This window comes from Leucopleurus acutus (genome assembly GCF_964270905.1).
Source record: "Leucopleurus acutus genome assembly, chromosome: 21".
NCBI classification, from domain to species: domain Eukaryota; kingdom Metazoa; phylum Chordata; class Mammalia; order Artiodactyla; family Delphinidae; genus Leucopleurus; species Leucopleurus acutus.
In genome coordinates, this window is record NC_139163.1 from 29,853,749 (window position 1) to 30,101,458 (window position 247,710).

A 247,710-nucleotide genomic window follows, 5' to 3' on the forward strand; every position below is an offset into this window, starting at 1 on the left:
CAGCCCACTTGTCAGATCCTCCCCCTTCCCCAGGCTGTGTCCATCCCTGGTCACCATGCCCCTCTCCTGTGTGCCTCACTCAGGTGATGTGTTTCTCCCCATGAGTCTGTGATCTCCTTGAGGGCAGGAGCTGGGTCTTTGCATCCCTGGTGCCTACACAGTCTCCAGACTAAAGTAGGTCTTTGTGTTTAATGCCTGAACTGGCGCCAGTACATCCCTCCCCTTTCCCCTTGTTGATTTGAGACCTGGCTCAAATTCATTTGGCGAGTGCAAAGCTCTGAAACAGGAAAAGTGTGCCTTGGGCCCCCTTCCATCTTTCTGTTCTGCAGTTGCTCCCTGTTTGAGGCATCTCTTAACTGTTCCTAACTCCTTTATTTGCCAATTCTTTTTCTCCAATTCTTTCTCTCTCTATCAAAGGAAATTCTCTCAAATTCTCTCTCTGTTAAAGTATGCCCTCAGAATAAGCACATTTACTCTGAAACACAAATAGCAGTTACCTTTCCCCAGCTTATTAGTATTTTCACAAAGTCAAAGAAATTAATTTCTAAGTGTGGAAATATCTGGCCATAAGAGGAAGAGTCAGAGGAAAAAAGTTGAGGGTAAGACAGCCTGCTATGGACACTTTCTTCAAAGACTGTCATGTATCCTCTTTTACCAGAGGAAGGATTTGGAAAGGCTGAAGGTTACTCTTCTGCAGTGGAGAGAACAACAGAGGAGAGAATGAAAGCAAACAGGAGACTCGGAAGGCGCTAGGCAGGCCCTAGCTGAGTTGCTGGAGGCAGAGCAGAGGCGAGACAGTTGTCATCTATTGGAGAGCAGAGTGGAGAGGAGTGAGCATGGGGTGGGCAGAGCAGGGGGAGCTGCTCAGGACCTAGACCTCCAGCCCTGGGCAGCCTGGGGGGGGGTGCGCCTTTTAGGTGGGTCCCAGCAAGACTCCCCCGACTGAGGGAGACCATGTTCTGGGTGGGAGTCTGGGCTCACGTCCTGTGATGAGCCATAGCAGACCTCTGCTTCCCCTGTCTCAGGCCAGAGTGACCCTTGTCCCCAGCGGCTGCGGCCCCTGTGACATGAAGACCATCGCGGTGGGTGGCTCAGTGCCCCAGGGGTCTGAGTACTGTTGTATCAGCCACTGTGCAGCTTTCTGGCGGGCAGCGTTCATGTTTTCCCTGGGGCAGAAGTGCAGAAAAATATACAGGCGTCACCTTCGGGCTTGCAGCCAGCAGCTGGGGGTGCTCGGGTGTGGCCATCAGGGTGCATATTCCTGCCACGTGGCCTTGCCTTCAGAAGCGTGTGCGACCACTCACTGAGGGATGCTCAGACCTACTTGATACCTGCCCTCTCCTTCGACCGTGGCAGCTGTGTTTCCTCCACCACATTCAGAGGCAGGAGATTGAAGCTGGCACACAGGCAGGGCGGGTAGCAGCCACTTAGCTCAAGGGGCTCCAGAGACCCCTCTCTCTCCATCCCCCCAGATTCTCTTATAGTTTACTTATCCCCCTAATTCCTTATTAGAATTCCACCCTTTGGTCTCAAGACCCTACCTCTTGTGAGGATGCACAGAGCCTAACGTCCTCTTCAGACACCTGGCTCCCCTGTGCTCTTACCAGACCCCACCTGGGGCTGCTTTCAACCAAGGGGAGACCAGCGGGAGGATGGATTGGGTGGGCAGCAGGAAGTACTGTGTGAGGGGAGAGCATAGCTGACAGGGGACGGACATGCGGACTGCGTGAGGACCAAACACACCTCCTTTCCAATCAGTCTCTAGCTGCAGTGATCACAGTTTCTAAAACCCAGCCGGGACATTTGGGCGATGAGAGATTTTTGTACCAATTCCAAAGTGAGGGGCAGTTTTGAAACTGTAGTTTGGACACTGAAATGTTATAATTTCCAGGACATTTGGATGGATTATGGGGTCTGAAACTGGAACTGTCCTAGAAAATCCAGGCTGCCTGGTGGCCACATTGTGGTGGTGAGTGATGGTGGGTCCCCTGGTGACTCCCATCCGCTGACCTCCATCTCATCCTTTATTCCAGATCGTTTAAAGAATGGAGACAAATGGGCGCACCCTGGTCAGTCAGGCCCTCCTCTGGGCACAGGCTCTGGTTCAGCCCTAACATGAACCATGGTTGCCCAACAGCTCAGGGAAATGGGTGAGAATCCAGAAGCTTCTCTGCTCTCCTTGTCTTGAGGTCTAAGCATGTGTTTTTCTTCTGCGGGAAGGAAAAGAAGAAAAGAGAGAGCAGAAGAAAGGACTGGGTGGGGCGAAACAAACACAAACGCAAAGCAAAACACAAACAGAATGGGAGCACACCATCCAAAATCCCTTCTGAACTTCTTGGAGGAGACCACACGGGTCTGATCTCCGGCAAACAGCTTGGAGGCCAGCACTGAGCTGCCTTGGCACGACATGGGGAGAAGACAGGGGTTCTTCAGTTGGGTGGGATGTAGGGTGTCCTGACACATTTGTGAACGTCTGTATCTACACCCTCCTAGGCTTGGAGGCCAAGGGAAAGGTCTGAATACCCACCACATCCTCATCGGCAGGTCTCATATCTTCCCAAAGAGTCTTGTGAGCTAGTCTCACACTCGTTGGAGACTCTGTCGTGTCCACCTTCATCCTCCCCCGGGATGCCTAACAGTGCTGTGCACGTAGCAGATGCTCAGTGAACTTGACCCTAGCCTCATCGGCTTCCCTTTAGCCGCAGAGGCTGCGACCTCCCATAGCACGTCCATGCTCCCCTCAGAGCAGAGAGGCTCCGTGATCGTAATCAGGTGGGAGCGGAGCCCTCAAGTCCACCTGTTTTTCCGTTTGACCTTGTCAGGGGCACCTCGTCTCTCTGCCATGCCCCTCCCCCTGACCCCAGGGCTCCCTGGGCGCACACGGGCTCTTCCATCTGTGCACAAAAAGCTCCAGATTCCAGGATGAAACATAGGCTGTCCAGGTGCAAATGATCGCCACTTTACTACTCCAGATATCCTCCCTTTGAAACTAATAAAGAAATATTTGTACAGAGATTTCCCCCAAGGCCGTTTTTAATACACCTGGTAATCGGCACTGGCTTTCAAAAGTATGGTTATTATTGCCGTAAAATTATTGCGTCATTTGATTAAAATCCTTCTGTGAATGTTTCTGATAAAATATTTTTATTAAAAAATGTTTTCTAATGAGGCTATTTTCCTCCCCTTTCATCTGAGGGGCAGGGCTACCTCAGTGTAGCTAGTTATTTAGAAGGTAGAAGGCTTCCTTGACTATTTCCCACTTTTTCTTCTGAGGACCTTAAGATGATTTCCGGATACAGGAGAAATTTGTTTTGCATCTAGGATGAAATGTAGGCACTGTGGATGGGGTGGGGTTGCTATAAAGTGTGTGGTCCCAAATCACGCAGGGATCAATCCTGGGGCAGAAAAAGGACATCCATCTCCTTAATCTCCCTTTGCTTTTTTTTTTTTAATATATAAATTTATTTATGGCTGTGTTGGGTCTTTTTATTTTTTTTAACATCTTTCTTGGAGTATAATTGCTTTACAATGGTGTGTTAGTTTCTGCTGTATAACAAAGTGAGGCAGCTATACATATACATGTGTTGGATCTACATTGCTGCGTGGGGGCTTTCTCTAGTTGCGGCGAGTCGAGGCTACTCTTCATTGCAGTGTACGGGCTTCTCATTGCAGTGGCTTCTCTTGTTGCCGAGCACAGGCTCTAGGTGCGTGGGCTTCAGTAGTTGTGGCACACAGGCTCAGTAGTTGTGGCACACGGGCTTAGTTGCTCCATGGCATGTGGGATCTTCCTGGAACTGGGCTCGAACTTGTGTCCCCTGCATTGGCAGGAGGATTCTTAACCACTGTGCCACCAGGGAAGCTCTCCTTTGGCTTTTTGGAAAGTTCCTTTGGATAAATTATGATGGAAGAGAGGTTTATCTTTATCAATCTCGCCTTCCCTGCTCTAAAATTTTTCTCCTCACCCATCCCACATCATCTTTATAAAGGATACTTGGTAGACCTTGTTAATTTTTGACTTAGGAGTTTTTTTTTTTTTTTTTTGCGGTATGTTGGCCTCTCACTGTTGTGGCCTCTCCCGTTGCGGAGCACAGGCTCCGGACGTGCAGGCTCAGTGGCCATGGCTCACAGGCCCAGCCGCTCCGCGGCATGTGGGATCTTCCTGGACCGGGGCATGAACCTGCATCCCCTGCATCGGCAGGCGGACTCTCAACCACTGCGCCACCAGGGAAGCCCCCAAGGAGTATTTTTTATTCTATCTTTTTCTTTTCTTTTTTGAGTAGCATTGCGACACCCTTTTGGAGAATTAACTCTCCTCCACTGGATCAATTGTGATGGTTAATCAGATGCCTGCCTTCCCTTAGCTAAGGGGCAGCACATGAGCTTTGCTAGGCCAGCTGGATGCCTGTACTTATTGGTAATATTTTAACATTTTCCTAGAACTCTTATTTAACTGGATTATCTGATATATTCTTAGTGTTGCCAAATTTAGCAAATAAAAGTACGGCATGTCCAATTAAATCTGAATTTCAGATAAACAGCAAATACCTTAAAAGTAACTTATACTCTATGTTACAATATGTCCTCCATATTGCCTGGGGTATACTTATACTACAAAAGTATTCATTGTTTATCTGAAATTCAAATTTGACTGGGTATCCTGTATCTTATCTGCCAACCTTATCAGTCTGCTGAGATGCACCCACTCCCGGAAAAAGTTCAGCTCTTGGTCCAGCTGTGGTTTTCTTGTAAGCAGATATTGGGTGGGAACAGGTTCTGTGTGGATGTACAGCCCCTCTGAAGGGTTAGAGAGGCAAACCCAAAACAAAACAGTGCCCCTCTCTTCCGATAGAATAGGCAGGCCAAGGACTCTGTTTATTTGGTCAAGTTTCACAGCCAGTGGTGGAAATAACATAAAGGTTTAGAGACGTGTTCCTGGATTTGAGACAGCCATTAGATACCAATTAAAATGTTGGTATTCAGCTGGAACATCATGAATTTTCCGTTTTCAGGCAGCAGTGAATGGGACTGGGAGAAATTCAGCAGAGATGTAGGAAGGGAGAAGGTCTGAAGAGAGAAGACCAGGGGCGGACAGAGGTGCTGGGACAGGCTGGTCCAGACTCCGAGAGAAACCGGAGATGCCTCAGCATCTCCAGGGAGCTGGGACCATCCCAGGTGGGAGTGATGGCCATCGGGCACGAGAGAGGGCCCCAGCATTGGGGTGTGGATGTTCTCTGCAAACGAGGTTTCATACACAGGCACCGAGCTACCTGACAGGTGTGGGAGGAGACCCCTCACGCCACCCTCAGATGGCAGACCGTTACCCCACCGCATGACCAGGGCACACTGAGTTCACAGGTGTTTCACTGAATCCTGGAATCAGTCATCTTGTGAATTTCACCATTATGTTGCACTGTATATTTCTTGTTTTAAAGATGTTTGCTTGATGTAAACATTTGTAATAGCCCCTCTTTTGGAAATATCTTCGAAACCTAAAAGTGGTTCAGACCTACCTTGACTTCCATGGATGCCTACTGTCTCAGGCAGCGCTGAAGAACCCTGTGCTCCCAGAGTTCCCACCTCCACTAAGTCATTGAAAAAGAGTCAAGACCCTAATTTTTTAAAATACATTTATTTTTGTCTGTGTTGGGTCTTTGTTGCTGCACGCGGGCTTTCTCTAGTTGTGGCGAGCGGGGGCTACTCTTCGTTTCGGTGTGTGGGCGTCTCATTGTGGTGGCTTCTTTTGTTGCGGAGCACAGCTCTAGGGGTGTGGGCTTCAGTAGTTGTGGCATGCAGGCTCAGTGGTTGTGGCTCATGGGCTCTAGAGCGCAGCCTCAGTAATTGCGGTGCATGGGCTTAGTTGCTCCGTGGCATGTGAGATCTTCCCAGACCAGGGATTGAACCCGTGTCCCTTGCATTGGCAGGGGGTTTCTTAACCACTGCGCCACCAGGGAAGTCCCCAAGACCCTAATTAAAGCCAGGTTTATGTTCATGGTCAGCTGGGTACACCCAGAATGGGCTTAGGCCCTCCCCATTGGCTCCCCCAAATCTTCTGTTTGCTGACACCTGAAATTATGTTCTCAGACAAGGGAACAAGTCTCAGTGTGAATGGGGGTGGTGAGGAAGGGGTAGAAGACCTGAGAATTGGCACCCAACTGGGGTTAAAGTTTCAGCAGAACGAGGAGCCTGAACCCAGAACACAGATTTCAGAGTCTGCAAGTCACCCCAGGCTTGCAGTGTAGTTGGGAATGCACTCTGGGGCCCCTGCTCCAGGGGTTGATCCTGGCTCTGTCAGGATCTAGCTGTGTGACCTAAAGCAAGTTACCTGACCTCTCTGTGCCCGATTGTCTCATCTGTGAAATGAGGATAATAATACTATCTTCCTTACAGTTTGGCTATGAGGAATGCAACAACAAATATATGCAAAGTGCTTATGAGAGAGCCCGGCACAAAATGGGAGTTAACTTAGAGTTAGCTTTAATAATTGGCCCCCACTGTCTACCTTCAGCTGTTTGCTCAGGCCTTTCAGTCCTACAGCTAGAAGGTCACCAGCTGGGTCTCAACTGACTTAAGAAGTTGTGGGGGAATGAGATTTTTCGGTTTTTTTTTTAAACATGCTCACTCTCAAGGAAAGAACACCATACCCAGAGGATTTGTAACTAATTATTTCTATAAAACTGTGGCAAAATACCTTCTGAAGCACTTGCATTTGAACAGATCAAGGAAGCCTGGCCTCAGGAATGCTATCTGGGGAATTTTAGGCATCCCTCTGTCGATAGCATCCAAAGACACCACTGGTACCAGGGGGATGGCTGGGGCTGCAGCAGCTTAGGGGACAGAGATGGGGCTAAGTTAGACTGGGGGTTCCTGCAGAGGTGCGAGCTGGGCCATGGTTTAGAGCAGCGGGTCCCAAAGCATGGTCCCTGGACCAGCAGCATCAGTGTCCCCTGGAAACTTGTCAGAAATGTGAATTCTTGGGCCATCCCAGAACTATTTAACTCAAAACTCTGGGGATGGAGACCAGCAATCATGTTTTAACAAGTCCTTTTGGTGATTCTAATGCTAAAACCCGAAACTCTCTGGTCTGCAGGATAAGTAAAGCCAAGTTTCAAATAACTGAGGTAAAGTCAGAGCCAAGAGACTGGAGGAGGGTGAGATGGAATCTGAGCCCAATCAGAGGATGGAGGTTCTGGGAAATTGCTCTGAACACCCGTGGCTATTTTCAGCCAGGCTTTATCTTCTGCAGGTACAGCCTGGGGTTGGGTTGGGCTGACTTAAAGGACCAGAAGCAAAGTGGATAGGTAGAGAGGTATTTGCAGGTGTTTTTGCAGGCCATTCTGATTCTTTTGGAATGACAAGCTGTGGTCGTCACCCTTTCTGCGTTCAAAAGATTAGTTCTTGTCGGTGCTTTTCTGAGCGAGCCGGCCTGGCTTGAATATAATACGATAGAACCAGAATTTTGCCATCAGATGGGACCTTACAGGTCAGAGTCTAGCCCTGCTTCTCCAGGGCAGGAATCAACTCTGCAGTATTCCTGATAAAGGGTCAGGGATCCCCCTCCAACACTCCAGCTAGCTGGAATTAATTCCGTTTGTTGCAAAGTCCTTCCTTTGGATGGCCCAAGGCACCTATTACCTTGTGTAGAGTGAGCGCTCGCACATACTAATTGAAACACGAAGGCCTTCTATTGAACAGACATCTGATCCATGTGACTCTCCCCTCTGCCTGGAGCAACACATGACATGTCTGCTCCTGCTTCCATTCAGGGATGCCCGTTATGCTTCCCACGGTCTCTTCTCCAGGAGAATGTTTCCTTAGTTTCTTCCAAGGTCCTAGTGTGAAGTGGCTTTCAGAGACCCAAAAGGCTCCAAGTAAAATGTCTAAGGAGCAGAGATGTGAAAGAAGGCTCCAAGAAACCAAACTGTAGATAAAACGAGAGGGAGTAGGTTGGGGTATAGAAGAGAATGCGCAGAGGTCAGAGTAAGGGTGGGTCTGATGAAGCAATTTAACATCTAAGCCTAGGGGTGCTGGGCGACCACGGGGGAGCTATTTTCTGTGGGTCCGTGCGTTTCACCAAGGCTAGGAGGATTTGGGTGGAAGCTGAGCAGGACCAGCCAGGGTCAGGTTGCAATTATGGTCGCTGAAACCCCCAGGTCCTTTGTCCACGAATTACTGCCAAGCCAGCAATCCTGTGCTTCCCAATTGGTATTTTGGACCCAACTTCAGGGCTTTACCTAATCCTTATTCAATTTAATCTTGTTTATTCTCATCAGTCGAAACCATTTGAACTTTGTTTCTGGAATGTGTTATCCGTCCCTTTCAGCTTTGTCTCGTGCATGAAATTTATAAACTGACTCATCTCAACGTCTAAATCATGGACAAAAAATGTTGACCAGCAGCCCATTAGAGACTGCCTTTCCAGTCGAACCTATATTAACCATCACAATTGGCTATGGGCTGTTCGACTAGCTATTTGTGCATTTGTTCATTTGTTCACGGGAAAAATGCTACTCGGAGGAGCATGGAATCTTGTTCCGATGGTGCCGGGTGGAGGACTGGGTTCGAAATGTCTACGGCAGGGCCTGCTGTATCCACAGGCCCTTCTGAGGAAATTATGTTGCTTGAGGCAGCACCAGGCTACAGTATCTTACACCATGGGACCCCTCTCCTCCTCTGGCTGCATCTGACTGGACCTGACTCAAAAGCAGCGGACTCACGGGCTGCCCCTGGCCCAGTGGACTGGCCCAAGACAGTACCTATTCCCAGGAATTTGTATTAAGACAGGTGGAGGGGGGCCTCCCTGGTGGTCCAGTAGTTAAGATTCCGCACTTCCAATGCAGGGGGCATGGGTTTGATCCCTGGTCGGGGAACTAAGATCCCACATGCCATGTGGTGTGGCCATAAAACCCCCTAAAAAACAAACAAAGAAAACCACAGCACTGGTTCCATCAGCATGGATATGTTCTAAATTGCCCTAAGAAAAATCTCTGGCTGCCGTATCCCCAGCATCAAGAATACTGCCTAACAGACAATAAATAATTGTTGAATGAATCAATAAATCATACAAAAAAAGACAGGTGGAGAGGCCAGGTATTTAACAAGAGGAGCTGAGGCTGACATATTGCCCAGAGAGGCAATACAATTATTAGTATGGGAGTCATAAAGTATCTGAATCGGCAAACCATGAGAAGGCAGCAACTATGAGGAGGTTCAGACTTCGTCAATATGGTGAACCAATATGATTTGGGGAACTCTTGCTACAAAACACCTAAAAGTCTTGGATACGATAGAACAAATACCCTTTTCAATACATAGCTAAGCTTATAAAAAAGTAAAAGAAATCCCTGGGGCCCAAAATGAAGAGCAAACTGAAAACCAGACTGGTAAATACAATATGTGATCAAAGACTGTGGCAGCCCTGGGAGGAGGCCAGCTTGTTCTCAGACCTGGTAACGGATAGGGATTCGGTCTGAAACCCCTAGGAGACAAAGCCTTGGACCTGCATCAAGCAGGGGGGTTGGAACTGAGGCTCTTGCCTAAAGCTAGAGTCACTTATGGGCTACGTGCTCAGTAAAATAATGGGCTAAAAAAATATCCACTCATCCGCAGAAGGAGCCAGCTAAGACACTTGTCTGCTTTGGCTTGGGTCTGGATGGGGGAGAGTACTCCCTGAGAATTTGTAGTCACAGCCTGTACCTTGCCTGAGTTTGGTCCTAATTTATACTATCCGGGTGGTCCAGGAGTCCTCAGGCTAAGACATTAACATACACATGGCCCAAGGCTGATGATACCTCCAGGGAGACTGGAAAAAGCAAACACAAAATCCCACTAGAAGGACACACCCTGACACAGGATTCTCACAGATGGAGTTCTGCTGAGTATGGGCTCAAAACTTAAAACTCACAAGGAAACAATCCATAATGAATGTGTGTCCATGGATACGACTAAGAATTTTGGAAAATGTAAGAGATATGAATTCTTAAAAATAGATGCTTAAAATGATTAAAGACATAAATGAAGAAATTAAAATGCAAGAAAAGAGAAAGATATAATGGAAACATAGTGGGCATATGAAATGAAAGCATAATAATTGTATGAAACAGCAAATTGATACACAAAAAAGAATAAACAAACTGAGAGCTAGAGCTGAAGACATTGTCCAGAATTTATTGCAAAGGGTTAAAGAGATATGAAATATTAAAGAAATGTTAAGAGACATGGGGGATAGAGTAAAATGTTTCAATATATAGCTAATAGAAGTTCCAGAAAGAAAAATGAATAAAAGAATGAAGGAGAGTCAATATTTAAAGGGGTAATGACTAATAATTTTCCAGAGCTGATGACAGACATGAGTTGTAGATTCATGGCAGAATAAATTAAACTACATCCACAACTAGACACATTGTGGTAAAAAGTCAGAACAGCAGAGACTAAAAGGAAGTCTTCAAAACAAAGCAATCCACAAAGAAAGAGCAATTAGATAATTACCAGATCTCTCAACAGTAATAACGGAAGCCTGAAAATCATGTAGTAAAATTTCAGAAGGCTGACAAAAATTTTTATACCTGGCTAAACTATCATTCAAGAGTGAGGGCTAAATAAAAACATTTTCAGAATGAAGACTGCGAGGCACTAACACACCCTTATTGAAAGAAGTAGAAGATGTTCTTAAGAAAGAGTAAGACTGAAAGCGAAGGGAAGGATTGAGGTGTAAGTAGGAATGATGAACAAAGAAATTAGTAAATATACAAAAATCTGAACAAGCACTGATTATACAAAATAATGATAATGATGATTAATTTGGAAGGTGTAACAAGAGGTAGGTTCTAGACAACTACATAAAAGATGGGCAGAAATGATTGGAGTTAGAATGCTAAAATTCTATTATTATTTAGAAAGGGGCTAGAGATATTGATGAAGGCAAATATACATGCTATGGCAGACATGGAAATGTACAGCCTAACTCTTCCTTCCAGAAAAGACTTGTAGCCCAGCTTCAAGGATACCTGGCAGCCTCCAGTTTCTAGTTTCATCAGAATCTACCTTGGCTTCCAAGTCAAGGTCATGCTATTCTTGGAGCAGCCTCTGGCCAATGACTGAGCAAGGTGATAGTAGCTAAGGTTGTGGAACAAGGGCCTGGCTATTTCTATCTGATGTGGGACTTCACAGCTTACTGTGGGACCAGCAGAGACTTTGTTGAACCTGCACCATAGTCTGAAAGCTCCCCCTTGCTCAATTCCGCCTGCTTCTTTTCTCTTTCACAGTGTTACTCCCCCCAAATCCCTTTGCACAAATACTTCCATCTCAGCATTTGTTTCCAGAAGAACATGACCTTGTGATACAGGTTAAAAAGTTTAGGGAACACAGAGCTTCCCTGGTGGTGCAATGGTTAAGAATCCACCTGCCAATGCAGTGGACACTGGTTCGAGCCCTGGTCTGGGAAGATCCCACGTGCCGCGGAGCAACTAAGCCCATGCGCCACAACTGCTGAGCCTGCACTCTAGAGCCTGTGAGTCACAACTACTGAGCCTGCACACCACAACTACTGAAGCCTGTGTGCCTAGAGCCCATGCTCCACAACAAGAGAAGCCACCCCAACGAGAAGCCCACTCACCACAACAAAGAGTGGCTCCCACTCAACGCAACTAGAGAAAGCCTGAGCACAGCAGCAAAGACCCCACACAGCCAAAAAAAAAGTTTAGAGAACAACTCCTCAATATTGAAGTATAAAATATAATTTCTAAAACAAGAGAAGAAGAAAATTGAATTGGTATGGAAAAAAAAATCGGTGAAACATAACATGGTAGATATAAATATAACATGGTAGAAATAAATCTAAATATACCAGTAATCATATATTTATCATACATGATAAATCTAAATATATCAGTAATAGTATAATCATAATGAATGTAACTGGATTAGCTTGCCAATTAAAATACAGATTGCCAGATTGTTTTAAGGAACAAAAAAGCAAAATAAGCTGTGAACATGCACACCTAAAACATCAGTCTACAGGAAAAACTCAATGTAAAAAAAAACAATACCAGCTAAAAGAAAGCTGGTGTAGCTATACTAATAACTGACAAAATAGATTCAAGACAAAAAGGTTTATTAGGGTGAAGATACACAATATAAGGTACAAATCCTTAGGACAACAATTATGAACATGTATATATCAATAATATAGCCTCAAAAAGTATAAACAGGGCTTCCCTGGTGGCGCAGTGGTTGAGAGTCTGCTTGCCAATGCAGGGGACATGGGTTCGTGCCCCGGTCCGGGAAGATCCCACATGCCGCGGAGTGGCTGGGCCCGTGAGCCATGGCCGCTGAGCCCGCGCATCCGGAGGCTGTGCTCCGCAACGGGAGAGGCCACAGCGGTGAGAGGCCCGCATACTGCAAAAAATAAAAATTAAAAAAAAAAGTATAAACAAAAGTGGACTGACTTAGAAGAAGAAATTGGTAGTTTTATAATCACAGTGGTAAATTTTTATATTTCTCTCTTAATAATTAATAGGTCAATTTGGCCAAAAACTTAGTAAGAGTACAGAAGACTTGAGTAATACAATTTTTAAGCTTGATCAAATGGAGATTTAGAGAGCCCTGTACCCAATAAAAAACACATAAAATTTTTAGAAAAATTGATCTGTGTGGAAGTCAAGGAGGAGAATCATCTAGATTCAGGGAGAAATAGGCATGTGAAGAGTAACTGAGTCTCATAATTTACACAGAACGTGAGCGGAGGTCCATGAACACTTTTTTTTTTTTTTTAAGATCTCAGTTTTATTTCTTGCATCCCAATCTGTATACCTTTTTTTTTTTTAATTTTACTTATTTATTTATTTTTTGGCTGTGTTGGGTCTTTGTTGCTGCGTGAAGTCTTTCTCTAGTTGCGGTGAGTGGGGGCTACTCTTCATTGCAGTGCACAGGGTTCTCATTGCAGTGGCTTCCCTTGTCATGGAGCATGGGCTCTAGGCGCACAGGCTTTAGTAGTTATGACACACAGGCTCAGTAGTTGTAGCTCATGGGCTCTAGAGCACAGGCTCAGTAGCTGTGGCTCACGGGCTTTGTTGCTCCACGGCACGTAGGATCTTCCCAGACCAGGGCTCGAACCCATATCTCCTGCATTGGCAAGAGGATTCTTAACCACTGCACCAACAGGGAAGTTCCTGTATACCCTTTATTTATTTTCTTGTCTTTTGCATTAGCTAGAACTTCCAGTACAATGTTGAAAAGGAGTGGTGAGAGGGAAAATCCTGCTTTGTACCTGATCCTAAAGGGAAGGCTTTGAGTTTCTCACCATTAAGTATGATTCTTTTGGAATTGAAAAAAATCATGTACAACGAAAAAATGAATTTTATTATCCATTGTCCAAATACTACCTTCTTCCTAAAGCATTTCCTGATTCCCCCAACCAGATGATTGCTCCTTTTCTTGAAAATCCCATGCCATTAATTTTTATCCCTTGTGGCACATATTATATCCTGTCCTGATCTACAGTTACTTGTGGACTTTTCCTAGGCCCTTCCTCCTGGATTTCAAGCTTGAGAGCAAGGATCCTGCCCTACCCATGTTTGTATTCCGAACTACGCCTTACAACATTGGGTTCCTGATAAGTATTTGATGGATTTAGTCTAACTGAATTGTTTGGCCACGTTCTCCTGCTCTTTCGTTTTGCTGTTGTTACCTGTTGGCAGTGAGCAACCTTCTCCTACTCCTTACACCTTATTTCCACAGTGCAGCATCTGTCAGAATGCTTTCTTCATACCTTGCCCTGGAGCAGTAACAAGCTCAAGAAGAAGTCATTTGCCCGTAGCATTTTTCTCCCTGGTCTGTGTCACTCTGAAAAGCTTGGTTCTGTGAAATACATGGTGGAGCTGGCTTCTTGGTAGCCCAACAGCCCTTACTGAGCTGTACCTCCTTGGAGAAAGTCCCTTGCTTTCTGACACTTGCAGTCTGATGGGAGGAATATTGAGATCCTCCGAGGTTGAATGCTGACAAAGGCCTCTTTGTGTCGTTTAGGGTCTGGTTTTGGAGTGATGAGGGCTGGGACCTGTTCTCACCTGGACAGGAAGACGGCTGTCTGAGCTCAGGTCCCAAGCGCATGATGAAGGGCACAGCCTATCTGGTGGGGGCAGCAGCCTGCATGTGACACTTTTATAAATCAGTTTCAGAGAAACTCATTGTAGCTAGCAGATGGAGGAATCTCGATTTGTTGGAGTGTGATCTTGAAACGGCATGATTTTTTTCCAGTCACTGCTTTTATTTATACAGTGTAGACGCTCTGTCCCACTGGTTAGTGCATTCCTTAATGACTTCTTGGCTGGGTGCTGAATTTCCTGTCCCTTTGAGTCATCTGCCCTGTCTCATTCCAGTATTTAAGACTTCAGTCTTAAGCACAAAACAAGGCTTGTCCCCTCCCTCCTCTTGGGCTGGCGAGAGTGTTGATTCCCAGCTGCTTACCGAGCAGGAAGAGGGTGCAGTCTGTTTCTGAGACCCTTTCTCCTTTTGTCTCTCCTGGAAGGGGCTGCGGGGCAGGAAGGAGGGGTACAGGAGGTAGAGATTTCTTTCCTGGACCAGCCCTGTATCAATGTGGGGAGGTGTTCCAGCCTGGCTTTCTTGGGGGTGATGTTCAGCTTCACCCTGGCCTCCTTCAAGATGAGGAACACCCTTTGGGGTTGCAGGGACAGCAGAAGCTCCTTTTGGTCCTGTGTGGAGCGGGCGCCCCTTCTGGTTTGGATGCCCTACTACCTGGCTCTATGGCTGCCCCAGAGCCGCTGGTCCTGTCTGCTAACCATAGACCCCTTCACACACAACCATAGGAGTCCCCGGGCTCATCTCTATATCCTCCGGCATCCACAGAGCACTGGAATAGATGGGAATTACCGGCCTTCCTTTTAGGTGCTCTATGCTGCGGACCCTTCATGTTCAGCTGGCAGTGGCCAGTCCAGTGAGCCTTCCGCCTTCAGAAATCTTTGGCCCAGAAATGGTCCATAACAGTATCTGTTATGGGTGGAATTGTGTCCCCCCCCAAAAGCTATGTTTAATCTTAAACTCTGGTACCCCAGAATGTGACCTTATTTGGAAGCAGGGTCACTGTAGATATAATTGGTTAGGATGAGGTCTGGAGGAGGGTGGACTCCTAATCTAAGATGACCGACGTCCTTGTAAGAAGGGACCATGTGAAGGCAGACACAGGGAGGATGCCATATGATGACAGAGGCAGAGATTGAAGTGTTGCCGCTACAAGCCCAGGAACCCTAAGGCTTGCTGGCAAGCCACCAGAAGCCAGGGAGAGGCAGGGAGGGGTTCTCCCCTGCAGGCTTCAGAGGGAGCACGGCACTGCCCACACCTTGATTTCGGACTTCTGATCTCCAGAGCTGACAGACAATAAATATCTGTTGTCTTATGCCACCCTATCTGTGGTTCTTTGTTATGGCAGCCCTGGGACACTGAGATAGTACCTCTGCTCACAAATGTAAAGGAACACATGACAAGCACCCTCTTTTTGGTGCCCATGGGTGGAGGAGGGAGGCTGAAACGCCATTGCACCATGCGCTTAGGCTTCCAGAAGGTTCTTTGAAGAGTTTCTCATCACCTTCCATTCCAGTAAGTTCTGCAGCTCTGTCATTGTCTAGTGGGGGATGAGATGCCAGTCTTTCCTTCTTTCAGGCATTTCTAACCTTGATTAGTGGTTCTCTTGGAGTCCCCCTCACTCCTCTTTGGGTCACAGAAAGCACCCTCATGATCACCACGGTGTTCTTCAGACCAGTGCCCCTGCTTCCTATCCTCAGATCCACCTCCTATGGCCTGGGCTGGTGGCAGCCCTGCTGTTTCGGGCTCCTCTTCACCTGTCCTAGGTGACCTGGTTGGTAGCGCTGAACATAGAACGTGAGGTCTGACTGTAGTTTGCCTCTCTTGCCCTCATCCTGGGTCCTGGCCATTATCCTGGGCAACCAGCAGAGTCCCATCCATCACCTGGTTCCCTCCTTTAGAGCAGACCCTCTGCTTCGCCAGAGGAGCCTGAACAGGCTGTGACGTGTGGCCACCTGCTCCCGATTCTCTAAGGTGAGAGAGCAGGCTCCTGGGGCAGGGGACCCCTAACCCAGTAGGACTGATGTCCTCCTAGAAGAGACCATGTGAAGATGGAGACAAGTCCCCAAGGTCCAAGCTGCCTCAGAAAGGAGCTCACCTAGGCTTCGGGCTACCTCCAGGGAGGGCTGGGTTTCGGACAATCCCTGAGGGGGAAGGGGAACCTCAGTAGGTTTCTTTCCCAGTCAGTGTTTTTTAGTGGGGGAATCCCGCTGCTGTGACCGTCCAGGGCTGACCTGAAGGTGGAAAGGTCACAGTTCAGCCTGAAATCCAAGGTGGGTGTGCAGACGGGGAGTCCAGCCTCAAGCCTTGCCTTGGTTCTAGTGAAGGAGGAGGCATGGGTCCTCAGCGGACCCAATTCTTAGCTCATGTCCTCTGCAGATTCCTGGCTGGGGCTGCCTGCTTGTCACAGAGTTGGGCCAGCGGTTTGCGGAGCCCCAGATGGCTCTCTTGCCTGGGTCCCTCCGAAGACGTCCTGTGGGGACCGGAGCAGGCCAGGGTGGCTGCTGTGAGGTGGGGGGACGTGGGGTGGCCTTGCCCACGTGTCTGTTCCCCTTTCCATACCTGGAGGCCCCGCCTGGGAAGGGGTCAATTAACCGAGGTTTGGCTTTGCCTGGCTCTGGCTCTGGTTCAAGGACCCGATGCTCCCAGACCCCCTGGAGAGCAAGGGGCAGCGCTGCCTCGGAACCAGAAGCAGGAGTTGCAGCCGCGCCAAGGCGACTCCGGAGCCCGCTCGCCGCAGAGTTCGCTCTGGCCACGTGGTCTCCCCGGCCCGGCACACTCCTTCTCTCCGGGTGTCCCATTTCTGGCCAGCTTCCCCATCTTCTCTGTCTACGTCACACATGCAGTCAGATGGGCCGAATTCTTCCCGTCAGGCCACCTCGAGGGATGCCAGCCGGCCTGTGGGCGGGATGCCCTGGGGTCTCCCACTTGGGCCAGCCCCGGGCAGAGCCTCTTGGCGCCGCCCCCTCCGGCAGAGTTCTGGGCGGGGCAGCTTTGTAACTGACAGGTCTGGCTGGAGCGCTTGCTTCACAGCGATCCTTCAGTCCCTTCCCAACGTCTTCTCTTCCAAATCAGCCCTCTGGACGGGCTAAGTCTATACTTTCCCTCAGTGTCAATTCCTCTGGGACAAGAGAGGCAACAGGAGGGCAGTGGGTGCTGCTGGAGAGGAGGGGTGCTGAAAGTCGGGAAAAAAGGTCCACAGAAAGGGTGGTGAGGCCGTGTGCCGAGCAGCCTGGCTCTCTGTGTCCTGCCTGGAGGGGTGAGACCTCAGGGACTCGCAAGGTGACCAAGTCCCAGAAATCCCCCTTCCAGCCCTGCCCCATGACGTGTGTGTTTTAATGCCATGTCTTCCCCTTCTCTTACCTTCTGGAAAGAGGCACCAGGTAGAAAACCCCAGCAGTGTGGTATCTGGCACTGAGCCTACCCTCAGACCTGGACACCCCAGGACTGTCCAGTGCAGGCTGGGGAGCGGGTGGAGGAGAACTTCCCCAAAGAAGTCAGTGATTGGACAATTCTCGCCAGGGACTAGGCAGGGGTAGGATTAGTATCAGAACCACCTGGAGATTTAAAAAATTGCAAACGGTTTCCATCTTTCTTCTCCTGTGATTCTTAGGGCTTTTGGCAGGGGGATGGGCAAGACCATTTTGAAAAGGTTCTTTCCAGAGGATTCGTTTTTAAAATTTTTTATTTATTTATTTATTTTTGCTGTGTTGGGTCTTCGTTTCTGTGCACGGGCTTTCTCTAGTTGCGGGGGCCACTCTTCATCGCGGTGCGCGGGCCTCTCACTATCGCGGCCTCTCTAGTTGTGGAGCACAGGCTCCAGATGCACAGGCTCAGTAGTTGTGGCTCACAGGCCTAGTTGCTCCGCAGCATGTGGGATCTTTCCAGACCAGGGCTCGAACCCGTGTCCCCTGCATTAGCAGGCAGATTCTCAACCACTGCGCCACCAGGGAAGCCCTCTCCAGAGGATTCTGATTCTCTCACCCACTTCCCACTTTCCTCTTGGAGAACCACTGCTCTACTCCTGTTGTCTCTAAACTTTGGATTGGGTACCTGTGGATTAAAATCTTTAAGCATGTACCCTCAATATTTGGGTATTTATTAATTTAAAAATGACATCCATGTACTTCTGTATTCATATATTACAGTCATAATAAAGGAAGCATAAAAATAGAAATTAATAGAGGGCACGCTTAAAAATAGATAGAAATGGAACTTCCAATATTTTCCTACCAACCCCTAACTCACCTGGTGCCCCTCCCCAGGTTGTGTGTAGCCCTTTGGGAGACCACTGCTCTCAGTGCATGTTTGTACCCCCCATGCCTCGCTCAGGGCCTGACATGCAGTAGGTATGGGACAGATGAATAACGAATGAGTTAGAGCTCGATTTTGAAGAATATGACTATTTTGAAAATAAGTTAAGTGTGGAGGGGAAGCAAACTGAGAGCCTCCCTCATAGATTAACATTATGATTTATTGACTTTTCTTAGTAGAAACATTAAGATAGGACCTTACAGGGAGGATATAACATTTGAGTCATGATTGATTGCTTGGTTAATTAAATTAAATGTTTTTATTTATCCCTCATCTCCATTAGTATAGTGGCCCCATCTTCCCACATTCTAATTGCTTGATCATCTCCTGGCTGGGCCAATCCACCCTGTGAGATGGGTTCTGACAGCAAGACAACCTAAGGGAACAGGGGAGCACTCTGCGGGGAGGGATTCGGTGACGGTGACGAGTTACCCAGGACAAAGAAGCCCCAACTCTTAGCTATTTGTTAATTAGGTGCTGGGGGAAAAAGGCTTGAAGGGCCGAGAGAAAGGGATTATTACAGGCTTCTAATGGCTGGGAATTGATTTATTAGCACAACACCACATTTGCATGCAAGACAGAAAGTTGGTAATAACCCAGAGTGGGATTTTGCAGGCAGAGGGATGGAGGGTTTGGGGCCACTGAGGTAGCCTCCGCAGGGATTTCTTGGAACTTTTCCCTGCCCAGCCACTCCAGGAGCCTTTCTCGGGGGAGCAAAGAGGTATTCCCTGCCCAAGCAGGAGACCATTCGCAAAGATGGCTTTCAGCAGCACTGCACACCTGACAACAGGATGCCAAGACTGTCCCATCTTGGTCCTTCATTTTGTAGATAATAATGGCAACGCTGACGTGGTGCTTACTTACAGCTTCTGTGCCGCACTCTGTTCTCAAGATGCTTTGCACAGGCATTGACTTGCTAAATCCTTACCACAATGTGACAGTACGGTGCTAAGAGTTTCCTTTTACAGCTGAGGAAACAGGCACACAGTTAGTGGCGAATACGTGGCAGCTCTAGGACTCAGAGCCTCAGCGATCTGGCCTCAGTAACACCCTCAGCCACTGCATCATTGATGAAGGAGCAGAACTTGCCCTGACTTAAATGACTTTGTCTGTCTTTGGCTCAGTTGGGTACATCCCTCCCCCTCAGAACCCTGGTACCCTAGGCTCCCACCTCGTAATTTTCTAAATTAATGGTCTCGGAGCCTTCCTTCACGCTAAAGTGTAAAGGACTGAGAATCCCTTAGAGGGATACCCCTCCCTGGAAAACATTTTAGCAGGATCTGGAATGATAAATGGAAGGGATGAAGCTTTATTAAAGGTGGAATCTGAAGTAACTTCTGGAATGTGTGTTGTGAGTGGGATTTGGACCCCTCAGGGTCACACTCTGCAGACCGGTGGGCTCCCATTGTTTGGGGACCTGGCTGCCAGGAGGATGGAGCTGGGCGGAGCCTCAGCCTTGCCCCATGCTGCCTGCAGACCCGTGTTCATGGTCTCTGCTGGCTCTGCTGGGGAACATTGCAGAGCAGAGCAGCTGCCAGCCACCACCAACTCCGTCGTTAGCAAACCTGGTATGAAGTTTATAGCATATTTCACAGTTTTAAAAGTGTGCTTTTGATGTAAATCTTCTCGAACTACTCACCCTCCTGGGGCAGGTCGGCTTGGTCCTCGTGCCAGCCCCGCAGCCGTCTTGGACACATGGGGCTTTGAACGGCAGTCCCTGCAGCTGGGATGCTGGCGACTGGAATGGCCTCTTGGAAGGCACGGGGAGAGCACAGAAACCCCTCTGAGTGGCCCAGAAGAGAGGTCCAAGTCCTCCTCGGGTGTCATTACACATGTGACCTACAGAGAGGAGGCTTTTTGATGGAGTTCTGGGGAGCTTGGGGTTGCAGGCAGGGATCACAGAAACTTCTGAGGCTGCCCCCTCCAGGGAAGCAGGCCCCGCCCTGGATCCATGTCTCATGTGTGGCCTTTATGGGCCATGACTAATGGCTCAAGGCCTGGGCTGGCAGCCATAAGCCTTCATCCCGGGCAGGAATTCTAATTAAACTGGGGCTCCTGGGTCTCGCTTACAGAGAGCTCAGCACAAGACTCTGCCTTTCAGGCCCCACCGGGCGGGTCATACTCTCGAATGCTACCTGCAGAGACGACCGGCTCGGGGGGAGGGTAGGGGGGTGAGGGGGTGAGGGAGTTCCCTGCTTGCCTCCGCAGTGGCTGCAGAGGGCTGGGGCCCCGCACTGATGCTGGGAAGAGGCCTTGAGCTTTAATTCAAACACATCTCTAGGGAAAACACTTGATGGCCTCTCTTCCGGTGTTTCTCTTGCCAGCCCAGTCTTCGTGCTCTTTGTGTCTTTCTTGACAGTGAAGTGGGGTGGCTTAGGTCTTTAAGGACCCAGGGAAACTCGAGGTGGTAGGATCGTATCGTCCAGTCTTCTCCAAGAGCTCAGTGGGCGGAGGTTTACTTAGATGTATTCTGAACCTCAGGGTCCCTGGTTCATGGGAGATGGATGAGGGATGGAGGGCTTTCCGGAGAAGCTGGACCTGGAGGTGAACCCTGCGGGGCTGAGAATGTGTGTGAATGTGGCTGCAGATGACCTTGGTGGGGCTGGGGAGCGACCCCCCTGGGGCTTGGACAGAAGCTGTGTCAGCGGACGCATGACTGCAGTCTCTCTGCACCACACCCTGCCACAGCCTCTCCAGGGCCCCCTCTTCGCAACCCTTAGCCCCACCACGGGAGCCTGGGTCCCTGTTTCCGCGGGTGAACAGAGAAGCCTAGAGAAGAAAGGGTGGAAGGTCGGGGTGAAAGAAGAGATCCAAGAGGTCCCTGGTGCTCCTCGTGGGCACAGAAACCCCCCAGGCTCCGTGGGGCCCCACAGGCGAAGGCCTGGGCTCCTGGCCCACGTTCCTGCTTGTCCAGAAGACACCCACACACCCAAACTGCCCGGAACACAGCTTGCTGACCTTGGCAGGAAGGAGGGCTGAGTTGGCCTTTTGCGTAACATAAATACTCAGCACAGCTGCCTCTGACCTTCCCACTTCTTGTCTAACCCAAGAAGGAAGGGACCTATGGGCCAAACCCTTTACCCCGCTGTACCTCAGACCCCAGGGAACTTGGACTCTGCTCAAGTGAGTGAGTTGAAGCTCCCCAGCCCCCAAACTGGCTGCTGGTGGAGGAAAAATCTGGGTAACAAAGGACAGCAAAGAAATCCCAGGAGCTGCCTGTGCTGATGGAAAAATAAAAGATCTGCTGTTGATAAACATTCTTGGGAAGCTCCCTACAAACCCTGTTAGAGAAGCTCTTGGCCTCTCTGCCTTGGCCGACCCAGGTGGGGAGAAGGAAAAAAAAAGGATAAAATAATTCAACTTGGCAAAAGAGGTTGTCTCTCCCAGTGCTTTTCTCCCACATCCTCAACATGAACACTGGACCTCTCATCCCCCTCCCAACCCCATTCAGCCCTTCGTTCATAGTTCATCACGAACTGTCACCAACCCCACTCTTTCTGTCATCTGCAATGTCTTCCTTCCTCCCTCTGCTTCTCCAGGTCCCACACATCCTTCCAGACCTGACTCAAGTCCCACGGCTTCCATGAGGCTCCCTGCCACTCACTGTAATTCCTCTCTTCTTGGAACTCTTGACATCCTGGAGTTGGTCCCACACATGCTTTTAGCACTTAATTCTTCTCTAACAGCTTCATGAAAATTAGCTCTGTCTTACCAGCTTTTGTCATCACTTAGAGAGCCCAGACCGGTTGCAGACTGGGATGGACTCAGTAAGTACAGGTTGACGGATGGGTTCTTGGAAAGATGGCAAGTTCTTCCAGTGGATGAGGGTTGTTCACCATGACCATCTTCCACAGGGTAGATTGGAAGGAGGGTCTTTGGTCCTGAAATTTGGAGATGAGGCTGCAGCAAGAAGGAGAACTGAGCCACTAGATTCACATATGATTTCTGGATGGAGCCCACCTCAATCCCAAGGCCCCTTTGGTAGCCCTTACATGAGGGCTTGTTGGCAGGTGAATGCACAAGGTGTTGCCTCAGCATCTCAGGGCCCTAGTTTCCTTACTGTATGAATGGTTTAGTAGGTTATCCCCAGTGTCCTGCTGCTATGGCTGGATTGTGTCCCCCCTCAACTCCTGAGTTGACTGTTTTCGGAGCTAAGGCTTTGGGGAGGTAATTAAGGTTAACTGAGGTCCTAAGGGTGGGGTTCTAATCCCATAGTATTAGTGGCCTTATAATAAAAGAGAAAGAGAGAGAGAGAGATCTCCATGCACACACACCGAGTAAAGGCCATGTTTGGCCCAGTGAGAAGGCAGCCATCTGCAGACAAGAGCCCTCACCAGAAGTCAAACCCTGCTGGACACTGATCTTGGACTTCCCAGCTTCTAGAACTGTGAGAAAAAAATCTCTGTTATTTAAGCCACCCAGTCTATGGTATTTGTGATAGCAGCCCCAGCTGCCTAACACAGCTACGTTGTGTTCACCTACTGATACAACCAGTATTTACTGAGTGTTTACTGCGTCAGGAACTACTATCTCTATGGGGTGGTGGTGAACAAATAGATAAAAAAGTTCCTTCCCCGTGGAGCTTACGTTCTAATGAGGGAAAGACAGACAGAAAAAAAGAATGAATAAGTACAGTAAATATGTTAAATAAGTACAGTAAATGTTAAACGGCAATCAATACTATAGAGCAGGGGTCTCCAACCCCACGGGCCGTGGACCGGTACCGGTCTGTGGCCTGTTAGGAACCGGGCTGCACAGCAGGAGGTGAGTGGCGGGCGAGTGAGAGAAGCTTCATCTGCCGCTCCCCATCGCTCCCCATCGCTCACATTACCGCCTGAATCATCCCTTCCCCACCCCCCTCCATCTGTGGAAAAATTGTCTTCCACAAAAATGGTCCCGGGTGCCAAAAAGGTTGGGGACCACTGCTATAGAGAAAAATAAAGCAGAGGAGATAGGAAACGCTAGAAAAGTGTGTTTAGGCAAAGCCTGATGGCCTTGTCCAGAAGACCTCACCAAGAAGATGACATTTATGCAAAGGCCTGAAGGAGATGAGTAAGTAATCCACGTGAATATCTGAGATTTTTTTAAAAATTAGGTTAAAAATATCCATTGTACAAACAAAAGGTATGGAAACCCTAGTTTAACAATGGTTCATAATTTAGGGATTTAGTTGACTGCAAGTTCGCCAAGAGTCCTGAGGGTCCTGTGGTTGCCCAAAAGCCAATGTTGAATTAACAGAAGCTTAGTGGCCAGATAATAGTGGTGACATTACAACTGTGTTGTATCTAGACTATTGAATTCAGTTCTGAGCATCACAGGTTGGAGCACTCAAGAAGACCACAGCAAAAGTGTCCGGAGACTTGGAAACTGTGACTTTGGGAAACAGTGGGGGAATTGGCAATGCTAGTCTACAGAAGGCAAGATTTACATGGATGTGAGAGGGATCTTATCAAGTACGTGGAGGGTTGCTAGCTGGAAGAAGGGCTTACTGCATAGAGATACTGAGTGCAGAACAGGGACCAAGGGGTAATAATCCAAAAACCAAGTCAGTGCCAACAATGGAACAGAAACCAGACAGGTATATTTGACAACTAAGCTTTAGATTTTCTCCTGGGACTGGTGGAGGATGGTGAAAGCAAGCACAGGGTTTGGAGGGAAGGTGCTAACCATGGCCACACATCAAACATGCTGTAGAAGCCAGGCCTGCATGGGAGGAAAGAAGGACTGATGTCCTTTTGGTCCAGTCAACTCTAAGAGGTCAATCAGAATGTGCATGAAACACTGTGGCATAGCTGGACGTTATGGAACTGGAAGAGGGGAGCCTCCCTCTGCCGTTAACGCCTCTGGGTCTCAGCTGCCTCCTATGAAAAATAAAAACACCTGCCCTGTGCAAAGGCAGGGGCCAACAAGATGATTGCTTGAGGGTCCTTCCAGCTCAAAGATCCACTAATGTTAGTTAATAGAAGGGAGACTGTAGCCCATCATAGAGAAGAGTATTTCTTACCCTAAGTGCCATTTGACAATGGAACGGTTATCTCGTCAATGGATATGTTTCTGTGGAGCTGGGAGACGTCCAGTGGGGATGCACTAGAGGCTAGATGACTTCCATGGTCTCCCCCAGCACTTAGGGCCCTCTATGAGGCTATAGGAGTCATACCTCTTTATACTCCTCACCCTTTCTTCAGCCACCATTAGCCACTTACAGTCGAATGTGACCCCATATTACATCGAACTATGAAAACCAGACCACAGCACAAAGCCTAACTGTAAGGTTCTCCAACTAAACACCTTGACAGTTACCTCCATTTGCCTCTTGAGTGGAGAGGTGGTTTGTGTCTCAGGACCTGGGACCTCCATTCATGGAAGCTTAAACAGGGTAAGACATAGCCTGGCAAAGACACATAGTGAGATGGCGGCTTTGGGGGTAAGGATATATGATGGATACAGAGCAAACAGGTACTGAATCAGACGACGCTTCCCAAGAGCGACAAGGGACTCACTGCCCCTCTTGGATTCCGGCAGAGCTGCCGAAGCCTCTCTCACCTCTCACTAACTGCCCACCTGTCTTCCCCTAGAGCCTCGCCTGTCTTCTACTTTAGTGGTCATATTTATGGATCCACAGAATCCTAGCATTTCCCATCTGGAAGAATCCTTTGAGAATACGTAATTCAGCATTTCCCCAAATGTCAGTCTTTCACACACCACTTTCACAGTTTTTGCCATATACATATGCCAACTGTTCTATTATTTACTCATAGCTTTATTTAAATTGAGACTTTTCAAAATCCTGCATTTTTTATATTACCAACATAAACGGAAAACCAGCCTTACCTGCCACTCATTTAAGATAACCATGATCAATATTAACCATTAAAATTTAAAAATGTTTTCCCATGTACCCATGTAAAATGATCCCAAGTACCTTACTGTGGTACCTCCACACCGTGCTTTTGGAAACATGGATTTCCTGCAACCCTCTTCCTGAACAGATATGAAAACTAAGGCCCAGAGCGGTTGAGTGACTTGCTCAAGTTCCACCAATGGTGACGGCCTGCACTCTTGACTCTCAATCAAAGACTCGTGGTCCATTCTATCTCATGCCTCTTTAGATGAAGCAGATGCGGGTTAAAGATGCTTACCACCTGTATTAGTTTCCTAGGGAGGCAGTAACAATGTATCACAAACTGGATGGCTTAAAATAAGAGAAATATTTGGTCTCATGGTTCTGGAGGCTGGAAGTCCAAAATCAAGGGGGCCACGCTCCCTCTGAACCCTTCGGGGGAGGATCCTTCCTTGCTTCTTCCAGCTTCTGGTAGTCCGAGATGTTCCTTGGTTTATGGCAGCATAACTCCAGTCTCCACTTGGTTTTTACATGGCGCTCTCCCTGTGTATTTCCATGTCTTTCCATGGCCATCTTCTTATAAAGACACCAGTCATACTGGATTAAGGACCCACCCTGCACTAGCATGACCTCATCTTAACTGATTACAACTGTAGTGACCTTATTTCCAAATAAGGTCAACTTGTCTTTTGGGAGGAATACAATTTTTTTTTACCCAAATACTATCCCAAAGGAACTTGAATTTCAGAGGGGACATTGAAAGACCTCAGATACATTGCAAATAAGATGAAAGTAATGGAATTACATACATTATAAAATAATAACTTGCATTGTACCTTGTGGTGTACAAACACCATCTCCTTTGATCCTTGCCATGGGTCTCTGGAGGAAACAGATGTGGTAGGTTGTTACAGTAATGGTCCTTAATGAATCATTCTTCCCGTATCTACATCTTTTCTTTGTGTAGCTCCTTTGACAATGATTCTGGGCTTGGCTTGATGACTTGCTTTGGACAATGGAATATTAGTAAGTGTAATACAAGTATAGGCTCGAAAGGTGCTTAGATAATGGGGGTTCGCCTTCTCTTGTTGCTGGGAACTCTTCTGCTATCACGTGAAGAAGCCTGGACTGGCCTACAGAGAATGAGACTTCATGGGGCAGAGAAGACTCTCCCAGTTGAGGCTCCCTAAACCAACCAGCCTCCAGATGACCTGATAGCTGACTGTAGCTGCATGAGTGACCCTGGGGGTCAGCGTCCAGCAGAAGAACTGCCAACTGAACCCAACCCAAATAGTTGACTCACAATAGTCATGAGCAAATAAAATGATTGTTTTAAGGAACTAAATTTTGGGGTGTTTTGTTACTCAGCAACGTATAACTAGTACATCAGACACTGCTGCTGTTTTACAGATGAAGACACTGACTCTCCAAGGATTTGATTGACTTGCTCATCAGGACAAGGACTGGAAAGAAGGAGGAAGCACCATTCTTCTTTGATGCAAGAACCTAGCCGTTGAACACAGTTCTATGGGCATTTCTGATCTTGGCTGACCAATAATCCACGATAGAGTTTGACAGATTCTAGAAGAAAGGAATAACGTATTCTAGGGTCTGAAGTCTGGCCAAGTATAAAGAGACTCCAGAGAGGAGGCCCTTTTTGACTGGAAAATCAAATGCGTTTTAGGAGAAGAGAAGGCTGCAAAAACATGGTAGAAAGGTGAACACAGACATGGCTACCTCATCTGAAAATCCCAAATTTGGGGTTCAGGACAGCCTCCAACACCTGAAAGAAGTAATTCTAGGACAAATAAAGGAAAGGGCTACTTTTCACAGTGGGCATTCAATTAATAGGACTCATTACTTTTATTTATTTATTTATTTAAATTTTTATTTATTTTTGGCTGCTTTGCTGTGCGTAGGTCTTCGTTGCTGTGCGCGGGCTTTCTCTAGTTGTGGCGAGCGGGGGTTACTCTTCGTTGGGGTGTGCGGGCTTCTCATTGCGGTGGCTTCTCTTGTTGTGGAGCACAGGCCCTCAGCGTGTGGGCTTCAGTAGTTGTGGCACATGGGTTCAGTAGTTGTGGCTCACGGGCTCTAGGTGCGTGGGCTTAGTAGTTGTGGCGCATGGGCTTAGTTGCTCTGCAGCATGTGGGATCTTCCTGGCCCAGGGCTCGAACCCGTGTCCCCTGCATTAGTAGGCGGATTCTTAACCACTGTTCCACCAGGGAAGCCCAACAACTGATTTTTGACAAAAGTGCCAAGGCAATTCACTTAGAAAAAAATAGACTTTTCAACATATGGTGCTGGGACCACTGAATAAGTGTATGAAAAATATTAAACCTTGTTCCTTACCTTAAACCATGAAGAAAAATTAACTCAAAGTGAATTATAGACCTAAAGGTGAGAACTAAATCTAGAAGAAAATATCAAATAAGTATCTCTGTTACATTAGGTTAAGCAAACATTTCATAAAGATACAGAGGGTACAAATCAGTTGATAAAATCAGCTTCATCAAAATTAAAGACTTTTGCTCTTCAAAAGATACAGTTAAGAAAACAAAAACACGTCTCTGACTGAGAAAAAATATTTGCAAAGCATACTTATGACAAAGGATATGTATTCAGAACATATGGAGAACTCTTACAGCTCAATAATAAGACAAGCAACAGGTTAAAAAAAAATGGGCAGGAATTCCCTGGAAGTCCAGTGGTTAGGACTCTGTGCTTTCACTGCCATGGGCCTGGGTTCGATCCCTGGTCAGGGAACTAAGATCCTGCAAGCCGTGCAGCATGGCCAAAAAAAAAAAAAAAAAAAAAAAAGGGCAAACAGTTTGAATAGATACAGAAGATATAAGAATGACCAGTAGGGCTTCCCTGGTGGCACAGTGGTTAAGAATCCTCCTGCCAATGCAGAGAACACGGGTTTGAGCCCAGTCCAGGAAGATCCCACATGCCACGGAGCAACTAAGCCTGTGTGCCACAACTACTGAGCCCGTATGCCACAACTACTGGAGCCTGCGTGCCTAGAGCCCGTGCTCTGCAACAAGAGAAGCCACTGCAATGAGAAGCCCACACACCACAACGAAGAGTAGCCCCCACTCGCTGCAACTAGAGAAAGCCTGCGCACAGCAACGAAGACCCAATGCAGCCAAAGATAAATAAATAAATAAGTATTAAAAAAAAAAGAATGACCAGTAAACATATAAAAAATGCCAACATCACTAGTTATGAGGTAAATGCATAGTAACCCTCTAATGAAATATTACTACATACCCACTAAGTGGGTAAAGTTAAAAAGACTGATAAAACCAAGTGTTGACAAGGATGTGGAGCAACCAGAACTCTTCCACATTGCTCGAGGGAATGCAAAATTATACAACCACTTTAGAAAACAGTTTGGCAGTGTCTTACAAAATTAAACATATACTCACCCTGTGACCCAGCAATCCCACTCCTAGATATTTACCCAAGAGAAATGAAAAATGTCCACACAAAGACCTGCACATGAATGTTCCTAGAAGCTTTATTCAAAATATCTAAAAGTGGGAAAGAACTCAAATGTCTGTCTACTGCAGAGTAGATAATCAGATTGTGGAATATCCATCCACCACTTGGCAATAAAAAGGAATGAAATATTAACACAGGCAACATGAATGAACCTCAAAAACACCTTGCTAAGTGAACAAAGTCAAAACAAATGACTACATACTGCCTGAGTCCATTTACATGGAATTTTAGAAAAGACGAAGTTATAGTGACAGAAAACAGATCAGTGGCCACCTGGGGCAAGGGTCGGTGGAAGGATCGACACAATGGTTGCTCGGGTAAAGTTTTTATGGTGATGGAAACATCTGTATCTTGAGTGTGGTCATGTTTCCAGGAGTATATGCAGTCACTAAAATTTTATCAAACTTTGCACTTGAAATGGGTGAGTTTTATTGTACAGTGTGCTGAGCAGATGGGAGGGGAGGAGAAGTGGATGCTAGGAGACCAGTAGGAGGCTAATGTTGCCCTCATCCCCCATCTTTCACACAGCACCCCCTTTCCAATGGCTTTGCAGCTGGGGAGTCTGACACAGCACAGTTGGGGGACCTGGTTCTTTTCCAACTCGCTACAACACAAGGGATCAAATCTCCACCACTGCTCTGGTCACCATCTCCGTGTCCGGCTGGTTCCCAAGGACATTACTGGGTTAACGGAGACCTTGCCTACCAAGCAATCCTGCTTCTGCGGAGACCAACATGCACTGAGCCCAAGGAGGTTAACGGCTCATCCACCGCAACTTGTTTTCTCCAGGCCTCTGTCCTCTTGTCGGCAAAGGGAAAGGCTGAACTCCACGGCCTCTGAGATCCTTTGAGCCCTAACAGCTTGTGATTTTAAGTACAATGCAGATGTGATTTGAGCTTTTATGTCCAGTCTTCCTATGTGTGCTCCTCGGCAGGAAAGCCCTCCTGTCCTCGGCCCCTGATTGCCTCTCACTCCGCCTTCTTGGCCAGCTGACGTCCCCTTCGTACTCCAAGAAGCCCCTGCTGACTGTTCTCCGGCCCCCGACTGCTGTTATAGTCGGTACTGAATCATCTCGCACTTACACATGGAGCGATGCAAACCACTCTGGACTGTTATTTTTTTATATAATATTTGTCACTTTTCAACTAGTTTGCAAAAGTTTCTCCCCTTCCCCATCCTCTCTGACCCAACAGACACACACAGACACACACACACAGATACGCGCACACATACTGCTATGAGTTTTAAGCATTAGGTACTGGGTTGGCCAAAAAGTTCATTTGGTTAATGAATACGTTGTTCAATAAAGTTCTTGGTGACAATGAAATATGCGTCTTTTATTTTTACTTAAAACCGAATGAACGTTTTGGCTGACCCGATACAGTCTTGTTAGATTTCCTGTGCTCTTTTTCTACTTCCACGACTTGCTTTTCTTTCATTCTGCTTGACTCTCTTCCTTCTTGACCCAGCGCTGGCTGGTCCTGTGCAGGGATCAGGCAGGTAACCTCCAGCTAGTTCTCAGAAATCCTTAGGAAGCTGAGATCCTATCTGGCTGCCCAACTACAACCACTGTCCTTACTGTTCCTCATTTCACTAGCGTTGACAGTGTACATACTCAAAATCTTCTCACCAAACAGATGCTTAGCTGAAGAGCGGGGAGGGTGCTCTAAATGAGAGGGTTTTTCCCCATGTTCTTTCAGAGATGGTCATTGGCCCAATGGCATGTTTTCTTTCAACCGTAGACCAAGTTCTATTTGGTCTTAAGCACATGACTCCCAGACACATGTAGATCAAGGCTTATTTCTAGGATTTTATAGAAAGAAAACCAGTTGCCATGTGTTGAAATGTATGGTCTTGGAAGTCAGCTAGACTTGGGATCGAGTCCTGGATCTGTCACCTGCTAGCTGTGTGACCTTGGTCTAATCACGGCACCTCTCTGTGCCCCAGTTTCTGTATCTTTAAAATAAGACCTGTGGGAGAAACAGAGAAAATGACACATGGACAGTGCTTGGCACAGGGGCTGGCATGGAATTAATTACTCAACAAATGGTGCTTGTTATACTCTTCCTGTCAAGCCCAAAATGCAGGGTGCAAAGCACAACAGCTCCACTTTTCCAATGGGGAGGCAAGGCTGGGTGTGCCCTGGAGGGTGGCTGGACGAGGCCCTCTGATTGCCATCCCAAGGAGCTCTCCAAGTGCTGGCTGCGGCTGGAGGCTATGGTGTTCTTTCTGGGCGGGTCCCCAGGCTTCAAAGGCTCAGCCCATCCTTTTGAAGGGGAGTATTTGCAGCTCATTAGCTCTGTGGCCCAGACCACCAACCAAATCAAATAAGGGTTGTGGTTTAGCCTCCGCAAGATCTCCAAAGACCTTTGCAGCCTTTTTGGAGAAGATAAGTTTGCTCGCCTTCTACTTTCAGACTAACACAGAGAGGAGAGGCTGGGTGTAGAACACAATCGTATGGGTGTATAATGAGCAACAGCTCTTGATGCTGAAAAGAAAACTCCAAACACTGCAGAGTGAGCCGCTTAATTGGCCCATCACGGTGTCATGCACATCTGGACACTCTGGGAAAAAGTGCCATTTGATGACAATGTTGGTGTGATAGCATCGCTCCCCAAAGAACTCTTGGGCGAGATGCACATCAAAGTCCCAGACAAAAGTTCTCCCCCTGTATAACCACACGCCAGGCATGCTGCTGTTTTGATCCGAGCCCTAGGGTGAGACGTGGGGTTTCTTGCTGTGTCCAGCTCGGGTAGAAACCATGGGCTGTGCCCGTAGAGAGCCCATGACCACGGGGCTCCCAGAACCTCCAGCCCAGGATTCTGTGTCCGGGCAGGAATGTATCTAGGTTCACCTAATTATAATGAGTACACTGAGCTGTGTCTCTTCAGACTGGTGGGACGGGAGGGACGATTTCACAAGTACCCTCGTTCATTGCTGGTGGCATTTCATAGTCCTTCTCTAGCCCAGAAGTGAGGACGAGAAGCCTCTTAACTTGGTTTCCAGGACTGGGTTCTAGGCTGGCCTCAGAGGGCAATGAGGATGCAGCTGCCTACAGAGTCTACATGAGGAAAATGAAAGAGCACTGTTGCTCCCTTAAACTCCTTTCCCTTGGTCGATGCTGCCTGAGGTCATTTTAAAACCGTTAATTCCATGATTAGGGATGATTGAAAAGCAAATATCTCTAGGTTGACCTAACCAGGGTTTTAAATTCACACATAAGTCTAAAGGATTGAGCTCAAAGTATTTTCCTAAGGGCATGTTTTGCTGGGCGCTAGGTTTTACAAACCTGGTAGGGACGGGGTTTGCAAAGGAGTGGAACTGGTACCCAATGAACAGTTCTGCCCAAAGCCTTGACTTAAGGTCATGGGTTACAGGCCTGTGTGGACCAGAATGGCCCTGTTCAGGTCTTTCTAGACCAGAACGGCCCTGTTCTATTGGAAGTCAGGGGGTTGGGGTGGGTAGAGGTGGGTTGATGGGTGGAATCTGGGTGACGCCATGTGATGGGAGCTTGTGGATTCCCGATGTATTCCTGCCCTCAACGAGCTCATGTTCTAATGAACTTTGAAGGACAGAACTTTTCTCTTCTCTGTTCATTTAAGATGCCTTGATGTCCCCAAGGACGCCAAGACTCCACTTCGTGTAATCACAGGTGACTTAATGGGAAAGGGGAAGCAGGTGCCACTGAGAGAGGGACGCTGTTGGGAAGCAGCGGAGAGTCCCATTTCCTCCGGCACTTGTGAGTGTTGAAGAAGTGGGGTTGGGATGGAATGTGAGATGGGCAGGGAGTTGGGGGTGAAGAAGGGGAAGGAGGAGGAAGGAAAGGAAGCTCAGAATGGTCTTTCTTTACATTCTACATGGAAACAAGTGCATGGGAAAAAGAGAAGGCCAGGGGAGGGAGGCTAGGGAAGTGCAGTCCAGAGGCTTTTCAGTCCCTCCAAGATGGACCTCTTGGGCTTCCCCGGTAACGCAGTGGTTGAGAGTCTGCCTGCCGATGCAGGGGACGCAGGTTCGTGCCCCGGTCCGGGAAGATCCCACATGCCGCGGAGCGGCTTGGCCCGTGAGCCATGGCCGCTGAGCCTGCGCGTCCGGAGCCTGTGCTCCACAACGGGAGAGGCCACAACAGTGAGAGGCCCACGTACCGACAAAAAAAAAAAATGGGCCTCTTATCCCTTTACTCTCCCTGCAGCCACGACCCAAGATATTTCTCAGGAACATGCTTCCTTGGGCAGTGGTGCAGGGTAGTTGCACACGTATCCTGAAGAATATCCTGGCTCTTCTTCTGAGACTGCAAATATTTTTTGAGGCTTTTTCTAGTCCCGCTGAGGCTTCCCAGCTAGGCAGCAAATAGTGAAGGCTCTCTCCCCTCTCCCCGCCCCTCCCCAACTGGGCCCCTCCTCCCGTCCCCCTCCCTTCTCTCCTCCACCGAGCTAACCTCCCTCTTCTCTCCTGGGTGAGCCTGGCCTCTTGCGTTCAAGGGCAGACAGGAGTGTGCAGAGGTGCCCACGGCTCTGGCAGAAATGCCAGAGACAGCTCAGCCAAGTGGCCTGAACTAATGAATGCAAGACCTGCTGGGCTGGCCCAGAGAGAGCTGGGCTTCGGCCCTGCAGGAAAAGCAGAACTCTGCCCCCTTGGGAAGATTTACACCGGAGGCCCAGCGGGCCCTATTGCATCAGGCAAACAATTACTTGGAAAACTGTGTTTTGTGGAAACGAAGAACAGACCAAAAAAATCATTGAATTCCTTGTTGCTGTCTCCCCCAACTATGGCTATACTTTCCCATGTCACCGATGGTTTCCCTCGCTGTGCCCCGCTCACCCCAGAGAACTGGGACCCAGCTGCTTTGAAATCAAGCAGGTTGAAACTCTGCACCCGGAGGAGAAGCTGCCCCACTAGAAAGGGGAGTACGGAGACAGCAGGAAACCTGTGGTCCAGGGCTTGATCCTTGCTTGAACCCTTCAACCCTCTAGTGAAAGCATTTTGGAACTCCCTGGTGCTAGGGTGGGGTGGGACCCCGACTCTGAGAGGGAGTTCCCAGCACTAGAGCCCTGTTCCATGATCAGGAGCAACGGAGCTCCGTCTGCTTCCAAAATCCCAGGTCGTTAGGGGCAGCGGCCAAACACAGGCCCCCCAAAGTGGCCACGGGTCTATGGAGAACTCTCTGTGGGACTTGATTACTGTTTTCAAGTACTTAACAGGCTATCATTTGGAAGAGAGAGAGATTTATTTGGTGTGGAGCCAGAGGAGAAAATTAAGACCAAAGGTAGAAGTTATAAGAAAGCAGATGTAGGGTTCAATAAGAAGAAGAACAGTTTTGCTGCTGGTGGCATCGGGCAGTGGAATGTGTAGCCTTGGGAGGTAGTGAGTTCCCCAGCACTGGAGGCATTCAAACAGAGGGAATTTGGAGAGGGGCATCTCAGTATCTGCTGTCTCCCCATGTGCTTCTGGAAGGGAGGTACTCTGCTTTTTATGTCTCTAGAGAGTGCCCGGCATGTACATAGCAGGTACTCAATGTTTGCTGAATGAATTAATGATTAAAAACCATAGGGCAGGGCTTCCCTGGTGGCGCAGTGGTTGGGAGTCTGCCTGCCGATGCAGGGGACGCGGGTTCGTTCCCCGGTCCGGGAGGATCCCACGTGTCGCTGAGTGGCTGGGCCCGTGAGCCATGGCCGCCAGGCCTGCATGTCCAGAACCTGTGCTCGGCAGCAGTGAGAGGCCCGCGTACCACAAACAAACAAAAAAAAACCATAGGGCAGAAGGTAGTGTTAAGTGACGTCTAAGGTCTTTTCCAACAGTGACTCTCTGGGAGTCTCTGAGTGTTTTCTCGCTTTTCAGAGGCCAGGAATAGAGCAGTTTTGAATGGGAGAGAGCTGGGTACACACACTGAGTCATTAATGGCTGTGGTAGGAATTGGACAGGGCTACAGGGCTCCTTTATTATAGCTCAAATTCCCAGGCCAGTTTCCAGCAGCATCCAGTACTCACACAGGGGCTGGAGCCGTGAGCTTTGAATGGAATGTCTCACGGTGTCCGAGAGCCTGGGGTCTGTGAACCCCTCAAACACCACAAAGGGGAGTAACAGGGTGGGGGGTGGGAGCTGGAGAAGGGCTGCGCGTCCCCTTTGCTTTTATTTGTCTGATGTATGGGAGTCCCTTACAATATTTTTTGAAGAGAGGGCTACGCACTGGGAAGTTGAAAGTCCCTGGCCTACAGGCTTCATTCATTTATTGAGCACCTACTACGTACCAGACATTGTTCTAAGTACTGGGGATACAGCAGTGAAACAGACAAAAAGCCCTACCCTCCGGAGCTTGTGTGCTAACAGAGACAGACAAACAGACAAGACAACACTGTGGGGTGTTTGAAGGCGTTAAGTGTTATGGAGAAAAGTAAAGGCGGGAGAAGGAATAGAGAGTGCGGAGGATTAGGAGCCAGGGAAAGCCTCACTGAAGAGGTAACGCTTGAGCGGAGACTCGAGGGAGCCATGCGGGAAGCGTGGTCCAGGCGGGGGACCCACCGGGACAAAGGGCCGAGGTTGGAGCACCTCCTGTGTGGAAGGAAGGACAGGAGGCCAGGGCAGATGAAGACGCAGCCATTGCTACAGTGGCTCCGCTGCTCCCTGCTTCCTGGGGGCCATGCTTTTATATAATCCCCTGCCCTTGAGTGTGGGCTGGACCTAGAGGTTTGCTTCCAACAAGTATAACATGGCAAAGATGATGGCGTGCCATTTCTGGCAAAAAGTCACCAAAAGACTCTGGCTTCTGCCTCGCCTTCCTCCTCTTGTTTGCTCACTTGCTCTGATGGAAGTGCCTGCCATGTCGTGAGCCCCTTCTGGAGAGACCCCATGGCCTGCCGCCTACAGCCAGTGGGCAGCTGAGGCCCTCAGTCCCAGAGCCCACGAGGCTCTGAGTGCTGCCAACAACCAGGTGGGTGAGCTTGGAAGTGTTGAGGCTTGAGATGACCTCGGTTCCAAGTGACACCTTGATGGCAGCCTCGTGAGAGACGCGCAGAGCCCTAGGACACACCTACGCCACACCCTGTCTCCTGCCAGGAAACTGTGAGGTAAGAAATGTTTGCTGTTGTAAGTCACTAAGCTTGGGGGTAATTTGTCATGCAGTCATAGGTAAGTCACGCCCAAGGGGAGACTAGTAAGAGATGAGACCACAGACCTAATGGGATCCGGACCTGTGGAGTTTGTTGTTCATGAAAGCCCTTTGGCATTTTCCTGGGTGAGGCAGGAGCCATCAGAGTGTTTAAAGGAGAAGTGGGATGGGATGTAATCGGACTTTAAAATCTTCGAAAAGTTTATTTTGATTGTTGCCTGGAGAAGAGATTTAGAAAAGGGGGCAGTTATGGAAGCAGGGAGACCTGTTCGCAGGCTATTGCAATAATCCAGATGAGATGATGCTGGCTTGGACCATGGGAGTAGCAGTCCAGGTGATGGGAAGTGGTTAGAATCTGAATTTATTGTGAAATAGAGCCAACAGGATTTTCTGATGGACTGGGCGTAAGATGTGAGAGAAAGAGGGAGGCAAGGATGACCCCACATTTTTTGATGGAGCATGTGGAAGGATGGGGTTGCTATCAAATGAGAAGAAGACTAGGGGAAGATCAGGTTATGGTGAGAGAATTACAAATTCAGTTCTAGATGCCTACTGGATATCCAAATGGAGATGTAGGTAGACGGTTGGATATACAAGTCGAGAGATCAGGGGAAAGGTCTGAGCTGAAGAGGTAAGTTTGGAAGTCATCAGCAAATATATTTCAATCCGTGGGACTGGATGAGCTCACCAGAGAAGAGAGAAGTGAAGAAGTCCACCGTGTGATCAGCAACTCCACCTCCGGGTAAATACCCAAAAGAGTTGAAAACAGGGTCTCAAAGAGATATTTGCACACCCATGTCCATAGCAGCATTATTCACAATAGCCAAGAGGCAGAAGCAACCCACGTGTCCATCGATGGATGAATGCATAAACAACATAGGGTCTGTACATACAGTGGAATATTATTCAACCTAAAAAGAGAAAGAGATCCTGTCACATCTACAACATGGATGAACCCAGAGGGCATCATGCTAAGTGAAATGAACCAGTCAGAAAGAGACAAATACTGTATGATTTTACGTATAAGGGGTACCTAGAGTCGTCCCATTCATAGAGACAGAAAATAGAATGGTGGTTGCCAGGGGCTGGGGGAGGGGAGACAGGGGAGTTGATGTTTAGTGGGTATAGAGTTTCAGGTTTCCAAGATGAAACCAGTTCTGGAGGTAGCCTAAAAATGAGTAAGATGGGGGCTTCCCTGGTGGCGCAGTGGTTGAGAGTCCGCCTGCCGATGCAGGGGACACGGGTTCGTGCCCCGGTCCGGGAAGATCCCACATGCCGTGGAGCGGCTGGGCCCGTGAGCCATGGCCTCTGAGCTTGCGCGTCCGGAGCCTGTGCTCCGCAGCGGGAGAGGTCACAACAGTGACAGGCCCGCGTACCGCAAAAAAAAAAAAAAAAAATGAGTAAGATGGTGGGAATTCCCTGGTGGTCCAGTGGTTAGGACTCTGCACTTTCACTGCCGAGGGCATGGGTTCAATCCCTGGTCAGGGAACTAAGATCCCCGCAAGCCACGTGGCATGGTGAAAAAAGAAAAGAAAGAGTAAGATGGTAAATTTCATGTTATATATATTTTACCATAGTTAAAATAATTTTTAAAGTTAAAATAAACAAACACTGGCTTCCCAAAAAAGTAAGGAGGTCCAAATAATAGCCCTGGGGTACTCCAACAAGAGGAGGTCGGGGAGCTGGGGAGAACGTAGAAGAGCCTGATGACAAGCAGCATCTAATGAGGTGGGAGGAGGGTGGTGTCTGGAAGCCAAGTGGAGAAAGTGCCCCACGGTGAAGGGGTTGATTCAGTGTGTCAAAGGCTCTTGAGGGTCAAGAAAGATAAACATTGGATTGAGCAATGTGGGGGCCACTGATGACCTCGGCAAGAACAATTTCAGTGGAACGGTGGGAACAAAAGCTGGAATGAATGGGTTGAGAGAGATGGAGTGGAAAAGAATTGGGGCGAGTGTAGCTGCCTGTCTAGGAGCTTTGCTCAAAGGGGAGCAGAGAAGTGGTGTCAAGGAGGTTTATTTGTTTTGTTTTATGTTGTTAAGTTAGTGTAGGTGAAATAACAGTATGTTTGTATGGTGATGGGAATGATGCAGGAAAGGAGAAGCTGTGATGCAGGAGAGGAAGGGAAATTGCTGGAGGGATGTCCTTGAACAGACAAGAGGGGATGTGATCCAGTGCACAAATGCAGCAAAGTCCCGCTCTACCCTGTGACCGCAAAGGTTCTAGTAATCCTAAACTGGCTTTCCAGACTCTCTCTCACCGCCCCTCTTTATTTCACACACATATCAATTTTAGAGATACTATCTCCCTTCCCTGAATGAGCCACCCACTTTCCTGTTGCTGGACCTTTGCTTATGGAGCTTCCCTCACCGGGAATGTCTCCCTGGCTGTGGCACATCTAACTCGCGCCCTCCCGTGTTCTGCTGAGGGCTGCCTTCTCCGGAAAGTCTTCCCTCATCACCCCAAGGAGAGGGGTTTTCTCCCTCACCCCCCGGAGTTCTTCATCCGTGCCTTCCTGAGTTCCTTGTCCACCTTGAGTTGCTGTCTTCTCTCCCTCTCTAGACGAAAGTTACCCGAGGGAAAGATTCCGACTCTGCATCCCTGCGTCATCACCACCATCTTTGCTGACACATCTTGAGAGCTTACATGGACAGCACTACGCTAAGTGCGCTACGTCATTTAATGAAATCGAAGTTTAATTTTACAAAGAAGCTAAGAGAGGCTTGGAATAACTTGTCTGAGTCACAGAGGCAGAACGATTCCTGGGGGGTTCCACGTGACGAAGGCTGGAGCTCTTTACCGCGGATGGATACGGCCTCCGTCCCATCACTCACCTCCGCTGCCGGGACCCCAGCCCAGAGCCATGCGCAATAAACAGTCCTCACTGGGTGGACAGAGAGACCCGGAGAAATCAATCCGGATGAATGGCTCCACACATGTACCTTCTTCCACCTGTTATCTGGACCCTTTCTTTAAGGCCGGGAAAGAACAAGACACCACAGTCTCGCCTGCTGTGGAGACCGTGAGCCCTGCTGTGTGCAAGGAGTGGGCAGCACAAATCAGGCAGGAGAGGTCGGCCCGTCTCTGGGAGGGACCGCGTGCGCCTGGGTTCTAAGAGCTCTCCATGAAGAAGGACACTGCCAGAGAAACGGTCTCTGTGGGGGAGGAGGAGGGGGAAAATGATGGGGAGGAGAGAGGGAGGGACAAAGAGCTGGGCCGAGAGGGGGAAGAGGAGAGCGCTCCCTTGGGCCCCTGGGTTGTGGTTTCTGGATGGGCTGCTGCGCCAGGCGCAGAAGGAGTGAGCATCTCCCTCTGGCTACCCTGCTACCCTGCTGCGCTATTGGGCAGAAAGGAGGCTGATGACTTTCCCTGGGAAGTAACAAGGGGGCTTCTCCATCCTGCAAAGCCCACGGTGCTCTGCGCAGACCCCGGAGTTGACGGCGGCCAGGCAGAGCCCGGGCGTCCAGCCCATGGAGAGCGAGTTCCTAACAGGGGCCTAGCATTGGACAGCCTTGTCTCTGCCCCACACAGGCCTGCTTTCACACGGCCCCATCCACTATGTGCTCAGAGGGGTCTTACAGTCATCATGTCTAGTAGCTACCTTTAAAAAGTGTGAAATGGGGGCTTCCCTGGTGGCGCAGTGGTTGAGAATCCGCCTGCCAATGTAGGGGACACGGGTTCGAGCCCTGGTCTGCCAATGTAGGGGACACCTGGTTCGAGCCCACATGCCGCGGAGCAATTAGGCCCGTGAGCCACAACTACTGAACCTGCGCGTCTGGAGCCTGTGCTTGGCGACTAGAGAGGCCGCGATAGTGAGAGGCCCGCGCACCGCGATGAAGAGTGGCCCCCAATTGCCACAACTAGAGAAAGCCCTCGCACAGAAACGAAGACCCAACACAGCCAAAATAAATTAATTAATTAATAAACTCCTACCCCCAACATCTTCTTTTTAAAAAAAAAAGTGTGAAATGGTACCGTTTGGAGAATGTGCTCCACGGCACGCACTCCAACGGGTGTGTCTTCTTTGATACAAGTACTTGAGGTTGGAGACATGGCTTGTCAGGCTCTCTATTGGGAGCAGCTTACAGGCTGGGGAAAGAGCCACTAGGGCACCACACTGTGAGGAGTGGGAGGCCAGGGGAGCTGGAGTTGTGTCGGGAGCTGCAGTCCAGGTCCACAACACACCCATCCTGAAGGCCTCCGGTCCCTCTGGAGGCAGGAGCTCACTGGGGCTCCAGGACTCAGGTGAGAGGCCTTGGCCTCTGTTCTGGTCCAGGAATACGCTGGGGCCTCCTGCAATGGAGCAAGGCTTCCGAGCCCCTCCTTGGATTCTGGCCGCTGAGGTGTGGGGAGTTGAAGTGAGTTAGGCTCCAGGGGAAAACATGCTGGCTCCACTCTACTCTTGGGCCCATGGCCTGAGGCAGTAAAAGGGGTGGAGAGTGTCCTAGGCCAGGGCCGATGCCTTTGACACAGGATTTGATTTCAGTCCTCAGTCATTAAGGGGATGCCATGGTGAAAAAAAGAGAGTTTGGCAGGTTTATAAAGAGCTCAAATAATTGGCCATCCACGCCAAGAGCTCATTAGCTCAAGCCGGATGCTTCAGTACAGACAGACAGCCTCGCACCCTGGCAGAGGGTGCCCCGACTTCTGCTGCCAGCTGGGGAGGGGTGCCTACAGGTGGGCTGGTCCTGGCAGCTGGCTCCTCACCCAGCCCGGGGATGAAGGAGACAGCCATTCATCAGGATGATGGGCACCTGAGATGCCTCCAGTTTTCACACTCTTGGCTTCCAACTACCCAGTGGAAAAGCAGAAGAAATAGGGAGGGGAAGAGCCTGGCTGGAGGTTGAGATTCTGTCCCCTTGGACAAGAACAAGAGCCTTAGGAGATGGCTTTATTCAGAGCTGGAGGAGATCTCCATGGGGACCTGGGAAGTCTCACCATTTGCAGACAGGCCTGACAGGTTTCTCTTCCTGTCAGCCCAACAGCCCATTGTAAGGTCAGAAGATTTTGCCTTGAATTCCGTCCTGCCTGTTCACCAGAAGCGTGACCTTGGGAAGGCCAGTTGGCCTTTGTGAACCTCAGGTTCCTCATCTCTATATTCAGATAGTTGTGATTTTATGAGATCATGTGAGTGAAGGTGCTTTATAAATAAGGAATCAATAAATAAGAAATTTATATATTGTGGGTAGAGTTCAAACTTAGTGAGTGTCATAGTGAAGGGGGACCTCATGAAATCTGGTTAATCAGGTCTGGCTCCCAGGACTGTTTTATGAGTCAGAAGTGGAGAAGACAGCTTTGGGGCTAGCGGTTAGTTCTGTCCACAAGGAGGCTTGTCCTGTCCCAGTCCCTGGGGCTGGTAGGACCTAGGACATCAGATAGCCCTCCCAGAGTTAGAAGAAGCCTCATCAAGGGGAGGAGACTGTCCCGGGTTTGTTCAGTGAGCTCCTTCCACTCCAAGGGCTTCCAGAGTTTTCCTGGATGAGCACACTGATGAGAGCATCTGAGGTCTGCTCTAGACAAGCTAACTCTGAGCTCTGTCTTCCAGAGCCTTTGGAGGCAGAAAGGAAAAGAGCTCACATCTAGGGGGTGGGAACAACCCTCACTGACATTCCAGCAAATTCCAAAGAGGCAGAGTTTCGAAACAGTGTATACAGTACACTGTTTTCAAGGCCAGATGCCCTGAAAGCCTTGGGGTGAATGCCCCACTGACTCCTGAGATAGTCAAACCCCCACTAATGTGCTCAAGATCTGGGACTTCCTGATTCCTTCAGAGACAAATCATAAAATTAAATTATCTTGTTTTTCATTTTTAAATTGTTTGCCTGTAAATTCCATGAGAGGCAGATTCTGTCCAGAGATGGAGCCTGGCACCAAGTAGGCACTTAACAAATATTCATTTAAGTGAATGAACATGAATGAATGGTATGGCCTTCCATCTCACTTTTTTTTTTAATTAACTAATTAATTAAATTTTTTTTTTCTTTGGCTGCATTTGGTCTTCGTTGCTGCAAACGGGCTTTCTCTTGTTGTGGCGAGCGGGGGCTACTCTGTGTTGTGGCGCATGGGCTTCTCATTGCAGTGGTTTCTCTTGTTGCAGAGCACAGGCTCTAGGCACATGGGCTTCAGTAGTTGTGGCGTGTGGGCTCAGTAGTTGTGGCTCACGGGCTCTAGAGTGCAGGCTCAGTAGTTGTGGCGCACGGGCTTAGTTGCTCTGCGACATGTGGGATCTTCCCGGATCAGGGCTTGAACCCGTGTCCCCTGCATTGGCAGGCAGATTCTTAACCACTGCACCACCAGGGAAGTCCCCCATCTCACTTTTTCATCTCTTCCCCCATGTTCTGTTCTTCTTTTTATTTTATTCTAGCCCTTCCCTAATCCAGCACAGGAACCTATAAGTGTAAATGAATTATATACTGATAAATGGGTTTTTGCCTAGGGATAGATTATTCGTATATTCATTCAACAAACCTGGAACTATGTATCAATATTAGGTGTTTTACAGATATTTCTTTTAATTTTCACTTTTAAGGGCAATAAAGAGAAATAAAAAGTAAAAGGATTAGAGAGGAAGAAACAAAATTGTCATTGCTCACAGGTTACATGACTGTATATTTGGGAAATCTGAAAGAATCCTCAGATGAACTCAGAATTAATAAGTGATTTTATCAAGGTCACTAGATATAAAAAGAGAAAAAAAGATACAAATGAACTTATATACAAAGCAGAAATACACCCACAGACATAGAAAATAAACTTATGGTTGCCAAAGGGTAAAGGTGGTGGGAAGGATAAATTAGGAGTTTGGGATTGACATATACACACTACTATATATAAAATAGATAACTAACAAGGAGCTACTGTATAGCATAGGGAACTGTACTCAATATTTTGTGATAACCTATAAGGGAAAAGAATCTGAAAAAAATATATGTATGTAAAACTGAATCACTTTGCTGTATACCTGAAACTAACACATTGTAAATCAACTACACTTCAATAAAAAAAAAAGCAATATGCAAAAATCAATTGTATTTCTATATTCTAGCAATAAACACTTAGGAAATGAAAACTTTTAAATGATACCATTTATAACAACATAAAAAGTCAAATATTTAGGGCTAAATCTAACAAAAGATATGTAAGATCTCTTCACTGAAAATTACAAAACATTATTGAAAGATAGTAAAGAAGAGGTAATTAAATACACCATGGAAGATACCATGTTCAAGGACTGGAAAAGTCAGTACTGTGAAGAGTCAGTTCCCCCCAAATTTATCAATAGACTCAATACAATTCCAACAGAAATCCAAGCAGAGTTGTTTCTTTGGTGGAAATTGACAAGTTGATTCTAAAATCTGTGTGGAAATGGAAAGCAAAGACCACCTTGAAGAAAAGAAATGAGGCCCCATGAGTTATATTATCAGATATAAGACATAGATTTACCATAATTAAAACTGTGTGGAATTGGTGCAAAAACAGACATACAGACCAATAGAACAGAATAGGATTCAGAACAGATCCTCATACATGCAGTCACCGGCTCACGGCAAAGGTATTGCTACAATGTAGTGAGATAAGGATGATCACTTTAATAAATGTTACTAGATTAAATACACGTCCAACTGGATACAAACATTAGACCCCTACCACACAGCTGTACACAATTCTGGGTGGATCAAAGACAAATGTGAAGGGCAAAACAATAAAATTTCTAGAAGATAACATATGTGAACATTTTCATGACCTTATGGTTTGTAAAGATTTATAAACAGGTCATACACGCACACAAACCAACTCATCAAAAAGGAGAAAACTTTGTTTAAATTAAGACTTTCCATTCATTAAAAAAGACCACGATGAGTGAAAAGCCAATATGTTTTTGTACTACACATATCTGACAAAGGACTCTTCTTCAAAATATACAAAGAATCATACAGCTCAGTAAAAGAAAAAAAAAAAGACAACCCAATAAACAATGAATTTGGCAAATGGCCGGTATAGGTAATTCACAAGAGAGGATCTCTAAGTAACCAATGAGCATGTGAAGAGGTGCTTATAGATGGGGCTACAGTCTGCAGCTCAGATCTCCTTCAGGACTAAAGCACTCAATCCCTTAGCTTCTGGGCGAGTTGCTCTCAGCTGTGTCCCTCTCTGAGAATTGCCTTTGGCAAAAGAGAACTTTTTACCCCAAGTCATACTCCTCCCCAGGGACAGCCCACATCCCAGGATTGGTCAGTACTGGTAGGAAGATCTGGCCTCCTTGTCTCAAGGCAGGACAATCCTGAAGGTCCTGCCGGCTCCAGAGCTGCCCATGGGCTCTACAGAAGGCGATTTCGGTGGGATGTCAATCCTGCTGCCTTCTCTCTTCTGAGGGGCGTTGTCCAACCAACTTCCTGCATATAAATCTCCGTCTCAGTCTGCTTCTCGAGGACCTGACCTGAGACAGTCCTCGATTTGATTAGTCATCAGGATAATACAAACTCAAGCTACCACGTGCCTAAAATGGCTGAAAATAAAATATTGACAATACAAAGTGTTGGTGAGGATGAAAAACTGTGGGAGTGTAAACTGATCCAGGTACTTTGGTAAAATGGCATTATCTATTAGAGTTAAAAATACAGACACCCAGGAAATTCCACTCTTGGGTGTATTCCCAAATGAAATGTGAGCGTATGTTCACTGAAAGACCTGATAAGAATATTCATAGCAGCAGTATTGTAATAATCCCAAGCTGGAAGTAACACAAATGCTCATCAACAGTAAAATGCAGCGGAAATTCCCCGGCAGTCCAGTGGTTAGGACTCCAGGCTTTCACTGCCAAGGGCCCGGGTTCAATCCAAGGTCCGGGAACTAAGATCCCGCAAAGCCCTGCAGTGCGGCCAAAAAAAAAAAAAAAGAGAGAGAGAGAGAGAGAGATTTTCCCAGTAAACAGTAAAATGGAGAGATGAATTGTGGTATACCATGCAATTAGAAAAAGAACAAAGTACTATGATCAGATGAACCTAAATATCAAAGAAAAGAAACCAGGCACAAAAGAGTACTTACTTTATGATTGCATTTAAATGAACTTCAAAGACTGGCTGAATTAATTTATGATTCTAGAAGTGCTAATGTGGTCATTTTTTTGGGGGGGTGGTAATAACTGGGAGGGGGCTCTAGGGGAAATGAGTGCTGGGGTGCTGGTAATTATCCTAATGTATTTGGGTGCTCACTTTGTAAAAATTCATTGGGATTTCATGTATATGTGTTATGCTTCAATAAAAAAAATTAGATTCAGCGATAAAGATAAATGAGCTACCAAGCCACAAAAAGACACAAGAGATATTTAAATGCCCATTGCTAAATGAGAGACGCCAATCTGACAAGGCTGCGTACTATACGACGCCCACGATATGATGTTCTGGGAAAGGCAAAACTATAAAGACGGTCAAAAGATGATTGGTTGCCTGGGGTTGGGGTAGGGGAAGGATGAATAGGTGGCGCACAGAGGACTTTTAGGCAGCGAAATGAGTCTATATGTTACTGCACTGCAGATACATGTCATTACACATTTGTCAAAACCCCTAGAATGTACACCACCGAGAGTGAAGGTGTTAATGACAGGGGAAACTGAGGGTGGCAGATGCGAGGGCTTAAGGGAATTCTACTTTCTGCTCAATTTCTCTGTAAACCTGAAACTGCTCAAAAATATAGTCTACTTTTCTTTAACATCTTTATTGGAGTATAATTGCTTTACAGTGGTGTGTTAGTTTCTGCTTTATAATGAAGTGAATCAGCTATACATATACATATATCCCCACATCTCTTCCCTCTTGCGTCTCCCTCCCTCCCACCCCTCTAGGTGGTCACAAAGCACCGAGCTGATCTCCCTGTGCCATGCAGCTGCTTCCCACTAGCTATCTATTTTACGTTTGGTAGTGTATATGTGTCCATGCCACTCTCTCACTTTGTCACAGCTTACCCTTCCCCCCCCCCCCGCCATGTCCTCAAGTCCATTCTCTAGTAGGTCTGTGTATTTATTCCCATCCTGCCCCTAGGTTCTTCATGACCATTTTAAAAATATATAGTCTATTAATTAAAAATAGAGCAAAAGAGTGAGAGAGGCATCCAGAGAAGTGAAGTAACATTTCCACAGATGGGAAACGAAGGAATCAGGAGGTGAATCCAGTCTGTCTTATTCCCAATGCTCAGCGTTCTCACTGCCAGTTGCTGTTCCGGGTGCTCATCCAGGTCTGCCTTCTCTGTATTCTGAAACTTCTCATTTAATATTATGATATTGGGGCTTCCCTGGTGGCGCGGTGGTTGAGAGTCCGCCTGCCGATGCAGGGGACACGGGTTCGTGCCCCGGTCTGGGAAGATCCCACATGCCGCGGAGCGGCTGGGCCCGTGAGCCATGGCCGCTGAGCCTGCGCGTCCGGAGCCTGTGCTCCGCAATGGGAGAGGCCACAACAGTGAGAGGCCCGCGTACCGCCAAAAAAAAAAAAAAAAAATTATGATATTGGGGGGCTTTTCTACACCAGGCAGTTCTGACACCAGCTGGGTGTCCTACAATTGAACCCAACTCTGTCACTATTGACCCGGAGAGAGCATCCGATCCCACAGGTTAAGGGCTTAGTCCCACGAGACTACCTCCAGCCCCCACCCCCCTCCCCTTCAGATGTCAACTGCAAGTCCACGTTATTACCTATGCTTCTGACCCACCAACTACAGATTGGAGATTCCTATGACCTTGGGTTCGGTTACTTTGCTGGAGTGACTCACAGAACTAAGAAAGTTTTACTTACTAGATCACCAGTTTATTATAAAAGGATGCAATTCAGGAACAGCCCGATGCAAGAGATGTGCAGAGCAAGTTATGTGGGAAGGGGTGCGGAGTTTCCACGCCCCCTCCAGGGGAGCCATTCGCTTCACAACTCCACAACCCGGAAGCTCGCTGAACCCCAACCTTCTGGGTGTTACGGAGGCTTTGTCACACATGCATGATTGATTAACACATTGGCCATTGGTGATTGAACTCAGTCTCCAGCTCCTACCCCCCTCTCTGAAGGTGTCTGTGAGGTGGTGTGGGGGCGGGACTTGGAGTTTCAAACCTCTAAACACACGGTTGGTTTCCCTAGTGACCAGCTCCCATCCTAGGCGACCTAAGGGCTTTCCCAAAGTCACCTCCTTAACATACCTAAGACACCTTCAAGGCTCTCCTCACTTAGGCAGTTCCAAGGGCTGAAGAACTCCTAGTCTCACACAGGGATGAAGACCAAACACATATTTCTTATTATAAATCACAACATCACAAATATTTATCCTCAAATTGTTGAAAAATTAGAAAGTAATGATCACAGAGTATTGATGGAAAGTCATAGCAGGGGAGAATCGTTCCTCTTCAAGGTATTTTCCTTTAGTCAAAATGATGGAGGCAAAAAAAAAAAAAATGATGGAGGCAAGAGGGATGGACAGACTTGTGAGAAAGGGAGGACGCCGTATCCATCCCTCAGTCCTCTCCCTATCCTAGGGCATTATTAGAAGCTCACTCACCTGCACATTTTTATTTTTTAATTAATTAAAAAATATTGAAGTGTAGTTTTTTGTTTTATTTCTGTTTTTTGCCCACGCCGCATGCATGTGGGACCTTAGGTCCCTGACCAGGGATCCAACCCACGCCCCCTGCAGTGGAAGTGCAGAGTCTTAACCACTGGACCACCAGGGAAGTCCTGACTTACATATTTTTAGATATTTAAGTGATCTCTAAATACTAGCCTCCTTCCTTCCCTTGCCATCACAGCAAAAGCTTCTGCCAACTGAAGGGAGGAAAGGAAGAAGGTAGTCCAGGTAAGGTGTGAGAAGGTAGTTTTTGGCCTCAGCATCACAAGCTCTTGAAGTAGTAGGGATGTGGGACTGATCCCGCGGCACTGGAAAGAGATTGCAGGCATCTCTGAAGTCTGAAACACACTCAGCTGCTCATCAGCCAGGACGTAAAGCATCCGACACTGTACCTGGCACACAATGAACCCTCGATAAATATCAAATTTCCTTTTCTCACTGGGGTGCGGCATGGTTTGAGAACCCTATGGGGGAATACAAAGAAGTATAAGGCACCCTCCCAGCCTTTAAAGAGCTTAGAGAGTCCAACCCAACAGAACAAAGGAAAAAAGCCCCCAAATCCCTCTCCGCTGAGCCATAGTCCCTCCAAGAGTGGAAGTCAGAGGCACCAGTCTCAGCCTGCTCAGCCCTCTGCCCCTCTCCCCACCCTCCAAATTTAATCTGTTTAATTATTTCTTCATGTGTGCTCTAGAAACCCTGTTATTTTTATGGGTCCGTGTCTATTAATTTTTCTTCCCCCACCTTCTCTCTTTCTGCACTGCAGACAGAGAGTTGGAGTCAGGTTCCAGTGAACAGAGATTACATAGATATACCGAGAGATGAGAGGAAGCAGGCAACAAAATCCTGTTACCTCTGAGGCTGCAGAGAAGCTGTTAAGTGCTGGAGATTTAAAGCTTCTTTTGCCTCTGTGCTAACTTCAAGCTGTTCTAAGCCCAGTCTCCCAGACGGCAAAACTCAGACCAGCTGCGAGAGAAAGGATATTAGTCCCTCTGGAGCCTTGGGTCTGATTTAGAGGGTGCTTAGAGGAGGCGGGCGGGAAGGAAGGAGCAGAAGAATCAGAGTTTTATTTCTGGGGAAACTTTCCCTGCTGAGGAGAAAGCCAAGGACAGAAAGAAAACACTAGTTAGGGATTTGTCACGGACCCAATGGACGAGATGAGAATTGGAGCCTCAATTAGGGCAGGAAAAAGTCAGGTTTATTTAAGGAAGAACTCATCACCTGCAAGGGTGGTTCAGCGGGAGATGGGGTAGAATCATTGTCTCAATATGATTTGCATGTTCACCTGTCCAAGAGGCTGGACCCCATGACCTCATAAGGTCATTTCCAACCCTGTCTTATCGGTCTTAAGAGTCCGGGGTTGGGGCACCGTGGAGCAAGGCCAATTAGGTCTCCAAACGCGACTGAGTTGGTGGAGAGGGCCGTAAGGATGCCAGATACAGGGCTGGGGGGACTTGTGCGCCTAGCTCCCCACTGGAGCAAACAGAAATAACTTTGAGGATCCCACGGTAGAAAGAGCACGCATCTGGGAGAGAGCAGCAGAGAAAGTGCTTTTCAGAGTGGCAGCTGGGCAGGAGTGTGGCAGCTGAGGAGAAGTAAGGATAAAGAGGGCTTCCCCATCTGTTGGGAAAGCCGGAGAATTTCAGGGACCTAACTAAGCAATCTTTCACACAAGGACGATTGGGGCTGAACTTGGGCTTGACAATGGATCCCAGGGGCAGGCTTTGGGAATCTGAGGGGCAACAGCTGACTGCCAGTGGGGCAGGGGGCGGGGGGTGGGTTGCCGCGTTCATCCCCTAGTCAGTGGCAGAGACTTTATGTAATGAGGGGTTCTCTGGGACAGCTCTGCAGCTGGTGGGCTCTCTTGCTTAAGGATCTACGGTAGAGGGTTGCTTTTTCTCCCTTCCAAAGATGTGTGATTGGGTAAAAGAGAAAATAGTATATTCTCCTCAAAGAATCATCTGACCTTCAGGTCAAGGTGGAGCTTCCTTCCTAGAAGGGAACTGCCGTGGGGAGCCACGGGGCCTGCGCCCGTTGGCCGTGGAGTCATGGACATGCCATACACCCCGGGGCCATGCCGGTGGCCCGCATGCATCATGGGAATTTCTCAGAAGGGTCCACCCTTGGCAACAGGGTGGAAACAAGGGAGTTTGAAGCTTGTGTTTAGGGTTCTTCCTCTGCTGAAGACCTCTCTAGCCACTTATCCTATTCTCCATTCTTCTAGGACTTCTCAATCAGTATTTTTCCTTCCCATCTAAAAGGTGGTCGAGAGTCAACGAAAAAAATATTTATTGAACCCACTCTTTGTCCAGGAAGCATGACCCCTTATGCCTTGGCTGCCAGAAAAACAAAGTCCGAATTTATTGCTAAAATACCAGAAGCAGAACATTCTCCGTGCCAGGAAGTATCAATTCCTTCTGATTCCTTCAGATGGATTCCATATAGATGGATCCTGAACTATATCCTTCTTCAGAGGTACCTTGAGTTATATTGAACGTTAAGTTGAGCACAAGGTGAAATCAATCCCATATTAATTTTCATGTTCTAGACAATGCTAGGCAAGTGGAGGGGACCTGACATGGTCCACACATCATCCTTTCAATACACACACATGTGACAAGATGCACACGAGATGAGACGGCAGGTCAAGGTGGTCTGGCCCTATGTGGTCAGAATGGAAGACTGTTGAGACTCGGTTCTTCTACTATCTTTCCAGCCGAGCTTGTCTTTGGGCTGTGCCAGAGTTTCCTGCTGCGAGTTAGGGTGTCTCTTCTTGTAGTCATTCTACAAAGGGGAAACTGTGGTCTAGAAAGGAAAGTGATCTGCCCAAGGTCCTAGAGCAAACCGCCAGATGAAGAGTGCCAGAGAAATCACTCAGAATTCTAGGAGTTTAGAAAAGGAGAGAACCCTTTGCTCAGGATAAAAGGATGTGGCACCCATAATCCCATCCAGGGGGCTTTCAGGGGTCCTGAGGAATCTAAGAGCAGAATTGAGGAGAGCATTTTTTGAGGGCTTTCCTGGAACCCCTCAAATTGCGTGATGATGTAAGGAAGGCCTAAGAATGGAGACTTGTAGGGCTTCACCCACAAGACAGCCCAGCAGAGAAAGGTGAAAGGAAGTGTCCTGGAGAGGGAGTAGATTTGGAGAAAGGCATTTTACAAGGAAAGCAAGAGGTCCACTTAGACAGAAGAATAGTTCAGGGAGAGAAGAAAGGGTCACATGCTTAACTATCTAAGCCAAGCAAATGGCAGCAGAGAGACATGAACTTCCCTTTTGATGCCTCTGGGTGTGGAGTGAACTCTTCCTGGAGAGCTTAGTTCCTCTCGGCTAAGACAATGATTGCATAACCTCTCATTTTTTGCCAACTAATGGGCTGCAGTAATAGGCTTTTTTATTGGCTTTTTATGAGAGGATGATACAGTCCTGGATCTTTAGTAGTCAGTCAAATTGTCAAGTTGTCCATAAACCGAGACAAATTAGAAATGACCATCCTAGTTCCTGGAGTCAGACATACCTAGTGATTTTTTTTTTTTTTTGAGTGTTCAGACAGGAAGGAGGGTGACTGCGGATATAGTGGAAGTGAGCAGATTGTTCCCTAGAGCTTATGCACTTTTAATCCAACAGCCCCGGGGGGGAGGAATTATTCAATTCTGGACTTAGTAGCAAGAGCCAAAAGCAGAAGCCAGGAGTTATGATTTAATGGAGCTTAATTATCATTCCACTTGAGGAAGATTTTTCTAGGTCATTAATCTGCAATCTTCCTACTGTAAACTTGTCTGGGAGAAGGGAAGAAAGTTTCTTCTTCCATTTGAAGAAATTTGAAGGAATGGAGTAAAGAGATTTCAGGAATCTGATGCCTGAAACTCCCTTCTACGTCTTAGAGCCCCATGAGTTCAGGACAGACTAGGGCTGGGATTTGGAGTTTAGTCAGAAGGAAATGCTGGTTTGGGCTCAGAGATGGTTTCTAAATGAATTATATAATGTAAGAGCTAACAGACCTTAGATATAATTCATCTAAGTGTCTCATTTTACAGATGAGGGTCAGAGAGGAAAATGCACCTGCTCACCCACAGAGCTGAGACCTACTGGAACCTCGGTCTGCCGATTCCCTTCTTTTCCTGTAACGTGGCTTCCTCCCATGCAAGTTAAACATCCTCTTTGGCTGGGTGGTCCCACCAGGGAGGTGTATTCTCTTTCTTCTTTAGTATTCCCCTCTCTCCATCCCTCCCCTTTATTTCTAGATTCTACTTATCCTCCTGTGCTCTTATCCATCCTGTATAGCAAGGCTAGATCAGGGTGCTTCGTGTCCTTGTCAATGCACAAAGAGGAACACCCCCCAAGAGACTTTATCTATGGCTGGAATGCCCAGTCTTTCCCAACACTTGCTGCAATGGCTTGTCTTGATTTGGAAAACGCTGGACCCTCACAAAGGTTAAATCCCGCTCTTCCACGTGCCTGATTCCTTACTCTGCATTTCCTCCACGTCATTTATGTATCCATGCTGGCTTCTGCTTTTGGCTCTTGCTACTAAGTCCAAACCATGCTGGTTTGGTGCTGGGCAGGTGAAACACTCAATGATGAAGATTGCTGCCCTCTAACTCCAGAATAGCTCCAGAACTGGTGGAGAAAAGCTGTTCTGTGAGGAATCTACCTCTTCACAGGAAAGCGGCCCCAGCTCTGTTCATTACCAGGAAGAGGCTACATCCCACCCTTTTTACAGAGGGAGGTTTGAGGTATAAGGAAGGTAAGTGACTGTCCAGGGTCACCAAGCAAGTCAGGGACACTCTCGGGAATAGGATTCAGACCCCCTGACTTGTGATCTTGCTCTGTTTCCAATGCACTTCACTTAAAAAAAAAAAATCAATTATCAGTGCACTGTAGCAGGAAGACTCCAAATTAATGGACTCTCCAACTGATAGAATTCTTCACATATTTTTGTTTTTAAATATATATATTTTTAATGTGGTCCATCTTTTAAAGTCTTTATTGAATTTGTTACAACATTGCTTCTGTTCTATGTTCTGGCTTCTTGGCCACGAGGCATGTGGGATCCTAGCTCCCCGACTAGGGATCCAACCCACACCCCCTGCCTTGCGAGGCGAAGTCTCAGCCACTGGACTGCCAGGGAAGTCCCTCTTCAAATATTAATATTACTCATTTGCTAGCTTTTTAAACCCATCTTTCCAAATAGTTCAAGACACATTTTACGTAGACATTGAGTCTTGTCATGAAAGGTAAAGTAGAAGGCAAGGAAATTATGTCGAAAGAAAACACTAACTTGTGCTTTTATTTGACAGGTGTTTATGGATGCCATACTATACTTCAGGATGCAATGCTGGCTGCCGAAGGAGATAGAAGAAAAATGTAAACCAGTATTTCCTCTCCAAGTGTTTATACTTCATTAAAACACACAGAAGGAAAGATCAGTGGAGGCTTGAGTGGTCAGGAAGGGCTTCAACGATGAAAATAAACTTGAGGTAGATCTTGAAGCCTTAAGAAGATTTGGATTGGGACTTCCCTGGCGGTCCAGTGGTTAATGCAGCGGGGTGCAGGTTCGATCCCTGGTTGGGAAGCTAAGATGCCACATGCCTTGCGGCCAAAAAAACCCAAAACATAAAACAGAAGCAATATTGCAATAAATTCAACAAAAACTTTTAAAACGGTCCACATCAAAAAAAAAAAAAAAGATTTGGATTGGCATGAAGAGAACAGAGAAAGGGATTTCAGACAAAAGGCAAGGTTGGGATCAGAATAAGAATGACCCAGTTCAGCCTTGATGATGAGTAGTATTTGCCTTGGGAAAGGAAGGGAGACGAAATTGAATAGGTAGGGTAGGGCTAGAGCCTTGAATGCCATGAGAAGGAGGGGGTTATAAGCGGAAGTGGGGGGGAAAGACTAAGCAATGTTTAATTTAAAACTTCCAGCAAACTGCGATCAAAAGGAAGAAGAAAGAGCCTTTTTAGCCCCGCCTACCCAAGAGCAACAAAAGATTCTGGCAGTGATGAACGCGACCTCGCAGCCAGTGTCTTCCCACAGGGACCCCTCAGGCCCCTGGCGCGGTGGGTGAAGGTGCCCGCGGGCACCACCGGCGGAGGGAGGGCGCCAGAACGCGGGTGCTGTTTTCCTGCATGTGTTTGAAATCTGGACTGACAAGACGAGCTGGATAATTTCGCTCAGTTACGTATTGAATTCTCTTCTCTGTGGTACAGGGTCCCCTTGAAGCGTGACAGCTGCAATGACTTCCAGATGGTCGCGTCCTCTCTTCCCGCAGACCAGGGTGGATGTGGTAGACTCCGCGATGGAAACCAAAAACCCAGCCAGATGTACCATGTCAATGTCAGCAACACACACATCTGGCTTCAATACCGGCAGCGATAACCAGAACAAATGGCTGTTATTCCCGCTGTATTCGACTTGTCAGCATTCCCCGTTAAAAGGCGGTGGGGCGGGGCGCACGGCCGCGGGCAGGGGTGCGGGCCCCGGGCAGCCGGGTAAATCTTTGCTTTGCTGGTCTGGGACGCCGAGCCTCGGCGTCCACCGGGAGGCGTGGCCCTGGAAGCCCAGCTGCCCCTCCCAGAGAGGAGGGTCTCCGGGACGGTGGGCCGCGGGGCCCGGCTCTCCGATCGCCCCTCCGTGGCCGCTGCCGGGCCTCCTCGGGGAGCCCGGCAGCGCAGGCCGCGCAAGCTTCCCGGCTCCGCGGCGGCCGAGGCCCCGGCGGCTCGTTCCTGTCGCGATCACTGCGGGCCAGGCCTGGAGACCGGAACGCAGACCCGGAGGGAGTGTCTGGGACCGGCCACGTGGGCCGAGCTGGGCCTGAAGCGCCGGCCTAGGGCCCGGATTCCGGCTCGCGGCCCCGAGGGGAGGGCGGAGCGGCCTCCTGATGTGAGCGCGGGGCCGACGGGGCTGCGAGCGGGGCTGCTCCGGGAGGGATGCTGTGGCCCAGGGCCCAGAACCGGAGGAAGATGCAGGGGTTATGCCCTCGGTCTTCCCGCCTCTAGCTTCGCTCAGCTGTGTCTCCTGAATCCGTGACCTGGACTCACCACAGTCACGGCCCATGAGTAAATCTTAGCTGTCACTATTTCTATGATCGTATTTTCTAAATCAAAACATCGGGCAGGGGCTTCCCTGGTGGCGCAGTGGTTGAGAGTCTGCCTGCCGATGCAGGGGACACCGGTTCGTGCCCCGGTCCGGGAAGATCCCACATGCCGCGGAGCGGCTGGGCCCGTGAGCCGTGGCCGCTGATCCTGCGCGTCTGGAGCCTGGGCTCCGCGGCGGTAGGGGCCACAGCGGTGAGAGGCCCGCGTACCGCAAAGAACAAAACAAAACAAAACAAAACAAACAAACATCGGGCAAATGGATGTTCTGAAAACAGGACCGAGTTTAAAATCTGGCCTTCCTGGGGAGACGGGTGCCCACGCCCATGTCTGCTGGTCCCCAACCCGGAGGCTGGGAGCCGCTGCTTCTCTCCTCCCGCCCCGTAATTATAATTGACTGTCTTATTTACTCACAACAGATATTGTGTATTTGAAAAGCCCTTACTTTAGCACCGAAACACTTGGGTTTGGGTCCTGGTTCTGATGCCAGCCAGCCAGGTGATGTGAGCTATATCTTGGTTTCCTCCTGTATAAATTGGAATCATATATACATACATACATGTATATTTTTGTTGTTGTTTGCTTGTTTTTTTACTGACTCAGTTGAGACAACGTTTACAAACAAAAGTGAACTATGTGTGGGACTAGAATTTGGGTTCCACTATTAACTAGTTATGTGATTTTATGCAACACATCTCATTCCTCGCCCCTTCCCACCCCTCCACACACCCCCCCTCAATTTTATCTCCGGAAAAACTGGCTCAGGGAAATGGAAAATGAAAAATGACTCTGAAAGTTATGAGTACTATACGTATGCAGGATTTGTTACATAGCGATTTTTTTTTGCAACAGAAACACCAGGCTGGGAGAAATTGACTTACCTGCCTGCCCCAAGGCCACAGAGTAGACAAGTAACGTTTTCTTACCTACTTTGGTTTGGCTTAGATTGACACGTAATTGGCTTTTAATCAGCCACCTCAGTATGGCTTTGCAGTTCATCCTTCCTGCTACCTTCAGTTTTAAGGCCAGAGTTGTTTATTTCAGCTGAGGAAGGAGTCTCATGATAGAGGCACACATCAAAAGCCCCTGGAATGCTACCTCAGAAGATTCCCTGGATTTAGCCCACAGAATTTCCATGGAGTTTGCTGCTCCCATTTTGGGTCTACAGCCCAGGACAAATGTCTCTGCCCCGTCTTATTCAATCTCTCCCCTTCTCATTCTGTCTGGCTCTCTTACTTTCTGCTTGTCATTTCTCCAAGAATACCATCCTTTTGCTTCCACTTCTTGTGGAAACTTCTCTCTTTTTCTGTAACTTTCCCAGTTCATAGCTCCCTTGCCTATTTTACCCATTAGGGACTTTTTTTTTTTTTTTTTTTTGCGGTACGCGGGCCTCTCACTGCTGTGGCCTCTCCCGTTGCGGAGCACAGGCTCCGGACGCGCAGGCTCAGCGGCCATGGCTCACGGGCCCAGCCGCTCCGCGGCATGTGGGATCTTCCCAGACCGGGGCACGAACCCGTGTCCCCTGAATCGGCAGGTGGACTCTCAACCACTGCGCCACCAGGGAAGCCCCATTAGGGACTTTTTGACCTTCTCTTCTGGGTCACTCTCTCCATTCTCTAAGGTAACTTAGCCAGCCCCATTCTTTCTGTCATCTCTCTTTTTAAAAATTTATTTTGATCAAAGTGCTGTTTAAAAGATTTAAAAAGCCAAACAGACATGACTACTGGGCCTGTAACGACCATAACAAGAGAAACAGCAATTCCTGGACCACTTCCAGTTACCTCCTGATCAGAAGCAATCACTTTAAACTTATCTGTTTCTTCTCAGGATTTATGTCCTTGTAAATAACATGCTTAGCTTGTATTTCTCAGTTTATTGATTTTTTTAGGTCTTGTCTCTTTTTTTTTTTTTTTGCGGTTGGCGGGCCTCTCACCTCTGTGGCCTCTCCCGTTGCGGAGCACAGGCTCTGGACGCACAGGCTCAGCGGCCATGGCTCATGGGCCCAGCCGCTCCGCGGCATGTGGGATCTTCCCGGACCGGGGCACGAATCCGTGTAGCCTGCATCAGCAGGTGGACTCTCAACCACTGCGCCACCAGGGAAGCCCAAGTCTTGTCTCTTGACTTCCACCACGGAAAGTGAGACTAGGTGGCATAGTAACTGAGAGCGTGGAGTCTGGAGAGAAGTTACCTGGTTTAAATCCCAAGTCTAATACTTATTAATTTTGTGAATTTATGCAAGTTGCTTAACTGCTGTGTGCCTCAGTTTTCCCATGTGTAATATGGACGGTAATAGTATTTTCCTCCTAGAATGTTTATGAAGATTAAAAGTTGAATATATAAAGAGCTTAGAATAATTTCTGGCACACAGTATAATATACGCAGCTATATAAATGTTGTTTATCATCACTAGCCTGGCCTGCACACATTTTCCCTCTGCTCATTCTACCAGTATAGTTACATCACCGTTTTTGGTTAGCTCAATATTAAGTATTTACATTATGACTATGTAAATATTATTCCCAGCTAAGCCACATAGAATCATGTAATTATGTTTCCTTTCTCACTCAACTTTTTGTTTTCCCTGGAATTAATACTTTTCTTTTTTTTTGTATTCTGTTTAGTGTTCTATGTACCTACTATTAAATCATCCACAAAATCTCCTGTCAATACATTCAAATACAGGTATTCTCTTGGGTTCATTATTTTCCTTGGCAACCCTCCTGGAGCTTTTGCAGCTCTCCTGTTCATCTGGACTGGTTGCTCTGTGGCCTGAGTCACAGCTCTGGTTTGTGACTGGGACATTCTGGGAGGTCCCTAAAACATCATCCTGGCATTTATCTTTTCTGCTCTCCTGTACTGGAGTCCTGGTTGCCGGGATCATATACATGGTAGAAACTGCTGTTTATCCTCCCAAATCCATTCTTTCCTTCTTCCACAGGAACGGAATTGTATCTAATATGCGGCTACCCAGCTGAAGACTACACTTCCCAGCTCACCCTTGAAGCTAGGCTTTACCACGTGACCAGGTTTTGCCAGTGGATGCAAGTGGAAGCAATGTATGCCACTTCCTGGCCTTTCCATAAAAACCTCCACACTTTTCCCTCTAGTGAACTGGAACGTGAAAGTGCCTGCAATCGAACTTTGATCATATAGAAAAGGACGATGCCCTAAAATAGTCATTCTCAAACTTTAGCATCTATCAAAATTACAAGGAAGCCTTGTTAAAACACATTTCTGGAATCCATCCCAGAGTTTCCGATTCTTTAGACCTGATGTTGGGACCTGAAAACGTGCATTTCTAACAGGTTCTCAAGTGATGCCGGTAGGATCACTCTGTGAGCACCACTGCTGTAAGGGGCGGCAGAGAAGCAAGATAGAAGGAATCTGGTTCCCTGAATGACTAAATGGAGCAGAGTTACCCTGCAGACCTGGAGCACTTACCTTTGACTGTTATGTGAGGGGGGAAAAATTATGTCTTCATTAGCCACTAAATTCTTTTTGGATCTCCAGTCAGCTTTCCCATCACCATTTCTTCTTCTCCTTTCCTTACTCCCCTGTTTTATCAAAGCACATCCATCAACAGCTTCCTGAGAAAAGAAGGCAAATTTCTTGAGACGTTGAGTGTCTGAAACTGTGTTTTTAGATGAGTGCACTTGATTTATAGTTTGGCTGGGAAGAGAATTCAGGGTTAAAACCATTTCCCTCAGAATTTCTCCTTTGTCTTCAATTGCTATTCTAATTCTCAGTCTTTTTAAATGACTTTACAAATTTATTTTCTTAATGGGCATCGTCAGAAAATCTATAAACAACAAGCTAGAGAGGGTGTGGAGGAAAGGGAACCCTCTTGCCCTGTTGGTGGGAATGTAAATTGGTACAGCCACTATGGAGAACAGTATGGAGGTTCCTTAAAAAACTAAAGATAGAATTACCGTATGACCCAGCAATCCCACTACTGGGCATATACCCTGAGAAAACCATAATTCAGAAAGACATATATGGGCTTCCCTGGTGGCGCAGTGTTAAGAATATGCCTGCCAATGCAGGGGACACAGGTTCGAACCCTGGTCCGGGAAGATCCCACCTGTCGTGGAGCAACTAAGCCCATGAGCCACAACTACTGGGCCTGCGCTCTAGAGCCTGTGAGCCACAACTTCTGAAGCCCACGCACCTAGAACCTGGGCTCTGCAACAAGAGAAGCCACCACAATGAGAAGCCCGTGCACTGCAACGAAGAGTAGCCTCCCGCTCACTGCAACTAGAGAAAGCCTGCACACAGCAACGAAGACCCAAAGCAGCCAAAAAAAAAAAAAAAAAAGACACATGCACCCCAATGTTCATTGCAGCACTATTTACAATAGGTAGGTCATGGAAGAAGCCTAAATGCCCTTTGACAGATGAATGGCTAAAGAAGATGTGGTACATATATACGATGGAATATTACTCAGCCATAAAAAGGAACAAAATTGGGTCATTTGCAGAGAGACGTGGATGGACCTAGAGACTGTCATACAGAGTGAAGCAAGTCAGAAAGAGAAAAACAAATATCGTATATTAAGGCATATATGTGGAATCTAGAAAAATGATACAGATGAACTGGTTTGCAGGGCAGAAATAGAGACACAGATGTAGAGAACAAACATATGGACACCAAGGGGGGAAAGTGGTGGGTGGCGGGTGGTGGTGGGATGAATTGGGAGATTGGGATTGACATATATACACTAATATGTATAAAATGGATAACTAATAAAAAATTAATTAATTAAAAAATTTTTTTTTCTTTTTAGAAACTTTCATGATTTTTTTATTCCTGATGATATGAAATTTTAGAATGATGTGCTTGGGCATGGCTTTCCTCATTCACTATGCTGTCCTTCAGTTCAGACCCAGTATTAATTTTTGAATGATTTCCTCCCATTCATTTTCTTGGTTCTTGCTTTCTAAAGCCTCTGTCTCCACATTTCCTATCCTTTATGACTTCTATAACTTTTTCTTTTTTTCCACTTTCTGGAAGATTTCCTCAACTTTATCTTTCAAAAGAAAAGTTGATATTTTTTTCTCATACATTTAACTGCTCAGAGCATTTTCTTGCTTTCTAAATCGTTTAGAGCCTCTTGTTCTTATTTCAAGAATGCAGTATTTTCTCTTTTTTAGAGACATTCTCTTGTGTCCTTGTTTTTTCTGAGTTCTTCTTTTTGGTTAGTCTGGTTTGTTTTGGGGTGTTTCATGTTAGGGGCCCTTCTCAAATGTCTCTTGATCTTTTCCGATGTGGTGGGAGGGTGCTTGCCCTCCACGCAGGGACAAGCTTCACCATAGCTTATGCAGGTAGCTGACATTTCCTTGGGGCAAACTCCCCAGCCTTTTCTCTTAGATCTGTAAGTTGCTCACAGAAGAGTTTTCCAGTCTCCTGTCTGGGGTGGGGGTGGGCAGTGCGTGAGCTTTGCTGCCGGCATTCTGGGAACCAAGCTGGGGAAAGGGCCGAGAATCTTACCTTTCAGTAGGTATGTCCACTTTCACTTAAATGCGCTCCTTTCACTAAGATGCTTCCTCCTTCCCTCAGCAGTGCCTGATGTCCTTGATCCAGAACCCGTCCGGTTCAGCCTCTCTAAAGGGTAAACCTTCTGCCTTTCAGGGTCAAGGAGGGGCTGTGGAGGGTCGAGCTGCTTCTTCTAAAGTCAGTCGTGGATTTTAAGTCATGGCATGGATTTTAGTTTCCTCCCATCCACTAAGTCAGTTATCACTCCTCTGGCCTGCTTTTCAGTTCTCAGAATCTTTTTTTTTTTTTTTTTTTTTTGCGGTACGCGGGCCTCTCACTGTTGTGGCCTCTCCCGTTGCGGAGCACAGGCTCCGGACGCGCAGGCCCAGCGGCCATGGCTCACGGCCCCAGCCGCTCCGCGGCATGTGGGATCCTCCCGGACCGGGGCACAAACCCGTGTCCCCTGCATCGGCAGGCGGACTCTCAACCACTGCGCCACCAGGGAAGCCCCCAGTTCTCAGAATCTTGATCACATCTTCTGGTTGTTGTCATCCGTTTCCATTCTCCTTTTCATTGTGGGTTTATGCTTATTATTAATTTCTTTTTAGTTCTTTTTTGTCATTTTAGTGGATTTCAGAAAGGAGCAGAAATAATAAACATCTGCCCACTTTTTATTTGAAGTCTGTATTCTTCTAAGTAAAAATGAAAACTTTGGAATATCTTAACCATCCAAATTATATTAGTAGTTGTATTAGTGTGGTAGAATTGTATTTTTTCCCCTCTTTTTCCTGTTTTCTGTAATGTGTTTATATTCTTTTTAGAATATTTTAATTACATTTCTTTTGATCCAGTTCTGGGAATTCATCCTAAGGCAACAAACAAAAATGTGTACAAGAAAGTTCTATGAGGTGGTTCCTCCCAGGGTGTTTATAAAGTCAAACAATGGAAATAACCTAACTGTCTGACAATAGGAGGTTGGTTAAACATTTCGGGGTACATTCATGTAATTGCGTACTTGGAAGCCATTGAAAATGATGTTGAGGGAGACTAAGGATGTGTAAAAATGTTCGTACTACATCGTAAGTTTAAAAAAGATTACCAAAACAGTATGTAAAGTATGATCCCTTTTTTTTTTTGCAATACGCGGGCCTGTCTCTGTTGTGGCCTCTCCCGTTGCGGAGCACAGGCTCCGGACGCGCAGGCTCAGCGGCCATGGCTCACGTGCCTAGCCGCTCCGTGGCATGTGGGATCCTCCCGGACCGGGGCACGAACCCACGTCCCCTGCATCGGCAGGCGGACTCTCAACCACTGTGCCACCAGGGAAGCCCCTATGATCCCTTTTTTAAAAAAAAGAGTCTGTGAATGCGTGTATACATAAATAATATGGCAATGATCTATGTATATATAATAATGCTTATAATAATAGTATTACTGAGCACTTACTGCTTGCCTGGGAATGTTCTGAGTCCCTTATGTAGATTGTCTTAGTTCATTCTCACAACAGTTATATGAGGTTAATGCTATTATTCTTTCTATTTTACTGATGAAGAAACTGAGGTCTAGAAACTTTATGTAATTGACCAGGGGCACATAGAGCCATGATTCACACCTAGGCCTGCGGACCCCACAGTCTGTCTGCTTGATCATAATCATTATAGACCATAATCAAAATATTAAAAGGGGAAGCCATGTCAAGTGGGCTTTATTTTCTTTGTGTGTTTAGGGAGTGAGGAAGAGGGTGAAGCAATAAGAAGAGGTTTGAAAAGGTTGACCGTTGTTGCAATGTTTTCTTTGCAATTTATCAGTGGAACACCACCTCTCTCCCCATTTGTTAGATTTTGTTTGTGAGGTCTGGGGTTTAAACAGCTGTCTCTAATCTATGTTTAGGGACAGTACTTTTTTGTGGTTGTCACATATCATTAGATGATAAGTCTTCTGAGGGAATAAGCCATCTACTTTAAGTCAGATTCCCTTAGAAAGCAAACCCTGAAAAGCAAATCAAAACCACAAAGAAATATCACCTCATACCTGTTAAAAAGTCTGTCATCAAAAAAGACAAGAGATAAGTGTTGGCAAGGATGTAGAGAAAAGGGAACCCTTGTTTACTGCTGGTGGGAAAGGTGGGTGCAGCCACTGCGGAAAACAATACGGGGAGTCCTCAAAAAACTAAGAATAGAACTAGCATATGGTCCAGCAGTTCCGCTTCTGTTTGTACATCTGAAGGAAATGAAACCACTGCCATGAAGAGATATCTGCATCCCCATGTTCGCTGTGGGATCATTCCCAAAGACATGGAAACGACCTAAGTGTCCATCACCAGGTGAATGGATAGAGAATATGTGATTGAGATGAATGGATAAAGAAGATGTGGCATATATGTACAATGGAATGCTACTCAGCTGTAAAAAATTTTGCCATTTTCAGCAACATGGATGGACTTGGAGGGTAGTATGTTAAGTGAAATAAGTCAGGCAGAGAAAGACAAATACTGTATGATATCACTTATATGTGGAGTCTAAAAAATACAACAAACTAGTGAATATAACAAAAAAGAAGCAGACTCACAGATATAGAGAACAAGCTAGTGGTTACCAGTGGGGACAGGGAACAGGGGAGAGGTAGTGTAAGGGTAGGGGATTGAGAGATACAAACTGTTAAGTATAAAATAAGCTGTATAGTACAACACAGGGAATATACCCAATACTTTATAATAACTATACATGGAGTAAAACCTTTAAAATTGTGAATCACTACATTGTACAATTGTAACATATAATATTGTACATCAACTATATTTCAATAAAAAAGAATATGTGAGATATATCTATATCTATATAGTAAGTTTAAGGATTTAAGTCACAGTACTGTATACTTCAAAGATGCCACAAGAGTAGAGCTTTAAGAGGGAAGGGGGAGGGGCAATATAGGGGGAGGGGATTAAGGGGTACAAACTATTAGGTATAAAATAAGCTACAAGGATATATTGTACAACATGGGGAATATAGCAAATATTTTATAATAACTATAAATGGGGTATGAACTTTAAAAATTATGAATCACTATAGTGTACACCTGTAATTTATATAATATTGCACATCAACTATACTTCAATTAAACAAAAAAGAGTAGAGGTTTAGTATTCTCACCATAACAACAACAACAACATGGAAATTATGTGACGTGAAGGTTGTGTTAACTAACCTCATTGTGGTAAACATTTCACAGTGTCTACGTGTTTCAAATCATCATGTTGAAAAGAATGAAATGATGCCATTTGCAGTGACATGGGTGGACCTAGAGATTGTCATACTGAGTGAAATAAGTCAGACAGAAAGACAAATATCATATGATTTGGCTTATATGTGGAATCTAAAAAATGGTACAAATGAACCTATTTACAAAAGAGAAATAGAGTCACAGATGTAGAAAACAAACTTATGGTTACCAAGGGGGAAGTGGGGGGAGGGATACATTGGGAGATTGAGATTGACATATACACACTACTATATATAAAATAGATAACTAATAAGAACGTACCATGTAAGACAGGGAACTCTACTCAATTCTGTAATGACTTATATGGGAAGAGAATCTAAAAAAGAGTGGATATATGTATATGTATAACTGATTCGCTTTGCTGTACACCCAAAACTAACACAACATTGTAAATCAACTATACTCCAATAACCATTAAGTAAAAGAAAAAATCATCACATTGTACAAAGTAAACTCATGCGATGTTGTGTTTCAATTGTATCTCAATAAAGCCGGGAAAAGAAAAGAAGGAACCAAATCCTGTAACAAGAAATCCGAGTAACAACAAGACAGGGAAGTGCCCCTTATTTGGAGCAATGTGCTGTTGACCGAAGTACCAGAATTTAGAGTTTGTTACAGCAGAATTTGGCTTTCTTTTCGCTTGTGTTTTTCCATCACACCTAATGTCGAGGGGTTTACAGACCCTCAGTAAAGGCTGTTGGCCCGCGAACTAGCTGTCCTGAGCAATAATCTGTTATAATCTCTTATAACGCCGTTGCGCCCATTTCCCCTGCCTAAGGTTTGCACTTAGAGCCTTGGACTCGAGGAGCTTTGTTCACTGCTGCTGTTGTGCTATGGCCAGGGACAGGCGCTCCCGGGAACATCTGTGAGATGCTGGTACCTGTCGTCCTCTCAGCAAACACTGTGGGTCCAGGCTGAACGTGATTAAAGGTCCTTCCTGATTTATGGAGCCCCCATTCCCACCCTCCCCCCTCATCCTCACCCTGTGCTGCTTGAACTAGATCATTAGGATGCAGCAGGTATTCAATATTGTTTTGCTATAAAACTAAATGGGCTTAAAGTGTTCAGCGATAATGCATTCCTATATCAGAGTATTTATGAAAGAGTCAAGATGGTCTGGTTTGGCCCCAGTCCCAATGTATACTCTTCTCCAGACTCCACACATTAAAAACTGTGTTTTTTATGTTTTTTTCTCTTTTATTTTTTTAAATGTCCCTTCTGCAACGGTTGCCTCTGATTAATATCCTGTGCTCTCTCAGACCCTGAAAGTGGTGTGGTTTTGCCAGGACACATTAACAATAACGTGATTTATGGAGCAATTCATTGGAGCCAGGGGGCAATGTAATATAACAAAGCATTTTTCACAGGCATTCTCCCTCACCTACCACAAATGCAAAACCACTGGTAGGAAAAGCTGAGGTGCAGACAACACAGGAACCAAGGTACATTTATTGAAAGAACAAAAGGCACAGGTTTCCAAAGGCCATTTTGAACAACCCAACACGGTGGGGACCCATTTACCCCAGGTGAACCCAGGCAGGGCGGCGACTGGGGGCTAGTTTTCCTCACTGGGATTTCAGTCCAAGATGTGGGTGCTGCCACTTAGATACGTCAACTGCGGATGGCAACTGGCGGCACCACTGTCTTCTTTCACCGGCACCAGGCTGAATACAGCTTCTTTTCCTCGTCACCGACTCTCATCTGACCTGGTGCTGAGGCGCAGACTGGAATCAGATCCACAGGACCCACTGGTGTGTGCTGATGGCATGGCACAGGCAGGTGCCCTTCTTCCGCTCTGCAGAGCAGACCTGCTGCCCATTTCACAGCCCTGTCACAAACCACCGAGAGAGGGACTTTGCTGGTGGCGCAGCGGTTAAGAATCCACCTGCTAGTGCAGGGGACATGGCTTTGATCCCTGGTCCGGGAAGATCCCACATGCTGTGGAGCCACTAAGCCCATGCACCGCAACGACTGAGCTTGCACTCTAGAGCCCGCGAGCCACAACTGCTGAGCCCACATGCCACAACCACTGAGCCCACGTGCTGCAACTACTGAGCCTGTGCACCACAACTACTGAGCCTGTTCTCTAGAGCCTGCAAGCCACAACTACTGAGCCCACGTGCTGCAACTACTGAGCCCACGTGCCACAACTACTGAAGCCCACGCGCCTAGAGCCGTGCTCTGCAACAAGAGAATCCACCGCAGTGAGAAGCCCGTGCACCGCATGAAGACCCAATGCAGCCAAAGATAAATAAATAAATAAATTTATAAAACAGCAACAACAAATCACCAAGAGATGTAGAGGGAAGTTCCGCTTGTTAGGAACCATTTCCTTCTGCAGCATCACTGCTTGCCCTGCAGACTGTGCACAACCAGCCTGGGTTGTACAGAAATGAGACTTCCAACAGCCTCGTGAGTTACTGGGCAGCTCAGGGCAAGACAGGCTTCATTGTTAACCCCAGTAAATGCCACGGGCAGCCTCTGAGCCCCAGATTGAGAACCCGTCTTCTTGCTCCAGCTGGGCTGAGCAGCTGCTCATGGAGTTTTGCTCTGGACTTGACGGATGACTCATCTGACCAAGTGTTTTCCATGCTGACTCTTCAACTTCCCCGACCATAAAAAGGAAGATTTGAGGACAGCCTCTAAATGAGTCAGTGAATCACTCTTGATTAAACAACTACCCTGTGTCTGGCATCGGGCTTGCTGCTATGACCCCTTACAGATAAAAAGATGTGGTCCTTTCGCATCAGGAGCCTACAGTCTAGTGGGGGAAACCAGCTAAGTACATGTAAAACAAAAAGAAAATGATAAAGTGTGAGTTGTATAGCGTTGAGTCAAAATGCAATTGAAGTTTAGAGGGTTCATGTACCTTAGGGTTCATGGGAGGGAATGGGATGGAAAAGCTGGTGGTCAAAATGAAGGCAACTTAAAGTTCACAAAGTTTCCTACGTTGTAATAAGGTTGGGAAAAGCACATGAAGAGAAAGTATCATGGGCTGAATTGTCTTTCCTTCTGGCCATTTAACAGTGTCCTGTGCTCACCAGAAATTTCACCGTATGGTAGTCATCCTCCAACATGGCCCCGGGGATCCCTGCATCCTGGTGTTCGCAATCTTGTGTGGCTCTCTCACACCTTCCCACGGTTGGCCTGGGTAACCAATAGAATATGGTAGAAGTAATGGTATGCACTTCTGAGATTAGATTTTCGAAAACACTGTGGCTTCCACCTCTCTCTCTCTCTCTCTCTTTTTCTCTTTCTCTCTCTCTCTCCCATGTGCACTGGGCAAAGCCAGCTTCCATGGCATGAAAGCTGGCCCACAGGGCAAGGAATTGAGACTTTCCACGAGCAGCCATGTGAATGAGCTGGGAAATGGATCCTCCAGCCCCATTCGAGTCTTCAGATGACTTAGCCCAGCCAATAGCTTGATGACAACCTCATAAGAGTCACTGAGCCAGAACCACCAACCAAGCTGCTCCTAGCTTCCAGACCCACAGGAACTCTGTGAACAAACACATATGTGCTGCTTTCAGCCACTATCACTGAACACCATCCCCTTTTGGGCCAACTGCAACTCTGTACTCTGGCCTTCAGCTCAGCCTGTGCTTTGTCCAGGCTCAGCAGAACCAGGGCATCTGATGGCAACACACTTTTTCCTGGGACCAAATGGGTACCAGCTCTTTCCATTTCAAGGCTCTGAAAACTCCTTTCGGTGATTGACTCGGCCTCGGTCACTGCTCTGGGTTTGCCAGAGAGTCCCCCGGCTGTGGGTACATCAAACAGTGCCTCCAAGTACTGTGCAAGCTCGGGTCTGCTTGTCGGATGTGACTTGTTGTCTTGTGTGTGGTTTGTGAAAGCCACTGACCAGAAAAACATCTGCAAATGAATGGTATCCCTCACCTCTCTGCAGTCGACAGAGAGCATGAGATGCTCGCCCAGAGACCTTTCAGTGGCTTTTGCAGTGGAGAGAACTGTCTGAATCGGGACTCGTGAAGCTAGACATTATGGTAAAATCCCGTGATGGGCAAAGCACTTACCAAACCCACTGTTTTCTCTTGCCCAGAGCTGAGCGGTGATGATGTTCTCATGCACTGTGTGAGAGCTTGTCAGACATTGGGAAGACGGTAAAGAACTGGGTTGGGAAACCCCACTGCCCTGTGGGGGAGGGAGAGAAGCAGTGGTCCAGTATCTCAGACACTGTGTCCTCATGACAGCCACACTTGTCTTCTTCTGGGATTTCTCTCCCTCGGGGAGCGGCAGGACTGCCCACTCAGTTTTCTAAAGCCACGGGAGAGAATTGTTTTGGAGCATTTACACATCTCCGTCTCCTTCCCAGTCTTATCGAGGACCTTCTATTTTCCCAGCCCTTCTCCTGTCCTCTATTCCCACTGCAGTGGCCTCCATCGTTTCTTGCCTTTGTCATTTCCTGCCTGGATTATACCTGGTGATCAGAGTTATCTTTCCAAGACAAAGATCTGATAATGTAATCCCTTTGCTCAAAAACACTCAGTGTCTGTTGCCTGCAGGATCTAATCCCAACTCAGGGACACAGAGAGACAGAGTTCTCCTAGTTGCATTGCTGAAAAAACCCCAAATCGGTCAAAATAGTCCTTATACACATAGCTTAAAGACATTGGCTTGAATTCTCTTTCCACCACTTATCAAGTTCTCTAAGCTTCAGTTATCTCTTGTGTAAAATGAGATAACAATGCTTGCCTTATAGAAGAGCCTGGCCCAGAGTAGACTTGCCAAAAGTAATTGTTGAATGAGTGTCTATATTATATACAAACATATACATATCTCTTATCTGTGGTAGTGGTGCTGAGAGAGTGAATTTATGTATTAAATGACCCTCTTTCTTTTTCTCCCTCACCATGTTGAGTAGAGTTCCCTGTGCTATACAGTAGGTCCTTGTTGATTATCTATTTTATGTGTAGTAGTGTGTATATGTCAATCCCAAACTCCTAATTTATCCCTACCCCCCTTTCCCCTTTGGTAACCATAAGTTTGTTTTCTGTGTCTGTGAGTCTGTTTCTGTTTTGTAAATAAGTTCATTTGTATCATTTTTTTTTTTTTAGATTCCACATGTAAGTGATCTCATATAATACTCGTTTTTCTTTGTCTGACTTAGTGCACTTAGTATGATTAACTCTAGGTCCAAAATGACCCTCTTTCTTTTTTTTTTTTTTTTTTTTTTTTTTTTTGCGGTACACGGGCCTCTCACTGCTGGGGCCCCTCCCGTTGCGGAGCACGGGCTCCGGACGCGCAGGCTCAGCGGCCATGGCTCACGGGCCCAGCCACTCCGCGGCAGGTGGGATCTTCCCGGACCGGGGCACGAACCCGCGTTCCTTGCATCGGCAGGCGGACTCTCAACCACTGCGCCACCCGGGAGGCCCCTGAGAGTCCGCCTGCCGCGGAGTGGCTGGGCCCGTGAGCCACGGCCGCTGAGCCTGCGCGTCCGGAGCCTGTGCTCCGCAACGGGAGGGGCCCCAGCAGTGAGAGGCCCGCGTACCACACGCACAAAAATAATAATAATAAAAAAAATAATTAAGATAAAAAGGGCCACGCGAGTCTTACTGCCCCATGAAAGTGGGATCCTCTCTGTATATAAAGGACATAATGATAAAGTATCTTTTGAGGATTTCTTTCAAGGAAAATCAAAATTTAAATAAAGACTATTCCTTAAAAAAAAAAAAAAAACCCAAATGTCATCACTCTTCCTAACTACCCCTTGGCCAGTGGCTTTTAAATTGGTCAGTGGTTCTCAAAGTTTAGTGTGAATAAGAATCAACTGAGAAACTCATTAAAATACATCTTCTTCATTAAAATAATCTCCCTGAGATTATGATTTGGAAGTTCTGGGAATCTACATTTGTAACAAGTCTGAATCTGGTTCAGATGGTCTGTGCACAGCCAGGATGGTCCTTCCCCTGTGTGCCCATAGCCTCTTGGATGTACCTATCGGAGCCCCTTGCAGTGTGCTGTTGCTTCAGTTCCTGCCTCTGGCCCCTCACCTGGGGTGGAGTCCCACCTCAGGTGCCTGGAATCCTCCGCACCCAGCACAGTGCCTGGCACACATCAGACACTGGATATATATGCCTGTTGAACGAATCACTGTCTCTCGGCCAGGCTGGCAATGCCCAATAATCAAAAGAGACTCACAGAGCATTGAAAAGACTACTCTGGAAATGAAAGGCCCTGACCTTGTCAGCAAGGAAAGCCACGGGCTGTGTCACCCCCTTTGCCTGGACCAGCTTCACGGGTGTGGAGACAACGTCGCACCCTGCATGGGGCGAGGGGAGGTGGCGACTGTGGGACACCTGGAGAGAGAAGGAGATGCAGCTGGTCAGAAAAAACCAAAGTGCTGAAATGCCAAATGAGTGGATGAGATTGGCAGGAGATGACCGTTTAAGGCCGGGACAACCCTGGGGAGGGCTCTTGGCTTTTCTAAATGCTTCAAACCAGCTACTCAAGGAAAACATCCCCGCCAGGGAGGCGGGCAGACAAACCCAGGCAGTGCAGCCAGGCTGGGGCTCTGCCACCACCTGGGCAGGCCTCTCAAGAAACACAGGGGCTTTTTTGTGAGGAAACAGGAACAGGGGACAATCCTGGCAGGCAGGCCACTCCCCGAGGCAGTCAAGAGGTTTCCCATTTAGCCGCCCTCACTTCCCAGATGCCGGTGTGTCTGTTGGCATCGTGCTCCTGTTAATTAAAGGAAGTGTGTGTGCCTTCGGGGCTGGTACCCTGGCCCCAGGGGTCTCCACCACAGTGCCGGCCGCCACCGGTAGAGTCAGTTAGGCTCCTGCCCAAAAGTCAGGCTACATTTCCAGACCTGGAGGTGAAACAACTCCCCTGGCCCTGCTGCTGAGGCTCACATGCCAGCTCTACGTTTCTCCCCGTTACCCTGGTCTGGCAGCTCCAGAGGCCTGCTTTGAGGGGGGAAATCTGCCAAAATGAATAGAAAAAGAACTCTTGGGAGCGATCCACCAGCCTCCAGACCCAGGGGCTACAAGGGAATCTGCTTGTGTAACGGGCTGGAGTCTTTCATAAGCCATCCCCACCGCTCTGCGGTGCTATTCTAACTTTATTTGAGCCTGGCCTTATAAACAATATTTTATGAAGCCAGAGTAAACGTGCCGCAAGCAGAGGTGAGCAGGTTTCCCCAGGAGTCAGTAAAAGTTACACCTGAGGTACAACAGTCTTCATTAAAATGCCACCGGGGCTTCCAGTGGTCCAGGCTGCTCTCCAAGCCTTCCACTGACAGGTCAGGGTGGAGGGCAGACCCTCATCCGGCGAGGGAGGGCACCAGGGCTGACGGGCTAACTCAGATAGGCTCTGGGGGGAGTTGGAGTGGAACCCCAGTCCTTTTTCAGTTCCGAGCATCACCATGGGGAAGCCTGGTCCAGCGGTAAGCCGGCACGCTCAGAGACTAGCCCCCGGGGGGTTCATTAGGACCCTGTACTGCACCAGCCGGTAGCAAATCCTGGAGCCCCGTCCTCCTTCCTCCATCCTTTCCCGTGGTCCCTGCCCTGGTGATGTGCCGACATTCACAGAGTCATTACAGAGAGTATGTTCATGGACACACTCTCTCTCTCTCTCTCTCTCTCTCTCTCTCTCTTAGATCTTGATCACACCTTTATAAAGAGACAGGGATGGCTATCGCCCATTTACAGACGAGGAAATTAAGGCAGAGAAAGACAGCAGAGCCAGAATTCAATCCCTATTTCTTTGGACTCCAAGCCCAGCGTTCTTTCTGCTAAACCACATTGTCTCGCTGGGCTTCGTGCTCTAATTAACTCATTTACATCAAGCTGTTTTGGACTCAATGTGCCTTCATTTTTAAGAGTATACGCATTTTACAAGCATATTCCAAATTCCCCTGTTTTTCTCCTCCAACAATCTTGACACAGACAGGATGGCTAATAACAGTTCATAATGGAATAACAGATGTCACTGATATTATTGAAGGAAAATCACCCTTAAGATTATGCCACATAAGCAGTTACTTTGAGTAACTCCAACCCTAAACAAGAAAAAAAGAAAACAATGTAGAAAACCAGCCCCGAGGTAGTTTTCGGCTCCCATGACACTTTTTAAGTGGCAAGATTTGACTCTTCCATTGGATTGGTTTGTGCAGCCCGGCTCAAGTCAGCTAAAAGATTAAATGGGTAAGAACGTGAAAAGTATGAGAGATGTGCTTTAAAGGGACACCTATATCGTTACCGGTTGTAAAGCAAATGTGGAAATTGCGGGGTCCAAAGTCACAGACTGGATTCTTTCCAGTGCTTTGATTCTACATCTTGGAACCAGTCTGTGGGTAAAGACGTGACAAGGCCCTCGGCCCCGGGCTGTGTAGGATTCCTGGAAGTGAGGTACACCACAGGACCGCTGAAGCGTCGGGGTCAGCTGGGACCACGCACAGTGAGTCAGCGGATCTTGAGAACGATTAAAGGAAGATACTGTGCCGCCCATCCTGGCCGAATGCCTTCCTCTCCCGGAGACTGTGGGACCAGGCTCTGGTTAGCAGAAGGGTAGGAACCACCAGCATGTGGAGTTTGCACAGTTTAACAAGAGTGGGTGGAGCCCTTATTGAAACCTAAGGAAACATGGCTTGGAAACTGGAGTTCTGTTTGCCAGCCCTGCCTCAAATGCAGCCACTGTGCTGGAGAAGCCAATTCAGGCCCTGTTCGTGCGAGCATCAAGGACCACACTGTTTCTTTGAAAGAGCCAAGCCCTACGCCCCCACGGCTTGGATGCGTTCCCTTTGACCGCCAAGGAAGAAGAGGAAGAAAAGTGCAGAGCCCTGATCCAGCAGGTTCCTAGCATCTGACCAAAATCTTGGACCTTGGGTGGAGGGCTAGAGAGAGTCTGGAAACAGAATCAGTTAAAAAAGAGCACCATGTAATGAGCTGTTCCAAGTTCTGGAAAAGCTCCCAGCATCAAGTGTCTCTTAGAGAAGTTTGTTGTACATGATTCAGAGCCACATGGATTAAGTTTCCCTCAAAATATACATCAGTTTGAAAATTAAAGGGAAAAGTGCCTGAGACAAGACATGTTTGAATTTCTGTCAAACTGAGAGCCTTTGGAAAGCAGTTTGGAAGTCAGGATGTGGCTTTTGAGGACTTCCCCTGTCCTAACTGTACCTCTTGCATTTTTGTCTGGGCCAGGCTCAGGCCCATCCTCTGCTCTGGTCATCTCAATGCACCTCTTTTTCCCTTTTCATTGGGATTTTAGTCCGACATCGGTTGTCGCCTTGCTTTCAGAAATGGGTTGAGCTCACCTTTCAAAGTCTCCATACACTTAGCCCAGCTATTCTCAACAGCCTCCCATGTCCCTCACTTTATCCAATGCTGTGGAACGTCAGAGCTGGGAGGGACACTGGAGATTGTTAACTCCAACCCCCCACTACAGACGAGGAAATTGAGGTCCAGAGAGCCACTTGGTTCCTTCAAAACCCCTGGGAGGGGACCTATGTCCCTTCACCAAGATTCTCATCAGCAGCACAAAGCTTGTCCATTTCATTCTCTTCTCTTGTCCACGATTCCTTGATCCTCACTGCAGCCTCCTCTGTGACTCGTGATGGTCATCAGAGCTTCAACTCCTTTGGCCCCCTTTCCTCTCCGGCAGACCCTTTTCCTTGAATCTTCTCCCACCCCCAACCCGTACCCCAACAAGATCCTCCTCTTTTCTCACAACTGCTTCTTCCACACCATGTCTTCCCTCTGGAATCAGTTTCCTTCTTTTTTTTTTTTTTGCCACACAGCTTGTAGGATCTTAGTTGCCTGACCAGGGATCGAACCCAGGCCCGGCAATTAGAGTGTGGGGTCCTAGCCACTGGACCGCCAGGGAATTCCACAATTTCTTTCTTGAAGTACATCCTTTAGTGGTTCTTTGGGTGAGGGTTTGTGAGTGGTAAAAAAAAATTAATAAGTCCCATTTTAATTGGAAAAGTACCTTTATTTCACCCTCAATGGCAGTTTACCTGGGTATTGAATTTAAGTTGATTGTTTTTTCCCTGCGTGAGTTGAAGACATTTTCCTTTCTCTTTTGGCCTCTTTTGTTGCCGTTGAGAAGGATCCTCACTGTGAGTCTAGTTATTGTCACTTTGTAAGAAATATGTCTTTCCTTTCTGGTTGCTTTTAAGGTTTTTCTCTTTGTCTTTGATGTTCTGCAGTTTAATATAATGTATCTAGGTATGAATTTATTTTTATTTATCCTCCATGTGATTCTTTATTTAAATTTTTTAAAACTTTGAAGTCTAAGCTATTGATTTTTTAAAAATTGGACTATAGTTGATTTACGATGTGTTAATTTCTGCTGTACAGCAAAGTGACTCAGTTATACATGTATATACATTCTTTTTTATATTCTTTTCCATTATGGTTTATCACAGGAGATTGAATATAGTTCTATGTGCTCTACGGTAGGATGTGATTCTTTAAACAGTGGTTTGAATCTTTTACCAATCTGGAATAATTCTCATTAATAACAATAAGAGCCGCATATATTACCCGTTTCTTATGTGCTCTGCTTTACATATGTTATCTTATTTCTCACAACAGAGTCCTATATCCATTTTATAGTCAAGGAAATTGGGTCACAGAGAGGTCAAATTATTTGCCCAAGGTAAGATAGTAATTGACAAGGCCAGTTTTTGAATCCAGATATTAAATTTTGAATATCATTTCTTCTTTCTATTATCTTTTTCTGTACTCCTAGGAGACATATGTTGACTCTTTTCATTCATCCTTGTCTTTTCACCTGTTTTTTTCTATGTATTTAATCTCTTTGTCTCTCTGTGGAGCATTCTGAAATATTTCTGCAGATCTCTCCTCCATTTCACTAATTCTCTCCTGTGTGTGTCTATTCTGATATTCAAGCACCCCTTGCACTTTTAGTTTCAGTAACCATATTTTTCATTTCTAAAAGTTCCCTCTGTCTCATTTCAGATTTTTTTTTTTTTTTTTTTTTTTTTTTGCGGTATGCAGGCCTCTCACTGTTGTGGCCTCTCCTGTTGCAGAGCACAGGCTCAGCGGCCATGGCCCACGGGCCTAGCTGCTCCGCGGCATGTGGGATCTTCCCAGACCGGGGCACAAACCCATGTCCTCTGCATCGGCAGGAAGACTCTCAACCACTGCACCACCAGGGAAGCCCTCAGGTCTATTTTTAAAAAATAGTGTCTTATACTATTCTTAGGAATGTCCTTCTTTGATTTATAAAATCATATAAAAACACTAATTTTATTGTCTCTATTTAGTAGTTTATCTACTATCTAAAGTTTTGCAGCGTTTAATCCTGCTGTTTATTTTTGACGGCTGACTCTTACACATGGTAGATTATTTCCTTCTGTTTTTATAATTTTTTATTGCAAGCAGAGCTTTCTTCTCCTGTGGGAATTCTCTGTGGCCTGGAGTGTTGAAGTTTAATTTCAGAGTGGTTTTATATTTGCTCCTGTCAGGTATCCTAGGGGTATCACTGGTGAAAGACCAATTTTATGTTAATTTCTTGGCTTGGGCTTTTCTTGTGGTGCAGGTAGTAGATATTTGGACTCTGAACTTGTGCCAGGCACATGACTGGGGTTGTGAATTTTCACGGGGGACTATTTTTCCCCATTTAGAGTCAGGGCAGAGATGAGCTTCCTTTGATGTCTTTCTGGGTTGATGTTTGGCTTCTCTGAGAGCATCTGGGCTTTACATAGGGAACTCAGTTCCAACCCCTCGTTTCACCCAGACTTGAGAACTCATCTCCCGTCCCTGCGTGGGTGTTAAAATCCAAGTCCACAGCCATTTCTGGGTTGGATCATCTCCCCATGACCACTGCAGCATACGTTCCAGAGTCTGCTGTTCCAGCTTTCGGTTTTCTCTTCACTTTGGACTCTGAAAATTCCCTGTTCTACCTATTACGTTTGTCCATGTTTTATTTATTTTTAAAAATCATGATTAAATACACATAGCATAAAATGTACCATCTTCACCAGTTCACGGTGTTGTGTAACCATCACCACCACCCATCCACAGAACTCTTTTCATCTTACAAAACTGACATTTTGTACCCATGAGACAATAGAGCTCCCCATATGCCCCTTCCCCAACCCCTGGTACCCACCATTCTACTTTCTGTCTCTATGAATTTGTCTCCTATAAGTGGAATCATACAATCTGTCCTTTTGTGACGGGCATATTTCACTTAGCCTTATGTCTTCAAAGTTCATCTATGTTGTAGTATGCGTTAGAACTGCCTTCTTTTTTAAGGCTGAATAATACTCTGCTGTATGCATACAGCACATTTCGTTTACCCATTCATCCCTGGATGGACACTTGGGTGGCCTCCACCTTTTGATTATTGTGAATAATGCTGCTAGGAATGTGGGTGTGCAAATATCTCTTCAACACCCTGTTTTCAATTCTTTTGGACATGTACCCGGAAGAGGAACTGCTGATCATGTGGTAGTTCTATTTCTAATTTTTTGAGGAACTGCCATATCATTCTCCATAGCAGATGCACCATTTTACATTCCCACCAACAGTGCACAAGGGTTCCAATTTCTCCACATCCCAGCTAACACTTGCTATTTTCTATTTTTCTGTTTCGTTTTTATAGCAGCCCTCCTAATGGGTAAGAAGTGGTATCTCATTGCGGTTTGGGTTTGCATTTCCCTAATGACCAGTTGAGCATCTTTTCATGTGCTTATTGGCCATTTGTATATTTTCTTTGGAGAAATGTCTATTGAAGTCCTCTGCGCATTGTTTAATCGGGTTATTTTATTGTTGTTGTTGTCACGCATTTTAAGAGTTTTATTTTATAAGAATTTTCTCAGTGTTTGTACGAGAGGGTTTCTATGCTATCTTACAGCCACTGGCTGGTCTCTAAGGTTCCCTTCCTGATGCCTCTCACTGTGCCTTGTGTAATTACCAGTTTCACAGCCAAGGAAGTTCCCTTCATCCTCAGGCTTTTCTGGAATGTGCCCACTCTGCTTTCTTGTCCTAACTGGGCTGGCTTTGCCCTGATGATGCCATTGTCCCTGAAACCCTCTCAAGCGAAGGGCCCAATACTCCCCTCCCAGTCTTTCAAAGCACATGTGCATCTCAGATTCAGGGGAGGGGTTGAGCATTTATTAAAGACACTTTAGTCTTCCTCTCCCCTCCAACTTCTGTCATCCCCTTCAGTGTCTGTACTGGGAACCTAGTAATCACCCAAGCCTCAGCTTTGCTGGGTGTTGCGAATAGAACCCCAACTTCGGAGATGGATATATGGGAACTCAAAGTTCCATTTCCACCATCAGCATGTTCCTAATCACTCTGCACTTCAATCTCCTCACCTACAAAAGAAGATGAGATAAGAAACCTACCTTAAGAAATGGCTGTAAGAACTGAATGAAATAATGCATTTCAGATGCTGAGCACCGGGTAAGTGCTTGTGAAGATTATTTCAATTTCACTTCACTTCACTCTGCTTTAGCAATAACATGGCTACAGGTTGGATTTTATTTTCACCCCAAACAACTGTCCTCTCGTGATGTACGACTCTGTGATCTTATCTGCGTAACCAGCTGTATTAGTTTCCCGGGGCTGCTGTAAAAAATCACTGCAAACTTGGTGGTTTAAAACCACAGAAATTTATTGTCTCACAGTTCCAGAGGCTAGAAGTCCAAAAGCAGTATTACTGCGCTGAAATCAGGGTGTTGGCAGGGCCTTACCTTCCTCCCTCTGGAGGCTCTAGGGGAGAATTCTTGCCTCTTTCAGCTTCTGGTGGCTGCACACGGTCCTTGGCTTGTGGCCACCTCACTTCAGTCTCTGCCTTCTCCTCTTCTGTGTGTCAGACATCCCTTTGTAAGGGCCCTTGTGATTGCATTTACAGCCTACCTGGATAACTCAGGATAATCTCTCCATCTCAAGATCCCTAACTGAATCACATCGGCAAAGGTTTTGTTTTTTTTTTTTTTTTAGCCATATAAGGTAACAATCACAGGTCCTAGAGTAGGGATTGGGTCATGGATATCTTTTTGGGGGGGCTGGGGCATTGTTCAGCCCACCACACCTGCTTCCCTACCCAGTTTTCTACTCCCAGTGAATGTGCTTTTCAGCTGCATCACATTATCCTGTCCTCATTCACTTCCTGTTCTTACAGGTTATCAGTGGTCCCCTAGGTTCACTCCCCTGCTCCTCCAACCCTCCCCTGCAACTAGACCCCCTCATTGTCAGTTCCATTTCACCCTCCCCAAGGGTTCAGTGCCCTCACTGCTTTGGCCTTTCATCATATCAGTCCTTCTAATCCACCCAGAGAAACAGGAGCCTTCAGGTGGGAACTCTCTTAACTCCTTTTCTTTCCTCTGAAGTAAAGAACATATTTCTTCCCTCTTTCCCTCCTTTCCCCGTCTCCATCCCTCTCTTTATTCTTATCTATCTCTGCTTTGGGGTATGGGTTGTGTTGGTGGGGTGGGATGAGAAGGAGAGGAAAGGTGAGGGGTCCCAACTGCAGACCTGAGTCGGGGTGCGGTCCAGGACATCTGGGAAGGTGTTGTCTCGCCTTGGTTTGGCCAACACAGCTGTCGCAGGAGCCAGCGCGGGAGGAGATGCTGGTGAGGCTCTCAATGCTGGGGGTGAGGGTGGGGCGCTGTCACCCCACTGAAACCAGGGCATCAGACTACAAACAACAGATGGCGCTGCAGACCAGTCTGTTTTCCTACAGGTGCTTGGATTTTTCTGGATATCTTCCAACCTGATTAAATATCTCAGAGGGTGGGTGGGGAGGAATCCTGCATTTCTGATTCACCTGGGGCATTTTAAAGAGTCAAAGCCTTAATAATCCTCTTCAGTTCATACTTACTCTGATCGAAGTCCTTTGGTCTAGTGAGTAGAACCTCTTTACACCCTGGGACATAAAAACGGGAGTGTTCACATTTTATTCATATGGGACCTGGTCCCATAGGAGCCCACTGGCTGGACTCTTCTGAGGCCCTTGCAGTATTAATACAGTCCAACTGAGGAGGAGGAGACTTTGTCTGGACTTCTGCTGCAGTAAGGGCTTTTTTACATCTGCCCCAATCCTGGCCCATCTAAATCAAGCATACAGCAAGTATGACCACTTCTCTGGGAAATAAAAAGAAGGCTCTGGTGAAGATTTAGAACCAAGCAGGTACTGATTGAGGCCATCCATTTGGTTTGGAAGTGAGAAATTGTTGCCCCTGAAGCCTGGAGACACCACCTCAAGGGGGACCAGCATCCTGTGATAATGGGGTAAGACTCTAATACAAACCCCAGTTCCATTTCTTAGGTCTTTCCAATGAACCAGAAATCGTATCCCTTCACCTTCTGTCTCTAGCTTCCCTACTCCTTTCATCTTGCAAGCCGGAACTGAAGCCAGCTTGAGCACTTGGTGGAGAGGAGGAGAGAGAACCAGAGAGAGGGTATCTCCAAGGACCCTCCTATCTCAGACTGGCTTGGAGTTTCCACTGGGCAAACCTGAACACACTGTGGCCAGGCCATTCCTGGACCCAGGAAGGGCACTGTCAGCCAGGAGGTGGGCTCTCAGCTCCTAAGTCAGAACCAATAATTTAAAAAGGACCTGTCCTATTTGTCTCTCTTGCAGCCCACATCCTGTACCCTGCCTTTATAAATTTATACTCTGCCTCCGATGCTGTGTCTCATCCCCTAACTTCCTGACCTTGGACTTATTTCCTATTATGGTTTCTCATTCACAGCTTGGATCAGACACTTAAGAATATTCCTCTGGTACTAACAGTGCTCTCTCACTGCTTTCTGCTCTATCAGGTAAACATGTCTTCTGGTCCCGCTGAACCTCCCTTGGCTAGTTCTTGTCCTGGGAGTTGCCTAGGGTTGACGACTGGGATCTCAACATTGCCAGACTCATATATTCAATACTTTCTGGGTAGCTTCCCTGAGACATCTTCTAGGCATTATCCTCTCCCCCAAACCTGTTCCTTTTTCTGTATTTTTTATTGAGAGATAGTTGATGTGCAATAAGTTACAGGTATACAACATAGTATAAGTTACAGGTGTACAACACAGTGATTCACAATTTTTAAAGGTTGTACTCTGTTTATAGTTATTACAAAATAATGGCTATGTTCCCTATGTTGTTCAATATACCCTTGTAGCTTATTTTATGTATAATAGTTTGGACATCTTAATCCCATAACCCTATCATGCCCTTCCCCCTGCATTTTTTTTTCTCTTTGTTAGTAGTATAAGTAGTTGCTCAGTTAGTTAGTCAACCAGAAATCAAAGAGCCATCCTAGACTCCTCTATTCCTTTATCTTTACCTCCAGTTAATTTGTTTCTTATTAATACCACCTTCCTAAAGTCTATCAAATCTACCCCTCCCTTTCTATCTTCACTCTACTGCCTTAGTTCAAGCTCACCATTTTCACCTAGATTTCCTTACTGGTCTCTCTGACTGGTCTTGCCTTGTCCCACGATGCCGCTGACTGGTATATTAAATGCAGACTTCAACTACTTTCCAACTTAAACTACTTCCACGGTTCCCCAATTTCTGTAGAATGCAGTCCAAAATCCTCAGCATGGTAGAATCTTCTGTTCTGATAGCTGCTTTGCTCTCCTGCTTTATTTCCTGCCATTTCATCACAATTTACCCTCACTTGTGTCCCAAACATGCTGTACCCGTCCAGCTCCCCCCTTTTTGCAGGTCTCCTTTGCCTTGAACTCTCCTTCCAACTTCTGCCACCTTTCATGTCAGGCAAACCTCCGCTGGTCCTTTAAAACATAGATCAAATGTCATCTCCCAATAAACATCAAATTAGTAGCACTCGTCTCTTGATGGGAAGGTAGTTATGGTGATTCTTCACTTTCTATGAATCGTATTTTGTTTGAGTTTTCTTGAAACAATGTATTACTGTTATTTAAAAAAAAACAAACAATAAAGATGATTTGGTTTTCGCCTTTGAAAACTTCCCTGCCTTTCTTCTCCAGGTGGAATTAATTAACGCCGTCTGTTGGTCTTTCAAGGCATATGTTCATATATGATGATAGAAAACCGCTTCTTTTTTGGTTTATATCTGTCTTCTCAGCCAAATTGTAGGCAATTTGGAGACAGGAACTGTGTCTTATCCAACTCGGTACCTCCAGCACCTAAGCACAATCCCGGCTCAGTTGCTCCGCAGCGTGTGGGATCTTCCCGGACAAGGGCTCGAACCCATGTCCCCTGCATTGGCAGGCAGATTCCTAACCACTGTGCCACCAGGGAAGTCCAAGGAAGGGGATTATTATTGACATACAGTTCACTACGTAGTTTTCATCCTTAACAAATGGATTATAAATTAGAACAAATGTTTCTGTATTATTCTAAAGCCATCAAAAAAGGATTTACTCTTTCTTTTCTGACCCTCAAGGCCAATTGTAATGGACAAGAGACTTCCCGTATGGTTAGAAGGAGGCAGTGTCTTTCTGGGCCTGTATACTATTTTGTCCACATATTATGCTGGTGAAACCTCTCTTCCATCTCTTGGAGATGGTCCCCTATTCACTTCACCCAGGTGTGTAACAGGGTGAGTCCCAGAGGCGGTTTTACCTCTGGGCTGAGGGGCCGCACATTGCCCTCCTCACTGTGTAATGTCCAAAGTCCTTGATGGGATAAGATATTGCATTCTCTTTTTTTTTTTTTTTTATTGATTTACAATGTTTCAGGTGCACAGCAAAGTTATTCAGTTATACATATATATCTATTCTTTTCCAGATTCTTTTCCATTATAGGTTATTACAAGATACTGAATATAGTCCCCTGTGCCTTACAGTAGGTCCTTGTTGATTACCTATTTTATATATAGTAGCATGTATATGTTAATCCCAAACTCCTAATTTATCCCTCCCTCCACATTTCCCCTTGGTAACCATAAGTTTGTTTTCTATGTCTGTGAGTCAGTTTCAATTATGTAAATAAGTTCATTTGTGTCTTTTTTTAGATACCACATATAAATGATATCATATGGTATTTGTCTTTCTCTGTCTGACTTACTTCACTTAGTATGATCATCACTAGGTCTATCCATGTTGCTGCAAATGGCATTATTTCATTCTTTTTTTTATGGCTGAATAATAGTCCATTATATATTCATCATCTGTTGATGGACATTTAGGTTGCTTCCGTGTCTTGGCTATTGTAAATAGTGCTGCTATGAACACTGGGGTGCATGTATCATTTCGATTAGAGTTTTTGTCTTATCTGGATATACGCCCAGGAGTGGGATTGCGGATCATGTGGTAGCTCTATTTTTAGTTTTTAAAGGAACCTGCATACTGCTCTCCATAGTGGCTGTACCAATTTACATTCCCACCAACAGTGCAGGAGGGTTCCCTTCTCCACAAGATATTGCACTCTTGAAACAGCAGGATGCACTACATAAGGGACGTCCTGAAAATGGGACACATTCGAAATTTAACAGAAGATAAAAAATTTAATAGAAGAGTTGGAAGCAGCAATGAAGAAGTCACCTAGAACGCAGGACAAAAAGACAAAGAATTAGAAAATAGTAGAGAAAAATATAAGAAATTTGGAGGGCAAATCCTTGGGGTTCAATATTCGAACAAGACAAGGTCCAAAAAGAGAGAACAGAGTAAACGGAAGGAGGAAATTATTAATGAAAAAATTCAATTTCTCAGACTCTAGGGCTTGTGTTTCTTGATTGAAAGGGCTCTCTGAGCACCTGGCACAGTGGATGACAATAGAGCTGCCCCAAGTACATCCTCATGGAATTTCAGAACTTTAGGATCAAGGAGAAGATCCAACAAGTTTTCAGAGAGAGAGAGAGAGAGAAAGTTTCATCTAAATGATCAAGAATCAAGATGGCACTGGATTTCTCAATAGCAACCCAGAAAGGTAGAAGCCAACAGAGCAATGCCTTAGAAATTCTGAGGCAAAATTATTTCCAGCCTAAAATTCTATCTCCAGGCAAACTCCATGAGAGAATAGTGAATTTTCAGACAGTCAAGATCTCAAAACCTTTACTCCCATGTACTCTCTCCCCAGAAGCTCCCAGAGGATAAAATGCACAAAAGAAGGAAAAAACCAAAAAAGAAGACAAGGGATCCTACACGAGAAAGGGTGGCATCCCTGGGCTGATGGTGGGAGGGTCACTCTGCAGCAGCCCGAAGAGGGGCCGGTCCAGATGGGAGGTCCCCGGGCAGTGAGAGAGATTTCCTCAAGAGATTTCAACCGAGTGTGAGGAGAGCACCTTGGGAAGAGTTGGGGGTTGAATTGATGATGAGTACAGAGAAAACTCAGGAAACAGAGAAGAGAGACATAATCTGAATATCGATGTAACCAAATGATAACAGTATTGGGATGATGTGAGGGCCGGGCCGTGTGACTTTTGGAGGTGTAGGTGGTGGTGGTGGTGGTGGAGGAGAACTGAATCATATTTTCCGTGGTGGGAAGTCAATAGATGATTAAAGCCAAAAAAATCAAGGAGTAGCAATATAATCATGGAATTTAGAAATATGAGGGTAACGACAATATGAATCAGCTCAGATAGTTGAATTTGTTGTTTCTGGAGGATGGAAATTAAGTGGGGACAGGAAAGGCTTGGGGATATTGCTGTTTGGTTTGGTCTGGTTTTAAATATGTCTTGTAAGATTATCTCCCTCAAATCTATGTTGATGGCTGACATCCAGGCTGCATCACTTGGGGCTCTTCAGAATCCCCAGGACCTGGGCCATACCTCCAATAGTGTTTTACTTAGCTGGCCTGGAGTGAAGTCTAGGCTTCAGGATTTTAAAACATTTTCCCAGAGGAGTCTGAATTTCAGCCATGTCTGAGAACCACTGAAAAAAAAAAGGTGCATGTATAACTTTGATAGAAATTAAAACTAACTTTAAAAGAGATTAATATATAAATAAAGCACATAGGAGAGTTCTGGGCACTCTACCCTTCAATATATTCATACTCCCAATGAGGGTCATGGAACGTTCCAGAAAAGGGTGGCCTGAGATGCTCAAGGCAGGTGTCGCTCAAAACTTCCAGAATTTGGTTCTTACCAGTCCCCCAAAAAGACACTCATCTCAACCTGAAATTCCTTTAACAGAGGAGAGCTTTTCAGATGGGGTTATGGCTAAGACAGAATACCGGGGAAATGCCAGAGGATTAACTTTACACAGAGGTGTGAATGGCATGCATCTGATCCTTCCTTGGAAGGGTCAAAGGGCAGAGGTCATGAGAGTAATGAGAGCCTGAGATGGAGATGAAGGGGAAGGGGAGAAAAGGGAGGCTGAAACAAAGATGTCAGCTCCAACTATTTTTTATCTGATTCCAGACGAATAGCCTCTCCCTCTGCTCTCTGAAGAGACTCTCTAAGAAGCCAATTTGAGTCTGCACGTTAATTAATGGCCCGGGCTGGTGGCTTTTGGAAGGGAGAGTCTCTGTCCCCTATTCTCTTTTCTGGTCCCTGGGTCAAGGAGAGCTGTGTTCCAGCTCCTGAAGGAGGGCGGCTGCCGGCCGCTTTGGGTCACTTTGGAAGAAAGGCGTTATTATGCCGGGCCGTCATCACTATCTTCCCCGACACATCTACAGGTGTACCCTTTCTTACTGTGCCTCTCACAGGTTTCTGTTTCCCTCTGCTGTTGGCCTCTTAGGGATATAGGAGCCTGCCTGTTATTCACCACGCGGTGTATTGTTACCCCCTTTGATTTGCTGCTGTTTGAACCAGATGCTGTCTGTCTTGTAGCATTTAATCCCTTGAAAGGTTGAAGGATGCAATTTATATGAATGATGGCTCTTTCTAAGAAGGCGAAGTCATATTGCACTTCATGCTTATCTTGAGCAGATTTCCCGGTCTCCACTCCCACCCTAACTAAGAGATTAATGAATCGAGAAGCACATTTTGGTGGCTTGAAACTGACTGCCTCCTGGGAAATGCCAGCACGTTCCAGTGATCACTAGGCATCTAGAAGGTTCCGTTACTGCTTTCCCCTTTCTGCATGGAGCCACCTCGGCTCTGTCCTGAATCATAAATCGAGGGGAGCGTGAAGCCTCTGTCTAGAGAAATGGTCCTCTTCCTTGCGGCATCTCAAATGTCTGGACAGGAACAGACAGTCAGGAGAGCTGCTTTTAAAATAAATGTCTGTATGTTGAATCATTTGTATATTTTGAATCATTTTTTCCCCCATTGACTTTTATTCAAATTTTTAGACATACTGTGGATGGAATTGATGTAATAAATAAAATCACCCTTCAAATTATTCAACTAGCATCTTTTTAAGCCTACAAGAAAAAGAAAACAAGGAAAAAACGTCCCACTGGGATGAATGAATCAGAGATGCTCAGCATAGAAGTGGAACCCTCAGATCAACGGGAGACAATGGCCTTTATTGATTCTTGTAGATGCTACAGTTAAAAGTTAAGTTGCTCCCTCTGAAACCTAAGACATTACACTAGACAGACGTGAGGTCACCCTAATTACCAACATTAGAGAAAACCATATTTTATACAAATAAGCTTAACAGGAAAAAAGCACTTAAAACGGTGCCTGGCACATAGGAGACACAATAAACATCTGCACTCATGCTATTTTAGCTCAGGACCACCATGTAAAAATGGCCACAGTCCTTTGTCCAGGAAAGTGTTGGATTAGGGCTCCACCCTCAGCCTCCACTGTGTGGGCCCAGACCCCATGCAGGCTCTAAAGATTCATGGCTCCCGATTCACTAGGGAGAGAAGGCATAGCCCCAAAAGAAGGAGCAATTCTTTCCTGGGGGGTGTTGGAAGAGGCTGGGATGTTTCCTGAAGGAAGGAACCTTCCTTCAAACTTTGTCCTGAAAACTGAGTAAGTGTTCACAGATGGGCCCAAAGGGAGGGCTTTTCCAGGCAAAGGGAGCCGAGTTTGCCTGAGCACGAAGGTGTGAAGTAGCTGGAAAATCGTGGTAAGGAGGAAGGGTAGGTTTCAGAGAAGGAAATGAAACTGGAAGGCAAGCAGTAGACACTGGAGAGTCTTAAGTGCTACTTGAAGGAGTCTGGACTTGACGCTCTAGAAGGGTTTTCAGTAGAATGTGTGCTTGTCTGTGTATCTGGTGTGTGTGGACTGCCTTAAATCACCACAGACATTAAGGCTGTCTAGAGATTAAGGGACAGTTCAGGAAAGGACTAGGGGTTAGATGAGCAGGTTGAAAATTAGAATCATGATCAAGAGGAACCCAATAATCTAGGGACAAGGTAGATAGCAACGATAAAGAAGGAGGAAATTAAGGAAAGGGGAAACCCTCCAGAAAGGGCGGGATCTGGGTGTGCTGGGGGTGGAACCTTGGAAACAACCGATGCTACTTCCTCAGTGGAGGAGACTGAGAGAGCTCCCCTTACACAATATTGATCAAAGTGCAGTTGGTCCCCCAGATCCCCTGGGTGGGTGGAGGGGAGGGAGAGGAGGAGAGCAAGCCTTGTGAAAATGCAGACTCCTGGGCCCTGCCCCAGGTCTGAGAATCGGCACGTACAATTCGTTCTACAGAGGATTCTTGGGCATCCTGAGGTTTGAGGACAAGAGTACTACTCATTTACATCTGGGGTAGAAAAAGGAAGAGGGGCATGGGCAGAGAACACACATCACATGCGAGGCAGGGGTGGCCCCCACATGAGAAGCAGCCTGGAATCTGAAGCCTGCCCACTGTCTAACCTGGACAAAGGTGGGCTCCTGGCATCTGCTCCTGTGGCCTCCATGTGGTCTGCCTCCTGGTCTGCTCTCGTTCCAGTAGCGCATAGGTCTGCACTCTTCTGGGAGCCCAGGAGGAGGAAAGAGAGCCCAGAGCTGGGTTCCAGCCGCTGAACATCCCTTACTGGCTGTGTGGCCAGGAGCTAATCGCTTGACCTCTCTGAGCTTCAAGTTTTAAAAAGGAGGCATAGGAATCTGCTGCAGCTGCCTCACCCCGCTGTGGGGCAAGAAGCTCCAAGTGAGAAGAGAGCTTGATCACATGACTTCCTGTGATGACTTCAAATGTTCAATAGCAGGATGGGCGCCAGAAGAGCTCCTGGGGCCTTGGAGAAGGTCTATGTGCTTGATTTGGGTGGCGGTTAAATGGAGACTATTTTGATAAATATATATGTGCATTTTACTGTATGTCAATTATACCTCCAATTAAAAAAAAAAAAAAAACAAGAAGAAGATAAAACATCCTAGTGGAGAGTGGCTGGCCCTGTTTTCACCTGTGGTGCGGCAGCCAGCAGGGCCACCAGGAGAAGTCTCTGGGCAGAGCCCAGCCTGGGCCCAGGGAGTCCTGGGCTGCAGCTCCCATGTCCCCAGACATGCAGAACCCGCCGTCTCAACGCATTTGGGGGAAAGCGTTTGACTCTTAGAGACCAACAGGGTGGCCTGAGCTGAAGCGGGTGGAGACTCAGAACCAGGGCTGAAGTAATGATGGAAATCGCAGCCACAAGTAAACACAAATGGGACTTCCCTGGTGGTGCAGTAGTTAAGAATCCGCCTGCCAATGCAGGGCACATGGGTTCGAGCCCTGGTCTGGGAAGACCCCGCATGCCGCGGAGTAACTAAGCCTGTGCGCCACAACTACTGAGCCTGTGCTCTAGAGCCCGGGAGCCACAACTACTGAAGCCCACACACCTAGAGCCCGTGCTCGGCAGCAAGAGAAGCCACCGCAGTGAGAAGCCTGCGCACCGCAAAGAAGAGTAGCCCCCGCTCGCCGCAGCTAGAGAAAGCCCACGCACTGCAACGAAGACCCAACGCAGCCAAAAATAATTAATTTTTAAAAAAACAATAAGTGAACACAAGGAGAACCAAAGCCCTGGAACACTCTGGTCTAGGGGCCTGAGAATTCCAGACAGTCTTTCTTCACCAGTCGGGAATCCGTTCACAGACTGTGCCTTTTGAAAAGGGGCGTTTCTGCAGGGAAGTTTTGGAAGAAGGGCACGTGTCACAGGCCCAGTGCCCAGCGCTTTTGCGGCACAGTGGTTTGCACTTGACCGGGAGTGTCATTTCCCCTTGGCTTCCTGAACAGTGGCCTCTGTTCGGAGCGGGGGTTCTGTCGGCGTGGCCGCCTGGCCGTGGCTCAATGTCCTCAGATACCCACAAGAAAAACACATCTTTTCCCTCTAAGCCACGTGACCTCCCCTGGTGGAAGAGAACAGTTACCTAAGAGTTTACAGGACAAACATTACAAACCATCTCCCTGAGGGGGTGTCAGAGGCATCCCTGGTCCAGGCAGGAAGCGTGGAATCTGAACAGGCTCTCTCTCTGCAGAGAAGCTGGGAGCAGAGGCCCCAGGCCCACGCTGTCTCTGGAGGCCAGAACCCTGTGGAGGGAGAGAGAAAGAGGTGGGGGAAACCCAGGTCCCTCCAGGAGACAGGAACACAGGAAGAGGAGCCCACCGCTGCTTCTCCTGGGAGCGGCTGCAGGGGTGATTTCAAATTCCCCTTTAGGGCTGCTCTAATTAAGACAAGAACTCAAAAGTCATGGCAAGGCTGCCAACATGAGAATTCAAGGACCTTAGCCATCCCAATGTTCGCTGTACCTTCCCACATGTTCTGAAAGAGGGGACTTTTTAAATAAAGCAGCAGGGGAGATACTGGATGTGAATGAAAAGCAGGGATGTGGGTGATGGAGCTAGACAGTGGCGGAGAGCCAGCTAGCCACGCCCCCCCACCGCCCCCGCACCGAAGCATCCATTCAGCATTCCAACCTTTTTCCTCCAAGCTTTCCATCAAATACAGCAAAAGCTCTCCTTTAAATTAGCCCAGAACCGCTACCTCCCTCTCCGTTCTTCTGGGACTTCTGAGGGTCCAGAGGTTTCTTCTGGGTCACCAGGGGCTCCCACCTTTCTCTGACCGGTTAGAGAGCTGAGCTCTTCTTTTATTACTGGAATGTGAATCCCGTAATCACTTTGCTCCCGCTGTTGAGTTGGCCGACCCCTGTGAAATGATGGTTTTCATCAGAGACATACCGTGAGCTGCAATGGTATTCAGAAGAATGTGATTTCAAACCGAGGGGAAAAAAATAGTTCAGAGACAGTTTACTGATATAAAACCGTCTGGGCCTTCTGGGAACGACGGACAAGTTCCTGGTTCCCCACCCAGAGAATGGCCGGTAGTACAGGCTGCAGGCATGTCCCGGGACGGTGCATGTGATTCTCCCCGCTTCCTTCCTCCCCTTGCAGCCTCCACTGGCTCCATTTCTGGACCTCAAACAACACTTTCAGCTTCTTCACACACATGCCCACACAGACACACACAGAGACACAGACACAGACCGACACGCACACACACATGCCTTCCATCCCTGGAAGCCGTGGGGTTGCACTTAACCATCATGAAGTGGCGGCAAGTGGATTTTACAAAGATTAGCGCCAAACTGACAGTGTGATGCCTGGAAACGTTACCTACTATGTGTTCCTGCAACATTTTCAGTTCACCCTATTATGGTGATTATAGATGAATGTGTCTTACCGCAATGTCCTGCTTTCCTTCCTGCGTTGGTAACAGTCTAAGGGCTGGTTTTGAGACCTTTGGGATAGGATTGATGCCAAAGTACCCAGTTTTTCCATTCATCCAAGGAGGTGGCTGCCTGCAAAACATGTCTAAAATTATCCCTAATTCCAAGTCCTCTCTAAACAATCAACCTCTCCAATATAATAATTCCAAAACCTTTCTTGATTCCTGCTTTTAATAAAGTACATTTACAGAGGATATGAATTCCAGATTTGATTTCAGACTCTGGGGATATATATTCCTCTTCTGGAACTTGTATATCCGGTCCTGGGATTAAAAAAGAAAAAAAGGAAAGACAGAAAGAAAAAGAGAGGGGGAGAGAGTCCAGAGCGTTACAAACATTCCTTGTATTTCTTCTGTCTTTTGCCCACTGAGCATGGAGGGGAGAGACAGGCATAGCATCTGGTTAAAGTCAGGTAAGTAACACTCTGGGGGAAAAGCCTGAAGTCAGTTGCCAACCTCTTTCTCTTTCTAATGTGTTTCTGCAGATGGATGAAAACTGCAGCCAATATAGAGGTTTCAATTTTAGGCGATCCTTGGGAGAAAAGAGAGAAAAAGAAACATTTTGTTCCATCACTGTCCTATCAGCTCTGTGCGGTTCCAAACATTTGGCATCATGAACAGACGTCGAATCATGCCACTGCCACGCCACCACCAGGTGCAAATATGCCAAAGGTACATCTTCAGCCGTAACATTCCCCTGAATGAAGACTGAAGATATGACTGGGGCCCCAAAGGGAAACCTCAGGCTGCTTCTGAGCATAAACACTTTTCACCATTGTTCCCCGGGCTGGAGTAGGTGGGCATCTCCTGCCCGGTCACGAGAAGGGCTCTCAGCCCTGTGGGAGGAGCGTGGAGCTGGGATCAGAAGGTCTAACTCCTGCTGTGGTTTTGCACCCAGTGCCTCTTGACCATGGACGAGACATTTCATCTCTGGACCTTGGCTTCTGCACATGTAAAATGAAGATGGTAACATCTGCTTCACCTGCTCCCACAGTCACTATAACATGAAGGAGAACGTCACGCTGGGGAGCAACGTCACCAAAGCACCCAGACTTGTGGAAATGCTGAGTTTTTCGGTGAGTCCCCATCCCACTGTGGTGTGGGAAACTAGGTTTACTCCAGCCTCTAATCTCAGTCCAATCTCCTGCTCGGGAGCAGATTTGTTTAGATAATTCAGTCTTTGCCTGGGTGTGTGAGGGGGGCTGACTGTCTTCTCAGGGGCGGAGGGGGGCAGGCTCACGTCCACATGGTATTTTCTGGATCCTCCCCGTGTCTGCTGTAGGGTGGTTGGTCTGGGCTGCTCTCTGGACTGTTGACGACGAATGTTCAGCTTGTCCCGTTCCTTGGCTTCAGGCTGGTGTTTGTTGCTGCGTTGGGTAGCCTGTGGTTCATTTTCTGTCGTGGTTGAGTTGGAGTCCAGCTTCTTTTTTCCCTAGTTTGGCCGCCCCTGGGTCCCCCTTGGTGCTGGGCCTCTGCCTCTCCCTTGGCACCGTGGGCCCCTGGGGCCGCCTTGTTGTTGAGCCCCTGGGTCTGGTTGTGAGGTCAGGGTCCAGGCAGTTCATTTTGTAACCCTTGCCCACAGCGCCATCTTGTCCCCACTATGGTCATTCCTCTCTGGTATGTTCTCTAGCCAGATTCCAACCGGCATCTGTGCCTCACCCACTTCAGGGACACACAGGAGATTCTGAGTTCCTTCCACACCACACAGGAACTGAGGGTAGCTTGGGAAAGCTAAATGCTAGCCCTTCCGTTGTCTAATCACGCCGTACTGCTGAGTTTCCTCTGATGTGGCCACCCCCACATGGGTGTGGGGAGCCCGTGTTCCCTGCAGTCTCAGATGAAGGGGAGGCCTTGTGTTGATTTTAACATCTAACACACCTCCCCCTCTGGGCCTCCCAGAGACAGAAAATCAAGATGAATATCTCTCCAGCCTCTGTCTCTCTTCTCCTTCTCATGGTCTTTTGGGTCCAGAAATGGGCAGGTTTCCTGCCTCTACAATTCAAGCCTCCTGGCCCAGTTGTCATAGACAGAACCAGACCTTGCACGCATGGAAGCAGTTCTATGATCTGAGTCCTACCTACAAGCTTGGCTGTTTAGCAAGTTATGCTAAATGCGAGCTAAATAAATTTAGGAAATCCTATTTCTCTCTCACCAAAGCCTAGTTTTTACAGCTATTATGCCTACAAAATTCCCATTTTGGGTTGTGAGAACCTGCACATTAGATTATTTTTTTTTTTGCATTCATGCTGTAGAGATCTAAAGGTGGACATATGTCTGAGAAAATGGGAACGTGAAGGGGTAGGTCGACCCATGAAATACAAAAGTGAAAAGTATGTTAATAGTATTCCAGACATGTTATACCTCTTTCAACCATATAACCTTCAGGACTCCTTCCAACTCAAAAGGATTTAACTCCTAAGATGGTGCTTGAGAACACAATTTGGAAAGTATGACACGCTTTTCAAATGTGTCCATATATACTAACTCGATTACTTCTGCTATTAGATTTCCAAAGTGCTAGTCTCTCTGAAATCTGCCTGGGGCAACTTGAACAGTCTGATTCTGAAAAAGGCTTCGCAGTGTCCAACAACTTCTCTTCTGGTAAAAAACTGTTTCATGAATTATTCTGAAACATCTGCCCTGAGCTACTTTCCATTCTCTAATGTATTACTTTGGAGATTATAAATCAGATTCTACTTGCGGTGGTCTTTCACTTGGACGACTCAGTTTACCCCCTCTCACCCCGCCCCATTATCATACCTCCTTAGAGAACAGTCACTGCGACCTGGGAAAGGAATCAGAAAAGATGGTTTCCTCAGATGCTTAAGAGGTAGGGAAAAGACAACTCTACTACAGAAAATAAATTGTCTGGTTTGTAATATCCTGACCTTCATTCGAATTTGTCGTTGGCATCAAGTATTAGAGAAGTAACCCTTGTGGAGCAAGGTCACTGGATTGCTCATCAGAGCTACTGAATCAGCCAATGCTCATTTGCCTTCTGGTCTGACGCCAAGTCCCTCCACCAAGTGAAATCAGTCCACCAAACAAGCGCCTCTTCTGAGTCCAATACTCCATCATGCCCAGTGACGATCATGAAAAAAAAATATGAGAGGGTCCTTGACCTAGGAAACTTACAGTCCAGCGGAGGAGATAAATAGTGAGACAATTAGAAAACAAAATTAAACACTCTAAACTCTGTGGCGCTTTCTGTAGGAACAATAGGAATCCAAGAAGGAAGAATATGAGAAGATTTCACAGACTGGAGGGATGTCTAGATTGAGATAAGCATGAAGGAAGAGAAATAACAGGACGGGGAAAATAACAATGAAGGCACGAGGTGAGGCGATGGGCTCGTGGACATGTGCCGGGGACTGTGAGACCTACTTGACAAGAGAAGAAGGAAGGGGGACTTCCCTGGCGGTCCAGTGGTTAAGACTCTGCGCTTCCGCTGCAGAGGGCGCAGGTTTGATCCCCGGTCGGGGAACAGGATCCTGTATGCCACGTGGTGCAGCCAAAAAGGAAAAAGAAAGGAGAAGCCAGAGACAATGGATTGGTAGGAAAATGGGCCGAAAACGGAAGAGCTAGGCAACGGAAGGTGTAAACCACAGGGCTTGCGGCAGACAATGGGGTGCCACGTGTAGGAGCGCAGCATGGGAAGAGGTGAGGACAGCTGTGTTTTTAGGATGCTTGGGGACAACATTGACTACACTGTGGGAAGTGTCTGAAGCTGGAGAGGCTATTGTCTAGTTATTCAACTGGACTGTGGTCATGGCAGAAGGGGAGAAGAGGAAGAAGCAGGTTCTAGAGACGCACACAACCACGAAATAGGAATTCCTGATAGCTGACTGGATATGGGACCTGAGGGAGAAGGCACTTAGTGGTTTTTGGTATCAGAAATAGGAGTAATACTGGTGCCACTGTGGAGAAAAAACTGATTGGGAAGGAAGGCTATCGCGGGGTGGGAGAGTAGCAGGGGGAGGAACCCCATTCGCAACAGAGTGTCTGGTTTCTTTTGGTTATTTGGTTTACTTCTATTGCTTATTTCTTTTGATTCCAGCTTGGCCTCCTAGCTGGAACAATCAACAAGGGCCCAAACGATCCCAAACATTTTGGCAATGTCGACAGTTCTGCCTACCAGCAACTGGACCTATGGTTCTTCGATTATCAATTCGAGAAGTTGCAAACCTGCCTACCTCAGCAGACGGATGAGGCTGGGAGGCTCTGGAGTCATGCCGACTGTTTTCAAATCCTTGCTACTTACCTGCTGTGTGGTTTGGGCAAATTGCAAAAGCCTCTCTGTGCTCGGTTTCCTCATCTATAACAACAGGGATAATAACACCCACCCCATAAATGAGGAAGTTCACGTTGAGCACTTGATACTCTGTACGATGACTCGACTTAGTCATGACTCAACAAGTGTTAGCTGTATTTCATTTCCATCAAACAAAATAATAAGCACTTAAACAATTTATAAAATTCAAAGCTTTCCAGAGAAGGAAAGATTTCTTTGTAGAGACAGTGGGATGGCTTGGAAAACGTATTGGACTTGGAGTCTGTCCTAATCCTACCACCAACGCCAATCATTTCTGTTACTCAAGGCAACCCTATTAACCTCCAGGAAGTCTCAGTTTCTTTATTCACTTAATGTCAATAATAATGCACGTCCTGCCTACGATATGGTTCTGAAAATAAAAGAGATGATTCATGTGAAGATATTTGGTGGAAACTCTAAATGCTTTACAAAGGAAAGGCATTAATTAGTTGTTGTCAGCGTTAGCATGTTAAAGAACTATCCTTCATTTATGTACGATGATCACATCCCATCAATACATGTCGATCTAGATGTATATGGAAGAGAAACAGCAGACAATAAAGCAAATAGAGTAAAAAAAAAAAAATCTTACTTACACAGGTTCTGTGATTTAATTGTCACCAAGGATGTGCAGTAGCCCCTTGAAGAGAATTGAAATCTTGGGTTACTCTACATCGGCCTGGGCTTTAGAAATGGGTGGCAGTGACTCTGAATAGGATGACTGTTGAGCTTTACACATTTATGATTTATTTTGGTTAGAGCAACCATCCGGGTGGGGCGGGATTTGGTGGGGTGGTGGGGTAGAAGGGCCTGGTCAGTGGTTAAACTGGGAATTTCCAGCTTTCATTGATCCTTATAGGAAAAGCCCCAGCCCTCCACATAGCTAATGAATTTACATCCTGAATGAGTCTCCTTGAAGGTGTCCACCCCCGGCTCTCCCAGGCCCAGCAATGCTGAGTCGTTAGTATGGATGGTTCGTATAAAAACAAAGCATTGAAAGGCAGGACAGAAACAAATTCTGACTTGACCTCAAGCTGCTCCTGAAGCCCAGGGTTCATGTTCCCAGTCTACACATCAATCTCAGCTGCCCTGGCTGGCAAGCTGGGAGCAGAGTTCACAGCGCCCTTCAATCAGGGATGGTGCTTGAGGCGGCAAGGATGAGCCGTTCATTATGTGAGCTAGTTAGGAGTCTGTTTCTTTAGTCTCTTTGTGTTCCTTTACAGAACTTAGTTTTGTGATGGCCTTGGAAAGATTGAGGCAAAGATTCTGAGTCGACATCACCTTCATCTTGCATTTTAGAAAGATATCCCTTGCATTCAAACCACCTTTCTCCTTTCCTTCCACTGTTTATTTGTGCGGTTTCAATTTTCTAGAGATTACATTCATTTACTTAGAGGCTCAATTTAGGTGATGAAAATTCTAATTGTTGCTGGTGAAGAGGTCATAAACCTCCTAACTTTTGCTCTGAATATCCATTTGGTGTAGCCATAGTGCTACACCTCAGCCATAAGACCAACCTGAAGTCAGGGGGATGCTTTCTATCCACAAGGTGCAACTTACAGCTCCACAAACCAAGTCCCACCCTTGGTCTCCTTCCCTGTGGCCTGTGGCTTCAATAGTGGATACATCTGACTCCAGTTTGGTTCAGGCCTTGGGGCTCTTAACGCAGGGCTCTACCTGCCACTCTGGCTCCGAGGAATCCTTATATCAGCAACCTTTGGGAATAAAGCGCTCTTAGAGCACCTGAAAAATACAAAGTAACTATGGTACATATCAGAATGTAAGGTTTTCTCTTTTACTTCACAGAGTATCAAGGTGAGATTTGGAAATCATAATTAAAGTACACTTTTTGTGCTGTCAATATGGATTAAAAGATAGGAACCACTAAGTAGGTTCTTGCCACTGTTTTTCAACTGACACTATTCGCTCTCAGCAAATCTTTTATTTAATCAGGGTTGTGGAGAGGTGGTTCAGAAATCTGCCTTCTATTCTAAAAGCATAGGCATTTTCTTCATAAGTGTGTTACATTCAAAATAAAAATATATTTGCATTTGGAATTTATCTCTATTTAAATGGATTCATCACATTAACATTTGGTGTGATTACTGTCGTTCTGTATACCTGGGAATGAAGCTGTGGTTTTCACTTTACCAGCAGAGTGGATTTAGACAGAGGAAGCAGAGTGATCTGAGTAATGTATAACAAGATCTCATTTCTCTTGCATCAGGAGGTTTTCGGTAAGGGAACCTGCACCTTTTTGACTCTGAAAATAATTACCTTGTAAAAACTAAAAACCCTGAGAGACTTTAGCATTACAGCTCTGCTAAGTAGCGAAGTGGCAAAAACCAATTTGGTCCCAATGAACCCTTTCATCTCAATGCAGCCAGACCCCTGGCTCTGCATTCTCAGTGAATTCGGAAAAGTTGATTTCTGCGAAGACAATTTTATACAGAAATATCAGCTCTTCAGCAATTCCAGCCCAGGGAATCATGAGAGGACTAACCCATCATCCTTTCTTCTTTCTTCCAGTTCTAATAAGAAGGCAGTCTTGGGACTTCCCTGGTGGCACACTGGTTAAGAATCTGCCTGCCAAAGCAAGGGACACGGGTTCAGTCTGTGGTCTGGGAAGATCCCACATGCCATGGAGCAACTAAGCCTGTGTGCCACAACTATTGAACCTGTGCTCTAGAGCCCACGAGCTACAACTACTGAGCCCATGCACTGCAACTACTGAAGCCCGCACGCCTAGAGCCCATGTTCCGCAACAAGAGAAGCCCCCGCAGTGAGAGGTCCATGCACCACAACGAAGAGTAGCCTGGCTCGCCACAACTAGAGAAAGCCCGCACACAGCAGCAAAGACCCAACCCAGCCAAAAATAAATAAATAGATTTATTTTTTAAAAAAAGGCAGTTTGGCACCATGAAGAATGTGGTTATGTGCATCCTTCTGCTGCTGTCAGCTGAATACAACCTCATTCCAGGCTGGCCAAGCAGAAGATGGATGGTAACAATGACTTTCAGACACTATTAAACCATGTCATCAGTGATGACAAGAGGAAAGCTTCAGGAGATTGGTTCAAGATGGCAGAGTAGAAGGATGTGTGTTCACTTCTTCTGTGAGAGCACTGGAATCACAACTAACTGCTGAACAATCATCGACAGGAAGGGACTGGAACTCACCAGAAAAGATACCCCACATCCAAAGACAAAGGAGAAGCTTCAGTGAGACGGTAGGAGGGGTGCAATCACAATAAAATCAAATCCCATAACCGCTGGGTGGGCGACTCACACACTGGAGATCAGTTACACCACAGAAGGCCACCCACTGGAGAGAAGGTTCTGAGCCCCACGTCAGGCTTCCCAACCTGATGTCTAGCAATGGGAGGAGGAATTCCTAGAGAATCAGACATTGAAGGCTAGTGGGATTTGATTGCAGGACTTCAACAGGACTGGGGGAAACAGAGACTCCACTCTTGGAGGGCACACACAAAGTAGTGTGCACATCAGGACCCAGGGGAAGGAGCAGTGACCCCATAGGAGACTGAACCAGACCTACTTGCTAGTGTTGGAGGGTCTCCTGCAGAGGTGGGGGTTGCCTGTGTCTCACCGTGAGGACAAGGACATGGGCAGCAGAAGTTCTGGGAAGTACTCCTTGGCTTGAGCCCCCCCAGAGTCTGCCATTAGCCCCACCAAAGAGCTGGGGTAGGCCCCAGTGTTGGATTGCCTCAGGCCAAACAACCAACAGGGAGGGAACCCAGTCCCATCCATCAGCAGACAAGCGGATTAAAGTTTTACTGAGCTCTGCCCACCAGAGCAACAGCCAGCTCTACCCACCACCGGTCCCTCCCATCCGGAAGCTTGCACAAGCCTCTTAGATAGCCTCATCCACCAGACGGCAGACAGCAGAAGCAAGAAGAACTACAATCCTGCAGCCTGTGGAACAAAAACCACATTCACAGAAAGATAGGCAAGATGAAAAGGCAGACAGCTATGTACCAGATGAAGGAACAAGATAAAACCCCAGAAAAGCAACTAAATGAAGTGGAGATAGGCAATCTTCCAGAAAAAGAATTCAGAATAATGACAGTGAAGATGATCCAGGACCTCGGAAAAAGAATGGAGGCAAAGATCGAGAAGATGCAAGAAATGTTTAACAAATACCTAGAAGAATTAAAGAACAAATGATCAGAGATGAACAATACAATAACTGAAATGAAAAATACAGTAGAAGGAATCAATAGCAGAATAACTGAGGCAGAAGAATGAATAAGTGACCTGGAAGACAGAAAGGTGGAATTCACTGCCGCAGAACAGGATAAAGAAAAAAGAATGAAAAGAAATGAAGACAGCCTAAGAGACCTCTGGGACAACATTAAATGCAACAACATTAACATTAAAGGGGTCCCAGAAGGAGAAGAGAGAGAGAAAGGACCCGAGAAAATATTTGAAGAGATTATAGTCAAAAACTTCCCTAACATGGGAAAGGAATTAGACACCCAAGTCCAGGAAGTGCAGAGAGTCCCAGGCAGGATAAACCCAAGGAGAAATACGCCGAGACACATAGTAATCAAACTGACAAAAATTAAAGACAAAGAAAAATTAGTGAAAGCAACAAGGGAAAAAAGCCAAATAATATACAAGAGAACTCCCATAAGGTTAACAGCTGATTTCTCAGCAGAAACTCTACAAGCCAGAAGGGAGTGGCATGATATATTTAAAGTGATGAAAAGGAAGAACCTACAACCAAGATTACTTTACCCGGCAAGGATCTCATTCAGATTCGACAAATTAAAACCTTTACAGACAAGCAAAAGCTAAGAGAATTCAGCACCACGAAACCAGCTCTACAACAAATGCTAAAGGAACTTCTCTAAGTGGGAAACACAAGAAAAGAAAAGGACCTACAAAAACAAACCCATTACAATTAAGAAAATGGTAACAGGAACATACATATTGATAATTACCTTAAATATGAATGGATTAAATGCTCCAACCAAAAGAAACAGGCTCACTGAATGGATACATAAACAAGACCCATATATACGCTGTCTACAAGAGACCCACTTCAGACCTAGGGACACATACAGACTGAAAGTGAGGGAATGGAAAAAGATATTCCATACAAATGAAAATCAAAAGAAAGCTGGAGTAGCAATACTCATATCAGAAAAAATAGACTTTAAAATAAAGAATGTTACAAGAGACAAGGAAGGACACTACATAATGATCAAGGGATCAATCCAAGAAGAAGATATAACAATTATAAATATATATGCACCTAACATAGGAGCACCTCAATACATAAGGCAACTGCTAACAGCTATAAAAGAGGAAATCGACAGTAACACAATAATAATGGGGGACTTTAACACCTCACTTACACCAATGGACAGATCATCCAAACAGAAAATTAATAAGGAAACACAAACTTTAAGTGACACAATATATCAGGTAGATTTAATTGATATTTATAGGACATTCCATCCAAAAACAACACATTACACTTTCTTCTCAAGGGCACACGGAACATTCTCCAGGAGAGATCACATCTTGGGTCACAAATCAAGCCTCAGTAAATTTAAGAAAATTGAAATCATATCAAGCATCTTTTCTGACCACAACATTATGAGATTAGAAATCAATTACAGGGAAAAAAATGTAAAAAACACAAACACATGGAGGGTAAACAATACGTTACTAAATAACCAAGAGATCCCTGAAGAAATAAAAAAATACCTAGAGACAAATTACAACAAAAACACGACGATCCCAAGCCTATGGGATGCAGCAAAAGCAGTTCTAAGAGGGAAGTTTATAGCAATACAAGCCTACCTCAAGAAACAAGAAAAATCTCAAACAAACAATCTAAAGGAGCTAGAGAAAGAAGAACATACAAAACCCAAAGTTAGTAGAAGGAAAGAAGTCATAAAGATCAGAGCAGAAATAAATGAATTAGAAACAAAGAAAACAATAGCAAAGATAAATAAAACTAAAAGCTGGTTCTTTGAGAAGATAAACAAAATTGATAAACCATTAGCTAGATTCATCAAGCAAAAGAGGGAGAGGACTCAAATCAATAAAATTAGAAATGAAAAAGGAGAAGTTACAACAGACACTGCAGAAATACAAAGCATCCTAAGAGACTACTACAAGCAACTCTATGCCATTGAAATGGACAACCTGGAAGAAATGGACAAATTCTTAGAAAGGTATAACCTTCCAAGACTGAACCAGGAAGAAATAGAAAGTATGAACAGACCAATCACAAGTAATGAAATTGAAACTGTGATTAAAAATCTTCCAACAAACAAAAGTCCAGGACCAGATGACTTCACAGGTGAATTCTATCAAACATTTAGAGAAGAGCTAACATCCATCTTTCTCAAACTCCTCCAAAAGATTGCGGAGGAAGGAACACTTCCAAACTCATTCTATGAGGCCACCATCACCCTGATATCAAAACCAGACAAAGATACTATAAAAAAAGAAAATTACAGACCAATATCACTGATGAATATAGACGCAAAAATCTTCAACAAAATACTAGCAAACAGAATCCAACAACATATTAAAAGGATCATACACTGTGATCAAGTGGGATTTATCCCAGAATGCAAGGATTCTTCAACATATGCAACAAATTGAAGAATAAAAACCATATGATCATCTCAATAGATATAGAAAAAGCTTTTGACAAAATTCAATACCCATTTATGATAAAAGCTCTCCAGAAAGTGGGCATAGAGGGAACCTACCTCAACATAATAAAGGCCATATATGAAAAACCCACAGCAAACATCATTCTCAATGGTGAAAAACTGAAAGCATTTCCTCTGAGCTCTGGAACAAGACAAGGATGTCCACTCTCACCACTATTATTCAACATAGTTTTGGAAGTCCTAGCCATGGCCATCAGAGAAGAAAAAGAAATAAAAGGAATACAAATTGGAAAAGAAAAGTAAAACGGTCACTGTTTTCAGATGACATGATACTATACATAGAGAATCCTAAAGATGTCACCAGAAAACTACTAGAGCTAATCAACGAATTTGGTAAAGTTGCAGGATACAAAATCAAGGCACAGAAATCTCTTGCATTCCTATACACCAATGACGAAAAATCTGAAAGAGAAATTAAGGAAACACTCCCATTTACCATTGCAACAAAAAGAATAAAATACCTAAGAATAAACCTACCTAGGGAGACAAAAGACCTGTATGCAGAAAACTATAAGACACTGATGAAAGAAATTAAAGATGATATAAACAGACGGAGAAATATACCATGTTCTTGGATTGGAAGAATCAATATTGTGGAAATGACTATACTACCCAAAGCAATCTACAGATTCAATGCAATCCCTATCAAATTACCAATGGCATTTTTTACAGAACTAGGACAAAAAATCTTAAAATTTGTATGGAGACACAGAAGACCCCGAATAGCAAAAGCAGTCTTGAGGGGAAAAAATGGAGATGGAGGAATCAGACTCCCTGACTTCAGACTATACTACAAAGCTACAGTAATCAAGATAATATGATACTGGCACGAAAACAGAAATATAGATCAATGGAATAGGATAGAAAGCCCAGAGATAAACCCACACACTTATGGTCAACTAATCTATGACAAAGGAGGCAAGGATATACAATGGAGAAAAGACAGCCTCTTCAATAAGTGGTGCTGGGAAAACTGGACAGCTACATGTAAAAGAATGAAATTAGAACACTCCCTAACACCATACACAAAAATAAACTCAAAATGGATTAGAGACCTAAATGTAAGATCAGACACTATAAAACTCTTAGAGGAAAACATAGGAAGAACACTCTTTGACATAAATCGCAGCAAGATCTTTTTTGATCCACCTCCTAGAGAAATGGAAATAAAAACAAAAATAAACAAATGGGACCTAATGAAACCTAAAAGCTTTTGCAAAGCAAGGAAACTACAAACAAGACGAAAAGACAACCCTCAGAATGGGAGAAAATATTTACAAATGAATCAACGGACAAAGGATTAATCTCCAATGTATATAAACAGCTCATGCAGCTCAATATTAAAAAAACAAACAACCCAATTCAAAAACGGGCAGAAGACCTAAATAGACATTTCTCCAAAGAAGACATACAGATGGCCAAGAAGCACATGAAAAGCTGCTCAACATCACTAATTATTAGAGAAATGCAAATCAAAACTACAATGAGGTATCACCTCACACCAGTTAGAATGGTCATCATCAGAAAATCTACAAACAACAAATGCTGGAGAGGGTGTGGAGAAAAAGGAACCCTCTTGCACTGTTGATGGGAATGTAAATTGATACAGCCCTATGGAGAACAGGATGGAGGTTCCTTAAAAAACTAAAACTAGAATTACGACTCAGCAACCCCACTACTGGACATATACCCAGAGAAAACCGTAATTCAAAAAGACACATGCACCCCAATGTTCATTGCAGCACTATTTACAATAGCCAGGTCATGGAAGCAACCTAAATGCCCATCGACAGACGAATGGATAAAGAAGATGTGGTACATATATACAATGGAATATTGCTCAGCCATAAAAAGGAACGAAATTGGGTCATTTTTAGAGACATGGATGGATCTAGAGACTGTCATACAGAGTAAGTCAGAAAGAGAACAACAAATATCGTATATTAACGCATATATGTGGAACCTAGAAAAATGGTACAGAAGAACCAGTTTGCAGGGCAGAAATAGAGACACAGATGTAAAGAACAAACGTATGGACACCAAGCGGGGAAAGTGGCAGGGAGGGTGGTGGTGTGCATAAATTGGGAGATTGAGATTGACATAAATACACTAATATGTATAAAATGGATAACTAATAAGAGCCTGCTTTATAAATAAATAAATAAAATAAAATTCAAAAATTAAAAAAAAAATTTTTCCACCAGTGTTTCCGTTAAAAAAAAAAAAGTGGGGGGGGGAGCTTCCCCTCATTCACTTCCCAGGTCCCTCTCCATCCAGGTTACTGAAAAGTTCCTGACTTTCGATATGGCAGTTGGGTAATTTCAGGTTTAGAAATGGAAAGAGCAGACGCAGCCTCCTTTCACTGGGATTGTTAATCATTCACATTGCATTTCCAAGAACCTCAGATGGGGTCTGTGTGAGTATGTCTTAACTCCCACTTGGATGGTGGGCCCTCAGGGGCCTATGCAAAGAAAACCAATACAGACCAGTAAATAAAATCTCATCACAGTCGAACATCTTGTGCATCTAAAGTGACCTATGAATGTTTTTTCACTTTCTGGGGCCCTAAAGGCAGCCTGCCAACCGACACAGCTTCTGAACCAAGGAGGGCAGGGTAAGCAGTCTACTGGGAATGCTTCCTCTCTTTGGGGTTGGGGTGCTCTGCTTGGCTGACCTTGGCCTGGAGTCTGGCCTGCCTAGGATGAGCACCTCCAGAGACTGAGTGTCACCTTTGCCTTCCTCCAGTCCTCCCAATATAGACTGCAGGTCCCCTGAACTTCATCATCTGGACTACTGCTCATCCTTGAAGGTGTTCCTTTAGTCCTCTACCTTTCACCATAGACAGCCTTGGCCAACTCCCAATGACAGGTCCAACAGGTGACCTGTATACCACTTTCTATGTTACTAATGTTTATGGGATAATTGTATTAGTTAGAATAGGCTACATTGTTCTGTGATAACAAATTAGCCCCCAGATCCAATGTTGAACACAAAAAGATTTATTTCTTGCATATGATACATGTCGGTCGCCAAGTCAAGGGTGGTGGGTATGTGTATTGGGAAAATTCCACTCTATCAGTCACTCAAGAATCCAGGCTGATGGAGGCTCTACCATCTGTAGCTATAACATGTAGAACATGTGACTCCTTTGGTCTCCAGGGAAGAGAGAGGTTGGACGTCTCATCCACTCTTCAATGCAGAGGAGTGACAGGTGTCACCTCAGCTCACACCCTGTTGGCCTAAACTGGTCACACTGCCCCACCAAACCCCAGAGGGCTGGGCAGTCTTGTCTTCCACGTGCCTGGAAGGTGAGGAGACCCAGATGGTGTGAGCGTGTCACGTCTAACACGGACTGCGCTTTTGTTTCAAGCATGACTTATTTATTTACTTACTATAATGAATAAACACCAGGCATTTCAGGGCAGACCTCATCCAGAGCAGTGAAAAGTTTCGTGAAGCCCAGTAAGCTTGCCTCTGCAGCCTCAAGCAGGAACATGCAGGGTTCAGAGGGGTTTCTTTCTCCCAGCCAAGAGGTCAAAAACCAAAAATGCTTTGAGGAGCACGGTCTTAGATAGCCAAGCTACACAGCAGCAAGTAGGAAACCTTGAAGAGTGGGGCCTGCACTAAAACAGCCTCCAGATAATTAACCCCATGGCCTTTGTGGTCCCATCCACCCACAGGCATGCAGATTCAGCCTGGGTCTGCGTTCAGAATTCATCTGTAGCCGGGCAGGCTGCGCCAGTTCTGAGATGCCAGAGTTTAACTTACTGGAACAGAGACCACATCAAAAAGCCTGTCACATGACAGCACCAAGGGAGTCAAACCCCACATCAGAACGCTTTGGCTAGTGTAGAAGTCCTGAAATGTAATGTGTATTCTTCACTGGGAATTAAAACCATGTGGGCCCATCCTAAGTATAGCTTACTCTGAAAGTGTTTTTAATTAGGAGTTGAGACACTTGAGCATTAGTGGCCAGAAGTGACCTGGCTACAAGATGAAGGTCATAGGGATGGGGTCTAACGTCTGAGAACTTAAATCACTTGCACATAGTAGGTGCTTCGTGATGATGATCTATTGTATGACTTATATGGTAGAGATAAAACTTGGTTGAATTTCTTCTGCTTGTTCATTAGACGATGAAGCCACAAGGTCACGTGCTGCCTTAACTTCTTGGCAGTGAGTGGAAAGGCTGATCATTTTCAAGATCTGAGAACCATCAGCAAAGTTTACTTACCAAAAACAATAATAATTTGTACGATTTATTGTATGCCTACTCAGTTCAAAGGCACCGTTTGAAGAACTTTACACGGATTATTTTATTTAATCCTCACAACTACCTATGAGTAGTTGTTATACGAATGAGGGAACTGAGGCTTTAAAAGTTCAAGGAACTTATCTAGAATCACAAATTCCAGAAGTAGTGGAGCTGGGTTCTAATATAAGCCTGTCTGATTGCAAAGCCCACGTGTGTTTCAAAATAACTTCCTCTACACAGCCCAACTCATAGAAAAATTTTAAAATACAAAAATGAAGAGGGAATGAAATAAATATCATTTGTAATCCACTATCCAGAGATAGTAACTGTCATAATTTGGTGCATGTATATATCTCAGACTTTTCCTATTCTGATGTTACTCACAAGTGACTTGAAATTCCTTAGGTTATTCTTGTTCTTGGTCTGGATCTACCTTCAGTGCATGTCAACATCAACCCAAATTTTCCCCAAAGAATACAATCCAACACCCAAAAGAATTTCTATAGGTAATATAGACATTTTAATAATGTTCATTCTTCCAGTCCATGAGCACAGAATGTCTTTCCATTTATTTGTGTCTTCAATTTCTTGAAGAACAATGTCCTATAGTTTTTGGTGTACAAGTCTTTGTACATAATGTCCTATAGTTTTTGGTGTACAAGTCTTTCACCTCCTTGGTTAAATTTATTCCTAGGTGTTTCATTCTTTTTGTTGCGATTGTAAATGGAATTGTTTTCTTAATTTCTCTTTCTGCTAGCTCATTTTTAGCATGCAGAAATGCAACAGAGTTTTATATATTGATTTTGTATCCTGCAACTTTTCTATATTTGTTTATTGTTTCGAATAGGGTTTTTTTTTGGTGGAGTCTTTGGGATTTTCTATATATAAAATCATGTCATCTGCAAATAGTGACAGTTTTACTTCTTCCTTTCCAATTTGGATGCCTTTTATTTCTTTTTCTTGCATAATTGCTCCGTCAAGGACTTCTAATACTACATTGAGTAAGAGTGGCAGGAATGGGCATCCTTGTTTTGTTCTTGATCTTAGAGGGATAGCTTTCAGTTTTTCACCATTGAGTATGATATTATTTGTGGGTTTGTCATATATGGCCTTTATTATCTTGAAGTACATTTATTCTATACCCACTCTATTGAGGTTTTTTTAATTGTAAATGGGTGTTGAATCTTGCCAAATGCTTTTTCTGCATATATTGAGAGGATCTTATGGTTTTTATCCTTAATTTTGTTCATGTGGTATATCATGTTGATTGATTTGTAGATGTTGAACCATCCTTAACCCATGGAATAAAATCCCACTTGATCATGATGTATGATCCTTTTAATGTATTGCTGTATTCAGTTTGCTAATATTTTGTTGAGAATTTTTGCATCTATGTTCATCAGAGATATTGGCCTGTAATTTTCTTTTTTTGTGTTGTCTTTGGCATCAGAGTGATGTTTGCCTCCTAATATGAGTTAAGAAGCATTCCCTCTTCTTCAATTTTTTGGAAAAGTTTTAGAAGGATAGGTATTAGATCTTCTTTATGTGTTTGATAAAATTTACCTGTAAAGCCATCTGATCCTGGACTTTTGTTTTTCAGGAGCTTTTTGATTACTGTTTCAGTCTCTGTACTAAAATGGGCAAAGAGGGCTTCCTTGGTGGCACAGTGGTTAAGAATCTGCCTGCCAATGCAGGGGACACGTGTTCAAGCCCTGGTCTGGGAAGATCCCACATGCCGCAGAGCAACTAAGCGTATGTGCCACAACTACTGTGTCTGTGCTCTAGAGTCTGTGAGCCACAACTACTGAGCCATGCGGCACACTACTGAAGCCCACATGCCTAGAGCCCATACTCTGCAACAAGAGAAGCCACTGCAATGAGAAGCCCATGCACTGCAATGAAGAGTAGCCCCCACTCACCGCAACTAGAGAAGGACCACGTGCAACAATGAAGACCCAACAGAGCCAAAAATAAATAAATAAAATAACTAAATTTGAAAGAAAAGAAATGGAAAATTTAAAAAAAAAAGTGGGCAAAGAAGCTGAATAGATATTTTTCCAAAGAAGACATACAGGTGGCCAACAGGCACGTGAAAAGTTGTTCAACATCACTAACCATCAGGGAAATGCAAATCAAAATCACAATTGAGATATCACTTCTTTCCTGTTAGATTGGCTATTATCAAAAAGACAAAAAAATAACAAGAGTTGCCAAGGATGTGGAGCAAAAGGAATCCTCATACACTGTTGGTGGGAATGTAAATTGGTATAGCCACTATGGAGAGTCCTCAAAAAATTAAGAATAGAACAACCATAGGATCCAACTTTCCCACTTCTGGGTATTTATCCAAAGAGTATTAAAACACTAATTCAAAAAAATATATGCACCTCTATGTTCATTGAAGCATTATTTACAATAGCTAAGATAAGGAAACAACCTAAGTGCCCATCAGTGTATGAATGGATAAAGAAGATGTGAGATACACACACACACACACACACACACACACACACTGAAATATTACTCAGCCATTAAAAAATATGAAATCTTCCATTTGCAACAACATGGTTGGACCTTGAGGGTATTATGCTAAGTGAAATAAGTCAGACAGAGAAAGACAAATACTGTATGATCTCATTCGTATATGAAATAGAAAAAAATGAATAAACAAGCTAAAAATAACCAAACCAAACCAAACAAAAAGAAACACATAAATACAGAGGACAAAATAGTGGTTACCAAAGGGGAAGGGGTGAAGGAGAGGGTGAAATGGGTGAAGGGGATCAACTTGTATGGTGACAGAAACTAAATTTATGATGGTGAGCACACTGTACTGTATACAGAAGTCAAAATAGAATGTTGTACACATGAAGCTTATATGATATGGTAAATCAGTGTTACCTCAATAAAAATAAATTTTCAAAAAAGAGTTGCCAACTAACACAGGTTTTACTGAAGGTTTTGTGGTGACCTGGAGGAGATTCCCTGCAGCCCACATAGGAAAATTATCCTCCACCCACACTTTTGAACAAGTCATCCTCTCTGCTTTTGCCTCCTTCCAACATCTCTTCCTTTTCTCATGGGAAAAAAAAAAAAAAAAAAAACCTTCTTATTATCTCACTTTTACTAATTTGTACCCTCCCACATCACCCTGCTCAGGAAAGCAACAGATTCTTCTCAGGATCCGCTCTTCTTAGCGCCAGAATTTAGGATCATAAATAATGAAAAAAAATTTTATTCTTGACTCTCTCACACACATTTTCTTACAAAATGGGTTTATTCTGTTTAGTAAGCCACTTTATCTTCCTCAAGAGTATATTATGTTATTTAGGGGAAATCTTAAAGTTCTATTTGCAGTTGTTTTACTTGATTAATGAGAAAGGAAACCAGGTGTTAGCCTTTGCACTGGGGAATTTCTGGTAGAACACTGTTACAATTATAGCCCTTCAAGTCATAACGTCATTCTGACTATATTTAGCTTAATATTCAATATAATTTGGTTTAAAGTATACTATTTTAAAAGAGAAATTTTTTACAAGTCACCAACACCTGACCAGATAACTGATGTATTTCTACTGTTAGTCAAACTCTTTCACTAAGCAAGATAAAGCAGTAGTGCCAATAAGAGTTGGTTCTATTTTTCCTTACATTATCCTGCATATATTCTTCTGACTATGCCTTTGGAGTAAATAAGCCATTCAGAGAAAAGCCTAATGAAACAGCTTTGGGGAGGTGCATCAGTAGGAACAGACCAGCTTCTGATGGCCAGGAATTTCTTATACAAGAGAGCTAAGCCCCAGTCTGGGGATAGAGCTGCTGGTACATACTCTATTTACATAAATTAGTGGTTTTCAGACATTTGTGATTGCACACCATGTAATGGATTAAAGATGGGCACAAATGCTTTGCCAGATCACTCACTGAGAGACGGAGTCTGTACCTCCACCCCTTGAATCTTGGATGGACTCTTGGACTCCTTTGACCAATAGAATATAATGGATGTGACATGATGGTATTTTCTTGCTTCAGGCCTTAAAAGACAGACAACTTCTACTTCCTGTCTCTTGAAACATTCCCTCTCGGAATCCAGCCTCCATTTCATGAGGAAACCCAAGGAGCCCAATGGGAAAGCCATATGGCAAAGAACGGAGACATTCCCCTCCCCTACAGCCAACAGCCCTGGCTGAGCTCCCAACTTGCCAACCAAGTGAATAAACCATCATGGAAGTGGATCTTCTAGATCAAGTTGAGCTGCTCCAACGGGTGCTGTTTGGGGGAGGGATAAATTGCTCAGGTTGAGTCCTTCACAAATTTCTGATCTACAAGATTGTGAACAAAATTAAATTGTGTTTTAAGCCACTAACTTTCCTGTGTATTTGTTACACAGCAATAGATAACCAGAACACATCCTTATCATCAAAAATATTTTAACAATCTTTGTTTTCTTATTTGTTATGTACTATCCAGTTATATTATATACATTATAAAACATATCAGAAATAGAAAATAAAAAGGGATTAGCTATAAATAGAAATTCTAAATGTTTCTTCTTATAGCCCAGTGGTTTGTTTTGAGCATACATATATTTTGGCCATCATTGGTCTAGAATAGGTGATGCTTGAGACCCAACTCACTGACAATGAATAATCTCCCAATACTAGTCAAGTGTCTGAAAAATGGAGAGTGTGTAGATAGTATGTGGTCCAAGAGGGGATAATTAACCACACAGCTCTGGAAAGCCGAATTTGACTCAAGCAAGAACACCCAAACTGTGAGAATAGAAGGACAATTTTTGCCACTTCTATATTTCTCCCTTTTTAATTACCCCAACCAATAAATAGGCTTTTGTTTGTTTGTTTGACTTTAAAACATAGGGTTAAGGGTGAACAATTATTTGAAACTTGCTGTGGCCTAGGGGGAATGTAGATGTGCTAGTCCAAAGTCACCCTATAATATATGAATATTATTCCAGGTCAGTAAATAAAAGTCCACATCATTATTTTAGCAAATACATGATATTCCAAGGGATGGACATAGTTTTCTTTTTTGACCCATAACTTATCACTGGATATTCAGGCTGTTTTCCAATTTTGGATGATAGTAACAATAATTCTTATAGCTAAATATTTGCATGCATTCTTTTTTATTTAATTATTTCCTTCCGATGCATTCTGATTATTGGTTATGGACAAGCACTGGATATGAATAAGCACTGTCAAATTTCTCTCCAGAAAGTTCGCACCAGTTTATCATTTTTCTATCATTAGTGTCCACTTCCCAGCACCCTCAACAATACTTGGTATTATAATTTTAAAAATAATTTTGTCAACTTCCTATAAAGATTGTGCTATACATACACATATGACATGTATTTTATGTATTAAACTTTCCCTTTTACTTATTTTGTCTAATCACCTATTTTTCGTACTTATTTTTATAAACTGCTTCAGAATTTGTTTTGTGTGTGGGAAGGAATAAAGCATACTACAAATAAACAGTTTTAAAGAGGTAATTTCCTAATTCTGGGAAACACAGAATCGACAGTTTTATTAGTCAATAACTCCATAAACACAACTCCAACTGGCTTAAGCAAAAAAGGAATTTATTGGCTCACTGAAGAGTTTCAGGCACAGCTGATGAATGGGTTAAATAATAACATAGGACTCTCTCCATCAGCTCTGGTTCCCTCTGCTTGCCTTCATTCCTAGTCAGACTCTTGCTTCATATCAGCAGGGATCCAGAGAAAGAGAGTACATCTTTCCCAAAGGCTTTAACAAAAGACCCAGAGAAGACTGTGATTGGCCAGCTTAGGTCATGTGCTCATACCTGAGCCAATCATAGTGGCTGGGATAATAGAATACTCTGATTGGTCAGGATTTAGCTCCATCTCTTCAGTAAGGGACATGGTGGGTTCTACCACAGCCAAACCAAATGAACTGAGGGCGGGGTGATTCCCAAAGGAGGGGAAGCTGGTACAGTAGAAATAGGATCTAGGAGTCAGGAAACCTGGAATTCATCCTACCTTTTCACTACTACCTGTGGGAGCTCTCTGAACTTCAGCTATCTCACTCAACCCAGGGAAAGATTGATCCCCACCATACCTACCTCAAATGATTCTGGTCGAATGAGATCATGAACATGAAAGTGCTTGCCAACAATAAAGTATCATGCAAATATGCCCTGCCCACAAATAAAACAAAAACAGGAAATTCTGTGTGTTCCCAACTGCAGTTTTGCATGAGCGCCCCCTTGAGAAATCAATGAAAAAATGAGTGCCTTGTGGCTCTAAGGCCCACCTCCGCTCCCACCCTTAATACTGGCTTTGTCTAAAACAGTTCATTCTAATTGTGCTGAAAATCAGGTTGAACTGTTGTCCTCAGGAAGCAGGAAAGCGTAGCGGCCATAATCACCGCTGAAAGTTGGAAATAGTACTGACGTCACACCATGCTGGTGTCTCTCTAGGAAAATTTGTATCCTGTCTGTCTTTGCTTTCCATCTAATTAACAAGCCTGTGACCTGCCCTAGCATGGAATGCCCCACAGTCCAGCATGAAGCAGCAGGAAGCACCAAAGTGCATCTGGGCAGCCATGGAATTGCGATCTCGCTGAATCCCAGTTCAGGGCAGGGCCAGAGACAGAAGCCAGACACGGGGCTGTCTGAGAAGCTGAGGTGTTCTGGCTGGGAAATTTGTTTGGAAATAGCCACATGCAGGCAGGGAATTATACATGGGGCCTGTTTTTCACCCAGTTACGCAGGGAAATCTGTACTAATTGCTCTCGGCCACCAATGTAGGCTCGGCCATGCTCTGTGCTGTACAGGAAAACAAGACTTTCACAGCTATTCCTGCTCACACCTGCCAGGATGTGGAAGGAGATGAGAGGTCCAGCCAAAGGAAGTTACAGCCAGCCTCAAGCCAGAACGGCCACGTGCAGGCGGCGAATGTCTGTGGAGTGGAGATCTGAGAAATGTATCAGCTCTTAAAATGCAGCCCCTCTCTTCACCCCACCCGCCCAAGCCCGCCAGGTTACTGCCTAAAATTCCCACAATTCAGACAACTGTTTTAGAGGTATTTGTTGTTGTTGTTTTATTTGTTTTGGGTTTTTTGGGGCTGTGCCACAAAACATGTGGGATCTTATTTCCTGGACCAGGGATGGAACCTGTGCCCCCTGCAGTGGAAGCTCAGAGTCCTAGCTACTAGATCACCAGAGAATTCCCCTAGAGGTATTATCATCTCCAAAAAGACTTGTTAAAAGGCAAATATGGGGAAAAGGTAGGGTGGTTGAGGAAAAACACTAACAAATCCATTAAATCATTATCCTCCAAGAACTGTGATCTTGGGGGGCAGAGAGGGGAAGAGGGGGCCAGAGCAAGGATGTTAGGTACGTAAGTGGAATGAAGGGTCTTGAAGATAGAGTCTGCCTGCCTCTGAGGCTGGTGTCTATGGGTTAAAAATTACTCAAAATGCATCAGCAGACTATCACATCTCCACACACTGGGTCACGTCTGACCTCATCTCTTGATTTAAATACAGAGAAGAGGACAACAGCCTGTGTCTGTCATTTTGACTGCGGATTTTGCTAAATGATTGTTTATAGCTGAGTGCCCTGTTGGAGCCTTCTGAGATTTGAGATTCCCTAGCTGGAACTGGTTTTCAGTTCAAATCTGTAAAAACAAAACCTGAGTTTTGTTGATTTCCAGATGGTATCTGTTCACATGAAGACTGCTGCTTCAGGAACACTTTCAAGCCTATTTTCTCTTCCTAAACAAAGTGAAGTTCTGGGCTCGAGGGCAGCCGTCCCTCCATTTTGTGCTGCTTCGATGCCTAACTCGCCTGTCCTTTTGCTCTTTCTTGGCAATTCTTCTTTTGCCTCTGATTAGCGATTAGAACTGTCTTTGCTGACTGTCAGGTCACTGCGTTCATTGGCAGTGACGCCCCCATTCAGAGGATCTGTATTACCTCATGACATATGCACACTTTGAAAGCTAAGAACTGGAAAGTTTCTCTTTTGCCAACGTTTCCCCCAGTCGCCCAGGCAATTTCCACATGCAACACTTTCCATCCTCATTGAGAGCAGAGTTGAGAGGGCTTGAAATAAAAGACCTCGCAGGTTTTCAGGATGGGCCAACAAAGCCATCTCCACCAGATGCCAGGACAACTGGTCAGTTCAAACACTTTGGTCTGAAGCCTCAGTCAATGCAGAGGAATTTGGGGCCTCATTTCTCATTATTAAGGGTAGCCTTAAGAGTGGATTGTTTTCCCCAGGCTGACATTTAGCCCAGTTATAAAATCAAGCAATGAGACAGTCAGCTTTTGTAATGGCAGGGCTACTGAAAAGAAATTGCTGGGAGAGAGTCAAGAATTATCACCGGGAAGGGTGACTCTGTAGCCAGGGCTGCAGAGTGGAATCTGGGCACTGGGACCTAATAGCAGTCACAGACAGTCCTCTGAGGGATACACAGCAACAGGAGAGCCGGGTCAATTTTGGGATCAATGTGGGTCAAATTTGGAAGTGCTTTGAGCTCTGGTCAAGCCGAGAGAGGTCAGGTTGCATATTAAATAGTCTTTGATTCACCTGAGAGGGCCAGGAGGGCACGTAGCAACCAGGAAGACACAGGAAAGCTCACTGCACCTCCAAGGATGCTGAGGGTACATCTGAGGGCCTCCCTCGTGTAAGCCACACGTAGCTCTTCCTTTGCATCCCAGAGGCTACCTTCAGGTGAGAAGGAGGAGGAAGGATGTTTTTATCCCTGAAACACTGAACTCTACCCAAAGGGACTGTTTAAGTTACTGAAGCTTTAAATGATGTTGGACAGTTAGTTACTTTCCCTCTTCTAAGCAGTGGGTGAAGAGGGCTCAGGGGGAAGACCAGCAAAGTTATAAACAAAATAAATGAATTGCATCTTCTCTGCACAGCTCTGCTGCAGTGTGGCTTAGCTCTGCCATCTTGCTACAGGAAAAGTAGGACCTGTCCCCTTGCTCCTTGGCCCACATGGTTTCTTCACTGTCACCTACAAACAGAACCCTCTGAGCTTTTGGTCTTGCCCAGATCTTCTTGGTTGATGACAAGCTGTGATGTCCCTCAGTCCAGCCCCGAAGGCTTGGGCTCCTGGGTCCCTCTATCCCTTGCATTTGCTGCAAGTTGCTCACACATTGGGCACTTGGTTGTTTCCCCTCTTCATGTTCTCTTCCCAAATCTCATCCCTTGGGGAGCTGTCCTTTGTTCTCTTCCACAGTTCCAAGGGGAAGGACCAGACCTAAGACTCAGACTGACCTCAAGGCTATGAACGAGTTGCAGAAAGAGATCCTTGAGAAGGGTCTCAAATCTACATGCAAACTGACAAAGTGCAGACTCCTTAGGATAGGACATCTTATATAGAAACAGTATATCTAGAATTAAGTCAACGATAGATCTAGAAAAAAGAAAAATAGCCTAGTATGTTTCTAAAGATTCCCTGGTAAGGACGTCACCCCCTGCTTAACCTCATCCCCTCCCCCTCCCCCTCCCTGGCCTTCTTTTCTTCCCTTTTGTTTGCATATCTTTTTTCCTAAGGGCTCATGATTAATAAAAATAATAACAATAGCCAACACTTATTGAACACTTACTATGTGCCCGCTCTGTGTTAAGTGCTCATCATAGGAAGCCACATCTGTCCTCTGCGGTTGAAAAAATACTTGGGATTGAAAAATAAGCGGAGGAAACTGTGGCAGGGGATGTGGAGAGGTGGCCGGAAGATGCTGGGTTGGAATATGGACAAGACGCAAATTCACAAAATCGTGCTGGATGCAACTCTGTTCTAGCTGATTTCCAGACTTTCCTCTTCATTTTGCTGCCAAAATCCTCCACACTGTGGCCACACTCACTGTCTCCATCTTCTCTGCCCTTAACCGCTGACTCTCCTGCCCTCAATTCTATGGAAATGTCTCATCAAGACCACTGTGACTTTCTTCTGCCCAAACACGATGTGGTTTTTTTTTTTTTTTTTTTCTCCCTAGTCCTTGTCCTTTCTGACCTCAGGCAATACTTGACAATGTTAATTACCTGCCTCCTGGGCACGTCCCCTCATCTTCTCTCCCTGCCCACTTGCTTATTTGCTAGGTTCTCCGGGCGCCCCTGAGTGTGGGGATTTTGTAGGGGTCCCCTCCCACGCCCCACCCCCGTCTGCTGGTTGTAACCATCGGGTCTCTCTAAGGCTCCCAAACTTACCTCTTCATGCTCCTGCATGCTGTATGGCAGGGGTCCCCAACCCCTGGGCCATGGACCAGTCTGTGGAAAAATTGTCTTCCAAGAAACCAGTCCCTCGTGACAAAAATGTTGGGGACCGCTGCTCTACAGGTATGCCACACCCTCCGCGTCCAAAATTAAATGTGTCCTCTTCCCTCAAATTAGCTTCTCCTCCAAATATGCCCATTTCCAAAGGGCGTCTAAGGCAAAAGCAACCCCAAAGCCTTGGAGTCATCTGCTCCTGCGCCCCTTGGACTCTACAAACCCAGATTCTCAACGCTTCCCACTGCTGACAACCTCTCCACCCCACTGCTCTGCATGGGTCCGACCCTTCCCACTTCACCCCTCCTCCTTACACTGGTCTTCTAGCTAATCTCGGAGCCTCGACCTCTCCATGCCTCAGTATTTTCCTAAAACATTTCATTTGAAAGCAACTTTTGTGAATTAACACTTTTAAAATCATCTTTGATCTGGAGATTCTATGTACAGAAATCTAACCTAAGGAAATAATCGAATATGTGTGAAAACAAAGATTCATGAACGAGAATATTAAGTGATAACCAGTTCAATGGACAAAAGGGGGGGTTAGTAAATACACAGCAGTGAGTCCACTACAAGGGAACACGGTGCAGCTAATTAAAACTGTGCTTCAAAAGGATGTTCAGTGATATGGAGAAATGTTTATCCTATGTTGTTAAATGAAAAAAGCAGGCTACAACCCAGAACGTACAACATGACCCCTGTCTCAACCCACTCTCTTGCTCATTACATTCCAGTAACATTCCTCTTCTTTCAGTTCTGCTAAGGTCTTTCCTTCCCCAGGGCATTTGCACATGTCAGCAAAAACTGCAAAATGCTTTGAAATGGTGTACGTGTGTGAAGGGAGGGGGGGATTCGTGGGTGTCCTGACTAGTTTACCATCTTGGTTATCTACATCTTTCCTTTTCTCTGAGCTAGTTTACAAGTCTATAAGTTGTAGATAACTGAGAAAAATGCAAATGATTACTTTCCATACACCAGTGAATTCTGTCCAAGGGAGAGACGGCGAATTTTCTTGCACCCGGTTTGACGTCTATTTGTATTTCATTTCAATATTCCTGATTGATAAGTGTGGTACTTTGAATTCTCCTTTGAACGAATTGTAACATCTTACTGGTTCCCTCATTACTTTATGAGTTAAATAAAATCTTTGGTACATGTTCATTTTATACTTCTATAGAGTCATAATTTACCTTTTAAAAAATATATATCCTTTAACACTGACTGTTTCTCCCTCTCTTTCTCTCCTCACCTGTCTAAACCCTGCTCACCCTCAGGTCTCAGCTTAAATGTCACATCCTCAGAGAGACCTCCTCTATTCTAGATCAGGTCCTCCGTTATTTATTCTCTTATTTATCTGTTCCTTCATAGCACTCGTTACGGTTTATAATTATATATTCTGCCTGTGAATGTTGGGGAGTCAAATTACCTGTGATTTGCATTTTATTCTTTACTTTTTTATTACAAATTTTCTAGGATGGATATGTACACTTTTATACATTTCTTAATGTTATCTTTAATCACTACTCTTGAAAGGAAAAAAGAGAACCATAGCATGTCAGTTGCCTCCTGCATCTCCCGTGAAATCTCCCTCCAGCTGCCCCAGGCCACCCAGATTGCTCCCTTACACAAACTCCCTTTGCAATTATATTCTGTTCCACACGATTATACTTACTGGAGCATTCAGGACCAGCATAATGAGCACCTAATGTGTGTACATCACCGTGTGTGTGTGTGTGTGTGTGTGTGTGTGTGTGTGTGTGTGTGTGTGTGTGTGATGAGACCCTAAGAAGAGTAAGTTGTGCTTTCTACCCGGGAGGAGTTTATAACCTAATAGGACAGACTAAATAACAATGTGAGGTATTATTTAACAAAGTACCAAAGCTCTACGACACAAATGTTCGGGCCGGAGCTGACTGAGGGCCAGAACGATCAAGTGGCCTTATGTGGTCTCAGCCTTGCCGTCTGTTAGCTCTGTGAGTCGAACTAGGATGTAACCTCACGGAAGCCCGGACGGTGTTTTGGTTTCTTTGATATCCACAGTACTGAACACAGTCCAGACACATGGCAGAGGCTCTCATCCATTGATTCACTAATTAATTGTCCATGATGATTGGCTGGGTCAAGTCTTAACCCTTAGCTTATCTGGGAAATGGGAGTTTTGCTAAGAGGCCCTCCTCACTCCAGTAGAGTCTGTATCCGTGTTTACCCTATAGACATTCAAGTTACTGCAAAGTTATATATTCGTGATTGCCCGACTCCTGCTGGGACTGATTACAGGGAAGGCTGAGAATCATGCAGAGGCTAATGAAACCTCCCCCTTGGGGTCCCTCTGTGGGCAGTGTCGGAGGAGGGCAGCAATGGCTGCTTCCTGCAAGCGGTTCTGTCACAGCAGCCTAGGGCCCAGACAGCAAGAGTGTTTCCAGGAAGACGGGAAGCTTTGCTTAAGCGGAAGCTGGAGACCAACCACCTTCCCATGCCCGGCAGGATCTCTACAATTCCATCTAGTCACAAAGGTGTCAACTCTTGGACAGCAACTCGCTTCAGACTCTAGTTCAGGAGGCCTGAGGTCAGACTCTGCCACCATCCTGTTGTCTGACATCCTGGGTGATAGGAGCCTTCTCAGGGGCTTCCTTGAAAACTGGCCCCGCTCTCCGCAGTTGCACCTTTGCACGGTAACACAGGCTGGGCTACTTCCATGTTTGTATTTGCAGAAAAATCTGTGATAAAATAAACGGATCAAAGGAATTTTGACTGGAGAGGGAGTTACTTTATAATCACACTGTTCTACACGTTACATACCGTGCCTTCTCCAGGTAGCCTTAGAAACTGGTCTCAGAATATGGTTCTTACCCTTCCGACCACCTCCCATATCTTTTTTTTAGAAAACTCCCTGTCTGCACAAGCTGGTGTCTCATTTCACAAGGAACTGCGTGTCTCTCCGTCTCTCTTTTTCTTTGTCACTTTTGGGAGGCATCCCTTCCCTTTAAGAGTGACAGCAAAGCAGTCACTCTATCATCCCCCAAATTCTGTAATGCTATTTTCAGGAAAGACTCCCGGGCCGGATGAACCAGGGTCTAAAGCAGCGTGGCAGTGATTCCCGTCCTAGAGTGGCACCGTGGGGTCAGGATACCGGGCACAGAAGCCGGGAGGGGCAGCCAGGGTCCCAAGAAATGGACTCCGGGGCACAGCTGGAATCCCAGTGCCCGCCCGTCTCAAGAACATTGTGGGTTGTCTCCTTCTGAATGTGAAATTCTAGCAGCCAGATGTGGAGCGGGAATGCCAGGGCGACTGTACCCTCCACTCACAGCGTGGCCTTTCATCTGCGTCCAGGGAAGGATAAAGAATGGTCATGTTAAAGTCTGCATCCTGGCTGTGATGATCTCCACACAGGCATGTGGGCGGCATTGTTCTGCCTCTCCTGGAAGATCTTTGGCGCTCGCGGCACGGGCGGGCTCCCAGCAGGTCTCCCTGCAGCTCTGCTCAGGGCCTGGATGCTTGGCCTGATTATCGCAGCCCAGCTTTCCCCAAAGATGCCTGGGGGGATGTAAGTCGTTCTAGCAGCCTAATTGACGATCACTTTTATTTCTCCTTTGCTGTTGACTTCCTGTTTACCGCTCCTTCACCAAACCGTTTGCGGCCACACGATGTTTTAAGATTCTTTTCATTCAGCGAGAGCCAAGAGACAAAACTGCAGTCTGCCTGAGAAAACAAAAGAAACAAGGGCTCTGAGGAACCATCTGATTCCCCTTTGCGTGGGTGGCTGCCTACCGCTTTGCCCTGCGATGTGATGATTGCAGTCATTAAGCCTGTCTGGTGAGGGGGAGGCCAAGTGAAGAAAAACAACAACAAAAGAGAGAGAAATGAGTCCCAGGGACGAAGAACTGTGCAAGCAAAAAAAAAAAAAAAAAAAAAAAAAACCCAAAAAACAACCTTGCACTCCTTTTACAGTTCACAGCCAGGAGGATAAACACCACTTAATTTGCAAAAGATTGCCATTTGGAGATGATAAAAAAGAAAATAAATGTCGCTGGAAGAAACACTCACATGAAAATCGCGAGATCCTGTGCTGAGAACGTGTGTGAATTTCTCCTCAGCGGTCTCTGTTGGCAACTAGATTCCAGGACATCTATTCCAAGCGCAGTTTGGTTTTTGGTTCTTTACCAACCTGAAGCAGTGGTTCTCAGACCAGGGTGACAGGGTGATTCCGCCTCTCCCTTCCTGGGGTCATTTGGCATGTCTGTATACACTTTGGATTGTCACAACTGTGTGTGCGTGTGGAGCAGGGATTGAGTCGTGGGCACTACTGGCAACAAGTGTGGAGAGGCCAGGGACGCTGCTGAGAATCCTGCAATGCACAGAACAGCCCCTGCACAACAAAAAGTGTTCCAGCCCCAAATGTCAGTAGTACGGAGACTCAGAAATAAGGCATCCAAAAGCAGAAAGAAGCAGAGACGGATTGGCTTAAATTCGAACTTTCTACTTGGAAAAAGATGGGGTAAAGGCAAGGGGTCCATCTAGGAAGTTCCTGACTTTCTGGAAACATAGAGCTAATGAGATCTATGGAACTGGTATTATAGTCCAGATCTGGTGCGATCAGCATATCTGGAGGGTCTTCTAAAGTCTAGGTGAAGATGTGGCCACGCATCACTACCCTCTAGTGGACCAAATCTGTGAGATGTCTATGTGTGTGCAGTCACTGCCCTCTAGGGGAAGAAATGCATGGAGCTGCCCATCGTGTGTACATTTCAAGGCAATGGGATAAACCTTGGAAGAAAGACCCTTCTTCACTTTAGTGGCATCCAAGAAAGAAGCCTAATTTTATGGTTAGGAGACTGGTTTCAAGCCCCAGCTCTATCACTGGCTCACACTGACAAACCTCTTAAGTAACCTCTCTTAGCCCCAGTTACGCCCTTTTACTTGATGGTTCCTGGGCATCTCACCAGAGCCTGGATGAGCAGGCACTGCGGAGGCATGAATGCATCACGTAAATAAATGTACATGGTTATGGTAACTCTAGGATTATAAGGTCAGAGATGCTCAACTATTAACAAATCGTTATTCAGGACCTACCATGTACCACACTCTCTTGTAAGGGCCGAGAATGTAAAGTAGACGTGACAGAGTCCACAGGTGGGGGAGAAAGATAATAAGCTACCAACAAATGAGGTAGAATTGTATTATGAGGTGGTATCCATGGCTATGAAGAAAAGCATCTAGGACGATGGGATAGAGTAAGACTTGGGTGGGGAGGGGACACCACTTCAGTTAATCCAGGTGCTCAGGAAAGGCCTTTCTATGTCTGGGACATAGAAGAAAGTGACCTTATGAGCAAAACTGCCCTTGGACCAAGGCACTTGGCACTTCCCTGGGCCCTGTGCAACCTCACTCCCTAACACTGTCTGGACTCCAGGGAAATGCTTCTCCACTCTGCTGCTGGAACGCAAGGTAGCATTGAGAGGACTAGTATGGCGGGGGCACTTAGGGAAGAGGAAGGACAATTGATGAATGAGTTAATTGGTTAAACTCTTCTTCTCAGATTGCATCAGTGCAAAGAATATTGCATAGGAATTGTTTCCCAGAATTCCTCACATCCATTTTTGTTGTTGTTGTTCTTTGTGTTCTGGAGACGCCCATGGATTAGAGGGGTATTGGCCAATTTGCACGTGGTGTGTGTGAGGAACATTTTGCAATGTTAAATAATTCATGTTTCTCTTGAAGTTGTATGTAGTTTGGTCTAGACGCAAGATGCCTGATGCATACCAATTATTTGCCTTGACAACGACATGGACATTCAAAACTCATAATGAGAATTGTTTTTGTAATAAGAATATTTACTACAATTTAGATACATTTCCGTCCAAAGTTCTTCAGCTTTATTTAAATAATTCTAAGTTAAAATGATCATACCTACTAATTTTAACACGCATTTATGTAATTTAAAATAATTTTGAATGTTTGAGAAAAATAACTTCTTTGAAAGCATGTGTGAAAACATTTTAGTTTTTTATACTTACTTTCAGTTACATTTTTAATGATAATATATTCAAATTTTGTACATCTGAGGACAATAACATTTAAAAAAATCTTTTATGTCGTTCATCTCAATAGAACACAAGTTACTCGACAATGATTTTATTAGTGATTTCACTTAAATGAAAGCAAAAAATGAACTTTTGTGAAATAAACATCAGTTGTCAATACCGTATGTCTGTTTTGTTGATCATTCAAATGCCACCCGCCAACCCGCAGAACCCTCAAATATGTGCAATAATAATTAAATTCCATTTTGTTTTGTATTTTACTAACATACAGTCATAAAAAACATACGTTTACACATATTTTTCAATTTTGCCATTATGAAGGCATTTGTCATGGTAAGAGGACAGAACATACCTTATGTAACAGTTTTTAGTGGTATGTGGGCCTCCATTTGTACCCTTGTCCTGGGCCCCTCTAACATTAGGGGTGAGCCTGTGGGGTGTTGGAGGGACAGAAAGCTGGTGTGGCTGCAGCCTGGTAGGTGAGATCAGAGGGGCGGGCAGGGCCTCATGCCATGGTGAGGGGTTCGGATCTTCCTATACTGGCAGGGGGAAGCCGGGTGAGGGCTTTAAGCGTGAGAAGATGGGTCTGGCTGCTGTACAGAGAGTGATGTCTGGGGGAACGAGAGTAGAGGCAGGGCGCTGATTGGCAGGCTGCTGCATTAGTCCTAGCAAATGAGCGTGCCTTTGACTTGGGTGTCAGCAGTGGAGTTGGTGAGAGTGGTCAGATTGGGGATACATTTGAAGGAATTCAAATATAGAATTTACTGATGGATCGAGTATTGGGGTGGAGAAAAGAGGGAATGATTTCTAGGGCTTTGGTTTGAGCAACTGGTGTGTGGTGGAGGGAAGCCTAGAAGGTAGGGGCAATTTTACTACTGTACCTTCTTTTTTTTTTTTTGGCCACACCATGCAGCATATGGGATATTAGTTTCCCAACCAGGGATCGAACCTGTGCCCCCTGCATTGGGAGCACAGAGTCTTAACCATTGGACAACCAGGGAAATCCCACTACTGTTCCTTCTTACATTCCTATCAACAGCTTGCAGGTCTCACTGGGGCTTGTGACCCAGGTGCCAGTCAGAGCCTGTCCCATCAACCTGTCCCAGGTTTTGATGGGATAACTGAGCCATTATCCACTAAACTCCTTTCCAACCTCGAAATTCTATGATTTTAAGGTGACTATGTAGGACCCCAAAGTATTCGAATTTTAAAAGGAGACTTTTCGAAGACAGAAGAAGAATCAATCTGTAGAGGTAGAGGTGTTTGCGGGGCAGACTTCCAACTGGCCACCACTCACACTAGCATCCTCACCCGCAAATCCTTGTCTCTGTGCACCAAGGGGTTGCACATTCACCCAGACGTGCTATTTTTTTGAATTAACAAATTTGGTTAGATGTCACCACGTGTTTATGAACCCACGGTGCTACGCACTCAAAATACAGCCATACAATATGAGTACAAGAAGGAACCTTTAGGGAACAGCTGTTCTGACTCTGAGTTGCCCTGATAAGGGAAGCGGAGGGTAAGCTGCTATGTGATGGTCCATGATACGATCACACAGCTGGCTGGTAATGGATGTGGACCTCGAGCCCAGGCTCTGGGACTTCCAGCCCAGGGTGCTTACCACAAGTAGGGTCTCTGCTCCTGGGATGAAGCAAGGGGTCATGCAGGGCGAGGACCTGACATCAAAATAGGTCTCAGATTTCTTCTTGCAGTGACCGCAGACTCACGCCATTTTCTGCTCTGTATGACCTTATCATACCTCCCAAGAGCTCAAAGCTCTTTTCATAAATACAGTAGCATCGATCTCCACTGCCATTCATTCAATCGACCAACATTCCAGCGGCCAGCTCAGCGGGTACCAAGGATACAAAGAAGAACGGGGGCGTGTCTTCATATGGTTGATTCACTTTGTTGTACAACAGAAACTGACACAGTATTGTGAAGCAATTATACTCTAATAAAGATCTATTAAAAAATTAAAAAAATAAAGGTGCTGCCAGCATCTGTGTGTGGTAGGTGGCATGGGGGTGGAGGACATGCTGACATTGACAATTCCAATGCAGTGCGTTCGGCTAGGAGCTGTGATGGCAGTGTGCCCAGGGTCCCGTGGGATGGCCCAACACTGACAGCAAAGAAGGGTAGGTACTGAGCCCTGGGCTGCACGGAGGAAGTAACAGGAGTTAAACAGGAGAGAAGGGAAGAGTGCTGAAGGTGGTTTCAGGAAAAGGGAACAGCGTGTGCAAAGGCCAAGAAGGAAGGCAGAACCTGGCACATTCGAAAAATTGCCAGTACTTGATACCGTGGAGCCCGGTGTCAGAGCGCGGAGGCAGAAGTGTGTACGGGATGGAGAAGTGGGCGGGGCCAGGGACCGTCACTCCACGATACTGGCGCTTGAATCTGAAGCGGAGTGAGATGCCCAGGCCTTCACGCTATTTGCTCCAGGGCCAAGAAATGTCTCCTCCTCCAGGGCGGAAGCTTAACCAGGAGAAGTCTTCGGAGTGAACAGCAAGGATAGTATTAAAAGTTTAGGGACTGGTGGAAAAGGCAGCCCCAGAGCGGGCTGAGTCGAGGAACAGGGTCTTCCTCTTCTCTCTTGGGAGCACCTGGGCCTCCACCTCCTTCTGTATCTTACCTTTGCCTCCCCCAGTGACTCTCTTTCCCACCAGCCTGAGTCATGCGTGGAGTCCAACCAAGACAACCCCTGTGGAAGGCATAGGCTCAGCAGAAGACCTTAAGCCCATTAATCACAAGGTATCTGGCACCTAGTAGGTGTTTAATTTCGTGTGTGTGTGTGTGTGTGTGTGTGTGTCATATGAGTGAATGAATGAATGCGTCAGTGGGATTCTTAGCTGTGTGCCTCCTCCCCTTTCTCTCACGTGCCAGACCCCAACTCTGATTGGCTGGGGTTGGAGAGAGAAGAGCCCTAGCGGGGTTTGTGTGCCAGATGCTTCAGACGAGTCACCAACCTTTATCCTCCCCCTTGCGGTCAGTACTGCCAATCCACAATCTTTTACCCAAAAGCCAGGAGTGCTTCAGGATTCGGATTTTTTTTTCTAAGATTTTGGAAAGGTAATACGACATAATATACGTTTTATGATAGCAAGCCCTCCGTGGGTGGGAGGGGCACCTTAGAATCAAACACATAAACCCTTTCTGCCGTGTCATATGAGAAAGTTCACATTAAGTAGTAAAACACATAACCTCAGGTCAGCTTAGGTCAGGTCCTGCTGCCGAGTGAGTTGCAAAACGCTTCTGGTTTTCAGAATGTGGGAGTTTGGAAATGTGGACAAGAGAGTGTGGACCTGTGAAATCCTCACTTTTTGGATGAGGCAACTGAGATTCCCAGAGTCACTCTAAGCAGAAAGGGGAGTCGGGACTGGGGACACGACTGTGTCCAGCTCCAAAACCCACGTTCTTTCTATGCCACCTTCTGGGCTCCTTGCCTCGTCTGCCGCCCAATGCAAAAAGGAGTAAAGGGCAGACCCTGCGGATCCCCAGCAATTCGGAGACCAAGTTTGGAAAAAAGAGTTTTCTTTCTGGAACAGCAATGCCTCCATCTACTGGACGTATCTGAGAATGACATCTGACTCACCCAGAGAACGACGTTTACTGGGCTGGTGGTGGCCTCTATAAAGGGCAGTGGAATTGGCTTTCCCTCTGTAACCACGCATGCCATATTTCAGGGAGCAGAAAGCTGCTACTAAATTACCTCTGTGTAATCCCTCTTTCAAAACAGAACAAAACAACCACAACAGTAATAATAATGAAACCCGTTTCACCCAATTGCCAGGAATTCTGGACCGCTTTCACCGTTCTCAGTGTTTGCAGTACCTCTTCTAAAACAGGACACCCTCTTTCTTCAGACTTTTCGGTGGTCCCCATCAATTACAGAAGCGACTCCATAGGCCTCCTTTTAACCACACCTGCCTCTCCAGCCATTCCCCACGTCGTACACTCTCTGCTTTCGCTGGGCCCTTATCCTACTGTATCTTCTATTATAGCACCTGGAACTGCCCGCTACGTTGCTTTGTTTGCTTGTTTCCTCAGCCAGACTCATAGCTCCTGTACATTTCAGGCTACCTGCAGTATAGTAGGAGTTTGATCATTTTTGAGAGATGAAAAATGAGAGTGAATTTATTTCATTGACTTAAAACACCCCCAAATTTGTTCATCAATTAAATGCACATACAGGAATCGTTGTCAGGCTCCTAAATCTCAGGTAATTCTACTTTCAAAATTCTTTCTTGAATATGAAGTTTGGTGGAGGGCAGGATGGACAGAGTTTGGGGATATTTATTTCCCTAAAGAAGGAAGATTATCAAAGAATATTCAGAATAAAGTGTTCCTCTAAGAAATGATTCCTTCCTTGAACATCCCACAGCATCTTTTCTCAATGTCTTGAATTTCTCAGAATGAAACCTGAGAATGAGTTACCCAAGGAAACCAGAAACTGTACATAGACTCTGGCACTTTAGAAGTTGGGGTAGGTCACAAAACAAACAAGAAATAGTTATTTTTTCAGGTACGTGTATTATTATTATTATTTTTTTTTTTTTGCGGTACGCGGGCCTCTCACTGTTGTGGCCTCTCCCGTTGCGGAGCACAGGCTCCGGACGCGCAGGCTCAGCGGCCATGGCTCACGGGCCTAGCCGCTCCGCGGCATGTGGGATCTTCCCGGACCGGGGCACGAACCCGTGTCCCCTGCATCGGCAGGCGGACTCTCAACCACGGCGCCACCAGGGAAGCCCGCGTGTATTATTTTTGCAACAGCTTTATTTAGATATAATTTACATACCATAAGGTCACCTACTTAGAGTGTACAATTCAGTGAGTTTTAGTATATTTACAAAGTTGTGCAATCATTGCCACAATCAATTTTAGAACATTTTCATCATTCCCCCAAAGAAACCCTGTACCCTTTAACTAACAACCTCCCATGCCCTGCTCCACCGTCACCCTTGGCAACCACTAATCTACTTCCTGTCTTTTAGGAGTTGCCCATTCTGGACCTTTAGGACAAATGGAATCATATAATATGTGGTGTTTTGTGACCAGCTTCTTTCACTTAGCATGATGTATTCAAAGTTCATCCATGCTGTAGTATGCGTCGGTACTTCATTTCTCTTCATGGCTGAGTAACATTCTATTGTATGGCTTTATCACATTTTGTTTATACGCTCATCAGTTAATGGGCCTTTGGTTGTTTTCACCAGCAGCTATAGTGCAGAGCGCTACTACAAACATTCCGTGTACAGGTTTTTGTAAGGACGTAGTTTTCAGTTCTCTTGCATATATACCTAGGAGGGGAATTGCTGCATCAAATGATACGGGTATGTTTATTTCCATCCCCTACTAAATACAAACACCCCCAGGGCAGAGTTTGAGGCATTCGTCTCCTGGCCCAGTACTTTGTACATAAATGTTCAGTAAACGTTTATTGACTGGAATGAAGGAATGGATGATATTTGCAGTTCTAACATGGAACATAGTAGGGAGTTGGAGGAATAGACAGGCAGCATCAGGAAAATGAATCTTTCGAAAAAACTCAAATCATGAACAATCTTGACACTGCCAAGTAAAATTGCAAAACGTAGTTCTGAGAAACCAGCTCCCCTTCTGTACAATGAAAGTAACAACACCTTTCAGAGTTGTGTCAAATTGCTTTCTATCTGGGGAGGCTTCAGACAGGCCTGAGACACACCCTAGGCACTCAACTAACGCTGTGCCGCTACTTAAATTCAGGATGGACCCTCAACCACAAACCGTCTAAGCTTTGACCTTCTGTGAAATATTAACTAGATTTAACCTTGAAAACACTGGGTTTTCATCTCACTTCAGCTCTGTCTTTTGCTGCCCAATGTGAGGTCATTATACCTGTATCTACATTCGTGATATCAATTTATTTTTAAAATGTTATTCTTTTAATTGAAGTATAATTGATTTACAATCTTATGCCCATCTCTGCTGTACAGCAAAGTGACTCAGTTATACACACATAGACATTCTTTTTTTATATATTCTTTTCTGTTATGGTTCATCACAGGATATCGCATATAGTTCCCTGTGCTACGCAGTGGGACCCTGCTGTTTATCCATCCTATATATAATAGTTTACATCTGCTAATCCCAAACTCCCACTCCATCCCTGCCCCCCCTTGGCAACCACAAGTCTGTTCTCTGTGTCTGTGAGTCTGTTTCTGTTTTGTAGATAAGTTCATTTGTGCCATATTTTAGATTCCACACGTAAGTGATATCATATGGTATTTGTCTTTCTCTTTCTGACTTACTTCACTTAGTATGATCATCTCTAGTTGCATCCATGTTGCTGCAAATGGCATTATTTCATTCTTTTTTATGGCTGAGTAGTATTCCATTGTATATATGTGCCACGCCTTCTTTATCCATTCCTCTGTAGGTGGACATTTAAGTTGTTTCCATGTTTTGGCTATTGTGAATAGTGCAAAGCAGCTAGTTGAAAAGCACGTGACTAATCTAGTGACTTTTGCTCTCAGGAAGAGCATCAGAAGTGCCATTCCCTCAGTCTTGCTTGGCAGCATCCCTACATCCCCATGGTGAGCTGTGCCTACCCGGCTTCACACTCTGCAAGTCCATGGAATTAGACTTTTGCCCTCAATTGGGGGCAGGATCGATCTTTCCAAAACACACTTTGTTTATTATTTAGATATCAAATAGACTCAATCTGTTGACCTTTTTTCAGAGTGTCATTCTTGAGATCGTTTGGGGATAAAAAACCAAGCAAGGGAGTTCTGTGTTTGTGATACTATCATGCTTAAATATGTCTAAAAATAGAATAGGCATCTAATTAAATACTTTTAATGATGGGTTAGATTTTGTTGTGATTATCTCCGCAGTAAAACATGTTCAAAGTGATACTCTCTAAATTTCAGGATATAAATGCATGTCAATGACTTTCAAGTTCAGGTACCAGCCTCAAGCTAGAACACAAAAATGTCACCTAGCTCAGTTTTGCTTCACTAACTAGATAAAAATAGTATGTAATCAGTACATCAACTCAATGATCTAAAAATTCTTAGCCTCAGCTTATTATGTGTATAGACCGTATAATTTCTGTAAACCGAAGGAGACTTCCAAAACATTTGAAACTTTCTAACCTAGTGAATCGGCCCAAAGTTTTTTTGTTATAATCTTGCTTACACTATTCATTTGTTTCTTACCTACCCTCTTTCAATAAATAGAACAAAGGGGACGTTCTCATTTCCTGTTTGTGGAACAATGCCCCAATTAGTTCTTGTGAGAACCACCAAGGTTTATTGCAGGGGTCAAGGAGGACCCCAAAGCTTCCCAATTTGTGGTGACATTTGACAGTTCACAGACATGCTGCCCTCCAGGGGACCGCCAACAACTGAATCTCAGGATGCCTTCTCACCCCCACGCATCCCCTACCCAGCGCCTCCAAGAATCACCCCTAGGAATCTTCTCACTTCATCCCTGGGGGGCTGAGGAGGCAGAGTTTGTAGTTGGAACCGGACCCCATTTGGGAAAGAGAACCCATTCCTGTGCTTCCGTCATAGAAATACCTAGAACGAAGAGAGGGCCTGGAAGACGATCTCTACCCCTCTCTGCCACACAGCACACACATTGTCCTGTGGGCAGAGGTGTGCGCCTGGGGAAGGCTGACCCAGGCAGGACCCCATGAGCCCACAACCTAAGGACATTTTCTCTGCCATCTTTCACCAATTATTATTGTTACTTTTCAATTAGAAGGGGAGGGAAAAAAAGTCAAGGGGACTTCCCTGGTGGTCTAGTGGTTAAGATTCCACGCTCCCAATGCAGGGGGCCCAGGTTTGATCCCTGGACAGGGAACTAGATCCCACATGAATGCCGCAACTAAGGAACCCACGTGCTTCAACGAAGACCTGGCGCAACCAAAAAAAAAAAAAAAATTAACCAAAAAAAGGTCAAGAGGGATGTGGGTGTGTATATTTCTTGGAATCCAGAGGTTCAGGGGAAAAACATCCATCAAAAATGTCCCTAGTACAAAAGTTGGCAAAACAAAGAGGACTCTCTGTCTCTCTTTTTTTCTTAAAGCTGAACTGTGTAACAGGAGAAATTCTCTCACAAGGAGAGAGTGTTCCTGAGCCAAGTTTAGGCCGAGGAAAACTTTTCCAGCATGTCAGGAATGAAGCCGACGTTCCATTAAGGAAAGAAAAAAAAAGTGCCGGAGGAAAGAGTAAGCGGGAAAAGGATTCAGACGGAGCTTTAAATTCCAGACGGGGCCGCAGTTGAGAGCCCTCGGGAAGCTCCCTCTGAAGGGAGACAGCAGCCAATTTCTCCCTGGGGCTCCCAGCCCTAGTGGACATTTCCTGTTCTGCCCCTGGACATTCAAGCCAGAACTTACAAAACATCCTTTTCCCTCGAACCAAGCGTTTGGTTCGGAGACCCACCCTTCCCCACGTCGGTGATCTCAGCCCGCCCTCCCCTTCCTTCCACGGAACCCCTCCCAGACCAGAGGCGCTCGGCTTCCTAAGCAAAGATGATGGATCCGCTGTAGCAGGTGACGCCGAAGGGAGAGAGGAGACCGGGGGACCACCACCGACGAGGTAGGAACGGGGGCTGGGTGTTCTGGGGTCATTTAGCATTTATTGAGCAAAGCGGGGCCCTTGAGCTTTAAGCCTTGGGCTGGGGACGTTTTCTGGTTGATGGGGGTGTGTGGAGGGTGAGTGAACTCCAGGGAAGTTGGGCATTTCTTTTCCCTCTCCCTTTCCAAATTTTACTTTAATTCTTGGGTCTCTGGAAGCACGTGTTTTTTGTCTGGTGTGGAAAGTGTTAGGGCAGAATTCTGGGAATTCCCTGATTTCTTTTTTCTTTTGCTTTCTTTTCTTGGAAAGAGAGGTCGTGGGGAGGGAGTCTTGCAATGTCAAGGAGGAGCATTCATAAATACATTCCTCTCTGAATAGATTCAGAGAGGAATGACCCACGTGCCTGTGCAAGGAAAAGGTATTTTCGCCTTGATGAGCTGGGGTCCCCCTGTTTCCCAGGACCTGGGTGGTGTGTTCTCCTGGTTCGCCATGCTTCCCCCTTCTCCCCCTCCCACTGTCAGGGGGACACACAACTTGAGCTGTTTCTCAGGTCGGGGGATGTGGCACATGGCCCCAATGCTGTGCGTTTATGGGCAGAGCCCAGGTGTCCCTGGACACTTAGATGTCTGTGGCAGAGCTAACTGGTCTACCTGGAAGGCTGCATGTGGCTTGTTAGGGAATTGCCCCAGCAGCTGGTCACTGAGAAGTTAGCCTTGGCAACACGTGCTGACATTGGACTGACCCAGAGAACTCAGCATGGCTTCTGCACAAGGAGTGCTCAAAATTTTATGAAGCAGTCATAAATGAAGAATTTCAAATGCCCTTCCTCTGAATGCCTATGGCTTTTTACTTCTCTGTAGCACTCATTTTGCTCCTTATCCACATACTGCCTTGCACTGTTCTCTAACAAGATAAATAAATGAGAGAGTGAATTGGACAAATGAGTCATAACCTATTACTTGGTGATCCCAAGACAGTTACTAACTCCAGCTGAGCACTGGCTGTGTGCCAAGCACCATTGTAAAGGTGGCAGGTGTCATCATCATCATCATCCCCATTTTACAGATGAGGAAACTGAGGCTGGAGACACAACTAGTGAGTGCAGAGGAGGGATCTATACTGAGTCCAGGATGCGATGTTCTGAAACCAAGATTGGGGTTTGACCCTTGGTTCCCTCATTGCCTAGCTGGGTGATTTTGGACAAGTTAAATGTCCTCAGCCTCAGTTTCCTCATCTGCAAAGTGAGACAAGGATAACCACACCTCACAGAGGTGTTGTGAGAGATAGATTAATTCTAAAGATTATTTTACTGAAGCAGGTCAAAATGTAGGCATGGTCTTCCCAGACCCTACTGTGTGCGTTATAAATGTGGAGGGATCTCTTGCAACTGAAAGGCCTCAGGGTTCTGTAGGAGGTAGCAATAGTGCCTTGTTAGGATTGGTACCTTTAACGATGGACATTGGGGTTCACTTGCCGGCCAGTACAAGTCTGTAGCCGCCAGTTCACTAGACTCTAAGCTCGCTAAGGGCAGGGTTCGTGTCGTATACACGTTCTGGATTCTGGATTCAACCAACCTCGGAACAAACACCCGCCCCCCCAAAAAAAATTCCAGAAAGTTCCCCAAAGCAAAACTTGAATTTGCACTGCAATTATTATTATTATCTTTTTTTGCGGTACGCGGGCCTCTCACTGTTGTGACCTTGTTGTGACCTTTCCTATTGTGGAGCACAGGCTCTGTACGCTCAGGCTCAGCGGCCATGGCTCACGGGCCCAGCCGCTCTGCGGCACGTGGGATCTTCCCGGACCGGGGCACGAAACCGTGTCCCCTGCATCGGCAGGCAGACTCTCAACCGCTGCGCCACCAGGGAAGCCCCTGCACTGCAATTATTTACGTAGCATTTACATTGCATTTACAACTACTTGCATGGCACTTCTGTTGTATTAGGTTTTATAAGTAATTCAGAGATGATTTAAAGTATAAGGGAGGATGTGTGTAGGTTATATGCAAGTACTACGCCACTTTATAGAAGGGACTTGAGCATCAGTGGATTTTGGTGTCCGCAGGCATCCTGGAACCAATCCCGGGGGGGGGACCCAAGGGACGACTATGTATTTGTCTCTCTTAGAAAATGTTTATCAACCTGTGATTGAGGGACCTCATTGCCCTTCAGAAGGGTCGCAGGGTCCCCTTAGGGCAGGAGTTCAACAAAGCCGCTGTGGATGCTCCAGGAGCCTCCTCTTTCCACTCCCGACAGAGCAGCCCCATCTTTACCTGATTACGTGTTGGGGTGCCCATTTGAAAGAAAGTTTTGAAAACAATGTTCAGAACTGCTTACCTGGGACAGGTAATGTTGTGTCTAGGGAGAAACTGACTGCTTACGGAACGGAGTTGATTTATGGAGGGATTTCCAGCTGGGCCCTGTCTGGGCTCTCACTTGGCCCTCCCCATCACCTTCTACTTAGTGACCATCTCCCACTCCGGGGAACCCACAGGAGGTGTGTGCCAAGCGGGCTCGGGAGGTGAGCCCTTCCGTCCCAGGCAGCCGGTCCTCAGGTGCAGGGACAGACAAGGGGCGGGGCCCCAGAGAGCTTATATTATTACAACCTGGCCTCTCTCTAAGTCTTCTCGGAATGTGTCCCTCTCAATTCTGCTCACGGTGATGGACTGCCTGATCAATATTCATAATAGCTATGATTCATCTACCTTAACAATGACAGCTTACTTTCTGAGCCTGGCGCTGTGCTGAGCACATTACGCAGATACGCTCAGGTAATCCCCACGAAAGCCCTGGAAGGCAGTTTCAGCCTGTTTCCCACTCTGCTGATGAGCAGCGTGAAGGTAAAGGCATTACATCACTTGACCAAGGGCACCCAGCCAGTTAGTGATGAAGGTGGGATTGGAGCCCCTCCCCCAAGCCTGATCCACCCCACCTTGAATATTTTTGCAGCCCCATTTGACAGAGGTAAGAGGGATGTTGTTGTGTGTTTCTCTCATATTTTTGGCAAAGGATGGTCCCTGAGAATAGGCTGGGAGGAACGGGGCCAGGACAGGACGTTCCATGGCGGAAGAGTGCTGCTGTGAAAAAGTAGAGTCGGAATTCTTGTCCAAGCTGTGGCCCTGGGAGCGTCACCTGTCCTATGAGAGGTGACATGGGTTTAGTGGGAAAGAGCCAGCTCTATTGCCAGACTCCCCGGGCTCAAATCCTTGCTCTGCCCCATATCAGCTAGATCATCTTCGGCGAATTTCCAAAATAAAGATATTCCGTGTAGAGGGATGATAATAACCTCACCTATATCATAACGATATTGTGATGAAATAACTCAGTCCACATAAGGCATTTGGGGCTGTGTCTGGCACATAGTAAGCACTCAATAAATATGTTATTATGTGTAAAAGAGGTTGGGTGGCAGGCTGGAAATAAGAAGTAACTAGTGTTTGAGATTGAAAAATGGACACCAGCAATGTCACCTGTGAGCCGGGGATGGGACGGTTGTGCCTGGACCCCAGCCAGGAAGGATCCAGAGTCCCTGAGAGACAGCTTAAGACCTACGAGAAAAAGCTTAGATGTTCTCTTAGAAGTTTAATAAAACTGAAACAACTAGTCTTCAGGATTGGACTTGCCAAATTGGACCCTTGGATTAAATGAAGTTTAACTTATTTATCTTTGTAGTTATGGAAATCAGTCCCACTTCTGACCTATTGTTATTTCCAAAACAAAAAACAAAAAAAAAAAGCTTGCTTGTAAATGCCATTGGCTGAACCACTTGTACTTTTGGAAGGATGACTTTAAGATTTCAAGCTGAGATATTAAATTTAAGAGCTAAATGTAGCTGATAAAAAAAAAAACAGGAAGTGCTCATGACTTATAAAAGAATTTTGTGGCTTTTTCAGAGAACAAATCCGTGAGCACCGCCTAAGTCTAGACTAAATTTGCAATGATTTTGAGAGGAGCATGCATCCATTTGCCGACTGTTACTGGAAGCAAAAGTATGCAAGAAATAAATGAGAGGTGGTTGTTTATTGAGCACTTACTATGAGTCAGGCATTGTGCTAAGTGCTTCATATGTACTATCTCATTTGTTTAACCCCCATGTCTGCCTATCAGGTGAGTACAGTTGATCCTTGAATAACATGGGTTTGAGCTGCGTGTGTCTACTTATAAGAGGAATTTTTTTCAATAAATACCTACAGTATTTAAGTATCTATTGAAAAAACTACCCAACCTGGGGTTGGTTGAATCCACGGATGCGGAATCTCGGATACGGAAGGCTGACTCTGTGGAGGGTGGTGATCCCTAACCCCCTGTGTTGTTCCAGGGGCAACAGTACTACTATTATCCCCAGTTTGCAAATAAGGATAACAAGCCTTAGAGAAGGAAATAATATGCAAAAAAGCACACAGCTGCTAAGTGCCAGGGTAGGGATTCTACCTCAGTATGTCTGGCTTGGGTATGGGCGCTTAACTCTTACCTTACGGTAAATCTAATCCGCCCTGATTTAAGCCCTTTCTATAAGTCTGAGGAGGGCTGTATTTGGAAGGGAGTGGAGTAACTCACAGCCCTCTTAGGCATTTAGAGAGCAGGGGTCAGAAGATGTAAAGGGCACCTGACAGCGGAGGCCCAGTGCGGCTGCATCCAACCCAGCAGACTGGGTCAGGCGGCCAGGCGTGGGTTACCTCGTGAAGCAGGCTGTCTTCTTAACCTTTCTCCGTGCACTCCGAGAGGCCCACTGTCTCCAGGGATGTGTCCCTCCTTTTCTGCAGGGATCTCAGCACCTAATCCCCTCTGTAGCCCATATTTAAAATGGATCCTCTTATTTGCTGTCCATCCAATGCTCCTTTGACCAGTGCTTGGCTTTCAGCAGACCATTGAAAAGTGACTAATAAGTGAATTGATACACAGGTGCATCTCCAGTGGGAGACTTCACTGTCACTGTGGCAGCACATAGGTGAGCATTTTGGAGGAGGGACACTCCCCAAGTACCCGCTAGCCAACTCCCCAGTTGTTTCCTGCTCCAGTCTGGAAAGACAAGCTCCTTTGTGAGTGTCTGGGGTCCAGATCACAAGGTTTTCATGTGTTACTGGATACAGAAGCTGCCTATCTGAATTCTCCAAATCTTTATAGCACCGACTCAACCGGGACAGCTCCAGGCAGCGGCATGAAGCATGATGTCTTTCCTTGGTGCCCAGAGCGCTCTCTCTCTGTCTCTCTCTGTGTCTCTCTTTCATAGAGGCCCTTCTTCCACCCACGTTCTCACCCTCTGACATCCAGTCCCCTTCCTTCCCCATCTCTGGTAAGGCTTTCAGGCCCTTAATGCACTGAACAACCTTGAAGTACACATCGCCCACGTGTGGGTGTGTTTACAACAAGAATAATTTTTTTTTTTTTGCTGGAGACAAGATGACAATGGAATTTAGGAATCAATGAGCAGTTTGGGGAGGGTTTTTAAAGATATTGGAATATAGGTCCTTCATACACGATAAACTAGGACTCACGTGGGGCCTATCTGTAGTTATGGAGGGACGTAGTTTAATGGCTAAGGGTAGGGTTAGGGGAAAAGGAGGAATCCGTTGTATCTCCCAGGCCACCCAAGATACATGAGAATGGGGAGATTACACCTTCTGCACTTTCAGCCCTGGAGGGGCTCCTAGCTTCACCTCTATTTTCAAAAGGAGGTTCCATGGGACAGAAGCAGACAGAAGTCCCTGAAAAAGCAGACACAGTACCGAACAAAATGTCCCAAGGCAGCAGGGGAAGGCTCGGTGTATGTTCACTGGTCCATGTGGGGCTCTCCTGGACCCTTGGAACTTTCCATGGTTTGACTTTCTGGCTAATCATTAGCAGCTGCGTGGTGGCTGGCAGCCACCTCTGCGTTGGGCCTGCCAGCCCGAGTTCTGGGCCAGCCTGAGGGCTGCTCTAGCTGCCGTGGGGGGCTGGGGTCCCTGGAGTTTTCTTCAGGAACTAGCAGGCGTGCCCCGGGCTGCTGACCCCCCCCCGCTGGCTGAGGGACAGCTTCTCTGCTGCCTCATAGCCTCTCGCTGCTGGTGGTCCAGAGCCCCGTCTGGTTTTCCTGCCTCAGGTTTCCTTCTCCAGCATCCCTGAGCGAGCACGGGCCTGGCTCCTTTCCTGGGAGTGTCTCAGTGGCCCTCGCTGCCCATCCCTGCAGAGATGCTGGGTGGGCATCCGGAAAAGAGACGTTAGTAAACAAAGAGCTATTGGGCTCCAGGCAGGGATCAGCCTTAGCCTGAAGGCATTCAGTCTGCTTCTGGAATAATGAGTGTAAGGCTTGAAAGGGATCTCAGAGGCTTTCCGGTCTAAACCCTTCATTTGACAGATGAGGGGACCGATACCTAGGGGAGTGGTGACTTGGCCAAGGTCATAAATCTTGGGTCCACAAAACCAGTCTGCTATGTGGGTGGTCTGGTAGGGGTAGTTACAATTTCTCGGGTGCTGGCTATGTCCATTGGCCCCTCAATCCCCTCCCCACCCTTCTCCACTCTCCTCTGTGTCCAGTAGGCTGACCTGAATAGTTACCTTGCATTTGGCTCCTATATAGTTTAGGTTCAGCTAATGGAGGCCTCAGGAAGGAGGTCAGAGGGAGGGGAGAGGGACACAAAGGTACTCATTCCCCTTGGTCCTTTCGTGCTGCATTGCCTGGGCTGGTGTCTCCCCTGACTGAAGGCTACACTCCAGTCAGACGGCCCTTATGTCCCTCTGACCCTCAGGCCTAGGGCAGCAACAGTGTCTCCCTGACCGTACAGCTCTGGAGAACTGCACTTTCTCTTGTCCCCAACTCTACTCAGGCCTTTGTAAACCGTCCCTTTATTAAACTCTCGAATTGGAGCGTGTTACCTGCCAGGGTCCTGACAGATACAAGAGGGTTTGTTTATTAGAGAGAGGAAAGTCTATATGACAGGAGGATGAAATTTAGCAAGAGGGTGTATTTGTTTCCTGAGGCTATTGTGAGAAATGACCATGAACTTGGAGGCCTAAAACAATAGGCATTTATTCTCTAACAGTTCTGGAGGCCGCACATCCTACCTCAGCATCACTGGGCAGAAATGAAGGTGTCGCCAGGGCCGTGCTCCCTCCAGCGTCTCTCAGAGAGGATGGCTGTGGTGGGCTAGAGTTGAGTCTTTCCCTTTCCAGGTCAGTTAGGCTTTGATGGTACCCCAGCAGGTTAGACTCTGGGTAACTAGTTTCCCCTGCAGACTCACAGACTTAGAAAACAAACTATGGTTAACAAAAGGGGAAGGTGGGGGAGGGATAAATTGGGAGTTTGGGATTAACATATACACACTGCTATATTTAAACCATTAAATATAGCAGTGTGTATATGTTAATCCCAAATATAGGACCAACAGTAGGACCAACAAGGACTTACTGTACAGCACAGGGAACTCTGATCAATATTCTGTAACAACCTAAGTGGGAAAAGAATTTGAAAAAGAATAGATACATGTATACGTGTGACTGAATCACTTTGCTGTACACCTGAAACTAACACAACACTGTTAATCAACTAGACTCCAATATGAAATAAAAATTTTAAAAAGAAGAAAAAGAAGAAGAATGGAACGCTCTGGCATGTTTCAAATGGTTTATTTCCCTCTCCCCTTGCTGGAAGCCCAAGGGGATTTTTCTCTGTGGGAATCTGGTCTAGCTCCTGGGGGTAAATCTCAAAATTCTGGGTCTCCTTGGAGTTTGAAACCTTCAGAGCCGTCCACACTGAGCCCCCAGCAATTCGTCAATTGCAGTTTTACCCCAGCATGGTTTCCACCGTGGTTCTGGTTGTGAGTCTCTGCTCCGCTAAGCAGTGGCTTCCCGCATTCACCTGTATGCCGCGCCAATCTGGCGGCAGTGGTTTGCCCTCTTTCCTCCCCTCTCTTACGAATCCCAGAGGAGTTGTTGATTTTTCAGTCCGTTTATCTTTTTACTTGTTGGTAGGACAGAGTGGCGACCTCCAATCTCTCTACACACGGAACTGGAAAACTCTACACATTTATTGACATTCCCGTGCTTGACAGAAGCATTGCCCAGTCTTTGAGGGACATGTATTGCTGAAGTTGCCTTTCAGCCCCCCAGACTCTCTAATTCTCTTATCCTTGGGCCTGGCAGCTGGCGGTCACTGTGGCATTCCCATTCTGAAGCCAACAGATTAGTCACCAGGCAAAACACTGTGGGAGACAAAATGGCAGCAGGGGTGATGGGGACACCAAAGTTGTGGAAGGGCCCAGCCTACCGACATTATGTATGTGGAGGTTTCTTGACTCAAGAGTTGAATCCTACAATTGGGAGTTTGGGGTTAGCAGATGCAAACTATTATATATAGGATGGATAAACAACAAGGTCCTACTGTATAGCACAGGGAACTATATTCAGTATCTTGTGATGAACCCTAATGGAAAAGAATATAAAAAAGAATGTGTATATATGTATAGCTGAATCACTTTGCTGTACAGCAGAAAGTAACACAACATTGTAAATCAATTATACTTCAATAAGAAGTATACCTGAGTATACACACACATTTATAAATATTTCTATATGTGACCATGTGAATCTATATTCAGCAGAACATGAATTCACACTGATGTCTCCAACTCCAAACCATGACCACATGGCTCTTTCTAGACCTCCCTTTGCTCACCTATAACTTCCCACTCCGACAGTGAGAAACCTGGCTCCCACCATCTGCCATCCACTTACTTCATTGTTCAATTGAGACATACGTGTATAGCGGTATTAGACGTGTTAACACGTACACCCATGGGAACAACTTTATCAGCTAGAGAACAGTCCTTGTGCGCAATTTCCTTTGCCTTCAGTTTTACAGACTCCATTCATTTCCAAAGTTAGTTAGGTCAGCATCTTTCCCCCCACATTCCCTCCAGTGGACTTGTTTCATACATTTGCAATACAGTTAGGTCGTTTTGTCACAGTCTGCATTCCATCCTGGGATTCCCTGATCTCCTAAATATTTTTTTCTTTAATTTGCACACATAAAGTTTCACTTTTTTTGTGCCGTAAAGTTCTATAGGTTTTGACAAATGTGTGGTGTCATGTCCCCACCATTACAGTATCATATGGAATAGTTTTACACCCTAAAAAAGTCCCCTGCACTTCACGTATTAAGGTTGATTGAGGAGTAACACCTGGGAAAGGAAAAGAAGAGAAAGCAAGATTGGACACTACAGGCTTCAGACTGTGATACAGGTCAGATTAAATCTGCCAGGCCAATGTGAAGCTTCAAAGCAAAAATTGCCTGAGAGAGGAGTCCCACGTTGGGCAGCAATGGACAGGACGTTGTACCACCACCTTGCTCAGCCATTGGCTGGGGGCTGCCAGAGGGGACTGATCTCAGCTCAAAAGCCCAGGCAGACTCTGAAGACACTAACAGCTTCGGGTTAGCAGCTAACCACATTCCTTGATGCTGGGTTGCTAAATCCGTCCTTGACAGGGGTCTGAGTGCTGCAACTCTGTGTCTGCCGGAAAGATCTTTGAAGTTTCCAAGCAGAGGCTGGCTAACCACTGATCAGGAATCTTGAGCGGAGGATCCCTGCATCAGGTGGGATTTCAAATCAGGTGATCCCAACGGCCTCTCTCAGCTGCTGGGCCCCGTGACAGGCCTTCAGCCTGCTCTGATCCAGACGACCCAGCTATTCCATTTCTCACATTCATTCCACCTTGCTCAAGCCCCTGCTTCTCTTCTTACCCTGGCTAACGTATGCCCTGCTCTGTCCTAGAGGTAGGATCAGGGACCAAGATCATTCGTGCAGGTGCCAGGGAGCCAAAAGATGGAAGCTCTGGTTCCCACTTATGCCCACACCTTCTTAGACCCCAGATGCTCAACAAAATGGTTACAGTATCAATAGCAACGTGCACCACAGATTAGAGCGTAGATAAAAAGCTTGTGAGTGCGAGCAAAGAAGTTGAAAAATTCAAAGCTAAGACTACACAGACCAAATCCTGTTTGGAAATGTCCCCTCCCTTGAACATGGGAAAAACAAATCAACAGCACTCCCTACCGATCTGTGTATATACCATACCTGGCAAGGTACGACACTTTTATTTTCTTCAATCCTAACTCCTATGGGCGCCCCTGGGTTTTTATCTGCAGATGTGCAATTCTGCTCTTTCTCCGCAGGAAGGTGGAAAACTTCCAGAAGAAGGAGTGGCTGTGATGCTTTGTTCTACCTGTGCTTACTTTTGCTTTTGTTTAACCTGTTGAAGGTTAAAAGCCTGTTTTATTCTTGTAACTTGGCAGCTCTGCCTGGCTCACAAATGTCCTAAGATAAACAGGCGAGGTCTGTATATAACCTCTCAGGACAGTCATAGCTTCCAAGCCAAAAGAACTTTGAATATTTACTTTGACTCTCTTTGGAGACTTCCTCTGAATGTTTGCTTCTGCTTTGAAGCATTTTCAGACTCCATAGACCCTGTTTGTTTTGCCCAGCCAGAGAACAGTGGCATTTTTTTTTCTTATATTCACGCTCCTGTTTTTGTACAATGAGCCGTGCATACTGATTTTAATTCCAAAGGCTCACAAATTAAAGCACTTCCTTGAACCCAGACCTCCAGTACTTTGGCCAGCCTTCTCATTCTCTTGTCCACTTTGCCGTTTCGTGGTGGAGTAAGTAAAGTCAGAACCTGCTGGCTCAGAGTAGAAATAAACTATTGGTGGATAAACTCTCCTGACCCTCCCACCCCCAGGACCAGACAATGGGGTTGGAATCCATGTTTAAATACCCAATGGTTGCTCCAGGTCACTACCCCAAAGTTATACGAGACCCACAAAAGTACTAAGAGTTACTATTCCAAGAAGACACTTGGCGGTTTCTGAATCCAGGACTTTTGAATTACAGGCAGGTTCTGTCTCTGAACATAAAGCCGGAGCACACATACATAGCCTGCTTAAAAAAAAAAAAAATCAATAAAAAGTCCACAAAGCGTGTACTGTCCCTGAAGCATTATGTAGGAATAGAAGTGACAAGTAAATGAAATAAAAAAACAAAAGAAGTTTTTTTTTTAAGTGCTTTCATTCCTCTCCCTGAGGATACAGACTGAAATTGTGAACCTGTCAGCTGTTTCCACAGGAGACGAGGGTCACAGGTCTGAAGCGCGAGTTGTCTTCTAGAAACTGCCCTCTTATGATAGGTGACAGTTGCATCACCTTGAAATAGGAGAACACTTTTTTGTTTTTCTTTTCCCTCCAGAATTCAACTTTACTAGCACAGTGTGTTAAAGAGCAATCAGAGTGGCTGTTGGATTATAGAGGAATTTCTGAGAATTAGCCTTAGGCAAAGGCATTTGGCTGGAAACTTGCCTTGCAAGTCAGCACGTGACTTCCACCTGACTTAATTTTCTTCAGTCCCAAGGGTTCCAAGGCCAAAGAAAAGGTTCCGGTCTGGGTTGCTGGCATGTTTGCTCTTCAGAGTCAACTGGGAATAAATTCAAAGACAAATCAACAAAGGTAACTTCTCCCTTTGACACTGAGTATAACTGGGAGGGTTTCTTAAGTAAAATTTTTTGTCTTCTCATCAAAATAACAGATATGCAATCTTTGTATTTGGTTTCAGTGTGAAAGAGATAAGGATTGAGGAAAACACAAAGGACCGGGCAGGGGTGGGGAAATCTGAGTCGTGGTTTTAGCTTCTGTCTCTTGACCTGGGGCATGTTGCTGGGCTATCAGGGCCTTGGTTAACTTATATTAAAAGAAGAAGGTGGAACTAGATGGCCTCTAAAAGCCTTTCCAGGTCTGTTCTAGGAATCAGTCTCTTAGTTTTTATTTTTTATTATCTTTAGGCCAAAACAATAATGCAAGGTAGAATTAGGGTATAGATTTGCAAGAGGGTCATCTTTTTTTTTTTAATTTTCTATTAATTAATTTTTATTGGAGTATAGTTGATTTACAATGTTGTGTTAGTTTCTGCTGTACAGCAAAGTGAATCAGTTACACATATACATATATCCACTCTTTTGTAGATTCTTTCCCCATATAGGTCATTACAGAGTACTGAGTAGAGTTCCCTGTGCTATACAGTAGGTCCTTATTAGTTATCTATTTTATATATAGTATTATGTATATGTCACTTCCAATCTCCCAATTTATCCCTCCCCCCTTCCCCCTTGGTAACCATAAGTTTGTTTTCTACATCTGTGACTCTATTTCTGTTTTGTAAATAAGTTCATTTGTACCATTTTTTAAGATTCCACATATAAGCAATATCATATGATATTTGTCTTTCTTGCAAGAGGGTCACCTTGAGGCTGGTAGCAGGCTTCAGATGACTCTCACCTCATCCAATATGTTTGCAAAGATGAACTGAGATCAAGACGGACATCAGGGTAGGCGTTTATATATATATCTGTCAAATGAATGAGTGAATCAATCAATCAGTCAGGATAGTATTGAGGGAGAAGGGAATGAAGTCATTCCACTGGTGGAAGTTTATTTGGGGTAGGGCATAGATTTGCTTAGCAGTGATGGCTGGGGAGAGGTTTTTTTTTTTTTTTTTTTTTTTTGTAGGGGGAGAGGTTTTATGGACAGATTCAGCCAGAGCTGAACTTCAAGACTGGGAAATACTAGGGTTAAGACTAGTTTACATAGCACTCTTTATAGAGTGATTGCTGGCAGGCTGCTAAGTACTACAGTTTTTCCAACTATAGGTGGTTTGACTACAAGATAATGGGACTCTTCTTCTCCCCAGTTTAATAACCAGAATATTGATTCGTATTTGCTTTGGCTGAGTCTTACAGAAACCCAAAGTTATAGTGGCTAAACAACATGTACGTTTATTTTCTTTCACATAAGTGAAATCTGTAGGTAGGCAATTCAGGGCAGGCTTAGAGGTTCCAAGGTGTTATGGGTTAGCATGCTTCAACCTCAAGTTGAAGTATGGCTGCATGAACTCAGCTATCCCATCAGCATTCCAGCCAGCAGGCAAAAGAAAGAGCCAATAAAAGGCTCACCTCCTGGCTTAGTCCGTTTGGGCTGCTATTACAAACTATCACAGACTGGGTCATTTATAGACAACAGAAATTTATTTCTCATAATTTTGGAGGCTGGAAGTCTGAGATCAGGGCGCCAGCATGGCTGCATTTCAGTGAGGGCCCTCTTCCTGGTCCATAGCTGGTGCCTTCTAGCTGTGTCCTCACATGGTGGAAGGGGCAAGGGGTCTCTCTGGAGCCTCTTTTATAAGGGCACTGATCCCATTCATGAGGGCTCTACCTCCATGATTTAAGCATCTCCCAAAGTCTCCACCTCCTAATACCATCACCTTTGGGGGTTCGGGTTTTAACATATGAATTTTAGGGGGATACAAACATTCAGACCACAGCACCTCCCCACTTGCCATGAATGATACCCCTTGGAAGTTGAACTTGGCACTTCTGTTTTCATCCCATTGACCAAAACTTAATTACATGGCCACACCTAAGTGCAATGGAGACCGGGAAACATAACTTTTATTTATAATACGTAAAAATCAGCTTTTTTTAGTTTGTTTTAAGAGACAGGGGGAGAACAGATATTAGGGAATATTAGTCTGTCACCCTGAGAGATTACACACTTATTCCAGTTATGCAGTGAAGCTCCTTTTGTTCAACTCCTTTGGCCCTTATCCCTTAAAACCATCTTCAGGGCCCATAGCAAATTGTTTTCAGTATTCTAAATCTTTACCCTGTGGAGGTGAATTTGATTTTTGAAAGCAGGCCAGGGTCACTCAGGACAACTGTGATGAGTAAGGTGGGTGATAAAGCTGAGAATGACCGTTTCATAAGAATGAGATATGGGCTTGTATAGCTGGATATTATAGGCTATAATGGCCATTAGGATCATTCCTACAGAAAACAACTCTAGAACCCGGACATAATACATAAAGATGACCTGAAGGTACTGAAGAGGAAACAGAAGTAGGTAGATTCTGGTGTTGCATGTAGCTTGGAGAAGAGGAGATAAAGAGTCATACAAGTAGTCCCTCTGCCTCGGCTTTTAGAGCGGGGCTAAGTGTAGTCCACACAGTGGCTTGTGTAATAGAGACATACATGAAAAACTCCCGAGCCCTGCTGTTCTGGGGAATGAGAGAAGTGAAGCCAGGAGATGGTGAATGCTGAAAAAGTGGGGGAACCCAGAAAGGAAAGAGCCAAAGAGGGGGTCCCTACACCAAATCATCGGCCAAGCCCTAAACCACACGTGCACAGAAAACACTCAAAGCAGCTCGGCTACACAGAAGGTCTGCACTCAGACTGGAGCTGCCACCCCAAGAAACAGGGTTTGGAGTTCAAGCCCAACAAGAAAATTATCTGCTAAAACAAAGGAAAAACAACTCTCACCAGAGAAAAATAATGGAATCTGAAATCTCCACAGCTTAGTATTCATGATGTCCAAAGTGCAGTCCAAAATTATCCGACCAATGGATACTAATAAACTAATATTAGTCTCTAACATCTGAAAAATCAACATAATTCAAATAATTAATAGAATATAGGGGAAAACCAATATGATTATTTTAATAAGTGCAGAAATAGCATTTGTCAAAATTCAACACCCATTTATCATAAAAAATGTCTTAGTAAATTATGAATTAAAAAAAAGAAACTTTCGGGACTTCCCTCGTAGTCCAGTGGCTAAGACTCCGTGCTCCCAATGCAGGGGGCCTGGGTTTGATCCCTGGTCAGGGAACTAGATCCCACATGCTGCAACTAAGAGTTCGCATGCTGCAATTAAGACCCGGCACAGTCAAATAAATACATAAATAAATTAAAACAAAAGAAAAACTTTCTCAACTGCATCTACAAAATCAGACAGCTAATGTACTACAATGTGAAGGATTTTATGCTTTCTACGTAGGATCAGGAACAAGGCAAGGATGTTGACTAACTAGTTTTATTTAACATTGTATAGAAGTGCCTAGTCAGTGCAGCAAGGCAAGGGGAAAAAAGTATACAGGTTATAAAGGAAGAAGTAAAATTGTCTTTACTTGCAAGTGATATCATATAGAAAACCCTAAGGAATGCACAAAAAAAGCTGTTAGAAGTAATAAGTGAATTTAGCAAGGTTGCAGGACACAATACACAAAAGTCAATTGTATTTCTATATACTAGCAACTAACATTTAGAAAGTAAAATTATAAAACAATTCCATTTACAATACCATAAAAACACTTAGGAATAAATTTGGCAAAAGATATGTAAGACCTGTAGGCTAAAGGCTACAAAACATTATGGGAAATTCAAGAACATCTACATAAATAGAGAGCTGTACCATGTCCATGGATCAGAAGTCTCAAAATTGTTAAACTGGCAATCCTCCTTGTATTAGTCAATAGAATCAATATAATCCCTTTGGAAATCCAATCACTGGGATTTTAAATTTTTTTAATTTAATTAAAATTTTAAAAAGAAATTTATAAGTTTATTTTGAAATCTATACAGTAACACAAAGGACCTAGAATAGTCAAAACTATTTTGAAAATTGAGAACAATGTTGGAGCACTTACACTACCTGATTTCAAGAACAGTATGTGGCTCTTAAGTAGTAAATCCAGTTTTTTTGCGGTACGCGGGCCTCTCACTGTTGTGGCCTCTTCCGGTGCGGAGCACAGGCTCCGGACGCGCAGGCTCAGCGGCCAGGGCTCACGGGCCCAGCCGCTCCGCGGCATGTGGGATCTTCCCGGACCGGGGCACGAACCTGCGTCCCCTGCATCGGCAGGTGGACTCTCAACCACTGCGCCACCAGGGAAGCCCAGTAAATCCAATTTTAATCTTTGGTTTATAAATTGGCATTTAAATAATTTCCAAAAAAAGGGAAGACGGTGCAGCTCTGAGATAAGCATGTAGCTTCCCAAGTTGGCTACTTTGAAGAGTAGTATTCATTTGGCATGATTGCTGGGGGAAAAATTCCACTTCGAGCATAAGCTTTGTAATAAAGACAACTGGGTTTAAATACTGAATATACCACTTTCCTTTCTACATCTCAGTGTCTTCATCTTAAAGTGGAGTGCACAGTGTAAAAATTAAGGAAATACAGCATAGAAACTAAGCTTTATGTTATAGCTCTGGAACGAGCCTACGTGGGTCAGAACCTGGCTCTGCTGTTTTCTAGCTGTGTGGCCTCAGGTGTGTTTAATCTTTCCATGCTTCGTTTTACTCTTTGTAAATTGAGTATACTAAAAGTGCCTACCCAAAATGTTGTGATGAACTAATGAGTTAATAAATCTAAAGCACTTAAAACGGAGTTCGGCACATTAAAAAGTGCCCGACAAGTATTACCTACTATTGTCCTTTCCCAGTGTTATGAGGACTAAATGTGGTTACTTTTGTCAACCACCAAGCAGGGTCCCTGGTATCCAATACATATTAGCTCCCATCCCTCCTTAGAGCATAAGTAGCATTCTGAGGGTAGGATTTGACACTGAAGGGTGTATTTTGCCATCTTGGGGACCATCTTGAGTTTCAGTCTCTTAAATTTTCTTTCTTTACTCTTTTTTCAATGTTTAAAAATGCCTTACTGACAGAGTCACAATGCACAAAGGGAAACCTTAACACTGGATATCAAATACTACCCCCTCTGGACCCCATCAGGCATTTTCCTGGAAAAGCCTTCGTAAGTGTACTTCCCAAAGACAAGAATTCCCTTCACTGTCTTCACTCCTCTGGTTACCCGTGTTTCTGTACCAGACGGGGCAGCAAAAGCAATAAACACAAGCATCTTAGTAGAGATGCCCTTTGGGCCCCTGTAGACCATCTTTCACATTATTGTACAGACTCCTTTTCCCCCTCATTGTCTCAGTGTCTGTGCACCACAACAGGATGTGAGCTTCGCTCTCTTCCTCTTCTTTTAAACCATTTTAGTGATGCTATCCTGTGCCTTTCCGCACAAATATTGGATTGGACAAAAAGTGCGTTCAGGTTTTTCTGAAAATCTTACAGAAAAGCCCGAAGGAATTTTTTGGCCAACCCGGTAGTAATAAAACTCCTCCCACAACCCATCTTGTCTACCCGGTAAAAAGAAAACTTTCCCATCCTCATTTCCCTCTCCCACTGCTTCCCCTCCCATTTTTCCCTTGGAATGACCCACCTTTCTCCCTAGGAAGGGCTGAATGTTCCTCTGGAGGGGACCACAGCTCTTGACAGGGTTGTGTTTGCATTCTCAATGACACTTCAATCACATTGCCAAAGTATTCCAGGTAGCATGTGGGGAGAATTTGAAATTTTAAATTATCTGCCAAGAGTCAACTTTTCTTCAGCTATTTGAAATCCTTCCCACAAAACCTCAATGCTCAGTCTCACTATACTGTTACTAATTAATGTTTATTTTCCCACCCTCAAATATTCTGCTTGTATATGTCTACAACGCAGCAGCATCCTGAATCCTGGGAACCTTCTGGCTATAGTAGAGTGAAGATAATGTATAAACAGGAAGTCAAAATTTGACCTAAAAAAGATCTGTTGTAAATATGTCTGTATTAGGGGTTTCCCGTCCTTTCTGGAAACATTAAAATGTAGCCATATACATCTTTACTGCCTGTAGCTTCCACTCAAGGGGAACGTTAACATTCCACGCCATTCTGTGTGCTTAACCACTGGCTCGTTCATTCATTCGGCAAATATTTATTATATATAAGCCAGGATACAGGCACTGCGCCAGGCACTAAGCCTGGATACAGAGATAAGGAAGCTTTCTTGCCCTTAAAAAGAACTCATATCCTAGTGGAAAGACAAGTAAGTGAAGAGATCATTACAAAATAAGATTGGTAAGTGCTATGTTAGAGGAATTAACACGTGCTATGGGAGCAGTGGGAAGGAAGGTGATAACGTGTGTACGATGAATGCACTTATCAACAATTATGAGTATGTACTAGGTATGTGCTAGCTATGTTGGGGGAACAGTGAAAATGAAACAATGAAATAAATTCCCTGTCTTCACGGAGTTTACATTCTAGTGAAGGAAACAGGCAATAACAAAAAAGTTGTAAGACCAGGATGCAGGATAGTGTTATGGAAGAGAGTATGAGTTGTGTCTGGAAGGATAAATGGGTATTAGGAGAAGAGAGCGTTCTTCCCACAAAAAAACGAAACGCTGAGGTGAAGGAGAGATGGCTGGAGGGGAGGGAAGTGGGAGGCGGGAGTGGATGAGAAACAGCATGAAGTATTCTGAAATGGGAGTATGAGTAGGTGGATCACAGGTGTAATGGGAGGGACAAGGTGCGTTCCCCCCCTCCCCCAAGACAGAGTTCGGAAGAGAATTCATTCATTGGTTGTCAGAACCGGAAGGGACATTTAAGAGGTAAAGAATGATCACACTCTCTTATTTTACAAATGAACAAAGCAAGACTCGGGGAGGGAGCAGTAACTTGTCCCAAGTCACCCGGCTAGTCGGAGACACGACCAGGATTCCCCCAGTTTTCTGCACAACTCCGCGGAGGCCTCTGTGCGGGACTAGTGGCCGGGGGAGGCCGCACCGCGGGAAGGCAGCCCGGGTCAGGGATGCCGACACACACCGCCCCCTCCCGGGGCTTCTCCGCACGGCCGCCCGGCGGGCCTCCTCCCAGCCGCGCCCCTTCCAGCCTCGCGCCGGGGCGCGCCGGGCGGACAGGGAGGGCGGCGGCCGCCGGGCCCCCAGCCCACTCCACCTGTCGCCCTCCGCCGCCCAGGGTCTCCCTGGCGCAGTGACCCGCGCGCTCAGCCTCTCCCGCGGGGTCCCCAGGAGGGGGTCACGAGCCGCCGCGCCGGCCGAGCCCTGCGATTGGCGGAGAAGTAGTAGCGTCTCCAGCAACGCCCTTTAGCCGGCTCTCCCGGCGGCCGGGACCCTGAGGCCGGGCTCCCCGGCACCCCCGCCCACCCGCGGCCCCACCCTTCCTCCTCCGCCCGCCGCCTCCTCCTGCCGGGGTCCCGGTCGGGCCGGCGCGCGGCAGAGCACGAGCGGGCGCAGCCGGGGCGCCGCGCTCCGAGCTATGGGAGGCGCCCACTCTCAGAGCCCGAGGGGCCGGGAGCCGGCCGCGGAGAGGCCCCCGAGACCCCGAGAGATCGCGTGAGTCCCAGAGCCCCCCGCCTCCCGCCCCCAGATCCCCGGGCCGCCGTTCGGGGCTTTGCATGCCAGCCGGGGATGGGAGCGCAGGGATCCCGTCCCACCAGGGCTGGGAAGGTGGGGCTCCCGCTGGCGCCCGCGGGGCGCAAGGGCACAGGGGTGGGCCTGGTGGGACATCCCGCCCCGAGCCTCGCCCTGCAGTGCCCCGGGGGCGCTGGGCCACGACCCACAGCGACAGAATCGCGCCCAGGCGGGGCTGCTGTCCCGCGCCCCTTCGCGCTGCGCGGGTGGGACATGGGGACCCCGAGGTTTTCCAGACTCGTCCAAGCAGGAAGACGCACGTGTCCCTAAAGGGCTCAGAAACACTCCAGAGACAGATCTAGTTGCAGGGAGGAGTAGATATTAGAAGGGTTCTCGAGTCTCCAAGATAACGCGGCTCGTGTTGGCCTTCAGGGTCCAGGAATTTGATGCAGTGCTCGCTGTTCGCAAAAACTCCCTCTCTTGTTTGCTCCGAGGGCTTCACGATGATCTCAGAGAAAGGGCTGTATTGTAGCAGCAGCAATTAGGCTTTTGTTCTGGGACAGCAACAATTGGGGACACCAAGTACTGAAATGCTCCGAAGGGACATTTTTAGAGAACGTGATTTCGAGCAAGTTGCACGGTTTGGAAGATGGCCTTGCTTCTTACCACAGAGAGGATGCGTCGATAACTGTGTATTTGTTTGAGAACCCAAACGATCTTTAAGCGTATAATTAAAAATGTTTAAAGGGTGTGCGTGTCTTGGAAGTGAGGTAATGTCAAGGAATCCACACTCTATATGAATTCACCCAATGCCAAAGCTATTTAGTTTGAGAAAGGTACATTTAGCCATCACATATAGGCAGCCTGGGCCATGGGAGGGCTTTTTTTGGATTATCTTTTCAAGGCAAAGTATCTTCTGGAATACCCAGATGATAGACGTGTTAGTTGTTCCTTCTTATGTTTACATATGATCAGTAATCTAAACTTAGTTCAGGCATCTTATTAATCATAAGAATAGCTGAGAATTATTGAGCACGTAAAATGTGCCAAACCCTGTTGTAACCACTCTGTGTGTTATTTAATCCCCAAGAACACTGAGTTAGTTTCTATTATTGCCCTCATTTTATTGGTGAGGAAACTGAAGTAAAAGAGATGTGACTCGTCCAAGGTCACAGAGCTAAAACGTGGTGGACCCTGCTTGTCTGACTCCAGAAATCCTGATGCAGCCACTTCCCACAGGAGAGTTGGGACTGACTTAGGAAACAAACTGTTAGCTGGCAGAACACACCCGCATTTTCCCCTTTAATTCCTCCCGAATAAGGGAGGAATCTGAATTAGCAATGCTTATGCCTAATGAGCAAAAACTGCCAAAGTTGATTTAACTTTTTAAGAAGTTAAGAGGCAGTGTAACACTGAGATGAAGTTTCAAGTTTTGGAGGCAGATTGCCCTGGGTTGAATTCTAGGCTCTGCTCCTTAACAGCTGGAGCTCTTTTATCTCTTCCTTAACCTCTCTGGGTCTGTTTCCTTGTATGTAAAATGGGAGTGAAGACAGTGTCCACTTCACAGGCTGTTCTAAGGATGACATAAGATCATGTATATATGAATAACAAGTTATAGTTTTATCTCTGAGCAGTAAGTTGTTTTAGCCAAGGTTGACAGCTGACTATTTAATCTTTGTGAGCACATGGCTGGTGTAGCTCAAAAGTAAACACTTAAATCATTCTCTGAAAGGATGCTGAAGCAATGAACTCAGGGCTTTCTGTGTAGGATTCAGTTGTCAGGGTGAGGAGCCGATTCTTAATTGTCAAATTATCCCGTGCTTTGGCAGTAGGTAGAGGATCTCTCTCTCTCTCTCCAATGAGGTTCTGCATGTGCCTTATATATTTAGTTAAACTTGCCTAAAGATAAACATAAAAGCCATCCTTGGTCTAAACCTGGGAATACCGCCCAGGGATGCCCTATCCTACTGGAGTGAGTACATTTAGAAGGACGTAAACGCACGTAGGCAGTGTTGGGAGTTTTGGCCGCATCAGAGTGTGCAGGCTGAATGAGTCAGCCCCACAAGCCGCTTGGTGCAGACCAGCTGAAAGACGAGAAATATGAGCTTCGATGCCTGTGATGTATAGACGTGGAAAGCAAAAAGCATGCTTTTAATCCAAATCCTGGCTCATTCGGATGTACAGCCACAAGGGTCTCCACGGTCATTGTTAATGTCACCCGGCTGCAGATTTCCTGCCGGACACATGGCTGCCATGGATAACCCTGACCTCAAGGAAGTTCCCCTAACTCAGGCCACTGCATTTTCAAAATCTATTGTTCCTTTTTTAAAAAATAAAAATAAATGCATGAAAACCTCACAAACATTGCATGAATACTGGCATTTGTCTTTTGAGGGAGAAAATTATGTTTCAGAGTATTCACAATTTATATTTCAGAATAACTTAATCAAGTATGAAAATTAACCAGACAAATCTGTCTTAACAGAACTCTACTGCGAAATATAAACAGGTATGGATGTGCATGAAGGGAAAGGTCTGATTTTAAGATAAAACACATTATTATTGAAAATTGTAGCAATCTACCTTCCCCAAACCAGAGGAAACAAATGAGCCAGCCTTCATTTATACAAAGAGGCTGCTCACGTGGTGATTAAGAGCAGAAGCTGTGGAGTCAGGCTGACCTGGGCTGGAATTCCAGCAAGATCTCTCGCTAGCTTAGGTCAGGAAGCTTTGGAAAATAATCACTTAACTCTTCAGTTGGGCAGATATCTGCATCTTTAAAATGGCAATAATTATCATATCTACCTTATGAAATGGTGTGTATTATTAGTGCAGGGCCTGGTCCCTAAGATGTGCTTAATACCTGAGTTACCGGAATTCCCCTACATACAAACGAGTTCCATTCTGAGAGTGCATTTGTAAATCCAATTTGTTCGTAAGTCCAACAAAGTTAGCCTAGGTACCCAACTAACACAATTGGCTATGTAGTACTGTACTGGAACAGGTTTATAATAGTTTTCACACAAATAATACATAAAAAGCAAACAGAAAAAATAAAGACGACATTTTTAATCTTACAGTACGGTACCTTGAAAATTACAGTAGTACAGTACAACAGCTGGCATATACGGGCACGTTCACATCTTTGAAAGTTCGCAACTTGAAGGTTCGTATGTAGGGGACTTACCGTATTATTAGTACATTCACATGTGTATGTACCTATATATCAGGTGCTACGCTAGATTCTGTGGGATGTATATTTTTGAGTAAGGCTGGATCTCTTCTGAAGGGAGGGTTGACTTGTGTGCTGATTCAGCAAGGCCTCTTGGAGAAGCAAGACAATGGCTTTTCAGAGTTAACTTTTTCCGCAATTAATTTCCCTTTTCCAGAAAGAAGCACTATCCCGAGGATGGACCTGTGTTTGGGGATATGGTAGTTTGGTGAAATGTTTGTAAACAATGACTCCTTAGTTGATCATTTTCGGCAATGGGGTCAAAGTGGGTTTCCTAAGAGCAGTAAATAATTTGCAGAGAGGTTTGAAGAATGACATAAAGGAGAACCTATTTTTCAGTAGGGAATATGGCATGTAACTAATTCATCTAGAGCTTGTTGAGTTTGTCCACCTGGGATGAACGATAATGCACTTGTTGTCGATTCTTTCAGTTAAATTTCTAGGCCAGTCTTTGTTTGCATTTGGAATGTATCCTAATGGAATAGGTCGGTGGTGAAGTCAGGAGGAGTTTCTGAGGTCTCGAGTGTTTTTGCCATGAGGTTTTCTGATCATATGAATTACATGTAGGTTCTACAATGTTCCGGAGAACTGCAGGGTCAGTTGGGAACAGTTGAGCCTCTTGATGGACAGACATCCTGACATGAAGAGGGAGGTGCTGGCTTTGAAGTTTTAGACACAGGAAAACAGGACTCAAAACAAGTAAACTTAGGAAGCAACGTTCTTGAAACCCACTGCTTTCAAATTCATATTGTTCACCACCTCCTCACCACACAATTTTTATTGTCATTAAAAACATTTAGGTCCCCAGTTGCTGTAAAAAATTTTCAAACATCCATCTAAAATGTTTTGGTGTACAGTTAAGAGAAAGACTTACAGAAAGTTTGTGGAAAAGACCCAGAAAAACCAGCTAAATGAAGAAATGTTAAAAGAAGTGTAGTATTTAGCTTGAAGGAGGGACTGGAGAGATGGTGGAAATATATAATTTTTAGGGGATGTTGGTGGCCTGTATCTCTGATGAAGCCAACCCAACAGGAAATGGTTTGAACTGCAGGACAAGGGAATTATTTGTGTGTGTATGTTGAGTTTAGATAGCACAACTTCTAGACTGTGAGGGTAGTTGATATACCAAAAAGAGTTAATAAGGGAAGAAAAATCCCTTTCTGCAAATCATTAAAAGGTAAGAGAGATAATCTAACAAGGATTGAGACTCCAAGGGCGTTTGGGTCTAGTTTTGCTCCACAATTTCTGCTCTCTTTTAGCTTCAGTGGCGCCCCACCCCTACCTCTACCCTACGGCTTCTCCTGGCTGGTACAAGTTTCCGTGTTAAAAATCAAGAAGAGAAAGGGTGGGGGGCACAGCTGCTGGTGTCCTGAGCTAGCGAAGTGGGTTATTTAATATCTGAGTTGGCTGGTAGCCAGAGTGGGCTGCAGGGTGTGTGAATTTGTTAACCCAAGGTCAGGAGATGAACTGGTAGCACCCTGAATGGCCATGGAACGTGGAGGTCCATCTTCTGAAGAAGCTCACTCTGGCTCCTATGGGATGCTTTTGTTTTTGCAATTTTTTTTTATTGTCGTAAAATATACGTAAGATAAAATTCACCATTTTAATCATTTTTAAGTGTCCAGTTAAGTCCATTTACAATGTGGTATAACCGTCACAACTATCCATTTACACTTTTTCATCATCCCAAAGAGAAACTCTGCATCCATTAAAAAATCACTCCCCATACTTCCCTCCACCAGCCCCTGCTACCTCTATTCTACTTTCTGTCTCTATCTGCCTATTCCTCACATAAGTGGAATCATATAATATTTGTCCTTTTGTGTCTGGCTTACTTAACTTAGAATCATGTCCTGAGGGTTCATTCATGTTGTAGCATGTGTCAGAGTTTCATTCCTTTTTATTGCTGAATAATATTCCCTTGTATGTATAGACCACATTCTGTTTATCCATTCCTCTGTTGATAGACACTTGGGTTGCCTCCACCTTTTGGCAACTGTGTATGATGCTGGTATGAACATTGGTGTACAAGTATCCGATTGAGTCCCTGCTTTTAATTCTTTGGGGGTATTTGCCTAGGAATAGAATTGCTGGGTCATGTGGTAACTCTATGGTTAACTTTTTGAGGAACCAGCAAACTGTGTCCCACAAGACTTTATTCCATTGACCTATAGCTCTATCTTTATGCCAGTACCACACTGTTTTGATTACTGTAGCTTTGTAATAGGTTTTATTTTATTTTTTTAAATAAATTTATTTATTTGTTTTTATTTTTGGCGGTGTTGGGTCTTCGTTGCTGTGTGCGGGGTTTCTCTAGTTGCAGCGAGCGGGGGCTACTCTTCGTTGCAGTGCATGGGCTTCTCATTGTGGTGGCTTCTCTTGTTGCGGAGCACGGGCTCCAGGCATGTGGGCTTCAGTAGTTGTGGCACGCAGGCTCAGTAGTTGTGGCACATGGGCTTAGTTGCTCCGCGGCATGTGGGATCTTCCCGGACCAGGGCTCGAACCTGTGTCCCTTGCATTGGCAGGCGGATTCTTAATCACTGCGCTACCAGGGAAGCCCCTATAGTAGGTTTTAAAATTAGGAAGTTTTAGTCCTTCAGCTTTGTTCTTCTTCAAAATTATTTTAGCTCTTTGAGGTTTGTTTTTGGTTTTGTGTTTTAATCTCTCTCTCTCTCTCTCTGTCTCTCTGGATTTTTCTTCTTGGCTGGTGGCAGTCAGCAGCCTTCATGAGAGAATGCTGGACCACCTTCAGCTTGTGTGTGCTGCCCCAGAAATTCTCTTTCCCTGCCCTCCCCTCTACCCCCTCTCCAGCCAGACTTTTCACCCCAAGACATGAACCTGCTTGTGAGTCAGACACTCGGGCACTGAGTATCCAAAGAGGACCCAGATGTGGGGAGGAGCCCGGGAGGGATGGGCAGGAGACTGGAGTCACTGTGCAGGTCAGAGGTACCAAGAGTTGAGCATCAGGGAACCCCCTGTTCCCAGGGGAGAAGCTGACCCTGGAAGGAGTCTTGAAGGATGAGTGAGTGGCCAGGGAAGGGGGGTCAGGGGAGGGCAGGCCAGGTGAGGAAAGCATGGCAGATCGTGGCCCGATGTGTCAGGATCCATCCTGTCTGGGCAGTGGGGAGGGTTTGGGGTAGGGTGGGTGTGGAATGGACGGGGGATTGGGAAACAGTGAGTCTGGAGAGGTGAAGTAGAGCTGCGTGCTGGGGGCTTTGTGGCTGGCTGGGAGTTTGGACTTAATTCCAGAAGCCATAGATGAGGGTTTGCCAAGCCCTGGACTGAACTGGGGAGAAATATTTTCATCGAGAGGCTCAACCACATGTGGGGGTACCTGTGATTCTCCTCAGCACCTAATCACCCACCCAGGCATCACGTCCAGGGCGCTAGATTTTCCTTTTTCAACCTCTTACTTCATCTTCATTTTTGTATATTAGCAATTCAGTAACACATATAAACGTTTTCTTCTTTTCATTTTTCTTGTTTTCCAAATTTTCTACAACAAACACATTTTCCTCTGATAGTCATAATGTACTTTAAAAAAAAAAAAAGCCTGAAAATTTAGAAAACCCAGAAAACTGAAGAAAATAAACCACTCATAATCTCATCACCCAGAGATGACTGTTAATATGTTGGTACATTTTATTACAGTCTCTTTTTTTCCCAGTAAATATAATTTTCAACAGTAGGGTTATACTATATGTGTTTTGCATTCTGATTTTTTCACTTAACATTATAAACATTTCTCTGTATCATTATACTGAATTTTAAAATGTCATTTTATTGCTTGCTGAATGGTACACTATGTGCATATATTATAATTAATTTAATTTTCCCCAAATGATTGACATTTAGGTTGGTTGCCGTTTTTGATCATATAAGTAATAGAGTTAATAAATATTCTTATAATTCTTTGTGCATCTCTGATTAATAATTAGGACACATTCCTTGCAGTTTAATTATAGGGTCAAAAACGCAAGTATTCGAAAAGTTATATTTTGTTATATATTACTATATATTGTCAGATTATTCCCTCCAAAGTCATCCCAAATTATACTCCCCCCCTTAGCAGTATAGCGTACTTTCCATATGCTCATAGCATCCTTCCCAAGCTAGGCACTATCATTTTCAATCTTTGCCAGTTTGGTAAGAGAAAAATGTGTAATCTTGGTTTGATTTCTTAAATTCTTCGTCAGTGAGAGTGAACTTTTTCCCCTATGTTTAGTAGCCATTTGTAATTTCTTATGTATTTCTCTTTGCCAGTTTTGTACTAAGGTACTAATTTTTCTATACTTATTTGTGAGAATTCTTTATATGATGAAGCCAGCTACTTATTGAGCATTTGCTAGGCACATGTTAGGCACATGTTAGTCTCTCACATGCATTAACTCATATGATTCTCAAAATAACTCTATAAGCTAGGTGCAGTTCTACATTTCCACTTTACACATGATGAAACAGGTATAGAGAGGTTAATTAACTTGTCCCAGGTGTCACAGCTGGAGTGACAAAATTGAAATTTAAGTGGCCTCAATCTAGAGACCTACATGCCTAGCCATTTGTCTTATACAAATCTGCTAACCCTTGTCCTCCATTTTTGTTTTGTTTTGTTTTGTTTTGAAGGGGAGGTATTTTAAAAAATTAACCTCTTAATTTAGAACAGTTTCAGATTTACAGAAAATTTCAGCGGATGTACAGAGTCCTTATAGATTCCACAAGCAGTTTCCCTTATTATTAGCATCTTATATTAATATGGTACTTTTGCTACAGTTAATGAAACCATCATTGATATATTATTATTAACTAAGGTCCATACTTTTTAAATTTTATTTTTTATTTTTTTTAACATCTTTATTATTATTTTTAACATCTTTATTGGAGTATAATTGTGTTAGTTTCTGCTTTATAGCAAAGTGAATCAGTTATACATATACATATGTTCCGGTACTTTGTTTAGATTTCCTTAGTTTTTACCTGATATCCTTTTTTCTGTTCCAGAATATATTACATTTAGTAGTCATGTTACTTTTTAATATAAATCAACCTATCACGTTTTCCTTTGGGGTTTCTTCCTCGGCCTTTCCCTGTCCCCAAATGAGATAACTCTTTTCTTCTATTTGTTTCATGATGTCCTTTTCTTTATAAGAAACCATTTACTCGATCTGAAATTTCTAGAATCACTAGTGTAAGATAAGACTCTAACAATTTTTTATAAGGCTCTAGCCTTTTTTTTTCGAAATAACTAACCAGTTACTCCAGTACTGGTATTATTAAATAATCCTTTTTCTTCCCACCAATTTGTAATACCTTTTTTTTTTTGGCCGTGACATGCAGCTTTTGGGATCTTAGTTCCCTGACCAGGGGTTGAACCCGGGCCCACGGCACTGAAAGCACCGAGTCCTAACTACTGAACCTCCGGAGAATTCCCTGTAATACCATTTTTTAAAATTCAGTGCTATAACCTGTCTTTCCTTCTGTTTAACCCTCGATGGTTTTTCTCTTTCTGTTCTCACTTATTCAGCAAATATGAATTGACTGCTTTCTTATGTTCAGGCACTGTGAATATCCTTTATTATTTATTTATTTATATATATATATATATTTTTTTGTGGTACGCGGGCCTCTCACTGTTGTGGCCTCTCCCGTTGTGGAGCACAGGCTCCGGACGCGCAGGCTCAGCGGCCATGGCTCACGGGCCCAGCCGCTCCATGGCATGTGGGATCTTCCCGGACCGGGGCACGAACCCGTGTCCCCTGCATCGGCAGGCGGACTCGCAACCACTGTGCCACCAGGGAAGCCCATCCTTTATTATTTATGTGGGAATTTACAGGGACAGAGGAAAGCATTTCTAAATGTATAAAATCTGAATATTCATTGATAGTGTTGGGGTCAGGACATTCGCCAGAGAGTTGGATGGGGGGGGGGGTGACCTGTGAAAGGAGCTTGGGAAAAAAAAGGACATTCATAATTGAGCTTTCCTCATAGGTTTTACACCACCCTAGGCCACTCTGCTGTCCATCTGAAGGTTTCATTTTAAACAATGTAGCTTCCTGTGCAGAAACAGCTGTGCCTTCAAATGTTCTCAGGTCATCTGCATGCTTTGGCAGACTCACATTTTTCATGTACAGTCTAGACTTTATTTTTCGCAGTAACATGATATAAAGTCCTACAGCTTTATATAAGGAATGAAGGATTTATATAAGGATAAACCACCTCTGCTTCTGATCTTCCACCTCTTGTGCCTGTGGAGACGTGGGAACCTTGGAAAGTGCAAGAATCCCTCACTTTGACATTCCTTCATTCTCAAGATTCTTACTGTGCAGGACACTTTGGATATTGTTTTTTGTGGGGGTTTTTTGCTTGTACCTAGTACAAGTTCGCCTTAGCCAATCTTATGGTATGTCTGCTGTGAACGTTATGAATAACAGTTGTAGGCAAAAGAAATTATATTTGGCTTACTTACATTTAGGGGTATTCTGTAGCAACTTTAGAGTCATATCTATATTTTGGAGGCAGGATAGTTCTGTTTTTAATATAACCCATACATCTGTCTCGCACTGCATGTCCCCATAAAAGCCTGACAGCATAAGATATCATGGTCAGGATGAGAGCTCCCAGGAATCTGGCAAAGACCCTTCACTTTAGAGCAATAGCTCTGAAAACTTTATTGGGTCAGAGATCCTGTGATAACACAGAACTTTTATAGACTTTTTCCAAATGAAAATACACATACACACAGTACAGAAAAGTTACGAGAGTCAGAGATCCTGAGACATAGGCATTAGCTTGTTTAATCCTTTCATGGCCCCTATAAAGTAGATGTTAATAGCTCCATTTTACAGATGAGTAAACTGAGGCCTGGAAAAGTTGAGAAACTAAGGCTGCAGAGCTAGTAAATGGTCGAGCAGGGATTCAAGTGAACCTGGCTGAGGGAAAACAATTACTGGTCATTTCCAGAGTGGGTCAGCCACAGAGCAACTTATTAACCAGCAGAGGCTTCTGTTTATCTGCTAGAAGATAAGGTTTTATGGCTCCCTCCCTACTGATAGCACAGTTTCAGGACAGTAAACGCCCATTCTGTAGACAAATACCCGTACACTGTGCTGCCTTTACACAGAGCAGATAGAATGCCTCTCCCGGGTTTCTTTGCTGAATTATTTTTGTCTGTGAGTCTTGTTTTCCTAACAACTGCACAATGTTATGTTTCCATGGCTACCTCAAAAGTGTTCTTAAATAGGGGTTTGAGAAAACAAAACTAGGAAGGCTTGGGCAAGACATAATGGTAGGAAGATGACATGTTTTACCTGCCAGGCATCACCTTCTCAGCATTTCTGTGAGTCCAATGGTGTCTTGTCTCTGTCCCTTCCCCAATTGCCTCCTTTGCCTTTTAAGACCTGTGATCCACTGGTTCCACCACGTGTGAAGCCATGGTTCCTGTGACGTCTCCAGTGGCCTGGAATGATGGCATCTGGGAAGACAACTCAAGTTCTGAATAACATGGGCCACCTTTACAGTTGATACCCGAAGTGCGGGTTGGCAGGTTCCACTGAGGACAAGAGTAGAACTGAGAGATGTGCCCACGTTTCAGGAGCGGCTGTTGCCGGCGGGGAGGAGGAGACAGAGGTGTCTGCAGTGGACCTCACCTGTCGTCCACCTCCGTCCCGCTTCTGGCCGGGTAGAGGGTGCTGTTCTCCAGTCTTCCCACCAGGGGGCGCCAGCCACCATCTGCTTAGTTTCTGGCCTTGGCCTAGGGTGACCAGGACGGACGGTCTTCAGCCCGCTCCTTTGCTGGGTGGGAGAAAACAAGAGAGTCTTCGGATGCTAACTTACAGTGCACGTAGGAGGAAAGGAAACAGATTAGGGAGCGAGGGAGGATGAGGCCGAGGGTTTTGGTATTTCCATTTCCTTCTGCTGGCTGGGATCCTGCGTCCCCCGGGTGTCTTGTTTCTCTTCACTCCTCCGAATCTGTGGTTCAGGGCATATTTTTTGTGGCTTCTGAGGAGTTGGAACTCTTCCGCGCTCCTTTGCGTTGTTCACTGGTGTTCGCTGGTTGAACTGCAGTATAAACACCCAGGGCTGGACGCAGATGGGGCTCACTGTGACCTTCTGATTGATAGAAATGCAAAGCTGGAAGAAAGTCTCTTCAAAAACATTTGGGGGTTGAAGGTGTGACAGAAGTTTGTGGTGCGCCCTGGTGGCCGCTGTTCAGTACTTCATCCACAGAGAGAAAGGAGGAGCCCCGCATCCCCGCCCCCGCCGGCCGCTGGGTCTCCCGTGACACGGCCGGGGTATCGCCGCTCCGAGGAGTCTTCTGCAGACACCAAGACCAGACAGCTCTAGTGCTTGACCGGCTCCTCCGACATCCCTTTTTCTCAGTTTCTGTTGCCCTAGGCCCACACTTTTAAATTCCTCTTGTGTTTCTCATTCGGCAGTCTTTTCCCAGTTCAAGGCCTTTTTCTTTTAAGTAAAAGTTGTTTTTATGTCCCTGATAATAGACTGTTTTGTTTGGTTGATTCCATACCCCTGTTTGAATGGTCAGTGGGGCTGGGGAGGGTCTTGTGTTTGGGACTGAAAATGCTTGAAGGGTGTGTGTGTGTGTGTGTGTGTGTGTGTGTGTGTGTGTGTGTGAGGTGTGACTGTGTGGAAGGTGTGTGTATGTATATGTGGGTGTGCAACGGTGTATGTGGTGTGTGTGTGATTATGTGTGGGAGGTGTGTGTATGTGTACGTGTGTGTGTGACTGTATGCGTGTGTATGTGGGAGGTATGAGTGTGTATATGTGGTGTGTACATGTGACTGTGTGAGGTTTGTGTGAGACTGTGGGTGTGTATGTATATGTGGTGTGTGTGTGTGACTATGTGTGGGCGAGTATGTATGTGTGGGTGTGTCTGTATATGTGGTGTGTGTGTGTAACTGTGTGGATGTGTATGTATATGTGGGGCGTGTGTGTGTGTGACTATGTGTGGGTGTGTATGTATATGTGGTGTGTGTGTGTGTGTGACTATGTGTGGGTGTGTATGTATATGTGGTGCGTGTGTGTGGTGTGTGAGTGTGAAGGAACCCCGGTGCTGCCAGCCCCAACTTGCCCACAAGTCCTTCATCACAAAGCAGTGACGTTTCGCACATAGAGACGTCAGGAGACTGGTTTCCCCGCTGGGCTGAAGAGCTGTCTCACGTGTCTGGTACAGGGTGTGAAGGGCTGAAGAGCTGTCTCGTGTGTCTGGTGCAGAGTGTGAATACTCTACTGAGAGCATCAAATCCCAGGTTCTCCGCCTTCTTTACAAAGCACAGAGGGTTTTTGACGTTTCCTTGTTTATCAGCGTGAAACTACCTCCAAGGGAGCAGCGGCGTCCTGGCCTTCTGGGTCATCCGGAAGGGAGCGGGGCCTCGGGCTCCCGTTTCTCCTTTGCATCAGTGCCGTTGCCACCCTCGGGTCGCCCCTCCTCTCTCCCTCTCCCCACACGTCTTCCCTTGCACGTTTGAAAACCCTCTATGGAAGCTGAATCATGTCGCTTCCTTTTTTGGTCATCCTGGAGCTTTCCTCCACTTGCATCACTCGGATGTGTGAAACAAATCAGTTCCTCACGTTCTGTGTTGTATGTTCAGAGTTCAGAGAGAATAAGCAGTGCCCTGGGCGTGGGGTGCCCCACTGAACCACTCTGTAGATGTTCTTGCACAAGTCAGTTTAATTAAAGGGTGGGTGCTGAGATAAAACCATTCCGAATATCTTATTTGAGAACAAAAATAAAATCAACAGCTAAAGGGAGAAGAGAAAGAAAGATCCCAGCACAAGGACATGCTAATATCTCTGAGTTGGGGAATTTCTGTGCGTTTGGCCCTTGATGGTGTTGTCAGGGGAGAGAGTTCTGGGAACATCTGAGGCCGCGTTTTCCCCGACAGATGTACCGGGAGCCCTGGAATGAGGCTGAGGAATGTTGCCACATAATCTGCACGTATCCATCCCGGCATCTGCCAGCCTGGGAAATGTGTCTGCCAGCTGTCACTGCTGGAGGCTTACCGGGTGTCTCAAATAGAGGGATTAGGGAACCAAAAGGCCAGTGACTAATGGAAATGCCCATCCTGGTGGCTGATCCCAGTGCAGGGTCACATTTCTGCATGTCCTGTCCCCTGATACGGCTGAAGCGGGCTCATCCTGTCCCCAGGGATGCCTCCTGGTCGTACCTCCTACAGGTGGCCCCTCTGGGCAGCGTTCGGCATGGAATGCTGCCAGAGGGCACCAGATATGCTGCAGGAAGTAGAAGGGGTAGTGATGGAAGAGTTGAGAGAGGTTGTCGGGAGACATGAATCATCGACGGCCTCGGGTCCCGCAACCTTGCCTGAGCCGAGCTGTGCGGGGCTGGCGTGCAGGGCTCGCGGTGTGTGCTGGGTATGGTGTGGGTCATGCTGAGTCAGACCTGAGTCACTTTCCCACCCCTGCGCCAGGAGCCGGGGGGTCCAAGCCACAGGCCTTGAGAGTGAGGGGGGCAATATGGATCGTGGCTCAAAGAAGGGGACCGATGTTGGTCGGACGAGAATCGGGAGTCCCCTGTGCAGCGGTAATTCGGCTGTTTTGAGTTAGGTGAGTTTTGTTACGGTAATTCAGAATCTTTTCTCAAAAAATTTTTTATTGGAGTAGAGTTGATTTTCAATGTTGTGTTAGTTTCTGCTGTACAGCAACGTGAATCAGTTATACGTATACACATATCCACTCTTTTTTAGATTCTTTTCCCAGATAGGCCATTACCGAGTATTGAGAAGAGTTCCCTGTGCTATACAGTAGGTTCTTATTAGTAGTTACAGAATCTTTTGGAGGAAAGGAAATGGTAAATGATATTCAGTCCACAAATGCGGTTTTGAGGAGGAAATATTGAACCTGCTATTGATCAAAAAGCTTTTCGTCTCCAGTTTAGAGGTTAGAGACATGTTTTCTGTATAGAAAGTGAGAATCTACGGTGTGACCGAAATCCCAATGATTTAAGGCATTTCAGCATCTATGCAGAGTGGCCATCACCTGGACAGCCCACGCCTAGAGTTTCTGATTCGATAAGTCCAGGCTGGGGATAGGGAATTTGCATGTCTAATTCTCAGGCGATGCTGATACTGCTGGGCCAGGGACCCTACATTTACTGACTTAAGGCAAAGGACTGAAACATTCCATTTACCAAAAAAGAAAGAAAGAAGGAAAGAAAGGGAGAATGGAGGGGAGGGCGGGAAGGAAGGAAGTCCGCCAGTGTTTCAGTAAATACATTACAAGATATTCAGACTTCAGTAGTAATCCGATGTGTTAGGTAAAACCAACAGTGGCATAGCATTCCTACCCACTTGCCAAAGTTTTTGAAGATTGCCTGACTCGGTGTTGGTTCGGATTTAGGGAAGAGGCTGTCTCCTGTGCTGCCATTTAAAACGGAATTAGTACAACCTTTCTGGAGGGCAGTCTGGCTATGCGTCTCCAGACACAAAATGTGCTCCAGAGTTTTAACTCTAGGAAATAATCCTGTACGTGTGAGAAGATGCTGGTATAGGGTTATTCATCCCGGTTTCGTTTATAATGAGGAACAATGCGCCCGCTAAATATCCCTCCACGGGGAGCAAATTATGTAAACCATGGAGACACACAAAGGCTTGTTATGCAGCTGAGAGGAGCTGGGAACACGGGCTCTGCAGGGGTCAGGAAGGGTCTTGACTCCACAGCCTGGTTTCCACTCCCTCCCCTGGGGAGCAGAGCTTATGATGAAAACAGGAGAAGTTGGGAATAAGCCCTGGCCTCTAAATGAGGACAATATGTATATTTAAATCTCATTTGTTTAAAAGTATCTATCTGTCCATCTGTTTATCTGTTTATCTGTCTGTCTATCCGTGCTCATAAGTACGTGCTGTGTGCATGTAACAGGGCGATTTGGGAGGTTTTTGTCTATTCATTCAAGTCACCAAATATTATGGAGCAGACAGAACAAGACAGACAAGATGCTTTGTGTTCACAGAGCACACTTCTAGTCAGGAAAGACAGATACTAAGTGGAAAAGTAGAAATAATTTCATGCCAGGTGTAAAAAGTGCTTTGAAAAAAGATAAAAACAGAGTGTGTTGCTCACCAACGTTTTAACAGTTGGCTGTTTAGCAAAAACACGACTCTGGGTAAGTTTTCCTTTCTTCTTTGTACTTTTCTGTGCCATCCGAAATTCACCGTTTCAAAGACCGCGATCCTTGACGTTCGAGGATTCTTCCCCTCACTCGCTTGGCTTAAGTCACACTTGCTGCCAGGCTGCCGTCTGCACAGTTCGCAGGCTCCTCCCTCAAGCCTCAGCTACTCACTTCCTCAGAGCAGCCTCCCCGGCTGCCCGATTCATCATCTCCACTTGTCCTCCCCACCCCACCCTCCCTGGCCTTCCTAGGAGCCCCTGCACTTTTCTTATACGTCATTCATGACGGCTTGTAAGTTCCACATTTTCCTTGCTTACTGAACTCACCAGTACGCAAGCTCCTTGAGGGCAAGAACGGGGTCTTTCTTGTCATCTGTGAAAGGTGTGGGGTGATTGAATGAAAGAATTCTTACTGAACCCAGGTTCGGCTGCTTGCCGCTCAAAAGCCAATAGTTCAAGAGGCAAGTGTCAATAGAAAGGAAAGGTGCTTTAAGTCAGAAGAGCCAGCAATCTGGGGGGAAGGTGGACTTGTGTCCTGAGACCAGCTCCAACGAGTCTGCTCAGCCATGACAGTTTTTAAAGGGGAAAAAAGCGGAAGGATCTCAGTGAATCATCGAGGCAGGAGGTTGGATTCTGCATCATTCTCTGTTGTGTCGCAGACTGGCTGACTCTTTCTTCGGATGTTATCTTGCCCAAGTGATCTGCGTGCAGGATCGCTAAGGGGGCTGTTGTGGAGCAGAGAGCTAGTCATTTTAACTGCTTAAGTCTTCATTTTTACTGCTTTTTATCTAGGAAAAGAATCAACAGGTTAGACAAGGCATTGTGTGCTTTCAGAAGAGCATAAGTCAGGAGTTACGTTAAATTGCGTAGTGATCTCATTCCTATAATTAGGTTCTTTTAAAGTTAGAGGGGAACAGAAATAGGCAAACAGGAAAGGGGCAAAGGAGCTGCTTTCAGAATGAGCATGTGTATTATTTTGCCTTAAACAATAAAGGTATTTATTTAAAATACCTTTAAAAACAAAGCAGAATATTATTTGTATATGAAAGAATCCTTTTCTTGATTAAACAGTTCATGTTGCCTTCTAAAATGAGGTGAATTTGGGGAGGGATGTTGTATCTCTGTTACACATACCAACTGTGCATATTGTTGGGGAGGAATACATTTCCCTCTACCCTTCTAGATTCTTCTGGCTGGTCTAGGAATTAAATGGACATAAGACAGATTAACAGGAGAAAATCAAACAAAAGTTGAATAACATGTGTACATGGGAGAGACCCAGGATAACTGAGTAACTCCTCCAATGGCGGAAAGCCTCACCTTATATACCATCTTCAGCTGAAGACGAAAGAGGATGCTGGGGGAAGTGGCTGGGACTTCGAAGGGATGGAAGGAAATTCACATGAAGATGGAAAAGCAAATGTTTGGTACACAGCTGTTTGCTGGGCCCTGCAGAGACGATGGGACCCAGTGTGGACTCTGGTCACTAGGTCCTGCGCCCACTGCACTGAGCGCATACTCTCTGCAGACATCTCCGGGGACAGCTCTATCCCGGGAACAGGCCCTCTAGCTGAATTTTTTTAGTCAGTTGGGAGAAGGTCAGAATTTCTTCCTGAGTTTTGGTGCCTTGATTGTTTTCACCTTGATATAATCCACATGCCAAAGAGACGTTTGGAGGTGGCGAAGTTTGCTTCCCTATAATATCCTTCACAGTTGAGGAGAAAGCCTAGAATTCAGATGTCCCACCCGAAAGGACTGAGTCCTAGTCATGCAAACTTTGGTGTCTGGTACTCCTCAGGAAATCCTTAATGCAGAGACTCATCTGCTTGTCTGGAAGCAGGATCCTGGGCCCAGGGATCCTTGACAAAGGGCCTTTCCTTGACAAAGGGATCCTTGACAAAGGGCCTTGACAAGGCCTTTCCAGGTAAAAATTCCTGTGTTTCTGTGAGATCTGGAGTGGAGGCTTAGGCTTGGAGTCAATGACTTCTTAGTTCAGAAAAGAATTGAGAACAAATACATTCTACTCAGTAGCTGGCTATGCCTTGGCCGAAGGAAATACATACGATCTTCCTATATCATATGTGGTAAGGTGCCGAAAAGAGCAGTAAGGATAACCTTGCTTATGCTAGTTCTGTAAGATAATAATCACACAGAATATCTTGGGAATTCCCTGGCAGTCCAGTGGTTAGGACTCGGAGCTTTCACTGCCGAGGGCCTGGGTTCAGTCCCTGGTCGGGGAACTATATCCCACAAGCCGCGTGATGTGGCCTATATATATGTAAGTGTGTGTGTGTGTGTGTGTGTGTGTGTGTGTGTATGTGTGTGTATATATATCTAGACTAATTATGAGTCCATAAGAAAACAGTTTCCAAGAAAATACTTTTTGGGTGAGTGCTGGAAATCGTCACTAACACCAGTTAGTGTTACAGCCAAAGGACGACAATGGTTAAGTCATTTATAGAGTGTTGGTCAGTTATTATTTTAGCCTTTGAATTGGAAAAAGACTCATTTATTATATAGTTTTTGTGGATTTATAAAATCCTATTATTTTCAAGGAAATCTCCCCAAAGAAGGTAATATCCTCGTCCAATATCCAGCCTTCCTTTCCTTCAATGTATCAATATTTTCACTTACCCAATTGAATTTACCCTGAAGCTAATGAAGCTTAAACTTCAGGACCTCTCACTGTGCAGCCCTTCCTAGGTCTCCAGAGGGGCTCTGGCATTGTGTTCACAAGGTTCATTTGTAATTTTCTTAAAGAGAGCTCCCCAAATTCTTAAGCTTCCTGCTCCACAGAATTGGGCCTGGCAGCCTCCTCCATGCCTCGTTCCTCCACTGAGCCCCACCACGGTTCCCGCTTTTTCCCAGATGGGAAGAAAGGCTCCCTGTAGTGCCATCTGAGTCATCAACATGGTGTCCTGGAAGAAACCACCCTAAAGGGAATGTTAGAAAACAATTCAACCCAGTAAACTGAAAAGTCAAATTGGCTTTATTCTGTGATCCAAGAATCAAACAGCATCCCATGGAGCCAATAGGAAGGAGCTCCCCAGAGCTGCACAAAGTGAAAGGCTTTTATGGACAGAAGGGGCAGGGAAAGGGCCACTAGCAAAGAGTGGATTGTTTCAGGCAAGGTCACCTCCCTTTGGGAGGCAGCAGTGGGCTATGAGGTGTTTACCTCCCTAGGGCTGCCCAGGGAATTCCAGACTGTCTGGTCAAGATCACATTCCTAGGAGGGGCTGACTCTGCAGTCAGGTTAGGTATTAAGTCTCGGTTTGGTGCCGTGGGCTTAGCACAAGTGACTCCATTTGGGGCCTGTTGTCTCTTTTTGAACAATTCCCCCCTTTTGATCAGACTCAAGCTTAACTGAGAAATGTGATCCAAATTAAGGCGTTGGCACCACTCCCAGCTACGGCTCTGAAGCTCTCAGTGTTTGTTGATCCTCTGTGTGGTGTTCACAGGTTGTGACATCAGGTTCACAATTTTTCAGCTGGCCATTTTCTTCATTCCTCTTCTGGCCTTCCAGTCTTAGATCATGTGCTTGGCGGTTAGCGGCTGCAGACACGCATTTAAACCTTTTTAGAAAATGCAGGGACTTCCCTGGCGGTCTAGTGGTTAAGACTCCACACTTCCACTGCAGTGGTCGCGGGTTCAATCCCTGGTCAGGGAACTAGGATCCCTTATGCCACGTGGCGTGGCCAAGAAATTAAAAAAAAAAAAAAGAAAGAAAGAAAATACAGTGTGCCAGGATTATGATCATTGTTACAACAAGCTAATTCCCAGTGTTTGGAGTGCACTTTGGAGCCATGGTCCCCAAGATCCAAACCAGTCAAAACCAAGTAAGTCAAAGAAGGACCCAAATGAAGGAGTCACCGTCTTAAGCCACGTGGCTTGTTTGGTCATCTTCTGTAACTGAGTTTCAACTTCCCCAGAAGAGTTAATTCAGGTGCAGCAGGTGGTGTTGACCACAGGACAGACACTCCCTTGCTCCGCTAGAGGATAATCAGGGACTTTCCTATTACCAAGAACAACTTCGGCCAGAAAGTCTAAGGATTTTGGTTCGGCAGCTGTCATCTTAGCAGTGGATTCTGCAGTGTTTCCAAGAGTTGAGGAGAGGTTCCTGGTCATAGCTTCATGTACATTTACTCCAAACCAGGAAGTAGGGCACTGCCAAGGGAGGTGAATCCTAAATCATGAGAGACTCCTGTTAAGGCTTTTCTAACTGGACAAGGCAAATTCAGGGGAGTTGACCAATGATGTGTCTTTGTTTGTTGGTAAACAGTTCGGGGCACAGTTAAAGAACCTAAGAGGCACCACCTGGCCGTGCACCAGCCGTCTAGGCATCCATAGGCCCAAGGAGAATGATAACCACCACAGACGAAGGTAAATCCTGCCAGAGCGCCAACCACTTTCACTAAGGTGGTTAATGAGCTCATTCTCAGGAATTGTTGCATTTGCCCATTCAAGCTAGGGGTTAGTCAGGTTTTGTAGTGCATTCGGGAAGTATATCTCCTACCCTGAAATTAAAAGTTACTCTAAATTCCAGAGGTTACCTGTCTTAACAGTGGCCTGGGAGATATGGACGATGACATTATCTTTCCAGGCCAATGTCACAGTAAAGGAAGGAAAACGAGAAGAAAGGGTTGCATGTTTAGTTAAAGTGCGAAGTCTTGATCCTGTGTCTTGGGAGGACGCAAGTCCTCAATGTTGGCTAAGTCTCTTCCTAGTCAATTTGATTTTGAGGTCTCTGGCCTGTGTAGAGGACCAGGTATCAGTGGAGACTTCTTCAACTGTGAGATATATACCTTTGGTTCAAGTCATCTGGGGAGTGAAGAGGACCTGGTATAGTCCCTTCCAGGGAGATTCAAGGGCAATCTTTGTTCTTAGTGATTCCAAATCAGAAGGGTGGGAGGAAATTGGACAACTTAGTTAGGAGAGTCGTAGCCAGCTATTTGAGGAAACTAGAAGAATTCAGGGCACAGTCCAGTTTACAGGTATATAACAAAACCTCAAAAACAATTAGCCGAACTAGCATCTAATATCTAGGAAGGTGCAAATATAATTTTTCTCTCTTCAATTACCCCATTTCTTTTAACCAAAGATAATCACAGTAAAACTAACTTGCTTCCATTAATCTTGGCCTTATTATTTACGTAAGTGCAGCAAGAATAGTGATTGACCATATAAGCTCTTTTAAAGACTGCTTTGCTGGAACTTTTCATAAGGAATCTTAGATTGACCTTTCAAAAGCCTCTGAGGCCAGGAAGCCAAGCCACGGACTTACCATTAGAGTTTACCTGCAATACCTATAGTTTGGGTGAATTCCTCTCTTCTCAAGGTCCCCCCCAAATGTCCTGAGGTTCCTGAGCCATCAGGCAGTGACCTTTCTTACTCACCTAGAAGTAAGTCCTCCAGGAACCTTATAAGCAAGGTACCAGGCTGATTTTTCCAAGCAGTTTTTAAAGCTATACAGTTTGATGTGTGTGTGTGTGTGTGTGTGTGTGTGTGTGTGTGTGTGTGTGTGTGTGTATACATCCTCAGAGCTATGTCTGAATTTATACACATCTCTCTCAGATATAAGACTTGGTAATATAGTCAACGTTTCCAGTTGTGTCCTCTTACAAGGAGAACATATTCTTATTGAACTTATGCAAATAATGAATTACATTGCCATGAAAAGAATACCCAAGATTTTGCAAATTCTGGAAGGATCAGGTAAGGAGAAAAAGTAAACGTTTCATCTTTGTTTACAAAGATATACTTTACAAAATTGCTGTAAGTCATAGAGAGCTTAAGAGGAAAGATTTCCTTAAATCTGGAAAAGCTAAACATTAAGGAACCAGCAGTGCTTCAAACAAAAATATTATTAAAAATTATGATCATCCTCAGTTCATTCAGTCCCATGTAATTATACTCGTTCTGCTTGAATTCTGTTCACTTTTATGATCTTAGAGTTGTTAGAAACCTGTACTTGTCAAAGTCCTTTCCCTGAATCTCCTTGAAGATGAAGTACTATTGTAGGAACACTTTTGCAAAAACATCTAAGACAAAACTCTGTAAATGACAAAGACTTTTAAAATACCCATTGTTAAAGATCTGATAAGAGTTCATTTGATAAGGAAATGTAGTTATCTCTGTGATATACAACAGTTTAAGAGAATAACTAGAATTATGACTGATAACATTATACCACAACATATCAGATTTCCAGGAATTGCACAGAGTTTCTAGAACACTTACAAAATATACCTATACAAATACAACATCAAGAGGGCTTAGTATTACTTTCTTATTTGACAATGCCCATGTAATTTAACATATCAAATAAGCCTAATTAGTTTAACTTCTTCTTTTTTATAAGGAGAGAGAGAACAAATCTTTTGAGATGTTCCAGGGGCCCTCTGGAAAATTTCGAAGTTGGTTCAAGATCAAAAAAACTTTATTATAATTTAATTTTTTGGCATTTGCCAAAAACATCAAAGGTTTCAAAACACTTGGTCAAATAGGATCATAGGTAACTGTGAAACAATACTTAGTTATTCATTTAACCAAACTGACAATTGAAGACTTTGCAGGCAAATATAGAAAGTTAAGTAGTTGTCACAGAAAATTATTTTGGCAAAACACAGCATCTTCACTTTCTAGGCAGATTACTTAAAATGTAAAGAAACTTTCACAACTGTTCTCAAAAGCAGACCAAAATCTAAAAAAAAAAAAAAATTAGTCTTTTTAACAGAGAAAAAAACAGTTTTCATTTTGCACCAAAATTCATTTCATTTTTTTTAACTTAAATAAATTCATTCCAATATTAGCCATCTTGATCACACATAAAATTCCTTTACCAAGATTCCTTTTCCACAATCCGTCTACAGTTTTGTCCTATGTTTTTCCTCTTTCCCGTTCTGAAATAACCAGTCTCACTGTAGGACAAACTTTCTTTTCCTTAACAAAAATGCATCTCCATTCCTCATACCTTCTTTCATCAAAAACACACATCCTGGGCTTCCCTGGTGGCGCAGTGGTTGAGAGTCCGCCTGCCGATGCAGGGGACACAGGTCCGTGCCCCAGTCCGGGAAGATCCCACATGCTGCGGAGTGGCTGGGCCCGTGAGCCATGGCCGCTGAGCCTGCGCGTCCGGAGCCTGTGCTCTGCAATGGGAGAGGCCACAACAGTGAGAGGCACGCATACTGCAAAAAAAAAAAAACCCCAAAACAAACAACAACAAAAAACACACATCCTGCTCTCCTTTCACACAGAGATGTTTCTTTTATTATTTCTAGTAGCTCTAATTTTACTATATATATTAGAATTTTTTTTTGCGGTACGCGGGCCTCCCACTGTTGTGGCCTCTCCCGTTGCGGAGCACAGGCTCCGGACGCGCAGGCCCAACGACCATGGCTCACGGGCCCAGCCGCTCCGCGGCATGTGGGATTTTCCCGGACCGGGGCACGAACCCGCGTCCCCTGCATCGGCAGGCGGACTCTCAACCACTGCACCACCAGGGAAGCCCTATATTAGAATTTTTAACTCTAAAATAACCTTAATTTTTAGTGAAAATAAAGAGGTAAACAACTGTGAACTATCTTTTATATTAGCATTCTGTGGCTTGACAACTTTGTAAATACTTTTTATAATCTGTAGAAACAATTGCTTTCTCACAGTAAATTTTTCAGTGTAGCACAAAACATATTTACTAATAAACCCAAGTATCTTTAGTTCCTCTGTAAAAGGAAGCCCCAAATGGACAAACCTGTGTTCAGTAATTATTTAATCTTATCTGGAAATGATCTAGATATTTAATAACTATCTGTCATCTAATTTAACTTAGTGAAACTTTAAGGTTTCAGGTTACCAAAAAGATTTGGGGAAACAATTTCAAAAGTTCACATAAAAACTTTTATTCCACTGTATCTATTTAATTCACTTGTTCTTGATAATTATGTTTAGACTAACCACAAAAACTTCATAAGACATTAAACGAAGTCAACCGTCATCCCAAGCTATTCTTCTTGCTGACATATTTCTTTTTTTTTTTTTTTTTGCGGTATGCGGGCCTCTCACTGTTGTGGCCTCTCCCGTTGTGGGGCACAGGCTCCAGACGCACAGGCTCAGCGGCCATGGCTCACAGGCCCAGCCGCTCCGCGGCATGTGGGATCTTCCCAGACCGGGGCACGAACCTGTGTTCCCTGCATCGGCAGGCGGACTCTCAACCACTGCGCCACTGGGGAAGCCCCTATTGCTGACATATTTCATAACAGAGATAGCATGAACTTCTTTGACCAATAAACCCAAGTTGTATGTCGGCATTATTTTAATACTGATAATTCTAAAGACATACCTATTTTAATTAATCCCAAAAACTTAAACTACCTTTTATTTACCAAAGATTATCTCAGATCACGTGAACTTGAAAAACATTTGGGTTAGCTTCTATTATATTTCTGAGAGTTTTAAGAATCCTTTATACATACAAGTGCTTAATTCTCTTCAAGCCAGTTAAATAGGGCTCTTTTACAAATTAATTTAGTAATACCATCTGAAGGTGGAAAAAGCATGTATCTACAACACATGGACATAGACATACACACAGACAGATGCAAACAGAGACCTTACAGCTTCTGTTTAAAAATTTAGCCATGAATCAGGTAGTTATAAAAGAGATTGGATCCAAATTACATTTCTAGCAGAAGGAATAATCTAAGGTTGCCTGCTCAGATGGCTAAAGCTTTTTATTAATATTTGTGGAGAAGACATTTAGGATTCTTCAGTTGCCTAAGTTTCAAGTTTTCAGTTGCCTTTACCCCTTTTGTTTTCCTTCTGATAAGAAGTACCTCCCTGAAGTTGGTATTTTAAAGAGGTGACCTAAATAAGCGTTCCTGGAGCCAGAGTTCTGATTTTGCAGATATGTGAGATAAAGACACTTGCTTTTAATTCCTCAAGGAATTGGGCTGCAACTTAAATGACATCATAGGCTGGTCCACCCATAAATCCTTTTACAGGGGCTTTAGAAGGTTTTTCTTTCCCTCTGGGTACATAGTTTTATTTTAGCTTAGGGAAGAAGGCCTAAAAAAAATTTGTACCAGGCTCTGCAGTTTGGCTAGTTTCTGACCACAGAGCTACTTTGTAGCTGTCAGGCGGGACAAACAGTAAATATTTCTGGCAGTATTGAACAACCACTTGGACTCAAGAGGCATCTCCAAAGAGGGTACTGAAACCGAGCAGGACCCTGTGAATCTCTTGGGCAAGGAAGCCTTTCTGTGTCCCCTATTTCTTGTTTGTAGGGAATAGACTCCAGCCCCCATAACCTTCCCTGAGTTCCAAAGGGCAGATTCGAATAGTTCTTAATCAGGGAAGGGAGGGGATGCAGAGACAGGGGAGGAGAGCACCTAAGGCCGGATTGAAGCAGTGCAGGCCCTGCACACACCCTGCTCCTTATCAGCAACCCTGCCCTTGAAACCTTGCCATAAAACTCCTCACCAGATCCTCTCGGGTTGGGACACAGTGTCTGAGGCATGAGCCCACTGTGTCCGCCTTTGCCTGGCAAAGCAGTAAAGCTGTTCTTTTCTACTTCACCCAAAACTTTGTCTACCAAGATTCAGTTGAGCACTAGTGCACCGAGGCTGAGTTTTCGGCATCAGTACAAAAGATATTTTATTTTCCTCTCTCTACCGGGTACTAGAGACAGCTCTGGAAGAGCTGTCTCTGATAAGAATTCTCACCCTTAGGTGGTTTCTGCCACTTTCTCCAGGATCCCATCTATAGGTTCCACGTGGAGTTTACATAGAGAGTGTAGCACCCGTATCTACCAGAATTTGGCTAGGTTTCTCATTCATTTCAATTTTAGTTTTCCTTGGCTGTTTAAGTGGTTTACCAGAAAATTCTTCAGAGACTCATCAACTCTGGGAAGGGCCCATAAGAGGGTCCTCCTTTGAGAGCAGTAGATATGGGGGTGTCTGCACGGCCACTAAATCGGTGGACTTTTGTTTACGGTGTTGTGGTCTCTTCAGAATGGAAAGACTTTCAGACAGAGGTTTACTAGAAGAAAGTGAGGGCTGCAAGGAGAATAGAGGGGAGCAGTACGAGTGATGTTGGTCTCACACTTCTGTTTCAGGTACGTCTTGTGTTTAGCTTTCCATTATCTGTTTTGCAATGAATCTTTCCGTGGAGCTATTCTGGAATTGTGAAGCCTTTCGGAGGCTTCTGCATGCTGATGAACATAGGTATCCCATTCTGTTTTTGATTTGGGAGCCTTTGCTTTTAAGTGCACTTTTTTTTTTTTTTAAGTGCACTTCTTAAATGATCTTATCTACATGGAACTTTTGTCACAGTGGTCATTGTAATTCTAGGTTGTCTTTAGTAAGATTTTGCCATTTTTGTAGACGTTTATAGCTTCCAAAGCCATAGTTCTGAGACATAAGATAAGCAGCTGTGCTGAAAGGTAGCACGCTGGACTCTTTGGAGCGTAAAGATCCCATTCCTTTTTTTGTTTGTTTCTTCCTTCTGCTAAGCCTTTGGGTCTCTTGGAGCTACACTCATAACTAAAAGGGTTGCGCTGCTGGGTTGGGGACTGTGCAGTGCTCTACGGTGTACCTCATTGCCTGGAAACTTTCTTGAGGTTGGTAGGTGACCTAGTGTCAGTCTAACCTGTCCTGTGACCACCTTATCCTAACACAGAGTCTTTGAGTTAGGTGGCGGGTGCCCTAATGGCCTGTAAGTGTTTGATCCATGCCCACCAATTCTGGCAGCTTTTCTGGCTTCTGAGATTCCCGCTAGCAGTAGCCTTTATATACCCAAAATGAGACAAATGTGCACCTTAACAAACCAGCAGTAACCAAGAGACGTTACTGCGGACTGGCCACACCACCAGCAATTCCCAACCCGGAACTGGGGACCGGGGAGGGCACTGAACCACAAGGGAGGACGGCGGACTGGAAGGGGTTTCCAGAAGGGGGAATCGCAGACTGGAATGCCAACTAGGTTGGGAGCTCAATGCAAAGAGAGCCGAGCTCAGAACTGAGAAGCATTTACACGCAGCCTTTGGAAATGGTGTGGAAAGACTGGGAACTCAGAGGGCTCTCCAGGCAGCAGGCCTGTGTTTCTCATTGTCCCCGAAGCTGTCAGAAGTTCACTTGGGATCCCATCACTGACACCAAATCTGTTAAAAAACAAAATTCAGTTGAGTACATTGAAAGATCAAATTGGCTTCTTTCCATGATCCATAAATCAGGCAGCATCCCATGGAGCCAATAGGAGGGAGCTCCCCAGAGCTGCACAAAGTGAAAGGCTTTTATGGACAGAAGGGGCAGGAAAGGGCAACTAGCAAAGAGTGGATTGTTTCAGGCAAGGTCACCTCCCTTTGGGAGGCAGCAGGGGGCTATGAGGTGTTTACCTCTCTAGGGCTGCCCAGGGAATTCCAGACTGTCTGATTAAGATCACATTCCTAGGAGGGACTGACTCTGCAGTCAGGTTAGGTATTAAGTCTCGGTTTGGTGCCGTGAGCTTAGCACATGTGACTCCATCTGGGGCTTATTGTCTTTTTTTAACCGGAAGTACACCAAAAAGAGAGAGCATCCCCAAAAGAAAAATGTTACAATTATTCTTTTGCATCCCCCTCATGAAGTGCACCTTTTACATCCTGGCCCAACTTTGTATGTCTTTGAGTAGGGATCCCTGGGAAAATCTCCCTTTTTTACGGCATCCTTGCTGCTGGTACGAGGATGTCACACTTTGGTCACCAGTCACTTACATTAGACCCACGGGCTGCCCACTGGGTCTTCCTCTCCTCTCCTTTCCACCTGTGGCGTGTCATCCAAGCTCATTGCTTCTTGTATTAATCTCTGGCAGGTCTGGATTCTCTGAGTATAGGCCTCCTGGGTTAAAACTTCCTTGTAACTGATGGGGGAAGAGAATCTTTTATTGGTACCTCTTTCAGATTCGAAAATTCATCTGTAATCAGCCTAAAGCATTGTTCCCGGAGTGGAGCTTGACCGTACCTGGGGAAGAGGAGGGGGAGAGATGGGTGCAAATGCACAGGGATAATTTCTCATGTAACTTCAAGGAAGTCATGATCTTCTCAAGTCCTTCCTTACTAAGCCCAGATCAAGAGCCCCTGCTCTAGAGGTTGAAAATGTAGCCAACTTGTCCTGCTTTTTTTTTTAAGCCGGAATAATACCTTCCTCATGAGACTGTGGGGCAAGGGGGCGGGGACTAAGATGAGATAATGCTTGCAAAGCGCTCATAATGGTGTCGACGCATAGGATGCAGTTATAACTGCTCACGTCTCTGCTGGGTTTGGATGATCTTACTGGTTTCCACGAGTTCCTTAGGTAATAACAGGGTGAGCTCTGGGTTGCCACTATTTTCCTCAGCCTGTCTGTTTGCCTTTTAATTTGAAGGCAAATGTTCAGGAGCTTTCGTCTTCTTATGGTAGATTGTTTCAGGCAAGGTCACCTCCCTTTGGGAGGCAGCAGGGTGCTATGAGGTGTTTACCTCCCTAGGGCTGCCCTGGGAATTCCAGACTGTCTGGTTCAAAATCTGCGATCTTTATTTGGTGTGTGATTTCGTGAATTGCTCCAAAGTTTGGACAGTCATCCTTCTGACAGAGCTTTGACAGATTCTGTTGCTTCTAGATTGTTTTCTCCCCATGGTTTGACTTGTATTATTTAGCCATCTAATCCATCTGGAATTTATGTTGGTATATGCTCTGAGGTAAGTGTTGAATTTGAGCTTTTTCCCATTGCCAACCAATTATTCTTCAACCATTAAGTAATCTTCCCTTCCCCACTGTATTGTAACCTCTTCTCTATCATATAACAACTTCCTATATCTTACAGGGTTTTTTTCTGGGCTTTCTGTTCTGTTTCACAGAACAAGGATATGTCTATTTTTGCATAAATGTGTCTAATATCTTGCATAATTAATCCCCTTCTTGACATTTTTTAAAAGAATCTAAAGTATGCTTACCAGTTTATTTTTCCAGATAAATTTTTGAAAACTATTGAGAAATCCTCAGAAAAATTCCCTAAGAATTTTGATGGACATCGCATTACACCTATAAATTAATTGAGTAGGACTGCCGTCTCTACAATATTTAATTTTACCAACTTGGAACATTGTTATGTCTTCCTATCCAGCTAGTCATTTAGCTTATATTTATTAGCAGTGTGTTAATATTTGGCACTTTTACAAATTTTAACACCCACAAAAAGGACAGGTTTCCCCTCTCCCTGCTTTGTACTATAACAGAGATGTAGAAGAATATATTTTCCTTGAATTTTCACACACATGTAGTTTCAGAACCAAATTATGGCAGTTAAACTTTTAGCATAAAAAGATAAAAGCTGGAAGTAACAGTAGGCTGCATATCATGTCATGGAATTTGCTTCTTAGTTTCTGATCTTTTTCTTTTCTTTTTATTTTTTTTTTGCTGTACGCGGGGCTCTCACTCTTGTGGCCTCTCCCGTTGCGGAGCACAGGCACCGGATGCACAAGCTCAGCGGCCATGGCTCACGGGCCCAGCCGCTCTGCGGCATGTGGGATCTTCCCGAACCGGGACACGAACCTGTGTCTCCTGCATCGGCAGGCGGACTCTCAACCACTGCGCCACCAGGGAAGCCCTGATCTTTTTCTTTTAGAAACACAAGAAGATTTTTGGTCACAAACACGCAAGGTCCTGTGATGAAATTTCCCCCACGTGCCCAGAGTGAGGATTTCAGTGGAGTGGGTTTCCCAGTTACTTTGGAAACCTTCTTGTGGTTTTATTCTTTCTTCTGAGAGGATACCTCTCTCCACATCCTCCTACCAGTGACTCTCTGCTGCCCTTTCCAAGTGCCCTCCCAATCTGTACCTTCTAACTACTTGGTGACAGTGTTTTGTAAATGAAAATGGGGACGAGTCTTTATGTGGACACTGGGTAGAATATTTGATGTCAGGATGATCTCAGAAAATCTGGGCCATGTGATCAGTGTTCTTCCCGTCCAGCAGATGGGAAGGTTGATTGGGGGGGATTTATTTTATTTTGGACCGGCACCGGTCCACGGCCCAGGGGTTGGGGACCCCTGACCTAGGGGGAATGACATACTTTCTGAGGAAGTCAAACTTTGTTTTTGTGATACAGAACAAAATAGATGAGAGAGAGGATCTGTCGAGAGCTGTTCACCAGAGCAAAATCTGGAGCAGGTCTCCTAGGTGGGGAGCTTGGCCAACTCTTTAATGGATGCAATCTGAATCCCTTTTAATCTTCTTGGAGCTCTGAAAGAGTTTTAGCTATGGACATAAATCCAACTTTTCTGTTTAAAAAAAATGAGAAAGGAGGTTCTCTTCAGGATGTAATTTTCAGGGTAAACGCATACTACAAATTCCCCGATTTGGGCGTGTTTGGGTGGTGGAGGGAGGATTGTGATTCTCTAGGTGATGATAGCCTCCAGGTAAAGGATAGCATCGGATCTTGCAAGGTTAAGACTGTAACCTGAACTTACTTGAATACCTCAGATGCCGTTGTTGGCAGAGGCAGCTCTTCACTGGTGGAGTGACGTATTCCTAGTTGTGACTTTGCAGCCCGTGCAAGGTAAGCAGGAAGCCAGGACTGCAGCAGCAGCAAGAAATTGAGAGGGCCGTCCAGCTGATGGAACCACAAGCTACCAAGGGGCTCCAAGGGCTTTCTGCTTTCTTCCAATTTGATACAAAGCAAAGGAAGGGTACTGAAAGGTAGGAGACTAGGGTTCCATATTCAGTTCTGTGGCGCAGTTTCAGGCAGGTGGCTGCCCTTTCTGCTTCAGTTACCTCATCGGCAAATTGAGAATGAGAAAACCTGCCCCACTACCAGAGAATGATTATAGAGATCGGATGAAACTTTATTATGTAAGATACTCTTATCATTGCATCTTAGAGACCTTCATCACTTAAATATTCGAGTAGAAAAAGGTTAAGGATTGAGGGTGTTTAGCTCAGTGATCGGGCTGATGGAGTGAGCACACGCCCAGAGTGCCCCACCGTGTCTTGGAAGCTCAGTCCGTGGACAGGGTGGCTCTCAAAAAGCAGGGTGGGGAGGGGACATGGTCTGTCGAGGTTCCGCTGAGGCACCTAAACCTAGTTGCCATTGGCCGTTTCAAGTCGGTATGGGCCCATGCTTTTTCTCAGCCCTTCAGAGATGCCCTGCCACGTTGGTGACATCATCAATCTGCCATTTCATGTTAATTGAATTAGGTGTATCTTATGCTCACCGAATTCGTCAATTGTTAGGAAATACAGATGAGTTGATCATCAACAGATGAGTTGATGGGTCTGCCTGCCTGACCTTTAAAGTCACCAGCGGTGACTTTATCTCTGTGATTCCCTAGTGCCACCCTGGTCCCACCCTCATCCTCTCCGGAACATCATCTGGTACACACGGGCGGTCAGAAATTCACTGGCCGTCGGCAATGGTTTTCTTCACAATAGCAGTTTTCTCTTCCTTCTGTTGTAAATTGCGCTTGGATTGCTCACAGCTCCAATTCTTCTTCTTTATTCATTTATTTATTTAAATTTAAAAAAAGTTTTTTGGCCGCGCAGCTTGTGGGATTTTAGTTCCCGGACCAGGGACGGAGTGAAAGATAAGGATGCTAATTCCAGTTCTGCTTCTTTACCCTCTGGAAGAGAAGCCGTCTGCCTTATTCAGGCGGCTTGGGGCAGGGAAAACAGCACTTTCAGGCATCTCCCATTCTTCACTCCTTCCATCCCAGCCCGCAGGTTGTTACCAGAATGATCTTTCTAAATGGAAGTGTTTTTTACTGGCTCCAAAGCATGATGACTCCCCTCGGCCCATCCAGGGTCCATGGGCCACGCAGGCGCACAAAGTGGCTTTTGTTTGTCCTGCGCTGCGATGGCCTCCACAAGGTTTAAAACAATTGAAATTAGTAAGAACACGAACGCTTAGGGACTTCCCCGGCGGTCCAGTGGTTAGGACTCTGCGCTTCCACCGCAGGGGACACGGGTTCGATTCCTGGTCGGGGAACTAAGATTCCTCATGCCACACGGCCAAACAAACAAACATGGAAGCTTGGAAGATGTCTTATAAAAGCCAGGATTTGGGTTTCTCTTGGGAGATTGTTCGATGGGCACCAGGAACTGGGTCGGGCCGCCCCTTAGCCTCCTCAGGGTTCTCCAGCTGCCACCCAGGCCTCGTCGCTCCCTCACACTATCTAGGTAGGGACTTGTGTTTGCTCCCCCTACTGCAAGATCCAGTTCAATCTGAGTTAGGATCTACTCCTGAACAGTAGAAGGATCCTTCCCGGTCAGGCCCCACCCTGCCTCCGCCCTCCCCTCCTGCCACATTCCCCCAGACATTCTCACAGTAGCTGTGCCACTAAATGGATAGCTGTTTGCCTGTGTGAATTTGCTTACTCATATATTTTATCTTATTTTATTTTATTTTACTTTTTACCAAAGAGACCCATTTCACAGACCCCTCTGGAGCATCCGTTAGCGGCGAGGTATGTGCCTGGCCGGGCCACCTGTGTGGAGTGTTTCAGGGAGTTTCATTTTACATTTTCATGGTGTATTGATCCAAAGCTTCTGTGAAGGCCAAGGAGCAGAGGAAGGAAGAGAACGGATGGGCCGTTCCTGTGCTTACGGTCACTTCCAAAACAAAGACATTCCATTTGCAGACATTCTGCTCCTTGAAGCTAAGGGCTTAGCAGCAAAATGATGGTTTTCCTTGGTTGTCAAACATTGCCCAGTCTTTACCAGAGTTACCGGAAAATTGACATATCAGCCTCATTATTTGTTCTAGACAATAAAAGTAATTCAGGCTATAGAGTAATTACTTACTTTATTGCTGTTCACGTTAAGTCCAGGAGTTTGCAGAGATTTTCAGAAATCTGGGCATTTACCTCTTTAATTTCAAGAAATTGCTCTGTAGTCTGGGCTTTGTCTTGCTGGGGCCATCACTCATCTGGTTTCTGTGCTATGCTGGTTCAAAATCTTGATTTCCCCAGAAGAGTCAGGCTTTAGGAATTTATGTCACCCTAGCCAAACTTAGAAGGTCTGTTGTAAACTGGAATATTCATTTTCTGCACATTTACACAACACCCTACCGAGTGTGTGGCCCTGTCCTGATTTCTGGGGAAACAAAAATAAATCATAAATATGACGTGGTCCTTGCCGTTTAAAAGCTTATGGTCCAGAAGTGGGAGAGACATGTAAACAAATATGTTATATGTAGTGCGCTAAGTGTAGGGTGACCTTATGTCCTGGGACGTCCTGGTTTATGCCTGTTGTCCTGGTGTAGCTATTAATGGTACCCTATTTCAAAACTACCTAAGGGCCACAGTCAAAGTCTCTCTGAATGTTCGGGTTATAGAGATGGTAGAAAGCAGGGAGAAATCAGTCTGTTTTCCCACGGTAGACACCTGCGCTGGGTGAGGAAGGAAGTTTGGGCAGTCAAGGCCTGGGGACTTGACATGGGGATGGAGGCCAGGGCGGGGGGTGGGGGGGTTGGGGAAGAGGGTGCAAAACTGCAGGCAAAAGGGAGATTGTTGCTGATGCAGCAGTTAGTTGGCTCAAGCTGGTCATTGTTTCCCAAATTTATCCTGTGGAAGAAATTCCCCAGGACACTTGGTCAAAATACAGATTTCCAGAATCTGCTGGCAATTTGGATTTGGACTTTTAAAGAGGGGCCCCAGATGATTCTTGGACATATTAAAGTTCAGAACCAATTCTGTAGAGATTATGGCTACGACTACAAAGGGTCGGAGGAGAGGGGAGCAGGAATAGCAAGACTAGAGCGCAAGTCACAGATCAGCCAGGCAAGGGTGACCCCAGCCGAGACGACCCTCAGAGGTAGAGCCAATTGGACACATTTACAGTAGATCTATGAAAACTAGGGAGTGTGGGAATTATGTCAGTCACAGTGGGGATGCAGAGGAGGGAAAAGTTTCGAGAACCGCTCAGGAGGAAGAACGAACAGGACCTACTATATGCCAGCTACAGATTTACCTGGGCAACAAAACACGTGTCAGATCCAGGAACTTGGGGGGAACCTTACAATCTGAAGGTTTGTGTGGTGAGCCATAAACCAAAAAATATGACCAGTTGGATAGTATTGTGGCGTATTTCATGCAGACCCGAAAAAAAACGACTCCTGCTTATTTCTCATCTTTGTAGTCTCCAGTACGGTCAAGACAGTTGTATTTATCTCTGGGAAGGAGCTGGATGAATTCTAAAGCATCCAGACATCCCAGCCCTCTAGTCTAGAGTGCAGGCGAACCCCCATCCGTCTCTTATGGTGAGACTACCTGCCACGCCTGATCTTGCGTTATTTTTGCTTTTGTTTTTGTTATCAAATGTGTAAGACAGTCATGATTCATCAACAGTTTGCTGTGCCAACCCCTTTCAGTGGAGACGTCCGTGTGGCAGTTTCAGCCTGACTTTGTTCTAAATTCTGGAGCTGCTGTCTCTGTGGGAACCTGCAACTCTGGAAATTACAGGAGTACAAGAAACGCCTTATCCAGGCAAGGAGATCATGAAGCCTGGTTGTTTGAGGCAGGTTCGCTTGGTGCCTTGGTGATTCTGAGAGGCGCAATCCCTCAGTAGAATCCCTTGATAGAAAATGAAGAAAATCAGAGGAGAGCTCTGCTACTTCCCTGCCTCTCCCTTCAAACACAGAGGGTTTTTATTTTGAAGGTTGAAATCATTAGGCCTGTTGGCAGACTTCGGAAGCAGCAAACGGAGTCAGAGACCAAACACTTAGAAGTTATGCCTCAAAAAGGAGAATGGGAAACGGATCAAGCTCTAATTTCACAGGGTAATTTAGCACCCTTTACCCAAGACCTCGCCACGGCAGTTCCACCAGTGAGGACTGAGGAGCCACAAAGCATCTAAAATCCCAGACCTTGGCTACTCTTGCCGCGTTGCTGAGGGATCTGAAGGTTGAAGGTGAACAGGCTGAAATCTTCCACGCCGTCCTATTAGGGAGGGGAAAACACAGTCAACAGCGGCCTCAGAGTTTTTTATAATAAGGGGCTGAACTTCTCTGCGATCCAGTATCACTAACGCCATTAAGTCGCAGTAGCAAGATGAGAAAATAAAAATAAAAAGGGAAGGAGGCACAGTCCAGCGTGCACGTACACGGAAAACGGATCTTCCCGGCGCCCGGGTGCTCGGCCAGCGGCCAGGGTCTTAGCAGAGAAGCCCCTTCCCGCAGGGAGGGCGCGACCACTGTGGCGCGAAGCCGGGGGGATCCGGCGGGCGCGCGCGCTTCAAAGTGCCGCCGCCGCGGGCGCCCCCGCCCGCGGGCGCGAGTAGTACGGTCCGAGGGGGCGGCTCCTGGGGCGCGGCTCCGCCGCAACTGATGCGCGCCCAGCGGGCCGGGAGGCGGGAGCCGGGAGACGGGAGCCGGGCCGCAGGGACCGGGAGCAGTTGAGCCACCGTGCAGCCAAGGCCGAGCCGCCGGGCGTCGTGGACCCGGGCCCCGAGGAGGCCCCAGGAGAGGCATCTCCCCCGCGGGAGTCGCCGGGCGCGGGGGTGCCGTGGCCGCACGTTCAGGAAGGAGGACGCGGAGGAAGCGGCGCTGCCAGCCGGAGGAGAGGAAGCGCTCCACCCGGGCCCCCGACGGCGCTAGTTTAACCACATCCGCGCCTCCGCTGGAAACGCGTCCGGGCGCCTGTCACCGGTTCCCTCCATTTTGAAAGGGAAAAAGGGCTCTCCCCTTTCCCGTCCTCCTAGGAGCCGGAGCCGGAGGAGCCGCGCTCATGGCGTTCAGCCCCTGGCAGATCCTGTCCCCAGTGCAGTGGGCGAAATGGACGTGGTCCGCGGTGCGCGGCGGGGTCGCCGGAGAGGACGAGGCCGGAGGGCCCGAGGGCGACCCCGAGGAGGAGGACTCGCAAGCCGAGACCAAATCCTTGAGTTTCAGGCAAGTACACGCGTTCCTGCCAAAATGCAAACGCGCTGCTATCCATCCATCCATCTGCGGCTCAGTCTGTGTGCGTGTGTGTGGTCGCCACCCGCGTAACCGTGTTCATGGCAATGCTGCGTCCCTGCCTGTAACCAGGTCCCCGCTGTGCCTTCGAAGGTTCAGGATGTTCTGTCCTCCCGGGTATTTTCTTCCCCCCGTTTCAGTATGATCTTTCTGAACCTAACCCAGAATCTGCAGTCTCTCTGCATCCCCGTCTGCCTCGGTCACTTTCTCTAAGCTTCGAGCCCCCAGCCCCCCGCCCCTACACATACACACACACACACAGTCGTGGGTCACACCCGGTGGAACTTGGGGCCTTCCCTGTGGGGAAGAAGTCGCTCCCAGGCCCTCCTGGGGGTTCCCCTGTGTCCCGAAAATGCAGCCTTAGTAAAGAAGGTCGCGTGATGACAGGCTCCTGGCAGCTGGTGAGAAATGGTGGTGTCTGCTGAGCTGTCACCCGTGTGATTGCGGAAGGCAGGTGACAGCATCCTCGGCCTCTGGCCGGGTGAGTTCCAGACAGGTAGAGGCCTACCAAAGAAAAAGGCATCATGGCGAATATTGGCTTAATTTTTTTTAGAACGAGGGGGCAATTTAATATTTAAACCTCCAGGAAAGGGCTCTTGTGAGAAAAGGAGTCTGGTGAAAGGGCTTTTTTGGGGTATCAGAGGGAAGGATGACCTCAAAAAAAAAATGGTGCTGGAAAAAGTCTCCTGAGGATGGAGGAGATTTCAGGGAGACAGGAGGCCAGACAGAAGCCCGAGGAGGGCGCGGCAGCAGCTCCCACAGGCCAGCCCATGCTGAGGACGCGCAGGTTGTAAAATTAGGCAAAAATACTGGACTTTGCGGATATGTAGACTATAAAGGGTGTCGGAAATACCGTTGAAAGTGGTAATTCCTCATTTTTCCCCCTTGGCAGCTCGGATTCTGAAGGTAATTTTGAGACCCCTGAAGCTGAAACGCCCATCAGATCACCTTGCAAGGAATCCTGTGATTCACACCTAGGACTGGCAGGCCCTGGGGCCAAAACCCAAGGTAAAGAAAGACTTTCCTTTTTGGCCTTATTTTGTTTAAAGGTTTGAAAATGTAAATGAGGGAAGGAAAAGTGTTGATTTAGGGCCATTTGAAAAGGTTGGGATTATCTCCTTACTAAGCCGGAGCTGTTTGAAAGCTCCTGGCTCATTTGAAATGGTTTTCTTGTTTATTTATTTGTTTATTTTCTTTTACGAATGTGGTGGTCAGAGGCTTTCTTCCCTAAGTAGGCTGTACATTTGCAGTATGAGATGATCATTATCAGAACATTCCTGCTGGGCCCTTCCCCTCGGCCCCTAAACAACAAAACTGTGTGTGGCGCTGCCCTTCCCCTCGGCCCCTAAACAACAAAACTGTGTGTGGCGCTGCCCTTCCCCTCGGCCCCTAAACAACAAAACTGTGTGTGGCGCTGCCCTGGTGGAGGCATGTTTAGCTTTGGCTTCACACGTTTCTCAGGCCAGCTCACCTTCTGCACGGTGTGGCTGGAGACAAGAATTATAGGTAAGAGTTGACTTTTTTAGATGAGGAGGACTCTTAAGAGGCTGTTTCAAAGTTGTTCACTGCTCCCTCTTCCACCAGGGATGGTAGTGAGCCCCCGAGTCCCCCCGAGATGGGAGATTCTCCCCCGGCCCCTCAGAGCCCAGCCTGGAGCCTGCCCTTCATCTGCAGAAGCTGTTGCTGTTCCGCTTCATTAGTAGAAACCCTTTTTGTCACACAGCCAGTTTTGAGTAAAATTTCACCTGTCCTGATCGAATGCATTTAGCTATCCAGTAAACAGAGTGGGCTGGGGTTCAGCAGTGAAACAGTCCCGATCTCTGCAAGCCAGCGTTACAGAGGGAGACGGGCCTCTTAGAGGTTAAGCAAAATGTATATGTCAGCTTGTCCTAAGGATTTTGGAGAAAAATAAAGCAGGGGAAGGGGGAACAGAGCGGGGGCGGGTAGGAGGCGCTGAAGGCCGATGGGGGGTGGGGGAGCCCAAATGATCAGGGGACTTGAGCAGAGCCCTGAAGGAGGATTGAGGGGAACAGCTGTGCAGGTTCCCGAGAAATCTTCCAGCAGAGGATGGCACCTGCGAAGGTCTGAGACAGCAGCAGCCTGCGCGTGGGCCGGCGCGTGGTGGCAGGGTGGCAGCATGTTCGAGGACCAGGGAAGAGGCCAGGGTGGCTGCAGCGACCTGCTGGGCAGGGAGCTCTGGGAGCCACAGTCAGCTGGGTCGGGGGAGGCCTGGGTCACCTCTTAACGAGGCACTGATTTTCCTCCTGAGTGAGACAGGAAGGGGCTGCCTTTCAAAAGTGCCAAAAACAAACAGGGCGGCTTGAAGCAACAGAAATTGATTCTCTCACAGCTCTGGAGGCCAGAAGTCCGAAATCAAGGTGTTGGCAGGGCCACGCTCCCTCCAAAGGCTCTAGGCAAGGATTCTTCCTTGTTTCTTCTAGCTTCTCGTGGTTGCCAGCAGTTCTCGGTGTTCCTTGGCCTGTGGCAGCAAAACTTCCCTCTCTGCCTCCTTCATTCCATGGCCAGCTCCTCCCTGTGTGTCTCTGTGTCTTCCATGTGGCTGACTTATAAGGACACCAGTCGTTGGGTTTAGGGGCCACCCTAATGCAGGTTGACCTCCTCTTAACTGGATTACTGCAAAGATACCACAGTGGAGCCCTGAGCCACGTGGGTTTGAACTGTGCGGGTCCACTCACACAGGTTTTTTTCAGTAAGTATGTTCTAGAGTACTACATGATCCACGGTTGGTTGAATCTGAGGGTGCAGCACCGCTGATGTGGAGGGTTTTCAACGGTGCTGGGTGGTCGGGGGTCGGAACCCCTAACCACCACGTTGTTCAAGGCTCAGCTGTACTTCCAGATGAGGCCACATTCCAAGGTGTGGGGAGTTAGGGCTTGAGCTTGTCTTTTGGAGGAGCACAGTCCAGCCCACAGCAGAGGGCTTTGAGCAGAGGGGTGATGCCTTGACTCCTTTGTCAAAGGCTGGCGGGCTGCTGCCTGGAGACGGGCGTCTAGGAGGGATGTCCTTTTCACATGCTTTTTCTATTCCAGTGTCTGTCACTGTCACCTGCAGTGACAAAGTAGAGCCAGCTTTCAGTTATCCAGTTACCTAGTTTTTGATCTGATCATGACTTTATTCTCCCAACAGTGATTCTGTTTTCTTGCTTAGCGGCTTCCTCATGGGTCGCCACGGGAGGTCAGCTTCCCTGTGCTGGACTTCGTGACGGAGCTGGAATTACTGGGGAAATGATATCAGCTTTTTGTGATGTGGTTTTGCTTTAATGGTGAGCTCCATACCGTGCTGCCCTGCTGAGAACTCCCCCGACTGTCCCTGGGCTGCTTGGTACCATGGGTTCAGGCAGAGACCGTGTGGGAACAGGCAGGTTTGCGTGTGGGAGGACTTGTGTGTGGCACTTTGCTGTGTAGCAATCTCAGTGACAGAGATGCCGCTTCATAGCTTCCCTTTTTCTTCTCTCAGGATTGGCAGATCAGAATGGAGATTTGAAAGCCTGAGAGAACTATTCTGTGGCCTTCCCCTCAAATTCAAATAAAGCTCACAAGACACGTTAAGTAGCCGTGTGAAAGCCTCTTTGAATTGCTCAGCCTGGGCCGCCCCCTTCCTCACCATCCTGTCAGCTGGTAGTCTGATTCATCCTGACAGATTCTTTGCTAATTGAATGGAGGCCAGTATGGCCCAGGCCCCCAGAACCACACAGACCCAATTGTTTGGTCCTTCCTGTGCCACTGACTCATTTTTACAAGTTTTGGTAACTTGTAGCTCATACTCTCTTTTTCACTCTTTCTAGAAGTTTTCCTTTTGTGTCTTTTTTTGTTCGTTTGTTTCTGGCCACACCGTGCGGCTTGCAGGATCTTAGTTCCCCAACCAGGGATTGAACCCGTGACCCCTGCAGTGGAAGTGCAGAGTCCTAACTACTGGAGCCCCAGGGAATTCCTGAAGTTTTCCTTTTAGAGAGTTTATGAACCAAGAAATCTCAGTGGAGGAGATCATGATTGCGGACCATGAATATGGCAGGGGTACATCCTAGGAAACAGCCACTGCATATTATGAAATCTTTCAATTTAGGGTCTTTAGATAACAGCATGATTCCTCATCAGCCTGGCAGTATGCTGCCTTCTAGGGTTTCTTCTCCCCAACACCCAGTCCTTGTCCAGAGCCCTGTTGATGGCCTTGTCATGATACACAGTACGTGTAAAAATACAGCCAAAGCACAAGGCTGACCAGGAAAGAGATCAGTGGACAAAAGTTTCTGGAGTCTAATGTTTAAGTCTAATTTCTGGGCCTGGATGGTTCTCTTTCTCCAAAAATTGTTGATTATTTGGCTCCTGATAAGGTTAGTCTTCCATGTTTCTGTGGTGCAGGACATGGGGCAACAGCACGTATAGATCATGTAAGACTCTGTCTTCTCTGGGGATGATCTATGAGTTGTTAGCTGGTCAGGGTTGGAATTAACATATATAGAAGATCCTGGCTTCCTGGTGTAGAAGGGCCCTCAAATGTGTGGCTGCGTCCCATGTACTGTACCCATGGACTCCATCTAATTCTTTGAACTTGGGGAAACATCTACATCTATTTTGAACTAATTTTCTTTTTATTGGAAGCTTTTTAGGGACCTAAAGTGTCTGAACTCTATACAGACGTATCTCATGGTACTGCACTTCCCAGATACAACATTTTTTACAGGTCGAAGGTTTGTGGCAACCCCTGCATTGTCAGATGATGTTTAGCATTTTTTAGTAATAAAGTGCTTTTTACTTAAAGTGTATATATTGTCTTTTTAGACATAATGCTATTGCATACTTAATTACAGTATAGTGTAAACATAACTTTTTTTATGCACTGGGAAAACAACAACAGAATGCATGTGACTCACTTTATATGCAATACTTGCTTTATTTCAGTGGTCTGGAACCAAACCCGCAATATCCCTGAGATGGGCCTGTAATAACTCTTCTTAAGGCAGGATTGTATGCCATACTAGGAATTAGACAGTGGATGAGGTTGTACGGTTTTTTTAAGCCACAGATAGAAGCCGGTTTCAGACTAACTGTTAAAATAAAACTGTAGGCCAAGAAGTTTCTTGAATGTACCAGAATGGTGGCTATAGTGCTTGGGCTGATAGCTCTGTGTTTGCTATCTGTCTGCCTTCCTCCGCAACGGGTGTTTAAATTGCTGGTGTTAACTCTTCTCTTTCTCTTTGCTGGGAGATGTATCAGTAAGGAGACATCACCTAGGAAAGGACTTTTGAAAGGCACAATCTCAAGTTCATCTGTTTTTTGTTGTTTGGGTTTTTTTGGTGCGAATGGACTGTGGTTTTGTCCAGTGTTTCGGGTCATAAAAGCGAAAGCTGCAGTGGCTGTCCTCTGTTAATTGACACCTCCCCTCAACACACACACACACACACACACATCCCTTTATTTACAGGTTGTTACCTTTCTTTGAGAGAGGGAATTTTAATTCACGCTGAAGCTCTCTAGGCCCTTGGAACAAAACTACCCTGTTTGATGTGTTGATTAGATGGCTAGATATTCCAGACACACACTGTGGTCCTCCAGAACAGAAGGAGAGAGATAAACAGGGTCAGCGCATAGGTATCTACTGCTGGAGGCCTGTGGGGACTGCAGACTTGTTTGTCGACACAGTTTGGGTTAGTCTAAATCAGGTATCAGCCAATGGTGGCTCATAGGCCAAATCTGGCCTGCTGTTGCCTTTTGCTGTTCTGCCTGAGAGCTGAGAATGGTTTCTGCATTTTTAAATGGTGGAGAAACATATTTTGTTTGAAAAATATATGGAAGTTCAGATTTCAGGGCCCATAAATGAGGTTTCGTTGGCATGCAGCCACGCTTGTGTATTTCGCTGTTGTCTGGCTGCTTTTGCACTAAGATAGCAGGTTGAGTACTCGGAATAGAGACTGAAAGAAAGATGGGCAAAAGCCTAAAATATTTACTGTTTGGCTCTTTACAGAAGAGTTTGCCGACTGAGATCCACACTTACGACAATTTTGGTAAAATTATAAAGTTTAAGTAATTAAACTTCATTTAAAAAAAGCTACAAGGCTGTAGCTGATTAACAGATGAACTGTGGGCGCTGGGTGCCCTTCCTGTAGGCCTGAATGGTCAGGTAAGGCATCACGGAGAGACTAGTTTGGGCTGGCTGTTGGTCTCCCTTGCAAAACAATGTTTTGGTCTGTCAATATACCTAATTTTCAATTGACTAAAAGATCTGAGAAAAAAGGAAATTAGGGAAGAATGGGGAGAATTTTGGAATCATTTAAGTACAAGTACAATCATAGAGGCTTTTCACTTTTGCCCATTAAGTGTATTTAATGTAACTTTGGGTGTTTGTGAGTTTGTAATTTGTTGCTATGGTGTATTGTTGGTATAGGTTGTGTGGTTGATATGATGTATTTATTGGATTGTTTTTGACTATCTATATAAGACCTAGAAGGGAGATCTTATTAAAATCTGAGCCTTAGATTTTTGATTCTAAGGCTTTGGGCTACATGTATAAGCAAACATTATGCAAACATTTTTCATGAGGTACTTCTTGAAATGTTCTAGTCGAAACTATGAGTGTGGTTCTTCTAGGGATTTAGTTTGACGTCCTTTCCCTGCTCCTACCGCAGGGATTGCTTTATTAGAATGTCCTAGAAGTAATGGGACTAATAAGGACCCTTAATGTTACCTAGTCCGACAGTTCAACCCATGTGGCTCCTTTGACAGCATTCCAGGTTAATGCTCTTTTTATTTTTATTTTCAATTTTTTTATGTGATAGGCTTTTTCACAATTTAAATTTTTATATTGCACTATTTTAGATTATTGTAAGAGAAAACATCTCAACGGTAGGCTTGAAAACCTCAGCTACATGATACAATTCCTTCCCCCCCCCCCCCCCGTTTAATGTTTGTAGCTATCAGCTTGGAGGTTCTCACTAGTTAGTAAATGGGATCAGGCCATGTTTCTCTGTTGCTTTATTTATAACAATGTAAAGGAGCCATGTAGGGAGCATCTCTACCTCTATATCGTGCTTGACCCAAGGACAATGTACTCTTGGGGGAAAAGTATCCTTTTTCCAGCAGAGACTCAGAGAGTGTTGAATAAAACACTTGGGGGCAGGGGCAGAGTGTGCCTGCCGGAAGTGAAGATTTTAGTAACTGTCAAAGCAGTATTATTCTTTTAAGGTGAATAGCAAAGTCAAGACCTTCTTAAATATTGTAATGATTGAACTCACCTCAGACTTGCATTTCCCGATTTGGGGCTTACCTGAGCATCAAATAAAGCAGTATAACTTTCTTTGATAGCTTCTGGTGGTGGAGGCATTTCCTCTGGTGTATGGACAGGGGGTGTCAGCAGCCCTGCTAAAATTACGTTGCTACCACTTAATGTTCCACATAAAAAATGGATGTGGTCTAAAGCCATTTAAACATTTAAAGAGCAGTCATAGTACCTTTTCCAAGTGATCAGTAATACTGTTCATAGGAAGCCCTAGCAGTATATGCCATTTCGTCACAGTCTTCTAAACTCAGATTAGTGACTTAGCGACGGGAAGATCATGGTTGATCCACCCAGAACAGCTGTCTCTGTGGGGATTTGATAACTGTTAACCTTGGGCCTAGGAGGGGATTGCCGCTTCTGAGTTCAAGGTCTCACCCTCACCTTTGGGTGGACATGAACCTAATTTTATGGGCTCTCACAAACATGATTAGATCCCCAGAGCCTAGATTGATGATGGCCAAACTCACAAGAGGATAGTAGCCAAACGGAGTATTTCATTAATTCACAAGTGGAAAAATGTATTCTGGCAGTTCTGCTTGGCAGACGCAGACATTGTCCTAGCCAGTCCCTCTGCCCTATGTCATTGCTGGAAATACAACAGCAAATTCTTGATCTCCAGCTTTCCCACTGCAAGATTCTGACCTAACAGACCCCCAACTTTCTGTTTCAGCTGTATTGACCGTACGTATTGAAAGCAATTTTTTTCCAGCATCTTATTTGATTTTATAACAGTGATGCTGTGAGATAGGACACATGTGATTTCCAGTCTAAAAACTGGGAAATCGAGGCCACAGCTTTTACAGCAGTGGGGTCGTAAGTTCAGCTTTGAAGATCACACATCCAGCTCACAGGGAAGGTATGAATCTCCCTCTCTTCGCTGACTTAAGAGAAGACCTATCAGAGAAAATAAAAGTTCTTAAAACGTTGCCAGGACAGAGTGTGTGATGGGGGAAAGCATCTTCTTTAGTATCTTATTAAATGATAGTAATTTAAAAAAAAATCATCAGGGGATTACATCTTTTTTTTTTTTTTTTTGCGGTACGCGGGCCTCTCACTGTTATGGCCTCTCCTGTTGCGGAGCACAGGCTCCGGACGCACAGGCTCAGCGGTCATGGCTCACGGGCCCAGCCGCTCCGCGGCATGTGGGATCCTCCCGGACCGGGGCACGAACCTGTGTCTCCTGCATCGGCAGGCGGACTCTCAACCACTGCGCCACCAGGGAAGCCCAGATTACATCTTCCACATGTGTTAACTTAGCATATATAACATATGAAGTATAAAATGTATTTTAAGAGTTTTGAACATCAGAAGTTTACACACAAGTTAGACATCGAGTCAGAAGGGAAAAAAGAAAAAGCATCATAGGGTAAGCAGTGCCTTTGGATTGAAAACATTTTGCTTCCTTAATGCTCAGCTTCTGCTCATCCATGAGAAATAAACAGGGAATGGACACACTCGTCATAGCTCTTGCTTCCCTCTCCACCTGTGAGTCATGTGTGGGTGAGGAAAGGCAGGTGCGTGGAGACGTGTGCAGTCTCCTGGGACTCTGCCCCTATTTTGGTGTAGAAAGAAGAATTTCCCAGAGTCTGGTGTTGTTTATGTATTGCTGCATAACATAACTCCAAAGCTGATTAGCAGCTGAAACCACTGGACGTTTATCATCTCACGTCATTTTCATAGGTCTGGAACTTGGGAGCAGCCTAGCGGGGTGATCTGTCTTGGGGTTGCTTGTGAGAATACATTCCTGGCGTTGGCTGGGACTGTAGTCATCTGGAGGCTTGACTGGGGCTGGGGCCCCTCGTCGGGCAGCTCACTCACGGCTGGCACCTCGGCCTGGCTGTTGGTGGGAGGCCTCAGTTCTTTACCCCTTGGGTGGACCTCTCTCCATGAGGTTGCTTTAGTGTTCTTGCAGCACGGCAGCTGCAGCATCTCTTATGACAGCCTCAGAAGTCACACTCTGTTATTTCCACAGTATCCTTCTGGTTACACGGGTCCAAGGGCGTGAACACCAGGAGGTGGGGGCCCACTGGGGGCTGCCTTGGAGGCTGCCTGCCACGAAGCCCATTACGCCTTCCTTTGGGGCCTCTTCCCTGCACCCCCACCTCTCCTTCTGCCCCTCTTCTTAGGGTGCAGGAGCAGAGGAGGCGGGAGCCGTGGCGTGGCCTTCAGCCAGGGTCCCCGTCCTGCTGCGGAGGCATCTGCCTGCTCTGGAGGCTCCCCTCTTGCCCAACATTCTCCCTTTCTTTATCCTGCGTCTGCTTCCCAGCTGTGTGGGTGGTTGCTGCTTCGTGAGAGAGGCAGTTGGTGTTTTGAATGCTCTAGTAATTATTTCTAAAGAGATGCGTATTATGGTGGTTTGGCAGCAGTAGAGTGAAGTTCAGGTCTCTGCTAGCTCTGTTAGCACGCGCCCTTTCTCCTCTGCTCCTGCTGCCTGCTGGGGCTGGAGCAGAAGGCTCTGGGGAGGGCTTCTGTCTGTGCAAGGGGTCTCTGCTCTACTGGAAATGTAGCTTCAGACGAATCCAGGTGGTTCCAAACCCAGGGGCACCTCCTGAGTGAGAAGAGCAGACGCATCATTGGCTCAGCTTCTGGGCAAGGCTGGGGTTCCTGGGGGTGCACTCCTCGGATGAGTGAGCCCCACCCTCTTACCTTACGGTCACCTTGGCCTTCAGAGGGTAGGGTTTGGGTCTCTTTTTAAATAAAATAGCATGGGGCGCTGGTTTGGAAATTTGAAGTACTTTCGTCATCCTTAGTACAAACTTTTCCAGTTTATCGAGTGACTTTCCAGATTATTCTTTACCTGCGGAGTCTTGAATATTAGAGTGAGCCTCTCTCAGGAGTTAGAAGCTTCCAGCACCTGGCCCCATCTCTTAACAAAAAGCAAATAAATTACCACCCCCCAAGCTCCTGGGTAATGTTTTTGTTTTTGTCTTTGTTTTTTGGACGGTGGGGAAGAGGAGGTTTAGACCGTCAGTTTGTTGTCTGGGCTCAGGCAAGGGTGTGCGTGTGTGCGTTGGTGCTGTTTTTCCGCTGTAAGTGGGGACATCTTAACATTGCAGCATACTTAAAAGGCTGTTGTGCTTTTTCCCACCTTGACTCACCCACTTGGAACTCCCACCCTCGTCACGCCCAGGCTCTGCGTGCTGTGGGGCCCCAGTGGTTGTCAGGGGAACGTGAGTCCTGCGGCCACCACCCTTAGGGTCTACCCAGCAGTCCTGGAAAAGGCCTCCTTGTCCTGTTATCCTGTTGTCCTGCCCCTGGACAGTGCACTTCTCCATTTTAAGGCTGATGTCCTTGGCTGAGTGGCTGAGAACGTACGTATATGAAGTATGTCTCAACTTGGGGGGAATTAGAGGGACTGGGAACTCAGAGATGTGAAACTCTAAAAAATGTTCACATTTTGGACGCTTCCCTAAATGCTAATACGTACCTTTTTAACAGTCTTCTCAGGTCAGACCCCTTGTGTTTCCCTCCTGAAGCCCTCCATTGGTTCAGACTTGAGAGCAAAGGTGGGAGGGAAGACACAGAAAGGAGGGGGGTCTTCGAAGGGACAGGGTCAAGTGAAGAGCAAGGGTTGCTCCTGCGGATAGAGCTGGACGGCTTTATCACTGCTGTTCTGTGTACTTTTGTTCTGTATGAAAGATGATCAGGTGGGAAGGGGGTCCTGTATGTATCAGACATCAGCTCAGCAGTGACCATGAGCATCAGCTCTGTCTTGAGTGCTCAGTTTCCGCTTTGGGGACACAAAAGGGACCAGGGTATAAGGCCCTGCAGAGCTCAGAGTCTGGAAGGAGCTGTCCGCCTCCTGTTCCCCAGGCCCCTTGGTCTCCTTGGCTTCCCCAGACGTTTAGCAGCAGACAGGTAGTTTTAGCAAGGGAATGTGTGGGGGAGGTCTGGGAAGAGGTCCAATGTTAAAAATAAATACAAAAAGACTTTTAAAAAGCACACAACTCCCCCTACCCCCAAAACAAAAACAAAAGCCTTTTGAGCATGCCAATTGTCATGTCTCTAAGATGGTTCATATACTTGGCTACATCTGTTGTAGAAGAGAAGAGTGATGTCATTTTTTCTCCTCTTTCTGTAAATAGAATTTCTCTAGCATGTTGTGGGCTTCCTTAAGAAAAATTTAAAATCCCAGATTGATGTGATGGGGAGACCTACCACCTCTCTCAAGTATGTGTTCCTACAGGTGACACATAAGAGACTATTTAAAGCATTTTCTGAAATGTAAGTCTGTGATATAGTAGAACATTTTGTAGGAATTGCAGGACATGCTTCTGCTCTGTTACCCTCTGAGTCTCTTTGTTCTCTCTCTTTTTTTAAAAACAGTTTTACTGAGCTATAATTCACACACATACAGTTCAGCCATTTAAAGGGTATATACAATTCAGTGGTTTTTAATATATGAACAGAGTTGTGCAGCTGTCACCGCAGTCTAATTTTAAGAACATTTTATCACCTCCCCCCAAAGAAATCCTGTACCCATTAGCACTCATCCCCCATTTTTCTCTCACCCCCAGTCCTAGGCAACTGATAGTCTACTCTGTGTCTCACTAGCTTTGCTTATTCTGGACATTTCATATAGGTGGAATTAATACAATATGTAGTCTTTTCTGACTGGTTCTGTTCACTTACCATAATGTTTTCAAGGTTCATCCATGTTGTAGCATCTGTCAGTACTTCATTCTTTTTTTATTGTTGATTAATATTCCACTCTATGGATAAACCGTATTTTATGTATCCATTCATCAGTTGATGGACATTCGGGTTATTTTCACGTTTGGGCCATTACGAATAGTGCTGCTATGAACACTCACGTTCAGCTTTTTGTGTGGGTGTATGTTTTCATTTCTCTTGGGTGTATACCTAAAAGTGGAATTCCTAGGTCATAGGGTTACTGTTTCTAATTTTGAGGAGCTGTCAAACTGTTTTCCAAAGTGGCTGCACCATTTTACATTCCTACCAGCAGTATATGGGGGTTTTCAGTTTCTCTGCATCCTAGCCAACACTTGTTAATCTGTTTGATTGTAGCCATCTTTATAGGTGTGAAGGGGTATCTCATGGTGGTTTTGATTTGTATTTCCCTAATGACTAACAATGTTGAGCATTTTTCCATGTACTTTTTGGCTGTTTGTATATCTTCTTTAGCAAAATGTTTATCCAGATTCTTTGCCTATTTTTAAATTAGGTTACTTATCTTCGAGTTGTAAGAATACTTTATGTAGTCTAGATACAAGTCCCTTATCAGATATCCGATTGTAAATATTTTCTTCCATTCTGTGGGATGTCTTTTCACTGTTTTGGTTGTATCGTTTGAAGTGTAAGAGTTTTTACTTTTTATGAAGTTCAGTTTATCTATTTTTTTCTTTTGTCCCTCATGCTTTTGGTGTCATATCTAAGAAGGCTTTGCCTAACCCACGGTCACAGAGATTTACTACTGTGCTTTCTTCTAAGAGTTTTATAGTTTGAGCTCTTACATTTAGGTCTTTGATCAATTTTGAGTTAATTTTTGTACATGTTGTGAGGAAGTGGTGCAGCTTCGGTATTTTGCATGTGGGTATCCAGTGCCCCAGCACCATTTGTTGAAAAGACTGTTTTTTCCCCTTTTTAATTAACTTTGCACCTTTGTCAAAAATCAGTTGACCAGAGGTATAAGGGTTGAGCTTTTGATTTTGTTTCATTGAGCTATATGTCTCTCCTTATGCACACTGTCTTGATTACGGTAGCTTTGTGGTGAGTTTAGAAATCAGGAAGTGTGAGTCTTCCAACTTTGTTCTTTCTTCTCTAGGTTGTTATAGCTATTCTAGGTCCATTACATTTCCATATGAATTTTAGGATCAGCTTGTTAATTTTGCAAAGAAGCCAGCTAGAATTTTGATAGAGATTGTGTTCAATCTATAGATAAATTTGGGGAGGATTGTCATCTTAACAATATTAAATCTTCCAATCCATGAACATAGGATGCCTTTCCATTTATTTAGATCTTCTTTAATTTCTTCAAATACTGCTTTGTAGTTTTTAGAGTACACATCTTGCACTTCTTTTGTTAAATTTACTTCTAAGTATTTTATTCTTTTTGATACTACTATAAATGGAATTGTTCTCATAATTTTGTTTTGGACTTTTCATTGCAAGTGTATAGAAATACAATTGACATTTGCATATTGATCTTGTATCCTGCAACCTTGCTGAATTCACTTATTAGTTATAATAATTTTTGGTGGATTCCTCAGAACTTTCTGTACAAAAAATTGGGTCATCTGCAAATACAGATAGTTTTACTTTTCCTTTTCAATCTGGATACATTTTTGTTCTTTCTCTTGCCTAATTGACCTGGCTAGAATTTCTAGTACAATTTTGAATAGAAGTGGTGAGAGCTGACATTCCTGTCTTTTTCTTGATCTTAGGGTAAAAACATTCAGCCTTTTACCATTAAATATGACATTAGCTCTGGATTTTTCAGAGATGTATTTTATCAAGTTGAGGAAGTTCCTTTTTATTCCCAGTTTGTTGAGTTTTGTTTTTTTTTTAAATCATGAAAGGATGTTGGATTTTGTCAGTTTTTCCTGTGTATATTGAGATGATCATGTGGGTTTTGTCTTCCATTCTATTGCTGTGGTATATTACACTAAATGATTTTCAGATGTTCAACCAACCTTGCATTTCTGGGGTAAATCACGCCTTTTTATATGTTGGTGGACTTGGTTTGCTAGTATTTTGAGGATTTTCGCATTGATTTTCAATAAGAAATATTGGTCTGTAGTTTTTCGGTTTGGTATTTTTGGTGATATCTTTGTTTGGTTTTGGCATCAGGGTCATATTGACCTTATAGAATGAATTGGGAAGTGTTTCCTCCTTCTATAGCTTTTTGAAGTTTGGGAACAATTGATGTTAATTCTTCTTTAAATGCTTGGTGGAATTCACCAGTCTGGTCCTGGTCTTTTTGTGTGTGTGTGGGCGGGGGGGAGTTTTTAATTTACCAGTTCAATCTCTTTACTTGTCCTAGATCTATTCAGATTTTCTATTTCCTCTTGAGTCAGTTTCAGTCGCTTGTGTCTTTTTAGGAATTTGTGTATTTTATCTAAGTTATCAAATTTGTTACCATACAGTTATTCATAGTGTCATTTTCTTGATTTTAAATGGAATTAATAAGCCCTGCTATGCCTTTTTCACAGGGTTGATTTGAAGATCAAGTTAGGTAATATGTATGGAAGTGCTTTGAAGATCATATGACTGCAAAGTATTTTATTTGTTCTAAATTCTTAGTTCTAGGAAAACATACCCAGGGTACCACTGTCTGCAGTTTCACGTTTGTACTACATTTCCCCTTTGTGAGTTGCATTTCAAGGGAGAGATTGTGTCCCTTGTTACTAAAGGAATATGAGCTAAGATGGGTTGGAGGGGGAAGTGGTTTGGGGGCCTGTCTACCTGTTTCTTGAGGGGTAGCAGAACATAGGTCGTACACTTTCAGGGTCAGAGGGCATCAGTGCCCCATTAGGACATCAGCGTCAGGCTCCTGCCTAGACCCAAGAGCAGCTGTTTCCTTTCCTCTGTGAGGAAGAATGCTGAGTCTGGTCTAGTCACTGATGTCTTCACCTCTCCTGTAGCCCATACCTTAGATGCACTACATTCATTCTTCTTACCTCCTCCCAACTTGCTTTTTTTTTTTTAATTAATTAATTTTTAAATTAACTTTTATTGGAGTATAGTTGATTTACAATGTTGTGTTAGTTTCTGCTGTACAGCAAAGTGAATCAGTTATACATATACATATATCCATTCTCTTTTAGATTCTTTTCCCATATAGGTCATTACAGAGTGTTGAGTAGATTTCCCTGTGCTATACAGCAGGTCCTTATTAGTTATCTGGTTTGTACATAGTAGTATGTATATGTCGATCCCAGTCTCCCAATATATCACCCCTTTGACCCCATTGGTAAGCATAAGTTTGTTTTCTACATCTGTGACTCTATTCTGTTTTGTAAATAGGTTCATTTGTGCCATTTTTTTTATAGATTCTGCGTATAAGCGATATCATATGATATTTGTCTTTCTCTGTCTGACTGACTTCACTCAGTATGACAATCTATAGGTCCCTCCTTGTCGCTGCCCAGCTTGCTTCCAAGTCAACAATAAAGGTCCTTTTAAAATACAACTGGGACTTCCCTGGTGGTGCAGTGGTTAAGACTCCGCACTCCCAATGCAGGGGGCCTGGGTTCGATCCCTGGTCGGAGAACTAAATCCTACGTGCCCCGACTTAAGATCCCACATGCCGCAGCTAAAGATCCCGCATGCTGCAACTAAGACCCGGTGCAGCCAAATAACTAAATAAATATTTTTTTAAAAATACAACCTACCTGGCTTTCAAAAATAAAGAATTACTTTAGTGCTTCTAGAAAGTTCTCTCTCTAAATATGGAGGCACATTCAAAGAGGAAGTAACCCATTTAGAAAGGGAAGAGAAGTCGGTGATGCAGGAAGACCAGAGGTCAAGCAGTGGTGGTTTTCTCTGTAAGAACATGTGAGGTGGCTGTCACGTGAGAAGGTGGTAGTAACTTCCTCACGATTCAACCCTTGAGTGTCTCCGTAGGGTCTTGGAATGTGGCTTTCCTCTCCTTCACTGGATTATAAGCCCCACGTGCTGATTTTGTGGCCCCTTCATGCCCAGCGCAGCGTATGCTGCAGGTCATAGGGCCTGTGGTTGGTTGGTTAGATGATTATCTTAGACATTTTTTATGATTGGACTTTTGGGCTTCAAGTCCCGATGAAGCTGAGGGTTTAAGCTGATTAGGGAGTGCGGACATGGAGCGTCTGGTTTGGGTCTGCATGTAGGATTTCTTAGTACTGTGGCTGGCAGTCAGCTTGGCTCACAGCAGTACATTTGTAGAACTTTGGTCATCGCTGGACCCTCCACGTTTGTGGCTCACTGTGAGATCGGGCGCCCCCACCATGAGGACAGAATGGAGCAGTGAGGGAGGTACAGTCCCATCGGTTTGTTTTGTCTTTTGGCTGCGCCACGTGGCTTAGTTCCCGAACCAGGGATCGAACCCGGGCCCTCGACAGTGAGAGCACCGGAGTCCTAACCACTGGACTGCCAGGGAACTCCCTAGTCCCACCTGTTTGGACGTCTAGCCCAGCTTGGTCACGTGGGTTCTGTACCTCACCTGTCAGCTCTCAGAAGCATGGCATGGGTGGTTTGTTCCTAGACACGGACTGTCCCCTGCTTCCATCCTGACTCAGATGCCCACCCCTCCATGGATGTAGCAGTGTAGAGCGATATACTTGATTGTGTCCTACCATAGCATTGAACCTCCACCCCAGAACCCTTCTTCCTGGGCTTGTGACCCCATTTGGGTTTTCTCAGGGTCATCCCAGGAGCGAAGAGAAATGAGGTGAATGCAGGTGGCTCTAGAATTAACTGGGGGACTGTGTAGCATGGTTGAGCCATGACCTTCCTGTGCCCCAGACCAGGCTCCACGCCCCCTCCTCCCTCCTGCTCCCTCGCTCCATCTGTTCTAACCTCTCTGGGCCATGGTTCCTTCATCTGTAACATGGGCTTAAGGAACACCTTAAAGTGATATATCTGGAGCACCAAGCACAGTTACAACAGCAGTGTAATTGCGAAGAATTTTTCAGGAGGGAGGCCCTTTAAAAACAGCCCTTAACAAAAAATAAATTCCACCCTTGTGTCTTGGGAAGAGAAGGAGAGGTGGGGCTGGGTGGGCTTGGAGCCGCCGTCCTGTGTTGAAATGAAGACAGAGGAGAAATGGGTAAGAGGGGATTAGGTTTGGGTAAGAAGAGATCTTTATGCTTAGTAAGAAGGATTCTGGGCCTTGGGATGGGAGAATTGGCTTAATATTAGTCATTTGTTTATATATCTGTAACACTGGGGGATAATGTAATGCTTGTCTAAGGTTTATTGCACGAAAATCATTGCACAATAAACAGTCTCTGGGTAAGTTATTCTGGAAGTGAGGTCAAGGCTCTGGGTCCCAGTGTTTTCTAGAAATTGGTTTCTCTAATAATATATAGCCAACATCTTTCAATGTCACTAACTACTTCAAACACAATTTTTAACATGGTACCACAATATGTTGTTTTTATTTTAATCATTGAACTGGAGTCAGACAGCTAGTAACCAGGAAGTTAAACAGTACCATGGGGAAACTTTTTCTCTGTTTTTTTTTCTGGAGGATGCGGGCATGGGTACCCCTGCTGGACATCTTGCAGCATCTGGTTTTGTGCGAATTTGCCCCGTTTCCCTTGTGAAGATCATCAGCCTTGGGTAATTGTGAATCAAGCTGCTTCTTCCATCACACGGAGGCAGAACCTTCATCTTGCTATTAGACAAGACTGTATATTTATCTACTGTCCGTGGTCAACCTGTAGCTTATTAGGATACATGAAATGTGACAATGTAAATAGCACTTGTCGTTGAGAGGGTTTGGGGGTTTTTTTGACACCAAATATGTGGTGTCTTTTCAAATACCAGTTCTGTGTGTGGTTGATACAACTGAGTGTCCTACAGTTCAAGCTTAGTCTGGCAGTAACTACCCAGAGTTAGCGTCAGACTCCAGAGGTTTAAGGGCTCAGTCCCTCCAGGCTGCCCTCATCTGAGGCGTCAGGGGCATCCCAGGTCCCACACTTCTGTCCAGCTTGGCTACAGATTTGGGGGATCCTACGACCCCTCTCAGCTTCTCTACTACAGTGACTCACAGAACTCAGGAAAATACGTTTACTGCTTTATTGTAAAGGATGCAACTCAGGAACGGCCGAATGGAAGAGATGCAGGGGACCGGGTACGTCTTGTCCAGGCCTGTCACCCCTGCAGCACCTCTGTGGGTCCACCAACCTGGGAGCCCCGTGAATCTCGCTGTTCAAGATTTTTTATAACCCGACTGATCTCCAGCCCCTGAACGTTGCCACCCTCTAACCACGAGTTGGGTCTTTCTGGTGACCAGCCCCATCTGGACGCTATCTGGGACCCGCACCCTGAGACACCTCATTAAACGCAGGTGTGATCAAAGGGGCTTGTTATCAATAACAGGACACTCGTGTCACCCAGGAAAATTCTGGGGCTTTTAGGAGCTCTGTGCCAGGGACCTTGGACAAAGGCCATTTTTATTGTGTCACATCTTCTAGTATGAAGATATGAAGACACGAAAATCTTCACCCAGCAATAATTATAATGACAAATTTGAAAACCCTCAAAAATTACATGACATGTAGCGTGACTTCAGTGCTTCTGTCATTAGTTTAACCAGTGAATGGATCTTTTAGGCTGGAAGGTGGGGGAGGGGTGCTGCTAAATGTGAAGGAGAAACACGAAGCAGGAGAGGTGAGTGCAGGTGCCCGCGCGCATGCTCCGAGCTGTCCCAGGTTTGCTGTTTGCATTCGCTTCAGTTTTGAAGTTGCTGTTGTCAGGACACCAGAAGGCTTAACGACACTGAGACTTCTCTCCGGGGGAAACGGTTAAGTGTGTACGGCTGTGGAGTTGTGTGATTCAGGTGTTTCATGGCATCCCCTAGAAACCTGCTTTGTCCAGTAAGGTAGCCTGTCGCCACCCGTGCCTGTTTAACCAAAATCGAATGAAATTGAACGTTGAGTTCTTCCGTCACACTGTCACATTGCAAGTTCTCAGTAGCCACAAAGAACTGGTGGCTGTCTTATCACACAGCTCAGATAATAGGATGTTCTTTCTCATCCTGATAGAAAGTTCCGTTGGACAGCACTGCCCTCAGTCCCACTCTGCATGTTAGAATCATTTTTTTTTTTTTTTTTGCGGTACACGGGCCTCTCACTGTTGTGGCCTCTCCCGTTGCGGAGCACAGGCTCCGGACGTGCAGGCTCAGCGGCCATGGCTCACAGGCCCAGCCGCTCCGTGGCATGTGGGATCTTCCCGGACCGGGGCACGAACCCGTGTCCCCTGCATCGGCAGGCGGACTCCCAACCACTGCGCCACCAGGGAAGCCCTAGAATCATCTTTTTAAAAGTGCCTGAGCCCCTCACCGGACCAACTAAATGAGGGGGCTCTGGGCTGACACCCAAGGATCTATTTGTTTCAGAGCTCCCTAAGTGATTTGATTCAGGGGCATTTTCAAATCACTGCACTAGATGCATCCGTTTCCACCACGGGAGTATCTGCCCTTCCATCTTTCTGTCAGGCACTCATGCATCCTCCACCACTGCACAGCCAGCATACCTCATGCTCTTTTCCTACAGCCTGTGTTGTTCCATTTCTGTCTTAAACCGTCTGCCGTTTGCTAGCCAATTTTACACTTGCTGATGCAGCCAGACTTTGCTTACGCTTTCTGCTTCGCTTCTTCGAGAAACGTTTCGTCTGGTTGCGTCGTGCACCGGCATTGTGTTAAGTTACCTCTTACCCTTCTGTGACAGGCTGTGTCTGTAGGTCATTTTCTGAAACCAAGTTTGGAAAGTGGTCAAGTGCATCAAGGTACTGGCTTTGGTGGGATCAAAGGGGATCGGGGCTTCCGTCCCTCTGTGTTGTGCTTGGGGGCGGGAGGCGAAGGGTGCCTGGGAAGAAAGGGAACTTGTCTTGAACTCTCTAGAAATAGGTATCGTTGTACGTAGCTTTGGAAAATCATCGAAATAATATTCATTGTAGACAGAAGGTAGAAAATCTAGATAAGCAAATAAGAGAAAAAGCAAAAGAAAACAGACATAGTCCCAATTCAAGGGATGAGGTGTTTAAAAAATTCATGTACATCATTCCAGAGTTTTTTCTAGATATTGTTTTTTTATTCTCATGAAAAGTCTAGGCATACAGTAATAGAAGAGTGTAATGACTCTGCATATGCATATCACCCAGTTACAGCAGTCAACATTTTGGCATGTTTGCTTCTTGTTTTTGAAGTATTTATGAGACGTGTTCCCTAAATATTTAAGTGTGCATCTCTAAAACATAAGGACATTTTTCCTGTTAACCATAAGACCATAATCATAACTAATAAAATTAACCTAATTAATGTTATCTAACCCAGGCCGTGTTTAATCAGGCTCCCCCAGTTCTCCTCAGAATGTCTTTAACATTGGATCCAAGCAAAATCACGTACTGCATTTGGTAGAACAGTCTTTTTGGTCGTTTTAGTGTATTCATCGATTCCCTTCATTCCCACACCACTTTTTTTTCCTACCGCATTCTGTTTGACAAGAGGGCCATTTTCTGTATGCTTGTCCCATCTTTTGGATTTATCTATTCCCTCATTTCCTGCAAACTGGACATTAGGTCTAAAAACCTGATTCAGGTTATGTATTTATTCTTTTTGAAAAAAAGTTTAAAGAGAATGAAGAGGGCCCATCCTTCCACTGTATGTGTGCCCACCACCCTCCTTTCCCCTTTTCTTTGTTAGAAAATTCTAACGGCACAGAAAGCTTCTTTCCACTGTCCCCCAAGGCAGTCGGTCAGCGGTAATTTCCCCTTCCATCTGTAAGGTTTTTGTCTTTATATGTCTAAACTGAAGAAGGTCTCATACCTTGTGCACCCTTCTTCCCCTTGCTCTTTCCACCTGACGTGTCTTGGAAACCCTCCCATTTCAGCACATACAAGTCTGCGTGGTTTTTGATACCCAGATATCAATAGTATTCCCGTGTCAATGTCGCACATTAAATGATCTGTCAGTCCCCTCTGGTGCTCTGTAATAGCCCCCAGAGTGGGTGGGAACATCCTCACCCTTGTACACATGTGTGCTTGGCCCTCTTTGTGAGCATAATTAAAATAAACGCCTAGCCGAGGAAATCATGGGATAAGCACTTCCTGAAGGATCCCCCATACGCTTTCCCGCACGCGTGAGACGGCCGACTGGCCCGCTTGCCTGGTCGCTGTTAACTGAGCACCATCAGTATTTTAATTTTTACAAATCTGATGGTTTAAAAACGGTATCCGGTTTATTAACTGTGTGAAAGCGAGTCTGTTTCAAATGTGTTTTCGCCATTTTCTTTTTTTATTTTCTTTTTTTTTCTTTTTTTTTTGCGGTACACGGGCCTCTCACTGTTGTGGCCTCTCCTGTTGCGGAGCACAGGCTCCGGACGCGCAGGCTCAGCGGCCATGGCTCACGGGCCCAGCCGCTCCGCGGCATGTGGGATCTTCCCGGACCGGGGCACGAACCCGTGTCCCCTGCATCGGCAGGCGGACTCTCAACCACTGCGCCACCAGCACTGCCTCTTCACCTTACGCTGCCCTCTGCCCAGCAGAGCCCAAGCCACCCTCCAGAGAAGGAAAGCATCCTCCCAGGTCTGATTTCCCACGGGGTGGTCTGTCCAAGTGTCCCTCCCTTCCACACCAGTGCCCCGCTGGGACCACGCCACCAGCTTTCACTGTACGTTTGGGGCCCCTTAGGGCCTGGCCATCCACCACCCTTCAGTCCCATCTCAGTGTCAACGGGTACGGAGCCCGTGACTGAATCCTGTTTAAACAGACGATTTAAATTTGTGTTTTGGTGCGTGTTCCCTGTCAGACGTTTAGTCCACACTTAAAATTGCTTAAAACAGCACTTGCAGCATTCCCTTGGAATGTTCTCGGAGGTGGTGAGCTTCGTTTTTTGATGTTAGGATTTTTTTCCCGCAGTAGCGTAAGAGTTTTTAAACCGCGGTGTGGTGATTGAGGGGAATTGAAGTTTTAACTATCAAGTGATGAGAGGAGCCCTTTGACGACCCTAAACGTGGTCCCAAAATACAGTCTTCTGCCCGGTGGTTTCTTTTCCTTTCTTTTTTTTTCTAAATAGCTATTTTTTAAAAATGTATTTTAAAATTTTATTTATTTATTTTTGGTTGCGTTGTGGTGGCTTCTCTTGTTGTGGAGCATGGGCTCCAGGCGTGCGGGCTTCAGTAGCTGTGGCACGCGGGCTCTTGAGTGCGGGCTCAGTAGTTGTGGCATGTGGGCCCCGTTGCTCTGTGGAACGTGGGATCTTCCCGGACCGGGGCTCGAACCCGTGTCTCCTGCATTGGCAGGCGGACTCTCAACCACTGAGCCACCAGGGAAGTACCTGCCCGGTGGTTTCTAAGGCCAGACTTTGGAGAAGGCCAGGGATTTTCTCCCCTGGAGAAGGCTCTAATGTAATTTTTCATTGAGTTTCTGGGGCTTCATGGACCCTCTGAAATTTTACCTTAGAACCCTTCTTCCTGAATTATTGCAAAGACATTCATTTTCATGTATTGGTTCAGAGATTTTTGTTTTAGCCTCAGAGTCAGGCCTTGCATCTCAGACTTGGTTGTGAGATATATTGTTCAGATTTTGAGGTTAGAAGGAGGCCGGGGTTTGTGTGTGTGTGAGAGAGAGATACAGGAGGCGTGTTCAAATATTGGCAGCTTTGTCACTTTACAGGTCCAGTGTTTATTTGTGTGGTTTTTTGTTTTTTGTTGTTTTGTTTTTTTGTTGTTTGGCTGCACCGCAAGGCATGCAGGATCTTAGTTCCCTGACTAGGGATCGAACCCGCACCCCCTGCAGTGGAAGCACAGAGTCTTGACCACTGGACCACCAGGGAAGTCCCACATGTCCAGTATTTTAAAACCCATAAAAGAGGCCTCTTGTAGCTGAAGGAGAGAAAGTGATGGGCAGGTCTAAAAGGAGCTTGCAGACAACGTTTCGCCAAAAAGTTAAAATCTGAGGGGGGGAAATGTCAAGCATATTTGAGAAAAATGCCAAATCTGCAGTGTTAATATACAGTGTTTCCAAGTGGTTGCTGTTTTATCTCCTCTCCAATGAGGTTATCCATGTGGAAGCAGCCAGCTGAGCAGGTTCTCAGTATATGTGAGCTGAATACATTTCTGAGTTTCAGAAATATTTTGTGTTCATGGCATTTCCCTTCTGCTAAGGTTTTTTTATACACTTGTATTTTAACCCAGTATATTTTCAACATACCAGAGTATAAAGCAGAAGGTCAAGCTGTTACCTCAGTCTTTAGAATTTTGGTGTTCTGTGCCTTTTCTTTTACAAATATTATAAAGAAGGAGGGAAAAATCTCTTTTTACAGGAGAATAGTCTAAAAAAAGCATATAAGGTATCTGTGTTAGAGCACCCATGCGTGCGTCACACAACGTTTTAGATCTAGCAGAGGCTGCTCGTTGAAAGGCAGAGTTTCATTAACAGCAACAGACGTGGCAGAAGTGGAAATGTTGGTCTATTTTTGGATTTCCTCTGTGTTTGCTTTGAATTCATCTGCTGATCACCTCTCTGTCTGTGTTCACCAAGCCGCCTGGTAGTGCTGGCTTGTCAGAATCATCCAAACGCAATAGACTCAATCCAGGGAGAGAGCCTGTCAGCGCGCTGAGGAAGGTTCTGATGGAATGCAGGATTTGTGTCAAAGTGGAAGGATGGCTTAGAGGGAGGTTAAGTTACATAACAGCGCTCTCAGACGGGACCGAGGTTAGAGCTCTTAACCAGAGCTTGCAGACGTTTTGGGTGTTTTACTTCTTCCTGCAAGTTACCTGTAGTGCCATGCTTGCCTTTAGCGTCTGTTGTAGGGCAGCCCTGGGTATGTGGGGTCGCCTGGTATTGGCACACTTGCTGATGGAGGGTATAAATGCGAATAAAATCTTACTCTGAGGTACCTTTTCCAGTTAGGTGAGGAGTTTGGTTTTTTCCTTGTTTTACATTTTCACAAACTCCCCAGACTGGTTTATTTTTATTTTTATTTGTTTTTTTTTGGCCACGCCACGCGGCTTGCGGGATCTTAGTTCCCTGACCAGGGATCGAACCCAGGCCACAGCAGTGAAAGCGCTAAGCCCTAACCACTGGACCGCCAGGGAATTCCCCCAAACTGGTTTAAGTCAATGAGAAGCCCTCCCCACACTCCTGCCCGTCAGTGCTTTCTCCTGGTGACTGAAGGTGCTAGACCAGGGTAGGGCCTGCAGGGAGTGGGCGTAGGACTGGGCAGGTTTACTGACCTGGTACCTGGCCAGAGCTGGCCAAGAAATGCCTGGGCAGGGGTCTTCTGCTCAGGCTGGGGGGCTGAATTCAGGTGAAGGGTGCTCGTTTTCCTTCCCCCTCCCACTTGCTGGGTGGCATGCTTTAGGGTACAGCAGAGCTGCAGGTGTCCCCAGGTTGCCGGGTGGCCTCCTTTTCCATCCCTTGCTCCTCTGCAGCCAGTAGAGATGGGGAAGGAGGAGGGTCTAGAGGAATGGGTGGAGGTGGAGGAAGGTGGGAAGGCCCTGCCCTTTTCTAATGGAGGCGATGAGGGCAGAAATTGAAAGCTAGGGAGAGAGTAAGCGAAGGGCGACTCCATAGGTCTCCCCTCGGTCTCTGGGAGGTGTGGGATTGTTGGTGAAGGAATCAGGAAAGGGAGACAAAAGTCCCAAGAGGGAAAGGGCCGCTGGGCTGGACACACTGTCCTCGCCTCACCCTTTCCCCTTAACTTATCACAAGCCTCTGGGGGAAGAACACAGAGGACTCGGATATCAGTGCCCAGGGCTCCCACGTGGGAGACTGGCAGTAAATGTTTAGAAGTCAATGGCAAGGAGGGGTTGGGAGAGCAATTATGTAACAAAAGACAGTTTTTCTTTGATTGTCATCAGCTTCCGATGTCCTGCGGTAGAACCTGTGTGTGCCCACTGCCCAGGTTAAATCATTGCCCCCATTTGCCCAGGTTTGTCCCCACTATGAACTTCTTTTTCTTTTGTTTTGCTGCTTTTCTTTTTTTTTTTTTTTTTTTGCAGTACGCGGGCCTCTCACTGTTGTGGCCTCTCCCGTTGCGTAGCACAGGCTCCGGACGCGCAGGCTCAGCGGCCATGGCTCACGGGCCCAGCCGCTCCGCGGCACGTGGGATCTTCCCGGACCGGGGCACGAACCTGTGTCCCCTGCATCGGCAGGCGGACTCTCAACCACTGTGCCACCAGGGAAGCCCAATAATACTCTTTTAATTTACAAAGATGGTTAAACTTCAACTTTCATTTTAAATTAATCCTTTTTAGGTAACTTCTTTTTAGAAAGAAAGATAATCAACCTCTCTTTAAAATTTTAGAATAAAATATGCTAAGGCTCAAAGATGCAATGTAGGAGGGAGATACCTTACAGTTAAGTAGTATCCAGTGTGACTTCGAAGGTAGTCAGTCTCACGTACATCGTGGCTTCAGTTAGGTCAAGTACTAGTTGCAGCCCAGATCTGTCTGCGCTACTTACTTCCTACTCAGCATCTCTGCTTCAGAGTTCCAGACAGCTCTCGGTGTCCAGGGCCAACCTCCCTGCCCCAGCCCGACAGCCCCGAGCTCTTCGGCTGGTACCCCTGAATCTCGTTGAACAGTAAAACCATCCTCTCATTCCATGAGCTGAAAACATACGAGTCATCTTTGATGCCTCCTTCTCCTTCAGTCCTACATCCAGCCTATCACCAAGCCTTATCAAATTTCACCTCATTTTCTCAGTTACTGTGCACTTCTCTTCCTGTCCATTAGCACCACCCTAGTTGAAGCCCCAGAATAACATGCTGGTGGTTCTGTTTGTTCCATTTTGACCTCCTTCCACATTTTAACTGGAGAGAGCTGTTGAGAAGGTAAATCTGATTTCAATCCACCCCTGCTTCAGCGCTCTCTGTGGCTCATAAGCGGTAACTGTCTATACTTTGGTATAATCAAGATTAGATTGTATTCAACCAGCTGATGCTAGGGTGTGAGCAGGTGTGCCCAGACCCAGCCTGGCTTCTAACTGAGCCTGTTGCATGTGGATTTTTGCAGCCCTGGGGTTTTGATGCTGTGCTTTCACTGTTGCTTGTCTACCTTCCTGCCCGCCATCAGCACAGAGAAACAGTCAATAACACCTGCATCACAGCTCAAATATATGGAGAGAGAATAGAGAGTCTGTACACACACAAGTGAATCTGTCAGTACACTTTAAAACGTTCTCGTTAAAATTCTGTGTGAAATGCAGTTGTTTAAAATTTTTTTAGTTTGAAAGGTTTCAAGAGTATATGATAGAGAAAATAGTACAACGGAAACTCCTATACACCCATCCCTGGGTTCAACAGTTCTCAAGATTTTGCCACATTGCTTTCTCTTTTTAAAAAAATATCCTTTTGGGCTTCCCTGGTGGCGCAGTGGTTGAGAGTCCACCTGCCGTTGCAGGGGACGCGGGTTCGTGCCCCGGTCCGGGAGGATCCCACATGCCGCGGAGAGGCTGGGCCCGTGAGCCATGGCCGCTGAGCCTGCGCGTCCGGAGCCTGTGCTCCGCAACGGGAGAGGCCACGGCAGTGAGAGGCCCGCGTACCGCAAAAAAAAAAAAAAAAAAAAAAATATCCTTTTGAAGTATGTTAAATCCCAGGTATCATGTGTTGAGAGCTTTTTAAAAAATTACAGTATTAATAATAGTTTTTAAGAACAAGACATATTGGACATTGGTTAGAATATCTGAAGCATCTGTGCAGAATAGTTTGTGAACCGCTGCTCAATTCCAGCCATAAAGGAATCGTATAAAAAGATGTGTGAGTGCTTTGAAAACACTCTCCCAGTGATGCTTAGTTCTTTGATCCTGGATTAGGATTACGGTCAGGAAGTAGGATTAGATGGTCGTCTCTGAGTTTCCCTTAAATCATGAGATACTATGATAATAACCAGTTTACTCAGTTTTTGCTGCTACTCTATTATCGTTTCAGATATATGTCAGGAAAGCACTATCTTAGTTTGTGCTTTAAAGAAATACCTTCATTTACACCTTCCTGATTGCAGAGTTTCTCCTTATAAAACCCCAATTAAAAAGAATCTTTCATTTTCACAAATGATTTGAGAAGATTCCTGGCCAGCTTATAGACGAAGCTTCTAAAGAAGAAGTAACTTTATTGTTTTATGATTTGTGTTTTAGTAAAATAAGGGCTGTTCGTTCATAAAGCCACTTTTCTATCTCTGCTTTTTCTAATTAGTTTTTTTATTTGGCTCTTTCCGCTTTTAAGTGTACAGAGAAGTTATTCTGAGCAGGCCGTGATGACTTTTTCATTTAATTTTAAACCAGTCCAGTTATTTAAACTCTATTCTGGGGAGGAGGGAATACTTAACATCCAGAGATTAAAACCCGCTTACTGCATAAAATCCGGACCCTGAAACTCTCAGGCAGTGCCTGGGAACCGTGTCCGTGCCAGGTGAGATCCCTGTTACCTGAGTTGTCTGCATCCAAAGTTTCTTCCAGACCAGTTGTTTTAACCTGCGGAATTTTAACATCATATTAATATGTTTTGCAGAGGGCCCACGATCTCTTTAGCCATTTCCTGAATAGCTCTGTTTGGTATAATTGTTATTTGTGTGACTTGGATAGCACACACACAGCGTTTGGGCTGGCAAGACTCGCTTTAGAGTGTAGTACCAGCCGTCCGCTGTCAGGCCACGCCGCCGTCGTTGCGGAACCTTAGGGATGCTTCGTACAAGCAAAGAGGGCAGAGCTTGCCGTTTGTGTGGCTTCAGCTAGTGGAGAATAGTCACCAATGCTGAAAAGGTAATTTGTTAACAGACGGCTTTTGTGTTTTGTTTTAGACTCACAAGAAGTGGACGAACAGCTGGTAGCAGAAGTGGTTGAAAAATGGTCGCCCGAGGCTGGTTCTAGACCCTCAGAAAACGAGGCAGCTCAGCACACTACTGAGTCTTACTCAGTCAAGGGTTTCAGAGAAGAACCTGAACACGATGTGAGCAAAATCTCTGTCGTGAGGCCATTTTCCGTAGAAACCAAGAATTCCACGGCGCCCCGGGGGCCGCCTGGCCCAGCAGCGGCTCATGGCTGCGTGGCCGCGGCCTTAGGCCAGGCCGGGCCCTGCCCCCGCGCGCCGGGCGCCGCCCAGGACCAGGCAATGACCGAGGGCTCCATGGGGTGCACGCTGGAGGCCTCAGCGGAAGCCGACCCGGAGGCGGGAAGCCCGTGTCCGGAGCCCGGGGCCAGCAGAAGCAGGCTGCGGAAGCCCAGGCCCGTCCCCCCGAGGAAGAAGGCGGCAGGCGGCGGGGTCTCCGAAGCCCACCCCGCCCCGGAGGGCGCGCGTCTTCCCCGGGTGGACCGCCAGTCCGGTTCTGACGGAGAGGCTGGGAACACCGCCACCCCTGCCCTGCTAGGAGGTGACAGGAGCCAGAAGTGTCCCCCCGACGTGAGGGAGACACCGTGTGCCCCCGGCGGAGACACCCGCGACTCAGGGGCTGAGCTGCCGGAGGACGTGAGGGGCTCCCCTCTGAAACTGGAGTTTGACTTCACGGAAGACGTGGAGACTGTGGAGTCCAGGAAAGCCCTCCCGAGGAAACCCGGCCGGAAACCGGGCAGCAGGGTGACACCCAAGGTTCAGAAAGACGGCGCCGGGGAGCCAGCAGGCGCCCCGGGGGCAGGGGCGTCCTCAGAGCCGGGTCCCCGCCCCTGTCCCGGGGAGAGCCCCGACTTCGGGCCCTTTGGGGGCCACTCCCCGCTGCAGCGCTCGCCCCTGCTCTCGGCTCAGGGCTCCTACCGCTTTGACCCAGATCACTTTGACGAATCCATGGATCCCTTTAAACCCGCTATGACTTTAACGAGCAGTGACTTTGGTTCTCCCGCCGGTAGTCATATTAGTGAAATCTTAGAATCACCCAAGAAGGCAAAGTCGCGTTTGATAACGTGAGTGAGACGGGCGTGGGCCTTGTGTTCTGGGTCCTCTTTGTGGGTTTGGCGGCCACTGCTTTTGGTTTGGGTGAAGGTGCCCCGGGGCAGACGCAAAGCTCGTAACCTCGGACTGCAGTCTTCACTGTTTTGCCTAACTCTGGTGTGGAATCAGAGATACCTGAGGTTTCCTTTTTAGATGTCTGCTTTGCTTCTGAATCCTCAGTTTATTCAGCTGAGTTCTTTTTCCCCCCACCTTGGGTACTTTTTTCCTATTAAAAAAAAAAGAATGTCATGGGCTAGGCAGGTAGAGATTTGATGGTTTTCAGAAATCCTATCTGAGCTGTCGGGAATCGTTTTATATACAGAATTCAGGTGTCAGTGCTAGCCACCTTCTTCAGCTTCTCTGTGGATGAAACAAGAATCCCGGGGCTGCAGGTAAACTGTGTAGCATCAGTAACACGTGGGAAGGGGTCTTACAGAAGTCTTTTCACTTGAACAGAAAGCTGTGATTTTTGTTGGAAACAAACCTGCCACTAAAAGTTAGAATTCTTATGTCTCCTGGTAAAGCTTCTGGCTTTTTCAGAAAGGAGGTGAGTTTCCAAAAAGAATCAAGACTATTTTAAACAGTTGCCTAAATCTGACTAAATTAGGCTGTTAGTCTTCGTTGTGTGAGATCCCTCTCCCCACCAACCCCCCTTCTCCTGGGAAATCTGGAGCCACTTTTGCAAGGTCCTCGGAGTTCTCTCGGAGTGGTCACCCCCAGGCCATAATTCCACGTCACATTTCAGGTTAAACTTGTTACAGGGTGACCTTATCACAAAACTTGAGTCGATGACAATCTGTTGGTATCTTCATGACCCTGTGACATTTTACTAAGAATTAGATATAAAGAAGGGCCAATGGGGAATTCCCTGGCGGTCCAGTGGTTAGGACTTGGCGCTTTCACGCTTTCACTGCCGTGGCCCAGGTTTGATCCCTGGTCAGGGAACTGAGATCCCACAAGACGTGTGGTGTGGCCAAATTAAATAAATAAAGTATTTTTTTAAAAAAAAAGGGGCCAGTGACGTGGATGAAATATGAAAAGGGAGGGTGAGAAGAAGTACCATGTTTCTCATTGTCACCACAGTTGTATTGGCGAAATGCTTTTCAGCGTTAATGTGATGTAAAGAAAAATACTAGATGGTGTGGTGATTGACACCAGAGAAAAAGGGTTAAAGAGCAGAAAGTATGAGGACCAAGAAGCTTGAGCACTGCAGGAATGGATTCTTCAGCATCCCCAGAATATTCCCCAGGACGTCTAAAGGGAATAAAATGTCATCAATAGTTCTTGATCTGTTCTTTGATTATAGACACACAGTTAAATGGTTGCTGAAAAGTATTATTGATCAGGTGACCTCAAGGTGCTTTTCTGTGGTTCAGGTTAGTTACCTGTGTCTAGACGATGCCTGGGGGACACGATGGCCAGGTCTTTGCCTGGGTTCTTCCTAACCTGGGGTCCCCTAATTGTGGGCAGCCCTGCCTATCAGGGTTGATAAAAGGTCATTGGGAGCCTCCCTTTCAGTTGCTGTTGAAGGTGTGTAGCCAGTGCATTCATGTTACATGAGACTAAAGTGGGACCAAAGGGAGGGAAGTTTATCCTACATCTTGTTTTCAGTAGCAAGAAGCACCCTCTCCCAGTCCTACCACCCTCCCTCACCTACTAGCATTTTCCTCCTGTTCTGTTTTTTTTTTTTTTTTTTTTCGGTACGCGGGCCTCTCACTGTTGTGGCCTCTCCCGTTGCGGAGCACAGGCTCTGGACGCGCAGACTCAGCAGCCATAGCCCACGGGCCCAGCCGCTCCGCGTCATGTGGGATCTTCCCAGACCCGGGGCACAAACCCGTGTCCCCTGCATCGGCAGGCGGACTCTCAACCACTGCACCACCAGGGAAGCCCTTGTGTGACTTCTTAAAAGATGACGTAATTGGCATCTCAGATCCTTCTTCTGTAAACTAGAGACATCATCCTATGATTGGGATTTTTGTGGGTCAAATAAGATAAATTATGTGAAATCGCTTGGAGTTTCTCAGTAATATACACCTACCGGAGATATAAGCAGATACATTTTCAATTATATTTTCATTCATGCATTGATTGCCTTTAATCTAGATGACTAGACATTTAAGAGTAAACATACTCGGCAGTAATGCCGTTTTTTTACATTTACAAATATTTGAAAGTTTACTTTTCATCCATAAATTTGACCGTGTGACATTTCCGAGTGTTTCTATCACTCTCTTACTACTGAGAATCGTTCACTCACCAGTGATAGCATTCATGAGTATGACATTTTTAATTCACGTCTCACCTCATAGAAAGAACTTTGCAACCTTTATGTCTGCCAGACTAGAGATAAATATTCCAGGCTTTACATGATTTTTTTCTCCATCTGTCTGTCTCTTTCCCGTCTCTAATTTTGTTGGTGCATCAGGACTACTGAACAAGTGAAATTTCTCTGTTTTCTGTTGTAAGTACTCCTGTTTCTGGCTCTCCCTGGGGCCCTTGGCAGTTCCTCCCCTACCCTCCCCGGACCATCTCTCCATAGCATGTTGGCTTCCCTTTCTGAGTTGGATCTTCTGATGATTTTTTTGCATTTCATTTGCCACTTCCTGAGCCAGCTTATTAGCCTTGCCGTCTGTACCCAAAGGCTTGGAGATGGGGCCCTCCCGCCTCAGGTGCGAGAGCTTGCGTCCCCGGCTTGACACACGCCTCGTGCGGCGCTGTGATGCTGCGTGCTGGCTTGGCCCTACTCTCATCCCCGCAGTGGCTTGAGGAACTGCTCTGCTGTTTCGTGTCAGGAACGACTGACTTTTTTGATAGGATGAGGCTGCCGCCTTGGAGCAGGGAATACATTTTACCGAGTCAGCTCAACCTGAGTTTGGTGGCAGGGGTGACACTCAGGCGTTAGGGAAGACAAGCAGACACAGCTGAGGTGGTGGTCCCTCTTCTGGTAGCCATGCTGGTCTTTGTTTTTGCCCCGCAAAACGAGAAGAACTTGCAGTTTTGGTTGGGGGTGGGGTGTGGTCAGAGCGGCGGTGCTGTAAATTCTAAGTTCATTACAACAGAACAGAATCTGGATAGTCTTCAGATCACAAATTACGTGCTAGTTTAAACAAAGCGGGCGGTTTGAGCTTCCCCAGTTCCGGCCGTGACGTTCGTTTTCCATCTCGAGGAATGGTAACAGTTTGCTCAGACATTTTTATTTTCATCCTTTCTGTTGCCCACAGTCCTCCTCTGTGAGCACGCAGGTCTGGAGCTGTCTTCCCAGACTTCTGTGGCTTTTAGCGCAATAAAGAATTTTTAAAGAATGTGGTCCGGCGTGGTAATTTTTCTGGTGACTTATCAAAGCCAAGTGAGCGCGGATCAGATGACCCGACCGTCTCCAGGTACTGGGGCTGCTCTCGGAAGAGCTGTTGGTGGCTGCTGGCGCACAGTTACAAACCGTAGGGGCCCGAGTGCTGGTGTCTAGCTACCCGCAGAAGCAAGTGAGGAGGTCGCTGAGTTACAGTTCTTTGCTTGCCCTGCCTCTCGGGAGAGGATTCAGAGGCGGGAAGGTGTTTGTTCCCATCTCTGATGCGTGGACGTGTGACTCGCGTGGGGCTGTGCGCTTTGGCTTGTGTCTGCACACACCGCTGTCTGCACCATCTCACAGCTTGGAGGTTGTCAGTGTGATTCCAAACCGGCCCGGTGTTCTGTTTGTTTTTTTCCCAGGAGTGGCTGTAAGGTGAAGAAATACGAAGCCCAGTCTCTTGCTTTGGATGGGTGTTCTCAGGTAAGTCTGTGTTCCTCATCAGAGTGGTGATGAATGAAGATTTTCCAGTGGGGATCTGAGGACTCAGCTTTAAGGAAACCAGTTCCCAAATCCTTGACTTGCTAAGCTGATCTGAGAAAGGGCTCTGAAGATAAGGGAACCGTTCCTTCACAGGTACCCTTTTCCCACTTTTTTGTGGTAAAGTTCCCTCTCACCCGTTCTCAAACTTACTAGGGTGCATCACCACTGGGTGTGAAACCTCTGGGCACCAAAGAGGGGATTTGACATACTGGTGTAAGTTATAAGAAGGTGATTGACTCCAGTGACTGGATAATATATTTTTAAAGTCAGATGGTTTTCCAGTTCATTGCTTTTAGCAAGTTAGGAGAACCTGAATTGTCAGCTGATAGATTATTAAAAATAATTTTTGACACCGTGATATGTCAGTTATATCTCAATTAAAAAGATAATTATTTGGACTTCCCCCGTGGTCCAGTGGTTAGGACTCCACGCTTCCACTGCAGGGGGCTCGGGCTCGATCCCTGGTTGGGGAATTAAGATCCCCCATACAGCACGACATGGCCCAAGAGGAAAAAAAAAGATAATTATTGATGATAGAATTTTTTGGAACATAATTTGGAAAGGAATTCAAAGAACTGAGACATTTCTATTACAAACTTCGTTCTGTTTCACCTATTTATTTGTATTAGTAAGACTTCTGGCTTCTTGATTATAATTATAAAAATGGAAAACAGGAATCAAATTGATGCTGACCTTTGTTTCATTCTAGCAATAAATATTTGTCCATGACTATATAATTAATTGGGAAACACACACACACACACACACACACATACACATACACACACACACACACACACACACACACACACACACAAGCAAACAAAAGAAAACCCGGACCCATTTGATTGCAATGAAGTCCTTTTTTTTCTTCCTTTTTAAAACTTTATTCCAGTGTAACCATGATTACAGAAATACAGTCATTGCATTTTAAGTTTAACTTATCTTACGCAATTTGGACCAAAAACTTGGTACGTGGTTTAAGATTAAAAAAAAAAAAAAGATTTGTAATTTGATTTATTCTTCATCTATTACAAATGTATGAAGTGTCTACCTTCAAATGCTGCTAAAGCAGAGGCAGCAAGAACTATGAAAAATTTACGTTTGATTTGCTCCAGAAAAAGAACATGTATTGCCTTGTAAAAGATTTTTAAAATTGGTGCAACAAAATATTGTCATCGATTTCCATTTTTTAAAAATTTTACTTCTGTGTTTGATTGTACTTACCAAACATTGTAAAACTTTTAGAATAAATAGTGCCTTTGTAATTGTAGTGATAACCCCCCAGAAGAAAAAATGTTAACAAATGTAATAGGAGAACTTTAAAAAACTTGAAAGCAAATGCATTTCTTTGGGATAATTTCTTGATGGAAGTAGCAAGGAAATACAAATTCAGAGAGGAAAAGGAATGATGTAAATTTCTGACTATTAAAGGGCTTATTCATGTTCGATTTTAAACAGATGGTAAAGTTTCAAATCACTAGAGTAACTAAATTGAATTAATAAGCCAAGTCAGTATTTAAAATATAATAAAATTTTTTTCTTTTCTTTTGTATCTGTGTGAGAGGATGGATGTTCTCCAAACTTACTGTGATAATTTCATGATGTATGTAAGTCATATCATTATGCTGTACCTCTTAAAGTTACACAGTGCTGTTATGTCAATTATATCTCAATAAAACTGGAAGGAGAGATAAGTAAACAAGCAAACAAATTAATATGTAGCAGATATTATAGCCTTTGTGACTACTTAAAGCTCGTAGTGAAAGGTTTTTAGATGTCACCTGAAAATACAGTGGGGTGCATAAATTTTCCAGAAAAGTCTAGGATCTATCTATATGAGCAAAATGTATGAAAACTATTTTCTTCAGCCACTTCAACTTGTTGCTTATACATTTAGGCTAGAAAAGCTTAATTTTTTAAACCTCAGGTGTGAATTACAGAAGGTAGGCCCTAGAAAATACAACCTTCCATGGTTGAGGGGCTGCAGCTTCTTCCTTGGTTGGTACCCAGATTCGTGGAGAACATCCATATGGAATGGCGGCTGCTTTGCTCTTCCTGAGATGTCGCTTTCCCCACTGCTTGCCCTCCTAAACGGTAGCATCTCATCTGTTGCCTTTCCCAGGATGAAGGAGCAGTGATCTCCCAGATTTCAGACATTTCTAACAGGGATGGCCATGCTACCGACGAGGAGAAGCTGGCGTCCACGTCATCTGGTCAGAAACCCATTGGGGCCGAGGGGAAAGGTGAGCCAGAGGACGACCTGGAGTACTTTGAATGTTCCAATGTTCCCGTGTCTGCCATAAATCATGCGTTTTCATCCTCAGAAGCAGGTATGGAAGCAAATCTTCATCTCTTTTACGTACATAAGCATAGAAATGCCTGGAAGCCCAGGGCAGGAGACACTTTAAAGAGATTAGAGAACGGGTCCCTTGATGGATAGGTTTAGGCTGCTGGTCTGTGCTTTGCTTCTTTGCCTGGAGAAGAGACACAGAAGGGTGTCAGTGGAGCGCCAGGGACGTATGGATCTGAGTGGCAGGATGTACGGAGACACTGATGTATCAGACTGCTTGAATTCTTTCCTAATTATTTCAGTCTGGCCACATCTTCACGTGTAGCGACCTGGAACCATGTTGGGATTATTGGGCTCCTGGTTTCCCTTATAGAAATAATAACAACTAACAGGTATAGTTGCTTCCACATGCAGGCACTGTTTTAAGTGTTTTACGTGTAGTAACTCGTGTCTCCTCACTAGGTAGCGTTCTTTTTTTTTTGTTTCTTTTTAAATTGAAGTACAGTTGATTTACAGTGTTGTCTTAGTTTCAGGTGTACAGCAAACTGATTCAGTTACATATGTTTTTTCAGATGCTTTTCCATTGTAGGTTATTACAAGATATTGAACATAGCTCCCTGTGCCATACAGTAGCTCCTTGTTTTTTATCTATTTCACATTAGGCAGCATTCTTTTCCCCATTATCAGAGAGGGAAAGTGAGACAGAAGTTAAGGATCTCGGCCACGGTCTCCTGTCTAGTAAGTGGTGGACTAGGGTCCGAGTTCCCAGCAGTCTTGGCTTCACGGTCTTTTAACCACAAGGCTAACGTGTGAAGAGATGGTTTTCATTACCCTCAACTATTGTAAGTTTTCCTGCTTGCAGACGTGGTGGATTGAAAAAGACTGATGCTTCTTCATGTTCTCATAAGGGCCTAGACCAACCTGTGCTGAAGCTTAGTGCTGGTTTCCTCTTTAGAACATTCTAAATCCGAGGCCCTTTTCCAGGTCCCAGGTTGTATCTGCGGCCTTAACCTTCATTGTGAAGCACTTGGCACCGTGTTCCCGACTCCATTAAACATTATTGGAAACTCAGGTCTTTGGCAACATAGCTCGGTGTGGAGCTTTTATACTTAGAATTTCAAAAATAATGATCTGTCCTCAAACCAGAGAAGCAGGTGGAAATCTGGACTTTGTAAGGGTTATCTCCCCACCTTCCCAGGTCTGTTTCCCGTCTATAAAATAAACATTCCAGGCACTGTTCCACATTGCCTCCCAGGCCTCTTTTCTGCTCTGATGTTTTCTCCGAAGACCCCGTCTGCCATTTCCTTTTGTGCCCCTTTACCCATTGCACAGGCTTACCCTTAGGACTCTCATACCTACACTTATTTCTTGTATATGAAATGCCTTTCTTCACCATTGTCCTGTAGAGATTCTGCCCATCCTTGGCGGTCTGTCTCAAAAAGGACACTTGGCTCCCACAGCATTTCTTCGTACGTTCCATGTATTAGTTATGGAAGGTTATATCTGATGGAAGGTTATCTTTGATAAACTTCTTGAGGTTAAGGACTATGAGTGGTTCATCTTCGATTTTCCTCTAGTGCAGGTGCATGGTCCATGTTTGTTGAATTATATCCTTCCTCACTAGGAGGAAATTCCTTTGGCAGAAACTTTATGAGCTGGGGTTCTGCTAACAGAACAGCTCGCGTTAACACTGTTCGTAACTGATTAGCCACGTCGTGGGAGCGAGCAGGGGCCCTGGTCGTGTGGGGTGGGTAAACTGTGTCCTGGGATATCACCTTCAGCCTGGGTCTTGATAGATAAATACGGAGATGCACCCCAAGGAGTCTCTCACAGGGATGGGAAGGAACCTGCCACACAGGTAAAATGCCCAGTAGCTGTCCGTGAGTACAGGCCAAGTGGGAACCCGGGGTTGTCCCGAGGAGTTGGGGCTTTATCAATATAGAGGAGCCACTGAAGGTTTTTAAGCGAAGTAGTGATGGTCACATTTGTGTTCTCAGTAATTCACTCTCGACAGTGCACTAAAGTAGTCATTTGCGATTGCAGGTGGAGGATTGTAGCTTTAGCATTTTATGTGCTTTTACATATTTAAAAATTTTCTTCAACGAGTGCATGTTCCTTTAATCAGAAAAAGCATCGTGGTGGTTTTTTGTACGCGTTGACTCTGGTGGTAGAGCGGAGCCGAGAAAACCAGCTTGAAGGGTGTGGGGAGGATAATGAGTTTAGTGTTCAGGCATTGAAATTTAGGTTTTTGTTTTATCTGCTACATTAATTCCACTGACGTACCTTTCAGGGCTGGAATTCAGATTCACTCCAACTTGGTAATAAAATAGGTTTCAGCGTTAACGGTTTCTCCTCTTTCTGAAATGACCCTGTGGTTAGTCCAACTCACTTGCAAAACTTTTCATGGACACAAGGGGGCAGCCTTGCCGTTCTCTCCACCTGAGGACGTGCTTCAGTCTGAGGCTGACGGACCGTAAGCTCCTCTTTCCTCTGGATGTTTTGGACCCTGAACACAGACAGCGCAGTGGTCAGCAGAATGTAGCGCGTCTTCCGAGATCTTGAGATGCTGTTCAGGGGCCCTTAGATGTCCTTCTGGGCCTGCGCTGGGGTCTCCCAGAGTCTCTTGGTGGGAAGGAAAGGCACAACCTCTTGGGATGACTCTAAAAATGACTCTCTGTGTTTTAGGCACTGAGAAGGAGACGTGCCAACAGATGGAGAAGGATGGACCCGCCGTGCCCGTGAGTCCCCAGGCTCGTGGGGGAGGGGTGTGAGCACGGGGGGTTCAGTGTTTTTTTTTTTTTTTTTTTTTTTTTGGTACGCGGGCCTCACTGTTGTGGCCTCTCGCGTTGCGGAGCACAGGCTCCAGACGCGCAGGCTCAGCAGCCATGGCTCACGGCCCCAGCCGCTCCACGGCATGTGGGATCTTCCCAGACCGGGGCACGAACCCGTGTCCCCTGCATCCGCAGGCGGACTCTCAACCACTGCGCCACCAGGGAAGCCCTCAGTGTTTGTTTTGAAGCCCATGTTAACTCAGTAATTAAATTCTAGTCTGTGTCTGGTGACGGGCATAAGATAAAAATAAAGCACAGCTCCTTCACTTTGAGGCGTCTCGGAGGGTGACCACTAGTACTTGGACCTGTAGCTGGATGTCCTGAGATGTCCTCCAAGTGTAAAGTGCAACCAGCATTTGACGACTTAGCGCAGAAAAGAAGGGAAAATAAAATGTCTCTAACTTTTTATACTGATAACATGTTGATGTTTTGGATCTATTGGGTTAATGAAACCATATTATTAAAATTAATTTCACCTGTTTTTTTTTACCCTTTATATGTGGCTACTGAGAATTTTTAAATTACATATGGCTTACGTTGTATTTCTTTCGAGCAGCCCCGGTTGTAGATTACAAAATGGAAACCAGGGTTACCCTGTGGTGAATGTTACACCAGGATGTGTCCCCAGGACTGGGCTGACCCACCGCGCGGCATGTGTCAGGAAGGCTGGATTTGAGCTAATTAAAAACAATTTTTTTTCTTTTTAACTTTCAGGCTTACAAAAATAGTACAAAGAATTCCTATAACTCTTGCACCCATGCTCCTGAAACTTTAACCTCTCCTGTAATCAGAATCAGTACATGCTGGTACGGTATTATTGTCTGCTCTGTAAACCGTATGCAGGTCTTACCAGCTACCCCACTAGTGTCCTTTCTCTGGCACAGGATCCAGGGCAGGACCCCACAAGGCATTCAGTGCCCGTGTTCTCAATCTCCTTTAATCTGTGACAGTTCCTCAGTCTGTCTCTGTCCTTCCGGACCTTGGCTCTTTTCAAGAGCGCTGGTTAGTTGTTTTGTAGAATATCTTTCAATTTGGGCTCATCGAGTGTTTCCTCATGATTAAATTCAGTTTACACATTTTGGGCACGAATGCATCAGAAGGGACCTCACGGGTATCGGTGCATCCCATTATTGGTGGAATTAACTGATCACATGGTTAAGGTGGGGTCTTCTGGGTTCCTCACTTGAACTAAGTTTTAAAGGAAGAATGGGGTTTGCCAGGTAGATAAGGCAATGAAGGGTGTTCTGGGCAGGAGAGTTGTACTGTGCAAAGACAGGGAGTGAGAAGAAGCGTGGGCTTTATAAGGAGTTGTAGGGACGAATAATCTCACGTGATCGGAGGATACTGTGCGTGTGGTAGGTGAGAGCCAGGCCACTGGGGCCCTGGACATCGTGCCGCGAGCCTTGGAATTCATGGAAACGCAGCAGAGGACTCTCCCGGGGGTTGAAGTAGGGAGCATCATGATCGGTAGTAAATCAGAGGATGAGACGGAGGCTGGGACTTAGCAGGTGAACCATCACTGCTTGGTGGCTTCCGGGGTGTACGTGGTGGCTGAGGTGGAGGTTGCAGAAAGTCGCTGAAGGCCATCGAGGTTTCCGCCTTGAACATCTGAGTGGTCGGCGTTGCTGATGACCAAGCCCAGAGGGGCCTCGTCTCGACAGGGGCACCACTGTCCACCTCGTCGTCTAAGCCACAACCCCGGGGTCCTCTTGGACTCCCCCGTCCTCTGTATTCCCACACGTAGGGTCTGTGGTTTCCATGTCCAGAAAGCAGATGTTGTAAATCCGTCTACTTTTGTCCAGCCCGTGGCCACCACCGGTCTTTTTAAGCATGGTGGCAGTTTCCTAATGAATCTCCCTGTTCCCGAGGCTATTCTATCCTCCTCTTCCATCAGCCAGAGTTGTTCCTCTTTGCTTAAACCCTTTCGTTGGCTTCCCTTGTCTGTAGGCTGAGCTCAGACTCTGCTGTGGCCTCCGTGGCTTTCTGCACCGTCCCTGCCTCCTTCCCACGCCAGACCCTTGCCCAGCCAAACGGGCTTTGGTTCACTGCTGTGGGCCCGCCCCTTGGAGGTACTTTCTCTTCTCCCCGCCTGCCCCACGGGTTAGGACCGTGACTGTGTGCTGGCCCCTGTACCCCAGCACCGGCCACAGTGAACACAGCTGGACGCAGGAGCCAGTACATCAGGAGTACAGAGGAGGTGCAGAATCGTAGAAGTTTGGTTTTAGACGTGTGGCTTTGAGACATCTGTGAGACCAGCTTCTCGGTTCACATTTCCCGTAGGCAGTGAGAAGCACACAGCGTGAGCTCAGGAAAGGTCAAGGTTGGCTTCAGTAGATCTGAGCGCCCTTAGGACACAGGGCATAGTTGAAGCTGAAGGATTAGGTGAAGTTGTGACAGAAACGTTCTGAACCTGGATCCACAGTAAGAATACACTTTGCATCCTGGCTCGTGGGTACGTATGGCACATCTCAACACATGCGTTTGTATTGTTATCAAACAAATTGCACAGAACAGTATCTGCCTCTCTTCCTGTGGCTCACTCTGATTTCTTCTATTTCATTTATTTTAATGCACGTTGCTTGTCCTAGTAACCGTTCTCGTGACTCACCGTTGGACTGCGACCCACGGTGTCTCCCTGGAGGACACAGAGTAAGGGACGTAAGGGTGGGCGAGGGAGCCGTGGGCGCCGGGCAGAAGGAGGACATGCACACAGGGGTCAGGGACTTGGAGCGTGGTCCCCCGTCAGGGGCATTACACAGCAGTGACGGTGGTCTCCGGGAGCCAGGTCTTGTAGTCATTCCCAGCACAGCCACCGTGGCTGATGACACAGTCACTTTGAGGAGCCACTGAGGCCACCATTCTGTAAGTAGTGAAGTGTCCCCCACATCTGTGGGAGGGGGTCCTTCCCACAAAAGGATGAGACTCCACCCTCCGCTCCCCAAACTGCCTGGTCGTGCCCTTAGGGAAACCAGTTTCCTGTGACGTTTTCCAGGTACTGTGGGAGCGTCGTCTAGTCTTTTCTGTGTGTAAAAATGGCAAAGGGATGGTCGAAGGCTGTGTTGAGAGGCCCAGGCACTGGTCTGCAGATTGGGGAGGTTTACCCACGTTCTTGAAACGCCCCGGTTACGCTTGCACATTCCCCAGTTATTCATCCACAGAGTTAGCCCCACCTCCCTGCCTCGGCAGGGTGGTTGTGAAGATGCGGGGAAGGGGTAACGTGCAAGGCGGAGCCAGAAAGCCCTGAGCTGCTGTGACGTGATGTTGGCGGGAAAGCTGGGGGAGAGCGGGAGAGAGAAGATGGGGGAAGCCTTGTCTCCAGAGCCCCCTGCAAAGACCACGCCCTGAGTTGTCATCTTTGAACGGTAACTCCAGTTGAACTTGCAGAAGTAAATTAATTTCTACTTCCTACTTCCTTAGAACGCTGAATCAGCATTGCATAAAGAACTTGCAATATTCAAAACACTGACTAAGAAGTCTGTTTAGGGCTTCCCTGGTGGCGCAGTGGTTGAGAGTCCGCCTGCCGATGCAGGGGACACGGGTTCGTGTCCCGGTCCGGGAAGATCCCGCATGCTGCGGGGCGGTGGGACCCGTGAGCCATGGCTGCTGAGCCTGCGTGTCCAGAGCCTGTGCTCTGCAGCGGGAGGGACCACAACAGTGAGGGGCCCGCGTACCGCAAAAAAAAAGAAGTCTGTTTAGTCTAGCCTGTGCCTCTGTATGCCTCTGGGTGTTGCTCTGAAGGGCATTCCTGTTGCAGTCTCTGCCCAGCACCAGGGGGCGGCCAGGGCCAAGTAACTAAGAGCGGAGGGTGGTCATCTCTCTTTTCAGCTGCTGGTCTACAGCATCTTTCACTTAGGAGTCAATCTGCTATTTTTTCAAAGAAATCTTAAACTTCTTAAAAGTTGAGCTCACTTGGCTTCTCCAGTGTGTCTCCGTTAGAAGTGGCAGGGGGGACACTGCTCTAACAGGTTCAAGGACAAATGAGATGAGCCTGACAGATTAGGGATCCTGATTTCTCTCATCGCAAGGACGTGAGCAGAGAATTACTTTGTGGCATCTGCGCTGACTGTGAACTTACAGCCAAGACTCCCCTGGGTCCCACTGTCTGTAGACAGGTCTTTGTGGGTCCTCAAGGGTGAATGCTTTGTGGGACAGGGAGAAAGACCAAGGGATATGAAGCAGGACTCTTTTGGAAGGATGTGATTGATCTATTGGTTTAGCATCTTTATTAAACACGTACTAGATTGCCCAGCCCAGGAAGAGATGGTCAGGCCAGTTTCTGGTGATGGTAGATTCTGTAGGCTTTCTGTGCTGTTTGATAAACAGTATAAAGGACTGCGGAATGTAAAAAGCTAAATAAATCTTAGAGGACTGGAAAAGGCAGCTAAAATAGGCCACGGCTATAAATTCCTCGTAAGAGCTGTTGCATTTTGAGTCATGGGGCTTTTGGCGTCCGGCCAGGCAGAGGGAGTGGCCGGGAGAGCTGCCGGCTGCAGAGCCACTCGTCCAGGTGTATTTGTCCCCATCTAAGGCCTGATCTTCCAGCTCGGAACGCTGCTGCTTCCAGGCACCTCATTTGTTAGAGCGAAGTTGTTAAACAAGTGGGCAGACTGAATTCATTTATCCCCTCGAGGATGAGTGAGATGCAGACCTCCAGAACAGACAATATTTCCCTTACTAAGAAAACTTGGCTTATTTCCCAAGCTCTTGCTAACGTGAGGGTCACAGAAGGCACGGGACCAGCTTCCCAGAGTTGACTTGTCTTAGGGATTCTGATTTAGAATAATAAAAACAAAAGACTGATTTAAAATGTAATAATTTAGAATCGGAAATGTGACGAGATGAACCAAATGTGTAGGCTGGACCTAGTAGGCAGGTTACACGGGAAGCGGGGTGGTTGGGAGGAGTCTTGATGGGCATTGTGGCAGGGAAGGTGGGGGGATGAGTCAGATGTCCAGTGTGTCAGCGACCGACAGCAAACGATCACGATCTCATCCTTTCTGGGTTGGGAGTCCTGGGGCAGCTTCAGTGAGTGCCTCTGACTCGGGGTCTCTCCCCAGCCGCTCTCAGGGTACTGACCAGGGCTGGGGTCACCTCCAGGCTCAACTTGGGTGGATCTGCTTCCAAGCTGTCTCACTTGGCCGTTGGCAGAGACGGCCGTTCCTTGCCACGTGGCCTCTCCACAGAGCTTCTCACAGCCGGGGCCTCTTTGTCAACGAGTGACACCGCATGACTTTACCACTTTCTGTGCTTTAGACGAGGGTCACTGGGTCCAGCCTAACTCAAGGGGAGGAGGCTACCCAAAAGGTCTCGTACAGGGGCTGGGGTCATTGGGGGCCATGTTAGGGCTGCCGGCCCCTAGTAGCTTCTGGCTCTGGTGATGGAGCTCCCCCAGGAAAGAAGGTGTTTCTGGGGGGCCTCGGGCTTCTGTCAGCATGGTGGGCTGGCCTCCCCCAGATGGTGCTGGAACAGGCGCTGCCGGCTCGTGGCTTTTGCGTTTTCCCTTTTCTGTGGCCTCAGCCAGGGGTTTGTCTATTGGACCCTTGCTGAGGGCAGTGAAGATCAGGTAAAATTTATGTGCGTGTTCTTGAGCATTTTCTAGAGAGAGGGTGAGTCCGTAATGACCCTGCAAAGTTTAAAAACCACTGGTCTACATTGACCTTGGACTTCCTGTTCAAGCTCGATTCAAACAAGATACCAGAGCCCAATTGATTGCAGTCAGTAACTAATCAGTTATGCTGACATTGAAGATTATTAAGATTATTCCCTAATCCTAACCCTAACTCTAATAATTTTTTTAAAAAAAGATTCCCAGGTCACCTTGGCGGGCATTTTGGGTGTTATTAGATCAGCTTTTTCTCCCATTTGTACAGAAAGTTAACATAGGTGGGAGGAAATAACCCCCAAAAATGCTTTTTAGGAAAAAAAATGCTACAAAGCCCACGTTCTTGTGAAAAACAAAATCGTAACTGAATGTGGCTCCCGGGAACCCAGGTTTATGGCAAAAATCAATCTGGTACCTCAGAAGGTGACATGTTGACGGAAGGGAACTGAAAACTCAGTGTCAGGAAGACCCAGGACATGGAAATGCAGCCCAGACCCTGGCGTCTGTGCACGTGACAACATCGCTGGGTCTCCGTGTGCCAGCCCTCGGGGCCACTGAAATTCCCTGTGATCCTGAACCATCCCGGGGTGGGGTCAGAGTTCACATATATTTGCCATTTCTACCTGCTTAGGCCTGAAAGTCATTTTAGAAACATTTCCATCCAAAGTGGCCAAATAATAGTACACACAAAGCATCTATATGTAAAAAGGTTGACACTTTTCTGGAAATTTATTTACGTGGAACACATCATCCCCAGAGATCCGCAGGTTCACGAGACATTAACCACAGATGGTTTTCTCTTTTATGCACATGACTCTCTGGTGACTGACCTCTATAATTACACTGTCTCCTTTTTGGACGAGAAGAAAACTTCTCTAGGCCATCCGTTAATACAGAAGCTAAGACCTCCCTGATATTCATTAGAACGGGTTTTCCTTCAGATCGTACTGTAACTAGGTGTTTTCTTTTTAAGCTTCCCCTGCTGTTTTTTCCCCTTGAAACGTGTTTTTTAAAGGGTGTGATCGGTTTCTTCAGGAGGAAGTTATCAGAGGATATTTGGGGTTAAGAAGCTGAAGAGCGGACGTCTTAACCTGTGCCCTCTCCCCCAACAGGCACTGCTGGAGTCCCTGGGGGAGAAGGGCCCTGTGTCCGTGGCCTGTGGAGGGGAGAGCCCGCTGGACGGCATCTGCCTCAGTGAATCAGACAAGACCGCCGTGCTCACCCTGATACGAGAAGAGGTAAAGGCTTCCTCGCTGTGTCCACTTCTGGCTCCGTTTCTTTGTAAAGCCCGTGTGCCAGTGGGTAGCTTCCATCTCTGCTGGCTTGAGTTCTTTCTCCCCGGCTGGAAGTCCCTGTTTCCTCCACTTGTAGCTCGTATCAAGGGCTCCCTGTAAAACGCCTCGCTGGAGCTGGATTCCTGGCCTCCTGGTATCCAGAGGGCAAAGCTGACGCTTGGAAACGTCCTTGAGAACTTTTGTGCACTTCTTTATCTTTTAGCCCTGAAGTTTTACATACCGCATTTTGCCAACTTTACCCACGTATGTAACTAAATCAGCACTTTCATTTCACAGAGGATATATGCTCCTGCCTAAAAGTTTCTTAAATTCTAGACTTGCAGGAATGTAACATTGTTTCCTACCTTCATCCATTCTTTTTTTTCTTGTTTTTTTTCCTTTCAGAGTTATTTTATTCAGAAACGAGCAATTATAAATATACATGTCTTTTCTTCCCTCTTTTAGACAAATGGTAGAATACTGCATATACCATTCTGTACCTTACTTTTCTCACTTAAAATACATCATGGTGATCATTCCATATTAGTATTTAATGCATGCCTACTTCTTTGTCTTTTTATAAATTTATTTATTTATTATTATTTTATTTATTTTATCGATTTATTTTTTTGGCTGCATTGGGTCTTTGTTGCTGCGCGCGGGCTTTCTCTAGTTGCAGCGAGCAGGGGCTACTCTTCATTGCGGTGTGTGGGCTTCTCATTGCAGTGGCTTCTCTTGTTGCAGAGTATGGGCTCTAGGCACACGGGCTTCAGTAGTTGCCGCACGCAGGCTCAGTCGTTGTGGCGCACGGGCTTAGTTGCTCCACAGCATATGGGATCTTCCCAGACCAGGGTTCGAACCCGTGTCCCCTGCATTGGCAGGCAGATTCTTAACCACTGCGCCACCAGGGAAGCCCGCATGCCTACTTCTTTTTCACATCTGTATAGTGTCCCACAGCCAAATTGGGTCATCAGGGACTTAAGTTCTTGCCATTTCATCCTCAGTGTACTGGCCTGTCCGCTTCAATGTCATAGGTCAGCTCCCCTCATGGTCCTAAGATGGCTGCTGCAGCTCCATGCTTCACACTGCAGACATCAATGCCTAGCATTAGAAAACGTCTAATTCTCGCCATTCACCTCTCTTTAGGAGCACAGTCCTCTTTTTTAGGACTTTCCCAAAAGTCCCCAGCAGACTTCCTCTCACATCTTAATGCCTATAATCCCTTCATCGATTCTTTAATTAAAGAACTCAACTCTCGAATCCCTGTATCGTGTTTATTGAACATCTTCTGTTCAAAATAGATCTCTGCTAGGCCTTTCCTGGGTGATCTGGAAAATATGAAAGATACTGTTAGCTACCATTAGTTACCTCCCTCCTCTGTTGTGTTTCTCTGCTGTAGTTTATGTGTTTGGTTTGTGTGTTTCTTGATGATTCCACCTTTTTTTTTTAAGAAGGTAATTCCCTCCGTGTAGTGACTTATATAATTTTTATAACATAATGAGAGTGGTTAAGTACCTCTGACCTAGGTCTTTCGAACTGTTAAAACATAGCAATAAGTTAGTAATTAGGGGTGTCAGCTAGTCCTGTTGTCAAAACAGGTGCTGTGGTAAGGAGGCCCCTACAAAATCCTGTAAATGAGAAAAATGACCTTTTCTTTCTCCTGAGAGTTAAAACTCTAAGAGGACCACCAGATGCATCGAAGATGTGCCTGATCCCCTGAAGCAGACAGGTTGGCTTCTAGTTCTTGAGATCCTGATAGATGGCACCAAAATAAAGATTGTACCAACTAGAAAGAAGCACAGAGAAGTATAATCACAGGAGAACGATAGGTGCCCATCTGAGCTCTGTGCAGGGCAAGTGGCATTTGAGGCCATGAATTTAGAGTGTTTCTCTCAGGTTAGCACGAGCCTCCCAAACGCAGCAATATGGGTTCTGGTCCGGCGAGTAAGATCTTGCCAACGGTGAGATGGATGCCTCTGCCCGGAGGAACGTCGGGGCCCTATTCTGACCCAATCCGAAATCTCTGCAGAATGAGACTGTCCGGCCAGGCCAACGTCCCCCGCTCTGATTTGGTGGCAGTTTCATTTCTCAGCCTAGTTAAATTGGTGCTGTGGCGTCGCCCTTGGTTAAGATGAGTCTCTGCCAGACAGATGGCTCAGCTGTTGGCGTCCTGACCCAGCAGGGTTCTGGGCCGATAGCCAGACCCCGGACCGAGCTGGAGATGGTAATAACCACTTGCAGCTTTCCTGGGAGAGGTTCTGGTCACCTTCATCCCGGTGATCGCGTTCCAGCATCCTCTGCAGCCGAGAGCATCTCCCCAGTGTCGTGAGCATTAGACACAGATGGTGAGGGTTTTTTATTCCTAATGTAGATCGACTGCCTTCAGATGGACCTGGTCGTGTGTTGTTTTCAGGCTCTAGTCTTAAATTCAAGACATTGAGTAGGTGAAACCAAGCTTTATCTCCACTATAATCTAGATAATCACTAAAGAGATGGAAGCAAACGAATGGAAGAAAAAATACGAAGAAACCCGACAAGAAGTCTTGGAGATGAGGTTAGACTGGAGGTTTGGGGGAGGGGTGGGTACCTTTATGCATTTTTAGATTTAATACAAAGGAAGTGATGACAGTATTTGCTTACACAGAACCAGCTGTTGAGAACTCCAGGGCTTTGCTCTTTGCACCTTGATTTGTGACTGATGGTGTCATTTCCTGAGGATTGCCGACCAGTTATTGTATTCAAATGCTGTAGCTCATTTTGGGTTGTTCAGAACATTGCAAATAAGCAGAACCCACATAATTCTTGTCTTTTGAAAAGACCAATTTGTGCAAAAATATCCATGTGATATTTGATATAATAACAGAAATACAGAGATTTATTGACATACTCAATTATGGAAACACTATAATTTCTAAAACGAATTATACGTGGTAGCTTCAGATTTCACAACCACGGAATAGATTATAAAAAGCATGTTAACAGGAAACAAAACTGACTTTACACTGAAATCTTTTTATTTTTGCTGCTCACTCCCTAGAGTTAGGAGCTGTGAAATAACCAAAGATGGCATCACAGACTGGGGAGCATAACTAATTTATAAACTGTGCAGTCGGCACTTGAATGACTAAGAAACATTTTAAATATGTCCACTCTAATTTGTGGCTCTTGTATTATTTGGTTTTTTGAGCATTTACCGGGTGTAAGTCCCTGTGCTGGCATGGTGGGGAGGACGGCACGGCCCCTGACCTTGGGGCGCTTACAGCAGCCATCGTAAGAACTTGGATGCCGGGTCAGCGTGATGGGCGCCACCCGTGAGGGGCAGGGGAGTGGTCACTTCTCACGATGGGGGATGAGGTCACAGGGAGGGGCACCCGTCACGGGGCAGGATCAGGAAAGCACTGCACTTCCCTAAAAGAAAGGTTAACATGACATGGCAATCTTTAAACCTCTTTGGATAACTAAAATACTTCTGGAATTAGGACAATCAAATAAAACCCGGATCTGAATCAGAGGGGACCCACTACCTGTAAGAGTGGTTTGGGGCCAGGGGAAGCCTGAACTCAGGTCAGGTGTCTCAGGAAGAGCCCCAAGAATGTCATTAACTTATTTTGTAAAAGATTCCCTTCTCTAAGCAGAATTCACGTACTGCCTTGGGGTCATTCACGCAAGTGCAAAGAAAAGGTGGAGGCAGTTGTTTCTGTAAATAGAACAAAAACCTGGTTAAACAAAATCTCAAGAAAAACCTTTCTGAACATTAACAAATCTTAGTTTAAGCGTCAAAAAAGGAGAGCCCCAAAGCAGGTAACTGGGTTATGTAAGTTTGTCAGTACATGTTAACGTGTTTAATTGTTTGGGGCAGCGTTTCTCCAACTTCCATTGTTAATGAAATTCTCTTCTGATAAGAGTTTGTTTGTTTGTTTAAGGAAAATTGTGGCTGAGTATGAGAAGACCATTGCCCAAATGATCGGTAAGGAAGTTTTTTTCTAGGGTACGAGCCGTGGGATCCAAAGGTGACCTTCAAATCAGAATATAAATGTCAGTTTGTCCATCCCGGAGATACAAGCGATTCTTATTATTTGCAGTAGTTGATGAAGTTGCCCAAACACTGAATTAGCCGATACTGAATCACTGATCCTCAGGAAAGCTTGCCTCAGGGGTGTTTCTGTCTAAAGGCACCTTATTTAAGGTATACTGTTGACTCATTAACGTTGAGCTCACGGCCAGTTCATGCCAGTTCATGCCAGGACAGAGCTCATCTCACACGTGTTTTCCCCCTAAGACACCTCCAGCCCTGTGGCTCTTAGGACACGAGACAGCCCTGCGGTCTAGGCTTGGGGCCCATTTCAAAATCCCCAACAGGAAGCACAGAAATGCCAAAAACGTGGCCCTAAGTAGACTGAAAAGGACACTTGTTTGCAGCATGAAACGAGGCAGAGCATCGCCTTGTCCAGCTTCAGCCGAGAGCGTGCCCGGCAGGTGACTCCAGTTCTCTGCTGTTCCACGCGTGTCCCCGAACGGCCGGGGCCCACCACACATACTGACTTGGGCGCTACACATAGAAATAGCGAGCAGGGAATCTGCAGATAGTGGGGATCAGTGTCGTTAGGTTCCTTTTAGAGGACGGCAGACACTCGAGTTCCAGCACCAGGGTGGGCGGCCTCACCTCGTCCTTCGTACCCCCGGGGGGACGTCTCTGCTCTATGCAGCGGCCCCACTCCGCTGCAGGTGGTGCTTTCCCTGCGCCAGACCCATCGATGCCTTTAGAAAAGGACAGTGCTTCACCCTCCTGCATTGCATTTAGAATCTCTTGTAGCCTCTGTTGTAAGGACCGACTCCCTAAGTCAGTCAGGTCTTCCTGCATTAACTTAGGCGGCGAGATGGTATTTTCTGCCGTCCGCATCACCTGACGCCTGGGTAGACGCACGGCTCACACCCTCAGCTCCTCTGGGTCTCCACTCCCATCTGTCCTCTGGCAGAGACTGCTCACCCCTCTTTCCCGGCTGTGTCTCCCCCGCCCCGACCTGTCACCATGTCTCCCCCGCCAGAAAGTCAGTCCTTGAGGGTGGAACCTTTGTTACCTTACCTGCTGGGTTCCCCGACCCAGCGTACTGCCTGGTGGCTCGGGAGGGCGGCCGTGTGCTGTGTGTTGAGAGAACATGCGTTGCTTCTGATCATGACTCACAGAAGATGAACAGAGGACGAGTATGACCTCTCAGAAGAGCTTCCAGCAGCTGACCATGGAGAAGGAGCAGGCCCTGGCCGACCTAAACTCGGTGGAAAGGTCCCTCTCCGACCTGTTCAGGAGATACGAGAACCTGAAAGGCGTCCTGGAAGGGTTCAAGAAGGTAACCCGTCCTTTGCCTTCTGCCTCCCTGGTGGTGTGTCTTCTTGATAATGGGTCTTCAAACGCACGTGCCAGAGGTGCAGGTGGCCTAGAAACAGGGAATCGGGGCCCCTGGGTGGCGTGTCTTGGTCATTCCTCCCCTGGGTCAGGTCAGGAAGCCTTGGACACGACCAGAGTGTGGCACGGAGTGTAAGAACCGTGGGACCCTCAGACTTAGGAGAATTCTAGAAATGTTCTTTTTGATTATTCACCAATTTAATGTTAGTAAAAGTAAAAGGGAGTCAAGCCATAGCACTGAAAAATACAGGCTGCATATTCTGGAAGAAAGTAGGTGTAAAGTTTCAAATTTAGTGTAAGTGGGCATATTGATTTGATCTGGTTGTACACCATCACTAAGACACATTTATAGCAGTGAACACTCTTTTCTTTTTCTCATATTAACCATAAAAATGACTGTCCGGTTTGTCTAAAATGGGGATCAGATTGCCCTTCAGTTTTGAATATCTGCCCTTCCTAAAGCAGGTGTGTCAGTGGAACTTACTGTATGACTTGAAAGTTAATACATGAAGAAGTTATCTACAGTTTCTTCAGTGAGAATTATTTGTGCCTGTTTCAAACTACCATGGAGTCTTATTTGGAGGCATCTGAATATATTAGGTTTTTTCATTTTTTTTTTTTTAATGAAAACCCTGATATGTGGCATGTTACTAGTAGAAGGAAAACAAAATGACTTGTTTCTTTCATTTTAAATTGTCGCTTGGGAACAGAATGAAGAAGCCTTGAAAAAATGTGCTCAGGATTACTTAGCCAGAGTTAAACAAGAGGAGCAGCGGTACCAGGCCCTGAAAGTCCACGCGGAGGAAAAACTGGACAAGTAAGAGCTTGTGCATGAGAATTTCACTTTTCGTGATGTTGTGGGAAGATGGACAGACGAGAAAAAAAAAATCACTACTTTGCAATTCCAGGTTGCACTTGTGTGTACCTGGGTGTCTTATTTAGTTTTTTGAACAGGTGGACTCTTCACAAGGTTCAGACATTAAAAAGAATAAAAAAATACAGTCTCTCCCTCCCACTCTCTCCCCCTCCCAATGGGTTCCCACCTCTTTCCTCACCCCAGGAAATCATTCTTTTATCCTTCCAGACCTCCTTTTCCCCCTTCTTTTCCCCCCACCCCAGCTGTATTGAGCTATAATTGACATAAGACATTGTGTAAGTTTAAGGTGTACAACACTGATTTGATACATTTACATACGTATCACCATAGAGTTAGCTAATGCGCCATCATGTCACATAATTACCATTTTTTTAATGTGAGAATCTCCTTTTTTAATGGAGATGTTTAATTAATAAAGTTGCTTGTAGGTCTGTGTTTCATAGATGCCAGTGGTTAGTATCCTGACTCATTGGCTGTGTTAATCCACAGAGATCCTACCTGTTGTTGTACTGGGTTAAAAAAAATCTAAGATTGTTGTAGAAGCTGTCATGTGATTCTGTTTTCTGGTGGCATGTGAATGTTGAAGGGTCCCGTGTACCTTTAAGGTCGATTCTGCCATTGGTTTGCATCATGGAAATCTCCTTAGCAGTTGTGTGTAAATTGAATTTTTATAAATTAAAATTGAATTATATAGCTCACCAATTCCTCTTTTTCCTCTGTGGTGGAGTCAGTTCTCCTAGTTCTGTGTCACAGGTGTCAGCGGTTAGCATCCCGATCGTGAGCCGCGACTGATGACCAACCATGTGCTTTTTGTCCCTTCGTTCCATAAACAGAGCCAATGAGGAGATTGCTCAGGTTCGAACAAAAGCAAAGGCTGAGAGCGCCGCTCTCCACGCTGGGCTCCGGAAGGAGCAGATGAAGGTGGAGTCCCTGGAAAGGGCCCTTCAGCAGAAGGTAAGAGGGGACCCACCGAGACCTTTGTTTTTCCTCCTCGGCTGCAGCTCCCATGTCGTCTGGATGAAAGGGGCTTATCTCTGCGCAGACGCTTCAATCCAGCTCCTTTGGGAAGTGACTCAGGTGGCAGCAGATACTCCCAGGTGTATTAGTGGGACCTGGCCACAGGCAGGGTACAGAGAGGAGGTTGCATTAACTGAAGCTCAGAGGACCAAACGCTTAGGCTCCGAAGCTACCTATTTTCTCTTTCCGTTTTGTTTTTTTCTGTAATATAATATGTGAAGCCATCTTCCGCCTTCATCGCAATTTTCCCCTCCAGGGGGACATTTGGCAACGTCTGGGGGTATATTTGGTTGTCACGACTGGGAGATGTTACAGGCATCTAGTGGGTAGAGGCCAGAGGTGCTGCTAAACACCCTATGGTGCACAGGGTGCTCCCCACACCAAGACTGGCCCTGCCCAGATGTGGTCGAGAAACTCTGCTACAGAAGTAAAAATCAGTGGTGATAACGATCCCCATTCTTTTGCTAATTAGTGACTCTTAGACTTCATTTTCTGTGCCTCTAGTGTTTTTCTTACTGTGTCTCCAATCATGTTGTCAGGCCTGTGGCATCCATTCAGCCGGGGCAGGGGGTTTTATCCTGGAGTCTGATAACCCCTAAGACAGTGGCCCCTGGGCTACTTAGACTCTGGAATCCCAGGTCCCTGGGGATGCTCATGGACCAAGTGAGGCCCAGATACTTTTTTTTTTCTTTTTTTTTTTTTTTACAAATACCCCCAAGTAATTCTTATGATAGCAAGGAAGTTTGACAAACAAACTTCAAGGACAGACTTCAGAGGGCCAGTAATTACCCTTACCCCCTACTCAATATAAGCATAACTTTGTGAACACAAGACCATTTCTCAGGGGAGAAGGTATAGAGCTTTCTTTTCTTTAAAGGGTTTCTGGTGTAGAAAAGTTAAGAACCACTGAGTTGGGATGCCTAGGGAGGAGTATAGCCAGTCTGGGGACTATTTCACTGTGATCCGTTATCTCGGGACACAGACTGCATCATCACATCATTTATCTTTCAGAACCAAGAAATTGAAGAACTGACGAAAATCTGTGACGAGCTGATTGCAAAGCTGGGAAAGACGGACTGAGTTTCCCCTGTTAGCTCAGCAGATCTGCATTTTGGCTGCTTCTCTCGTGACCACGATTATCTTGCCTTATCCAGGAATAATTGCCCCTTTGCAGAGAAAAAAAAAAAACCACGGAACTTTACAAAAGCACATACCTACCGCTGCCTGTCCCGCTTTGCTGCCGACGCACCCGCCCGGGAGGCGCCGCTGGAGGATTTACTGCGCAGCCGCTGAACGAGTGGCCTGAGAGTGGCCTGACCGACACGTCGGGCTCAGTGAGTCGGGCTCAGTGAGACAGGCTGCCCAGTCTGGGCGGGATTCTCTATCTTTGGTTTGTTTTAAAGTCATCTTTACTTTCCCCAGGTGCGTTCAGTGTATGATTTTATGGCTACTATTTGGGACCATATCCTGTCCACCACCTGTCTGGTTTTTTAAAAAATTTATTTCATCGTTTACATTTAATTTTCAATATTAGTGGTTTTATTTGAGGAGATGATTTGGCCTATTGTTACTTCCAGTTGAGTACCCATTTATACACACGCGCTCTCTCGCACGCACACACGCATATTTATATATGCTGCTGGGTTTTGTTTTGGTTTTTTTCCCTGAAGCATAATCAAATAAGAACTTCTCTACAGAAGGGCATATTTCCATAAATGTAAAACCCTATTTTGAAACAGAGTCCTTTCTCAGAATGCCGACTTCAGAATTTGGGGGGTTGGGGAGGTGAAGCCCCCAGACTCCATGTCTGGCGTGACTCATAAAAAAACAAAAAAACAGACAGACTCCATGTCTGTCTGTCTGACAGACTCAGGTGTCACATAAGGGAGACTGTTGGCCGTAGTGTCCTGTTGCCCCGTATTTCGATGCTCCTCAGCCTGGATGCAGGCGGCCCCTCTGGAGTTAGTCCTCAGGCCCAGGGCATCTACTTTGTGGGATCCCTCACAGCTGGGGTTCGGCAAGTCTGTCCTAGCGCCATCAGTCTCCTCCGCTTCCATTTGTTGCTCCAAGATGACATTTGCTCTCTATTATCTATTTGGAATATGCAAAGGAAGTCTGCTTGTCAAAGGTTTAGATGATCTTATTTAATTAACCCCATTAGCAATCGTAAGGTGAAGCAAAAGTTGGATTTTTCCAAGTGTGATGCATTGTTCTTCAGACTCTTTTTCCCCAAAGGCAAAAAAAAAAAAAACCTTGCAAACTTAAAGGTAGTAGAATTTTCAACCAAATGGGCAGGAAAAATCGTGCAAGCACTCCAAAAATCAGTGCGTTTTGAATATTTTTAAACCAAGGCCATTCGAAGACTGGAGGAGGGGAGTGCAGGGAGCAGATCCCACTCACAAAACCAAATTCCTCAGGCCGTTCCTGGGCTCCATTCAGAGTGGCGGGGCCCTTAACCCCCAACTGGAAATTTCCCGTGTGAACCCCTCCCACTTGATAGGCGAAACCAAATCCACGCAGGTGTTTTAAAGCACTCTTTTGTCTTAATCTGAACACCCTGAGCGTCTTCACGGTGATACGCATTATCTCCAGTACACGTAAGTTTTCGTACTTTTCTTGTAAAACTACTGCATGACCCAACTTCAGCAATGAATTGTGCCTCGTGGAGACCCGCTCTAGCTCTTTCGAGATGACTTTTTCTTTAGCCGTGTACTGTTCACACGGTTGCAATCTTTAGCTCCAGGGAGGTCAGTAATGTCTTTTAAAGGCAGAAGTCCTGTTTAACCAATATGCATTTCTCACAATTGGTGCTTAGGCTGTATTTTAAAGCCTACCGTCTTAACATTTTGTACAAAGAAAACCAACAACAACAGAAATGATCTGTGTTTGGAGAAGTGATGTGACAATCATTTGGGCCCTGAAAGCAGTCACGGGTTTGACGTGAGTGCCCTGCTACAGCCCTGTCCCTGGAGGAGCAGGTGTCTCCAGGCAGTGTGATTGCGGCCTCTTCCAATCCTCCATGACTAGAGAAACTCATTTTGCGTTTTGCAGAAAGAAACGTTGCTAAACCTTTTTGCTGCTGTGTTTTGGTGACATATCCATGTTTACCTGTTTCGTATTGCTCTGTTTGACTCATGAAAGGCTTAGTATAGAGGTCTCTGTTATAAACCTACAATCCTCTCTTTTAGGCTTCTTGTGTATAAAAAGGGAAGGTAGCTGTGTGTTGAAACAGAGGTGACGACAGTCTTTCCCAAGCACACTGGTGAGCAGAGACCCCTTAAAACTAGACCCTAGGGAGTAAAGTTGCTGCACAAGGAAAACGAAAGGGTCCTTATTCAGTAATACTTGCTACTGGCCTCTCAGCTATGACCATTACAGGGAAATGGTCTTCCTTCTAATTGAACAGATGGATTTTCTCCAACAAGAAGAAACATGGAGCTTGTCCAGCTGGCAGATCAAGAGAATATACTGGGCAAAAAGAAGTATGTTTGTTTATTTTTTAAAAAACATAAGGGGGAGAAAGAAACTTGTAGTAATCTGGAGAGTAAGAATGTGGCCTAGAATTTTGCTTCAAAACATGGGCGGGGCCAAGTTACTCGTAAGCTAGACAGTAATACTCCCCGTGACAAACATGAAGGGAAAATGAGAGGAAGCCACTGGCCTGGACGGTGGTTTGGGAACACGAGTGGTCTTGTTGAGGCTCTGGATCCAGAGCCATGTCCTAAGTTTTTCATTTTGCCAAAGTATAGATGGATAGTCTTTACCTAAAAGTGTTTTAATTGGAGGATCTATTGGAAGACAGACTGCACAGTTTGTCACTTGGTTGGCTAGTCATTTACAGTCAGACCTCCCCAAATTTACTTTATTTGGAGACACTCCTGGAAGCCAGCGACCTGCCCAGACCTTCTGTGAAACCGTCCTGGAAACACCGAGAAGCCCAGTTTGCTTGCGTGGCTTCTAGCATCTTCAGACCTAGTCCAAGTTAGGAAGTGTAGAAGCATGTGATGGTGAAAAACTCTTGAGGACCTGGCAGCCTTCCAAGCTGATATGGAGTCCAAGGGAAGATTTACCTTTCGTCTTGGAGGATGGCTCAAGTTGAATCTTCTTTCCAGCCAGTTACCTTTTTTTACCTGTCCCACACTTTCTGCAACTCTCACACAAATACTTAGATACTTTAGTGAGGGCCTTGGATTCTTACTGACTGATTATAATCCGGCAGAGTAAACTGCCCCAAATGTCCCTGGGCTGACTCAGTGCAGCCAGAGTGAAGCATTTTACTGAATGTTACTTTTGAAAGCATGTTACTTTCATTTTACTGAAAGGTAACAGAGGACTTGATGGCTCTAAAGCTCAAAATGGACTTGTGATGAGCAGGCAGTGGTGCGTCTGCGTGCACTAAATGGAAATGACTCAGCACGTCCTTTTTTAGTGGAGTAAAATCCCTAAAGCTCCCTTTTGTTTTCCTTTGGGTTTTTTGCTGCAGTTGGTAGCCATCTCATGAATTGTCCACAACCGGTGTCTCTCTTTGTAGTTTTGTGACCATGCAGGCTTGCTCTCGGACTTGGGTGGTTTCTTACTTTATCCTCTTGTTGGGAAGAGAGAAACTAGGTGTTTGAAGGATTAAATGATTCAAGCAAAGTGTTTTAGAGTAAAGATGTATATATTCTGAAGAATTTAAAAGATAGATTATTATTTGCTTATTAAAGAACAAATAACAGTCTGGGAATCCCAGAATGTCAAGCCAAAAGTCTATAGGGTCATCTTCTTCAAAGATTTTCATAAAGAAGTATTTTAAGGAGACTTCTGTCTAAAAAGGTTTGACTGGCCTCCAGATTCCAGTGATTTGAAGAAAGCATCTTATCACTCAAACCTTGAGTCTCCCATGTAGTAAAGGCAAAGGAATGGTCATGATAGATCCTTCTGTCTAAGGATCTCCTCTGGAAGATTGTATGAACAATTTCCAGCGCAGACCCACCCCCTAGTGCCCAGAGCTAGCATTCTGGAGACTAAAGATTGCACTTTCCATAGTTTTTTCGTCCAAATGCAATCCCATTTCTGTGCCTCTTAGCATGCAGTTAGATTTGGACAAGCAAGATTCCTAAGGAATGACTTTATTAACTATAATATGGTTACAGCTACTACATATATATATACACATATATATACACACTCTAGTTATAGTTGTACTATGGAGATGTCGCGTGCAATGCTGGCCTGTGACGGCCCGTCTAGTGCCCTGACTCAGCCGGCGGAGACCAGGCCTGGTGCTGAGGTGTGGTCTGAACCTTCCCTGTATCCATTCATCACTTTAGAACCTTGAAGATGCCACTTTCTGTCCCTCTGCCTTTTAGCGGCGTCTGAAATCTGCTCCACAGAGAATCTCCCAGTCACGTTGTTAACTGATGCTCTGTGAATAATTTTCAAGGGGACCTATAAAAATACGAGCTCCAAAACCAGCCCCCGACCCAGTGCAGGAAGGTCTGCAGATTTCACACGCTCAGCCTCAGGCTTGGTCCTTCCCACCCAGCGAGCCAGGATCCAGGCATTTCTTTGAAACCTCAGAGGTAGCAGCAACCTTTTCAGTGTCGCTTTTAGCAAGTGTGTGTTTGCCAATAGATACCCCTGTGTACTAACGTGCCAACAAGTAAATGTTAATTAATTGCACATCTGCTTCCACTGTGTCCCCACGGGTGCCACAAAGTGTGTGAGGAGCCTCGTCCAGAGGAATCTAACGCTGCATTGACTACTGCTATCAGGATTGTGTTGTGTGGAATAAATCATCTACATAAATTTTATATGCACAAGTTATTTCCCTTTTATATGTCAGGTAAATATTTGTAAAAGTTATACTCACACAAATGAAATTATTATAATGATTACTAATATATTTTTTCCATGTTTCATTGCCTGAATAAAAACTGTTTATCACTGTTAGATGTGGCTGTGTGGAGACATTTTTTTCCTGGTTATAAGTCACTTTATCCCCAATTGTGAAAATTCATGACAGCCTCACTTTCATGGGCTCCATATTTCAGTCTAAAAATGCATTTTGTTAGGTGTGTAATTGAAAACAAAACAAACTTTGGAATTCAGACCTTGCCACATAAATTTCCATGCCTTTGCATCTGTGCAAACAAAGTATTTAATTGGGTGCATCTTGGTTTTGCTTAACAGACTGCCTGTCTGCCTTGGCATATTTCAAGTCGTAAGAACCTCAGTCACCCCAAACTTTCCAACTCTTGAAGGACACATGATCAGCCAGAACTGTGTAAACATCGCAGCGCGGCCACAAAACATAGTTGACGTTTTATGTTTCTTCTAGGTTAATACCAGGAAAATTTTTTTCAGTACTAACCAGGCCAAGTCTCCACTTAAGGGGTAGGAGACTGGTCAGGAAATGTCATGCGTTTTATTACAGGAAAAGATAAATTAAGAGGCCAGTTAAGGCTCTATTTACAACTTAGGTGAGGATCCACTAAGGAAAATAAGAGCACTGTTAACTTTCTTACTGTTTCCTACATCGTAAGACATGGCAGCCTCTAAAGTTCTTAAAAAGAGTGTTTCCCAGGGCTTCCCTGGTGGCGCAGTGGTTGAGAGTCCGCCTGCCGATGCGGGGGACACGGGTTCGTGCCCCGGTCTGGGAGGATCCCATATGCCACGGAGCGGCTGGGTCCGTAAGCCATGGCTGCTGAGCCTGCGCGTCTGGAGCCTGTGCTGCGCAGCGGGAGAGGCCACAGCGGTGAGAGGCCCGCGTACCGCAAAAAAAAAAAAAAAGAAAAACAGTGTTTCCCACTAGTGAGCCCACTGAACTGCCTGGAGGGAATCCTGTAAAATGACCAAAGGAGGTGGCACAGCATTTAATAAATTAATAAATACATAATAAATGTAAACTAAGAGAAAATACAGCAGGAAATAGAGTGCATTGCACAAATGAAGGATAAGTATTGCTTTATGAAGTTTGTTTTGGATATAAGTGAATGTGAGCTAGGTGATGAAGAAAAATTAATTTCTTGCTGTGGCTAGTGGTCAAAGCAAGAAAAACTTGGTCTAGTCAACAGAAGTCACTTTGCAATGGAAGACACTGGGGCCCAGAGAGAGCAGTGGTGTGGCCAAGATCACAGAGCTCGAATATTAGTAACATTGTTGCCCTCACTCAAAATGGGCAACAGAATTAATTGCCTCTTAGTAGTCCTTTTGGAACTCTTCAAATCCAAGTTCTCCCAGGTTTGGATAGTATATTTACATCACTTTCTAAGTCTGTAGGCATTTAAGGACCAAAACCAAAGACCTTTTTTCTACATTGATTCATTCATTCATTTACCAAATACTGCATTTGCAGAGTTAAAGTGAACATACAAAAGTTTCTGAGGCTAGTTATATAAAGAGAAATGTTTTGAAGTTTCACTGAAACTTCATTTCAATATAAACAATATGCTAATTAAAACTATGCATGTGAACCCAGGTCTCTTTGATCTCAAATCCCACTCTTCTTAAGGCCAGTATGTGCTGGGCATACATTGGAAAATCGTCCTCAACAGGGCCAAGGATGAACAACTTTTTTTCACTAAATGAATTTTCATGCTCTTTTCTCATCTCAAGTGGGAATATTTAAGTGGATGTCAGAGAAGCCATTGCATAATCATGTCACCAAAGTTTAACAGTGTTAGGAACAGGAAACCTAGTCAAAGATGCATAATTTGTTACTGTACTGGAAAGGCACAGGAAGGGAAATCAAAGCTCCAGTTCTCATTTTTTCCATCCTTGTTTGCGGAACAAGCTTTGGCATGAAGGCTGAGATGCGGTTTCTAGTCCCAGCTTTTGTCAACTGCCTTGGACAGGCCTTTAACACCTTCATTTGGACTGAGGATGCTAGAAGGCCCTTTCCTGTGATTTGCGATTTCACAAGTCTGCCTAAAGTGCTAACTATAAGGCAACAGTCCCCGAGTTTTTCTTTCAAAATCATTCTGAAAACGCCTGTCATGAGATGTTCTGACAGTAGTGGACTTGCCACAAGATGGTGGGTCCACAGGACTTTTTGCTGCGTCCACTGTGGCTACAGCATTTAGAAAAGTGAACGCCAGCCCACATTACCCAGGAAGGGAAGAGGCCTGGGCCCAAGCCCTACACCCACATCCAAGTCCATGCTCTCATTTTCTCTGACGACTGCAGCTCTCTGGACCTCAGTCTTGTCCTCAGGATGGAGAAGCTGGGTTTATCCTGAGGCCTCTCCCAAGAAGTGAGAGTGTCATGTTCCTGGGCCCTTTCCAGATACTTGGACAGCAATACCGTAGACATGAATATCGCTTCCACAAGACTTAAGGCAAGCTGTTAAAAGAGATAGCTTGTGTGCAAGGGAGAAGAGGGTGGGGGGGAATGCCAGCTCCCGGAGTAGAAGGGGAAGTTGCTTCTAAAAGGGAGGGTTTGGGGGCTTCCCTAGTGGCGGAGTGGTTAAGAATTGCCTGCCAATGCAGGGGACACGGGTTAGATCCCTGGTCCGGGAAGATCCCACATGCTGTAGAACAACTACGCCCGTGTGCCACAACTACTGAGCCTGCGCTCTAGAGCCCGTGTGCCGCAACTACTGAAGCCCGTGTGCCTAGAGCCCATGCTCCGTAACAAGAGAAGCCACGGCAGTGAGAAGCCTGTGCGCTGCAACGAAGGCCCAACGCAGCCAAAAATAAATAATAAGTAAAATAATTCAAAAATAAATAAATAAGTAAATTTTTAAAAAAATAAAAGGGAGGGTTTGTCTCATGATCACTGATCATTTCTATTGATAGAAATCGTCAGACTTCTTTAATCAGCTTCAGGTGTCTCCATAGTGGCTGTCAGGAATAGGGACGACTTCTGTAAGGGGAAAGAAACGCAATGAGAATTTTCTGCAAGAAAGCACCAGAACAGATAAGGTTAAAATTTATAGTTGAGTTTCTTGTCTTGTGGCAACTAGGTATACTCGTGGGTGTAACAGAGATAAAGTTAATCTTTTGTTCCTGTGAGCCTGGTTTTTGTCTCTGGGACTCGGGCCCCCAGGACCTTTGTTCTTTAGCTTCCAAAGCCTGTCTTGCCCAAAGCCGTTCCCTGGTCCTTTTCCAAAATGGCTGTGCTCTTGTCTTCCTGTCTCAATTACAGCTGCGGTACCCACCACTCAACATTTCCCCACTAATGTGCCCGCAGACCCTGTAGCTCGGTTGCACGCCCTGTGAAGCTGGCCACCCTGCATTGCCTGCATGCCTGAGAATAAGCTGACAAAACATGTCGAAGTCTTAGGATGTGCGAACTCATAATCACAGATATTCGGGAATTCCCTGGATGTCCAGTGGTTAGGACTCTGTGCTTCCACTGCAGGGGGCACTGGTTTGATCCCTGGTTGGGGAACTGAGATCCTGCATGCTGTGCAGCGTGGCCAAAAAAATAAAAAATTAAAAAAAGCAAATATTCAAATATAAGACACTCTGTGGATTCAAAAAGGCATTTTTGTTCTAGGCACAAAAAATGACAGCACAATGAGTGAATCTGATGCATTCAGGCATAATCACAATATTTTACTAAAATCTTTGAGTCCAAACAGAGCAGTCCAGACCTCGTGGTGATGTGCTATGATGTGCCTTCTACTGCACTGAAAAACTGGCACTGAAAATTTGTCTCTTATGAAATCCTGATTTTTTTGCTGACAAACTTTTTTTTCTTTCTCCCTTTCAATTGATCTTTGTAACATAAACAATTTTTGGCAAAAATAAGATGTCTAAATTACAGTTTTGGGAATTCCCTGGCAGTCCAGTCGTTAAGACTCTGCGCTCTCACTGCTGTGGGCCCAGTTTCAATCCCTGGTCAGGGAACTAAGATCCCACAAGCCTCGAGGTGGGGCAAAACAAAAAAGAAGGAAAGAAAATAATAAAATAAAATATGGTGTTATTTCCTGCATCAGTTTCCAGTGCAAATGTGTGTGAATGGTCACTGGGGGGCCCCAATCCCACAGGCTTACAGTCAGCCTTTTGGACCATGGTTTTCAAACTGCAGGTCAAAACCCACTTTAGGGGGCTTCCCTGGTGGTGCAGTGGTTGAGAGTCCGCCTGCCGATGCAGGGGACACGGGTTTGTGCCCCGGTCCGGGAAGATCCCACATGCCGCGGGGTGGCTGCGCCCGTGAGCCACGGCCGCTGAGCCTGCGCGTCCGGAGCCTGTGCTCTGCAGCGGGAGAGGCCACAACAGTGAGAGGCCCGTGTACCGCAAAAAAAAAAAAAAACACAAAAAAAAACCCCCACTTTAGAGGATGTGGATGCGAAGAGGACAGAAAAGAGCATTTGTAAGAGTAAATAGTGAAGGAAAGTATTGTTCTGTGGAACTTTCATTTCACTTACATGCATATGTGTATACCGGGTTGCAATTTTAAATGTATTAGGCTGGGGGCCTGAAAAGTGCCCCCAGAAAATGTTTTTTAAGTTTGAAAGCCACTAACTTTAGGTTATGGGGGCAAAAGGGGTTGCTGAATCAGTAGAGGGTTTTATGGGAGGAAAAAATAACTTCCGTTTGCAGTATCCATCTTTTTTATAGTACGCTAGAGTTCCAACATTTAGTAACCGGCAGCCACAGTTTATTAACTTAAAGAAACGAAAACTTCAGCACATGAAGCTGCATTCAGGAAATAGGACATAATAAACATTCCTTTCTAATGCTCAGTTGAGAGGGAAAGAAAAAAAGAGGAAGTCAGCGGGGGAGCATATGAAGAACAAAATCCTCTGAACCTAAAACTGCTCTAAAAAATAAAGTGTTTTCAAAAATAAATAAAAGCGTAAGTCTTCTTTCCTTCCCCAAACTCTTCCCCTCTGTGGCAGCAGAGGGCGAGCTACTTGGGTTCACAAGCCCCATTTCTGTTTTGTGACAGCTGCTTAAAAAAACGAACCTGACTTACATCTGAAAAAATGAAGCCTCCTCTGTTAGAAGCAAGAATTCTCCTTGATTGTACTTAACTCTCTTTGCACCGTTCAGTTCTAAATGATGAATGTTTGTATCTGCAGCCACCAAGATCTCATGAAAACCTTCACTAGATGGGGGCGATTTTCTATGGCCACATATGCCATTCTTCAGCTCAGTAACCACAAGCCGTTCATCCTCGTGTATGAGGTAAGTGACTAAGTCCCCAGGTGACCTCGAATTTGCAGAAGGGTGATAAAAGTTTGAAGTTGAATCCGAGCGTTTGAATCAAGGACATAAACGTAAGGAGAAAACAGGAAGGTTCACCACAAGGTCACTCGGGTAGAAATCAGAGAATTCCAGAGGTCTGGGAAAATAATCAGTCAGTCGGAATATTTGTTGAAATAACCACAGGCTTCTCTAAACATTTTAAACTTATTTTGGAATAATTGCAGATGTACAGGAAAGTGGCAAGTCAGCACTCCCCCCCCCACCCCTTTTACAAGCATCATTGTACTTGTGTGGTAAGTTGCACAAACGGAAAAGAAAGGACCGTGAGCTCCTCACCCCATCTTAGAAACAAGCATCACTGTGGTTAACACTAAGCAGTGGTATCATGGGTGATCTCTTTCCCAGTAAGATGTAGCACTCTAAATTCCTTTTTTTTTTTTGGCGGTATGCGGGCCTCTCACTGCTGTGGCCTCTCCCGCTGCGGAGCACAGGCTCCGGACGCGCAGGCTCAGCGGCCATGGCTCACGGGCCCAGCCGCTCCGCGGCATGTGGGATCTTCCCGGACCGGGGCACGAACCCGTGTCCCCTGCATCGGCAGGTGGACTCTCAACCACTGCGCCACCAGGGAAAACCATCACTCTAAATTCTTTAAAGCTGCAAATAGATATGTGATCATTCATCTTAGATGAAAGAAAGGCCCCCTTCCTTTCCCTGCCTGCATCTTCTATGCGAAGAGCCAGAGTCAAGTGGAAGAAGAGAGCTTGGCTGAAGGCCTGGCCTGACAACGGGGCTCTGGACAGTCACTGTGATGCGTGGACCTCCTTCCTCACCAGAACTTGGGACTTGCTCTATGACTCTCTGCTCTTTTAAAAACCGTATAGGTCTTTAGCCATCCTATCATTTTCTTTTATTTTTTCAAAATAAATTTATTTATTTATTTATTTTTGGCCGCACAGACTTTCTCTAGTTGCAGCGACCGGGGACTACTCTTCGTTGCGGTGCGTGGGCTTCTCATTGCAGTGGCTTCTCTTGTCGCGGAGCACGGGCTCTAGGCACGTGGGCTTCAGTAGTTGTGGCACACGGGCTTCAGTAGTTGTGAATCACGGGCTCTAGAGAGCAGGCTCAGTAGTTGTGGCGCACGGGCTTTGTTGCTCTGTGGCACGTGGGATCTTCCTGGACCAGGGTTCGAACCCGTGTCCCCTCATTGGCAGACGGATTCTTAGCGACTGTGCCACCGCCACCAGGGAAGCCCTATTCTATCATTTTTAATGTGTCTTTACAGAGGAAGACAAATATCATGTGATA

The 247,710-nt window shown here is 45.7% G+C and overlaps 1 protein-coding gene across 6 annotated transcripts; it reads left to right on the forward strand.

Moving 5' to 3' along the window:
• Positions 1-128,634: 128,634 nt before the first annotated feature.
• Positions 128,635-237,081, forward strand: TACC1 (transforming acidic coiled-coil containing protein 1). 6 transcript variants are annotated; one of them, XM_082863713.1, is made up of 14 exons: positions 128,815-128,917; positions 140,267-140,368; positions 184,160-184,275; positions 211,023-212,115; positions 215,849-215,909; positions 218,095-218,302; positions 220,948-221,000; positions 227,808-227,933; positions 230,447-230,523; positions 231,893-231,936; positions 233,154-233,314; positions 234,081-234,187; positions 235,081-235,201; positions 236,276-237,081. In XM_082863713.1, the coding sequence occupies exons 2-14, from the start codon at positions 140,316-140,318 to the stop codon at positions 236,342-236,344; spliced, it is 2,289 nt and encodes a 762-aa protein (XP_082719839.1). In that variant the 5' UTR covers positions 128,815-128,917; positions 140,267-140,315; the 3' UTR covers positions 236,345-237,081. The 6 variants fall into 6 exon arrangements, with proteins under 6 accessions (XP_082719841.1, XP_082719839.1, XP_082719838.1 ...); XM_082863712.1 differs by lacking the exon at positions 128,815-128,917 and adding an exon at positions 136,956-138,463 and having other exon boundaries at positions 138,644-140,368; XM_082863714.1 differs by lacking the exon at positions 128,815-128,917 and adding an exon at positions 136,956-138,463 and having other exon boundaries at positions 138,644-140,368; positions 218,095-218,215.
• The last annotated feature ends 10,629 nt before the right edge of the window (positions 237,082-247,710 follow it).

What these genes read in the sequence shown, in the direction of transcription:
- TACC1 (XM_082863716.1), top strand. Translation starts at nt 183,041, where the DNA reads ATGGCGTTCAGCCCCTGGCAGATCCTGTCCCCAGTGCAGTGGGCGAAA. An exon ending in AGGATGGACCCGCCGTGCCC is followed by an intron (nt 221,001 to 227,807) that starts GTGAGTCCCCAG and finishes CTCCCCCAACAG; the next exon opens with GCACTGCTGGAGTCCCTGGG. An exon ending in TCCTGGAAGGGTTCAAGAAG is followed by an intron (nt 233,315 to 234,080) that starts GTAACCCGTCCT and finishes GCTTGGGAACAG; the next exon opens with AATGAAGAAGCCTTGAAAAA.